Genomic DNA, 288,358 nt, shown 5'->3' with positions numbered 1-288,358 from the left:
GTGTGTTGTGGCCATGGGCCTTGTAATTAATGCAAAGAGGTTACCTTTTCTTGGCAAATTTTTTAGTTCAATTGCACTAATTAAATTAATTAACGAGGCACACTCATAGAAAACCACTGTTTGGGAGCAAAAACCTTCACAAGTGTCATGCAGAATGTTTTAAATTTTTATCTCGCGTAGTTTTTTGCAATAATTGATGGTCACTGTCTCGTGCAACGTCCTCTGTACACATACCGTACATTAACTATTCATATCGACACATAATTTATCACAGCCACTCTTGGTGCTTTTAGCAAAACAATAATTGCAGCTACTTTCTTATGAGTGAGGAGGGAGTTGTATTCCCAGACTCAAAGAAATAAGGTACAGGTATATAACATTTACACACTGCCTTGTTTCATGTGAAAGAATGTCCCCGGCACACCTTGCATAGCTGTCTTGGCCGTTGCATATCGAATGCTAGAAACAAAGTATGTACGTGCTAACCAACATCATTAAATTTTTCCGAAAACGGTATCAGGTCTCGACAGAAGTGTACGGAATAAGCGAGCTGCGCATTTTTTTCTCCGCCAAGACACCCGAGCAGCAGACGGAAGCAGGTGAGTTTGAGCGCTGTCATTGTTTGAGAGGGGTAGATGAGCGTGCTGCAAGCTACATACTGCGGTAGTTTCGCTATTGCTTCTCACGATAGTGCCTGCGAAGTGAGTTCGAAACCACTGCAGTGTTCTGCAACACCACGTCACTGAAAGATGGTGAAGACTGGGAGCTCCCACGTATTATTGGGTACATAAGAATAAGTCATTGTGGAAACACGATACTGTGTTTCCCAAATTAAAAAGCGAAGAAGCATTACATATATTCTAAACACATTAATCGTTACGGAACAAAGCTGTGATTATATTAAATATCAGACGTGACCAGATGACAGCTTACATACACAGTATTTCAGTCACGTGTTGATGGAGAACACTGCAGTGAAATCTAACGGGCGTCGTGGGCACGTTCAAGAGAAACAATACCGAAATTACTGTAGCGAGTTCCTAGCAGCACACTGATCCACGCTTCTCTCAATAAAGAACTCTACCGCTCCGGAAGACCGCTTGGGTGCCGCACCAGAGAAAAAGTATGCAGCTCACACACAGCTCACGTGTTCTGTTAATTTTTGTCGGGAACTGTAGAACACAGCAAACAGCAGGTATAAGTTAAGCTAAAAGAGCTACACCCTGTAAATGTGACAGAAGTTCACAAGTTCAGAAGATGTCGCATACGTAACAATACACCAAATCAAAAATTTCACAAAAACAGTAGAAAGGAGCACAGGGTTGACATTCTTATTCATTTTGTGTTTGGTACTTCTTGGTAGTCTTATTTCCTTCGAGGCACACTTGTGCAGCTTTTGACGAAGATTTTTTTTTCTTAAAAACGATCTTTACCTGATAGCCCGCTCCTAGCCAACCACAATCCCGAATGACAGAGTTCTCGCCCCTGATTTGTTGAAAACCGGAGGCGCTGCCTTTTTTGTACCCATTATGAAATTCATAAGTGGTACAAAAAAGGCGTACGCCTCCCTTGTTCAACATCGCATAGGCGTGAACGATGTCATTCGAGATGACGGCACTGGTAGCAGTATGCTTTACATCACTTACATCATTACTTACTTCATTACATCGCTTGTGAACGAACCATGTACAACCGCGCTCAGTTCTCTTCTGTCTTGGAAATCACGTTGAGTACTTTTTGTTTCAAACTGTTCAGCACTCTCTGACGTTGAACAATAAGTTTCCATAACCTCCCCTGCGACGGATGATTGGAGGACTACTCAGGACTCACAATTATCATCACTTCCACTCAACGTGTTTACTATAAAGACCTCATCTTGATTCCTGGATCAAAACGCACGACACTCGTGTTGATCGCGTTGCGTACTCAGAGCGTTAGCCGGAATCGTAAAGAGTTTTTTCTGCAGCCCGACGATCCTTCATGCACACATATTTTTACCCTTAACTTTCGGCGTCACTGCACATTTCATAGGCTCACCTTGAAACTTAAAACTAGTGATGGGCGATACTATCGAAACATTCGATACTATCGATAGTTTTGGACTATCGATTGTCCAACTAGCGAGTGAACTTCCGGACTATCGATAGTGTCGTGACTGGACTTCACCGAGCTTCACATCGCTTGTGCCAAGCCAATCCAGCGCGCCTTCTGAATTCGCGTTTCGCTCCTGCACACTCTCAATACTTTATTGAGTTTGAGTTCTATGTATCTGCGAATTCACTCAAATATTCACTCCGAATTTAACATTTTTGCTTGTTTCTTTTGAAAACAAACATTCTGCGAAATTTACGTTTCGCTGCTGCAAACTACCAATAGTTTGTTCACTAAAAATTTAAATTTTAGCATGTTTCTTTTGAAGACGATATCTTCTGAATTCGGATTTCGCTCCTGCAAACCATCAATTGTTTACCCAATCCGAAATTAAAGTGTTGCTCCTGCGAACAATCAACAGTTTCTTCACTCCAGATTAAAAATTTGAGCAGGTTTCTTTTGAAAACCAAACTTTCTGAATTCGTGTTTCGCACCTGCAAAGTATCTGTAGTTTATTCACTCCAGATTTATAATTTCAGGATGTTTCGTTTGAAAGTGAAACTTTCTGAATTCGCGTTTCGCCCCTGCGAACTATCAACAGTTCGCTCACTGAGAATTTAAAATGTTAGCATGTTTCCTTTCAAAACGAAACAGTCTAAATTTGCGTTTCCCTCATGCAAACTATCGACAGTTTAGTACTCGCAATTTCAAAGATGAACATATTTTCATCGGAAACAAAACCTTCTGAATTCTCGTTTTTCGCATGCAGTTCGACTATCGCGTTTCGCGTTTCGCGTTCGACTATCGCGGTTGATTGGTTGTTACCTCTCGGGGGGAGGAAGAAGAAAAAGAAATATGATCATGGGAAATAAATAATCAAGTTCATGAAGTATGAAATATCGGAATATTATATATGTACAATGCTATAATGTGGGCCCTTCTGGGGAGGAATTAGTGGCCGTTAATTGTCACAGACCCGTATTACCATGACAGTAACATAAGGTGATAGTCTGACAGCGTATGCTACTGCTCTGATTAATGCCAGCCATACGCATAGTGCACAACAATCCACGACATCTCCTTTTCTGCTTTGTTGGTTTAAGCAGAACAGAGGCTCCCGTCTGTTTTTCGGAACAGTTCCTCTGTTTTATGATCGGTTTTTTCATGCTAACGGTCCGAAACTATTTTAAAAAATATCAGTACTGTGCAACCATAAATAAAGGTATTTTGCAGCAAGCGGGTTTGGGCTGTGTCGAACTTACTATCGATAGTTCAAACTATCGATAGTTTTGAGCAAAACTATTGGTAGTTACATGAGTAGTCGTCCGTATAACGTCACGTGTTCACGTAATATGTGGGGTGCAGGGTGAAGGTGGCTCCACATATTGCGAAGCCGTGGTGTGTTGTATCAGTATTTGTTCTTCAGCAAAAGCGCAGTCGTCTCACGTTTCTTGTTCTGCTACTTGATGACAACACACACGTTCCTCGTTACGTGTCGGGTAATATATGCAAGGGCTTTTATCTTATGTTCGCACCTAGACTGTGTGAACATGGGGTTTTATTTATGTATGGGCGTGTCCAAGTATCTTCTTCGTCTGTTGCCTTCTCGAGGTGATTGTTGTTATTAAAGCATATATATATGGTTCTAGTTCCTTTCTTCTTTCTTCTCTAATTTCTTGCAAAATCTGCGCAAAGTCTTGCAAAATCTTGCACAATCAAAATATAGCTGCTAAGATCCCGCATCAAAATCTTGCGCTATGTAATTTTACGCATGTAATTATTAGTTGCGACCAGAGTGCACCACACCTCCGTTGTTATGCAAGCTGTTAGCCTAATTGCCTGTATCACAACACGTCCGATACTATACATACACAGGACATCCAGGGGACGTCCAGCTTGCAACGTCAGCACTGGATAAATCCAGGATATTTATGGATATTTTGGGACATCCAGAGGATGTCCAGTGGACATCCATCAAGGATCTGGACGTTATGACCATACTGGGATGTCCTGGGGACGTTTATGGTTGTCTGGGTAGTTTTGTAGTGTGTTGTTTATCTCGTAGAGCGCATCGCGGCATGTAGGTCGAGAGCCCTTATACGTATTTTTTGCATGTTTACTTGAGTGTGCGCATTGTTCTATACCACACAGGCCATATTTCATTCATAATAGTTTCGCAAATAAACACGTACGGGTCGATCTCATATTGCTTTTGAGTTAGGCATAGTGTCTTCAGATCAGGGTATGTGTATCCTGTTTGCTGGGCCCAACAGATGTTATTAAGGGTAGTGCAACATTTCCCACTTCTTGAACCATGCTAACATTGCCAGAATAAGGAACATTACACTGTGCTGTGTATTCCACACTCAGTTGTCTCGCGACGTATACCCCCAATTATTATATTGGGTACTCCACATGTTCAACCAGTCAGCACTTCCCATATCCTATTTTTTTTTAAACATGTGCTTAAAATTCCACAACTGCCACTCAAGTAACTTTGCCACCAAATTAGTCAGTGACAAAAGGTATATGTACTTTATCACAAATTTAATAACCTTGGTGTAAATGGTTGATGGTGTCCTCTGCCTTGTACGGTGCACTTCATAGCAAAATACACAATAGTCCAAATGTTTTCCTTGTCCACAAATGCCCTGTCAAAGCTGAAAGACTCTTATCAAAATGGGGAAGCGGGCTTGCTTGTCCAGAGAAACAAACATGAAACTGCAGTGCTCAACGTAAATAACTGCATGCTCAGCATCTAAGGCTGGTGATGCCGAAGACCTAATATTTCTAGGTTAAAAGGAACAAAGGAGAAAAGACCACTGCGGCGTATTAATGTTGTTTCAAAAGTATATCACCACAAAATTTGTGAGAGTCAGTTGGTGTATTTAGTTATGTTGGTCACCTCCTGCACCAATTTTTAATAAGATTCAAATGCGTTGCTACCAACCAGGACCTAAGCCTGACCTATGATCTAATAATAATAATAATAGTATCTATCTATGACCTATATGGACCCTCACCACTAGTTTGGTCCAGGTTTCACACGTGGCTTCTAGTGAAGTTCGAAGCTGCTTTGTAGAGCTGACAGGAGACTTGCAGAGTAGAGAATTTTTTATTTATATTTTCCATAGAACATGTAAAAAACAATGTGCTGTACCAACTGTATTCAAAGAAATACAAATATACTTTGTTTTAGCTATGTGCATATTAGCAGATTACAGGTGACCGATGACACACAATGGGCGTCAAGGGTGAGAACACAAGAATACTACCACTGCAGGCACTGTCCTGAAATTCTAAGTCACCATTTGTCAGAAAGCAATGACCACGTACAGCCTAAGGATCATATTTAGCTCCTTCCATTATTCTTTTTATTGACAGCATGTTGGCTGCCATCCAGTCCATGAAAGTGACCCTTATCGTTGAAAGAACGGTTCAACAGCAAGCGAGCTGGTGATAGTGTCCATGATGGCGAAACCTGAAGAGGAGATACAAGAAGGGACATAAACACGCTATGTTGAGACATTGTGTATGTCCCTTCCTATCCCTCGTCTCAGGGTTTTTCGCTATGGACCTTCATAATGTTTCCTTCCGGAAACTTGACATATTTTTATGTAGAATTGTGAAGGTACAGCTAGGTGCTGTTAGCAAATCACACAGTACTTTTCTTGAAACAAGAATCCATAGAAGGTACACAATCATCTTCAGCATTGCACACATCTATGGGACATGTTAATCACTTTGGAATGTCACAGACAGGTCATGGAGGCCGGCACATGATTAGTAGTGTTGAACAGACAACTATTTGTCATATTTTAGGCACAAAAAGCAGTTTTGGCACCTGCATGTTGAGACAGATGTATCTCTACATACTTTGCCATGACACAAATATATGAAGAAACAAATGTACTCTCTAGTTCATTATGGTTATTAGTCAACACTGCCAAGAATGTGGGAACACAGTCTTTTACCACCTACACTCTTCAAAATGACCTTCACACACGACACACTGTAGGTCAACGAGACTCCAGAATGATGTCCTCTCCCTCCCCATTAGCTGAAAACATTTTTCTACAACCTTGCATAAGGGGAAGTTAGTCTGAGAAACGCACACATTCCTTTTTTGAGCAAATTAGTATTCAGAGCGTTACCATACTGTGGTAGGCCTGCAGTGCATTACGTGGTACAGCACACACTGTAAAAAATTTCACCGTAGAACATGTCCCCCATTCTAATGACAGTCTTCTCCAGTTTTTCAAACTGCCATTTCCCATAGTGCTTTATGGTATGACACAGTATTTCTAAATCTTTACTGTAGTTTACTGGTTGTAGCAGAAAAAAGACATCACTGTTCTCGATCACAGGACGCAAGCCAACGGAAACAGTACATGCTGCTCTCTAGCAGTTGTTCGTGTTTGGACATGGTATGGTGCATGCAGGGTAAATTCCATGGTTAAAATATCCAAACGTGAACAACTGTTAGATTACATGATGTAGAATGCTCTATAGTACAGTAAAACCTCCAATGTCTGACACCTCCCTACCTCGGACAACTCCCCACGATTTCATTGCACGGGCAGGCTCCCTTTGAAACTACATGGGGACGAGATTCTCTATGTCGGACACCTCCCTATCTTGGAAGTAGGATAGGGTTTTCCCTGCAAAGTCGGACAAAACCCTGGACAAATTACCTCAATATCGGCCCATCTTTGCACCAAAAAGACCCAAAATGAGCCAATGGCCTTGACTTTTGCCCCTTTTTTCCCTATACTGGTCACAGCATTTTGTTGCTTTAGTTTTTAGAGTTCAAAAACAAGTGCTGTCAGTCTACATTGTAATTCTTTATGTGAGCACTTGTCTTCACTTTGTCTAGAGCCTCTGAACGAGCACTGCACCAAAGCTATCAGAAGTGGGCTGACACTTCAGAGACAAGTCCTTGCTGCTCGAAAAGCTCCAGAGGTAATGCCATTGAGTAGAATCTGAACGGAATTGAATATACTAAAATCAGTAATAATTATCAGTGAAGAGTGGGTAGAGGTACCACTACCAGGCACCACCACCAGGTACCACTAAGGACCTTAAATTGAAGAAGGGGGACATTTCTCACAGCTGTGATCTCTTCCATTTTTTGTTGCCGTCATATTCTGTAACTCGGACGCCTCTATAAGTAGGAGACGCTTCGGCTGCACCGCGGGTGTCCAACATAGGAAGGTTTCACTGTATTTGTGTTCCGTGTCATGTGACCACAAACAATATATGCTTTTGCTCATGCTGCACAGCACAGGCGAATTGAGCTGCATGTGAGGATAATAACATGAAACCCGAGGCGCGGAGGAAAAGGCATGACTTTACGGTCTCTGTGTCAGTTGTTTCATGTTGTAATTGCATACCAGCTCGTCTGTACCTGAGAATAGGTTTGATGCATTGTACACGCACCATACACATGCAGTATGTGGTGTGTTGTGATAGTAATGCCACTGCCAATTGAAGAATAATGCTCCAGGTGGATTGTTTCGGTACAATCTGAACTATGCATACCATGGGGTAGGGCATCTGCGTGACAGGTTTACCTGGAAGTAAGAATGTAAATGTTAGCTGAAGTCATTGAATAATTAACATTATCAATATACTGCTGCAGATGATACAAACAATAGCACACATGATGCTCCGATATGTTCTGCAGGAATGTCTCTGTACTCACAATATTAGTACAGCAGCTACAGAAAGGCATAAAACAAGTTTTTGTATACATGATACCACTTGAATGCAACACAAGCTTCTGCTGCACTGCCAGAACACCACGGCGGACAGATTTACCTTACTTCACCTCAGAAAAAGTATGCACTGTTGCACACATGATGCTGTTTGAGTGTCTCGAAAAACATAATTTATGACCAAAAGACATCAACTGGAAGATTTCGATTTACCTTAGTCAAAACTGAGAAAAAGTATGTGCTGTTGCACACATGAAACTGCTTGAACTGCCCTCGAGCGCTCTGGAAAAACACCTTATTTGTGACCAAAATACAACAGCTGAGCCAACATTGAATTTATACCTTACTCAAAATACACAAGATTTGCTGCCGTGCATATGATACGATGATACTGCTTAAATGTACTCTGAAAGCGCTGCCACCTCAGGCATGGTTGCTCTAAGCTAGCGAGCAACAGCAAGGGTATACGAACACAAGAAGTCGAGCACAAGTGATGGAATGCACTTGATTAATCAGAAAATGAAATGTCTCAGTACCAGGTGTCACTGTTCCGTCAACAAAAACAGATGAATTTTGAAGGGGCGTCTGGTTGGCACTGGTGACAGCGTTCAGCTTGAAACCCAGACGGTGATAGTTGAGACGTGGAGTGCAAGCTTTTCGGTGGTGCCAGCATGCCTGCGAAATCATTTAACAAATAAGGCAATTCCAAATCTGTACTGAGAATACACCCGCTGTGGCGTAATCTCTAAAGGATGAAGGAGTAACCGACAGATAGCGTATTTTTCTCTTCTACGTGATGCAATTTGCACCGCATGACTGACTTGTCTAGCATATATTACGCGTCTTACCTTTATCTGCTGCCTAGTCCTGCCCCTGCAATCTCCTGCTGCAGATAAGGTTGGCACACCATCCCGGACGAGACATCTTCGGCTTCTTGTGAAACAAGTTGCGCATTGCTTCCGTAACATTCGTATGAGCCAGATGAACAGATCAAATCGCTCCTTTCGAAGGTGGCACCCAGTCGGAGTTGTAACCGATTGTTGCAGTCAATAGATTTCTCTTTCGCCTTTCGGAAAATTGTGGTTTGAAACATTGGAACTGCATGCTGAAGTGTTCTTGCAGACGGGAGAAAAACGCTCACACATTCTCGGCACGCAGCACAGAACACGAATCACACCAGGAAGTCTGTACTGGCCTAGCAAATGCTTTGCAGTCGAAGGAAGCAAAACTCACGTTCCTCGTGGGTTTAGTGAAGTCCAGAAATATACTGGCTCCCTAATAGCGAACTGTTTATCACTTCCCCAATGTGAATCTGCGCAGCAGACGGCTCGGCAGAAGAAACTGTCCGGCTTGGCGGAAGAAACCAAGCCAAAAGTCATGCCAAGCCGGAGCGCGGGCAGACCACGAATGTGTCGTCGACACAGGGTTTGCGGGCCACAAGACGGGATGTCAGTGAAACTAAAAATTCGCTTTTTCGGAAGACCGCGAGGAGATTGGGATAACTATTTTGCATACATAATCAGTGTTCCCTTATGAACACATCATGTGAGTACCATTCCATTCTGTAACACTCGAAAATCGGCGTAGCTGAGCTTTAAACCAGCGCCTTAGACCGCTCGGCCACGCTACCTCCCGTTCACGTTTTAACCGCCTTACAAAGTACAAAGCGTCAAAGGCATAACAATCTACGGTGAAACTAGAAGCTTTCCAGCCGTGCACGCTGCTTGACACGAGCCATGTACTGCATATATAGCCCACTCCAAATCCTCGTGCCTGGGGTATGCTTACCCATTCAGACGGATTCATCTAAAGGAGGTAACGTGCATATAATACCGCGCAATCAATGCTGTCATTCTCTGTGCGTACACTACAAAAGCCAATGGCAGCGGTGGGATTCGAACCCACGCCCTTTCGGACTGGTGCCTTAAACCAGCGCCTTAGACCGCTCGGCCACGCTACCTCCCGTTCACGTTTTAACCGCCTTACAAAGTACAAAGCGTCAAAGGCATAACAATCTACGGTGAAACTAGAAGCTTTCCAGCCGTGCACGCTGCTTGACACGAGCCATGTACTGCATATATAGCCCACTTCAAATCCTTGTGCACGGGGTATGCTTATCCATTCAGACGGATTCATCTAAAGGAGATAACGTGCATATAATACCTCGCCTTCAATGCTGTCATTCTCTGTGCGTACACTACAAAAACCAATGGCAGCGGTGGGATTCGAACCCACGCCCTTTCGGACTGGTGCCTTAAACCAGCGCCTTGGACCGCTCGGCCACGCTACCTCTCTTTTTTTTTTTTTTGCCATTTTATTGTTCATAAAAACGTCTCATACACAACTTGTGCTTGTGTATTGGATATTTAAAACCCTACAGTGGCGTTCTGTCGCCCACTTCCTTTCCTACCACTTGCTGTTTCTGCTTATCCCGCGGTTTCTACGACACCTAAAGCGTTGTCCAAAGGATTCGGGTTGCAGCGCCATGATCACAGGGGCTAGGTCTTTCCACTTTTCTTCATCCCTAAGCCTTCCGGTGCCTATCAGGGACAGTGTCCACCCGAGCTTGTTCTTCATGTAAACTACTGGCGACTTGGCATTAACATCACACTCAACTCTTGCCGTACGTGCTCTCCAAAGGGCATGCAGTCCTACTGCGACGATGACGCTCCTCATTTCTTCGTGAACTTGTCCTCTGAAGTCTAACAACTTGAGAGTCTCAAACGAAAAATCGTCAGTTAGTTCCAGCGAGGCTCGAAGGTCACCCCAAAACAGTACAGCGTTTCTGCAATCCCAGAATACATGTCGAAGGGTCTCCGTTTCTCCACAAATATGGCATCTTGGTTCCTGTGGCATAAAGAATCCTTTTCCTTGGAGCCAGACCTTTACAGCGAGTACTTCAATATGGAACCGTACGAAGAAATCCCTTGTTCCCACGGGTACCGGTAGGCTTCTCACGCGCTTAAGCACGTCATTTGCAGCTGAAGCAGCAAAGTCCTGTCTGTACAGCGGTGGAGGGAACAGACTGGTCACTGTGTCCCAGTACAGCGTTTTTTTTCTTCACCTTTGCCAGATATTCCCACGAGAACTTCGTAAGGAAAAAGGTTATGCTCTGCTCGATTTCTTTGTAGAAACGTAGCGTTTTTGTCTCCGCCGCTGGTGTCGCAGTGGTCACAATCCACTGTATCAGGTGTTTGGCTCCTAGGCTTTGCATTGCCGCGCGTAACTCAGGCCGTGCCTCATCTCTAAAGAAGATGAAACGATGTACTTTGATCTTTATCTCCAGGTTGACGACGTTCAGTCCTCCTGCCTGCAGAGGCCAGTACGTGTTCGTCCTTCGCATTCTTTCGAACTTCGACTCCCACACGAAGGTAGCACATGTTCTCTGAAAAAGCTGCGCAACATCAGAGTTCAGTGGTATCACTTGCGCCCAGTAATATAGCGATGGGTATAGTACTGTATTGCATATATAGCTCCTGTTAAGCAGAGAGAGCTGACGTCCTCTATAGGGCTGCAACTTGTCGTGCATAGCATTCAGCTTAGGTTTCCATCTACCAGTGTCCCCTGGCTTCTCATCCATGTTGACGCGGAGATATTTCCCTATTGCTTCCGTACATCCAATGCCGAGAAAGCTGTTGCTCTTCACTTCCCAGTTACCGAGCCAGGTTCCTTTTGACTTGCTGAGGTTGATCTTGGCCCCCGACGCCTCGCAGAAGGTCTTGATTATTCCGAAGGCAGCTTCCACTTGTCCTGCACTTGCGCAAATGAGCGCCACGTCGTCCGCAAAAGCCAGTAACTTGACTTCTCGCTGCCCTACATTTAGGCCGCTGACTGATTGGCTCTTCACGACTGCACGGCATAGAGGCTCCAGGTATAGCGAGAAGAGTGTGGGGGACATTGGGCATCCCTGCCGTACAGAGTTAGTGATGGGAAATCTCTCTCCTGTATTTCCATTAACCACAAGCTGTGCCGAGATATCTCGATAGCAGATTTGGATCCATCGGCGGAGGTCTTGTCCTACTTCGACGTAACGTAGTAGATCAAATAAAAAAGCATGAGACACTCGATCGAATGCCTGACTGAGATCCGCCTGAAAAACCGCGAACTTGGAGCTGGTTGCCGCTGCAGTTTCTATTACCACTCGCATCATGTGCAGATTTGTTGCTATAGACCTTTTCCTTATGCCATACGACTGATGCTCCCCTATGATTTTGTCCAGGATACTTTCCAACCGTCGTGACAACACATTTGCGAGTATTTTATAGTCTGTGCACAACAAGCTTATTGGACGAAAATCGGACACTGTCTGTATTCTCTCCTGTAGGCACTTTCTTTTTGGCACTAAAACCGTAAGGCTCTTCCTCATCGATGGCGTCATTAGACCTCTTACCGCCGTATTCTTGAACAAGCCTCGACTCGACGCTCCGCCTCGACTCCAACGAGTGGAGGAAAGTGGCGCTGCTCCACTCGAAGAGCCCATGCGTTTCATGAACCCGCTTCGGGGATTCCTCCGCCAAGGCGCTCCTCGAGAAACCGTTCTCGAATAAAGCTGTAGTCTCGTCCCCAGCCGTCTTTCGGGACCACTCGAAAATGTTAATTATCGTGCTTAAAACACACTTATGGCATGAAAAATAAATGTAATTCTTTACTTTATTTCGACCAACGTGCATTACAAATACAAACACAAAGGTCTGCAAGTGTTTGAAGAAGGGTGCAGGTGTTTCGAACAGGGAAACAGACTGATAGGTTTCCTAGTTTTCTGGTCTGGCAATTACAACCACAACGGCAGCAGCTAGCTTAATGGCATGGTCACCTTGTATCAAATAATATGAAAGATGATGTCACTGCTTGTCACTCTTCTATTATGTTACCATATGTGGCGTGAATGACTGTTTGCTAGCGGATGGGTACGTTTACCCAACGCCTTGAGGGTAACTATAAACAATCAAACAAACAAAACAGATTTTACAACAACATCCCGAGCAAAGAATCGGGGAGACCATTCTTGGGGAGTCACCGCTAGCATGTCGTACGAACTTTTATGGCCCTCAATCGCGCTCTGCCTAAACGGTGGAGCCTGTTATCCCACCCAACAAACGGAATTCGTACTATTGAAACAACAACTGCAAAAAAAAGAAAACGAGAGAAAAAAAACATGAATGGAAGATTTGTTGAGCCGTTTCGGTGATAGCTGGAGCAGGGGTTGGGCCAGCTTGATACAGTATAAAGATTACGGAAAAACATTGAGGAGGCAGATCAGATGTTTATTTTTTTTAGATGTGCAGTCAATGCACTGTTTCTTTTTTTGTTTTGCACCACTTTTTGCGTGAAAACATCCTTGAAACACACCTTTTTGTGCTAAATAGCGCGACAGAAGGAAAATTTATTACACCTTGTCTTGAAAAGTGTGCTTGCGAGAAGGTGTGGGATTTTTTTCCTCAACGCGGCACACCGCGTCGTTTCTGACACATTCACAATGTCTCCCGTGGCAGTTCGAAAAGTCCTAACGCCATAAAATCACATGTCGACGGGCAGCTGTAGCACAGGAGGTAGAGGCAGCCCACGATTGCACACATATTCCTCCACTGGCACTGTATCCAAAAGGCTTCGTACGGTTTTCTTCATGAAGCGGTACCGTGTACTATATGAGGAACTCGTGATCATCAAAATGGTCAAAAGGAGTTTGATAGCCCCTTATTGAACGTTGTCGCTCATTGGTAATGTTGTCAGCACCCAGTTAAAGGCCTTCGTGGCACAAAACGCAGTCGATGGACGCAGCGAACGACCTGTCTTCCGCCATGACAACAGCCAAACTCGAGTTGAAGAGCGTTCTCGAGGTAGCACCGATGTTACCTCGAGATTTTCGAGGAATGCACGGAGGAATTCCTCCACTCGAGGAGCGTTTCGAGTCAAGGTCGATTTATGAAGCGCAAAACCGGCCTCGAGGAGCAGCTCGAGTCGAGTTTCGAGTCGAGGCTCGTTCAAGAATACGGCGGTTATTCTCATGTCCTCGAAGACGGTTTCTAAGATGGGACCTATTTCAGCAGCAAACTTCTTATAAAACGCCGAGCCAATACCATCCGGCCCCGGTGCTTTGTTTCTTGGGAGCTTTTTCACTACAGCTTGAATTTCTTTCTCTGTTATCTTCCCTTCTTCTTTTTCTTTTCCCTCTTCTGTCACTTTGGGCACGTGCCTGAAAAGATCCTCTTCCGCTGCATACGCCGCCACCTTCTTACTGAATATGTTCTTGTAGTGCTCCAGAAAAGTAGCTTGCACCATGTCTGCGCCTTCCTGAACTGTGCCGTCCACCATGAGTCTAGTGATTTCATTTCGTTTTACTTTCTCCCTTTCTCGGACAAGAAAGACCTTGCTCGGCGTTTCATCCCTTTCAATGATTTGCAGCCGACTTCTTATTTGTGCTCCTATGAACCTTTGTTTCATCTCTTCTAGGATTTGCCGCTTTATTTCTTTTACATCTTCCATGAAACTTCCGGGATTCATTTCTTCTTCCTTTAAAGCAGTGCGTAAGCTTTCTGTGAGCACACTCATTTTCATCTTCCTTTCTGCCGCTCTCATAACTGTGTATTCGATGGCCTTGACCCGAACCTGTTCCTTGAATCTCTCCCAGGAAGGTGCATCCACTCCCTTTTCCTTTAAGTTGGCGATCATTCTTTGAATTTCCTCTACAAACCTGATGTCTTCAAGAACTTCCTCGTTCATCTTCCATGTTGTATTCCGCGAATGGTTCGGTCCACTTTTATCGGCTTTCAGTTTAACGCTTACACAGGCATGATCTGTGAAAGCCATTGGTATGACATTGTATTCGCTCAACTGGAAACTGATTTCGCCCGACACATACACTCTGTCTAATCTAGCATGGGAGTCTCCTTGCCAGTGGGTAAATCTTATCCGTCCATTGCCTTTTACGATTCCGCTGTCCTGCAGGTCGTGTTCTTGCAGCAACCTTTTTATCACAGTCACACTGCTATCTCGCTTTTCTGTTTTGTAAGTGCAGTCTTCTTTCCTCAACACACAATTAAAGTCCCCTGCCAGAATCACCTTGCATGCTGTGTCCACAAAATGCCTCACACTGGTTTCAAAGAACAACTTTCGTTCCGCACATTCGTTGGGAGCGTAAACGCTAATAATTCGAATGATTTCACCCCTCCAGAGACAGTCTGCGCAGACAACCCGGCCATTCTGTTCTAGTTCATAGTCGATAACCGCGATTTTGTTGCACCTTTTGACGAAGATTGCAGTTCCCGAACTCCCTTTCGTTCCAGCGGCATGCAGCACAACGAACCCACGTTGGAAGGCTTTGACTAACTCAGTTTTTTGTTCTTTTGACGAAATCTTGGTTTCTTGCACGCAGAGAACATCTGTGTTGCTTTTCAGTACGGCGTCCATTAACCAGGCTTTCCTTTCTTTGCTTATCAGACTGTTGGCGTTAATAGTAGCTATTATCAGACAATCGCTTCTGCTCATATTTGTGGGCTTTACCTTGTCCGACTTACTTCTTCTGTTCTTTCAGTAGCCGTCGTCTCTCCTCTGGGGTAATAATCGGCGTAGGTGAGTACCTTGTTCGTTTTAGGCCTGTTCCGACTTCTTTCCACTTACGGTCACTCTTCCCTCCTTCTGATATTCCCTCGTTCAGAGCATTGCCTGACCCCTGCAATGATTCAACCTCATTACAGCTTGCAGCTTCGTCCTTGTTGCGACTTGATTCTAGTTCGTCCTTGTAGCCTGGTAGCTCCCGCTCTTGGTTGCTGCTCGGTATCCCTGCATCGCATGGGGGCGTCCCCTGTATTACACTCGATATATTGTCACGCTCTGTCGAACGGTCAGCCTTGGAGACCGATTCTTCTCCATCGATGGGGGCCGCAGTCTGGCTTTGACCGGGGTTGTGCGCATTAGTGCTGACTTGGATATCGGTGGGCGGCAGGCTCACACGTTGAGGATCCGTATTTGCCTCTTTTGCGCCAATGGGGCTTTCTGACTCCTTGTTTCCTGCTTTTGTTGACTCCTCAACATCCATCAATTCCACCGTCGCACCATCTTCGTCGACTACTGTTACTTTAGAGGCATAGGTGTCCACGCAGTCCTCCGTCTCATGGCCAAATCTTCGACATGACTTGCACCACGACACTTTGCAATGCTTTCTCAAATGGCCCACTCTCTTACATCTGAGACAGAGTGGCGGTCTGCCTGGAATGTCAAGGAGCACTTGTCCCCCCAAGATCTTCATAATATACGGGATGCTGTCAACTGAGACTCCTTCCCGCAGGACCATCTTGACCTTTCGCGTCGTGGTTTCTACACCCGCAAATGCAGTTGACCGCCATTTTTCACGCTGTATGTCCTCCACCTTGCCAAACACATTAAGGGCACTTATGACTGCACTATCTGGCACGTGCATCGGGAGCCAGTGGATTGACACTTGCGTATCCTTCTGATTTGGATCAATAATTAAGCACTTCTTGCCTTTCGCAGTGATTTCCTTCCTTGCTGCCAGCTTCTCCTTCGGTAGCCCAGAATGCAACGTCAGAGCCCAAACGTGGTTGAACAAGTATGCCCCGAACTGTGCAACATCGTCCCTGTTTATCACCGCAAACACACCATCCGCAAAATCGTCAGCCCTATATGGCCTCGCTGACGGGTCGGCGTGGAGGAAAATCGTATTCCTGGAAATGTTTCCTGTAGGCAGAGTAGGTAGCAGAAGCCGGTAATTATCGGTCGAGGTAGAAGACGATGAAACATTGGTGTTTTCCCGGCTAGGCTAATGCGTGGTTCACACTACAACTTCTCTCCGTTGCGGTTACGGTGCGGATCCAGTGCGGAGGTGGCTGTCGTACGACACGCTGTTCAGACATATGCGTTCTTCATACGTCAAACGCTTGTGGTTGACCAATCACGTCTCCACTCCACCACGTCTCCATTCCACAGGCAGCCATGAACGGGCAACGTGATGTGGTCGGTGAAACTTTGAATCTCTGAATGAATCTCTGAACTCGGCTCGGCGTGGGTCGTAGAGCCACGGGTATATCTCGACCTCTGAAATTAGAGCTTCTTGTTTTGCCAACGTGCTTTCACCGGAGGCAGCCATGCTGGAAAAGCACGCGACAGCACAGCAGTGATGCGCTTGCGCGGAGCGCGTTCGCTCATTGGTCAGCTGCATCTCCGCAGGTAGCCCGTACCGCATGGAGTTCGGTCGAGCTCAACTCTTGCGGTGCGTGTGCTTTTCGGAGTGTCGTGCTTCGTTGTCATGACAACCGTGTCGCGCCGCATCCGTAACGCATGAAAATGCAACAGTGTGAACCAGGCATTAGCCGTGTTCGCTGCTCCGTCGGAGCTCATTTTTCTCACGTCCTTACGCTTCCGCTGCCGGAAGTGGAATGCTCGGCCACGCTACCTCCCGTTCACGTTTTAACCGCCTTACAAAGTACAAAGCGTCAAAGGCATAACACTCTACGGCAAAAACAGTGGGGAAAGACAGCTGTGTGGTATTTGGTACGCAGCAAGATATTCAAAGAAAGGGAATGGAACAGTATTTGCTACATGAAATATTATTGGAGTCATCGAGCGAAACCACAGGACGCTCAGATGCTAAGCACATAAGATCTTAAAAGTGCACTTACTGCACCGTGCACCAAAAATCAAGTGAAACCACAGCCCACTCCAAATCCTTGTGCACGGGGTATGCTTACCCATTCAGACGGATTCATCTAAAGGAGATAACGTGCATATAATACCTCGCCTTCAATGCTGTCATTCTCTGTGCGTACGCTACAAAAACCAATGGCAGCGGTGGGATTAGAACCCACGCCCTTTCGGACTGGTGCCTTAAACCAGCGCCTTAGACCGCTCGGCCACGCTACCTCCCGTTCACGTTTTAACCGCCTTACAAAGTACAAAGCGTCAAAGGCATAACAATCTACGGTGAAACTAGAAGCTTTCCAGCCGTGCACGCTGCTTGACACGAGCCATGTACTGCATATATAGCCCACTCCAAATCCTTGTGCACGGGGTATGCTTACCCATTCAGACGGATTCATCTAAAGGATATAACGTGCATATAATACCTCGCCTTCAATGCTGTCATTCTCTGTGCGTACACTACAAAAACCAATGGCAGCGGTGGGATTCGAACCCACGCCCTTTCGGACTGGTGTCTTAAACCAGCGCCTTAGACCGCTCGGCTTTTTTTTTTTTCACTTTTTTTTTATTACATTAAAATTTTCAACACGACACCATCTCTTTGGCGTCGTACACTTAAAAACACCTCACAATGAGCAGTCCTTGTGGTCACTCCAGATGACTGTCACAGGAAAGTTATCAAGAAGTCCTCAACTTAATAAGGAGCCATGAGCTGTATGCCATAGCCAGGGGTCAGGTGTGCCAGTCCATGCGTAAGTTATGTGAGGAGCTCGGGCTCTCCATGTCCGACGTGTCATGGTTGGCGGCCAGGGCCCTGGTCGGTAGTTTGATCTGCCTGAGTCGTTTTGTACGGAGGGTGTGACTTGGTTGATCATCAGTTTCTCCAAGAGTCTCTGCTACTAAAATCGACGGGGCGGAGGAACACTCTCAGCTCTTCTGGGAATGAGTTGCACAATGTATCGCGCAAGTTGATTACACTGCGTAGGAGGTCGTCGTCGCCGACGCCGCGCTCCTGTAATACACTCACAGACCAGTTGATCTTAGTTACGAGCAGGACGAGCGGAATTCGCGGATGAGACCTGCCATTTGCAATGTCCATGCGATGAATCCACAGTACGTGCAGGCCAAGGAGGCACAGAAGGCTTAGGCCGACGCTGCACTCCGTTGCAACTTCAAGGAACTTCAGACGAATCCACGTGAGTTCCTCCTCGATACCAAAAGTTGTACGCAGAAAGCCCCAAAACTGTACAGCATTTCTGCATCCCAGGAAAGTGTGAGGCAGATCCTCCTCCGCCGCGAAACACATGTCGCATTTGTTGGACCACGGAACCGTGAAGCCCTTCTTTATCAGCCATGACTTGACCGGCAGGGTCTCAGTGTGAAATAATGTAAAAAACCTCTGGGTACCTGTGGATACTGGCAGTTTCTTCACATTCTTAAGGACCATATCTTGCTCTCTCCCAGGATAGTTGCTTCGATACAACGGTGCAGGAAACAAACTGTTGATCATATCCCAGTACAACTTCTGACGCTTAACCGAGATTAGATACTCCCAGGAGAACATATCCTTCAAGAAGTTAACAGACTGAGCTACTTCCCTGTAGAAAGCGAGACCCATCTTACGCTTCGGAGGGTTCGCCGTCGTCACTGTGAATGCGGGTGTGAAGACACAGCCAAGCGTCTGAAAAGCCCACTGCAGGACACCGTGCTTCTTTTTCCGAAAGTAGAGAAAACGATGGACCAAAAGCTTGACAGCTACGTTGACCAATCCAAATCCACCCCCTTGTATGGAGTGGAATATGTTAGTTCTTCTCATCCTCTCCATTGGCGAGTTCCAGATGAAGACAGCGAAGATCCTATGCACGCGGTGCGCACATGATGCTGGACACGGTGTGACCTGGGCATGGTAGGAGAACACTGGATAGACTGCAGTATTGCAGATGAACGATCTCGTTAAGAAAGACGTGTTCCTTCCAGCCCACTTCAGGAGCGGAGCTCGAAGATGGTTGATATGTGGACTCCACTGTTCAGTCAGAGGCGTCGTGGGATCGAAGGTGATGCCGAGATACCTCTTGATCGTCTTGTCCCATGTGATTCCAGAGAAGTGCTCAGGCGCTGTATCCCAGGGCCCTAGCCAGGCTCCAGAGGTTTTCTCTAGGTTAATGCTGGCGCCGGACGCTTCACAGAAGGTAGCGACGTGCTCGAGAATGAGTTCGACCTGATCCCTCGCAGAGAAGATGACCGCTATATCGTCCGCATAGGAGAGAACGCTCAAGTTACCCCCGTGCGTTCCAAGGCCTTTGATCCTCTTGTCGGCCATGAGGTTCCTGCATAGCGGCTCTAAGTACAGCGCAAACAGAATAGGAGACAGGGGACAACCTTGCCGTACTGACTGCTTCACGGGGATAGGCGCGCTCGGGTTGCCGTTGATGAGTAGTGTAGCCGTTAGCTCTCTGTAGCACGTTCTTATCCAGCCCTCCATATAGTCGCCCACATCACACCACTTGAGGAGTACAAAAAGAAAGCCATGTAGTACTCTGTCAAACGCGCGACTGAGATCGATCTGAAGTACCGCTAGCGCCTTTTGGAGTGCGTTTGCTACTTCACATACTGTGCGCATCAGGTGAAGATTCGTTACTAGTGAGCGGCCTTTAAAACCATAAGGTTGATGCGTCCCGACTACGGAAGACAGTCCTATCTCCAGGCGTCTTGCCAAGATCTTAGCAAGAACCTTGTATTCAGTGGACAGCAGACTGATCGGTCGGAAGTCGCTGACATCGGTAGCTTCACACGCCCTCTTTTTCTTCCTGATAAGGACTACATGGGCTTGCCTCATTGAAGGAGGGAGGAGCTTCCTTTTGTAGATGTCATCGAAAACGATTTTCAGGATGGGTGCTAGACGCTCGCTGAACAGCTTATAGAAGGCTGTCCCAATGCCATCAGGCCCCGGGGATTTCCTAGCTGGCAGCTTTTTGATGGCCCAGAGTACTTCTTCAACACTGATTTCTTCCTGCAATCTATCTTTAACTTCATCCGGAACCTTAGGAACTTGTGCGAATAGGCGTGTGTTCAGTTCATTCACTGGGTTTGACGAAGGCGCTAACAAATCTTTGTACACTTTAACAAAAGCTTCTTCAATTCCTTTGCTGTCACGTACTATGCCGTTACCAGTCTGTACTGCTGTGATGGCGTTCGTCGAAAAGTGTTTCCTCTCCAATGTCGCAAAAACTTTAGCTGGTCGTTCCTCTCTCTCAATTAGTTGAACTCTGCTGCGTATAACGGCTCCTGCGTACTCCCTGTTCAGCAAGGTCCGCAGTTCATCTTTACAATGCCGAATGTCTTCTATAAATAGGCCGGGTGCACGTTCTTCTTCCCGAATTAGAAGCTTCAATGTGTCCACCAGGCATTTCTTCTGGTACTTCGCTCTCTGACTCTGCAGTTGTCCAACGCTGATTGCGGCAGCCCTGAAACGGCACTTGAAGAGCTCCCATGAAACAGCGTCAATCTTTCCTGCAACAACATAGTCGTTCAACAGCTCTGACACCTGAGACCAAAAACCTTCGTCCTCCAGCAATGCTTCGTTGAACTTCCAAGGAGTGCTCCTTGGTGACTGCGTGGTTCTCTCAGGTGTCACAGCAAAAGTCAGAAGCACCATGCCGTGATCTGAATAGCTGGAGGGTTCGACGACATATCGGCTACCGGTGACATCGATCTCCGCAGACAGATATAGCCGGTCCAGTCGTGCATGCGAGCTTCCTTGCCAGTGCGTGAAACGGAAGGTGTTATTCCGTATACCATTTGCTGCATCAACTAGGTTGTTCTCGTACAATAACTTGCTCAGTTCCGTTGATCCGGCGTCCTTCCACGATGTGTGTGAAGTTTTATCAGCAGCCGACAAAACACAGTTAAAATCTCCCGCTAGCAGAACTTTGCCCGGGACATTCACAAATTCCCGCAAAAAGATAAAGAAGTCTTTCCTTTCACATGCTCCATTCGGTGCATATACTGAGATCACGCGTAATAGTTCCCCTTGGATTAGGCAATCAACGAAGCTGATGCGACCTTGGCAGTCATGGCCGATATCTAGAACGACCTTAATCTTCATGGATCGTTTCACAAACACCGCTGTGCCCGCGCTTCCCTGTATAGCTTGAGAATGAAAAACCTGATAAGACTGTTTGAAGAACTGAACGAGATCCTCCTCATTTCCGTCGGTATCAATCTTAGTCTCTTGCACAAACAAGATATCGATGTTTTTCGCTAATAACATGTCCAGAAGGTATTGCTTCCTTTTCCTGCTTATGAGACTTCTGACGGTGAAAGTAGCAACTGTAATCTTCATGGTGAGGCAGCTTTTGGGTCTCTAGTAAGGTGACTGCCCTTATCTCGAGTGTCGTACGGAATATTGGGCACTGCCCATTTCTTGCGTTTGGTTCTAAAACTAGGCCGCTGCCTATTATCCGATTCCAAAGGGGTGTTATTCGGATCGCCCTCCATCTCTGACAACTCGGACTCCGTTGTGTCAGGGCGCCGGCTTAAAGTGTCCAGGTTAGCACCATGATTAGTAGGGGGTTCCTTTCTGTTGCTGGGTTCAGCGTTGCAGTTGGGATCGGTAGGTTGTGACTGGTGTTCTAAAGGAGTCACGGGCGCATCGGGCGTTGCTACGCCAGCCGGGGCACTTAAAATAGCATCGTCGCTAGCGTTGGTGGGCCCTGAAGGGATGTTCATTGCGTTAGCCGTTTCCTCCTGGTCCATGACGACGTCGGCATTGTCCTCCTGGACCGGGCGCGTCATCTGTGCGTAGGATCGAATACAATTTTCTGCGAGGTGTCCAAAACGACGACAGGTAGTGCACCTCGGGGTTTTGCAGTACTGCCTAATGTGGCCGACTTCTCTACACCGGAGACATAATCTTGGCCTCCCGGGAACAGACACGAGAACTTGGCTTCCACCCACTTTCATGAGATGTGGAATCCTCTCGGCAGAGACGTCATCATGTAACCTAAGCTTGACAACTCTCGTTGTTGTTTCTACATGCCCGAAAGTGTCGTCGCGCCATCTCTCGCGCTGCACATCATATACCTTGCCGAAGCCCTGGAATGCCAGCTGAAGTTGGGAGTCGCTCACATGATAGGGTATCCAGAAGACTTTCACTGTCAGTTCCCTTTGGGACGGGTCAAGTAGTAGGCACCTCTTTCGTTTTACCACACACTCCTTATGTCGGAGTATCCTGTCCTTTGCATCCTGCGTGCTAGTCGTTAACAGCCAGACATGATTCATTAGGTACGCGCCGAACTGCGTGATATCTTGAGGATTGCCAAAGCTCTTTAAAGCAGGCTTAAAGTCTTCAATTCGATAGGGCCTACCGGTAATATCCGCATGCATAATGATGGCATTGCATCCAAGAGAATCCTTCGGTAGTACACGAAGCACAATTCTGTAATCCTGAGGCACACTTGAAGCAGAAGATCCTTCTGTATCCAGGCTAGGGTTAGCCTTGTTTACCGCTCCAACCGAGCTCATGATACCACGTCCGAACTCGTTCGCAGCCGGAAGTAGAATGCCTCAAAGGCATAACAATCTACGGTGAAACTAGAAGCTTTCCAGCCGTGCACGCTGCTTGACACGAGCCATGTACTGCATATATAGCCCACTCCAAATCCTCGTGCCTGGGGTATGCTTACCCATTCAGACGGATTCATCTAAAGGAGGTAACGTGCATATAATACCGCGCAATCAATGCTGTCATTCTCTGTGCGTACACTACAAAAACCAATGGCAGCGGTGGGATTCGAACCCACGCCCTTTCGGACTGGTGCCTTAAACCAGCGCCTTAGACCGCTCGGCCACGCTACCTCCCGTTCACGTTTTAACCGCCTTACAAAGTACAAAGCGTCAAAGGCATAACAATCTACGGTGAAACTAGAAGCTTTCCAGCCGTGCACGCTGCTTGACACGAGCCATGTACTGCATATATAGCCCACTCCAAATCCTCGTGCCTGGGGTATGCTTACCCATTCAGACGGATTCATCTAAAGGAGGTAACGTGCATATAATACCTCGCCTTCAATGCTGTCATTCTCTGTGCGTACACTACAAAAACCAATGGCAGCGGTGGGATTCGAACCCACGCCCTTTCGGACTGGTGCCTTAAACCAGCGCCTTAGACCGCTCGGCCACGCTACCTCCCGTTCACGTTTTAACCGCCTTACAAAGTACAAAGCGTCAAAGGCATAACAATCTACGGTGAAACTAGAAGCTTTCCAGCCGTGCACGCTGCTTGACACGAGCCATGTACTGCATATATAGCCCACTCCAAATCCTCGTGCCTGGGGTATGCTTACCCATTCAGACGGATTCATCTAAAGGAGGTAACGTGCATATAATACCGCGCAATCAATGCTGTCATTCTCTGTGCGTACACTACAAAAACCAATGGCAGCGGTGGGATTCGAACCCACGCCCTTTCGGACTGGTGCCTTAAACCAGCGCCTTAGACCGCTCGGCCACGCTACCTCCCGTTCACGTTTTAACCGCCTTACAAAGTACAAAGCGTCAAAGGCATAACAATCTACGGTGAAACTAGAAGCTTTCCAGCCGTGCACGCTGCTTGACACGAGCCATGTACTGCATATATAGCCCACTCCAAATCCTCGTGCCTGGGGTATGCTTACCCATTCAGACGGATTCATCTAAAGGAGGTAACGTGCATATAATACCTCGCCTTCAATGCTGTCATTCTCTGTGCGTACACTACAAAAACCAATGGCAGCGGTGGGATTCGAACCCACGCCCTTTCGGACTGGTGCCTTAAACCAGCGCCTTAGACCGCTCGGCCACGCTACCTCCCGTTCACGTTTTAACCGCCTTACAAAGTACAAAGCGTCAAAGGCATAACAATCTACGGTGAAACTAGAAGCTTTCCAGCCGTGCACGCTGCTTGACACGAGCCATGTACTGCATATATAGCCCACTCCAAATCCTCGTGCCTGGGGTATGCTTACCCATTCAGACGGATTCATCTAAAGGAGGTAACGTGCATATAATACCTCGCCTTCAATGCTGTCATTCTCTGTGCGTACACTACAAAAACCAATGGCAGCGGTGGGATTCGAACCCACGCCCTTTCGGACTGGTGCCTTAAACCAGCGCCTTAGACCGCTCGGCCACGCTACCTCCCGTTCACGTTTTAACCGCCTTACAAAGTACAAAGCGTCAAAGGCATAACAATCTACGGTGAAACTAGAAGCTTTCCAGCCGTGCACGCTGCTTGACACGAGCCATGTACTGCATATATAGCCCACTCCAAATCCTCGTGCCTGGGGTATGCTTACCCATTCAGACGGATTCATCTAAAGGAGGTAACGTGCATATAATACCTCGCCTTCAATGCTGTCATTCTCTGTGCGTACACTACAAAAACCAATGGCAGCGGTGGGATTCGAACCCACGCCCTTTCGGACTGGTGCCTTAAACCAGCGCCTTAGACCGCTCGGCCACGCTACCTCCCGTTCACGTTTTAACCGCCTTACAAAGTACAAAGCGTCAAAGGCATAACAATCTACGGTGAAACTAGAAGCTTTCCAGCCGTGCACGCTGCTTGACACGAGCCATGTACTGCATATATAGCCCACTCCAAATCCTCGTGCCTGGGGTATGCTTACCCATTCAGACGGATTCATCTAAAGGAGGTAACGTGCATATAATACCTCGCCTTCAATGCTGTCATTCTCTGTGCGTACACTACAAAAACCAATGGCAGCGGTGGGATTCGAACCCACGCCCTTTCGGACTGGTGCCTTAAACCAGCGCCTTAGACCGCTCGGCCACGCTACCTCCCGTTCACGTTTTAACCGCCTTACAAAGTACAAAGCGTCAAAGGCATAACAATCTACGGTGAAACTAGAAGCTTTCCAGCCGTGCACGCTGCTTGACACGAGCCATGTACTGCATATATAGCCCACTCCAAATCCTCGTGCACGGGGTATGCTTACCCATTCAGACGACAGTAAGACAGTCTCATTTTGTGTCGTTAGGTGGGACTGAGCACCCTCGTTTAATCGTTTAAAGCGTTTTCCAGTTGCTGATATGTTTCGTTTCCGTCACTTGCTGTGACAGCATTGCCTTGCTGTATGCTTGCTGGTGGCCTCTCATACGCTCCTGGTACTATCGGTGGTCTTGGTCTACCAGACGATCGGGGTTGTGGTACACCTTCAGCATTGCGTGGGGGGTAACTTCTAACGCTGATGTTTCTCATAGAGTTCAACAGTCCTTCACTCGTAGTGGGCTCGCTGATGAGTACCTGGGCCTGTGTTTCCTTGGGAAGTCCATGGACGATCAAGTTGATCATGGCTTTTTCTGGAAGATCTGGCTCCGCAATGTTCAGGAGGCGACTCTTTTCGAAGAAGTAATCCATAATCGAGCCTCCTCTGTATTTGAAGAATATTGCTCCCCAACTTTCGATGGGATTTTCCCGGAAAGCCTTGAGAAAACTGTCTTTCCATTATGACCAAGTGTCACCACTGCACCTAGCCAGGTGCAAGTCGTACCATTTCCTTGCTATTCCTGATAGGAACTGGCACATATTGTTAATTTTCTCTCTGTCACCTGACCAACTGTTGCGTTCGCAGGCATGTTCGTATGTTGACATCCATGCTTGCGGAGTCGTCGACCGGTTGTCGAAGATGTCTGGCTTCACAGTTTCAAAATGACGGCCTACAGAGGCTGTTCGAAGCACAGAGTTCAAGGCCTCTTGGCACCTAATGAGTTGTTGACCCTGCGCCTCGATCACACGCAGTAGCATCCTATCGGTCTCTCCTTGTGCGGTAGTTGTCAATTCCAAGCGACTTGTGACGTAGTGGGTGTAGTCCGCTACTTTGATGTTAACTTTTACCATGCCTTCGTTCAATATTTCATCGACGGCCTTTTTTGTCTTTGACAAGACAAACGTACGAAATTGGTAGTCGCTCACCTCTTTGGGGAGGTCGATGGGGTCTTCGTCCACCGTTGTACACTGGGTGAACAGCATATCGCCTTTCGGGTCCTTTTTCACCTGCAGTTCTACCCACATTCTGAGAGTCGGCTGCGCCAATTGTAACAGTTGCTCTTTATTCTTGGCTATCTCAATCTCAAAACCCTTCTATCCTCCTTCTCTTCCCTATTCTTCTATGGTCCTCTTCTTCTACCTTACACAAGGCGTGCACGCTGCTTCACACAAGTAGTGTACTGGATGTATAGCCCATTCCAAATCCTCGTGCACGGGGCACCCTTATCTAGTCCAGACAGATTAATCTAAAGGGAATATCGTGCATCTAATTACACGTACATGGCCTCAATGCTCTCATTTTGTGAGAATACTGCGTCCACTGTAGTCGTTCATGCTGCTTCACGCAAGCCGTGTACTGGATGTATCGCCCACACCAAATCCTCGTGCACGGGGCATCCTTCCAGTCCAGACGGATTAATCTAAAGGAAGTAACGTGCATGTGATTACATGGCTTCAACGCTCTCATTTTGTGAGAATATTGCGTTCACTCCAGTCGTGCACGCTGCTTCACGCAAGCCGTGTACTGGATGTATAGCCGACACCAAATCATCGTGCACGTGGCATCTTCCCAGTCCAGACGGATTAATCTAAAGGAAACAACGTGCATGTAATTACATAGCTTCAATGCTCTCATTTTGTGAGAATGTTGCGTTCAATCCAGTCGTGCACGCTGCTTCACACAAGCCGTGTACTGGATGTATAGTCCACACCAAATCCTCGTGCACGGGGCATCCTTCCAGTCCAGACGGATTAATCTAAAGGAAGTGACGTGCATGTAATTACATGGCTTCAACACTCTCATTTTGTGAGAATATTGCGTTCACTCCAGTCGTGCACGCTGCTTCACGCAAGCCGTGTACTGGATGTATAGCCCACACCAAATCCTCGTGCACGGCGCGTCCTTGCAGTCCAGACGGATTAATCTAAAGGAAATAACGTGCGTGTAATTACATGGCTTCAACGCTCTCATTCTGTGAGAATATTGCGTTCACTCCAGTCGTGCACGCTGCTTCACACAAGCAGTGTCCTGGATGTATAGCCCATTCCAAATCCTCGTGCACGGGGTACCCTTATCCAGTCCAGGCGGATTAATCAAAAGGAAATAACGTGTATTTAATTACATAGCTTCAACGCTCTCATTTTTGTGAGAATAGTTCGTTCAACCAAGGCGTGCACGCTGCTTCACACAAGCAGTGTACTGTATGTATAGCCCATTCCAAATCCTCGTGCACGGGGCACCCTTATCCAGTCCAGGCGGATTAATCAAAAGGAAATAACGTGTATTTAATTACATAGCTTCAACGCTCTCATTTTTGTGAGAATAGTTCGTTCAACCAAGGCGTGCATGCTGCTTCACACAAGCAGTGTACTGTATGTATAGCCCATTCCAAATCCTCATGCACGGGGCACCCTTATCCAGTCCAGACGGATTAATCTAAAGGAAATAACGTGCATGTAATTACATGGCTTCAACGCTCTCATTTTTGTAAGAATAGTTCGTTCAACCAAGGCATGCACGCTGCTTCACACAAGCAGTGTACTGCATGTATAGCCCATTCCAAATCCTCGTGCACGGGGCACCCTTATCCAGTCCAGACGGATTAATCTAAAGGAAGTAACGTGCGTGTAATTACATGGCTTCAACGCTCTCATTCTGTGAGAATATTGCGTTCACTCCAGTCGTGCACGCTGCTTCACACAAGCAGTGTACTGGATGTATAGCCCATTCCAAATCCTCATGCACGGGGCACCCTTATCCAGTCCAGACGGATTAATCTAAAGGAAATAACGTGCATGTAATTACATGGCTTCAACGCTCTCATTTTTGTAAGAATAGTTCGTTCAACCAAGGCATGCACGCTGCTTCACACAAGCAGTGTACTGTATGTATAGCCCATTCCAAATCCTCGTGCACGGGGCACCCTTATCCAGTCCAGACGGATTAATCTAAAGGAAATAACGCGCATTTAATTACATGGCTTCAACGTTCTCATTTTTGTGAGACTAGTTCGTTCAACCAAGGCGTGCACGCTGCTTCACACAAGCAGTGTACTGGATGTATAGCCCATTCCAAATCCTCGTGCACGGGGCGCCCTTATCCAGTCCGGACGGATTAACCTAAAGGAAATAACGTGCATGTAATTACATGGCTTCAACGCTCTCATTTTTGTAAGAATAGTTCGTTCAACCAAGGCATGCACGCTGCTTCACACAAGCAGTGTACTGTATGTATAGCCCATTCCAAATCCTCGTGCACGGGGCACCCTTATCCAGTCCAGACGGATTAATCTAAAGGAAATAACGCGCATTTAATTACATGGCTTCAACGTTCTCATTTTTGTGAGACTAGTTCGTTCAACCAAGGCGTGCACGCTGCTTCATACAAGCAGTGTACTGGATGTATAGCCCATTCCAAATCCTCGTGCACGGGGCGCCCTTATCCAGTCCGGACGGATTAATCAAAAGGAAATAACGTGTATTTAATTACATAGCTTCAACGCTCTCATTTTTGTGAGACTAGTTCGTTCAACCAAGGCGTGCACGCTGCTTCACACAAGCAGTGTACTGGATGTATAGCCCATTCCAAATCCTCGTGCACGGGGCACCCTCATCCAGTCCAGACGGATTAATCTAAAGGAAATAACGTGCATGTAATTACATTGCTTCAACGCTCTCATTTTTGTGAGAATAGTTCGTTCAACCAAGGCGTGCACGCTGCTTCACACAAGCAGTGTACTGTATGTATAGCCCATTCCAAATCCTCGTGCACGGGGCGCCCTTATCCAGTCCGGACGGATTAACCTAAAGGAAATAACGTGCATGTAATTACATGGCTTCAACGCTCTCATTTTTGTGAAAATAGTTCGTTCAACCAAGGCGTGCACGCTGCTTCACACAAGCAGTGTACTGTATGTATAGCCCATTCCAAATCCTCGTGCACGGGGCACCCTTATCCAGTCCAGACGGATTAATCTAAAGGAAATAACGTGCATGTAATTACATGGCTTCAACGCTCTCATTTTTGTGAAAATAGTTCGTTCAACCAAGGCGTGCACGCTGCTTCACACAAGCAGTGTACTGTATGTATAGCCCATTCCAAATCCTCGTGCACGGGGCACCCTTATCCAGTCCAGACGGATTAATCAAAAGGAAATAACGTGCATGTAATTACATGGCTTCAACGCTCTCATTTTTGTGAAAATAGTTCGTTCAACCAAGGCGTGCACGCTGCTTCACACAAGCAGTGTACTGTATGTATAGCCCATTCCAAATCCTCGTGCACGGGACGCCCTTATCCAGTCCGGACGGATTAACCTAAAGGAAATAACGTGCATGTAATTACATGGCTTCAACGCTCTCATTTTTGTGAAAATAGTTCGTTCAACCAAGGCGTGCACGCTGCTTCACACAAGCAGTGTACTGTATGTATAGCCCATTCCAAATCTTCATGCAAGGGGCACCCTTGTCCAGTCCAGAGGGATTAATCTACAGGAAATAACGTGCATGTAATTACATGGCTCCAACGCTCTCATTTTTGTGAGAATAGTTCGTTCAACCAAGGCGTGCACGCTGCTTCACAAAAGTAGTGTACTGGATGTATAGCCCATTCCAAATCCTCGTGCACGGGGCACCCTTATCCAGTCCAGACGGATTAAGCTAAAAGAAGTAACGTGCGTGTAATTACATGGCTTCAACGCTCTCATTTTGTGTGAAAATAGCGTTCACTCCAGTCGTGCACGCTGCTTCACGCAGGCCGTGTACTGGATGTATAGCCGACACCAAATCATCGTGCACGGGGCATCTTCCCAGTCCAGACGGATTAATCTAAAGGAAACAACGTGCATGTAATTACATAGCTTCAATGCTCTCATTTTGTGAGAATGTTGCGTTCACTGCAGTCGTGCACGCTGCTTCACGCAAGCCGTGTACTGGATGTATAGCCCACATCAAATCCTCGTGCACGGGGCATCCTTCCAGTCTAGACGGATTAATCTAAAGGTAGTAACGGTCATTTAATTACATGGCTTCAACGCTCTCATTTTTGTGAGAATAGTTCGTTCAACCAAGGCCTTCACGCTGCTTCACACAAGCAGTGTACTGTATGTATAGCCCATTCCAAATCGTCATGCACGGGGCACCCTTATCCAGTCCAGACGGATTAATCTAAAGGGAATATCGTGCATCTAATTACATGGCTTCAATGCTCTCATTTTGTGAGAATAGTGCGTTCACTCCAGTCGTTCATGCTGCTTCACGCAAGCCGTGTACTGGATGTATAGCCCACACAAAAATGCTCGTGCACGGGGCATCGTTATCCAGTTCAGACGGATTAATCTACGGACTGAGCCATCGAGGGTAGCAGCAGCTTGTCCTGCTGAGAATCATGCTATACAGGATTTCTCGCTCAACTTCATCCAGGCGCTAACCCAATTTAGTGCACTTGTCAACTAATTTAATCCCCCATCAAATTAAATCCAAATGCTTGTATCCAGAAGTACAGTATCTTTTAGAAAAAATCTTCCCGGGAACAGCACCGTAAATATCCTTTTGACGGATTACTGTACCGCATGACAAGTCCAAGAAATCGTTCACCCCGTGTCGATCTTTCCTCGATCCTCCCACTGGAATTTCCCTGCTGTGACCCCAGCCAATTAAGTACCTTCAAAAGTAAGAGTGTATAAAGGCTAAGGAAAATGTAGCGTGTCCAAGTTAAGCACTTTGCGTACCTATCTCATTGCATTATTGCACACCACCTCCAAAGGTGTGTGTAGGGGAAGGGGGGCAGGGGGGTGCTCGATACGAAAATCCGGACCCCACTAATCCTGGGTACGCCCTCACATACATAAGTTTGCATACAGCGAGCAACAGCAATTCATGATGGAAAAGTGACAATGACACGGGATGCTTCCCGCATACACTGTAATGAGAGATGCAGGACAGGAGCCGCCGATATTTCGAACACCACTGTTCGAAATATCGGCGGCTCCTGTCCTGAGGCAACTCCCTTCCTGAACGTTTCATAGTTCGTTAACATAGTAATCTCTTACTTTGCTCATCATACAGGTTGTCTTTATTTTATCAGCACTATATTTGAAGAAAACACTGCGAGAGCAACATGGATGCCGTTTTTGCATTTGAGTTATACGCCCAGATGTTATATACATCCTCTCGAAGAGAGTTTGGGACTACTACTAGATAACCAAGTACTCAAGATTTATATGCCAATTCACTAATTGTGGGCTGTCATGCAAAAGTCAAATAGCAGAATGGGAGGCAATATCCGTTGAAAGCAATTCTACTATTTAAAAAATCTTGAAACGAGCACATACGTTGAAATATCCATCGCCGACTTTTGCTATCCAAATGAGCCACGCCTGGGGAGCGCGTGACCTCCGCCTTTGGAGGCGTATCTGGATCGCGTTACGACTCAGCGCCACCGGCAGCCAGACATGTCGTCAACACAGGCACGGCAGCACGGGCACGGGTCCAGCACGGGCCGAACAGAAAAACCGGGTGCGAGCACTCTTGGCTTGCTCATTCTAGTCAACTACTGTAAATAAACCGTTCGAATGCAGCTGTCACGTGGTCCCTTCCACGTTTCCGCAACAACTGGTTTGGTGACAAGCGGTGGGATAGAACCACGCAGTACCGAATCTTCTACGAACCTAACTGCGGTTGCGCCTACGCATTCCCAGAGGGATACCCCAGAGTTTGTTAGGCTTCCGAAAACGTTTCGTTACGTCTTGGGTTCTGCTGACAGTGTAGATTTCATAGCATATTTTGAATTCACTCAGCGCCATGGATTTGAAATCTTTACTCAAAACGGGACCTCTTGTTACTGAATAAGGAATTGGGGGTAAAAGCTGACAGGTCCACGAGAAAGGCTGAGCTTAGCGCTGCTATTGAAACGGCAGGGGTTCAGGAAAATGAGCTAGCAGAATATTGGAAAGACGTTCAGGAACAAAATAAAAAATAAAAAAGCAGACGGAGCTTGACTTTTTCTATAGGAGCAAAAACAGAAGCAGGTTTAACTTTCGGAACGGCAGCACCTAATAGAAATGGAAGCTAGCGTGAAGCTAGAGAGGTCAGGAAAACGGAAATTGAACGCGAAAATAGGGAAGCTGATAGTGAGTTGAGCGAAGGAGGCTCGAGGTAGAAGTCAAGCGTTTGGAAACGCCTTCGAGTGAGCTTAGTTTTATTAACCCTCAGGAGGTTAAGACAAGAGGCCTAAACCATAAACGCCGACTGCGGGGGGGGGGGGGGCCTTGCCACCCCCGGAACATGAACTAGAGGGGGCGCCGCCTCCCCCGGGAGGTCCCGCTAAGAGACTGACACCAACCTTTGGGGCTCTGAGCGCCCGGGTCAAAAGCGCGAAGAGGCACCAACCCCAAAAATGCATCTTGCAATTTGTAAAATATGTATCCGCCCACCATACTCATTATCACAGTAGAAGGTGAGGCGAAGAAACACAGAGGATGACATAACACATTGACTGAATTTCGCCCAAAGCAGTCAGATCAATGAAACGAAAGCAGTCGAAAAGGTACCAGCAGCTGCCAGTGAGGTGCAACGGTAGAACCTTCGGAACGCATATCCGTTGGGAGCTGGTTCAACTCGCGCTGGTCCATTTCATTAACCATATTCATTATATTGCGCGCATTTCGGGTCAAACACCGAGGATTCAATGCATTTTGTTCCTTTCACTCAGTTTTCAAAGGCGTAATGCCTTCAGTTGTGCACATGTTCACTGTTTACGTTCTCTCTGTTTTTCTTTTTTTCTGTTCTTCCTTCCTCTTATTTCTATACCAGTTCTGCATACATCATAAGATCCCGCCAGAGTGTGTGATTAGTTTTGTGTTCTTCATTTTTCTTTCCTTTCCTTCTTTTTGTTTTCTTTTGCTTTTTTCTTTTCCTTTTTTGTCTTCCCCTTTCACATTTTTTGGAATAACACGCCGACATCCATCTGGCTTACCTTTCTTTTTTTTTTTCTTAATAAACATATCCCCCCACCCCACCCCCGCCAGGGTACTTGTTTCGCGGTGCGCCCTTGCCCCCCCCCCCCTGGAAAAATGAAAACTCTCCGCCTCTGGCCTAAACTTTTGCGACCGTACAAAGCTGGGGACGATATTGGCTTGTTTCTTTTCAATTTGGAAAGAACCTGTGAGGAAGTTAATATCCCTGAGATTTTGTGGTCCCATCGTCTCTTGACTGTCCTGCCTTGCGAAGCAGCCAGTTTGCTTGCACGCCTTAGTAGGGAAGGCGCGGAGAATTACGAGAAGGCTAAAGCAGCAAACCTGGTGAAAGTTGTAGTGGGCGCTAGTATTCATACGTGTAAGTGTTAAAGGGCGCTCACAGTCAACACCCACCTAGGAGGCGTCAGAGTTGTAGTACTTAAGAGGCAGAAGCCCCGAACAGGGATTTCCCTACACCCCCCTCAGGGGGGGTGTACACCCTCCCTGCATTTTTGCAACACCCCCCCTGAAATTTCTTAGGTGACCCCACCCAGCTCGGCCACCAACACGTTCTGGTAGTGAGTCCGGCGCAGCGAATTAATCCTGTGCTGTCAAACTTGGGCTGTAGGGCCACAGTCATGGAGATGATCGTACCATGCATTTGTCCAAAATCATTTGAAAGTGACTGTGCAATGCATATATTGCGCGTATGTACGAGCAAAAATGCGTGCGGGCACGCAAACTCAATGTGGATCATCAAGAGCCATTTGCGCCCAACTCAACCAAGCGAGGTATTCTAAGGTTTTCACCGTTGATTGCTAGGTGTTCGTTGACAAGATGGTAGTCTCTTATCTTTGTCGGTCGTGTGATTATGCATCTTAATGTTGAAATGCCATTCACAATGAATCTCTATTGTAATGTAGTGTGTTCTAAAGTAATAACATGTACAAATATAACGGGAAAGCTGTGCAGATATGTCATCGTTGTGCCACGATTCTTTCCGTGTCTAAGAAAAATTCTGTAAGTGGAACCTTCACCAAGCATGACCCCCCCCCCCCCTTGAAAGCTCGGCACCCACCCAGTAGTGAATTTCTGGGGAAATCACTGGCCCCGAATAAAGTCCTTTTCCGTTGTGGTTCCCTGAGTGTGCGGACCGTTTCCTAACATGGTGTCAGGATTGGTGGGCGTTTCACACCTGGAACTACGCAGTAACGGCTCGCCGGCTACCTATAGTCGTCTCCTGCTCGGTGTGTTTGTATTTATGGGGCTCAACTTCTTCTACGCACGCAACTACGGCTCAACTTCTAGAAGGTGTCACCCGTTTGCAGTTTACTTGGCCGTTCATGAACCGTCACGGTCGAAACTCTGTGCCCGGTCCGCACTACAGGACATGAGTAAGGATGACAAACTACAAGAGGAACCACTAAGTCAAGCTGCAGCGATGACGGCGGCAGGCAGCAGCCCGTCACACTGGGTAGGGCTTTCACTAAGACCGCCAGACCATTTCGACTTTGAAAACGCCGGTTGGTGGACTACGTGGCTAAGCCTATTTGAAGACTACGCATTTGCTTCGGGTCTACGCAATGCCCCAGGAGACATTCAGGTTCGGTCTCTTCTTTACTGCATGGGACCGGAAGCTCGTCCGCTTCTTTCTACATTTCGCATCGACGACGCCAACGGCACACTTCGTGCATCCCGTCAACGAGGTCTACGAATCTGCGCAGTTTCATAGAAGAGTGCAACAGCTTGGAGAGACTGTTGACATGTTACTACGCCGACCTCTGTAAGGTGTGCGAAAGATGTAATTATGCATCAGTCGAAGTCGAAGAATGGCTCATTTGTGATCGCTTCATCGTGGGTCTGCGAGACGCTCGACTCGCCGATCAGTTGTGCAGAAATGCGAAATTAAGCCTCAAGGAAGCGTGGATTCAGGCCAGGCAGACCGAAGATGCGGATAAATAGCGCAACACTTTATGTGGACGCGCGACAGAGCCAGTCCCAGTCGTCATCGATGCCGCTAGATCAGGACATCCCCGTCAGAATCCACGGGATCGAGGTCCAGGGAATCGTCCTGTTCGGTCACAGCGACCCAGAGGAAGTAACGGAAGTAACTGTGACTACTGTGGTCGTGCACCGCATGCTCGTTCCGAGTGCCCGGTTCGGAATTCGCTGTGCAATTGCTGTCGAAAAAATGACATTTTGCGGATGTGTCGCAGTCGGAGGAGGTGCGATAAGATGGATGCACTTCAACTTCATGCAATCAAAAATTCAGCGCAAGCAAAGTTCGCTGAGGTCACGGTAAATGATTACACAGAAGTGTTCAAGATAGACTCCGGGGCCGAGGTTACGGCAGTTTCCGAAACTTTTCCTCGTCTTCCAAGAGCGTTGGACAAGGTCGACACCGTCCTATCAGGGTCGGGACAGCAACCGCTACAAGTCTTGGGATCCTTCGCAGCTACGTTACTGTGGAGAGGAAGATCTATCCAACAACCACTTACGTCGTGAAGTCACTTTCTGTACCCTTGCTCGGACTGCCCGCAATACAGGCCTTGGGGGTCACCAAGTTTGTAGACAAAGCATCGTCTCAACCTCGAACAACGTTATTCGATGGCCTCGGAACCATTTCAACGGAATACAAGATTCATCTCAAGCCGGATGCCGTTCCGTTTTCACTAAGTGTCCCTCGGCGCATTCCCATTCCCCTGCGCGAGGTCGTCCGTTCAGAACTGGAAAACCTTCAGCAGGAGGGCGTGATTCGTAAAGTGGACAGTCCAACAGAGTGGTGTTCAGGTCTAGTGGTTGTCCCAAAAGCTACGGGAGGACACAGGTTGTGCGTGGACCTCGCCAAGCTGAACCAGGTCGCATGAGAGAACGGCACCATCTACCTACGGTTGACCAAGTTCTAGGACTACTGGGGGACTCCACGGTCTTCTAAAGGTTTGACACTGCTTCGGGCTTCTACCAAGTGAAATTGGCAGAAGAATCTCAAGAACTCAGTACCTTTATTACACCCTTCGGTAGATACTGCTTTCGTCGAATGCCGTTTGGCATTACTTCAGCGCCGGAGTTTTTTCAGAAACAAATGTCAAGAATCCTAGAAGGTCTCGAAGGAACTGTGTCATGTGTGTATGATTGACGATATACTGGTTTTCGGAAGAACGGCAGAAGAACACGACTTTCGCCTGCAAGAGGTTTTGAAACGCCTGTCGCGAGCAGGGATCACTCTGAACAAAAAAAAAAGCCACTTTCGACAGAAAAGGTGTCTTTCCTGGGCGTGCAAGTATCAGCACAAGGAATTTGTCCAGACCCGGAGAAGCTTAAAGCAGTTAAAGAGATGCTACCGCCAACGGACGTAGCTGGAGTGCGACGCGTGTTAGGCATGGTCAATCATCTCGGACGCTTCCTCCCGAATCTGGCAGAAGTAACAGCACCGATTCGAGCTCTCCTCGGGAAGAACACGACATGGATGTGGTCCAATGAACAAGATTCTGCGTTCGCAAAGCTCAAGGAAATGATGATGTCAGAGAGATGCATGGCAAAGTACCATCCTGCCTATCCAACAATCGCTTCTGCTGATGCAAGTTCCTTTGGCTTGGAGGCCGTCCTTCTTCAGGAGCAGCCATCGGGGGAGCGTCGACAGGTAGCATTTGCATCGCGGTCTATGACCATCACAGAACAACGTTACAGTCAAACAGAGAAAGAAGCTTTGGCTGTGGTCTGGGCAATCCAGCGATTCGACGAGTATTTGCGCGGATTGGTCTTCAACGTCGAGACTGATCATTTACCATTGGTGTCACTTTTCTCAAAAATGGACTTGGATTCGGTGCCGCCTCGCATCCAACGTCTCCGTCTAAACGTCATGAAATCAGCGGTATCAGTTTGGAATGCAGCACATCCCAGGAAAGCTTCTGGCAACGGCCGATACATTGTCACGTGTTCCTATCAGAAGTACGGAGTCATCTATTGATGTTATTGAAATTTTTACTGCAGAAGCCTTGCAGTATGCATCAGAACAAGCTTTGGTAAAGCTAGAAGATATCATTCGTGCCCAAACTATGGACCCGGAGTGCAGCGTGCTTCGATCTTTTTATCAGCGTGGCTTTCCGCCGAAGTCAAAGATGCCGCCCCATGTGGCAAAGTTTCCAAGCGAGGACCTTTCACTTATCAAAGGCGTCCTAGTGAAGGGATCCCGCATCGTAGTTTCTTCATGTAGCCATCCTGAAGCTTCTTCACGAGGGACATCAGGGAGTAAACAGAAGTAAGGCCAGAGCTAGAGAAGCAGTTTGGTGGCCCAAAATCAACCGGCACATAATGGAGTTTGTCGCTAGGTGTCAGCGATGTGCCTCTTACCGAGTTAAGCCGGTAGAACCGTTGTGTCCATCAACGCTACCAAATCACCCATGGGAAATGCTGGTAACGGACTTATTGTTCTTAAAGGGACAGACCTCTTTGCTCATGGTTGACTATTACTCAAGATATCCCGATGTTTCGTTTCGTTTCGATGTTTCGTTAGTTATGTTTCGATCATTTGACCATTTGTGATGAAGGAATTGTTGCAAGTTGAATTGCATGGGAGAACTACAGTGAACTTGTTCTCAGGGTGAAGCGACTTGCAACGAAAACATCATGTGCTATTCTGAAAGATGAGTGAAGCGAACCCTGGTTGTGGGACTTTTGAACTCTCTCTCTCTCTTGCAACCAGACATTCCCTGACAATAGAGGTGTGCGCCGAGGGCAAATTTGTCGGCCGCGGCGTACCTCCTGTTTTTGTGCCGGCGTCGGCGGCGTCACGCCGATCTGCTTCTATCGGCGTGATCCTTCTCCGCCCCCGTCCCGTTTATGTAAGTGTTATGTAAAAGTGCGGCGTGAACACGATGCCGTCGTTTTATAGTCTTTCAATCACTAAGTTTTGAAGCTTTTAAGTACAAATTGTTGACAGCGTGCTCTGAATGGACGACTGTTTGAAAAAGCAGAGTTATATTTCGGATTTAACCAATACCAAGAACGTGTACGGGCTCTTGTACGGCCTGTTGCCACGGCTAGCTCTTTCAGTATCGGCGGCGGCGCCGCGCAGATCCCTCTGCATCGGCGGCGGCACGGCGGCACACCTCTACCCATAGAGTTATAGCGTCCTCGATAAACTTGCTCCGGAATTGCCCCGAAACCACCGTGGTGCGTGGCGCTCTACACTGGCGGTGCCCTGGGCGGAGGCATTATCGAACATGAAACTGCACCGCACTGGTGGATTTGGTGGATACTAGCGTGCGCCACCTAGAGATATGTGCTCGCTGTGGCTCGTAGGCTGCGTGACCAGTAGCGAGCGGCACCGATCGAATGCCATGCTGACGATGGCTGTCTGCTGCTACTTGCCCGCCTACACCTGGCTACTTGCCGCTTCCGCCATTCTCCGTGCTTCCGGCAATCGCGATGCTTCTTGGGATTGCACTCTGGCGCTCGGCCGATTTTCTCGGTGTGGGTTCGGGGCAACTCAGTGCTGCACTGAACGGGTGCATTCCTTTAATCGAGGACGTTCAGTGCGCACCAGTGCAGTTTATCGAGGATGGCAAGCCGCACCGGGGAGCACCGGTGCAGTTTATCGAGGACGCTATTAGGCTGCGTTCGAATACCCCGGTTAGTCGACTGCCTAGCTGTCTAACCGGAAGTGCCGCCATGTTAAGTCTCGTTCCAAATCTCGCCAAGTCCGCTATTCAGTCGGCTACCGCCTAGTGCACATCGATGCAGTCTAGTTATACGCCTGACTATCTGACAGCCGGGATGGAGACGCGCGTTGACGGTACCAGCGTGCCCTTACCAGCTCCCGTGGCTCAGTGGTTAGCGTGCTAGCCATGTCACGTCGAGACTGTGAGGTACCCGGGTTCGAATCCCAGTGCCGGCTGTGCCGTCTGAGGTTTTTCCTGAGGGTACGCTGGTACCGTCAACGCGCGTCTCCATCCCGGCTGTCAGATGGCCAGGCGTATAACTAGACTGCATCGATGCGCACTATGCGGTAGCCGACTGAATAGCGGACTTGGCGAGATTTAACATTTGGAACGAGACTTAACATGGCGGCACTTCCGGTTAGACCGCTAGGCAGTCGACTAACGGGGATATTGGAACGCAGCTCAAATATAGGAAAACTCTAGCGAACGTACTTGGTGCGCCGGCAATGGGATTCTCCTATCCCCGAGCGTGACAGCCCGGGCGCAGCCATCCGTTGGTCATGGACAGTGTTAGGGGACGATTCAGTCCCCTAACTACAACGGGGCTGCTCCGTTTGTTGCCAACCCTGTGCAGTCACGTGGGATGATAAACGGGGGAACGAGCCGACAGAGGCAACGGCGTCCACCGTTGGAATCGAGGCCAGCCGTGTAATTGCGTTGAGTACGCACGAAGCTTCGGGATACATGCAGAATTGAGTAGTGCTATCGGAATCACAAGGTGAACGTTGCCATATCAAACATGAATCATATATTATTTATGAGATTACCTGCGACACCGCCAACCCTTTGCTTTCCGCCGACACGGATGAAGATGTGGGTATAGTTCCGTAGACGGGCTTATGGCTTTTTCTACTTAGCCGGAGTGTTCAGAAGAGAAATAATGCACTAAAGTGAGAGAAGACCATACAGCGAATATAAAAAAAAACAAGAATTACAAGAATTTGTGGTCTAGAAATTATTTTATATGCATCTGAACAACCCCATCTGATGCACTTGTAGCGCTGGAGAAACACGGAAGTGCTAAGCCTAACGGCTTCGAAACTTGTCATCTTGCGAAAGGTAGGGGGCTAAATCACCTCACTTTAGCGAGGTTAGGTTCTACAGATTGGGGGCTGGGGGGCGCCCCCCCCCCCCCAGGCACGCACTAGGCGGTGCGGGCGTCGAGACTGTGCCTCGGGTTAGGTCAGAAAGTCCTCATCCAAGATGGCGGATCGCGTCGAAGAAATGAGCGATAAAATTTAATTTTTGTATGTTTGGTACGTTATACGACGTTCATTTTTGTGTCATTTCATCCGTAATTTTCTCATCTTTCCAGTAAAATCATCCGTTATTTGATGTCTGCTTCCGTTTGTTTAAAAAAGCCATAAGCCCGGCTACGGAACTACATCCGAAGATGTTTACCGTTTATGACGTGTTGAAATGGCGTTTGTATGCTTTGCGAGCGAAATCAATAAATCGTTACCCATTGTAACCAATGTAGGCATGTATTTCCGAAGACGACAGAATTCCAAAGATGAATACGCCATTTTCATGCTGCTCTGCTCTCTGCGAACCAACGTGAACCGGAAATGGCAAAAACAAAACCACCCACCATTCCATGCTCTGGTCTGTCGAGTTTCATTATGGTGGCTAGATGAATATTGTCTGGTGTGAGGGGCGGCGCAGCCGAGGCGGCCCGTTCGCGGAAGACGCCGTCAGGTGGCGCGCCAACACGGATGTATGCAGTGCCGTGTATGCCAAAGGGAGTCTGGCCATTAATGGGACCTGCCTATACCTAAGGCTCCACCCACTTTTTGAGGTATCTATCCAATCACGGGTCGAAATGCAGTTGTCTATTGTTACATCCATCCAGTACTTATACCTCACCCTTATTTACTGGGCGCTACCATTTTGGAGAAAATTGATGGATTTGGATTGAAACGGACATCACTGGTGACAGACCAAAACAACGGATTTTGCGCCCACTTTTATCAACGCCATCTGCACGGAGAGAGGCATGTTGGGAAGGCCCAGAATTGCAGAAATGGTTGCTGGCAGAAGTGATTGGCCAGGATGGCGGTACAACCGCTTCTTCGTAGCAGACGACAGCCAGTATGAAGTTTTATATCACGTAATGTAAGTACATTGAATCAAAAAGGAGCAAAGGTGTATGTATAAATAAAATGCAATTATATAATGCAAAATCCTACGTATAAGGGTCGTCCTTCTTGCTATTTTCCTAGGGGGGGGGGGTAAATATCAATGGAAAACAAAACAGTAATGGTAATAGCTTAAAACACATTGAAGACCGCGTATTCAAGTACGCAAAGGAACAGGTATTATGCTCCAATGTCCCATGCGTAGCTTGGACGTCACAAAGCTGATGGCAACCCTCCTTTTCAACTTTTGTATCTCTTTCTTTTCTCGGGTTACTTTTCTTTGTTCATTCTTACTTTTTTTGTGTGTGTGTGTAACAGCAACGAGGCCGGTTAATCTTTCTTTTTGTTCCCCAATGTATAAAGTTTCCTATCAGTCAATGAAGGCACGATCATCTGAAAATTTCAACCTCGCAATGTCAAAACAAGATTTATTATACACAGCAATAGCAACAACATTTTTTGTCCCCTCATCATGATATATATGTACATACATATGCACACAATGAAAACAAATAACATCTGTACACGAGTCTGAATGCTCACATAAGTGTATCGTGGAGACGCGCCTCCTTTGAAAGTTTCGGTTTTTTGCTCCGCTCTGCGCGAGGACGGTTAATGCCCTTTACGGGGAAGTGCATTCTCATCACAGCATAGAATTTTACAATGGTCATTGTGAGATATTCGCTATGGGTTTGACAGCCAACATGCTCAAGGCTTCGCCTTGTCAGTGATGGGAAAAGTACCTCAAAATTATACTTAAAGTAAAGTACCAAGTACCTGACGTCATTAATACTTCAAGTACAGTACAAAGTACCCAATTCCAAACGTACTTCAAGTAAAGTACAAAGTACTAGGCAAAGTACTTCAAGTATTCATCAAGTACATTGCGAATTTAATTTGTATCACTTTGCATTTCACTGTTTAGTATATGTGTCTTGCTTGTTTGGCAAAACTTTAGCGAGCATTCTTGACAAATGCTCTAAAGCCATAAAGTCCTACGTTAAGTGCTAACCCGTGAATATGGACTAAATCAGATGACATAATTTGCAGTTATATGTAGAGAGGTAATGAGAGTACAGGATTTAATTCGCTGAGCCGGATTCACTACCAGAACGCGTTGGTGGCCGAGCTGGTTGGGGTCATCTGAGAAATTTCAGAAAAATCTGGGCTGTGATTATGTATTATACCCTGACTGATCGAAGATCACCTGCCTAGTGCGGTGTTCCGGTACTAACCTTCTGTTATAACAGGCTAGGAAATTTCAAGGGGGGAAGAAGTACAGGCCAACGGAGATTATATATTTCTGGACATTCCATGGTGCTTTTTGAAATACAACACGTTTAAAAAAGAATACGAAGAAAATAAAAAAGGATGAAGCGCAATGCAAGCCATGATTTTTATACGACTGTGATCTGCAGCAATCTATCCATGTAACCAATTAAAAAACGTAAAATGTAAAAAAGTAAAGCATGTGTGTCTTTCAGAGTGTTCATCATGTAATGCAATCACGCACTGTGATATAAAATGATTATTAATTGCCAATGAACGAAACAATATAAAAAAGCATAGAACCCTGCATTGGAAGAACTGAAATCACAATTGACCAAGTCATTGTGCTGCCGGTTGCAGTGTTATAATATGGGATGTCTGTGCATTCCATTCGGTTTACATAATAATAGAAGTGTTGATACTTTTTCAGCGTTCCAAGCCTCTCAACAATAAATTTGCTTCAACAACTATGCTCTTTAACAGCACAAAAATCCTTTTTGGTAAAACGTCAGACGGACTCTTGGTACAGCATCCCACTAAAAGCATTGATGAGCATTTTTGATACTCTTTTGTGACTTTTTGTCTGGAGCCCAAGTTTGTGTACTTGATTACTTGATGGGAAAGTATTTGGAAAAAAGTACTTTAAGTATGGTACAAAGTACGCGGTTTAAAATGTACTTAAAGTAAAGTACAAGTACACAGAAATGTACTTAAAGTTCTACTTGAGTACTTGATACATCAAGTACTGCCCATCACTGACCCTAGCACGTGCCAATACTTCTAGTAGCTAGGCTGTCTGCATGCCCCTTATGATATGAAAACAGCATTGTGAAGGTATCTTCAAGTTTGGAGACAAGCTTGAAGAGTGTTTATGAATAGTAGCGTGGGCCCCCCTGTTGAATTCGTTCATGTGCGACGACGGATGGTCGGCGCTCTGTTCGTTTTTGCACGCCGCTTTTTCTTCACAGGGGCGTCAGAAGTCTGCTAAAGGTTCACCATTCCACAGAAACAGTGCACAGCCGACGATAAAGTAAAATAAAAGCACTTCAAAGACGAGACAGCGTCGCTATCCCACCCTCTGATATGTCACGGCGAAAGAACTCCGCCCGGGGACCAGCCAGAGCGCCCAGAAACTAGCATACATCCGTGGAGCAGCGCGCCTGGTGGCCGTCTTCCGCAAAAGTCCCGCTCCGTCGGATAGAAGATTGTGGTTTAGGTTTAGGTTTAGGGTTGCCTATTCCCTTTTGAGTCAAGGCAGGTATCTTCCCAGTCAACCACATCTGTCCTACGGATGTCCAGTTATTATCCCAGAACAAACTGCCTGAATCGATGTCCTATAGATCTCCGTAGGATACCCTTAAAGGATATCTAATGTCCCAAAATTATACAATGAACTACGGACGTCGGATGGACAGAGGACGTCGTGTGGGCATCCGTGTCAGTAGACTTCGCAGTGAAATTCGATTAGAATTAGTGCTGCGACTTCAATAAACATTAATCTAGTGTACCTGGCTCGCAAGTTGGCTTCGTTGGTACTTGTGATCCCAAAATGCAGTTCATTACGCATTTTTGACTGGGGTAGGACATCATGCACGAAATCGAGAGCAGCTCACGGCTGGCAACGGTGGGCAGGCGGCCGTGGCGGTTGGTTCTGACCAGTTTGCCCGTCGATGAGTGTGTCAGCTACACAAGTTGGTACTTGTGCACGCTTCAGTTAAAGTATCGCTGAAGCAGCAACGTGTACAGGTAAGCTATGCAAAAACAGAACGGCGAGCAGACGCAGCTCATATTCGTCTTCCACAACAGGTCAGGCAGCAGGGAGCAGGCCGCAAAATTGCAGTCTCCAAGTTCTCACAACAGCTGAGAACATCAGCTACGAATATGTCAAGCAACAAACGGTGTTCGCTCAAGCGGTAACCGAGGTGATCGAGGTGGGTACTGGGCACACCTGTCCTGTCAGAGTGCCATATATTTCGGATAGGGAAAGTGTTTTCAGGTAGTATCTCTGATTTGAATGCAGGTCGTACGGCTGGTTCAGAGGTGCATTTTGCGTTGTGACAAACTGTGTATCTGTGTAGGTCTAGAACGACGCATGGAATTAACTGACGGTGACAAAATAAAGCTATGCTCAGTGTTGTGAAAGCTATAGCTAGTATGCTCCAGAAAAATCTGAAACCTGTTCTTTTGCAGTGAAGAAGTGGAAGCTGACTTACACGTGAACTACATTCCTCCAGACTATGGGACTGTAGCACCCGCAGATGTGCAGCTTTGAAGTTTCTTATTGTGTAATAAACGTTCTTTGTTCTGTATATGCTGTCTTTACTGTGTAACCACCACAAGTAAATAAAATAGAGAAATAAAATCAAATCATATACTACCTGTAGAACCCAATAAAAACCTGCCACAGCGTCCGCAGCATAACCACAGAACAGACTCCTGCATGCCTCAAATTATCCCAAATGTGTCCTCTGTTCGTCGGCCAGGATGTCCTGTAGACCGGTTCGGGCGGTAACATTGAACAAACTATGTTAGTACAATTTCCATCCGTGGGAAGTTTCCCGACGTCCTGCCGACGTCTGGTTATCCGAGGTCGTTACTCCATGGGACATCCTAAGGTTGTATATGGCTGACAGGGTTAGGATACATGGAGGAAGGAAACACAGGAGCGGCCGTTTCGAACAGATTTCCGTGGGACCCCTCTGGCGGTCGCTCCTGTCAAAAACGCCATTACTTCCTGTCCACCACGTGATCCTCTCTAAAGTTTCGGTTTAGCAACGATTTGTTGCTAGCGCTGCTTTTCGTGCTTTTCCATAGTCATTTACTCTTAAAATGTGAGTACCGTTGCGGAAACAACGTTTTGTTAACGTGTTCTTACCGCGGTTCCGGCTGTCGTTCAACAGAAAGCAGCTCTGTCACGGGAATCACGTTTTATTCGTAAGTACACACTTGATCGGTTGTTTCGTACCCCTGTCTGTGATAGAGTCATCTTGATTCGTTCGTTTGCTGTGCTACAGCTGCAGATTCATTTGATTTCCTCCACTGTTGTGAAAGTTTGATTACTGGCATGCTTTACCACTTCAGCAACGACACAAAACATATAGCGACGTCGTCACACAAACGTCGCTGCCACGGATGATGTTTCTAGTCCTGCGTGCTTGTCCTACAGACCGTGACCGGTCTTGTAGAAGGATAAATCAACCCAGTAAACCACCGATGTCCCAAGGACGTCTACATGATGTTACCCTCAGGACGATGAAGACATCCTGAGGACATCCTGAAACATAATTTTGACATACTTGGGATGTACTCAGAAGTGCCAAAATAACATCCGCGCACGTCCCAAGGAAGTCCATAGTACGTCAATGACGACCTTTGACGGACCTCTAGTGGACCTTTTCCCCGTGCCTTAGCCAGGCTTACTGGCGTTCTCTGAACCTCTGAACATCACATCAACACCGCACAACAGTGTGTATGAGTGGCACAAACAAGCAACATTAGATCAAACACTTTATTTCGTACGAAACTGAGCGTCATAGCATATCGTATTACCTCACCAGGTATTATAGCGCACCGTAACATGACAAGCATTTTTTTTGCATTATTATTGAGCACTTACATGTCTTTGAAAACATGATGTCCATGAACACACACAGCATCGGTCCACAAGGGGAAAAACTTAAAGGTATATGCCCGCAACGTCCGAAGTGCGACGCTGAAACATATGTTGAAGCACTGACATAACCGACGACCATGCTGCACTGTGTTTCGTACAACTGGAGATTTGCGATGTGTCCAGCTTGCCTTTCGTGCGCAAAAATTAACGCTATCCAACTTCGGCTATATTCACTTTTCGCCATGGACTCCCTTCCCTGCCGCGTCATGTGAGCTTAACCTGCAAGAAATGTAATTTCAAAAACACTGCTACAGCAAAATGTCACTGTGAAGTACGCATCGACGTATACGCATACCTTTAGACACAGCGCCTATGGTTGCAGTCTGGCAGTAGCCTAGCATTCTCCCTATCAACAGCCCTATTGCCTGCGAAGACGGGAAACACATGGATAACCACGTAGTAGGAACGTGAATGCCTTGCACATCCACTACGTACCTTCAAAACGGGTAAAATCTTGAAAATGACGCGGGTGACGCCACTTGTTGGAGATCCATAATTCACATTCATCCGCTACGACGTTTCCACACATCTGTAAAAGAGTCAACAAGGTGCGACACATTGTACTTTCCTGCAAATTCTTTATTAAAATCACTCAGCATTCTTTACATTTAGTGGCACAGCCGTACAGGCTTGTGCTCCACGGCAGCACAAGCCTTTACGGCTGTGCCACTGAATGTAAAAAATGACTAAGTAATGAATGTAAATGAATGTAAAAAATGACGAAGTTGCACGGGTGAAGCGTATGCCCCATCTGTTTCGCAGTAAACACAAGTCACTGAAGAGCTCTGAAACGCACTTTCGCGTAACTTACCTGATGTCTTTCAACATTTCTGTGACCTTCCCACGTCGTGAGTGTGCTGTCCCAACCGCGTTGTTCACCGCAATGAATACGTCGAAAGTATCTGAAATTCATAGATTAGACATTAGTAACGGGGCCACTGACGATGTTGCATCTTCACCTTGAAAAGTGCTGGTAGGGTCACGAGTACACTTAGCTGAAAGATAAAGCATAAAGTAATAGGAATCAAAAGGGTAATAATCACACTGCTAGCATAAAGTAATAGAACCCACACGCTAGGAATGATACCAAACAAAAAGTTGCACGAATCGTACAAACACATAACTAACCTTTAATTTAAGAAATCGCAAGGCTTCTGGACCTATCTTCCAGGGTGCACACATAAAAGCACCCCCAGGTAACACTAGTAGGGCATAAAAACACATTCACAGCAGTCCAGGGCTCCAGAGCAACGACGGAACGCGAGACAACGGTAGCCAGAAAAAGTCGAGCAAACGCAACGAAGTTTGCAAGCGAAATGGACGGGACGCCGCCCGCAGCGCAGAAACGGCAGGAAGGCCACCTGCCCGCCAGGCCATGGCCCAGGCGCTCCTCGGAATGTAGCAAGGGAACAGAAAGTCGCCAGTCCAGTCGAAAGACCAACGCTATCGGAAAGAGGACGTTTTCCTCTTCAAACACACATCTCAATCACCTTCCTACGCCAGCAAGAACCCAATATCGAAAAAAATGCCCCGGGCCCATGTATCAGAGAACCGCCATTGCCACGGTGTTCTAACTCGAGAACCGAGAGGGATAGAAAGATGCGGCAAGTTTCTACGCGTTGCCCATGTCGAGTGCGTGTGCCCATTAAAAGGAAGTCGGATCCGCCGTGGGCTCCAAACCTGAAGACAGGGACAAAAGTCGGTGAACGGGGGTCGGTGTCAGGAATTTCGAGAATGACGTCTTAACCACTGGAAATCGACGGCTAGTCACAATCGGAAAGTTGTAGAGCAGGGAACAGAGCACGCGCACACAAAATTTCGACTAAATCGGACATCGGGTAATCGACTTACGACACCGAAAAGTGGGAAGCGTTTCAGGGTGGCTCTAGCCAGCCTCGCAGCTCGTCATGCTCTTAAGTCAATATCGGGAGAACGGAACATCGCGCGCCTGCGAGACAAACGCTGTTGGAAAGGGCACATTGAGACCTTCATAACGAAGGCAAACATGACCATGTGGCAGAAACGGGAAGGCTTTTTTTTGGGGGGGGGGGCGGGGAAGCCGCTGGTCCCAAGTATTGGGAGGCGTGTGAACGCGGAATCCTCTAACTCGAGAACTGCTAAATTTAGAGAGACGCGGTGAATTTTATCACGTGCTCCGCGTCGAGAACAGTGGGTTCTCCAAGTATGAACCCTGTCCGAGGCGAACTTCTTTCCAACAAGGGCACTGAAGTTCGGAAAAACGAATTTTACTAACGCGTCTCCGCCTACGAGTTCGAAACCACTGCAGGTCAGTTCCTGTGTGATTTGCGCGATCACAGAGCTATTCCAGGCCCGTTCGGACATGAATTTTGGTCTCGATCCGACAATCCGGGCGGGATTTACAAGACTTTGAAGGTGTCGGAAGCACCGACGGTTGCCTAGAATTTTCAAATATCTGGACAACCGCCAGGATTTCTCACGAGCCGCAAGGTGCACGCATGGGGGGATGGAAGGGGAATTCGTCACAAGAAACAGCATCCCGATATCGCCGCTGCAGGCCAAGATATTAGACACGGGAACCCATCGCGAAACACCGCGATGTCGCTCTGATGGGGTTAAATCTTCACTGGATGGCTAAAAGACGCCGCGGTATCAACCGCCACCTCAAGTGGCATGTGCAGTGCTCAGTTGGAATCTCTATGCATATCTGATCTATTCTGACCGATGATGTCACTACGGTGCCGTAGGGGACCTGGGCACATTCTTCTTATTTGTCCATGTTACCAACCTTCCCGAACCGCGCACTCTGAGATCCTTAGTCAGTTGGAATTTCACCCTTTCTCTCTATGAAAATTGCTTGGCCCCTGGTGAAATCCAGCCCATCAACACTCTGCGATGAGAGCTTTTTTTGGTCTTGTTAGACACGTCAGGACTTCGATCCTTATGGTGAAGGGGCACATTTCATCGCCTTTTATGCGAGTGGGCTCGGGTATCCACTCTAGCGACGAAACTCCCCATTATTAACCTTAGAAATAAAGTTGTTGTTTTATTGATACTCTAGGCCAATTCCTTCAATTGGTTTCGCATTCTTTGAACTGCTGCAGTGTGTACAAAACATGTTGGATTACATTAAATCAAGTGGAAATCAGCGTTTAGCATTTATATCCATTAAGCCAATTCATTGAATTGCTTCTTTATTCAGTGGGTACGGTCTTCGCCACACAACATAGTGGAACATGATGTCGCGAAGGTATAGCTTCTCTTCAAAAACCCTGATTCTGTCAGTGAGGAACTTGTACCTGACGGGTACATAATGAACGAATTGACTGTCTGATTTGTCTTTGGATCTCGTTGGAATTGTGGCGACAATTCAATTATGTTATGTCTTCTCGCCGGAAGCACATCTGGAGATGTAGTTTTGTGTGTTCCGTTTTACAAGGAGATATTGCAAGAGATATCGAGGTCTTCTCGGCCTTCCCAACTACCTTTATTAGCACTACAGTAAAAGGAAAGAGAAGCTAGATACTGTGGTACATCTGCCAAGCTCAGACCATGTCGGGAGTTTCTTTGTAAATTCAGATGAATAATTTTTGTGTGTTGCCACTTCGGTAACACGGATAAAAATTAGTGTCACTGTTTCAGTTTCTTGCTGCACGCTGTTGAACGTTATCATAAGGATACAAAAATATAATGAGCATCGAGAGTATGTTTGTATTCTACTTCTAAATCAACATCCGATCGGGACGCCATTTCGAAGTCCCAGTGATATCATTAAAATACATCCTGGCTAGACAACGCTAGGACGTTTCGAATGACGCCTTATCTACATCATTGGGACATTTCTTTCGGATCAGGACTTCGGGATCTTTTCAGGACGTCCATGGGACATCGGTGGTTTACTGGGAAGAGTAAACCTCCAAACACACACAAACAAAACTGGACGCGCGGCGTTCATCACAACTGCAAGAGAATCACTCCCGTCGTCTGCTTAGACAGCTGGCCTGCGCATGCACCTGGGGTCACGTGAGCGGTCACATGGTAGACAGGAGCATCCCAGAATGCAATGCGAAGGTCGGCACGCTCGTCCCAATGGCAAAAAGTTGGAAGGGCCGCTCCTGTGTTTCCTTCCTCCATGTTAGGATACCACAGGCTGGGTCAGGGCCGTCAGGAACGGTCCAGACTGGAGCCAGGGCTGCCTCTGTGATGTTTCGGGGCTCTCCGGGTTTGGGAATCCGTCGGGTCCGCCTCCGCTCGTCCATCCGAAGGGGAGGCTTGCTGTGCTTGTTGCCTGGGGTCGATTCGATTGCGCAGGGCGCTCCTTGTTCGCCTTTCCCAGTTTGCCAGGTGGCGCTTGCATCTTTCAGCGATGTCGCTGGCTTCTTCTGTATTTGGTGGGGCTTTTAGTCCAAGTGCCGTTGGTGTCTCTTGGTTTAGACGGGTTGACAGTGTCGCTGGGCATCGTTGCATTACGTGTTCGAGGTCCTCGCGCTCTTCCCCACATAAGATACAAGTGTCGTCTTGGTGGTCGAATAATTTTGATAGCCTTGAGCGGGTTAGGAGAGCGCCTGTTCGTGCCTGAAACAGGAGGCCACTTTGATGATCGCCTCTATACTGGTTATATGGGGCTGGTTCTTCCTTGTACTTGTTGTATAGATCCATACTTTGCTTTTTCTGGGTTTGTCTTTTCCAATGTTCGTTTTTTGTTTTCCGCATTTCTTCATTTACTTGTCTATGCCACGATATGATGGTATTGGATTTATGCCGATTGGTGATCTGGCTATATTTTGAGTCGATACGGTTCATTTTTTTAATCCATTCTGTTTTGTTCCTTTGTATCGCACGTGGTGGAAGATACGTTTGGCGTAGTTGGTCTCTGGGTAGGTGAATGAGGCGTTCAAGATATCTGGTCTTTGAGCGCGCTCCTCACACAAGACAATATTCATCTAGCCACCATAGTTTCATGATAATAAAGTGACGAACGAACGGCAGCACACAAGCAAGTGTTGTAGTGGGAAAATATTCACTGCTTATTTGTTTAACGAATACATATGAGATACGCACACAGTACGCCGAATTTAAATAGCAAGTGATGAATTTAGGAAAACGAGCACGTCAAGTTTAGCGGAATGAAGCAGCCAACGGAAGGCAACGCCAGGCTCCAACAGCTCCCCATAGAGCCCATAGTTTGAGATAATTCACACAACACTGGGCACACGACCAATGAAATTGCGACGTGGTGGATATTATGCACAACCAGCCGGCCAATCAGGAGCCCCCATGTCTGGCTGGCTTTTCGGTCGGTCCTGGCTACCATCGACTTCGACTGGATTTCAGGCCTGCCGCCGTTACTCGGTATTCAAAATAACTAAAGCGATTTTGGGGTAAAATAAAGATTTATTTCATACAAAGCACTAATTCAAAGATCTGATACATGGGTGCACTGTGCGTACAAAGCCCACTGCGTTGCTGACACACTGGGACAAAGTTCGAACATGAAGCAGAACGAACACACCGTTCAACTCCTAATACCGAGAGCCAGTCTCATGAGTGCGTACCATTTCATGATGAGCATCTTCTTTCGCTGCCTGCGGTGCATCCATTATAGCGAAGCGAAAAGCGCTTGTGTGGCACGTAATCCTGTCTTTGTTGACAGTCCTCGAAATCCAACGGCGCCCGAACTTTTCCTTCACGCTCCAACTCATGAAGCATTCCGGTACCGCAGTTGAGAAATTGTTCGTGGGATAATAGTTGGGCCCAGGAACAGCACAGCACGCGTAGACTCACAATAACGCACGAATAAATCCACGAACATATTTCTGCAAACTGTTCTGTCGATTGACACCATCGAGCACAGGAGGACGTCATGCCGGCCATGCTATTTCGAAACTATGCTGAAACGGCGCCGAGACGCTGTACGCACATGCGCGCGTACAAAATGCGATTTCAAAACGTTCTCGACCAATCGGAGCGCGCGCACAGTCTAGGCCAATGGGCTTGCAACATGGTGCATGGGCGCAGTGGTACATACTCTACAGCCGCGTCCGCGGGTACCTGAGGAGGACTGGCAACGCCTTCCATGACCAACGGATGGCAGCTCCCGTGTGGTCACGCTTTTTTGAGCGAGTCCAATTCCCCCCCCCCCCCCCCGCCTCTACCTGACAAACAGGCAATCCCAAAGTCGGCGTCACGAAAAGAGCACAAAGTCGAATTAAATTTCCCGCGTCTTCTGACGCAAAACGCACATGGCCGCCGAGACGGTATCGGCGGCCGAAAACAGGTATAGTTTGATCTCCGTGAGTTGATGTAGGAAATTCCCACGTCTTTGGTTGTAATAACACGGACGTTACGTTCCCTTCGACGGCTCTGCATTGCTAATGTAACTGCTTCATAGTGAACGGCTAAAACTGTTCACCGAACAAAAGTATATCAATTAAAAAATGTCTAGGAAGCAAGCGAGCTGGTGAATATGATGCATAATGTAAAACCCCGAGACTAGGGAACACGAAAGGACGGACACAAACACGAAGTGTTCGAAGACTTCGTGTTTGTGTCTGTCCTTTCGTGTTCCCTAGTCTCGGGGTTTTACATTATGCAAACGTATATCATCCGATTGCCTCGCATTGCCTGATTTCGGCGGCAGCAAAGATAAGAACATCATGGCGGCGCGACCAGAAACTACAACGGGCATAGCTTTTGCATAACGATCTCTAGTGAACCATTCCATTTACGTGTGACAGGAATATTGTAGCATTTATAAATCTTTCCCAAACCTCCATCCATGCTCAATGCCTGCAGGCAGTCATTGAGAAGGTTGGTAGCTTCATCGGCCAGGATGGCAAGTGTGAATGTGCAACCGATACCGGGAAACACAAATATGCTCGTGTGGGTCGACCTAGAGGTATAGTGATGGCATGTGATCGATCAGGTGCAGTGGCACAGGATTTACGTTAAAAATAATTTATTTTCAGCTGACAGGCTTGAACATTGACAAGGACCGTGTAATGGAGATGGCGTGTGTTGTAACCGATGGAAAGCTAAATGTTGTTGCAGAGGTAAGGTTTAGAAATATCTATTCTCAGACAGACCCGTTTGAATGCTGAATTCGTTGACTATTAGGCCCCTACAGTTGTAGTGCATCAGCCGGACGACGTGTTGGAAAGCATGAATGAATGGTGCAAAGAAAATCATGGACAGGTACGTTTAGTTTTATAACATCCTGCTGCCGTAGCCATCCACAAGGTATTCATATCCAGTTCGGTGCCTTGTGATGTCTGCTTCAGAGCAGTGGCGACGGGGGCGCGAGACGGGCAGTCTCCCTGGGCTCCCTCACCAGAGAGGGCGCCGAACGGCAGGCCCTAGCAGGTTGGTTTGACAGTATAGAGCGGAAATGAAGAGAATTTGAATTCACGATCTCGACAGTGCAAATAGGGGGGGATGTTTATTAAGAAAAGAAAGAAAGGAAAGGTTAGCCAGGCAAAGAGCCGGCTCGCTATTCCAAAAAAGACTTGCAAATAAGGGTTTACAGGGTTTCTGATGGCAACAAGAGATTGGAGGGGTGGGGGCACCTCAAATTTGCCCTGCCCTGGGCGCAAACCTGCCTTGCGACGGCCCTGGTCTGCTTTGTCAGAGATTGGGGAGCGTAGCCCAGCACATTAGACTGCCGTTTCATACATACTGCATCTACCTGCAGACTAGATAAGGCATTGCCACACACCCCACGTTAAAGTGTACGGAATGGAAGTTTGTGTTACAAGAGCAGTCGCATTTGAATGGGTAGTGTGGTACAGTATGCCTGTGCAAGAATTTCATGTTTTTGAACTCGTGACTCTGCACCGTCCGTGCTTCATGTGGCACGAGGGAGGTCACACGGCCAGCTTGAACCCACCTTCCTGTTTCCACAAAAAAATATGAGGAAATGCAGACTAACATCCCTAGCTGCTGTCCCAAATCCATGGGTGATTGCGAGAGTTGCAACCCTCCCTTATTGTCTATCAATTCTCGTGTGAGTGGTCCACAACTGAACACCTGTATGCAATAATGGCATAAGTCAACTTACCATCACTAGCTGCCGTTGTATAGTGGTTAGGATGACCACTTTCCAGGCTAAGACTAGGAGGTGACGCGGGTTCAAGTCCCCGCCCCAGCTGTGCTTTCTGGGGTTTTCCGAGGACTTTCCGGACGAATGTCTGCACAGTTCCCCTTGATGTTGGCCAGGACGCATATTAACCCCCCTGTCTCCCCTTCCTTCCTGCTGTACTCTCTCCATCTGTCCACATCTGTATGCCACTCGTTGCAACACTTGCTTCGCGGCGCTAACTCGGAATGGGGGGGGGGGGGGGGAAGACTTTTCAGTATGTTTGCTACAGTGGCTACCAGTACGTACTTGCCAAAGTCTAGGACTGTGTTCTAATTTATCGACCACCTGCAGTTGGGTAAGAAATGGGAAACGCATGCGTGTCAGTGGGATGGACAGTGCCATCAGGCCCCTTCTATCAGGGTTCGCCGAATGGACCCAGTTTAAAAAAACCCACCCGGGTTTTTTTGGGTCCACCCGGGCTAAAAAACCCAATAAAGCCCACACGCGGGTGAAATACAGAAACGAAGGAAAAAAAAAGAAAAGAAGGAAAAGGGACGACTGCTTCGGAGATTCCTTTACCGTAAATTCTACAGCGGCAAACAATTATTTCTTCCAGAAACATGAAAAATAGGTGGAGAACGGCTGTTGCGTGTCATATGCAGCAGTTCGAAAAAAAAATCCCAACACCCGAAAAACCCACCCGAAGAACCCGAAAAAACCCACTGGGGCGGGCTTTTAAAAAAAAACCCGGGTTTTTCCGAACCCTGCCTTCTATACACACTCATGCAAATTGTGTAGCTTAAAGGTGGCTGCCAATGCAGACATGAATTACGACTTTCACTGAAAGGACATGTTCTTCCTATCCCACATGACTGCATTGGCAGGGATACTGGTCGTTGTAATCAGAAATATGTTTGTGATGCCGGTATATCATACTGTGGTGGTTATACAGGACATGATTCACAAGAGCATGCTCATTGTGCAGCACAGTAGGCCTGTTTGTAGCTGCTCCACTCCACACAGGTGGCTGCATCCAACCTGGGATCACTATCGTTGAACTCATCAGTGTTAGACTCGCGGAAATTGTTTTTGACCCTTTTTTTTTATGCTCCTGCTGTCCTGCTGTTATGTATTGAAAAAGGGGAGGTCATGCTCCTTGATTTTGTTCCTTTTCTTTTAAGTGACACTCCATAGAATGATGCTAACACAACATACATGTAGAGTAAACACGTACATGTATGCTACACATTTTTCTTTCGCATTATTCGAGGGGTACCAGCTGCAACAACATTACTAAAGGTTTTCTCGTTTTGAGGTATTTTTATGTATCCCCTTATTGGTAGAGGTTTAACTGGATGCAACTTGCAATGCTGGCTTGGTCATTTATGGTGCTGTATAAGTACGGGTCTTCTTGGATTTCTTGTGCCACGAAATAGGTTATTCAAATTAATTTCAGTTTGGTATGTTACATTTTTTGCGATTATGATTTTGTGTGATATTTAAGCCCAAAACGTACTCAAGGAGGAATTAGGAGTCCGCAAATCGCAATGGTGCTTTCAATGGCTGTAGCTATGGAGACATGCTGCTATCGACCACCGGTGGCCGCAGGGAGCCTGTGTTTCAAAACCATCTTCGGCGGTCGGCTGACTTTCTATGGCTATGCATGAATGAGTAAGAGTAGGCATTAAGCAGACTTTCTGTATCTAGGTGGCGTTTGCACAGTGCTGCAATCAGTCTCTTCTTGGATTGGATTAGCCACATTGTGTACATTGCCTCGTAGACACCCCAGGATTCGTCCAAATCACGAGCTGCTGTACATTGTGGTACTTGTTTGTTAGAGATGCGATACTTTTGGATCTTTCGATAGCCGGAAACATTGAAAAAGTGTTCAGCATTAAAGTAGCACAGAAGTCATTTTCAACACCCCGTTTTCTTCATATAAAACTGTTAAGCAGGCCACTAAGATGCAGAATGAGAAGTAATTCACACCACAGAGTCATAATTATCGCAGAAATTGAATTTTAAATTACGCCGCGAAAAGCGATCGAGCACAACGGTGGTGGAGAGCAGTACGAGCTTGTGATCTGCCTGGGATCTCGCGCTGACGCTACAGGGTCCACCTCGATGATTGGTCCAGAGGATTGTCGCCTGCTGCTCCGCTGTCGTCTGCTACTCGGCTGTTCGGAGCTCTGAGAAAGCATTACTCCTGGTTGGGTCATGATTTGGCCGCTCCTTCTATCCCCAATTCTCCGGAAGATATCAGAAAACTGGTTTACGGCGGCAAAGGGACAGGGCACTGACCCCACTGACCGGTGAACCAGAACGAGTTCCCCCTGCAACGTCATCGGTGACATGCCATCATACCTTCTCCTCCTCGTTATACCCGAAGTGGCGAGTTAAGGTGAACGTGCGGAGTCATGTTTATGTGAGTTTTTTTCTGGGAAACTAATTGCACACATGAAAACCTTTCGTGCTATTCGGTAGAATGACACATACACTTTCATCAGACGTCTTAATCTGAAAATTTTTTGGATGGCCCTCTGTGCTCCTTTAACGTCTTGATTTGCTGCGTGCATGCCTGTCCTCTTCCATCCCGTTTTGCCCCATGTGAATTGGCAGGTCAAGAAATATTGTGCCTAGGAGCAAATGTTTTTCCTTGGGTTTCCTGAGGGAACAATCTGTACCTGACTTCGTTCTGCCAATGAAAAAAATAAAATAAAAATTGCACCTTCTGGAAGCGAAGTTTTGACCCAGCTCTGCCACTAGAATTTGTGACTAATATCACTTCAGTACATAAATAGCACTGAGTTCTACAGCTATTGACAAAGTAAGCAATAGCACTCAATTTTTATACCTTGAACCTGTCAAAGGCACTTAATGGAAACGGCCCTAAATAAATTCTGCTTCGAAGGATATTGGCACCATGCTATGGGCACTTACGCCAAGGACACTAATGGCATAATTCATAATAGCAAGGATAATGACTAATGGCGGAGGGAATATTCTTATTGTCAGTAAATGCAAAGGAAGGTATCGAAACCTGCCAATAGCTTCCTTTTCTGCTTTCTGATGCCGCAATTTACATTGCTACAGTTCTTAGCACTGTACTGCATAGCTCGGGATTTGCACTGAAACGTTTGCCAAAGTTTTTGCTACATTGTGGATGTCCGGGAAATTTCTGTACGGTGTTGCAGATGATGGGAAACTCCCCCATATATTTAGAAGGCTCTCATGACATACTAATTTGTGTTGTCAAAATGGAGACAAACTGAAACTGTTGACTAATTTTGAGATTAGAGTTGCATTTGACTGCAAGTGATGTCTAGATGCCAAATGCACAGTTCCATCCATCAGCACGCCGTAGTTTTCGAGATGAACAAGAAGTATAAACAGAGTGTTCAGATCAGAAGAGAGGTTCCGGTTTCACTGCGATGTAAGCTTGAGTAATGTTTTGAGATTGGGTGAGAAGACATAGTCAGCAACCTTCGTGTCGAATCTGAGACTTTGATGCTTGGCAGAACAGCTAAAGGATGCGCCTGACCCCACTGCAGGGAAGCCACTGGTTATAAATAATTGACTGCAATATTTTGCAAAGTTTTTCATTTCATTAAAGATTGCAGAGGCATCAGCAGTGAGATATGAGTGGCATACCAGCGATATTGATGGGAGGATAACTCTGACAGAAAATCAGAGGGGTACCCCATTTCTGGTGCCTTTCATGGACTGTCATTCTTTCACTACAGTGTCACTTATTTGAGGGGCTAACTTTGTACCAATAATTTTCAGTCAGGCCTGACTCAAGCGTGCAAGGAGAGCAAGATGACCGTGGAAGAAGCGGAGAAGGTCATGTTGGACTTTGTGTGCCAGTATACTCCGCCAGGGAAATGTCCCCTGGCAGGCAACACAGTTTTCATGGACAGACTGTTCCTGGCAAGGCACATGCCTGCATTTGAGAAACATCTGCACTACAGGATTGTAGATGTTAGCTCAGTCAAAGAACTTTGCAAGTAAGGAGTCAAAAGTTTTGGTATTTAGTATTGAGGTTTTTATATTCAGTTAACATCATCTGGTCAGCACATCAGTTAACATGATCAGCATCTCATTGCTTTAACAAATGTGGGCAGCTCACTACTGCTCTATTAACAAATTTTTGGTATGGCTTGTAGTAGCTTTACGAGAAAAACGAATACCCAGCATTAAGGCAAGGAAACATAGCAGGGTGCTGGACAGCAGGAGAACTAGCTCTATAGCTCTGCTTAGCTATACAGTAGAACCTCTTTGTAATGAAACTGGTTGGACCCATGAGAAACTTCACTATATCTTTACTAGTTCATGGTTCAGGTTCCAGCACACTGGGATTGCAGGTCCACTTTGCTATATCTGGATCTTCACTATCTGCGGGTCACTATACAGGGTGTTTCACCTAATGTGAACAACAAAAAAAAAAAAATCATATGGAATAATGTACTTATCTGAATGCTATCGGGTCAACACTGTTTGTCTCGGGAGATTTTGCCATTACTTTTGAGCAGCTTCATCAAATGTAATTTTGCCGGTAAATTATTTTCCTGATAGCTCCAAAATTTGCCAAGCCAACCCCACGTTTTTTTTGCTGAGACAGAATGTGCGTGCCACATTTACCCCATTCTACTGCAAAATACATTCACTACTACAATAGCAGGGGAAAAATCAGAAAACCGTTGTTATGAGACGCACAAGTTGCTGGCCACGCCCAGCTCTCTGAAAGAAGCAATGTGAGGAGGCCATGTACCTGCCCTTTCATTTTCCCTGTTGGGCTGATAACGGCAGCGTAGCTTCAACACAAAGTTATACATATGAAAGAAGAGCGAGAGTTAGCAGGAGGGGCGGGTGACTGTTTTTTTTCCCTTCACCATTTTACACCAGCTCCCATGGAATTTTGGTTAGGATGAGTGCTTTCCACACCAACACTGGGAGGTGACGCAGGTTTGAATTCCTGCACCGTCTGGGGTTTCCGGCAGACTTTATAGACAAATGTCGGCACAGTTCCCCTTGAAGTCGGCCCAGGATGCATACTAACCCCCCTCCCCTGTCTCCCCCTCCTTCCTGCTGTCCTCTCTCCATCTGTCCATGTCTGTATGCTGCTCATAGCCACAGTTGCTTCGCGACACTAACGCAGAAATATAAATGACAAAATCTCACCGTTTTAATGTGGCACTTCTAAGGTGTTCACCAAATTTCTGTAATGCTTTTGCAACCTCAGTTCAGGCATGTCCTTATCTTTCTACTAAAAGCAGACTTCTAGTCATCGTACTACAAGCACCATTGTGTTTGTGTTTTCATTGAATTTATCGTGCACGTCCTTCTCTTATTATTGGTGTGTTGGTATCAAATGTACATGAGACGCAAGTACATTTATACTAATGTATTTATATTCCTGTATGCCATCAGCATGCCGTACACCCCAATCTCACAACATAGTAACTGAGATCTCGAACAACAACCAGTTGAACAATGAACAGAGTGAAATTAATATAAACTCGCTGAAAGTCTGGTACCTGACGCTTGATCCCAACTCCGCATATGCCGCGGACGCCGCATATGGAGTCAGTATCGCGATCACGAGGCTATAACGCCGCCGCCGAGAGCGTCTGTCCTGCTGCCTGCAGCGCCACCACAGCTGGCAGAAGAGCGCTCTACTTTGCATCGCTATCCCGCACTGCTCCGCTGTCTCCCACCATGCTCCCCAATGGAGCAATGACGTCATCCGCGGAATGCGACAGCAGCAGCTCCTTGCGGTGAGGCGATGCTCGTAGCGCCCCCAAGTGGTGTACCCGACACAATGGCTAATCCTCCCATTCATCGGAGATGATCCTTCTATTGAGAGCTGCATTGGAAACAACACCGAAATATTACAATATCTGTACTACAGTGATGGACGTGCTGCGCCGTAGAGGGTGTCTTTGCTGCATTTGCACCAATGCGCGGGGTAGGCAAATACTTCACGGTCCACACACAGAGGTCACGAGAAAACGAAGCCCAAAGATAACGAGACGCACTAGCATTGGACAACATTTAAACATGAGAGGGAGCTGTCATGGCGACTTACTAGCTGACTAATCGGTCGAAGCCGAAGCTAACTAGGCCGAGCCTAGCCCTAGCCAAGCAGTCTCGAGGATTGCGATTGCGCGACACACGTATAAGCACCGTCATTTTGGCGCTGCCATGGTTGTGGCGTGCATTCTGCTATCTTCTATGTTTTCCCCAAGCCTAGGGACATGTTGCATGCCAACTATACACCAACTCGCTTGCATTTTCCATCTGTGTTTATCACTTTCCAAGCTGAGAGGCATGATCTCCACACTCTCAGGCCGCTCCTCGATACCTAAGGGTAGCCTTGCATTAAAAATACAGTAAACCCCCGATAACTCGAAGTCGTAAAAACCGGAAAAAAAATTCGAGATAAGCAGGGTTTCGAGTTAAGCGAACAGCGAAAATTACGTTGCCACGATGTTACTACAATGCGCTATGTTATGAAACGCAAAAAAAAAAAAGCGTTCCTACAGTAATAGGGCTCGTAAACAATTCCGAAGCCATTTATTTTTAACATCATCTGACACTGAATAACTCCGTAACAGCAATCTGCTTGGCATTTGCGTCTGTGAACAAGAAAGCATCTTCAAGCACTTCAATGCAACGCATGAGACGCTCCTCACGGCACGCCACTACCGCGGGCACTCTCGACGATTTCTGTATCACTCAGTTCACCGCTACTGGAACATCGCCGTCGTAAAGCGCATAGTCCTCGATGTTCAAGTCCTAAGTCACTCTCCCCAAAACATGCGTGGCGCATCACGTCGTTGCACAATTCATCACAGCCACTGAACTAGTCTGCTGGCTCCGGTACGGCGATGGAAGACCAGAAACCCGCATGAATGAAACAGTTCATGCTATTGGCTTGATGAACTTTCTACCAGGCCTTTGGTAAGTGCCACCTTCCGCTCCAAAGTCAGGGACTTTCATGCGCGTTGTTCAGCCATCATGGCGGCGCGAAGAACAAAACTAAGAGAATCTCGGACGAATGCAGAGGAGGAGGAGGAGTGACGTTAGGTGGAAAGGGTAGTGCTGTCTGCCTGCCCAGCGCTGGCCTGCCACAGCTAGCGGCGCGTGAGGCGTGAGTCACTAGGACTGAAAGGCTTTGACCTTGACCTAGCCTCGGGGACCGAAGAATGCACGTTATCAGCCGTAGGTACGCTGACCTACCGGTGATGGGATTTCGAGATATCCGTACTCGGGCAAAAAAAGGCTTCGACTTAAAAGGGCCCAAATATATAGCAAGCATTGGGACATGGATCGGGACGCGAAAAATATTCGAGATAACCGATATTTCGAGATAAGCGAGTTCGAGTTAACGAGGGTTTACTGTATGGTCAAGGACTATTGTTGACGGTCACTGTAATATGGTACCTTTGAGGATCACCTAAGCTCTTAGACAACAAAACACACTGCGTATGTGGACAGTCCACGACCGCTCTGCACTGATTCCTCAGATGTGGCGAGGTTAGCCTCGCGGCTTCCCGATCTCACGCCTCGAAATTGACTAGAAAGTTGCCCTAGACATGTCGAAACTGAATCTGGACGGGGAAAGCATTCATTCCACATGATAAATGAGTAATTACACACACGCGAAGCCTTCCACAGCAGATTGCAAAACTGCCCCAAAACTCGATATTTCTTGTGCCAGAATCCTTCAAGGCGCTTTCATCACTGGTACTGTGTTCCACAGGGAAGCAGGATATAGTTGCACATTAAAATAACATATTGAAATTAAAGGGGCACTCAAATGCAAAAACAACTTGCTCTTAAATGAAAGTACATGTTTCCATTAGTACAGTTCAAACAAAATTAGTTCACACAGCGCTACCGTTTAGAAGAAAAACGCAATGAAAACAGGGTCGTCTTTGACGGCAACGAATGGGATCCCCAGGAGGCAAAGATTGGCGGCATCCAATGAGAGCAGCAGCAGAGGCGCGCATTATGGCTATCGTGGGCCTGTGGATTTAGAATGGGTCCGATCGTATATGCACGGCATGATGTGGCACTGCTGCATTTTTCAATAACGATTCACTAAATTGTAGCCCACAACAGTTCTCGTGAATGTTCCACTGACAACATTTGTCTTCATGTCCTTCGGACAGCGACGCAAGCCCGCTTCTCAACGCGCACTGTTTTTCACCGGGATTGCTCCATGGCGTGGCACACACGTACACGTGCAGCATGGACTAAAAACACCGATGCACGAGCTGAAGCGTCGTTCACTGCTTAGCGCCGAAGCAAGAAAGAGTCTGGTATAATTTTGATTCGTAACGGAATGAAACTTTTGAATTATGATAACAAGTACGAAATTAAGATAGTGTATAAAGTAATTTGAAGTGAACTTGTTTTTGCATTTTAGTGCCCCTTTAAAGTAACTTAGTGTAGCTCAAGTATGAGGGTCATCAATAAATAAGATTCCCTGCTTTGAAAAAATTAGTAAATCCTATAGCCTAATGATGAAAAAAATTGTTTACAGGTTAGAGCTTCAACGTTGCTTTTCGACATAGTCACCTTCATTCTCCGAACATTTCTGCTACTGTGGTACAAATTTTTCTATATCTTGCCTGTACCATGCCTTACGCAGCGAAGTATTCACTTTGCATCACTTTCACTCATAGATCGAGAAGTTACCCGTCAAAAAGAACTCGTTACGAGTTAAGTTACCGTGTGGAAAATGTAACAAAGTTAACGACGAGGTTCTTCAGCCTGAAATGTAACTCGCAGTTACGGAGTTACTTCAAAAAAAGAACAAGTTACTTCCAAGGTACTTCAGACGCAAAATAGCACTACACAGGTGCAGCGCGCATGAGCAGTTGAGTCCGACCTTGGGTTTCCTGCGGAGGAGTGCAACACACTTTGATCGTCTTTGTTTGTGTCCAACGATTTGAACGCTTTGCATCTTACTCCCCGTGGGGGTACAATGGTTCAGCTTCATTTCAATGCCAGCATTTCTTACTTCCGTAATAGAATACTGTCATTGATTGAATATCACCGGAGAGAAAGCAAGAAAATATGTGGACGTGAGTGAAAAGCAAATTAAAAGAAACTTGGAACTTAGCTTAAGTTACTTTGGCAAAGTTACCTGAAAAAGAAACGAGTTACTCTGAAAGTTACCACGGCGCAAAAGTAACGAGTTAAGTTACAATTTACAAAAAAAAGGAACTTAATTACAGTAACAAGTTTACCTCGAACTGTGCTTTCACTTTTCACTTTCATTATTTCACTATGCACTTTGCAGACATAGGAAAACTTGCCATTTGAATTTATGGGGCTTCCGAGATCTTTGTTAACAATTCTCTGAATTGCCGAGACAACATTGTTTCCCGTTGCTCTACTTCGTCCCCCGCTTCGCTGTTCATCATGCACGTTTTCACAACCATCTGTGAAAAGTGGACCATTTGAATGGTTATACAGTCTTCTTCATAAGCAAACGTTAACTGTCGATGAATACTCACAGCAGTGTAGTTTTCTTGCTGTAACAAAACGTGTGACAGCTCTTACTTCACAGCCGGACATGCTAGGAGCTGTGCTTGTACGTTACGTTCATGTTCGTACACCACGTCCTGACACAGAAGTGGGCGCTGCTGCATTAACCAGTGCCTGTGGTGCTGGAGTATCGCACCGAATTACATATACCATCGAGCTCCTTCTAGTGCTATTGCTTTTGTAGAACAAAAATACGGCAGCTTATTTACTGGATGACCCTCGTATTAGTATTGAGAGTAACCATAATTGTAATTCAGTTACAATTATGATTGTCAACCCTCATGTCAACCCTCATGACAGTCAACCCTCGATTTATGAACAGGATGCGTTCCTCGGAAAATCGTTAACAAGGCAAGGGCTTCACAGTGAGTGGGGGAACCTGAGAGTCTTAAAATGACAGAAACTGCATTGACATTTCGTAACATTTGTATACTTTATGGTTACTGGTACTCATTATTTATTTCTGAAAATAGGCAAATAACCATATCTCACCTGCAGTCAGTGCCGATCTCTTGCACGTCGACCTTCGCAACATGTGCGACATTCAACTTGAAATGACAGCCACTGGCATGCCACCGAGACAGAATTCATTTTCTTATCTATCGGCTTCCAGAGTAGGACACGGGGTAATACCGCTTTGCGCCCTCTGCAACAGTTCATGTGTTAATGACCTGGAGGTCTATGCTCCCACCGTTCATAAATCGAGGTAAAATATGATAGACTCTTCTAGGTTTGTGCCTAAAAAATGTGTTCACAGCTTGGAAATCAAGGTTCGTAAACCGAGGGAGAAATACATGAGAAATGTTTCATTCCGTGACAAACTGTTCGTAAAGCGAGGGAATTCGTATGTCGAGGTTTCATAAACCAGGGTTGACTGTACACTTATAATCCAATTACTTCTGAAGATCACTTTCTACAGGTCTGATTATCTCCAGGTACCCCTCTTTTGCTATTTGTTGTAATGTTTTTCATTTCTTCTTTACATTTCAGGAGGTGGTATCCTCAAGCCTACAGGGATGCACTTCAGGTGAAGTCAGGGTCTCACAGGTATGCACTTTGTACACATTCTTGGTACCGCACGCCTGTTGCTCTGCAGCAATACCACATACTCTATTGCACTGCTGCATGCTTAAAAATTCCACTACAGTTACCAGTGCTAGCTGATCCACACTATAAGTTCAAGATAATCTGCAACAGTAATTTCTTCAACATATGCTGTCAGTGCTTTAAATGCAACCCTGTCAGCCATACAACCTTCATGGCTAATTGTGCCTGGACCAGTGGCACGGCAGAGCAGGTTAAAGCGTCCGCTTGTTGGTGGTAGTTAAGGTCATGCTGAAGACTGACAGGTAGTGGGTTCAAATCCTAACACTGGCTGTGCTGTCTGAAGTTTTCCGAAGACTTTCCACACAAATGTCTGCACAATTCCCCCTGAAGTCAGCCCAGGACACATACTAAACCCCTGTGCCCCACTCCTTCCTGCTGTCCTCTCTCCATCTGTCCACATCTGTATGTTGCTTGTGGCCACAGTTGCTTTGCAATGCTAACACAGAAAATAGAAATTGTGCCTGGTGTCCCTAATTCAGTAACTGTTGTGATTTGCCATTGATATGCCTGTCACGCTATTTGTAACTAATGATGGTTAGAGCACATTAGACGCAGTAATCGATATTTTACGTTGCACATTATCCCAATATTTCATTCATGGTTCCCACTGCTGCTTGAAACCCTTAAATACCCTAGAATTTGAATGTGCCATTTGCAAGATCTGGAAAACCTGGAGCGCTCTTTTTGGTGTCCTCGAAGACACTTGAGTTTGCATGTTTTTCTTGTTCTCCTGAAGCTGCTCGTGCAAATTACGCTTTTCCAGTGTCAGAACTGTAGCTTCGAAACCACAGGAGTTAGCACTATTTGCAATAGGAATCAGCAGCAAGAAATGAACAGCATCCTCAATATATTAATAAATTGTTCTTTCTGTACCATGATCTTCAAAATTCAGTAGTTGTCAGTCACATCTGTGAACTGATAGCGTGCAACCCCATGTATTCTCTCATGTGATACCTGTGGATTATAAATATTTCTGCAAAATGTTGAAGCCCTGGTCAGAAACTGTGTCTGACATCCCAGACAAAATGCTGTCTGAACCTTAAAAGGTCCTTGGAAAAACCCTCGAATTTTTTTTCAAAAATTCACTGGGAACCATACCATCCGATCAGAGAAATCAAAGTTCTTGCACACATGTTTCTTCAAGATTTGAAGAAATTCTAGCACCTCAGGCACACACATCTACTGAGCAAGCTCATTTTACGTAGAATGGGAGCATGCATTAATGAGAAAATCATGAAATGCGTACCACAGGTTAAGTGCCTATATTTGACTACGCCAAAATGTGTCATACATGAGTTAAGGATCAGATGACATGATCCATCAATGGACTGTATAGGGGGAGTTGGTACATGTTTGTTCATAATGAAACTGCAGCAATAGACAATGACAAGGGGTTAAGTAAAAGTGGAATGGACACCTGCAGACTCTGAACTGGTGAAATTTAATCAACACACAATCTTTATAAACATTCCAGGCAGAGAGAACAGATGTTCTGAGGCTGGAACAACATAGAAAGGACAAATACATACAAAGCCTCAAATTGCCTAAGAAATGAACAATGAAAGATGGAAGTCACTGAAAAGGTTAGCCAGCTGTAGGAGACGAACCCACATCTTCTGGATTACTGGCAATCCACCTGTAATCCAGAAGATGTGGGTTCGAGTCCTACAGCTGGCTAACCTTTTCAGTGACTTCCATCTTTCATCGTTCATTCCAGGCAGGTTACCGCCGCCTGAATAAACATGAAACCAGGATGCTATCACCTGGGGAAAACGTGCGTGTCCCGAAATTTAGCGAGAGATAACAAACACAATGAGTAAATGGGAGCAGTTTTTCCATTATTGTGCCACAGCAAGATACCCCGCTTCGAACTTTGTCAGAGAAATTGAAGGTGAACTAATGCAAACGTCTCCCAGCACAAGAATTATGGGCTTATGTTCTATGCGCGCCCATGCACGATATAACGAATATCATTGCCCAACACAGGCAGCAATCTGTGCGGGAAATTATCAAAGCCCATAACATTCTTGTGCTGAGAGAGCTTTCCATTAGTTCATCTTCGATTGCTCTGACAAAGTTAGAAGTGAATTATCTTCACATGCCCCCATAATGTAAAAACTGCACCCGTTTAGTCGCTGCATTTGTTGCGCTTGTTATCCCTTGGTAACTCTCAGGATAATGATGTTTTCCTGAGGCGATAGTATTTTGGTTCTTGTTAGCGGGTGTTATTATTCTAGCGGGCGTAACCTGCCTGGGACTGTTTATAAAGATTGTGTGTTGATTTAAATTCACCAGTTGAGAGTCCGCAGGTGTCCTGTCTACTTCGTCTTAACCCTTTGTCATTGTCTGTTGCTGCAGTGTCATTATGGACATGATCCATATCCTTGCTAGAAGGAAAGGTTTCGTTTGTAGCCCTAAGCATTGAAACCATGGTTTGTGACAAGAATGTGGTATATTTGAAAATGAAATTGGTGCGAATTTATGCTTTGGACTTGCAACACAGACACTTTGCACCTAACACAAAGTTGGCAGCTAAAATCTTCATCCGTGTCTCATATCACTAGGGGCCGGATCTTTAAGCATTTGCCTATAAATGGCAAAAGGTGCTTGAATTGCATCTCGCATTTTCCAGCTTGCCTGCCTTTTTCCCTTTTTTCTCGATCTCATTCCATAATTGCCTTCTTTCAACCTTGCCCAAGCGTGGATCTAGGGGTGCGGGAGACAGGGATGTCCTGACCCCACCTCATTTTCTGCCATTACGTAGAGTTTCAGTTGACCTTAGGTAATGTAATGGTATGCTGTCCAAGGCAGGACCCCCATCTTGAAAATCCTGGATTTGTTGCTGATCCTCGCTAGGCCATCTTTGTCCACCTCCTTGCGCTTGCAATGTATATTTGCATACAAAAAACTTTGAACGACTGTGCTAGCTATGTTCCACTTTTTGAGTGACACTCTACGCTGCTCATGTACCAAGGCATGATTTTGGCCTCCGACTATCATGGTAGAGCACGGTAGAAGTGTTGTGCAAGTGCACCATAGTAGGTTCATGCACAATGATGTATTTTCTTCCTTTTTTTTTTATTCACGACTGTGGGTCGCTTTCCTTCCGTTAACTGCAGCTATGCACTCTCATTTTGTTCTGCATTTTGGTTAGTTAGAAGATTTTCACATAGAAGAAGTGATTGAGACATGCAGCCCTTCATGGCGCTTCCAAACCTTCAAGTCTGGCTGGGTATACTGAAGACATGATTCATTATAGTGTACTTTCGGGACAGTGAGCGGCAAAAATATCAGTGTAAAAGTAGTGGTGCGATCCTGGAATTGGCCCCATGCATAGAAGTGTTCTTATACGAGGAGACCAGGACCACATATCACGAAAAGCTTTACAAGAAAGTCACTATAAGTCCTCAGGAGAACGTGCCTGTTTTATCTTTCCATTCCTTAGTTTGGTGCTTTTTGGAGCTTGGATGCCTGCCTATTTCTGTCAGTCTTTTAGCGCCTAAAAATCTGGGCCCTACATATCACACATGTAAAAAGTGCAAGGATACAGCAACGTTTTTTACAATTTGCTTGGGCACGTCAGTACTCACCGACAAAATTTCACTACAAACCTATGTGTGGGAGCACATCTGGATGGTAACTGGATTTGTCCTGGAGAGGCCTTTATTTCCCAAAAGCCTTTTCCTATGATTCCTTTCATGGAAGAAGGAAAGCTGTTTCGTCCCCAAAAGTTTGACAGTAGTGTCGAGAACAGAATGCGTAAGTGTCAGCACGGTCCCTTGATAGCTTTCTCGTCATGCAGCTCCGTCAAAAAGTTGGCCTAGGGACAACGGAAGCTGCGTGGCGGAGCCGCGATTGGAACCCGGTAGAATCTCCAGCTCGGGCCAGTCATGGGAACAGCAGATGCAGTGTTGTTTTTACGCTTTTCCAAACATCCTACAAGAAAATTATTTGTTGCGATGGCTTCCTGCTACATTGCAGCTGCTATAATGCGAATAATCGTTTTCTGTTCAACTTTATTTTATGCGGAAAGCTGCTACCGATCACTTCGAGTGGCACGATGTATTGCCGCGAGTCTCCTATCTTCAGCCCCACAACCGGAGATTCTAGCGCCGTTTATGTGCATAGGGGACGGTGGTAAGGTGATCCGTACTTTATTTAGTGCGTAGAGGACCCTCTACAGTTAATTGCAGACAGTTACTGCACCCATGACTGCGTACTAATTGACACGCCGATCGAGTCACGCCAGTCTCTTTCACGTGGTACCAGATGACTTACTCTCAATTGTTGCCACGAAGCTGAGTAAGACAAAAGTATAGTTTCTAAAAGGATCTCGACTGACTCAGACATGTCACCAAATTAGCCACTGTGTCCTTGTCGTTCATCTCTTGTTTTATTCATCTTGTGTTGACCTAATTTCTTTTCCGAGACTGAAAGGAACCACCATATGTTCGACATGCTTCCGTGAATCAATCTCGAGCAGCATTTTTATCCTACCATGCTAAACAACTTTAATAATGCATACTTTATTTAGCGCGTAGAGGACTTTCTCCAGTTAATCGCAGACAGTTACATGACCGCTTAGTATTTGACGTGATTGGTCGACTGCGATTACACGATTATTGCACCAGTTAACATCCCTGGGAGCCAAACCAGTTCAAAAGCCCCAGCTGCTTGAGCAATTTTCTTTAAGATTCTATCCATAAAAGCACCGAGTTCGTTGTTGGTGTCGACGGTGCACGCTTTCCTTTTACGGGGCCGTTTTCCTGGGCTCGTTGTCTGACAGAACGGCTTCGCGGTTTCGGCATGCTCAGATACGACGGCAGGCGTCGAATATGCGCTGCACTGCATCTTCTCGAAGCTCTGGCTTTCCACGCTTGTGCAGCACTTTATCGCCGTTGATAACGAGTTCGTCGTGCCATATGACGACGCTGTGGTCAAAGTGCTTCTCGCAGACACGTGTGTGAAGAGAGTCAAAACTGAAGCGTCCACCTTCAATGCGAGGAACGGCACGTTTCCACTTCTCACGCTTGTCAGGATACGCAGGAAACGCGAACATGTATATCTTGCCACCTCACTCGTACCCAGAGCGACATTTCATAACACAGCATGTATCTGGCATGCTGTTAGCACACAGTCATCACGCGACAACAGCTGAAACGCGTGTGCTTCAATGGGAGACTCAGGCATTTCCCTCCCGGGTTCCGATGGCAGTGCCTCTACGCGGGCGCTCCGGTCCCTGGGCAAAACTTCTCCATAGAGTTACGGAGAAGCTGCGTGACCAGGGAGCTATCAAGGGACCGTGGTATCAGACTTGTACCCAAAACGCACCGACGCAGGATCCGCATCGCGCGCAATCATGATTAGGCAGCGATTGTGATCGCCCTCAGGTGCAGACAGAGCAAGTCTTGCTGACAGAGATCAACAATGCAGACACTTGTCCCCCGTTCGCAAATATGATTACACACTTCAAGGAAGGTTGGTGCAGGTGCAGTGGCCACAGTGGCTTCCTTTCACCCTCGCCTCCTCGCTACTCGCACTGCCGGTTCCGGGTTGGCAAGATGGCGGCGATGGCAGCGGCCCGCATGAAGAAAACAACATCGACAAATGCCGAAACAGATGAAATCGCATTTGTATTAATGTGAATTTCTTTAAAGTAGACACCCTGGACCAGTGTTTTCTTTTAATTTTTAACTTCTGGGGATATTGTGTAAAGCTCTCACCAGACGGCTCCAAATAAAAACCAAGATCACGAACGTGAAGTGCGGACGGTACGGCGTGCCCAGTGGGATTACGCCAACCAGGATTGTGGACCGATCCAGATTGTGTGCGACAGTGCGTTTTGGGTATTACAGATACGGTAATAATGCAACACAAAACACTCCACTGATTTTCTCACAGGCGTGCCCTTAACATTGTGTCTCTCAGTGCAGTGTAAACATGTAGCGAGTCAAAAATTTGAGCTTCAAACAAACCTACCAGTTTATGTATTTTGATGTATTTACATATCCTAGTGCAACATGCGACAGCATATCTCAAATTTGTTTACGCTCTTGACTTGCAAACCAACTTCACTTAGTATTCATGACAATGCACTCTATTCCAAAGGGAAATAAATATTCGTACATATCATTTTGCAGAGCAGCTATATGTTGTCAAATGTAACCAAGAAAGTACTAAGTAATTTGTGAGAGCAACATGTGAAATTGTGGGTGGCTGCTTGTTCACCCTGCTGCTCGATTGGTACGTGCATCTACAGCTTAACATCTACTTTAGATGCAGTTCAATGTTCAAAGGTTTCTACTACACAGTTACATTAGATCTCCCTGTGTTCATTCCAGCATATACACACGGTAGGTATGCAAATAGATTCAAATACAGCATTTCATGTACGGGGCAGTAAACTCTTTATCCTATTAAATGCCCCCACCTTAGATGCCCAAGGGAGAATAGCGTTAGGACACTTACTTTTGTCATTAGCTTACATTGCTTGTTGGCCATTAGGAATAAGGTACCTTGTGCATTTTAACTAAGGCCCTTCGTTTTCCGCGATTCTGTGATTCCGCGAAATTTCGCAGAATTCGGAATTAATCGCGGAATCCTTCGTTTGCCACAGAGTTTCACAGAATCCTTTATTTTTAAGGACGTGTGGATATTAGAGTTCTCAAATTCGAATCGAATATCAATCACTCGAAGTATCCGATTCGCGAATCGAAATAGCCAATATCCAGGCTTCCCGATAATTTGACTATTCGCCGAATACGAACGACACCTCCCGAAAGTGGGCTTCACCTGACGCTTCCCTGCATGAGGTGAAGCCGCCCCTACAAAATTGAAGCCTGCTTTACGAAATTGTTTATGATGCAGGACAAAACAGACAGATTGTAGTTTAGCTTAGGATAACATTAGCCCAAGTTTATTGTGTATACTTTGCCTGAGGAAGGGGCGGCGTCCCTCCCGTATGCAGTTTAGCGGTAGCAGTGGGGGATTTTGATTTGATATCTGGGAGGTTGCCTTCAAGAAGTTAAAGTCTTTTAAATAATGGCTACAGCCCAAGAACAAAAGGAGGTGTACTAAAAATGTAACTTCCCCAGGGCATGTATTGTAAACTCATTCCTATAAAGTCTGTAGATGCTGAAAGATCTTTCAGCAGGTATAAAATGATTTCAGGCGACAGACCGCATCAGATGAGAACACAAGATATGATGTATGTAATGCTGAGCCAGAACAGTGCTTTGTGCCAGAACAGTGCTTTCTAACATATTTTTTGGTTCCGACATTATCCAATAAATAAAGTGTCTCCCATTTCATGCAGCTGTAGACTGCTCGCCACGGAAAATCACAGAATTTACAAGCCAGTGCCGCAGAATTTTGAATTTGCCGCAGCAGAAAACAGAGGGCCTTAATTTTAACTTCTTAATTACTGTATATGCTTTCAGAGAAATGTGAGATAGCAGAATTGGAGGCAGTCATTATTTGAATCCGACCGGTCATTGTCGACCGGTGTTACACATGCTGCCCTAGTTAACACGTTCACGTGCAGCCCCCTAGCAGGCTGGGCAGTATGCTTAACATCCTCCGGCACGAGTTTCCTGTTCTTCCTTTTTTCTGATGAGGAGCGTCCACTCGAAACATTAAGTATAGTTTCCCCCACCAGTACACCAGTCCCGGTTGTTACTCCTATTATTTGAATCCACCATGCTTTTAAAAAATCCTGAAACGAGTACATACTTTGAGATATAGATAGTCAAATTTTGATATGCAAATGAGCTGAAACCAGAGCTGTGCACTTCTCAGTGTTATTGATACTTCTGTCAAGGTTATTTATGTAATAATTTATAATATATTTATATTTTTTACATAATTTATTATATATATTATTATGTTTTATATTTATTTATATAATTTATTGATATAATAATTTTTAAATATAATAATAAGGTAATTGATATAATAAGCATGAGACTCGTATTCGACGTTTCTGCAGGCGGGACTACATGTGTCCATAATTTGACTACTTTCAAGCAGCGCTCTGGCATCCAGAACGCCTTTGCTTATAGTTTGCTTGCATATTATACAACCTGTGTAGTGTAGATACCATGTGTGCCAATGTGGGGTCAGAGCTTATAGTTCAATGGGAAAAGAAGCCTCAAGCTTTGTAAGTGGTATCTTGTGGTTGTATGCCTTGTTGTAAATACTGCAGCTGTTATGTATGTAACTGTTATTGAACGTTATGCTCGTTAGGGGGCCCTACTTGTTATGTCCGCCGCTAGGGTGACTGTTATAAAAGGCCGGACCGCCACGTGATCCCGCCTTGGCTCCAAGCTAGCAAGCGGCTAGCTCTGTGTACCATGTAGTGCCTGTGGCACACCAAGAATAAAGACGCAACAACATGGCGACGAGGTGAACTACGAACTACGCAGTTACGCTACGAAGTATGGCGCAAGGCAACGGAACCAGCGGCGGGAAGCAAGCAACTGCACCAACATTCGGAGCCTTAGAAGAATTTATTCCCGGTCTGGGTTCTGCTTGGCCTTCATACTTGGAAAGGTTAGAATTTTACTTTACCGCCAACGACATCACTTCAAGCGACAAGAAGCGAGCTGTGCACGGTGTGTGGTGTGCGGTGCTGCGATGTATGCAGTTATCCGTTCCCTCTGTTCCCCGTCTCTGCCTTCGGAAACGGATTATCAAGACATTGTCTCTAAGTTAACAACACACTTCAACCCGAAACCTTCGGTTATCGTCCAGCGGTTCCAGTTCGGGAAGCGTGACCAGCGGCCTGGGGAAAGTGTTGCCGACTATGTCGCCGAACTTCGTCGGTTGTCCGAACACTGTGCCTTTGGGTCAACGCTTGACGACATGCTTAGAGACAGACTTGTCTGTGGACTTTGTGACGAGTCTCAGCGACGACTGTTAGCTGAGTCCGATTTGACCTTCACCTTGGCTCAGGACAAGGCGATAGTAGCAGAATATACTCTTCGTGAGACCGAGAAGATTCGGGGGGCGGTGCCCACCGATGTTTACAGTCTTCAGAAGGATGGCGTCGCAGGAGGTGCTAAGCCTAACAGAACGAAGCCGAAACATGACAGTGCAGGACAGCCAACCAGTGCATCAACGAAATGCTTCCGCTGCGGAGGAGTTCACGTACCGGACGACTGTCCGTTTCGACACGCAGTATGCCATTACTGCAAACAACGGGGCCACATTGTGAAAGTTTGCCAGAAGAAAGCTAGGGCGAGACGTTCACCGACGACGCAAAAATCTTCAAGCGGGAGACCAGACGGCCACCGTCGTGGTCGAGGAGCCGACGTTTCCGGCGTTTTCCAAATAACAGCTGAAGAACCAGCATTCCACGTGTCGGTAGAAGTCAATGGACAGCCTCTTGAAATGGAGGTGGACTCGGGAGCAGTGTGCTCTGTGGTCAATGAGAGGACCTTTCGGCGACTTCGTCTGTCCAAACACAAACTTCAGCCCTGTGAGCTCCGCCTTTGCATGTATAGCCAATAGGAGTTGAGGGTATTTGGTTCCACTACTGTTAATGTTTGCTACAAGGGTTGTCAAGAGCGACTGCGCTTGGTGGTCGTCAAGGGAGCCGGTGTGAGTCTACTTGGCAGGGATTGGTTCAAGGCCCTAGGAATTGAGGTGAAGATCCATCGACTGGATGCCGGTGTCAAGAACCTAGGCTCTTCAACAACGCCGGTGCTGCGTAAATACGCAAAGGTCTTCCAACCAGGATTGGGAAAGAGCAAGGGACCGCCAGTGAGGGTAGAAGTGGAACCTACCGCCCAGCCAAAGTTTTACAAGGCAAGACCAGTGCCCTTTGCATTGTTGCCAAAGGTGGATGAAGCTTTGGACAAACTTGTTGAACAAGGCATCCTTGAGCCGGTTAGACATTCATCGTGGGCCACACCTATCGTGCCAGTGGTCAAGAAGAACGGCGCAATAAGGATATGCGGGGACTACAAAAGTTCTGTTAATCCCGTTGTCCGATGGGAAACTTATCCACTGCCCACTCCAGAAGAACTGTTCTCTAAACTTTCTGGTTGTTCGATGTTTTCAAAGCTTGATCTGGGTCAAGCGTACCAGCAGCTGACAGTGAATAAGGAGACTGCCGATCTGTTAACCATTACTACGCATCGTGGACTGTTCCGTGTCACACGTCTACCCTTCGGAGTGGCAGTAGCTGTTGCTATATTCCAGCGTTATATGGAGGAACTGTTGCAAGGCCTCGATGGAGTGCAGGTTTACCTTGACGACATACTGGTAGGTGGCAAGAATGAGGAAGAACACAACACCCGGCTTGAAGCTGTACTGCGAAGGATCCTTGAGGATGGTGTCCGCTTAAACAAGGACAAGTGCCTGTTTGGTGTAAAGGAAGTCGTTTGTTTGGGACACAGGATCAGCGCCGGCGGAATCCAGCCAACTGATGACAAAGTTAAGGCTATCCATGATGCACCTGCACCAAAATGCAAGAAGGAACTACAGGCCTTCCTCGGAGCACTGAACTCTTACAACAGGTTTTTGCGAGGAGCAGCACATACCTTGGAGCCACTGTATCGATTGCTTGATGCGCAGAGCAAGTGGAAATGGACAGGGCGAGAGGCGAGAGCCTTCCAACAAGCCAAGCAGTTGTTACAGTCATCGGACATCCTTGTGCACTATGATGTCCAGAAGCCTTTAGTCATGGCCTGTGATGCGTCCCCATATGGCCTTGGAGTGGTATTAAGTCACGTCGAAGCTGATGGTAGGGAGCTACCAGTAGCGTATGGGTCTCGGACAATGACAGCCGCCGAACGAAATTATGTGCAGATCGACTGTGAAGCCTTGGCAATTGGATTCGGGATTAAGAAGTTTCATAAATACGTTTATGGACATCACTTTCGTATTGTAACAGACCACAAGCCCCTACTGGGACTTCTACACCACACAAAGCCTATTCCGCAAGTGCTATCGCCTAGGATGCTACGGTGGTCGTTGATGCTATGTGCGTATGACTATGAACTGGAGTACAGATCTGCCAGTCAACTAAAAAATGCTGATGCCCTCAGTCGGCTGCCTGTGGCACAGAAGGAAGTTCCAGACGAACCACTGTTCCGAGGTCCGGATGTTGGAAGCGGCACCTGAGATACCTTGGGATGCGAGGAAGATTGCGCAGTGTACATAGAACGACCCTGTTCTGTCCCGGGTGAAACACTGGACCGTGAATGGCTGGCCCCAAGGCAAGGTGACTGAACAGTTCAAGCCATACGCTCGACGCCAGCATGAGCTGTCTGAGTACAGAGGTTGCCTCCTGTGGGGGAGTCGTGTTGTTATCCCAAGACAAGCCAGGGACCATGTGCTAGGGTTACTGCACAGTGTGCACCCAGGTATTGTTCGCATGAAGGCACTGGCGAGAAACGTGGTATGGTGGCCTGGCATCGACGACAAAATTGAACGAAAGGTGCGAACCTGTTTGCAGTGCCAGGAAACAAGGCCAGATCCGTTAAGGGCAAGGCTGCACCCTTGGGGATTTACCAGGAACCCGTGGGCCCGGCTCCATATCGATTTTGCAGGTCCCTTCCAAGGGAGGTGTTTTCTTCTCGTCGTGGATGCCCACTCCAAATGGTTGGAGGTCTTTCAGTTAACGTCTTTGTCTTCAGCAACAGTGTGTGAAAAACTACGAACATTATTTGCATCGCATGATGTCCCTGATACCATCGTCTCGGACAATGGTGCAGCTTTTACGTCCCAAGAATTTCAAGAATTTATGAAGCGAAATCAAATTCGACATGTCAGGGTGGAGCCTTATCATCCGTCCTCTAATGGCCAGGTGGAACGAATGGTGCAAGAAACCAAGCAAGTTCTCAAGCGCTTGGGTAAAGGCGACTTGACTACAAAGCTGTCACGGTTTCTTCTGAGTCAACACACACTTCCCCACTCCACGACTGGAAAAAGCCCAGCCGAAATGCTAATGGGCAGAAGACTTCATACGGTGCTGGACAGGCTTCATCCCGACATGCTGACTGAGATGAAAGACAAACAGGAAAAGCTCATGCAGAGTGGAAACCAAAGACTTCGAAGTTTTCATCTGGGGGATGCTGTTTTTATTCGGAATTATCTTTCTGGTCCTAAATGGCTGCCAGGAATTATTGCGGACATCACAGGACCAGTGTCGTTCAAGGTACGCACAGTTGATGGACGCCTTTGGAGACGTCACTTGGATCAGATCCGTCATCGTGAGTGGACTGAATATTACGAGCCAATGATTGAGCTGCCGGTTCCAGACCCAGTGTTCCAGCCACAGTCTTCTCCACGGCTTCCGTTACCGCCAGATGTACCTTTGGCAGAACAAGCATCGTTGCCCATCAGCTCTGAAGAAACTACGACGTGACATGGCTCAACAGTAGTTCCTGTCCCATCTTCACCTCTGCCTACCGAACGATCGGAAGCAAGTCCTCCGGTTCCTGAGCGCTCGACTCGTCCCCAGAGACAACGACGCCGACCTGACTACCTAAAAGACTATGTGGTCTAGGAGGGGAGGAGTGTTATGTATGTAACTGTTATTGAACGTTATGCTCGTTAGGGGGCCCTACTTGTTATGTCCGCCGCTAGGGTGACTGTTATAAAAGGCCGGACCGCCACGTGATCCCGCCTTTCGGCTCCAAGCTAGCAAGCGGCCGGCTCTGTGTACCATGTAGTGCCTGTGGCACACCAGGAATAAAGACGCAACAGCAGCGGTCCCCACAAACATTTGCATGTACAGTGAACTCCCGTTAAGACGAACACGAGGGGACCGCGGAAATTTGTTCGTCTTATCAGAAGTTCATCTTAACAGAAGGACCCAAAAGTGTCATAGAAAATGTCAAAAACAGGGTAGCAATTGTGAAACGGCATATTGGCAACATGGCAGCATACAATAGCTTACTTCCTGCCAGTTTGGCCACCTACTGAAGCGTTATTAAGCCGCTGGTTGCCCACTGCTGCGCACGCGGATAGAATGGGCCCTAACAGCACGCGAACGGCAGTTCCCCCGAGACTGCACGCGAATTGCGCAATCGCACGTGCCGCACTGTAAGGAGCGAACGTATTCCGAATGCCTGCACATCAAAAGACACCACAAAGTTTGGGTTTCATGTTATGGTGCACTTGCAAAAGGGGGAAAGGCTGTGTGTGGTCGGCCCAAATAGGGAGGGCTAGATTTTGAACTTTTCGCCATCCCGTAACGTTTGCTAAACGCTCGTGCTCCCCGGTTGACGGCCAATGCGCGTGACGGAATGAGCGCGCAAATTTTGAAAAATAGCTATAACGATCGCTATGTGCAGATCAAGATTGAGCCCCAAACGACCACAGAGTCTTTCTGCGTGGCGGGGGTGGTGGAAGCTGAGCCCCAAAGGTGCCGTGTGCACAGCATCACGTGCCTTCCTCGCTTCCGTGCGTGCGGCGAAGCCCGTTTACAGGCGCCGCGGGCGCCGGAAAAGTTTGGGTTATCCGAAGTGCCCGCGGTGTCTGTTCGTGTTAAGCGGAATTTTTTTACATAGCGTCTATGGGAAAACAAACAAATGTCCGTAATTTGTTCGGCATAACCGGAAATTCGGCTTAAGCGAGTTCGGCTTAACGGGAGCCCACTGTATAATGTGCACCTCACAGTGTGAAAAACCTTGTGGTGTCAAAGATGTTGCAACTTCAGAAAGGGTAGCTCATAATGATAGGCAGCATGGCTTTCCCCACAGCTGCTTATTTACTATGAAAGGATATCTACTTGAGAAACAAACTAGCTTTTCTTGCATTTCATCCAGTCTAATCAAGTTTGCAATAGTAAGGCTTATATTTTAGGGAGACTTTGCAAGGATTCGACAAAAATTAGGTGAGCATCATACCGAGCACGAACCACCCTTTTGATACCAAATACAACATTCGCATTCATTTTGCACGAGTAATTAATTCGTAAATGATGACAATAGCAAACCGAAACCGAAATGTGAAGAGCAGAAAACAGAGCTCCGTACTACTGCAGTTTGTCCGGAGGAGGATTCTGTGACATCACCCAGCATTGTCGTCTGCTCCCAATCCTGCATTCTTTCTCCCTTGCCGGATGCCAGTTGATGCCAGCAGTGTGTTGCTTTTGCGCCCTCTCGCTTCACAGAGGCAAAGGGCTCACTTCGTAATAATTTGTTTGAGTAAAATCTGTGCAGTTTTTGACTGAGATATTTCGTACACATGTTCCTGACATCCCAAATATTACGGATGCACCACAACCTTTGTGGTGATTTTGGTGCGGAGTCCAAAGGAGCAATGAGGTGACATTTAACATGACTCGAGACCCTGTCTCATTCGTCAAGCCGTCCCTCAGGAGCTGTCATGCAAAATATTTTTGCGCTGCGGAGTGTTATAACTAGGGCCTGACTTTTTCGGGTTTTATTTTTGGCCAAATTCGGGGGGTAAATATCGGGTGATATTTTTCTTTTGAAAATTTGGGTGTATTCGGGTTAAATCCCGTTACGACATATTCTGTCGTCAGGAATTCGGATGCATTCGGGTGATTTTTTTGTTTAATAAAAATTTGTCTTAACATGGAACTAATGTTTAGCAATGTTATCAAACTTTATTTTAATGCACGCTTATGAGTGTGCCACGCGACCCGGATGTTTTCGGGTAGATTCGGGTTAAACCCGAATTTTACAGATTTCGTTCGGGGGGTAAATATCGGGCGGATACGGGTTTAACCCTAAAAAGTCAGGCCCTAGTTATAACTGCGCAATCAAATTCACAAAAATAGTCTGGGAAAGCAGTCGTGATTGCCAACATGATCCTCGCGTGATGTAGGGAAGTTTGTGTGCCTTTGTTTGTTTCTTCTCAACTCATGCAGCGCTTATACCTGCTTTAGCTATAGTACCACTCTGTGTCACGAGTCACCAGCCGCACTGAGACGAAGATCTGCTGCTCAACGCTCCGTTGAGTTAGATGGAAGCAGCTCCTCTTGAGAGTATTGTTAATGCACATGGTGGCAGAACCCCGCTTGACTAGCTTCGAATGCGAAGACTCGTACAACAGGAGCTGCTGCTTAGTTTGGGGTGAATAACACCACCAGACACGACCTGGAACCACAGAGTTCAATTGTAAATCCTAAAGCCTGATTGTATTCTGGGACGCGAGTTCCCTCGTGAAACTCGGTGACTTACAACAGGCCCTGAAAGTGGTCAAAACGTCTTTAGACACGAGTTCTAGTTGGTTGCCTAAGTTTAAGAGGATTAAAAGGTCACAAGTCTGTGCCACATGGGGAGCTGCTTTTAGTTGTGTGTAAGCTGATAGAGGAGAGTGGGCTGATTTCGTTTCATAATGCATGTGGCATCCCTGCAGACTCCTTTTTGCAGCTGTTGACCTTGTATCTGTCTACCGTAGTGGGCTTGAGTGGATCTCTCGTCATCCAGAGTCAAGGCATCTGAATGGGCTCTAGCGTTGCTCCAATTTTATGTCATATTTATCTGTCTAGCTTTGACTGTGCACTGTGTGGTGTTCTCTCCCATGATAAAGTGGTGAAGATTTTTTGATACGTCAAACACATGTTAGTCCACTTGAACTTAGGCACTAACGACCAACTAAGAACTTGTGTCTCAAGAAGATTTGACCACTTTTAAGACCTGTAGTAAGTCCCTGAGTTTCACGAGGGAACTTTCACCCCAGAATACGATCAGGTTTTTGCTTTTACAATTGAAGTTTGCTGGGGCATGTCTGTTGGCATTATTCACCATAAATTAAGAAGCAGCTCCTGCCGTATGAGTCTTCACATTTGAAGCTAGTCAAGTGGGGTATTGCCACCCTGTGCATTAACAATGCCCTTAAGAAGAGTTGCTTCCATCTAACTGTGGAGCATTCAGCAGCAGGGTGCTCGTCGGGAAGGTTTCGATAGGAAGAAAGTGGAAGTTATTCCGTAGTTTCATAAGCTATCGCATAACTTCAAAAAAGCCGCCTGCAGGCATGGAGTGCAGGTGACGTTCACCTGCTCACCGCCCTTTGATAAAGTTCATATTATCGGGAGGGGCGCTTCTTAGTGTGAAAGGAAATTAATTTGACTACTTTCAAGCAGCGCTCTGGCATCCAGAACACCTTTGCTTATAGTTTGCTTGCATATCCCCATGCCTGACCTGACCCCATGACCAACTTTTTCAAACCCTTGCGTTAAAGTTGCACTTGCATTTTTAATAAGCCTTGTCCATCTTGCTTTACAGGGCCCTTGCAGACATCAAAGAGAGTATAGCAGAACTCAAGTTCTACCAAGATCATATTTTTAGATAATAAATTATCTTCTTGTCTAGTTTTCGTAGAACGCAATAAAGTTTTTGATGTACACTCCTGCTACCCTCAAGCGTGCACAATATTTTGACATAGTATCGAATATTTGTTCTGTGAATGCATTATGCAGTAAGAATTGTGAAGATTGAGATTTGAAAATATTTCCAATACATTTGAAGTGTTGTGCAACGAGATGCAGTTTGCAAAGCAATCTATAAAAAGTATTCAGCTCTTAAGTTTGCCCTTTAAATTTAACGCTTACCTAGCACAGCCTGCCAAACCTGTGGCTTGAAAAAAAAAAATACCGTCTCCGCATTCATGCCACTGGCACAATCCTCCAAAAGGCCTGACTTCACTCAAGAGAGATAGCTCTTAACACCACGCGCAGTTGGGGGTTATGCTTGGAGCTACTCGCTCGTACTTGGCATGTGCCGTACGACTCGTAATAATAATAAGGATAATAGACGACTTCAGAAAATCCCAGAGTGCTTAGCGCCGCTTTGAACTGTGGGAACTTGTGTTATCGGAAAGTAAGAGAAGGTCTCCAAACTGTTCCGATTTCTCCTCTCTCGACCCATTGACCATGATGAGGTCAACGAAAACGAAATGTGAAGGACGATTCTCCCTTCCCCCATGACAGAAAGCGTCCACGATGCAATGCGTGGGCATTCCCGGGGGGGGCACCGCCTCCCCCGGGAAGTCCCGCTAAGAGACTGACACCAACCTTTGGGGCTCGGCGTGCCCGGGTCAAAAGAGCGAAGAGGCACCAACCCCAAAAATGCATCTTGCAATTTGTAAAATATGTATCCGCCCACCATACTCATTATCACAGTAGAAGGTGAGGCGAAGAAACACAGAGGATGACACAACACATAGCCTGAATTTCGGCCAAAGCAATCAGGTCAATGAAACGAAGCAGTCGAAAAGGTACCAGCAGCTGCCAGTGAGGTGTAACAGTAGGATCTTCAGAACACATATCCGTTGGGAGCGGGTTCAACTCCCTCTGCTCCATTTCATTGACCATATTCATTATATTGCGCGCATTTCGGGTCAAACACCCAGGATTCAATGCATTTTGTTTCTTTTGCACTCAGTTTTCAAAGGCGTAATGCCTTCAGTTGTGCACATGTTCACTGTATACGTTCTCTGTTTTTTTTTCTGTTCTTCCTTCCTCTTATTTCTATACCAGTTCTGCATACATCATAGGATCACGCCAGAGTGTGTGATTCTTCAGCTTTAGATTCTGTGTTCTTCATTATTCTTTTCCTTTTCTTTCCTTCTTTTTGTTTTCTTTTGCATTCTTCTTTTCTTTGCCTTTTTTGTCTTCCCCCTTTCACTTTTTCCTTGGAATAACAAGCCGACATCCATCTAGCTTACCCTTCTTTTTTTTTCTTAATAAACATATCCCCCCCTGCCAGAGTACTTACTTCGCGGTGCGCCCTTGCCCCCTCTGGGAAAATGAAAACTCTCCGCCTCTGCAGTAACGTGAGATTTCCTAGCACTACATCCTGCGTCCTGCCAGGGAACATTGAATATCTATGAACATAACAGGAGTAGGCAAGCTAGGTGTTGGCTTGATGATGTTCAGATTGCCTAGAGTTTGAGGTAAAACACAGGACGCGACAAACACACTCAAACACAAAATCAATGTATTAGTTAAATTTCTAATTATCGATTCTATGCTAATTAGCGTTATGCTATGAGCTATGCTATATTAATTAGGCTAACAAAACTAATTTCATTTGTTGGCTTTATTTCCATAATTCTAAAAATAATTAAATTTAATTGAAAGTCACCAAAGCTATGCCTGAAACAAATTTTCTGTGCACTTCACAGGCCACTTTGAAAGGCAACCTCCTTCCCTTGCCTTTTTTTATTTCTTGCTTTCTCACTGTTCACAGTAAGGGTTTTCGATAGGCCTGCGGATCTCTGTTTGGTGTTACAATTGAACGCTATGTTAGGCACCTTAGATAAAAATAAAGGTGTAGAAGAAGTTAAGGGTTCTGGCCCGCATCTCATGGGCTCGCGGTGTAGGAATTCTGCCGCCATTGGGCTTTCCTTGTCATTAAACGCTAGGCACTCCACCCTTATGGACGTCTTACGGACGTCTCCTCCTTATTTAATAAAAGGCTTCATCGACTGATTGATAGCCTCGGATATTTAATCACGTTTTTATTTTTCCTTCACCTCTGCTTCTAAGGATGTGCTGTCTTTGGGCTCTTCTTCATGCATGTTTGCATGCACTGTCATGTACTTGTTTGTACCATATGTGCTATGTATAATGCAGTTCTACAGTCATTCCTCTGTCCACGTCAGTATGCCACTCATAACACGGAATTTAAAAAATCAATCATTTGTGTGATTATTTCGCCTTCTAGCAAGATTTGCCTGCAACTTCAACGGCAACATAGACAGCTTACATGTCAATTTATTCCAGCTAGTGTTATCCCTTGTTGCACAATGTGTCTGCCTGTGTTATTTGCAGACACATAAAAAAATGACGAAAGCACATGCTTTACAGAGGGCAGCCAGTGATGCAACATGGAGAGATGTTCTTCCATTTTGGTGTTGCATTTGTAATACAAACGACTACGGTGTTGTAACTGAAGTTACAGCAGTTGCAAACGGCATGAACCTTCAGGCTAATCAGTGTAACTTGCAAAAATTTTGCAGTAGATACGAGATGCCACAATTAGTCAGGTAATTCACGACCAGTACAAGAACAAAGCACAGACGGGAGTCACATTTGTACACTTTTATTAGCTACTTGTCCTGGAAAGCCCTACTAGTCCGAACTCGTCTGACAGAGTACGACACATTCTACTTGGCTCCATATCCAAAGTTGACATCTGCCATTGGTAGAGACATCGTCTTCCATAATGGGTGGACCATTTTCACGATGCGCAGCTCGCACGGAAATTGACAGAATGGGGCGGGAGGGGTGTAAGCACAAGATAATATGTTGGGGGCCCTGGAGTGAAGGTGAGATCCCTGTGGATATCTACGTAGGCAGCTCCATCATATTATCGCTCACACCCCAATGTCGATGCATGTGAGCATTTATCATTTCACACAGTTAATGGTTTTTGTAAGCACGTGAGCAGCATGCTGCATTTTGTGAACATATTAACCAAGCTAACCAGGTTCATCATTCCCTCTTCACAGTCAAAACCAGAGTTCCCAGAATGTACAGCTCGCATCAGAGTTAACGTGAATGCCATTCTGGCCTGCAGTCCCTGCTGCTGCTTAGAAGAAATAACGGTGGAGGGTGTTTAGGTCACCTCATTCCAGATAGTGGGGTGACCATCGTTAAGAAGGTGCCGTCTTCTACTCGGCGCTGCCAGGGTGGCTCTCTTTCTGCTTTGCAGGCTGGAACGGCGTTCAGGTTAACTTTTACGCGAGCTGTACAAATAGAATTTTTCTTTGTGGTTTCACATTCTTTTTGCGGAACATGCCTTTGCACAATTTGCTTTGTGAGAATGGCACTTTTATGTTCTGATTTCAAGGAATAGCTATCCAGCAAGGAATATTTTATGGTTGATACACTCAATGCAGATCGCCCATATTCTGCACCTCCAAAATGAAGCTACTAAAAATTCTGAAATAATTTTTTACACAAATGAGGTAGGCATGAAATTTAGAGGGTCAGCAAACGCAAATTCCATCATCCAACCCCATGAGCATGAACTCCAGGAAGAGCAAGCTTGTCAACTAGAAAAGTTTACCTTAATTTTAGCGTAGCAGGTAATTTTGAGACCTTTGGTATGTTGACAATCAGAACGTCCACCCATTACGGTCTACAGCAATGGCAGAGAGTTCTAAAAATACGAGCTACTCTGGAGACTACAGAGTGAAGTGGTGTCATAGGGGGCTTCAGGGAATGGCACTGTCATGTACTTTGGCTTTCTCCTCACAACATTATCACCGCACACATCATCAGAAGCCAATTTAGAGCGCAACAGTTCTCTCAGACTTCACTGCACTGCCCATTTCTCCACCAGCACGACACAGTCATCTCTACAGCAATGCCGATAGACGTGAAGAAGGAGCCTGTGAATGGTCATTGTTTAGCATCGCAATGATGAAAGTTAGAGGGATTGCAACACTACTGTTATCCCTGATAAATGTAAAAAAATGCCTATCTGCATCGGTGCGGACCTGCCTTTCGAGTGTTACTGCAAAGGCAGTCTAGGACGCGTACAAAACTGGCCACGAAAGAGGCCAATGCTTATGAGAACAAATAAGAATAACGGAGGCTCTTTCAACCCTGACATTGGAGCTTGTATCTCACCAACTGCGAATCCTAGAAGGTGTTTTTTTTTTACCTCAATTCTCTGGTATGCAGTACCATATGTGCACGATTTAATGAACCGCACAAATCATGGTGTCGCAAGCCCTTAACCATAAAATTCTGTATTTATTCTATGTTCTAACATTTTTGTGTGAAACGAGACAGAACTTAAAAACAGAAAAATGAGTCTATGCCTGCACAGCTCGCTCATGGAAGCAGACACGGTGTCTTCCAGGTCGTCACAGGCGATGTTATTTGACAGAGATTCACAGCCAGTGTTGTTGTAGTATTGGAACGTTTTTTGTGAACACAGTATGTGCATCAACTGAAAGCTTAAAGCCTTCCAATTCTTCCAGCCACGAAACATGACACACAAAATTACGTTCTGTCTCTCTCGTCCGTGCCTTTTTCATTTGAAACTTGTAGTAACAGTCAAAGATCACAGGCGACGGACGAAGACACCAGCATCACGCCCCCTTCTGCGACACTGAGCGTGAGGCGAGTAGCAGATCAGCTGACGGCGGGATGCGCTTCTGCGCAGCTATTTTTTGCCTAGCTCCCTGCATTTTGCTGCGTCTACCTTTCTTCATGTCGTGCCAAAGAATTGCAATACTGGTGAAGCAAAACATCCCAATACCAAAAGCAAACACTCTTCCAGATCAGGGAAAGCCAGTTTTTAGCAGAAGGTACGCCTCCCCCTCTTTGCCCTGTACTTTGTAGCATTCAATCTGGCATTGCAGTAAAGCGCAAAGTAAGAGAACTGTGGAACTCTCGCCACTTCATTTAAAACCCTAGCAGTTCAGGCCAAGTGCATTTCAAAAGAGGTGAGTGTTCTTTTTTTTTCTTTTTTCTCACAGCAGGCGAATGACTTAGTTTATAAATATGGCATGTAAATCACACAGGCAAGTCTGCTTGAAGATTCATCAGTCACCAGCAAATATTGGAACAGAACAGACGGGCAAATGTGCCTTCGGCTTAAGTGTACAGCCTCTCTCAGTATAAATAGTCATGGTACATTTCACTCTGCCACATAATTTTGAAGGTCAACCACCAGCGTCGACATGCTATGGACATACAATGGGAAAATATAGTTTGTGTCACTATTGATGCAGACCTCCCGTACTCCCTCGCAGAATCTGTATCTCCAAACACTGAGAGCATCTAGAGCACTGTTTAATGTACAATGTTTCCTCAGTGTAAATCGAAGTTGCACGTAAATCTAGAGCATTCTGTAGCATGAAAACCTACTACGCTTCTCATGCTGGTACAAAAGCCTGCTGAGTGTGCCACATTTTTCAATTCACATTGCAATGCAATCGGAAAGTATCAGAAAATTTTTGTTTGACATTCGTTTGCAGTATTCTTGACACGAAAGAAGAAGTAGTATAATGACAACTAACAGTGCACAGTGGTTTGTCACCTATTCCTTCTTTATTCCGTGCCCGTCACACCCTGACAGGAGGCAGGTGATACCAGTGTCCATGTGCACAAACCCCACAGCGTACTAATGCAGATGTTAGTTTCCAGTCGTTACTACACCATTCATAAATGGTATTCGAAGTAGCCTTGATGGAAAGTATGTGTCACAGGAACAGGCAAAGTGTAATGTTTGAATTTCTACAAGCATTTTTTTTTCTTTTGACTTTCTTCTTTTCTCATACATTCGTATAATACTCATCATGAGACAGAAGCATGCTAACTGCACCTGCAATGTTGCTGTCACATAGCAGGTGTGTTACCACAGCCTATGAATTTTATCAGAAGAAGCCGATGATAGTAACGACGACACCATTTTCAAGGGGACACTGTGGAAGTGCACAATAAGAAAATGTTTTTTTAAATAAATAATAATAATAAAACACTTGTGTACCATTTGCAGTTGGCCCCAGAACAGTTCTGGCTTACAATAATTTGCTCATCTTTTAAATACACCACTTAAGACTTTCAACATATGATTTACACTGACAAAACATTCACATTATCATTTATATAAAAAAAGGACCGGACATACGAGCATGTCCAAAGGCCCATCTCGGAACGTCTCACTAATTGGGTGCCCACACAGCTGCTCTTAAATATCACATATGTGCATCAGCCTGGTAGGTTCCGTACACTATTCTAACACTGCCTAGTCCACACACACACAAACAGCACAGAATTGTAGTCGTCTTCTAAGCTGCTGACAACAAGGTTTGTGTTTCAAAACATATTTCATACTATTTCATACAGATGAAGCAAGGAACCAGTCATCTATGCCTCTATCTCTGGAGTGCATATCCACAATCTAACACCGAGGTACAGACACAACTAGCACTGCTACGGTTAGCCTAGTGGTTTCATGCTTCAGCTGGCAATACTCTATGTACAAAGGTGGACTCCTAAAGATTTTTCCTTTATAACATACAGTACCATTCACGAGCTCCAGACAGTTCGCTGAAATTGTCCGAGATTTCTTCGCAGTGCCTTGAATGCCAACTTTGCTGATGTGATAACACCTAGACAGAATGTGTTCTGCAACAAATCATTGCTGGGTATACACACCCAGTAAGTTTCTTCCAGTGACATTTTGTGAAATGTTTTGTGTTCTTTCCCCCCCCCCCCCGCACTCCTTTCTTTCCTTTTTATTTTTTTCTGTAATGAAACTCCAGTGCTACAAGAGATGTCCCAAATCCCACCTCAGTCCTAGTTGTGTGTGGATGTTAACCAAAAGTATCGTGTTACGCAGATATGAGACAAACGTGCAATTTTTTGCAATACTTGTCCTTAAGATTGAGGTGTCATTATAGTTAGCGAATCTCTGAGCACTCTCAAAGGCAGTGCTAAGCAAAAAAAGCATTTTTTGGCTGTCAAAGAACTTGTGGACGGTACTGTACTTCTGAGCACAGATAGAAGACATGGCCTATGACATGAACATCCAGAAATTGTCAGTGGATCACCTAGAAGTTGTGTCATCTAATGCCTGCTTTGCTGTATATGTTTGCATTGCTTCTTTTTATGTATATGCTCTCTGTAGTAGGTTTCAACATGGTATACTGTGGTACAGATCATGCCTAATTCATTTGTACCATGTAACTGAGCAGTAGGCAGTATGATCAGTGGCAAACAGTTAAACAGCAGTAAGACTTAGAGGCTCATATTCCCTCTTTTAACTTTCAAACCGGTAGTTTCTGAAAGCAACATTATGCGCACACTATGCATACTACACTGGGCACAATTCACAGTTATTGTTGTTACGGACTTTTTTTCATGGTAACACTGATATGAGGTAATGTACAGCCACCATCAGACCTAAGCGTCATGTGTGAGCACATGGCCTGTGGAGACGCCAGCCCCACAGAACGTTAACCTCTCGGTTTGAGATTGCATCCAAGACAAGTATGAGACTGGGTTGAGACATAGTACACCACCTCGCAACAGCAGCTCAGTTGAGCAGTGATCGCACCTACAATCAGTCTCTGCTTCACACTCATGGCTGTGCTACATGCACATTGTGAACTAGTCTCAAATCCAGTTGCCAATGCTCTGTGGCACTGGCGGCTGAGAACGCCATGTTGTGATTAAGTCTGACAGCGGCTGTAGTAGAGCACTGCACGGGTCGCATTCTTAGGCCCAGGCTTGGCCCGAGCCCAGCCTTCCTTTGATTTACTCGTCCAAGCCCGAAACATTTCTAGGTTTCACAGCCTGGTTCAGCCCAGCCCAGCCCAGTGTAGCGGGCAGTAAAAGTTCACGGTGGCTAACTAACGGCGGGGTAACACAGGCTCGAGCCCAACCTAGACCCTGCAATGTACGGGCCCGGGTTCAGCCAGGGCCCAGAATGGTCAAACTTGAGCTCAGCCCAGGCCCACAAAAAAGAAGGCTTTACCTGGCCAGGCTTGGGCTTTTGGGTAAGCCTGAGCCCGTGCAGTGCTCTAGGCTGTACTCCATTGCTGCCTCTTGCAGTGACCATCTACACTGTAAACATGTAGGTATCTGATGACCAGGAGCAGTGCTGAACCTGCATGATGGCATACTGGCCCACTGCTGCCACATGCAGGGACACATACACCTTGTGTTCACGTACTCTCGCATGCGCAGTGTTGTGCACGCGTGGTCTCATGAAACTACATAACTTTCCTACACTACTTGCATATTGCATATGCCGGTGCAAATTATGGTTGATTGTGAAGGACCTAATGTCCTTTAGTGAAAACTGCAGGATATATCCAAGGTAGCAGCCCCATATATAACCGATTAGTAAGGTTTGAAATGTTAGCGAATTCAGAGGCCTGTCGAAATCTGCACTGCTTGAGGTCATGAAGGTTAAACAAACATTACTTTGTTGCAACAGCCTTACTGTGGACTGCTATTTAACCTAATACAGGAGTGGGGCCTGTCTAGACTAGAACCTGTTTGCTCTACACACACTGTGCCCAGAAAACAAGGAAACAACCTTTAGGATACTCCCAGACTGCACCATGCTACTTGTGAATGGTGTGCAGTCATAAAGTGTCCATCTGCTCAGAGCCCTCATAGGCCCTGCTGCTGCCAGTGTGTTCCCAGCCAGCCTGAGTCCAAGACAGCCTCTCACTGTACAGGTGACTAGAAGGGTTGGCTGCTCGGCTCAAGTGCAAGCACGCTGACAGTCCTGGGGTACTCCCCACCTCTGAGTCTGAATAATTTGAGTAGCGTCCTGCACAACCGCTGTCGTCCTCACATGGAAGTTGCCCAAGCGAACCTGAAGACAGTGGCTCTGGCTTGGACAGTGAAGGGGGCTGCGGCGAGTAACGTGGAGGGGGGTCCGCAGCTGAGGGCCAGTCTGTTTGCTGCGGGACGGTAGACGACAAGTTGTCTTCTGTGATGGGCTGGAAGGAGAACTGCTGATCGGGCTGCGACGGACTCAACTCCCCAGAGATAGGAGGCAGGGACTGCTTGAACGAGAGCTGCCTTCGATGGAGTGCTTGCTGAAACACTGACCGTTTCTGCTGTAGCCTTTGGTACAGCACTTGCTGCTGGAGGGGCTTGCATTGACTGAGTAACATCCCTCTTCCCCCACTGTCACCACTCCACATTGTCAGCGGAACTACATCCTCGGGACCGGGCACGTGTTTCTGTTTGGCTGTGATGCAACTCTCGGGTGCTGGTGGACAGAACTTTGGTGCTGGCAGATAGGCTTCCTCTTTTACTGTCTGGCAGTCGTAGCAGGGGTGTTTTGCAGCTTCTTTGCTTTGCAGCTGGTGGAGTTGCAGAAATCCCTTGGCTCTCTCCATCTCACTGAGTGGCCTCTGAAAGCAGCTCCGGGGAATGCTCACAAGACCGTCTGAAGCACGACGTCCCTCCCTGTAGTCGACTAGTGGTTGACCCGACTCCTGATAAGTTGTGAAGAGCTTCGAGGTGGGACCCTCCCCACCTAGCCGTGTCTGAGGAAGGATGTCTGTAGGGGGCAGTATGCCGAGAAGGTCTGATGTGTCAGAAAAGCTCTGGTCTTGTGATGCAAACCCTGCGATATCTGTCTCGATTTGTGAGTCGAAGCTCTCGAAGCTGGAGGAGCTGGCCGGAGGGCCAGAGTCTGATAGGCTGAGGAGCTGTGTCAGATTGCACAGGGGAGGGCTATCACGATGGGCTTCAGGGATTTCTGGGTATGTGCAGACGGACTGCACGGGCGAGGAGGTGCGGGAGTCTGGGTTTTCCCCAATGTCTTCTTCGAGGCCCTCATCGATAGAGATGGTGGTGCGGTTGAGGGGTCCCTGGCTGCGTGGCATGCCATGCAGCTGAATGCTTGGCTGGCCTTTCACAGCCACTACGGGCACGCGGCACGTGGTGATGTTACCATCAGTAGTCTGGCTAAACTTGTGGTTTCGGACCGAGCTTATGCTTGGGTGGGCCTGCAAATGTAATGTGCAACATTAGATGTTATCCAAACACCCAGTGCAGAAAGTTTTATTGAGCCTCTTATAGATCTCACCAAGGAAGTAGAAAAAAAAAGAAACTTTGCTCAGAGACTCACACTAGTGTGATGGGCATGAAGGGTCAAGAAGACGTGAACATATATGTTATATGTAACTACCATAATTTCACGCGTATTAGCCGCGGCTTATGCGCGATTTTTTTTTTCTCGCGGGTGCTCTGCGGCGTATCCACCTATGCGGCTTATCTCATAGCTATTTTTCCCTGGTATTTTCTCCATACACCAATTTTAACGAAAGGGCCGACCACGACAGTGTCTCCATAACAGCACCACCCTGCCAGTGCATGAAGAATGCGAAACAGGGGCACGTCCACATTCGAATAGACAGACCTTCCTAGTGTCTTCCCCCAAGCAGCTTTAACGAAAGTGGTGACAGTGATTCATGTCTTCTGGAAGACCACTGACCCCTCGATCCATGAAAAACACGCAACAAGGGCACAATCCGATCTTGGTAGAACACTAGAACTGACCTCCTTTGTTATACACTATGCCGGCCTTGGCATATGTACCACAGGGTTTATAGCCTTCTTTCAGTCTCCGTTGGCGCACAAATCAGTGGCGTCATATTGCCCGCGGATTATCTGCCAGTGCGGCTTATCTGTCAGAAAATTTCCAAAACGTTCCTAAAAACGGGTCCTGCGGCTTATCTGCGGTGCGGCTTATACGCGTGAAATTACGGTACATAGCGGATCTAAAATAGCGCAACACTTCATTTTCGTGTTTTATTTAAGCTCTTTTTCACCATGAAGCATTCATATTAGTGCAGAGTACAGTTTGCAAGGCATAGAGCTAGGTATCTGAATACCAAGCTGCAGGAAAACATTAGGGCACCTTTAGGGCACTTGCTATTCATCTGCATGAATATGCCTGGTAAAAGTGAAGGCAGAAGTAGACTCTGCAGTTTGTTAACATTAAAAACAGAACATGAAGCTGTATGGTCACGCCATGCAAATGTGCAAAGCATGCATCCATTTGGTGTGATACAGTAGACATCTGTTAATTTGACTTTGGTTAATTCATCTTTTCACTCAATTCAGTTGTGTTCAATGGTACCGGTGACCACCCATACTCCATTGTCCAGAATTTTAGCCACGAACCAGCGCAAACGAGATTCCACCATTACTCTCTGCACAGTGTACCACCTGCAGGCACGGGTTGCATGGGGACTGCAGGAGAAGCTGGTGGAATGCAGGTTTCCCGTAGGCGCGGTATTGGTTTGTAGTATATTCGTGCAGTTATCGCTCTCAATGACACAACAGATATGTATTTATCTGTGCAGGACTGCACAGTAGTTGACTCTACGGACAACTAATGCTCTCATGTTAATGTAGACCGTTCACCCAAATTTTATTTTATTTTTTTCATCATTAAACATATCTCCCCTAATGAAGCTGTGGTGCAGTAGTTGATAATGCATTAATTTTGCCCGCATCCAGCACACATTGTTATATTAAGTCTCAAGATTCTTTCAACAGCCATTTTAAGAGAAAATGTGTACACAGCAGCCAATGGTTTGACCAGTTAAGCTCTTCATAATCATCTGTCATTATTCAAATTTCAAGCAAGTTTCAGCTCAGGATCCACAGCTAACTGCCCAAGTGTTCTTCGGAAACTACGAAATTCCTGTTGGGCACAGCGTGAACAAGTTTGAGTAAGCAACGCTGAAAATAAAATTATGAAAACCTTGTTTATGCAACGTAGCAGGGTTCTCAAGCATTTTAAAGTCCCCATCACAGATTCGTGATAACACAGTTCCAATTGGTTCCGCTGAGCACTTTGGTTCGTGTAACTTTGCCGTGCTATGCCAGTCAGTTGGTGAACTGTTGTTTTATCGAAGAGCATGATAAAAAATCGAAGTATAGGCCTTATGAGCTAACAACTCATTCTACCATGAACTAAACAATCAGAATTTATTACGCTGTTGAGATTACTGGTAGAGCGTGGGATCCTTGCCTAACACACATACTTATCATTTAATTCCGTAAAGCAATCATTGTTTTGTTCACTGCAACACTAAAGACAAACATATGTAGAAACATGTCCCTGAGTTTGGGGAAGAAAAGAAAACGAACCACACACAAGTAACTCAAGTTCTTGTAACTTGTAACTTGTAAGTAACTTACATAACTCAAGTTCTTGTGTTGAGTTCTGTGTGTGTGGTTCATTTTCTTTTCTTCCCCAAACTCAGGGACATGTTTGTACATTCAGCACACCAGCTGGCTTGCCTCAAATTCCTTTCTTCATTACAAATTTCAATGTTCACAGCTACGTAATATGTGACAGGCGTATTCTGGTATATATTCTTCAAGAACAGTGATACTCAACTGGAAATGAGAACAGTGAATACGAGGAACAGTGAGCTTGACAGGTGAAGAAACATGAGAGTTGTAAAACATATCATGGCAGAAACTTTTTTTTTTTTTTTACTTCCGTGTTAGTGCCGCGTAGCAATGGTGGCTCTGAGCGGTGTACAGATGTGGGCAGATGGAGAGAGGGCAGCAGGAAGGAGTGGGGGACAGGGGGGGTTAGTATGGGTCCCGGAACGACTTCAGGCGAAACTGTGCCGACATGGCAGAAACTATCCATTGAGCATGAGTTGCAATGTAAAACTCTCTCGTTCCACACTGCAAAAACTTTCTTTGCGTGGAGACTACACCACACTACAAGCAATACACTATGTTCGACAAACTGGGAACCACATATAGCACTTATAGCATCGTGGAAGTTTATTAGATAGCACATTCTTTGCTGACTTAGCTTTTTGTGCTGTTTTATTCCTACATCTTATGAAATGCAGTCACACAGAAAAACATACACTTATGCAGCGTTTTTAGTCCAACAGGGCGTTCGAAGGACAAGCTATATCCCGAGCTCACACCTTCGCCAATGGATTGAGCCGAAGCACCCATATTCTCCACAGCAAATGCCTGCATCATGGTGCCACAGTCGCTACAAAGTGGCCATGCACTAGATACCGCGAAGATTCTCGTCTATAGACAAAAAAGGGGGGCATGCTTATTCAAACAAGAAGGCTCGCCGCATGGTGTAATTCGACACATGCATTTTGCACTGCGCACCGTTGCAAAAGTTGAACCTGGAGCTCCATCATGAAAAAGAAGAAAAGTTGGAAACGCATCTGAAAAGTGCCAAAATAACTAGGGCCTGACTTTTTAAGGTTATACCTGATTACGCACGATATTTACCCCCAATTCAAATCGGCACAGGTGGGGTTTAACCCGATATTTCCCCGAAAACAGCTGGACTCGAAGTCATCACAGCTAACGTAGGACTTTGTAAACTGTGCTGTAAGTGCATAAATATGCCCATTCAAGCTGTCAAAACAGAGACCCTGCTGCCTCTTAGATGCATGGACTAAATATTGATACTCTATGGCTACTGGTGCACCATATATTATGCTGAGTAAACTGAAGGTTTATACCTGCTTCCACCCGATGCAACCAGAGTTCACTTTCGTCCGATTCAGTTCAACCCGATTACACCCAAATTACTGAAGCAAAATATAACCCGGTATTAACCCCCCCCCCCCCCTTTTATGCATTTTTCGTGTATTGGCAGGGAGATGCTGTTCCGGAGACACTGTGGGCCCTTTCGGTAAAACCGGGGTATAGGGAAAATACCCCAGAAAAGTAGTCGTCAGATAAGCCGCAGAGCGCAGGCGAAAGAATAAATTTGTGCATAAGCCCCCGGCTAATACAAGTGAAATTTCGGTACTCCTGACTCGATAATTCAGACCAATTCTATGGCCCCCAGAAATCTGGAAAATGGGTTGGTGACTGTACCTACAACTCTGACACTTTATTCCACCTGAATGGATTACAGCAAGCAAGAAGGACAGTACACTCACATGCACAGCATAGGCGGCCTGGGGATTTGCGGGTTCATTGCGGCGTAGGGCCTGCTCTGCCACCGAGCTGGGCCGGCGGGTGGGAGGCGGGTCCAGTGCTGCCCGCACTGCTACGGGCAGCGAGGGCCGATGGGCCCTCCACCGCTCCAACAGCAGGAAGTAGATTGCCGTGTGGTGGTCGTAACACTCCTTCATCAGAGACTGCAACACACGGAGAAGAATGACATCACAAATCACGTTACATACTGTCACTGCCTCTTACACTCACAACCTCTTCCACTATGCAGTGTCTCTTTTCTACAATATGTTCACACGACAGTTATTTTATCCTACGCTCAACGACAGGGCCCCTGCACGTATTCAGGCCTTCTACAATGACAGTTTGTTGGACATTAATAGATTTCATTCTTTTAGGGTTTTTTTAGACTTACGTTTCTAATGCGATTTTACACCGATATCTGTGTCCTGATTCTGTCAATTTTGATCAGTTGTCATCGCTTGACTATGTGTGTCATCGCTTAGGCTGTTGATGAGCAAGAAAATAAATGGGGAAAATAAATAAAAATAAATAACATAAATGACCATGTGTGTGGAAGGTGCATTATCGACAAACATGTTAATTAATTTCTTTCCTGACCATAACAACCCACATTGTGTCCTAACAACAAAGCATCTCGGAAGCTTCAAAATTCATGTGTATCCTACTGAACTGTTGCACAGCAATGTCAATCAAGAGGGGACGGACACGGGTACCTCTTTGGTTTTCTTGGGGTCAATGCCCAGACTCTGCATGAGGCGTACAATATGCTCATTGAAGTCCCCCATCCGGGCAGCTTCTCGGTCCGAAGCCCCACTGCTGATGGTTACTGAGGGCGCAGGAACCCCCTCAGGTTGCACCCACCGATGGCGCTTGATCTGCTCTATGCTCAGTCGCTTGCTGGGCTCAAGTACCAGCATCTTGCGAATCAGGTTCTCACAGTCTGCAGAGAGGAAAAAGTAATTGAGGAAAAGTATGTGAAAAGTTTGTTAGATACCCTGTTTTTGAGAAAAGATCGCAAGGTTATGCTCGCTGTCGGAACTTTGATACAGTTCAGAGAGAACACTTCACTAGAGCACTGCACGGGCCGACTTTTCCGGGCCCGACCCGGCCCGGGCGCATCAAAAAATGGCCCGGCCCGACCCAGGCCCGGACCTTCATATTTTTATGCGGCCCGGCCCGGCGTCTAAGCAAATAGAGCCCGGCCCGCCCCGGCCCGGTGACCTGGCGAGTAGATCCCGGCCTAGTATTTCCAGCCGCGACGTACGCGTTTCTGGCGATTATCAAACAAATTTATAAGTAAATTTATAAGGAGAGAAGACAAACATACAAGTGATGGCGGTTTAACACCGTAACCGCACGAGACCAAATTAAATCCAGAACGCACGGGGCGTTATCGTTACACTGTCAAGATTTTGCGGAGATAGAGCATGCTGTCGACAAACTGCTTCTCCCAGTCCCTATCCCTCTCACCAAGCTTTGCCAAAGTGATTGTGAAATATGTGAGGAGTGAGGAGCAATGTAAAGTGGCTTGGAGAATGTTCTAGAGGGTCGAATCATATGCATAATGCAGTACCCTTTGCTTGTCTTTGCAAAATATGCACAGGAATGACGCAAGCGCATGATGATATGAACTAATGCATCTCCAATGTGTGGAATTAGCTGCGTGGCCCGGCCGGGCCTGACTCCGGGAACACATTTGTCGGCCCGGGCCGGGCCCTGCCCGGCCCGCGGTGGTGGCGCATTTTAACGGCCCGGGCCCTGCCCGGCCCGCGGTGCTGGCGTATTTTGTCGGCCCGGGCTCGACCCGGCCCGGAGCACACAGCCAATAACAAGCCCAGCCCGGCCCGCGGGCCGGGTCGGGGACCCAGTGCTCTACACTTCACCAACAAACCTTGACCAGACTTTTGTCGGTGACATGTTTTCTCACTGAAAAAGGCTGAAGCTGAAGGTCAAGCAGACACAAGATTATGTGCATGCATTAAAAATGTTAACTAGTGCAAGCAGAATATGCAATAACGATGTGTAGTTTTCTTGCATTAGAAAATCACAAAAAACAAGTGTGGCATGGCAAGCGTTTGCTTTCGGTCACCTTTAAAGGAAGTTCTACTGAAACCAAACTTTGCAATGGCACGTATGTGTGTCAAAGAAAATGCTTCTTGACAGCTGTGTTCTGCAGGAGAAAAGTGCAGTGCAGTGCATTAAAATTGTAACTGCCCGTGACATGTACCTGCCAAGATCCGTGAGAAATATAGTGTATCATGCAGCATGCTACATCGTGCCCCCTTTGTAGTGGTTAACGTAAAACAATTTTATGGTGATTAGGATATAGGGAAAACACACTTTCCAACAAAGTTATTGGCTCCTTTTGATCACAATAATTAAATTACACTTGTAGCCAAAAAGAGAGAGAAGTGAAATGTGCGAGCAAAGCAAAGCAGTGCAGTACAAGAACTGGCTTCCCCGCAAACCATGGTGACACACAATAGAGTTTTTCCTATGCAGATGGCAAAGACAGGATGCCCTACCTGATGACATGAAATAGGGGATTCTAAACCTGCCAGACAAGACACGACTTCTAAGGACTTGGAGGTTGCTGCCATCAAACGGAAGGGCTCCACACACTAGGACATAGAGTACCACTCCGAGACTCTGAAAAGAAATGGCCACTGATTAGACAAATTTTCGCAGCAGAAATTATAGTCGTCGAACTGCTTGTGAAATGACATATGTGAGACCATCCTTGTTTTCGGCTTGGAAACAGAGTGTTCCTGTAGCAGTGAAGTACGTAGATAGGGATTCTGGGTCTGATGTTTGTGTCAAGGTATACTGAACTTTCGTAGCTTGTGTCTTATCATGTCATGTGTCAGTGACGTAGCCAGAGGGGGGCTCAACCTCCCCCCCAAATTGTGCCTGTGGTAGTGCATTTGGGAGAGAGAAACGAGGGTGAAATCCTCCTCTCCCATGTGAAGCCCCATAGAACCCCTCTCAACATGTTCTGGCTACGCCACTGTCATGTCTCGTCCGTAGCTTGTCAAGCTTGTTCTTGCAGTGTCAAAGGGTTCCCTGTGCATTTAAGAGAATAACAGAATAGACTGTCTTCCCACGCGTGTATGCCAGTTATTGTAGTGATCGTTATTATAGTGATTCAAATGCCCTTCACATCCTTCTTGAGAGTAAGGGTATATTAAGAAACACACTTTGACGTGCTTATCAACAGCAAGCTTCACGCACAAAAATTGTGTGCTTCAGCATTAAAGACCCGATAAAGACCCATCACTTTAAGAGAGCAGCAGGGTCCTAACTTGATCCCTTGCAGTGGTACATACAACAGGATTTTGGGCATTCAAGGCATTTCTGTGTGCCTAAGATGTAGATACTGCCTCAAATTACTGAGAATCACCACAAAGTGACAGACAAGCAATGCAAACACACAGTCGCGGGGGATTACCAATGTTCTTAACATATCCAGCCACAAATTTTAGGAAGATTCACAAATAACTTGAGTGACGGAGTATTTATTGCAAAAGATATAATGCAAATAAATGAGACCCAGAGGTACAAAAAATTATAAACTTGCATGCGTCCAATAACACAACAGCAAAAGTGTTCTATTTTTGGGAAGAGCGGACGTGTTTCCAGATAGCACAGGATGAGAGGCTTCCTTTCCTTTGTAAACATACAGCACCTGATATTGCAACATGCTCACTACATGAATGATGATGTTGCTTCATAATATTTCTTTGTACTCACTCTATGCACATCTAGCGCCTGCAAGCAACAGGAGGGCAGAGGTGGGCATCCTCACGAGGGCAAATGAGGGTGACCTCACCCTCACATCAACCTCACCTCACGCACATTGAGGTGAGGTGAGGAAAATGTTTCGAGAGGGAGGTTGAGGTGAGGTGAGGAAAATTTTCGAGAAGGAGGTTGAGGTGAGGTGAGTGAGGAAAATTTCCGAAATTGAGATTGAGGTGAGGTGAGGTGGAAAAATTTTTGAGAGGGAGGATGAGGAAATGTGGAGCGGCTATTTTCAATTGCGCGATCTCTTAAAAGGGCACGAGAGCCAGCTTTTTGTATTACCAATGTAGCAGAAATGTTACTGTGAGCATAGGCTCTCTACACTAAAATGTGTTCGCTGTAAGCACGTTAGTTCCAGACTTTCAGTTGAGTCAGATACATGATAGACGTGTCAGATCAGATACACGTACAAGTGAATATAGTCAATATACATAGTCAGTTGAGTCACATACATGATGTGAGACACATGAACAACTCAGTATAGTTCCGTGTGCTTTGAGTGTATAGATTTCAACAAAGCCAAACTAGTCAGTCTGTAAGCAGATGTCTTTAACGTATTATTTAGAATGATGGAATTTATAAGAAATGGAGGCAACAACACGCGCTTTAAGTGCAATAAGCGCAAATAATGGCATATATTTCGTATTGCCACAAGTTGAAATATTGAGCTTTTAGTACGGCAATCAAGTTAGGTGAAAATGCACAAGAGGTCTGTGTCTACATAAAGTAATTTAATTAGTAATTTAATTGTGAAGTGAAAACATTTTACAGAAACTGGTTAAGGTGAGCTCGACGAGGCACAAATCATAACAAATATGAATATATTTTAGAAAGAAGGTTGAGGTGAGGTGAGGAAAATTTTTCAGAAAAAAAATGAGGTGAGGTGAGGAAAAAGTGTTCTGGGAAATATTGAGGTGAGTTGAGAAAAATTTTTCAGAAACAACATGGGGTGAGGTGAGGAAAATAATTTTAAAAGGAGGTTGAGGTGAGGTGAGGAACAAAGTCCCCCCAAAAATGAGGTGAGGTGAGGAAAAACATCTGTGACAAAAATTGAGGTGAGGGCATTTGCCCACCTCTGCAGGAGGGAGGACACAAATGAGCAAAGCCCAACCTTAGGGCATTTCTTATCATGTAGTTAAAACTTCCAAAGGACAGAAGTTACCCAGGCCCATGGGACTGTTTCAAAGCACAAAATTTCTGCCACACAGTAAATGCTTAATGTGCCACTCTGGACTGAATCTTGTGCCATCAGAATCCTACCAAACTTATGTCACTGCAATGTAATAGTCTCGCATTGTATTTTCGCAATATAACGTTCCTCATCTTGGCGAGAAAGTAATTTTGAGAATGACGTAAAGATGCAGATAACCTGCCGCATGCTTAGCAACACTGTTCCTCCAAGGTCTCCCGGCCAGAAGTGCTGGCCACCATTCAAAAAAACATATTGAACCGACTTATCGCAACAGATCGTCTCCAACTGGGTCACATCAATCAATGCACTGGTCAGAATGTGTACGAGAAGGAGCGATAACTCAATACAATGCACTTCTGCCGCATTCATGTAACTGCAGCTAGAGGCATGGACTGGTGAGGTACTTGCACCCTTGCTAGGAGACAAGAACTTGCATGAATGATGGCAGAAACCAAATACCGTATTTGTTTGCATATAAGACGCACATTTTTTACCCAAAAACATCACATCATTGAGGGGGTGCCTTCAATACACGGGGGAAAATTGGAACCCTACACGTAACTCCCATTTTATTCGGAGATATCCGGGGCTATCTCTCCAGAATCGAACATCGCGTTTCTCCCAGATCAAATCGTCCTCTGTTCTATCACGTGCTTTTATCAAGCATAGACACAATACTCCACAATGTCCGTCGCATTCGTTGTTCATCACTCTGGTGCCAGGCGCTCCTTCTCGTTGACTGCACGATCTGGGCGCGATACGATCCGGCTGTGCTACTGAAGTCTGAGCGCTCCAGTTTGGGTGCGTTCAATACGTGAGTAAATACGGTATATGACGCCTTGCCAGTCCTTTCAAAGGTGGAAATGTGGAATGTTCACTAACGGCATTTATATTTTGAGTACACAGTTTTTCAGCGACGTCAATATTTAGTACAAAGTAAAATAAATACAGGGTTCGCCAAGATAAACTTCAGGGTTTGTAACTGAGATAAAACAAATAGAAACAGTGTCGGGAAGCTTAAGTAAATGTTAGAGGACGTATTATGCCCCAGAATTTTATGTATGTCAGTACTGCCACTTGGTCCATTTCTCTGCGGATAAATTGTGAAAATTTAAAAAAAATGCCACTGCCTAACATTTCCAATCGGCTGTACCTATGTTTCAGCTCCTTCCGCCAGACGGAGAAACTGTCGAACGCGGCATTGCAGACGACTTTGCACAGTAGTCATCTGCATTCAGTTCCATTTGTTCACTTGGTCTGATATCGTCTGCGAAACCGCGTTCGACCGTTTTGCCATCTCACAGAAGGAGCTGAAACACAGGTATAGCTGATTGGAAATGTTAGGCAGTGGCGTTTTTTTTTTTATTTTCACAATTTGTCTGTAGAGAAACGGACCAAGTGGCAGTATCGACATAAATTTTGGGGGCATAATATGTCCTCTAGCACCTACTTTAACTTCCCGACACTTATTCTATTTTCTCCGTTACAAACCCTGAAGTTTATCTTGGCGAACCTGTACAGTTTTTTGGTTCATGTTTCACTTTGAGCTGTGTTTCATGGGGTATTTCCTTGGAGTCTAGGAAATACTTTTTTAAAGGCTCTTTGCACATAAAAACAAACTTTATTAGCTACTGAGATAAATGCTGTGCTCTGAGAGGCTAATAAAAGCCTGATCGTGGGCACACAGAAAGCGTGACACAACACAAGCACGACCGACTGATTTAGCTGTGTCGTGCTTTCTATGTGTCCACGCTCAGGCTCTTATTAGCAGGGAGTTTCTCAACCAGCTTGCCTGTATATATGCCATTTTACCTTGGGCTAACTCTGATTGTTGGCAAAAAAAGGCTCCAATGTCGCTAGAGTTTTTTTCACTTTACTTGTTTTTCCTCTCTCTCTCATTGCTGGCAGGAATCCACAAAAGTTTTTCATTGCCATATTTTCTATGGCAACTGAAGTAAAATTTAAACTTAATGGATCTCACTTTAAAGCAACAGCAAGGGACTGTGGCGACAGCCTGGTCCCAAAACAAAGACAAATAATGCTGCCATGAGCTTTCTTATGATGATCACGGTTACCGTGCAAGTATTTCAAAATTCCAATTATTAATAATGGAATTTTTCTGGGCAGTACTTTTACTGGGTTGATGTCACTGTAGCTCCTGGTTTTTGTTCTGCAAAGCAATCGAGCCACCAAAGCCGGACACAACTTGCTGATTACGTTTAAAAACATCAGAAAACAGTCCTCAATCAACCTCAACACCCTTGTGATGTCTGCCAAGCTTCAGTAGCTCATGCCTATACTTGAAAATCCTAAAATTGAATATCGAATTGAAACTTGAATTGTATAACGGAAAAAAAAAAAAAAAAAAAGAACTGAAACCCTGTCCATTATTTTCTTTGTTATTTATTTGATTAAATATATAATTTCTATAGACTGCGACTGTAAACCAAATCTCAGACTCTAAACCAACATAATGGTGCCTCTTGTGTCCTTTCTCAAGTACTGCTCGAAGCACTACCAGAGAGCTAGGGTGTATTCAACAGTGACAAAAGTATATGTAGCGCGTGAAGAAATGAGACAGAAGTTGCACACATACCCATACATCTATCTCTGGGCCTATGTATCTTTTTCCTTCAAAGACTTCAGGGGCTGCATAGGGAGGGCTTCCACACCATGTGGTTAAGTGGTTGTTGGCAGAAAAGAAGTTGCTGAATCCAAAGTCTGCACAAAGACATTCAAATCAATGGAAGAAACAAGTGAACAGGTTGGTGCATAATTCCTCAACAATGACAAAAAGTAGGGAACAGGCTTGTATGTGTACTTTTGTAATTTTTGGCACTTTTGGAAGAAAGGTCTGTGGAGTATCGGATAAAAAAATGCTTCATAAAATACCCTGAACGGATCATCTATTGACTCCAATTACCTTAAGTTTTGTTCGCACAGGGCGGTCATTACAAGTGCTGTGGTGTCCTGGCAAGGACCCTTAAACCATGACCCATATGCAGCTCTCACACAAGTTATTCATTGCAGAATGTTTCCAAGAGGAGTTACAATTTTAATCTGATGTGGGACATACCTGCAAGTTTTACGTTCATGTTGGTGTCCAGCAACAAATTTTCTGCCTGAAATGTGGAAAAGTATATACCTGTTTACATGTACACAAAATATTAGTCCACATTATAAACTTCATATGGACTACAATGTAGTAACTAAAAGCAAATATCTGTCCAGCTTCCTTGTCCAAACAAAATTTTGTCTCGCACAGCGTATAAATGTATTATGAAGTCACAACAATAAGTGAGAAAACTAGCGTATTACGCACAAATTAGCGCACTATGCGAGGCTATATGGAGTCGAACCTCGGTATAACGAAATTCGCGGGGATTTCTTTCGTTCTTAGACAACGAGATTTGGCCGAGGGGATTTCTTTCGTTGTATCGAATATTTTGTTGTATCGAAATTGATGAAATTTGAATAGATTTATTCCGCGAATTAAAGGCACAAGCAACATAAACGTGCATATGGAGTAACATCGCGATTATATACGATCACGGAATTTTTTTTAAGTCCGCGCACGAACGCAGTATAAATAACGTGTTACATTTCAGGGTACATAGTATGAACACTTTTCCGTGCCGCTATGAACGATACGCGTGCGCATCACTCGTACCTGCGACGGAAACTACACTCCGTGAATCGGCCGCCGCCCACTCCTGCATCTACCTCTCCGGGTACACCGTCGCCGGCTAGCAGACGACCAGCGGCGCGCACAACGCAAGCCCAATTACTGCAGGCGACTATCTTTTGCCTTGCCTACATAAGGTGGTTGAGGAGAGAGACAGAACAGAAGCATCGCACAAAGTACCATGCGCGTGAAAAACTCTCGTTCTAGCGGGTGTTAAAATCATGACTTAAAATACCATGGCAGCCTTACGGGGAATGTCAATTACTTCGTTATATCGCGCTTCGCTGTAACGAGGTTTGACTCATTACATTCACATGCAAGCATCTGTTTATCTCAATCAGGTTCGTGAGGTCGTCGGCAGACATCAGATAACTCTAGGGCTGGACAACAGATAAAAATGATATGATATGTGGATGAAGTATAATAGGTAGGAAAATATCTAGGAAAATAAATAACTAGGAAAAAACAAAGCCATAATATGAAATGGAGCCAGAGCCAAAAACTGTTCAAGGACAATTTTCTATCGATGTGCAACTGCAAGTCAGCACTAACTATCAATTTACTCAAAAAAGAAAAATAGTAACACAAGCTGTGGCTAACGATTGCTTTTTCTTCCGGCCTCCTAGAGCCTCTGTGGTCCACAAAAGCAGCAAAAGTAAAAAAAATAAAAAAGAAACACTATGAAAGTTCTATATTTCTTGGCTCTCTGATTTTTTCATACGCAAACAATACAAAAAGTAAAATGGAATGTGTCAGTTTTCACTAAGAGGGAACTGAGTGGATAAATAAAAGAAAATACTATTATGGGACACGATACAAGGCAATAGTTTTGAGACCCCTTTAAGTTTGTTCCTCAACGCATCTTTCATTACAGGCGAGAAATTTGAGGGTGTACTTGCCTTCAGGTCCCTGTGAACTACTTTGTGGTTGTGACAGTATTCTATGGCTGACAACACCTGCCAGAACTTGCGCCTTGCCATGGGCTCTGGCATGCGGCCGTGCGTTGAGATGAAATCTGAATGTAAAAGGACATGACTTATGAGAAGCTCTTGATTTTGTATGGCTACATTTTTTTCGTTCTCCTACCGCTCTTGTAAAGTACTTATACAGGGTGTCCACGCTAAGTGTGAACATATTTTTTAAAAATATATATAACACTTTTTCCAAGATGAAATCAATTGCAATATAGCATATGCTGAAGGGCACTCCCTAGCAGGGCATTAGCAAAGTCCAAAGGCAATGTCTTAATTAACTTTCATTATTTAACTTTTTAATTATAAAAGCTACAAAGTTGTCCCAATGAGAACCTCTGTTCCTTTCGGTCACCTGATATCGTAGCCGTTTTCAGAACAAAAATCCGTCCCATAGATCGCCCGCAAAAAATTAGTGAAGGAACGCCATTTTTTTCTTTATTTTGTTCATTGCGCATCTTCGCAGACGCGTATTTCCTTCATCCCCAACGTGAGAGGGGAAAGGAGTACGGTGCTGCCCCATGCGTCGAATATGATCTTTAACTTGCGGAAACAAAACAAACACAAATGTATCGGGTGACTCTATCGAAACTGGCCTTATCTTGTGTTGCATTTTCTGTTTCCTTTTAATCTTTTTCCAGGACGCGAGAGACGATAGTGTGCTCTTTCTCCCTCTCACATTGGGGGTGAAAGAAAGACGCGTCTTCTAAGAAGCTTAATGAACAAAAAAAGGAAAAAAATGGCGTTCCTTCGCGAATTTTTTGCGGGCGATCTATCGAACGAATTTTTGTTCTGAAAACGGCTACGATATCAGGTTACCGAAAGGAACCGATGTTCTCATTGGAACAACTTTGTAGCTTTTATAATTAAAAAGTTAATTAATGAAAGTTAATTAAGACATTGCCTTTGGACTTTGCTAATGCCCTGCTAGGGAGTGCCCTTTAGCGGTATCATCTCACATGGCCTAAGTGTGCATAAGGCCCAAGTGATCAGAACGCCCAAACGTTCATAAGACCCGAAAAAAATTTGGGCCTTTTGAGCATTTGGGTCAAATGAGAAGGGCAGGGTAAGGTGTCCAGAAGGCCGAAATGCCCAGAAGGCCAAAATATTCATATGGCCCGAAACCCAGGAAGGAAGACTAGGAGTGACCTAGATACTGTATTTTCTTTGCACATATGCGCAATATCAATTAAATGCTGAATGCGACAGAGGAGAAAAAGGTAACTGAACTAAAAATATTAATAAAAGTACGGAAATGAAGAAACAAATTTTCAAGCAACTAAGATATAAATGTGACAAAAAGTAAAATACAAATAAATATTGAATCCTTAGAGCGTTCACTATTTCGCTCGGTACAGATTGGTAAGCTCTGTGCCTAATATATTTATTGAACAACTGATTCGTTTGCCGCATTAAAAGCTTTTCAACCTTCTCTGGAATACTGCTATGACGCCCAATATGTAGCGCTTTTTCTGCGAAGGTATCCAAGCCGGGCACGGCAGTAGCGTAGCCAGAAAAAAATATTTCTGGAGGGGTTCAGGGTTTACTCCTCGAGGGTTTACTCCTCGTTTCTCTCTTCCAGATGCGCTACCAAAGGTACGATTTCGAGAGGGGTCTGAACGTCGCAAACCACGCCTACGCATGGGACCGTTTTTTCCGCTCTAACCCACTGGTGCAATTTTTTCCAAGACCATTTGTTCCGTCACCAAATTTTCCGGGGCCATTTTTTCGGGGCCGTTCGACCAAATGGCGCTTTATCAAATATGCGAACACCTTCGAATTGATTCTGTAACTGAACCCTTTGGAGACTACATTTCACAAGGCGGAAGAAGCGCATTGTTTGTGTTCACGTGAGATGCGCGCTGCAGAAGGAGCATATTCCACTGAGTGGCCGAGTGCAATTGTCCAAAATGGGCACTGGTTGATGAACATAATAAATTTCAGTCGCGAGCAAAATACCAAGCCGTAGCGATTCTGTGGAATTTTTGAGAGAGAGAAGCTCTTTTATTGGCATTACATACGGAATTCCGACTTTTCATCAACGAATGAACATCATCAGTTACATAAGGAATGACCTTGAGGGATCAGACGCTATTCGCGTGTAATTGACCCGTACTCAAATTGATAGCTGAAATATGCGGCAAACAGTAACTGAGGACTACACATCAATGAACTCATAAACTATAAGTTGCAACCCAACAAATCGTGCGCAGAAATAAATACAACTATATATGCAAGACGCAAACGAGAAAACACATGAAATGTGTAAGTACAACGTGATCTATTCCGTGACATGAGAATATTCAGTTAATGTCAATCCGAGATAACAGCTAATTTGTAGCTTGAAGCATAAAGTAATTATGAAGTTGAGTCTTAAGGACATGCATTGATGTTCTGCTTTGTATATGCACTGGCAATGAATTCCATAACTTGACAGCGTAATACTGAAAAGAAAAGTAGCCGCAGTTGGTCCTTATCTTAGGTAAACCTAAAGAAAACGGTCGTAGTTTCTTAGAGGCATGGTACATTCACGACTCTTCAGAGTAATAAATGGTAAAGAACGTAAGTTGTTTCTCAGTTTGTAAACGATGGTACATAACCTGCGCTGAAGTAAAACTTTTACGTCAGGAATATTGAACAATTTAAATGCAAAAGTAATACTTTCATTATTTGGCGTAGCTAACATCGCTCGTAATGTCTTTTTCTGGGCAACATGCACAGGCTTTTAATTGTGGAATCGTATGTTAGGGCATAGCATGCGATGCCATAGGAAAGATGGCTTTGAACAAGAGACATGTAAACGCTTCTTAGAACTCGTAACGGCACGAGGAACCTCAACTTGTTTATTGCATAAGTACCCGAGTAAACTTTGTTGCACACGTGTGACACAATTCCTGCGCAGTCACACCTGAAAAGCGATTTTACAGAAAAATATTTCTCGCATATAACTCGCACTGATAAAAGTACCGCATTTTTCTGTGTACAAGCTCCGTTATATATAAAAAAGTTCTCTGAAGAAGTCCTGTGCAGGATGATGACGCGCATATGATGACATTAGATGGCGCGCAGGACTTCTTCAGAGACTTTTTTCAATGTATAACGGCGCTTATACACTGAAAAATACGGTCGAAAAAATACACCGTTAGTCTTCCTTTCTGGTTTTCGGGCCATATGATCATTTGGGCCTTCTGGGCGTTAGGGCCTTCTGGACGTTAGGGCCTTCTGGACACCTTATCCTGTCCTGCTCATATGACCCAAATGCGCAAAAGGCCCAATTTTTTTTCGGGTCTTATGAACATTTGGACGTTTTGGTCACTTGGGCCTTATGCACACTCGGGCCATATGAGATATAACCCCCTTTAGCATATGCTATATTGCAATTGATTTCATCTTGGAAAAGGTGTTATATATATTTTTAAAAAATCTGTTCACACTTAGCGTGGACACCCTGTATAATGTAATAACACACGGGACATGACAGAAAACTAACGAAAAAATTAACCAGATAAAACAATGGGTAACAAACTACAGAGTCGAGCTTGTTCATAACGAACTTTGTTTAGAGCAACAATCCTCATATTACGAATGGAATCTCTGGTTCCCGTGAGTACGTGGAACGAAATGTGTATCAACAAAAGTTCTGGCAAATTCCTTGGTCGAACAGGAGCACGCACCCAAGTCGGATACAGAGCAGCAAGATCCGATACGGAGAGACCAAATCCAGATCTATCACCGAAACACAATCGGACTTCAGCCAAGAGCCAGACGGAAGTTGTCGCAACATCCGGCAAACTAGGGAGTCTGCCCAACACTTGCCGCTGCTCGGTCTTGAAGATGCGGAAGTTACGAGAATGGTTCGTTGGTGTTCCGGCCGAGTCCGAGCTTTCTCGTCGGGGCAAGAAGGAGCACTCTGTCGCGGAGCGAGTTGATCGGAAACGGCCAGTGGAACACGCGAATCCAATCAGGACCGACCAGTAAAACACGCTTTCTCCGCCGCGGAGCAGAAAATGCCGTTCCAAACTGACCAGTCGAATTCGCGAATAGAGACGGCTTTGCAGGGTGCGGAAATGACGACGGTGCTCCGTAGGGGCTCCGCCCAAATCCGTCGATGTTTCTAGACGGAACAAGAAAGAGCACACTGTGATGGAGCGAGTTGACCTGAAACGACCGGCGAAACACACGAATTGGTCCAACTGCCAATTTTTCCAATCAAGTAAGGAAGGAGACGTCCCTACAACACACACTTTGTTAAACTACCGAGGTTGAGGTTCCACATAACCTGGGGGATCCCTCGATGTCCCGCACGCAATCACAAGCAGGGCCGACGAGAGAAATTACGGGCCCTGGGATGACAGTCCGGATGAGTCCTGCCCGGGCCCCCATCCTCACGTCTCTAGCAGACGTCGGGCCTTCGGTCAAGCGGGCCCATGAAGAGGCCCAGACAACGTGGCTCCATCCCCGACTGCTCCCCCCCCCCCTCACCGGCCCTGACCACAAGTGTAGTCTTGGAATTGGAAACCACTGCGAGCGTTGGTGGCTCAACACCAGACGAAGTTGTTGACGCCGCCGGTTGGAGGAACCCGATGCACTTATCAAAATGAAGTCGATGAGACGCACTCCAAGAAAGGCTTACTGCCGCTATTCGTTACCAGCACAACGTATACATCGACGCCCTGTCGAATCCAAAGGTCCCCGTGGAATTAACTTTTGTCTCCAGTTGTATGGTGGACTCTTAACAGGCAAAGAAAGAAATATAGAGCCGAGACAAGTTCCATTTAGGGACGACATAAACACATAGTCTTCTGACAGGAAAATAGAGAAGTCTAAGCTCGAATCCTGTGGCGCCGGCACTCATGGGCTTTGTCGTGATTACCTAAACATCAATAAGACTCCGACATTCCAATAGGAAGTGGGCAGCCACCACGAAGCATTCAAACGGTCGCACCTTGGAATCAAATGGAATGGATATGAAAAGAAAAAAAATGGAGATGGTGGTTCCGCAACTGTGGATCCGTCTATACTGACGGAACCACTGAGTTTCTCCAAATTTCCCAAGATTATCACAATCACACTAGCTCTCTTCTTACCCGCCAGACGGATTCCCGGAACAAAGAGGTAAACCATTCGGTAGACCTATTTCTCAGAAATAGCAGGTACCTCTTCGACCTTGACTTCATTCTAAACCGAGAAGAGCTGTCTGCCACTATGTCCACTTCAAAAGCGCAACCTCGCCGCACCTATGCTGATGTGGCAGAGCCTCTAGACGTAGCACGAAGGACTCCCGCCACCCCCTCCGCCACCGGAGACCCTTTCTCCCATTTCGGAATTTACATCCGATGGTAATTTCCGGGCCCAAGTTCCCCAAGTGCCTGTCGAACTGATCCACGAAGATGCACATGTTGCTTCGCGTCGCTAACACAGAAACAATCAATCAATCAAGGTGAACGGCACATTGGGCCGCCATAAGAGAAATGTCGCATCCGGTTACCTCTGCAAGTGTGATAATTTGCGGCGTCACGTCGCGAGACAACTATGATAAACACCGATCAATATACCGATCACCCATGACTGAGGAGGCGGTCGATGTTCCAGAAAACTATAGTAGTACTTGGTTAGGAACAGAACATTCAACATCCTTGAGAACGTCCGAACGCTTGGGCTTCTCACAACCGGAGCAATGCCGCGTGAAGCGCATGGCAATACTGGCCTTAATCTCGTAGTTGGTTCATACTATTGGTGTGCGCCTCCACCACACAAGACGCCTGCCTACAGTCCATATTTTTCAGCGAACACATCATGCGAGTCGCAGGGCGGCTAGATCAACTTACGGAAACAGACGGTGTCAAGGATCCTATCCTTAATTCTTCTATGCCATCGCCGTCTCACAGACCCCGTCATAATCGGCACAACAAAGCCTGACATAGGTCTATATCAGGCTTTGTTGCGTCGTTCAAACAACTCCGTTCGAAGTGCGTCAAAGAGCGAGCACGATGACAAGTCCATCACACGTCTGCATCACTCCGTAGGTGAATTATGAACGCTCGACACTTAATCGGACGTATTGTGCTGAAATATTTATAACTGTGGAGTCACGGATGTTTGTATACATGTTCGAGATCTGGTTGCAGTGGGGTAGAATATCGGCCCTGGCGATGAAACTCCCCATTCATCATCTCACAATAAAGTTGTTGTTATTTGCCGTTAAGCTTTTGGCACTGCTAAAAAGAAGATCATGCTAAAACTGGTACTCACCGAAAATTTCTCCTTGGCTAGCGTATTCCGAAACTAAGTAAAGCATGTTTTCCGTCTCCATTACCTGCAAGGAATACATGGACAGATGTTTTAGAAAAGTGCGAGACACACATGGAAAACAACTAACGCGGGCTTCGTGTCATCAGCTCAAAGGCTACTGAATACATATCTCCAGCTACGAAACGAAACGAAACTGCCACAGAAAACGACTCTTACGATGCTTTTGTACCCTACATGTTGTATCACGCGCTTTGGGATTTTAACAGCCGAGGGCACTATATAATGCTTCACCGGTAGGTCGAGTTCAAGCTATAGTATACTCCTTCAAGATATATAGTAGTACAAATGACTGTGATGTGCAAAAGCATACACCTGCGATAGTTCCGGTCGCGGTTCTTTGCGTCGTAGCAAACTTCGATATAGTAAACCTTCGTTATAACTAGGGTTGCCGGTCTTCGGTATTTACTGAAAAGCACCGATAAACGTACGCCGCTAAATTTTTTACAAGTTCGGTGGACACAAGCCACTTACAAATAAATCTGCATAATGAGAATAGAGAAGTGCCCCTCTCAGTTCCCTGTCAGGAAGTACCCCAGTTAGAGAACCTAGAGACCATGGGGTATACCAGTGCAAACTATTCGCCTCTTCCACAAACACTGAAAACTAGGACACGGACCGACTGAAAGATTTGCCTTCCACAAGAAAGTTTCGATGCTAATTGCTTGCAGTGAAAAGAGCGGCGTACGATGTCACCTGCATCGCTAACATGTCCCTCACAAACTTATCAATCCCTGATTTTAACAGTTTGCATTGTAATTAAAAAGAAAACACGAGGGCATCAAGTGTTGTTTCACTGTATGCATGGGAAGCTCCCGTCACGTTCCTCGCCGGTTTCCACCGGTTGTCTTCACGTTTCAAAATATTTCCACCGGAAAACACCGATTCCTGGTGAGCGAAATAGCCACCAATTTCTCCCACCGAATCCCTGAGAAATTAAGCACTGAAAGCAATAGTTATAACTAAACCCATTTTTTCGAATTGTGGCTTTATTCAAAGTCTCACGCTGTCCCGACCGAGAAGCGTGCGTCCCGAACTCGATTATCCATGTCTCCTGCCAGCTCAGAGCGAACGGTAAGCTGACGGAAACCTGCACGGCAAACCCAGCTTACGTGTTTTTCTTTCTTTCGGTGTTCATCTTTATTTAAAAAAAAAAAGTTGTTAAGATGCTCACCAGTTGTTCTGATCGCTCCAATACTTGTTTAAGGTTGCTGTCGTGCTTTCTAGCGCTCACGAGGCTACTGGCACTATCTCTGTGAACCTCCGCTTTCACCGAATTTTTTCCGGTAATGGTGACTTCGCTATAACGATGGGCTGCTGGAGTGCTTTATTTGTTATGTGTAAGAGCCTGAGTGATTCTGCCAAAGAAAAAAAAAAGTTGATGACAGCAATGTACATCACGCTTACAGTAGCCCGTGGCTCTTCCACACATCGCCGACGGTCCAGGTAGTGTCATAGAAAAGCTGCGACGAGGCACTAGCTGAACGGTCGACCACCGCTTCAATTCTGTGCCGGATTTTCAATAGCTCTCGTCACCTATCAATAATACGCGTCGAAAGCAGCCCGTTCCATAGCGGAGTAATGAGCCAGCGGCTGAGACCATCGAGCGGAACCACCACGCAGGAGGACGTCAGAGAGAACGTGGACCAATCGCTGGCCGTCCAAGGTCAATCGATAAAGGGAAATCGATCGACTCCAGGAGAAGGTTATCGATTGCAGAGACACCGGAGGCACATCCCTCCGTACCACGAGACTACAAGAGTGCCACGACACCGGCAAGACGACAAGTGACTCTTTTCCTTCGCACGCCGCTTCCTGAGTAAAAAAGGGCACCGACTGACGAGTGCGCGCAGTCACTGAAGAGCGATTCGAGGACTACGGGAAAAGAGAATCTTGAAACAAGCTCGGTAATTAGTCACGTATGCAAAGTAGCCAATCACGGCTGACTTGCTCTCTACTGAACCGTTCTTGAAATTCCCTTAAAAGTTTACCTGGCCTCGAGTTAATAGCGCTGTCCTGCTGTTGAGCTCCACCTTGCATATGTATTTGCAGTCTTCCATGTACTCCATGTGTCGAGAGAGGTGCGGTCAAGGAGGTCTGGTGTCCAGTCAGGAATATTATTATAGCACACCGTGCATAGAAATTGGTTCAAGAGACTGTAGCTTGATACGATACCTTATATACAGGTAATAGTTCAACATGATGGTATAGGGAATGAGATGTGACCAGCCCATACATGCCGCACACTGGCCAACGCGACCTCGATTCGGCCCTGCACTTCTGATTTTTACAGAGGAGAACGAATATCGCCGATTGGGAACCCTGATTACTTTCCGTCTACGAGTGATCTATCCCAGTAGAAGTTGAGCAAGGGGATACGGTACGCGGTAGCGTTGCATCCCTCGGGTCTGCGGTGTTTTTATCCGCGTTGATGCCTGTATAAACGTACGTGTCATGATTATGGTTGCTGTGAAGATAGTCCACAGCGAGGCGTTGAACGACCGCGTCAGGAAGCTCGCTTTTCTTCCGAACGCCAGCTATGCGTAGTTCGTTGCGTGTTACAGGAAAGGTTCGAGGAGTTTCCTTGCACATCATTTCGGTGCAGGAGCGTTACCACATCTGTGAAGGTGCGGACAGTGGCCGCAAAACGAAAGTGTGTACGACTCTGTAGTCTGACGATGAGGCCTACAGCAGTGACGGTATTGTGGAGGCTAACGAGTCCAGGATCATACAGCTTGCGGAAAGGGCTGTCAACAAACATTCAGGAGCACATGCGAGTACCACGGACAATGAAATCAATCGTACCCTCGTCAAAGTTGTCTGACAGCTACGCTAAAAGAACTGTAAAGTATATTCGAACACATAGATTCTATCTATAGAATATATAGTAGAAGTATAGAATATAGAATCTATAGATTCACGTGGCTTTAGGTAGGAATTGAATTTCACTATAAAACGTTTGCGCAAACACTGAATAATACAGAAAAACAACATATCCCACAAAAGAAAAATTACCCGTACCCCAAATACACAGTTCTTTTTCTTCTTCTTTTATTTAAAGCAACTCCCATAGAGAAACTGGACACGTGAGTAGCGTTATGCTCCAAGACCAAATGCGTCTAGGGCCAGAAATTACAGGCAGGCCTTCCAAATTCCCTGCCCTGAGAAAGCACCAAGTGAGCTGTGCCGCCCCCGGAAAGTCTAATGCTCCGCTTCACACTTTTGAGACAACTGTAATTCGTTACATGATACGTCCATTTACCGACTCAAGAAGGTTTCAGAACTCCACTACCACTAGCGTGAAGAAAGATCGTTCTCCAACAGCGTCGTCTAATTTAAAATTCTCTGCCGCTCGCCCGCAGAAAAGTACAGCTACGTCACTGCGGGAATTGGTCTGTCACATCATCCCACATATCGGGCGTTTGGGCGTAACGAACGGCCCTTACGTCACTGCGACCTGACCTTTCCAAATGAAAGATGACTGCGCGAAGCCATTGTGCGCGCGTGTGCTATAACGCATTCACGCGCCAACGTCTACGGAGGACGTCCGTCTTGACGTCAGACGCGCGTTGCTTTGCGTGAGCCTTCCACCAGGAATAGCCGGCTGTCTATTCGGCTGAGAACTTGGCTTGCGCGACGCTCACCCTTTCCGACGGCTCTGACGTCATTCACCCGGGCAATGTTGATGGATTGTCATCAGTCCCAAGCAAAATCTCAATGCGAGGGTAAGAGCTTATGGAACCGATTGCAGAACCAGTTATTCGTTTCGTTGTCGTTTCTTGACGTGCTCGACACGTTTGGTCACAGTGCGCCTTCTTATGCATTCAGCGGTTTCTTTCCCGTTTTCTTTCCGCAAAAAAATCTTATTTCCTCTTACAGCCTGCATCACACAAGATATTGTAAACAGAATGACACACTTTTCAAGATACGTCCCGTTACGCGATGTCCCCCAAAAGGATGTAGCCCAGAACAGACTGTGTTTTGGCTAGATAGGGCAGAGGTTCCCCACTTTTCTGACCTCCCGGACAACACTTGATCACGGAACGGTTGGCCAGACGGCGTCAATAGACCTCTACCCGAGAAGCGTCATCATGACGTTGGTACACAGACTGAAACCGAAACAAATCGGAAGGGGAAGGCTGGGTTCCACGCATGGGCACTTGTTCGCTGACTCCTAGAGAAAGAAAAGTAGGACCGAAAGTCGCGTCCCTTTCATGGACCATCGATAGCCCCTCGAAGACCGTGGATTCGGGCGCGACCTTGTTCGCCCCCTAGCTTCGGGCGTAGTTCAACTCTACTAAACTGGTGGCGCTTTCCAACACTATGACTTCATTTGTTTACAAACAGGGAGAGGTCTATTGCGTTGTGGGTCATCGAGACGTATCGCAAAATATGCAGGGTGCTTCACCTAACGTGATGAAAAATTCTAACTGGCGACGTACTCGACCGAGGATTGTGGGACTTTCGGCAATTACCTTCTGGAAACTTTTGCCACCACTCAGAAAGGCTTTGGGCAATCAATTGGGGAATTTATTTTTCAATTAAACTTTGAAAACTGCCAAGCGAACCCCCTTTTTTTTACAGAAATATGAAGGCCTCCATGGATAACCACAGACCCAACAAAAACTATGCACAGTATCGCAACAGAAATTGTCGGGAAAAAAATAGTAAAAATTACGCTTTAGCCCAGCCTGCTAGATTGTCGCAAAGAAGGGCGCACTGGAGATGCGGGGAGAGGAGGAAGTGTTCCCGCCACTTGTTTTACCTTTGTTTCCCCCGCTTTGAGATTGATGCTGGGGACAACCGTCCTATCACGAAGAAAACGAAGCAACCGTCGTATCACAAAGAAGGCAACACAAATGAAGGCGGGGATACTTCCTCTACTAGACGCACAATTCGAGTGCGCTTCTTCGCGAAAATCGAGCAGGCGGGGCTGAAGCGTAGTTTTTACTAATTTTTTTCGACTATTTCTGTTGCATATTTCTGTAAAAAAAGTGAGGTTAGCTTGGCAATTTTCAAAGTTCAATTGACAAAAATAAATTTCCCGCAATTAAAAAGTGTCCAAAACCTTCCTCAATGGTGGCAAAAGTTTCCAGAAGGTTATTGCCGAAAGTTCCACAATCCTCCGGTGAGCACGTCGCAACTTATAATTTTTCGTACTTTAGGTGAAACACCCTGTATATTTTGTTATTAACGTCCGCTGAAATGCTCTTTGGTCAATTCGATTTAAAAAGAAAGAGAAAAGAAACGAGTTATTCTATGCGTTGTAAAGGTTCTTCGTGAAAATGGATGCGGAAGTGAAGTGCGGACGACAGGGGTGTCGAAAGGTGGGGTCAAGGAGGTATAGTCGCCCTCCTGATTTTCATGCAGCGCAGTGTAGGGAGCCGCGGTGGGTTGAGTGTATAAACGAACGAAAAGCGAAGGGAACGACCAATGAACGCGATGCACGTTGGATTGAAGCGACCACTGTAGCATACGTACTTGTAGTACCCCGCCACCAGGTTGCTGACGCCCATATATGGCCGAGATGTAACCCTCAACCTTGGGATCAAGAGCCCTGGTTGAGAACTAAACACAAAGTGGTTCTTACGCTGTCTCCTGCGTTATTTTCTCCGGTTTGGTGAACCTACCTGTACAGAACAATTTTTGTTCTTCTCTTTCTCTCGTGACATAAATCTCGGTCATACAAAACTGGCTAACGACACCTACGTAAAAGCATGTGGGAGCTGCGAATAAAGATGACCGACCACTGTTTCAATCCCACGTCACGCCTATGTGTTGCAGGATGCAGTATGGCGAAAATAAAAATGCGGACTCCCTCTGTGCCACAGGAGTTACACACATTGAACACGGCGGACAATACAATGGACCTCTCGCTTTCAGCGCGGTTCAACCTAATACAGCCTCCTATGCTAGCGCAAAGCTCGCGCGTGGTGGAATTTCGCGAGGGTGTTCCGTGTCTACGCTGTCTTAGCTTCTGCAAGGACGTGCCCAGAATGAAGATTACGACACGCTGCCCTTTCAGTTACTCTCTCGGGAGATCAGCAAGCCAGCCTGTCAGGTCGACGAAAGCTACTCCAGCTGCTGTCATGCTGAACCGTAACGCACGCGCGTACGGTCTGCGCAGGCGCCTAGCCTGGAGCGTTCGGCGCTGGGCTCGCAACGCGCATGCAGCGCAGCCGGTGGCGACTGATTGTTGGTGCGATAACTGTCCAACTATGCCAAGCAACTGCAGTGGTGTGAGTGTGAGGTGGATTATGAGCCAACCTCAGAAACAAATGGCGAATTCCGCTCGCCGTTTTCGTGCAACGAACCAGGAGCGAACAAAACGACAAATGGAACGCAAGGGACGTTGCACTGCAACGGCCAGTGTATTCTTTTCTGCAATTCAACGACACAGTCTGAACGCTCCGCGGCGCTGTCGTGTACGGAGGCTACGTGCTGGCGTGTTACGTTGAGCAGCCTAACTACGGTTGTACCCTAAATCGAGGATCACACGATAGACAACACCTCCTGGACTAAAGACGACCTGGACTCTTTCAGTTGCTATGTGGACCGATACAGGCGCGGTGTCACTCCCTTCAGTCTTTTTTGTGACAATTATGAACAGCATAAGTGTCACAAAAAAGGCGTACGCCTCCCGTTTTCAACAAATCGGGGCAGATAACGATATCGTTCGTGATGAACTGATGATGGTTGGCTAGGAGCGTGCTATGCGGTGAAGTTCATTTTTAAAAGTGCACATCTATGAAAGTGTCCCAACCCGTATGCAAAATATTTTTGCTGTGCAGCGTGCTGTCACTGCAGTTCACGATCTATTCACTGTTCATTCACAAAAACGCTAGAAGAAAGCAGCCATGGACGGCCGTCACGATCGGCTCGCGTGACGTCACCAGTCACGCGATGGGTTCCTTGCCAGGAGAATGGGTGACGTCACGACGTACCCTCCCCTCCGTCCTTCGTTTTGCAAGGAGCTCTTCCCAAGAGTGTAGGATTTTTTCGAGGTATGTAGAACAGATGCCTCCCGCGCTCCTCTTCTTTCGCAGGAGCTCGCATTTTATTTGTTGCAGAACATGCCACAGCTAGAAACTACTAGAAACGGAAAAGAACATGAGGGAACCCCTCAGTGCTCTTTTAAGTGTAACGAGCAAGTGATGTAATTGCGGTTGAACAGTACATGCGCTAAAACAAGGTTTCGAGAGTTACATTTACTCGCCTTTCGTTCCTTAAAAGGTAAGTTACAGTAGCTGTAACTAGTCGCGTTTCCACAAGAGGTTACTGCAGCTCTAGCTCAGTCACTATTTTCACGTGATAGCTGTAACTGTAATTTCGTTTCGTTTCTTAAGTAACTTGAGCCAGATCCACAGTTGGCCACAATCTTAGCGCACTCTTCATTTAACCTTTTTGTCATTGTCGTTTGATTTCTCGCTGCGCAGCTTAACAGGTGGCCATAAAAGCGTATTGCTTGGTCACTGCATGTTTTCCTTTCGTAAACACACAAATCCTTTTCAAGCACGCCGGAGGGTGGCTTATTTGTGTAGCATTACGAAGGCACTCGGGCAAAACTCCGGAAGCGGGGACAATTCCCATGGCAACCGTCATCCGCGATTTAACGGGCTCGTTGTCTCACAACAGCAGGAAAAAGGGAGAAAAGCTCGCAGTAGAAACCAAGATAAGTAGCTTCAACTATTACCGCGAGCTCTCACAGAGAAACAATGACGCGATAATAAAGCTACACTGGAGCAGCCTGAAGGTTTTTACTTTTTCTCTCTCTCTCTTTTTTAAAGTTTTGTATCACAAAGAGCAGATACATTGGAAACCTTCGAAACAAACTCTGCGGGGTACGTGTCATTCTGTGAGATAACTTACGACATATAGTTTTCGAGAACACGGCGATTCATCGTGGACTTCTGACCCGAGTCAACATAGACAGCAGCGGTTGCAGGTTTCACTAGGAGCGTGGAAACAGGAAAAAGAAGTAAAATGAGAAATGAGAGTAAAAAGAAAACATTCGCCACTGTGTGCCAGACCCTTCTCTTTCTCTCTCATACTGCGATTCATGTGGGTATTATCCTGTACGTAAATCACCTTTTTCAACCAAATACCAAACGCGGTTGACCCACGTCTTTCACAATTCAGGTGTTGTTTTTCGTACAGCGACTTGACAAACACCTACGACGGGGGACATCAATGCTCCGCAGCAACGACACATTCAAACGTTTGCGAACCCATTGGAAAGCGCGCCATGCAGCACGCTGTCGGCGCTGGCCTGAGAACGAAAGTTTACGCCTACACTTCGCAACCTTCCGCAAATACACGTCTCTCACTCGAAGGATCGCTTTACAACCTTTACTCCCGCATTTACGTTTCAACCGATCGACTCCCGTGGGACACTATCTAAACAACCTCGGCTTCCATTCGGAAGGCGCATACTAATTCGGGTGAATGGATGCTTCTGAATGAGTCCTCTCCAGGGGCCGGGATAAAAAAGAAAGCAAACAAAAAAAGAGAGGGCCATTATGTATACTGGGGCTATTTCCGGAGCAGATTGTCTGACAACGCACGTTTCACGGCCAACCGAAATTAGAGCAGCAGCGACGACGTCATGGATGATGTCAGAGATGAGATTGGCATGAGTGGAGTAGTGCTCAACGGGTAGACGTGCATCGCCTATTTCTTGTTTTGGCAGCGTTTTAGGACGAAAGTGACCATTTTTATTTTCCCCTTTTCTGCCGCGTTGGGTGGGTTTTTCGTCCTGCCAGGTCGAACAGGTCGTCACTTTCACATCACGACGTTCTACGCGAAAGAGTTCTGAATTGGTAAAAGTTTGGTGTTGTCTTTTAATCTACAGGGTGTGTGCAGGTAAACCTAACCGGCATTTGCGCACTTAACTTGTTGGCTACTTAACTGACGAACGTCCGGTGGTGCACGATGGCGCATTTATGAGTGCGTAATCTTCGAAAAAAATCGTGGAAGCCATAATCAGCGTAAAAAAATAAACAGAGCAACGAAAACGTCGGCCTCCGTGCATCAGAATAGGGCAACATGGCGAATGCAGGAGATTTGTGTTCAGGTACCGCTAGGGGCGCTATCAGAGCAGAAACCAAAACGATGTCCCACATGGATCCTCATCGGTAGTGCCCCTAGCGGCGCCTGGACACAACTCTCCCGAGACCGCCATATTGCCCTCTGCAAATGCTTAGAAGTCGACATTTTCGTCGCTCTGCAATTTTTTACTCTGAGTATGGCTTCCACAATTTGTCTGTAGATTTCGCACGCATAAACGCGCCCCGGTCGTCCGTTATGTAGACAACAAGCTAAGTGCGCAAATGCCGGTTAGGTTTATCTGCACACACCCTGTATAATTGGGTGCAAAACCGGATGTTATATGTGTGTATTCGGACATCACCGTATTCCTGTCTAGGAAGAAGCTTCCGTTGAACGTAACCACATTGGAAGCACACAGTAATCATATAGTGTGCAAAAGATCATGATGTCTTTTTTTTTTTTGTGTGTGTGGTGTTTGTGTGTGTGTGTGTGTGTGCAGGCACAATTTTGCGGGTTATAGCGTTGAACAATGAAAGTATAGGATTTGGACAGTATAGGAGGTGCACGCATGTTGCAGAATGTTTTGCTGGTTATAACACACCATTCGTGGTTACCAAAATAAAGTTGTCGGCCCGCCAGCTTCCCTTAATCTCGCTCTTTATTACTATTTTCGAGGATCCAATCGCCAATAACGCTGCAATTATTCTTACATGGTAACATGTATGATACTCCTCATTTAAATTATGCATAGTGCTCTCATCTCTCGACGAAATAGCGATACATAGCGATTTTGCAGCAATTATCTAATTCCTATCACCGGTAACGTGTAACGAAGTAAAGAAAAACTAATCGAATCTCTTTATAGTGAGTAGTTCAAACACGGCATAGAACTGTGTTAGAAACTTCTCGGAAAATGTAATGCCAAAAGTGATGTCATTGCTTCAAAGCAATGGCATTTATTTAGTTTATTACTAAGCACGAAGTAGTAATGGTAATGCATAACCAAATAAAAGTAGTTTCTGGAACTCTGCTGCAAAGTTCCGCATCAGACTCACCTTATTGATTATAGTGTATTGCATTAGTCCGCGGCCGTCTGAACTTACTTTACATATAAATAAGCGAGCGTATTGCTCATAAATATCCCTGGTCATCTTCCCTCGTGCAGTATACTAAGGTCAGGTTTTCCTTCTTGTTATCCTCCTGTGAAGCGGATCGTGGGAGCGCAGGCAAATGGGTTTCTTTTTCCAGCCCGATGAGCAGAAAACGGCAGGAGCCGCCCGCGGTGCCCTGTGCCAAATCCTTGGGCAGGTATTTGCGCGCTTCATTCGTCTCTACCGCCACAAACGCCACAATGTCGCGGGTCGACGTCACGTCGTCCTTTCGTTCGGCGCAGTCGTTCTTTTTCAGACGGGAGAAGAACCCATGGCATTCAGTATGCCGACACAGATGAAAGCGGAAGCCCTTGGACAAGTCGATCTTGCTCGTCGAGCCAAGTCACGTACCCGGACATACACTGCCTGTAAGGGCTTGGCGACGTCCCGCTGTTTCGGGATGGATCAAGTGTATTGAGGTCTGACAAATTGGCTTAGACGATAATAATGCGTATAAGCTGCAATACGGGTCAGACCCTAATTTGAAAACCGTTAGAAATGGAAACTTTTGGAAACCCCACAAAGGCGAACACAGCAATAAATACGATCTAGAATGTGGCAAAAAAGGATAGCATAGCAGGCGATTGATTTTCGGTTGTAAAATTTTTGTAGACATACTCTAAAAAAGAACACATGATTTTGAATGAATAGTCATAGGCTTCCGAATTCAGGAAAAATGCTGCCTTTGCGTGACAATTTTTCGAGTTTAATTATGCAAATTAACTTAATTAATTCGTCACGCGAATGCAAACGGCCTCAATCCGTGGCAAAAGTCTGTATGAGTGTATTCCAAGTAGTTGTATCATTTTCTGGAGTAAAACCTATCTTTAGGAATTTGGTAACATCCTCCACCCTGTATGAAACGAGGGTCGACGTTTTCCGGTGCATTTTTTTTATTGCCTATACTACGGGATATACGGTTACTTATGTGTCCAGGCGTTACCGGACCAAGCGGACAGAATAACAACAAATACGCGCTATGACTATGGCAACAACTCCTGGCTATGAAACGCCCCAATTACGATTATCATTTAATTTGTTCATATTTATTCCAGATAAATAACAGGAAAAGGTGTGGAGAACACCTGCAGACGTAACTTTCACGTTCCGTAGCCGATAGGTATCTCCAAAATGACCTTTTTTAACTACATATATAGGAAATCACTCAAGAAACTTAAAATGCGTTCTCTACGGTATAAACGAGAAGAGCAGCGCACTGACTGTATAAAGCGATGGAATCAATGTCCCCCCTTGCAACAGCTCCAATCCTTGAACCGAGGGAAGCACGTCGCCGTTACACATAGTAACACCATCGGTGAGTGTACGTGACGCACGGAAGGGGGCAATAATTAATGTCATTCCTTTTCCTACCCCTGCTTTTTCTGTCTTTCCGCCGTTGCTGCATTCGCTGTAGCGTGCACTGACGTCTACAGCTAACGTCACTGATGACCCTCAGAGCAGATACCTTTCCCTAACAACCGCGTGTGGGGGTGGATGCTACGTTTATAGTGCTTTGCTCTTTCGAACGCTCGAAATCGATCCGTAACTCGTTAGGCCCATGTCGCAAGGACACCAAGAGCAACCTTACGATGCTATTCCATCTCGTGTCTTAAATCTCGGAAACACTCGGAAATCAGAACAACGGAGCCGGGGCCGTTTATTTCGCAATTATCTCCCACGCTTTAAGAACACGGGTGGTGGTGGCGTAAACCAGCTTGCCGTTAAGAACACAGCTTCACCGTATAGCACGCTCCAACCATCATCCCGAATGACAACGTTCTCTCCCTTGATTTCATGAAAACGGGGGGCGTACGCCATTTATGCGGCAATTATGAACTGCATAATGCCACAAAAATAGCGTACAGCGTTTCAGCAAATCAGGGAAGGAAACGATGTCACTCTGGACGATGTTTGGTTAGGAGAGCACTAAGTTCATTTCCAAGAGTGCACATGTCGCAGTATGTTGCTAACAATCAAAGTTTAAAGTTGGGGTAGTTGGTGTAACATAACTAATTTAGGCTGCCAATGGGAAAGAGTTCTTGAGAGTTGAACAGATAGTTGATATTGTCGTTTGAGTGTGCTAAACCTGCCGTCATTGCTGTTGACGTCATCATATCTTATAGGTCAGGTTGTTTTTGTTTCCTTCGATTAAATTTCGTCAGTTAAGAGTAAGCTATTTCTGTTGTGTGTCGCCTTGTTTGTCCGTCGTCCCTTTGGCAGCCTAAATTAGTTATGTTGCCAACAAGACTAGGGTGGATGGGATTTGGTTGAAAAGAAAAATAATATTGAATTCCACGAATTTGTGTTCTTCAGAACGCTTAGAGATGACTGCGTGACGACTACTAGGGGTTAGTAGGGTAACTGATGAAAAACTAATGTCCCTCTAGATAAAACGGCAGGAATAAGATGCCAGCAAGTTCCCACGTGCTTCTCGCAACTTTTGGACATTTTTTGCTGTTTATCGAGGATTGCGAAAAAGCTACGATGCGCGAACTAGGTACGTTCTAAGATAATTTTGTGTGGATTCACTTAATGTGCGAATGTCATGAACTGATGTTGCTGATTTCACTTTGAGCGTGCGAGGACATTGGTATACTGACTATGCAACTGGCATGATTGCTAGCCTAGCGATCATGCCAGTTACACAGCCAGTCCGTCGGTTACACAGCTAGTCAGTTTTTGAACAAAAATGAATAATTTCCCGCCCAATACCAATTTATCTTTCAATATCAATATCGCTCCCAATATCAATGGTGGCTTCTTTCTTGCCGAGCTATCTGTCTGTCGATATAGTTGGCATGTTGCGAGGGTTACCTGTGTCCGCGGGTCGACTTCGTGGGGAACTGGTCCGACACTTGCCTTAAAGGGGCACAAAACAGGTCGACGAACATTCTCCAATTATTACGCCTAATGAAAGAATGTAGCTCATGATATCCAAATATGAAATTCTTTTGCTTCCAGCGAGCGTTTTTAACGCGAAACAATGCCACTCAAAGAGCATAATCCGCGCGAGCCTCTCCTTATCCTTGGAACCAGGTCACGTCACTATATTCCAGCGTATAGACCGTTTACAGCAGAGTTATCTGGGCGCCGCCATCTTAGCGCACGTGACCTTGCCCGCCACTGCTTGCCTTCTCTTTCGGCTGCCGATTGGCACGGCGCACGTAGTACGGCGGTGCAACCCAGAGACGCTTTCTCCGATTTTAATTTTTTTGCAATGAATTCCGGATGGACGGATGACACGAGGCTTTGGCCGAAGCTTCAACGGTCAGGCGAGTGCATTTGCTTGGTTTAGAGTGATATTTCTGTCCTCGTGCGTCCCAGATGATCGGCACCACTATGCTCAAGTTACTACATATTTCGGCGGGGTTTTTTTTTTTTCCCTCTTCTTTTGTTGCGCATACATTAAGTTGTGGGTACGTTCATAATGTAATATAGTAAGATCGTGATTTCTTGCTTTTTATCGCAAGAGTTGCGGTACAACTGCCTGAGAAAGATATGCATGTAAGGGCTGTTATGTTGTCGTTATGAAGTAGCATATACTTTTATTTTTGATTTCAGATGTATACAACCACATGATCAACGAGCTAGAGGGAGACGGAAAGCCTGCGCTGAGCTACAGAGAATTTGCAAAGGGAACGAAGCTGTTTGACAGCGGCCATGTCGGTAGTACTGTGCCAGTGCAACGATGGTGTATGAATTTTGAAGGCCGACATCAGGTCGACACAAACAGTGAGAAGAACGTGTAGTACAGAGACTAGCTTCGGGCCCACTTTGCCGGCAACATGCACATGTAAAGCGGGTTTGAGCAGCAGGTGCAGTCATATTTGTACACCGCTCATCCAGGTTGTAGAAGCGACAAACAAGGGGCTCACGATCGAGTGCTCCGTGCACTGACAAGGCATGTACACGGAACGGTTCAACTGCAAGAAACGTGACCCCTGCAACTATGAGGAAAGTTTATTCTCACAAGCAGCAGCCAACGCCTAGAGCGGAGTTTGGGGCTCACACAGAAATGCTGCGTCACTTTGAGGGCTGCGTTACTTACCCTCGCTGATTCTCCCGGTTTGAAATCCTTCCTCTGAAGATTCGACACCTACCGTTGTCGAATCAGCTTGTTTTTCTCTCTTTGTGGAAACCCGTGCATTGCAAAAGACCTCGAACGGGGGCAGTCTTTGTATAGCGACGGCTCGTGAATTTAACAAACAGCTTCGTCCCACACGATCAGATCTCTGTCACAGTTTCTACACTCAATCACGGAACAAGTCTTCCCTCTGCTTTTCCAGATTTTGCACAGAACTGTAGTACAGCGGCAAAAAAGGTCATAAACACTCACATAGGCAAAGGTACACAGGCTCTCGCAGAAGGCAAGCAATGGCGTGGCTACTGTGGCGCCATCTACTAGCGCCCGAAGCAACTGGCTACTGTAACCTAGGCGCTGGAAGTGGGGGAGATTTCGCTCTCGTAGCCAATGACGGACCCCACCGAGACAAGCTGCAACTCGCGAGGGAACCGGTTACGGGAACATCGCGGTGACCTCGCGGAGCAATACAGCACAGAAAACATAGTGCGCACGTGAAATAGAATATTGAGGGTTTTTGGTACAGTTTGAACTGGCTACCTTAGATTGGACAAGTGGGAATATGTTTAGAGTTGACCTCACTTCTCGATATTACAAAAAAATAATGTATAAGCGTTCCGCATTTTAAATGGTTGAAGATGCGCGACGTCAAAATGACGTGCCGCTATTGTGCGCAAGGACATCGCAGGGCGGGGCATGAGGGCGAAAGAGTGCAGTGAATATTCAGTCGGTTTGGAGCCATTATTTACTTTTTTGCGACAACATTTTGTTGAAAACGTTCACCGTCGGCAACGTATCACAATGTATTTAAAAAAAGTGCGCCTCGTATACCTGTTTATTGCCCCTTTAAACCCTCTGCGGAAAACCCAGGAAAAAGACCCAGACAGCATCCAGACGCTATTTACTGCACGACACTCGCGTATAATGCAGTGATATCAACATATGCATCACAAAAGGGTTCATTCATTATCCAGACTGGTAGAACTTCTACGCTGGAAAAGCGCAAACAAAATATGACATGGACGCTCTAACATCATTATCATGCTCCAAAATCAAGCCCATTATTGCGACGAAAGAGCTTCCATAAACGCCCATGCACACTAACTACCTGTTCATACACACGGTATACAGTATAATGCGAGATATCAGGTTCCTCTAGCTCTATGAAGCGAGGGATGTTTGCAACGAGTCTCTATATTTATGTGCGGCATACGCGCAGATATTAAATATAGCGAACAATCAGATGTCACCCGCCTTCCCATATTGCAAACCAGTTACTCTGTCCTATGTCGTTTAACGCACGCATAATTTATTTCGTATTAGCAGCCACGAGGCAGGAAACATAATTTATGTGTGCACGACGGCGTAATTTGTTCTGTAGCTCTTCATTATAATTTATGAGTCTCGGGAGGACACAGTACAACCGCCGTCTTTACGCGGAGTTAACATATGCGCGTTTGTACAATGCGCTCGAAGTGGGAAACAAGCGTACGAAACATTTTTTGTAGAGAGGGCTAACAGGTTTCTTTATTTTTTTTTAGTATTTTTATGTATTTTTTTTTTCTTATAAGGTGATATCCACTTCCTGAAATAGGTTACACCGACACAATCTTTTTTGCAAGATATTTCGGGGAAAGTATCTTAGTAGAGGGAATTACAAACCGTACAGAATGATATCTTGAAAAACACCCTCCAGATTGCGTTTTTTTTCAAAGTACGTATTCTACAGGAAACACCATTTGGGTATGTTACTTAAAACATTGTTTGAGATGAATGTTACAGACACCTTTTGTCAATTGACAAATTTCATCGGCGAAAATCACGCAAAAAAAATTGAATGAAAATGTACAAGCGGTCCACCGCGCCTTCGTATCATATCGTAAGCCCGCTGCGTTGGTACTCGTCGTTACGCGGGTTAGTGCCTATCGGAAAACACGTTTTCTCGGTGCGCGACCGAGATCCAGCCACCAACGGCGAATATACGAGAGCCCGGGCTTCGCGGGTGATTCGGCCCGTGTGAGGAGAGCACGGGGATAGCCCCCCGTCACATTTCGGTGCAACGCTAGAGGGTCCTATCGATTGGCCAGGCAATGACGTCACTCTTTGGTCATTTTTCCTGCATTCCCCTCTTCCTCTCATTGATTGCAGCAGCACGTGCGTCACAGTCATCACGTGATTCGAAGGCAGGCGATGCACGCTCGGAAACAGAGCCACGCTAAGTTCGCTTCGGAACTGCTGCTTCTCGTGCAGAGAGCATTGTCCATCTCCCATCGTGTGGCCATCGATCGCAGCGACGCGCGCCGGTGCAGCGGAGAACGGAAGCGACTGCTCTGGTACGCCATCTTGTGGGGAACTTCGGACGAAGTTGCAAGCTCTCCCCACGATAGGGGTTTCTCTACTTGTGCTTTCCTTGGCGAGTATAAAAATTTTTGGCCACTGTTGTACGATATAGTTTTTGGATTCCACGCGACAGCTTGTGCAGGAAGTAACCGGAACGGAAGAATACTGGAGATGGTACGAATCCAGAGTTTTCCGAATCCAAAGAAGGGTCTTCGAATCCACGAACCATACGAATCTCGAATGATTTCTTTAAAAAAATGAAAGAGAGTTTAAAAAGCCAGCGGGGGAGAAATCACTTGTACTGAAAAGTGTTTTCAAGCAGAATTTGATATCTTTGTTTAATGAAATAAACAGTTCAATTTTTGGAGAAACCATACCCATATACTTCATAAAAGTAATTTATTTAAAGTGTTGTTCATTGACTACAGGAAATACATAAACTGTCGAGTCTGAATTCTTTCCATAAAACTAAACAATCAAAGCCAAAACCATGTTACTTTTAAACTTGTAATGTAAGAGTTCCTGCCTGAACCAGAGCTGTACGCAAACGTTACTCAAACTCAAACGCAAACTCAAAAAAGGAATAAATACGTTACTCGTTCCTTCGAAAAAAACAAAACAAACTAAATCGTTTCCCGTTACTAACAAATAAAAGGAACGCGTTCTCGTTACTTTGATGTAAAGAGCTACTTCTACACGAGTTACATTTCCATACAAGACAGCAGAAATACGAAAGCATCGCCTACTTAATTTTTTCCCGCTCATCCATGATGAATTGCACTTCAGTAGCAACTGGTATTGAATGCTGGCTGACATGGTTTCCCAGTAGGGGGCAGAGAGAAGGATGATGAGGAACGATGAAAGGATTATGCGAGCGAGCTGGTGTAAGTATATCGTAGGCAGCTTATCCCCTTAGAAGAGGGGAGGGTGCGCAAAAGGATCCTCCCCCGTCGCATGATGCACATCTCACCCCACTCTATACTCATCCCCTGACCAGACGAGACAAAAAATATGCGCGATAATCAGACACGTCAGTTCGTGTACAGCTTCAAGATCCGCAAATTTACTGCTTCCCGTTTTTTGCCACGGATGCACGGAAAGAACTGGTTCAGTTCTTTACACTCCAACAACGACTTTCTCGTTTTCCGACGAAAGACGACACTTTTCGTCTTCTAGGTCGTTCTCAACCACCCGCGGGGGGAACAGAGGTGCCATTTCCCGGCTATTCCCACCGTTCACGGTAATCCGATACAGGTAGACCGTTCATAAATCGAGGGATTCATAAGACGAGGTTTCCAATTAGTAGAAACACTATAGAGCGAACCACTATTTCAGAAAATGTTTTTATACTGGTCTACACCATCGCCTCTCCTGCGTCAATCCCTCTTAAGAGAGACGTTAGTAATGCAACGCCTGGGTCGTCCTTCCTGTCCTGGAGGTCCTGGAAGTGCTGTATTGCACCCTCGATATGCATCCATTTAAAAGCATCTGCCCTCAAAGCTCTTCTGACCTTTTTGGGGCACAATAGTACTTTGATCCTTATCGTGAAGGGGCTCGTTATTTCATACCCCACATCATCACCAGCGAAGTATCGCCCCTGGCGATGAAACTCCCCATTCCTCATCTTACAAAATAAAGTTGTTGTTTTCAAAGTCCGGCTAAAGTTCGGCGCTTGCCCGTGACCATACTTCGTGACAAATAAGTGAATCACTTTTTTGTTATTTTGCCCTTTCACACTGGGACAGGGACACTCTACGTTTACGAACTGTTGAACTCTTTTGACCTGTCACTGATCTGGTCGACTACGCCATTCATACATCGAAGTAAAATACGTAATCAGAGATCATTGAAGATTGCAGGTGTGGCAGCAGGGGACGCCCGACTACGTTGCCTCTCAGTAACAACTTCGTTTTGTCAGGGAAACGACCGAAAGCAGAAAAAAAAAACAATAACAGAATCAGTGTGAACACCCTCGTGTTCAGCGACACGATACTTTCAACGCGGTGCATTCAAAACTATATTTGCAGCCGTACCCGGCACAATTTACGATTAGCACCCGCTAAGACCTGGTTTGCATGGTCATGTTTGTCTGCCTTATAGCAAAAACAAACCAAAAACAAACCTTCGAACCAACGTGAATATTCCATATACAACCAACATTCCTGACACGATGAAGCGCTTCACCAAAGAGGCTTCAGGGCTGCACTTCTAGGACGTTTCGAGCAGCATGGAATTCCGTGCCCACTACATGTGTCAGACACCTGAATACCACTTCGGCCACGAGCAGCTGCAGATTTCTCTTGGTACAAGTTTCGCATCGAACACTTTGTATCCGTTATCGATGCACATCAGGACTTCCCGTTGCGGAGCTAAGGCCGATCGGGAGAGCCTCTTGCGTTTCTCATGCCCTCCAGACAACAGAGGAAAAATGACGGAAGCATCAAGGTCACATCCACCGAGCGAAAGAGCAGGCATGAACCGTGGATAAAGGCTGCGTCCAATGCGCGAACCGGTGCACATAGCGTCACTTACCCATAATTCTTCTATGTGCAGCAGTCATTATGGGGCACATTTAAATTCGAATGGCGTCTTCTCCTTTATCGCGGTTCCACAGTTAGACACGTGTGATGCCGTCGTTCGCTCATTTCTTCGCAGCGGCCGCAATGTGTCGAGAGAGCGCGAAATGTTTAAAACATCAACCGCCACCGGCGTCCGCACACGTACGCGAGGACAATTACCTGCCCGCTTATTAGCTGTTCCCATTTATATTTACGAGGCGAAACGTATAGGGACCGAATTCTTCTTAGTTTGCCGTTACTTTAAGAAGAAAGGTACGGTAACTGTTGCTGACGAAACCTTCGACGTTGGGGAACTGACAAAGGTCAGCATCACGTTACACAAAATCAAATATGTACAGCAGAGCCTCGTTACAACGAAGTCAATGGGACCGGAAAAATATTCGATAGACGAATTCAATATCTTCCGTTTTTTTTTTCTATAATCAAACTCAAACTCAACTCGATAGACGAGAAGTCCTAGAAATACAGCGACAGTATATTCCGGAAGGGTGCGGAATCACCACAAGAGATAGAAACCTTTGCGGGGTGACCACCTTTGCAGCATTGCAGCATTTAATGTTATACTGAAAGAGGGGCTCCCGCCAGCTTACGTTCGCACTAAGCGGACTCGGCCGGGAGGATAGTTCGAGTAATCGGGTTCGAAACGTATGCATTTCGGCCGAGCGTGAGACTTCGAGTAAGCCGATCATTCGAAAACTGCGATTCTTCTAGAACGCAGGGTTACTGTATATCTGTACATCATCACATGTCTCAACTAGCATGAACCAAGATAAAAATACAAAAGAAGCGGATCGCTCTATGCGAACGACACCGCTGACTGTTGTTAGCTGTCGGGTTTCTTGGCCTAAAAATAGTAAGCCCTCGAGCAAAAAAAGGAAAAGGAAAAGAATGTGAAAAGCACCTGACAAATAAGTGCTCACGTGCGTTGTCACGTGATTATTTGTGGAACTACACGTTAAAGGAAGAACAATGTACACAAACCATGCCCACCTCCCCCCACCACCCGTCAAAAACAAGGGGGGTGTAGTAGACGGATTGCATGCGTGGCGCCACTTCCGAAGTCCCCGTAGCCCTGTTTGCTACGTCCTGGTTAAGTCCGCATAGTAAGTGAGGTCTGTTTCGATGTTAACTAGAACTTTTCTTTTTTTCACTTAAACGCAATAGCACTGGAAAGCAGAAGCAGCGTTTCGAATTATTTAATAAAAGCACGGTGCTAAAAGTTAAAGCTCAATTTAGGAGCCATTTAAACCGAAAAGACAGAGCCTACTCTCCCCGCATGAATAGTTCTGGAAATTCATTTTATGAAAAGAGGGAGCAGTATTTGTAGGCTTCGTTTCGAACACCATCACTGAGTCCTTTTCGTGCACAAACAGGTTTTCTCACCCATTCTGCTTTCACTGCGTGTTGCGAGTGAAAATAGACGGCACGCAGGGCAAGAAACGGTTTGTCAACGTTGAGGTCTACCGACAGTGCGAGGACACTGAAAGTTTTGCGGAGCTGCAGACCTTGCATCTGGGAGGAGGAATGCCCCAGAAATAGATGTGTCAAGATCGCTACTGCTGCTCCGCATCTTTATGGGGAACTGCTCTTGACCCGAAAACGGCCTTTTTTGCGATAGCACGGCACAGTAACAGCGAAGACAGATCGGCGCGATCGACAAGATAGATGCCAAGCGCCCCCTCCCCCCCCCCCAGCACAATAACGTTAGTTCACTCACCACTAAATATGTATGGTTACGGGTTACTACGTGTAGGTGTAAAGCGACGCATATTTATTGAACATTCGGAAGCAACATAGAAGTAACCACTGGTGTTGTCTCTCAGGCGGTTGCTGATGTGCGCAGGCTGACGCTTGTCCCATCCTACAGTTAGCGATACAAGGCCTCAGTCAGGGTTAACAAGCGGGCTTAGCCCGCTTGATTAGGGCAAGATGAGTACACAATCTCCTATGGCTGATCTCACAGAGTCAGCAATACATCGTCTTCGTCAATGATCATCGGATGCAGATAATATCGCATGCAATCGCATAAGAATAATGCGATGTAATATAATATTGCCATAATAATATAATAATAACGATAATATAATAATGCGATAATATCGCAAGCAATAATCATCGCCTACAAGAGTTGCGCTTGTCCCATCCTACAGTTGGCAATACAACTGCGCGTACGCGGTGGAGGGAGGCAAAAGGGAGCCGGTCCTTCATATATTGGAGAAGGGCCCTTTGATAACGCGGCCCGCCCCCGGGCGAGCTTGTCTTTGAATACGCGGCCCATAAAACGGTCGTCGGAGCAGTATCGCTTGCGGTGTTCCCGGGAAGATTTTTCTAAAATCGCCACGTGGAGAGCTCTGGTCTCTCTTCAACTGCGCGTACGCGGTGGAGGGAGGCAAAGGGGAGCCGGTCCTTCATATATTAGAGAAGGGCCCTTTGATAACGCGGCCCGGCCCCGGGTGAGCGTGTCTTTGAATGCGCGGCCCATAAAACGATCGTCGGAGCAGTATCGCTTGCGGTGCTGTTCCCGGGAGGATTTTTCCTAAAATCTCTCTTGTCTTCAACTGCGCCTACGCGGTGGAGGGAGGCAAAGGGGAGCCGATCCTTCATATATTGGAGAAGGGCCCTTTGATAACGCGGCCCGCCCCCGGGTGAGCGTGTCTTTGAATGCGCGGCCCATAAAACGGTCGTCGGAGCAGTATCGCTTACGGTGTTCCCGGGAAGAATTTTTCTAAAATCTCCACGTGGAGAGCTCTGGTCTCTCTTCAACTGCGCGTACGCGGTGGAGGGAGGCAAAGGGGAGCCGATCCTTCATATATTGGAGAAGGGCCCTTTGATAACGCGGCCCGCCCCCGGGTGAGCGTGTCTTTGAATGCGCGGCCCATAAAACGGTCGTCGGAGCAGTATCGCTTACGGTGTTCCCGGGAAGAATTTTTCTAAAATCTCCACGTGGAGAGCTCTGGTCTCTCTTCAACTGCGCGTACGCGGTGGAGGGAGGCAAAGGGGAGCCGATCCTTCATATATTGGAGAAGGGCCCTTTGATAACGCGGCCCGCCCCCGGGTGAGCGTGTCTTTGAATGCGCGGCCCATAAAACGGTCGTCGGAGCAGTATCGCTTACGGTGTTCCCGGGAAGAATTTTTCTAAAATCTCCACGTGGAGAGCTCTGGTCTCTCTTCAACTGCGCGTACGCGGTGGAGGGAGGCAAAGGGGAGCCGATCCTTCATATATTGGAGAAGGGCCCTTTGATAACGCGGCCCGCCCCCGGGTGAGCGTGTCTTTGAATGCGCGGCCCATAAAACGGTCGTCGGAGCAGTATCGCTTACGGTGTTCCCGGGAAGAATTTTTCTAAAATCTCCACGTGGAGAGCTCTGGTCTCTCTTCAACTGCGCGTACGCGGTGGAGGGAGGCAAAGGGGAGCCGATCCTTCATATATTGGAGAAGGGCCCTTTGATAACGCGGCCCGCCCCCGGGTGAGCGTGTCTTTGAATGCGCGGCCCATAAAACGGTCGTCGGAGCAGTATCGCTTACGGTGTTCCCGGGAAGAATTTTTCTAAAATCTCCACGTGGAGAGCTCTGGTCTCTCTTCAACTGCGCGTACGCGGTGGAGGGAGGCAAAGGGGAGCCGATCCTTCATATATTGGAGAAGGGCCCTTTGATAACGCGGCCCGCCCCCGGGTGAGCGTGTCTTTGAATGCGCGGCCCATAAAACGGTCGTCGGAGCAGTATCGCTTACGGTGTTCCCGGGAAGAATTTTTCTAAAATCTCCACGTGGAGAGCTCTGGTCTCTCTTCAACTGCGCGTACGCGGTGGAGGGAGGCAAAGGGGAGCCGATCCTTCATATATTGGAGAAGGGCCCTTTGATAACGCGGCCCGCCCCCGGGTGAGCGTGTCTTTCAATGCGCGGCCCATAAAACGGTCGTCGGAGCAGTATCGCTTACGGTGTTCCCGGGAAGAATTTTTCTAAAATCTCCACGTGGAGAGCTCTGGTCTCTCTTCAACTGCGCGTACGCGGTGGAGGGAGGCAAAGGGGAGCCGATCCTTCATATATTGGAGAAGGGCCCTTTGATAACGCGGCCCGCACCCGGGTGAGCGTGTCTTTGAATGCGCGGCCCATAAAACGGTCGTCGGAGCAGTATCGCTTACGGTGTTCCCGGGAAGAATTTTTCTAAAATCTCCACGTGGAGAGCTCTGGTCTCTCTTCAACTGCGCGTACGCGGTGGAGGGAGGCAAATGGGAGCCGGTCCTTCATATATTAGAGAAGGGCCCTTTGATAACGCGGCCCGCACCCGGGTGAGCGTGTCTTTGAATACGCGGCCCATAAAACGGTCGTCGGAGCAGTATCGCTTACGGTGTTCCCGGGAAGAATTTTTCTAAAATCTCCACGTGGAGAGCTCTGGTCTCTCTTCAACTGCGCGTACGCGGTGGAGGGAGGCAAATGGGAGCCGGTCCTTCATATATTAGAGAAGGGCCCTTTGATAACGCGGCCCGGCCCCGGGTGAGCGTGTCTTTGAATGCGCGGCCCATAAAACGATCGTCGGAGCAGTATCGCTTACGGTGCTGTTCCCGGGAGGATTTTTCCTAAAATCTCTCTTGTCTTCAACTGCGCGTACGCGGTGGAGGGAGGCAAAGGGGAGCCGATCCTTCATATATTGGAGAAGGGCCCTTTGATAACGCGGCCCGCCCCCCCCGGGTGAGCGTGTCTTTGAATGCGCGGCCCATAAAACGGTCGTCGGAGCAGTATCGCTTACGGTGTTCCCGGGAAGAATTTTTCTAAAATCTCCACGTGGAGAGCTCTGGTCTCTCTTCAACTGCGCGTACGCGGTGGAGGGAGGCAAAGGGGAGCCGGTCCTTCATATATTAGAGAAGGGCCCTTTGATAACGCGGCCCGCCCCCGGGTGAGCGTGTCTTTGAATGCGCGGCCCATAAAACGATCGTCGGAGCAGTATCGCTTGCGGTGCTGTTCCCGGGAGGATTTTTCCTAAAATCTCTCTTGTCTTCAACTGCGCGTACGCGGTGGAGGGAGGCAAAGGGGAGCCGATCCTTCATATATTGGAGAAGGGCCCTTTGATAACGCGGCCCGCCCCCGGGTGAGCGTGTCTTTGAATGCGCGGCCCATAAAACGGTCGTCGGAGCAGTATCGCTTACGGTGTTCCCGGGAAGAATTTTTCTAAAATCTCCACGTGGAGAGCTCTGGTCTCTCTTCAACTGCGCGTACGCGGTGGAGGGAGGCAAAGGGGAGCCGGTCCTTCATATATTAGAGAAGGGCCCTTTGATAACGCGGCCCGCCCCCGGGTGAGCGTGTCTTTGAATGCGCGGCCCATAAAACGGTCGTCGGAGCAGTATCGCTTACGGTGTTCCCGGGAAGAATTTTTCTAAAATCTCCACGTGGAGAGCTCTGGTCTCTCTTCAACTGCGCGTACGCGGTGGAGGGAGGCAAAGGGGAGCCGGTCCTTCATATATTAGAGAAGGGCCCTTTGATAACGCGGCCCGCCCCCGGGTGAGCGTGTCTTTGAATGCGCGGCCCATAAAACGGTCGTCGGAGCAGTATCGCTTACGGTGTTCCCGGGAAGAATTTTTCTAAAATCTCCACGTGGAGAGCTCTGGTCTCTCTTCAACTGCGCGTACGCGGTGGAGGGAGGCAAAGGGGAGCCGGTCCTTCATATATTAGAGAAGGGCCCTTTGATAACGCGGCCCGCCCCCGGGTGAGCGTGTCTTTGAATGCGCGGCCCATAAAACGGTCGTCGGAGCAGTATCGCTTACGGTGTTCCCGGGAAGAATTTTTCTAAAATCTCCACGTGGAGAGCTCTGGTCTCTCTTCAACTGCGCGTACGCGGTGGAGGGAGGCAAAGGGGAGCCGGTCCTTCATATATTAGAGAAGGGCCCTTTGATAACGCGGCCCGCCCCCGGGTGAGCGTGTCTTTGAATGCGCGGCCCATAAAACGATCGTCGGAGCAGTATCGCTTGCGGTGCTGTTCCCGGGAGGATTTTTCCTAAAATCTCTCTTGTCTTCAACTGCGCGTACGCGGTGGAGGGAGGCAAAGGGGAGCCGATCCTTCATATATTGGAGAAGGGCCCTTTGATAACGCGGCCCGCCCCCGGGTGAGCGTGTCTTTGAATGCGCGGCCCATAAAACGGTCGTCGGAGCAGTATCGCTTACGGTGTTCCCGGGAAGAATTTTTCTAAAATCTCCACGTGGAGAGCTCTGGTCTCTCTTCAACTGCGCGTACGCGGTGGAGGGAGGCAAAGGGGAGCCGGTCCTTCATATATTAGAGAAGGGCCCTTTGATAACGCGGCCCGCCCCCGGGTGAGCGTGTCTTTGAATGCGCGGCCCATAAAACGATCGTCGGAGCAGTATCGCTTGCGGTGCTGTTCCCGGGAGGATTTTTCCTAAAATCTCTCTTGTCTTCAACTGCGCGTACGCGGTGGAGGGAGGCAAAGGGGAGCCGATCCTTCATATATTGGAGAAGGGCCCTTTGATAACGCGGCCCGCCCCCGGGTGAGCGTGTCTTTGAATGCGCGGCCCATAAAACGGTCGTCGGAGCAGTATCGCTTACGGTGTTCCCGGGAAGAATTTTTCTAAAATCTCCACGTGGAGAGCTCTGGTCTCTCTTCAACTGCGCGTACGCGGTGGAGGGAGGCAAAGGGGAGCCGGTCCTTCATATATTAGAGAAGGGCCCTTTGATAACGCGACCCGCCCCCGGGTGAGCGTGCCTTTGAATGCGCGGCCCATAAAACGATCGTCGGAGCAGTATCGCTTGCGGTGCTGTTCCCGGGAGGATTTTTCCTAAAATCTCTCTTGTCTTCAACTGCGCCTACGCGGTGGAGGGAGGCAAAGGGGAGCCGATCCTTCATATATTGGAGAAGGGCCCTTTGATAACGCGGCCCGCCCCCGGGTGAGCGTGTCTTTGAATGCGCGGCCCATAAAACGATCGTCGGAGCAGTATCGCTTGCGGTGCTGTTCCCGGGAGGATTTTTCCTAAAATCTCTCTTGTCTTCAACTGCGCGTACGCGGTGGAGGGAGGCAAAGGGGAGCCGATCCTTCATATATTGGAGAAGGGCCCTTTGATAACGCGACCCGCCCCCGGGTGAGCGTGCCTTTGAATGCGCGGCCCATAAAACGATCGTCGGAGCAGTATCGCTTGCGGTGCTGTTCCCGGGAGGATTTTTCCTAAAATCTCTCTTGTCTTCAACTGCGCGTACGCGGTGGAGGGAGGCAAAGGGGAGCCGATCCTTCATATATTGGAGAAGGGCCCTTTGATAACGCGGCCCGCCCCCGGGTGAGCGTGTCTTTGAATGCGCGGCCCATAAAACGGTCGTCGGAGCAGTATCGCTTACGGTGTTCCCGGGAAGAATTTTTCTAAAATCTCTCCACGTGGAGAGCTCTGGTCTCTCTTCAACTGCGCGTACGCGGTGGAGGGAGGCAAAGGGGAGCCGGTCCTTCATATATTAGAGAAGGGCCCTTTGATAACGCGACCCGCCCCCGGGTGAGCGTGCCTTTGAATGCGCGGCCCATAAAACGATCGTCGGAGCAGTATCGCTTGCGGTGCTGTTCCCGGGAGGATTTTTCCTAAAATCTCTCTTGTCTTCAACTGCGCCTACGCGGTGGAGGGAGGCAAAGGGGAGCCGATCCTTCATATATTGGAGAAGGGCCCTTTGATAACGCGGCCCGCCCCCGGGTGAGCGTGTCTTTGAATGCGCGGCCCATAAAACGATCGTCGGAGCAGTATCGCTTGCGGTGCTGTTCCCGGGAGGATTTTTCCTAAAATCTCTCTTGTCTTCAACTGCGCGTACGCGGTGGAGGGAGGCAAAGGGGAGCCGATCCTTCATATATTGCAGAAGGGCCCTTTGATAACGCGGCCCGCCCCCGGGTGAGCGTGCCTTTGAATGCGCGGCCCATAAAACGATCGTCGGAGCAGTATCGCTTGCGGTGCTGTTCCCGGGAGGATTTTTCCTAAAATCTCTCTTGTCTTCAACTGCGCGTACGCGGTGGAGGGAGGCAAAGGGGAGCCGATCCTTCATATATTGGAGAAGGGCCCTTTGATAACGCGGCCCGCCCCCGGGTGAGCGTGCCTTTGAATGCGCGGCCCATAAAACGGTCGTCGGAGCAGTATCGCTTGCGGTGCTGTTCCCGGGAGGATTTTTCCTAAAATCTCTCTTGTCTTCAACTGCGCGTACGCGGTGGAGGGAGGCAAAGGGGAGCCGATCCTTCATATATTGGAGAAGGGCCCTTTGATAACGCGGCCCGCCCCCGGGTGAGCGTGCCTTTGAATGCGCGGCCCATAAAACGATCGTCGGAGCAGTATCGCTTGCGGTGCTGTTCCCGGGAGGATTTTTCCTAAAATCTCTCTTGTCTTCAACTGCGCGTACGCGGTGGAGGGAGGCAAAGGGGAGCCGATCCTTCATATATTGCAGAAGGGCCCTTTGATAACGCGGCCCGCCCCCGGGTGAGCGTGCCTTTGAATGCGCGGCCCATAAAACGATCGTCGGAGCAGTATCGCTTGCGGTGCTGTTCCCGGGAGGATTTTTCCTAAAATCTCTCTTGTCTTCAACTGCGCGTACGCGGTGGAGGGAGGCAAAGGGGAGCCGATCCTTCATATATTGGAGAAGGGCCCTTTGATAACGCGGCCCGCCCCCGGGTGAGCGTGCCTTTGAATGCGCGGCCCATAAAACGGTCGTCGGAGCAGTATCGCTTGCGGTGCTGTTCCCGGGAGGATTTTTCCTAAAATCTCTCTTGTCTTCAACTGCGCGTACGCGGTGGAGGGAGGCAAAGGGGAGCCGATCCTTCATATATTGGAGAAGGGCCCTTTGATAACGCGGCCCGCCCCCGGGTGAGCGTGCCTTTGAATGCGCGGCCCATAAAACGATCGTCGGAGCAGTATCGCTTGCGGTGCTGTTCCCGGGAGGATTTTTCCTAAAATCTCTCTTGTCTTCAACTGCGCGTACGCGGTGGAGGGAGGCAAAGGGGAGCCGATCCTTCATATATTGGAGAAGGGCCCTTTGATAACGCGGCCCGCCCCCGGGTGAGCGTGCCTTTGAATGCGCGGCCCATAAAACGATCGTCGGAGCAGTATCGCTTGCGGTGCTGTTCCCGGGAGGATTTTTCCTAAAATCTCTCTTGTCTTCAACTGCGCGTACGCGGTGGAGGGAGGCAAAGGGGAGCCGATCCTTCATATATTGGAGAAGGGCCCTTTGATAACGCGGCCCGCCCCCGGGTGAGCGTGCCTTTGAATGCGCGGCCCATAAAACGATCGTCGGAGCAGTATCGCTTGCGGTGCTGTTCCCGGGAGGATTTTTCCTAAAATCTCTCTTGTCTTCAACTGCGCGTACGCGGTGGAGGGAGGCAAAGGGGAGCCGATCCTTCATATATTAGAGAAGGGCCCTTTGATAACGCGGCCCGGCCCCGGGTGAGCGTGTCTTTGAATGCGCGGCCCATAAAACGATCGTCGGAGCAGTATCGCTTGCGGTGCTGTTCCCGGGAGGATTTTTCCTAAAATCTCTCTTGTCTTCAACTGCGCGTACGCGGTGGAGGGAGGCAAAGGGGAGCCGATCCTTCATATATTGGAGAAGGGCCCTTTGATAACGCGGCCCGCCCCCGGGTGAGCGTGCCTTTGAATGCGCGGCCCATAAAACGATCGTCGGAGCAGTATCGCTTGCGGTGCTGTTCCCGGGAGGATTTTTCCTAAAATCTCTCTTGTCTTCAACTGCGCGTACGCGGTGGAGGGAGGCAAAGGGGAGCCGATCCTTCATATATTGGAGAAGGGCCCTTTGATAACGCGGCCCGCCCCCGGGTGAGCGTGCCTTTGAATGCGCGGCCCATAAAACGATCGTCGGAGCAGTATCGCTTGCGGTGCTGTTCCCGGGAGGATTTTTCCTAAAATCTCTCTTGTCTTCAACTGCGCGTACGCGGTGGAGGGAGGCAAAGGGGAGCCGATCCTTCATATATTGGAGAAGGGCCCTTTGATAACGCGGCCCGCCCCCGGGTGAGCGTGCCTTTGAATGCGCGGCCCATAAAACGATCGTCGGAGCAGTATCGCTTGCGGTGCTGTTCCCGGGAGGATTTTTCCTAAAATCTCTCTTGTCTTCAACTGCGCGTACGCGGTGGAGGGAGGCAAAGGGGAGCCGATCCTTCATATATTGGAGAAGGGCCCTTTGATAACGCGGCCCGCCCCCGGGTGAGCGTGCCTTTGAATGCGCGGCCCATAAAACGATCGTCGGAGCAGTATCGCTTGCGGTGCTGTTCCCGGGAGGATTTTTCCTAAAATCTCGCTTGGTCTCTCTTCAACTCCGCGTACGCGGTGAAGGGAAGTAAACAGGAGCCGCTCCTCCATATATTGGAGAAGGGCCCCTTGATAACGCGGCCCGCCTCTGTGTGCGCCGTGTCCTTGAACGCGCGGCCAATAACACGGTTCGTGGTAAGATTTTTTCCCTAAACTCTTCTGTGGCTGATGCCTCCTTTCAGCTCCACAACACAACAACAATACATTTGCGCTTGTCCCATCTTACAGTTGGCAATGTAACCGGTTCTAATAATCGCCGCGGAGGAAGACAAAGTAGTGCATGCTCGCTCTTCGTTTTTAGGGCGACGGCACTACTATTTTCGAAGTGTGATGTGGGCACGAATTGTGCTGGTCCCATCGTACAGTTGGCAATACAACCCGTCAGCAAGCATTGCGTCAGTGGAAGCTTGACAATGGCGTGCGTCCAGTCCGTGAACTTTTGCACTGTTTTCGGATATATCGTACGGACGGTTGCCCGTCTTGCGGCATGTCTGAGACTGCAAAACATTGTTTTTTGCGGTGCCATATTCCGTGTTTACGGTGGAGTATAGAGTGGCTCAAATATTCGGCAGTCCACTGGGACACCGTAAGGTACCTGGAGCCGCTGCCGGTCGTGCGCGCGGAGCAGATGTCATTGTTGGTCTTTGAAATAAACTTCCAAATTTGGATTCGCCAGGGTCGGCTGGCCTTCGGTGGCTCGGACGTGGAGCGTGTCTATTTTCCAGGCAGTGAGCTGGGCTGCGTGCACATATCATCAGTGAGCAGTCATTGTTCGGGCCTGTGGAGTGCCCTCACCAGTGGCTTACTCGACTCTTTGATCATGATCAAGAGGAGCGGCACATCAAGTTCTAGTAAGCACACTAGGACTGTATTGCCTCTCGTAGCGACTCTTCCGGAGTTTGTCCGGACTCTTCCGGAGTGTTTCGTCCTTCCATTTTTTAGCGTTTTTAACGAGTTTCGAGAGTGTAGGGTAACGTTGTCTCTGTACAGAGGGGGCTACATCCATAGGTACGTAGTTCTCCTGCTTGATGACAATACACACATCAGTGTAAAGGAGGCAACCTCCATATAGGTAGTTCCCCTACTTGACTTCCAATTTGATCCCAATAAGGACCTACATGGGTAGGTTCCCCACTTGATGACAAATACGCGTATTCAATATTTGTACATTCCATTGTGCATTGTAGATACCGTCATCCTTTCGTTCACATATGTAGAACACATAAATAAATTTGCGGTATATAGTCGACGCAGTATTCAGTACTTGAGGACAATACACAAGGCATTCGTATTATTTCTGTAGTTTTTTATGAGGTTTGGTACGAAAGCCGTCGTCCTTGCCTGATCACATTACCGATCTCCTTTTGTGCAGATGGTTGTGGGATTTCATTTTCAAGGAAGAGCTTGTTTTGACGGCCGCCGCGGTGGAGAGTCAATCGTTATGGAACCGAGAGCTGTTATTAGTTGTTTCTTATTTCTGTTGCAATGAGGTCTCGTATATGTAAGCCAATCTGAGTTTGTTTTCAAGATTAGGGCAATCACGTTAGACCCATCATCAATATGTTGTACAGGAGATGGTGTCCTCTTACATGAGTCCTCATCAGCGAAGATAGAATGTCCCGGATGTGCTGGAGAGTGGCATCACTCCAGGACGTTGCCGATAGAACTAACTTCCAAATGGTAATGGTACTATGATGTTACACGTAAGGTTTCTCTGCGCAGTGTGACAACATGTTGCACGTGCCGCAGGGTAGGACTGCGGATAGCTAACTAACTAACTAACTTGCTTGTGCCATGATGAGCGGAAGTAGTGGCGCGTCGTCGTCGACCACTGGCCGCCACATCACCCCCCCCCCCCCCCATCAGAGCGGTACCTGCGGTTAAGGTCCGCGTCGATAGTGTGAACGATGAGAATGAGGACGACACGTGGGTGATGGACGACTAGACACACGGCTTGTGATTGTGGCAGCGGCCGCAGCAGCAGTGGGGTGCCGTCGACAATGCGCAGGGCGGGCCCCGGTGGAGTTTGGTGTTCTGGTGCTTTATGGGTACAAGGGGTCCCAGCGAAGCGAAGGCGTCTAGTGGAGAGCGAGTGGGCAACAATACCGCGACCGGTACGTGAGCGTAAACGCTGAATGAGGGTTTTCACCACAGAAGTGATGGGGAGTACCATAACGAAGCAGATGGAGGTCGGCGACGGCGCTCACTGTGGTCTCCCTGTGGGTTCCCGGCGAAACAGTGGTCCCGGTGCCTTAGTGTGTGGAGGTTGCCGGTTGGCTGCGGAAGATATAATCGCGGATGGTTGCGTATTCAAATCACCTTCGGGTCAGAAATATGAAGGGTGTCCAAGAACACACAACCTTCATCTTGAACGGGTCAACGTGAACCGTTGTCTCCGCCGTCCGTAGCTCGGCGCGCAGTGTATTACGATGGCACTAGGGTCTGCCACAATGTCAAATACGACAACATGCATGTTACGTGTAAAACGACCCCTTAACAGGCTGGACGGAAACGCAGCAAGGACGATATCTGCCAGATTGAATGTAACGGCGAGGACTCGACATGTATACTACGTACAGCCCAGAATATCCCAATGAATGCCCACATATAACACGGACAGTATCAGACACACACTACCCACGTAATTTCGATCCGGAAAGTTCGATACCAAAGGAACACGTTACCTGGTAGAGCTTAATGATATGTGGATGACTGAGCAATTTCATGACTTGAACTTCTCTGTACACTTTGTCTAAGTTGGCCGGATCCAGCTGTGTTTTGTCGATGATCTTGATCGCCACCTGAAGAACACAACATAACGCTGTTTTATACAATGCATAGCAGCATTCGGGCTACTCCGAGACCACAATGAACAACTCAGTAGCCAACATTGTCACTTGGAAGTTCTTACTGCGCAACACAAGTCACAGCAAAACGCGATCGACAGTCTCCTTTCAGGCAATAATAAAACATTTTCTTCATTCCGTCGACGCCACATGTTATCACTGCCACTGCTTCCCCAAAAGCGAAATAACGCCTTCTCGAAATCGAATACTACCTAGTTTGCGCGGGCTTCGAGCAACTAAAGAAGCTTGCTGGAGATAGATATTTTTTTTTTCTTTAGGTAGAGAAGTTTGCCTCATTTCCTTGTGGTTACAGTATTTTACATTAGGTGTCGGTTCTGTCGGGTCTGCAACGAAAGACGAACCCGAACTATTGGTCGTGGAGGAGAGGAATTTTTTTATCCCAGGATTAAAATTCTGCGGGCCTTTCCGACGTCAATGCAGGCGGATTGCTAATCTGTTACGAGACAAGGTTCGAATCTCGACGAACGTCTTTTACATCCGTCACAATCATACCACGGTCGAGCTGACCACAGGAAGACGCTTTAGGATCACAGTTTCCTGGATGATCGTTGACCTTGCCTTATACAAACGTCGTCCAAGACAAGCTCTGGTTATGGTGCGCCTGCCGCTAGTCCGTTTATTCAGGCTACAAATCATTACAGATATAATCACTGCAGACCACTCTAGCTTTTTTCGCGTCACTTTTTGTTCCAGTCGTAAGTGCGAGATATAGCGAGTTACTTTATTTATGCGTGACGCCACACGAAAGACAAGTCCCCGGCAGTCTCAAGAATAAACGCTTTAAAGCGGTAACCGCATACGACGATTTCTCGACGGAAAAACGGCCAACTTCCCCACCGGCATGACAACTCGACGGAAAAACGGCGGGATGAACCGCATGCACAGATTTCCACTGCGGCGGACGGTGGCTTTCCTAGCGGTCCGTTTCGTTAGTCCGTGTTAAATTTTGACTTCAAATTAACTGACAAATATTTTGCTACACATGAGAAAAGTTATAGTGACACACAGAATAGTTCTTGCGGTCAATGCATACTCTCGAAGCAAGCGCTACAAAAGCGCCCTCAGACAGCAGCGAGCGGACGACAGCATCCTTCCCACTTCCCAGGTTAGCCATACGGGCATCCGAATTGCGCGCCACTCCGGCACATCCGCTCGTGGAACGACAGCGCGTGGAGCGGTCCTATTGGCTGCCGTCGAGCGGCCGCTTCCGCTCTTCGCCGATTTTTTCTGTCCACCGCAGTCGTCGAGAAATCGGTGAAGTTCCCATTGCTCGCGTCGGCTCACCGGAAAAACGGTGACGGTGGCCGTTTTTCCGTCGACAATTCGTCGTATGCGGTTAGCGCTTAACACAAGGGAGCAGTAACGGTAATGACTTGTACGTCAAACAGTTTCGAGCAACACCGTTGATGACGTAAAGCGCTGCAGACAAAACAAATGATTAGATATATAAAAAAAAAAACATGATACAGAAAGGAAGGAAACGCGCGTGTGCTGAGGATGAGGATGAGGGCACAATCACACGGGCCTGTTATCTTTCTTTCCCTTTTTACTCTAGTGGTTGTTTTACGACCTGAATCCATCGCTTCTGTACGGATAGTACAGACTCTTCCTGCAGGATGCAGTCTGAACTGACGCCTTCTTGCGATCCGTATTCGTGTATTGATGTATATCGACGAGGGGGCGCACGCCATTTGTGTAGCACTTCATGTAACACCCCTGTCACGTGGCCAGTCTTCCATTAGCACTGGAGACTGCTCGTGTGGCATGTAAAGTGTTACAGGAAAGGCGCGTTTGCGACAGTCAGAAGGTAGAACGACATCATTGTGCGTTGGCCATATGGGTCTGCTATGCGGGGAAGTTCTGTTTTCTCCACTGTACTGTAATCGAGGATCCCAAATTTACCGGGTATAGCACGAGCGCCGCACAGTTATCTACTTCAGTTCAGCCACAGCGCTCATCATTGGCAGCACTGACTGGCAGTCAAATCTCACTGTAAACGTGCGAACTCGAGCACTTCGACCCGAAGATAAAACAAAAGCACGGCGCCAATCCGCCACTTGATTCAGACGAGGCCAGAGGTCCCCCAACACCTGACTGATGTTTATGTGAACGGATACCATGTACATCATAGAAAGAGGAGAACCAGTCGGACAATAAAGATGCTCCCGACCAGACGTGCGGTTTCGATCTAGACAATCGTGAGTTTTACTGTCTACACTCAGAAGTGGGGTACGGCGGATTCTTGCGCTTTGAGTTTTACTGTGAGTTGGTGGTGAGACTTGACAACGGTGTACAGTATAATGCTTCGAAAGCGGGTCGCACCGGAGACGTCAGTACCGTCAAGCACATCCGTCGAGGACAAGAAGAGTGCCGTGCCAGCGCTCAGCACCGATTCTGACATCACCCCGTCCACCACCGCGGATGACTGGGTCGACGAGAGTCAGGACATGGGTGGTCACGAGGACCAGTCATTCGAGCACTTGAGGGAAAGGTTGCACCAACGGCAACGAGGGATTGACCAAATGAGTGGACAATCAGGCATCACTGAGGGTGCTGCTGCGGTGCCTCCTGCATCGCATTCAACTGAGACTCAAGAAGGATTTGCCAACACAGGTGGGACCACTTCTTCTTCAAATGTCACTGAAGTTACTCTGCTGCGTATGATGGACACCTTCGCGCAATTGCTACAACGTTTTCCTGCACAGACACCGTCGGACAGGGTATCTCGAGCGATGTATGTTCACCTCGATCCATCTAGTGCCATTCAAGATTTTTGCGGTACGGACGATGTCATTGGAGCAAAGAAATGGTTAACCAAATTCCAACAAACGGCGGGACATGCGGGGTGGAGCGAAGAGCAGAAGCTGAATGTGACTCGACTGAAAATGAAAGGCACTGCGAGAACCTGGTTAGGCTCAATTGCCAATAGATGCACAACGGGGGATGCGTTTGAGACTGCGTTTGAATCTGCGTTTGTGCACACCGAGAGTCAATCGGGTCTTTGGCGCCGAATGTCGAAACGAGTGCAACATGACGGCGAGGACATACTAACATATGTCCGCGAGAAAGAGAGACTTTGCGTCAAGTTGAAGCTGAGCGTGAGTGACACAATTAATGAGATATGTAATTCGAACTCTCCACTCAACAAAAATGAGCTACTCCTTGAAAGACAAGGAATATGGAACCGTCGATGATCTGCTTCGCGCCATCAGAGGGTATGAGGCTTTCCGAAAGGCACGAGAAAGTCAGTTTCCAGCGAGCACAACTCGCCGTATAAGTACGCCAGCAAAAACGACTGGAACTGCTGGGACTATGGTGAAAACGTCGTCGAACGACTCTGCACCCAGTACACGCAAAAAGGGCAACGATCAGTCCAAGACGAAGTGCTACAACTGTCAAGGATATGGGCATTATGCGAGCGCTTGTCCAGAACCTAAGAGACCACAACGCTGTTCGAAATGTAACCAAGAGGGTCACGGATCGAGGAACAGCAGTTCCCAGACAGCCCCCAAGACAGTTAGACAGGCAACAGAGAACGAGAGGTGCAAAATATTATACAAGAACGCCATAGTGTGCGGCCGAGAAGTCATCGCACTCTTGGATACCGGGGCTGACATCAGTCTCATGAAGCTTAGTTTTGGTGCCAAGTTGAGCAAACAGCTCATTGCTCAACCAGGCGCCCCCATACGTGGTGTGGGTGGAAGCCAGACTTCCCTCGGTGAGATCATTGCGGATCTTTGCGTAGACAACATAGACATTCCTGAAGTTCGCTTCTTCATCGTGGAAGACAGCTGCTTGCCTGGCCCTGACGTGATCGTGGGCACAGACGTTATCGACTCCCAAAATCTAGTGCTAATCCGAGACGGAGGAGACTCGCTCCTAATCAACAAGACACACTCCCCAGAATTCGAGAAAGTTTTGGAAGACTTGACCATACGTCGAGGCATCATGTGTGCTCAAGAATCAGTTGAGATACCGCCCCTGACGGTGCAGTTCGTGTCAGCTGTATCTACTGGGCATACGGAAGAACAGCTTATACCAGTGACAAACCACGGGCACTCAACGCTAGCCGTAAAGGCGGGACAGGTATTTTTGCGTAAACCGGAAGTGGAAGAAGTGTCTCCCCATGCTGATGTGTGCATCGTCAACGAAGGTGCTCACAAAGAACCCATTTACGCAAAAGACGTTAACGTGGGACCAAACATTAATCCCGGCGAGAAGGAAGAACTCTGCAGCGTTCTCAATCACTATCGAGACTGCTTTGCTTTGAGCATGCAAGAGCTCGGGTGTACCACTGTCGCGGAGATGACCATAACGGAGATACCTGGAAGTAAGCCTGTTTCCCGTCCTCCCTACCGCGCCTCCCATCATGAGCGAGCAATTATACGCGACATCGTTGACTAATTGAAGGCATGTGGCCTTGTGCGTGATAGTAAGTCCGAGTACAGTAGCCCTGTACTGCTTGTGAAGAAGAAGAATGGAGACTACCGAATGGTCATTGACTATCGCCGTTTGAATAAGCAGGCAGTGAAAGATCGATCCCCTCCCAGTTATAGATGACATATTGGACCGCCTTTCCGGACACACCATGTTCACTGTGCTCGACATGGCAAACGGGTATTTCCAGATTCCTTTGGCAGAGGAATCGCGGGGAAAGGCAGCATTCACCACACCAGATGGCCATTTCGAACCAACGCGCATGGTTTTCGGTCTGGCCAACGGACCACCAGTGTATCAGAGAATGATCACGCAAGCACTTGGACCACTGATCTGGACCACTGCGTCTTGCTACTTGGATGACATTATTGTGGCCGCGCGCGACTGGACTGAGATGCTTCAAAAGCTAGAGAAGGTTCTTGAAGCCATAAGAAAAGCAAACCTGACGTTGCGCCTGCAAAAGTACGTTTTTGCGGCTGACCGCGTGGAGTACCTGGGATTTGTGCTGACACCAGAAGGGATACGTCCTGGTACAAACAAGTTATCTGCGATTTCAAAGTTCAAGACCAGAGACAACCTTGGAGGTGAGGCGATTCCTTGGACTGACGGGATTCTTCAGAAAGTTCATACCGCGTTATGCAAGCATTGCAGCTCCGCTACACAGACTTCAGAACTCTGGTAGCGACTTTGAGTGCACAGCGACAGCCAACGAGGCCTTCGAGAGGCTCCGAGAACTCCTGGTGCAAAAGCCGGTCTTACGGCTGTATGACCCAACAGCAGAGACAGAATTGCACACAGACGCCAGCCAACAAGGCCTCGCGGGCCTCCTTCTACAAAGAGATACGGAAGGCAAGTGGCATCTCGTGTACTGCGTCAGCCGGCGCACCAACGTGCCAGAGGAGAAATACCACTCTACTCATCTGGAACTCTTGGCCGTTGTGTGGTCCGTAGGGAGACTGCGCCCGTTCCTCCTTGGTATTGATTTCACAATCATGACAGACTGTACCGCTGTGGCCCACATGAGGGAAACAACATCCATCAGACCTCAAGTAGCACGATGGTTAGACCAGCTGAGCGAGTACACCTACACATTTCAGCATATAGACCTGAAGAACGGATGGCACACGTAGACGCCTTGAGTCGTGCACCTCTGGATGAACGTGATGACGTGCCAAACCGCGAATGTGACTCTGAGAGATTGCCAGAGCTACGCACAGGGAACGTGTACTGCACGGTCCCCGTCGAAGACAAGATATCCATGATACAGGCGCAAGATGAGGAACTTGGAATGATAATGGGCCCATTATCATTCCAAGTTCCAAGAGCCGGAGCTTTGAGCTGTTCGAGGACCTGTTCGTCGTCCCTAGGTCGATGAGAAAGTTAGTTTTGATTCAGCACCATGACCTCGCGGGTCACTTCGCCGTAGACAAAACTGTGGACCACCTTCGCCGTACTTACTGGTTCCCTCAGATGCAAAGTTACACAAAGCGTTACATCAAGGACTGCACTGGATGTCTTTTCCACAAGCAGCCAGGAGGGAAACAGCAGGGGAAGTTGCACTCTATACCTCCGGGAACGCGCCCATTCGAGGTTGTGCACATGGGCCACCTGGGACCATTTGTAAGGAGTAGCGCCGAAACACAGTGCTCCTTGTGTTGGGTGACAACCACACCAAGTTCGTCTAGATACGTGCGTACCCGAGCACCAAAGTCAGGTTTGTTTTGCGGTTCATGGACGAGTTCATCAACCGCCACGGGCAACCAAAGACGGTGATAACGGACAGAGGCACATGCTTCACGTCCAGAAGCTTTGAGAACTATTGCGAATCTCGCGGCATCAAGCATTGTCTTACGTCCGCAACACCCACAAGCGAACGGACAGGTTGAGAGAATTCACCGCGTTCTAATTCCAGCTATCGCGACATTAATGGAGAATGTCACTCATCGAGACTGGGATGCGCCCCTTGACAAAGTCGAACGAAACATCAATGCTGCGCAAAGTCGATCAACGGGAAAATCACCATTTGAACTGTTGTACGGATACTCCCCTGTGTTTCATGGCGGAAACCTGAACAACGTTCTGCCCGACCCGCAGTACGTGCCGCCAGCTGAACTAAAAGCAGAGGCCATCGAAGCCATGAAGGCGCAGAAGGAAAAGAGTAAGGAGGGGTACGACAAACATCGCTCGCTGCACCGAGCTATAAGGTCGGTGACGTCGTAGTAATCAAGCGACTCCCAACACACAGGGACAACCGACGAAGACACAACCAAAATACCGCGGACCATTCATTGTTGTAGAAGCCCTCACAGCGGACACCTATCGTGTAACTAATCTTCGTGTGCCGGCAAAGTCGACACGTCCGACTTATACAACGACTGCTCATGCAAGTCAGATGAAATTGTTTAAGCTCACTAAGGAGGACCGCGATGACGTCCTCAGCGACAGCGAAGTTTAGTTTCATATCTCGTGTTTTGCGATTGATTGACTTGATTGTTTCGTATTTTACGATGTTTTTGTTAGTGAATTGATTTTGCGTTCATTCACATACTCATGAAACTGTAATGGAGTTGAGTTTTGTATTGTGCTCTCGGGACGAGAGCATGGCAGGATGACCGAATGTAAACGTGCGAACTCGAGCACTTCGACCCGAAGACAAAACAAAAGCACGGCGCCAATCCGCCACTTGATTCAGACGATGCCAGAGCCCCCCCAACACCTGAATGATGTTTATGTAAACGGATACCATGTACATCCTCGAAAGAGGAGAACCAGTCGGACAATAAAGATGCTCCCGACCAGACGTGCGGTTTCGATCTAGACAATCGTGAGTTTTACTGTCTACATCACGTCACCTGTGAGCTCCGCGGCTGATCATCTTCTTTGTCAAATCAGATTTGCTGATCAGATTCCTTTGCCGGATTCTGAGCACTTATGTTCGTTCGGTCCAAAAACGTAGCAATCTCCCGTGTTCGCGTGACGTTTTTCTAGCGGCAAGAATCTGCCAGCCGGCATCTTTTTTTTTTTTTCGCCCCGTCCCTATCTGGCCGGGCAGCGGGTTGCCCAACTATATCCGGTGTCGTCACATCGGCACCGCTGAAGTTAACATGTGATTTTAGGGGGAACGTTTTTCCAGGAACAACACCGCAAAAAGTACTGCCCCGACGACCGTTTTATAGGCCACGCAATGAAATTAAGACACGGCCCACCTGGGGGCGGACCCCGTTATCAAGAGGCCCTTCTCCAATATATGAAGGCCCGCCTCGCCTTTGCCTCCCTCTACCGCGTACGCGGATTTGAGGGAAGACCAGAGCATATCGCATAACATATAACATGCATTCAGCTGCATAACATATATGCTAACAGCAGGGCATATAACATCCCCCTTTGTCCCCCACTCCTTCCTGCTGTCCCCTCTCCATTTGTCCACATATGAATGCCGCTCAGAGCCACAGTTGCTTCGCGGCGCTAACACTGAATTTAAATACAGGGTGCGGCAAGATCTTCGGACACGTTTCGAAAAAGCGTTAAAAATCGTATGCATGTCTAATAACAACGAAATTTGGTACGCTACCGTAGTTTTGTGAGAAGTTTTCAAAAAACTAAAGCTCATATTTATACAGCCAACATGTTCTGGGATACGAGTCGAAGAATGCCGGAGCCCATGCATTTTGAATGCTGTATATAGCAATCGCTAGGCTTAGCGCGGGAGCAGTTCTCTCCATGCCGTACCGGGTCTTTTGGCGCTCTGCCCGAAAAACGAAACTAAGTTGCACATGTTGTCAAGTGACATGAAACTGTTAACAATAGCACATGAAAGTCATCGTCACGGCCGCAACGCAAGGAAGCAGAATGTCGTAAATTTCGGATATCGTTCGCTCCTCGTTGCTCCTCCTTAGGTCGGAAGCCCGAACTATCAGAGCAGATGAAGCGATCCCGATGACACTGTCGTCTGCTTTGCAGGCTCGCTTCACCTGCTCTGATAGTTCGGGCTTCCGACCTGCTGCTCTTATTGTTTCTCATATTATTGCTCTTGTATTGTGCAATACCCAACTGGAGGCAAGCATCATGACATCAGCGTCGAAGTCGGCTCATCACCTTGAGCATAACCACTACGCTCGTACAGCGTTGAAATGCAGCGATCTAACCCACGTGCATGCGGTGGACTGCGTGAGATTTTGTACTGTGCTCTGTTAACTTTCCCGTCCCCCCCCCCCCAATATCAGGGTATCACTAGTGGATTATGCTCACCACCAGCTCGCCTGTTCGTCGCTGTGTCTGTGACGCAAGATAAGTTTCGTTTTTGCGCACAGTGCATAGCACCCGATACGGCGTGGAACGGAGAGCTGCTTCCGCACTAAGCCTAGCGACAGCGGTATACTGCATTCAGAATGCACGGACTCCGATATTCTTCGACTCGTTTCTCGGAACGTGGTGGTCGTGTGCATTAAAGTTTGTACTTTCTGATAATTTCTCACAAAACTAAGGTAGTGTACCAAATTTCGTTGTTATTAGGCGTGCATACAACTTTTAACGAGTTTTCGAAATGTGTCCGAAGATCTTGCCGCACCCTGTATATATATATATCTATATATAACATGTGCTAGCAGACGAAGGAACCGGAACGCGAGCAACCGCGATATGCCTCCTAGCGTGATCCAAGCGACTAAAATCGCCAGCTCCTGAGCACTCGTGTTCGGGTAGAGTGTACTAGAAAGCGTGTACTGGAAAGAGTGTACTCCCTTTCTAGTACACTCTAGTTCGGGTGACAGCTGTCACGTGATCTCACGCGGGCCCCAGGCTAGCAATTTCCGAGCGCTAGGTCGTGTTGCAAAATTCTGAGCACTCGAATTCGCCATTAGTTGATAAAATAGCAGAAACGCAGGCGAGCTGGTGGAGGAACTCCATGCTGCAAAAAAGCCTGAGTTTGAGTACAGAAAAACAACACAAAAAATAGAAAAGAAGAAAGAAAGAAACGGACGACACAGTAGGACTCAAAACTATAGCAACTTAGTTTTGAGTCCTCCTGTGTCGTCCGTCTCTCTTTTTTGTGCCCAAACTCAGGCCGTTTTGCAGTGCAGCGACGGTGATCTCGCCTGCGACACTCCTCGCGTGTGGTGACGTCGGCTCAGAGGAGCACCTTTTATTGGCTGCCAAGAATCGTCTGCTTGCGAGGTCTGCTTGCCAGGATTGCATGCAGCACTCGAACACGTGTGAATATGTACCACAGGGCTTGTAATTCTCATGCCCACTCCTCCTGAATGAAAAAGAGTTCCGAACTACGATTGTCCTCACTTTATAACGCGTCATTAGGCAAACAACCTATTGCCCTCCAACCTATTGCCTATTCCAAGGTCGAAAATAAAGTTGTTAATTAGGCAAACAATGAATCTAAAGCATTCATCGTGTCCAGTCCATTCTCAATGCCACTCAAGAAAAACGGCAAAGAAGGAGAATGAGGCAAAGTTTTGTTGTTTTGTAGAGGAGACCTCTCAACACAGTTGCACTAATGCAACCCTTTCGTGATTCATTCCGTCCATGACCCCTTTCGCGCTTACTCTGGTAATGACGCTTTTTCTTCTTGATTCAACTTCCATAAGCAAAGAAATGGAACAGAAAGAATTAAAGAGAATGGAAGAAAAAACGATGGACCGGCATCAATGCTCGAGACGTGGTCAATACGCCATGTTTTTATGTACATGTCACAGAAGCGCCACCAAATCCATTTGTTGAATGGAATCCTCTCGTGTAAACTGGTCCATTCGCCAGGAAAGCGCATCGTGTCCAATCCCTTAAACAGGCGTACTTTGATACGGCGAACTTTATTTTGTGATTATGATTGAAGAGTTTCATCGTCAGGGGGCGATATCCCCCACTGCTAGCGGACATCCTCTACCCCGGTGGTTCTTCTGCGGAACGTTCCGCTAAAGCAAGAAACCTTATTCTCGCAGGTCTTGCTCAACGACGCATCTAACACTTTGCTCTCCCCGACGAACTCATGCACCCTCTACGCATCTCCACCCTTCATCCTCTATCCTCCATCCGTCTTTCTTTCTTTGGCTATAGCCGTGACGACGCCCACTTCTGTGTGGCCAACAATACCCCCCCCCCCCCCCTCTCTCTTGCTGATGGTAATTCCGTTGACATCACCTCTGTTCATCTGCTGCCAGCAGAGCTTGGAAAATGGTATGGGAAGTTCACAGTCACGTGCTGTTGTCAGGAAATATCGGTGAGTTCCTCATCTTCAGGTGTCAGAAAAATTGAGCGAACTTTCAAAAATTTCGGTATTTCATTGTCACTGGATACGGCACCAGCTGGGTACAACATAGGGAGAACATTTTTAGTCCATGTATAGCAAAGTACGGCTTGGGACAAAAGTTCAGGGAACATCGGGATGTCACATTTCTCCAATGGAGCGACACCCTAGCAGCAAACAGGAGCGGACACACATACTGAGAAATGGATAGAGTAGCCGGCCACCCGTTTCTTATTTGATCTCTTCCTGGTGGCTATAGCAGAGGGCCGCTCCGATGAAGGAACACGCCGCAGACGTGTTCCGTAAACTTTTGTCCCAAAGCTTGGGACGAAAGCTTAAGGAACACAAGGGTGTCGCATTTCTCCATTACAGCGACACACCCTAGCAGCAAACAGGAGCGGACACACATGCTGAGTGACGAATAGAATAGCCGGTCACCCGTTTCTTATTCGATATCTTCCTGATAGCTAGCAGAGGGACGCTCCGATCAAGAAATACGTCAGCGCCGTGTTTCGTGAACTTTTGTCCCAAGCTGTACCACATTATTTCTAGTATTACCTTCCCTTTCGACTTTTTGTCATCAAGAAAGCACTGGACGGGACCAGGCTGCTTTCACGTTCCGCACGAAGGCGGCTGAACACCGTAAACAGCGGTGGACGCCTAATTTTGAAATATGACTCCGCGTGGCACCGCCTTCGCGCCGGACTCGATGCGCAATCATGTAAACAAAGACGCATCGACTTCATTTGAAATGCGAGTTGGATACGATACGTTTCTGTGGCATCCCTGTAAACGCGGCTACCAGTTCGCGCTGAAAGACTGTACGGTGCAGGTGTAGTGTAGGAAAGATGGGCACCTTCTATTTGTGTCCCCTCCTAACAGTTTGCAATACAAGACCCTTCGGTGGTCCTACGCTTTCCTTCCCTTCCAGGTGTGATTTCGCTAAGGTGTCAAAGTGTCAGGTGTTTATTTTGTTATTCTATTTTCTCTTGATCTGTAGTAGCTGTTACTTTTTTTTACGCCCGCCAGTATTTTTTTACCCCTTTCGCCCATGACCTAAAAGAAACCGTTTTACGCTATCACACTGCAAGCTCGACCGGTCTGGTTGAAACATGCACCTGCCAGAAATGTCAGTACATTCCTGCGTCTGTAGCGACGAAGCGCGCATGCAAAGCTGTTCCAACGTGTAATCTCTGTGCGCGCAGCTGTCTGTAGGCACACGCGTAAGGTCACTGCTAAACTTGCGTCAAATGGGAAGCCGAGGAGCGCGAAATGTGGGTTGCCAGTTGCGCCACAGATGTAAATGCACGCAGTCGTCATGCATCTTGTGGAACTGATAAGAACGAAACACGTTTCGAGTAGCGTGCGACACATAAGCGGGTGTTGCAGCGAAAATGCAAGGGGAAAGGGTCGCCAAGAGTTGAAACGCGAGCACGCGTCGTTTATTTAAAAAGATGAATTTCTATGTCTACGTCTTTTTCTGGCACTATGTCTTTCTGTTCGCTTTTCCTTCAAGTACTCGGGAAAGTACCTGATATGAGACGGGAACAGTCAAAGACAAACAAAGTTTCCGATATAGTTGGAATAGAAATATGGCAGCCGTCGAAGGAGCCACATAGCGACGGATATCTTGAAAAGCGGTCAAGTGCGCTACCAATTACACCACGCGTGTACGACGCTCCGGGCGACTTTCCTTGAGCGTCTCTCATTCAGACGGACCGAACAACGTGCTACACTCTCTCTTACATATTATCTCAAACACTGCCACTACCTCGTCCTGTGTCGTCCCTTTCACTGTTTCAAACAGAAGGTACAACCGGAAGTTGTCTAGGGTTCCCAGCGTACGTCAACGGCTACATGTGGCGCCACGCCGTGGCACTCATTTCAGTTAGACCCTTTCACTGCTTACAAATAGCGAAAGGGTTTAGCTCAAATGAGTAACAGGGCGTGCCGCCACATGCAGTCGCTGACGCTGGGAACCCTAGACAACTTCCGGTTGTGCCTTCTGTTTGTAAACAGCGAAAGGGTGAACACATTACGACACATGACGAGGCAGTGGCATGATGAAAGCATAAACAGACACTGAGCACAACACATGCATAAAATCGTGGAAATATTGAAATATGGCAATCAAGAATCGTGAGGTCGAATGCTTCCTGCGTCTGTGCTTTACGAGGACGGTCATATTTGGATACACGGTGTTGTTCGTGTAGGAATGTGGGTGCGCCATCTTGTGGAAGCCGACATTGAGCACTGCCTCCTATCCTGCAACCGGTACCTCTCACAAAGACTCATCCTCCAACGCCACTTGCGACAACTTGGCTATACCCTAACGTCACTTTGGCCATACTGCTCGGCCCGGCACTGCACGACCAGGGGGCAGTTACGACTACCGTCTTGAGCTTTCTCCGTGCCACCGCCTGACTAACCTTTCCTCGCTTTTTTTTTTTTTTTCAATAAACATACCCCCCCCCCTCCCCCATCTTGCCCATTGACAGTTCGAGAGAGGTTCCGCTGTCCGAAGGACAACGATGTGCTGCAGAGCATCAGCTCACAGAATAACAGCGTTTCGATAGAAGGTTCGTTACATACAAGCGCAGCGGCTTTTTTCTGCCATAGAGTGTAGAAACATTGTTGTTAACACAAGCCCGAAAGCGAAAGCGCGAGTGCAATTCACATTTATGCATTTGTGCCTTCAGTACACAGTGCTGCTAGAGAGCGACGCTTCGTTCCGGGAAGCGCTTGGTGGATGCGACACTCAATGCGCTTTCTACGAGACGCGGACGCAACCCGGAACACACGCAGTAGAATACAGGTACAACCGCGGTCTTTCCAGTGAACGTCGCCGCCGTAACAATAGACACAGCGTTATTTACTCGGAGATACCCAACGATTATCGCGAATAACGGTTCTTGACCCTGACAATGTCTTCCATTGCGTGCGTCACAGCTTTGAGTACAGGTGTCACGTGCATTCTCGCACATCGGGTAGCGAGGCTGCCCTACTCCAGTAGGGCGGGGGAGGGTTCGCAGAAAAAACAGAGCACCATTGCGACATCAATTTATTGGCACGTGTTTGAGTGCACTGCAGACTGCACAACTGCAAACTGAGTGCATTACTGACAGCGTCCAGTGCATTAATTACAGCCTCGGAGTGCACTCAATAAGTGACTACGTCACGGAGTTTGCTGGTAATCACGGTCCCGTCTCGCCCGGGGTTCGCTTATCACGAGCTTCCGAATTTTGCGCTCTCTTCCTTCACGGACAAGTTACGCAAGCGATTGCGCCGTACTTCATTTCCGCCCTAGGAGCCCGGGTCGGTTTAAAGCCGGCGCATACCAGAGGATACCATGGCCAGGGCATCCCTGGCGCGACAAACAGATCTACAGGCAAGAGTAGTTGTCTGCCGCTCGTGGTGTGCATAACACAGTGTCCAAGCAGCACGATGTACCGAAAGAGCGAGTGCATAGGGATATATGGCTAGATCAAGGTTGTTTTCTTCGCATGGCCGGTATTAATTAGAGGCTGCCTTAGCATTAGCATGGTAGCTTTTGCAATTACGGAGCTGACCAACATTAATTTCGGAAATGTTACACGATCGCAGTCGCACAAATATAGCCGCTACAGGTGCGAGAAGGCATTTCCATCAATCCGGGGACTTCTTTATCGCGCGGAAAGACAGTACTAATTCTTGTACCTCAGTACCGCGACGTTGCTGGACAAGGCGACTCAACTGTGTTGCAGGCATAGGGAACCAGGTGGAGCCGCTATCATGCCGAGCGAAACGGCTTTTCGGGCGTACATATTGAATGCATATACAATCCCTCGCAAGGGTAAGGAAATAGATTATTGCGTTATATCAGACAGAGACCACATAGTGCTCATAATCGTCCTTATCCAGGAATCGACGTACGAAAAGAATGTCTAAATGAATTTGGGGACACGGACTCATAAGAGACGGTTATTTGTTGCTCGTGCTGGCTGAATGGCAGAAACTTTCATGTTATCTTATAACTTTATTTACTATTTATTTTATAACTATTTTACTACACGGAATGCATTCCGCAGAAGGATTTTCGGGAAATTCTGTGAGACCATCCATGAAATTTGGAACGGGCCCAACTCCGTTGTTCTAGTGGTAGTACCTAGTACATTGTACATCTCATTGTTTCCAAGTCTTGTTTTCTATCTATATTGTAATACCTAGAGTACAAGCAGAACAAACGTACGATTTTTGTTTTCCGCGCTGTTGAATGAACACTTTCTCTCCTGACGCTCTTCTAGTTTAACCCCCCTATTCTCTCTCTCTCTCTCCTATGTATTACTCAATTTCCGTATCCCATTCCTCTAATCTTCCTCCTGTAATCACTCAATCATTCGGCCGGTATTTCTGGTGGCCGATGGCAACCCTAGACACCATAAATCTCCGAGGCACCTAAACACCTCACGTAAGCTCGCTGCGCACATTTCAACCACAGGCACCTCCGTCCTCCTGCTCCTTCACGTCGTCACCAGTGTTCCCGGTGCCTAAACACCACCTATCCACACCCGGCTCATATCTCCTGTCTGCTCCACTCTTCCTCAGGGCCGGGTATAACCTTGGGCCAGCACGACTGCCGTCTGGTTTAATTCAGCGCTGTCAATCACCGCGATCGGAGTGGACAAGGTCTCGTCCTTGTCCCTACTTTATGATCACGTGTAGGTTTTCTGCCGCACGCGATCCAACGCACCTTCGAGGTCGGTGGCTATGCAAACCGGAATGTTAAACGAGGACTAACACCCTGGGGGGTGACGCACCTTGGAAAGACCGTCTCTTCGAGCGTATTCTGACCACAAAACTAAGCGGGAAGGACATCATCACATTACTAACAGGGTTGCCAGATGGCAAAAGCTGCACAGGGCCAACCTCGTAACCCACGTGGCCAAGATTTAGCTAACTAAGCCACATTCACTGTAGCCAAGAAGATATTCAGTCCTATGTCGTGCTCCTGTTTCGCGTTCTTTTTTTTTTTTTTTTTGAATGTGTGTGTGCGTGCTGTGTTCAGACCCAGGGAAATGTCCATCTCGTACTGTTTTTTCCTTATCATCTCTTCTACTTTACACAAGGCCAAAAGTGATTAGAACGAAGTACCGAATACTAACCGGTTTTGTCAGTACTGTTTTTAGGCACCTGTTTGCATAACTCCTGGCAATGAATGACCCACCACATCATCATCCCATTTATGTGTGTCCTGGCAAGAACCACTCACCATCCCTAAAGTAAATAGCTGTTCCTGACAGGAAATACGTTTGTGAGGTGTCAACACTTGCATCTCAGTAACGCTATCGATGTGCAATGAACGAAGAAACTTTGTCTCGCCGTAACACAAAAACCGTGACACCACGCGGGAAAATATCACGCACGCTAGCTACAACGCTGGAAACACACCGGACAGGAAACGAACATAGTTGGCAAAAGGACGAAGGCAAAAGGCAAAAGTACCATTTCCATATTCGCGTCGCCCCTGGCGACGGAATGTCGAACGTCGTGTCTTTCCCCACAATAATGGTGACGCGCTTTTCCGACTGGCACCTTGCGTGGCATTGTAGCAAGAGACGATTGGAAGAAGAATGCGAAAAGAGTGAAAGCGCATTGTACTCGTTACCAGACCTCAAACGTCCGCGTAACCTTGAAACCGATTAGGTATTTCCCACAATGAACATGACAGTCTCCCGCAGGTGGGTCCACAGCGATGTTTTCCACTCAAAGATGGCGGACTCAAGGGCTGGGCATGCGCATACGCGTTGTCGGAAATGGTCCATTGTGCATGTCTTTCTTTTTTTTTTTTAATCGCCTCGGAGAGGTAGCCAGAAATAGCTGAACAATCAACCCAATAGGGTGCCAGTCGAAACCGAAAGTAGTAGAAGGTGGCTACTTTAGCCAATTCTGGTAACCCTGTCATATGTCCGCTTGTCATATGCTGAACCCTCGTTGCAAAGAGGCCCGCCAGGGACGATTCATCACTCTAAAAGGCACTCGAAAGACCGAGAACGGGAACGTTTAATTCACGAAGCACAATTAACGAGTGATTAATTAACGAAGTATCGATTAACAATTGAATTTGAAAAAGAGTGTTGTGGCAAAAATTGTTCGGGAATAGGTGACTACACTCCTCCTCCGAACGAAGTCATATATCATAAAAATACGGATCATGCCAATGCAAATATTGTAATGGAAACAGAAAATCGATGGTGATGATGATACTTTCGCTACACTCGTCTGGAACAACTACTTTACTTAAAATGGTGATGAGTGGTCCCTGCCAGGTGCCTAAAAACAGTACCGACAGTACCAGTCGGTATTGCATTCCCATCCCATTTGACCTTGCGTATCCTTCGGGTATTATTCGGTATTTTTCGCACTGTCTTATCCCCGTATGATAACAATAATTGGGAGTATAGATTTACACGTAAGGTGAGTTCAGTGAGGTGAGTGAGATGCACATATGATGGAGTATACTATTATACGTAATTCCTCCTCAGGCGCAGTTTTATCTGTGACTGAATTCAACTGACGGCGTTCGGCTGACTCACCGCCAGGTGGTTTGTCCCATTTATCTTCTAACTTGCCTTTGTCCGCGTCTATAGCTGCAGTCAGGCTGACATGAACTGAATTCAGCTCAGACAATGCGGTGTCGAAGTGGCGAACACATGAGGAGCGAAATAAACGGCAAACTTAACAGAAAAATCGAGTTTCGACAGCCTTAGTATGAACTTCCACAAGGTCGAGAAGAAAAGAAACGTGAAGCCCAAGGCATCGTTAAAAGTAAACAAAGGTTCACTTCAATGTGCCACGAATGAAAGGAACCTCGAGGAAGAGAAAGGATTAACAAAAAACAAAAAAAAGTCTTGCACAACATGCGCGTCGATGCATTAATACGGCGGACTATCAATGGATATATCCATTACACGCATACCTTGGCTGCAATGTGCCGTATACCTCGCATAGAGCACTGACGCACATCGAATGACGCAAAAACGAGCCTCATACAGTGAACCTTAGATAATGCACGAGCTAAAAAAAAGCTCCATGGATGTGGTTACGTCACGGAGGAGAAGCGCTCTGCACGAACTTACTTTCCACGTTTCATCCGATGCACGCCACGGATAGCGGGTTCCTTTCAACGTTGCGGAAACAATGGATCGGATCGTGTATGCCGAGATGATCGGGGGAACAACGCACAGCACATGGCGGAGCAGTGGTTTATCCAAAATCGGAAGCACGGACACCCCCGCAAAAAAGAAAAAAAAAGGGAAGGGGGAGGTTCATTATAACAGGTACGGCGTAACAGCTTCATCTGTCACTGCCGACATGGGTCGAAAGCTGCGCATTAACAAGTGCCCCCTCTAGGAAGTGCGTATAGTTACGCGTATAGTTTCGACGGCCGTATAGTTACACAGCGAAACAACTGTGACAATGAGCAGTGTACAGACATTGCACAGACACATATCCCGCTCCTGTAGGGGTTTCTTTTGTTTTCCTTCCCTCTTCATCCTTTCATGGAACCTTTTTAGAGAGGGGTAGGATCCTGCACTCAACGCAGGGAAACAACCCACATCATCATCATCATCATCCATTCATCTATGTTGTTGTTGTTGTTGTCTATCTCTTTAGCTCGTTCCTTTTAATTCCTGTACTTCATCACGAACCCCACTCACCCCTTAGTGCTTGTTGCGCAGTCAACTGAGGCGTGTTCTGGAGTATAGGTGGATCGCATTCGCGGATACACGATCGCCACATCATTTATCTGCTCCATCCAACCCAATTTAGATAGATGGAGAGAGGAAGGAACGGGGAGAAACGAGGGACTGGTATGCTTAGTGGGCCGACTTTACGGGGAAGCGTGACGACATCTGCGCGGAAAAGCTGTGGGAGAACGAAGGGGGAACCACAACTGGCGTGGGACTTGGCCCTGGTCACCTCTATGTCGGATTCCATCATTACGGCGAATACAGTTGAATCCCTTCCCCCAGATTGGCACTTTCATAAGTGAAAAACCCAGGCTCCAAAAACGTGGACAAGCTGTCCAATGCCGCGTCTCTTTTCTTTTTTAAGGAAGAAACAAAGATGCTGGTGACTTTATCAACTTCTTCGGATGATCCCTTCGTCGTTGATACGAGGGTTGTCTTCAAAGTAATGCCTGTTTGCCATTTTCTCAGAAACCGCTCATCAATTAACAGCTGATTTGAAAGCAAGGAGACTGGAGGTGTCTTCATACCTCCTGGAAGCCCACAAGGACGCCTTTTTGAAGAATATCTACACTGGTAGTGAGACCTGGGCTTATGAACTTTAGACGAAGAATCGGTCAATGGATTGTCGACATCGCATCTCCCCTAGATACAAAAAAAAAAAAAAAGAAAACTTGCTTTCTTTCGAGAAAAAGAAAGTTACGTATAGAAGGTTATGCTGAATGCCTACTGAGATGACAAGGGTGTGATTTTGTTTGATTTGCTTGGTTATCGGATATACAGAGGAGGTGAAAGCGGCAATCCGAACCTGGGTGAAGGAGTGTCCCAAATACTTTTTTCCAACGTGGCTTTGAGCAGTGGATTGAGAGGTGACGCAAATGCATCGCCGCTAATGGACACTTTAGTGAGTATAGGAGCAGCTTGTAGAGGAAGAGTTACACTATGAAAGGAATGATGTTCCACGTGCGTTGTGTTTTTAATACAGGAGTTACACTCAACAGGCATTACTTTCAGAACAACATTCGTATTCGCACCTTTACGATTTTCTACGTCCATGCTTCAAAGTTTCCGTTATGAGCAAGATGATCCTTTGTACTGGATCCTTTGCGTTGTTTTGTTTTCAAGAAGGTGTTTTATATGACGGTTAACCTTTTCCAGCGTGAATAGAAGATAGATCCTCGCAACCGAGATTTTAGTAGATCGGAAGATGTTCATAACAACAGTTCCCAAAACACGATAAGCCGATCTCCTTATTCCTCTGAACTGGTTCACTCTGCTGATCTTTGATTCTTTTATCTTAACGTCATCGTAGAGCGTCGAGCGAGCGTCTCCGGTCTATTATAACTCCACAATATCGCAATCATTGTGAGCAGATTGCTCCCACATTACGCATTTGAAGTAACGTCATTTATTACTGGTCGTTTGTTGCTGCAATGTGAAGCTTGTTTTCTTGTGTTCTCTCTCTGTTCCTCAATATCAATTCGACTGCATTCTAACCATAAGCCCCCATCTACGAAGCACCATCAAAATAAACCGTCAAAAGTCCTCCACCTGTAGAAGAACCATGCGCGTGCGTCACACACACGCAAAAAAACGCGGTTTCCCTTTTTATTTGTTTATTTATTTCTATTTTATTTTATTTTCTGTCGTGGCTTCGAAGTCATCTAGCCTCATTAATAAAGATACCGTGAGTGGAATCCTCCGCGAGTCACGAAACGCCAATCACGAAAGTTTGGAGGCAGAACTGATAGCTCTTTATAAATCAACACTGACGATCAATTACCGACGGCCTTTGAGCGGCTAGCGGAACAGCGGCCAAACATCCATTCGAGGTAATTTCCGACGGCCCGTCGGCATTATGTCTTCAATCATCGCAGCAGACGACGGGACTCAGCGATTTTTTGTTCCCCTTTGTTTCCACGTAACAAGACAGTTGTTGCCTCGCCTGTAAAGCAATGACGCGATGAACGTTCTCTAACTGCGAAATATCGAGGTCACGTGCACGTGTGCCGTGAAATACCGATACTATTGAAACACTACTCGATGAAAAACTCAGGTTTCGCCCCTAACCGAGTATACGTCAACGATCGTGTAGTACAGTACAACTTGCTGGAGTATTTTGCGTTCCTCTACTGATCCCAAGGTTGCAGGTTCGATCCCTGCCGAGGACACCGGAGTACGAGTTCCTACAGGCCGACCACCGTGGCGTTGCTCCCGACTTCTTTCGGGTGAAACCAGATTCCAAGGCGAAGTCTCACTCCGGAATGGATTTGGCTATGAATCGGATTAAACGTGACTTTTGTGCTTATCATTATTAGTGTTGTTCCTTTCATTTATTTTTTAACAGCTGTAGCGCTGCAAAGAAGCATGGAAAGACCGTACGCACAGCGCAGCACTATGCGCAACATATACGTTGACGTTATTGGTTTGTAACAAGATTACTACCACCGCACGAAGGAGACGCAATGGCGAGACACCCTAAAAAATACGCTGAAAACAGGATAAATTGACCTGAAGCTCAATATAGCAGATGGACAGTCTCGGTTTCCGCCGACCGTGCCTTTGCACGTTGCTGGTTATAGGGGGCCGCAAATAATTTCCTTTTTTTTTCTTTTTTTAGCAGCGACAAACGACGATTGGAGTGCGAGACTGTTCATCACGCGGCTAAAAGCATTCGAAAAGCTCGACACATTTCATGTTTCAGAAAGTTTTCTTTGTTCGACCACAAAGTATGGGAACCGACCTGTCCTTGCTGCACCAGTGATGGTTCTTTCAGGAAAATGTATCTATATAAGCATGAAACGGCCTCTCATGAAACGGCCTACGTGGACGATAAGGTCAGAATACCCACTGAGTGAAGTGCTCTTGGCGATACCGAACAATCCAGTGACGTCAATGGACACTGTCAACACGGTGATGGGAGTCGACGGGCATAACTGGCACTGCGTCTTTAGTTCGCTACAAATTTGGATTCCTACTGCGAATATTTCTCAACAGTTTCGACGATCGTAGAACAGCGCGCAGGCACCACAGTTTCTCGAGAATAAGATAGAGCTACAATAAAGTTCCTTGTGCTTTCCTGTCAACGATGGGGTTATGGCTCTTTGATAACCGTGGTCCACTACGCCACGCGTTCTACTGGCCGACAGAGTGCTGAGAGAAACAAGAAGTATTTTCCTACCCATCGTAATTGGTGAGATATAATCCCTCGGGTAGCATTTCAGGTCGGACAAGGTCTCATTGCGGACGAGGTCTCATTACGCCCAACAATCGCTTAATCCCCAAGTGTCTCATTATGTTCGAAAGCCTCATTCCGGTAAAGAAAGAAAAATAAAAGGCAGTTCACCGTGAGCTATGTCATCGATGATCGTACCTTTTTTTAACCGAAATGAGAAGGCTTTTTGAGTATATAATGAGACACTTTTAATCGAACTGTGGTTTTGAACGTAATGAGACACCCGGGGATTAAGGGATTATTGGGCGCAATGAGACTTTTGGTCGTAATGATATACATTCAACCCCTTGACCACACGACTGCGTCGAGCTTTAACGTCAGGGAAACGATAGCTACGACCGTCCCCACTGGTACACGTCAGCACGTCACTCCGTGTGTCTCGTTTGCGGAGACGCATGCTGTGGTATCATGGCCGAATGATTGGCGACGTTCTAGGCGTCCACTACATCGTCTGCTGTAAAACTTTGAATGCAGGTTCATACTGATGCAAATAATTGTATTTCACATTTATCGGGGATAACTATGGGACAATCCGTCCCACTCGATTCCTAAACTATATAGCTCCGTTTTACTCTTCGCTCATCACCGACAAAAACGCCGAAAATCCGACGCACATTAATGAAGGAGTTTCTGTGCAATCTGATGTAATGCTTGGCAAGAGCAGATGCCGGGTGTTGATAGTATGCCGGAATATCCGCTTGGGAAATCGGATGAAGCGTCACACGGACAAGTCCAATCAGGGAGCGCCCTTTGGCGACCGCAGCTGGCGGGCGGGCAGGCGTCTGCAAGTCGCGAGAAGTATGTGATCGGACGTGTTCGCACAGCCAGGAACGGAACACCGTGTTCCACGAGACATGGTTGCGTCAGAGCTCACACTGATAACCGAAAGCCGACCGCATCCATCGACGACTTTTCACTTATGGCGAATTCAGGTGGTCATTTCGTGGCAACACGGCCTAGCGCCCAGAAATCGGAAGGTCGGTGCCCGCGCTGGATCGCCTTCGGGCCACCATATGCTAACACACGCGATACTTCGACGTGCGGGCCAATGAGGGCCCTCGCCACCTTCGCGGTGCGGTTGTGACGACACCGGATAAAGCTACGCAATCCGCTGCCCGGTTGCTGCCAGGCCGAGCGGGAAAAGTGCTAGCTGGCAAATTCCTGGTGCTCGAAAAGCGCCTCGAGAACACACGAGATTGCTACGTGATGACCAAGCGAACGCAGTTGCTCGGAACATGGCAAAAAAAAAAAAAAATCATCTCGTGTGACCCCACAAATTCGCCATTAATGCTACGCGGTGCGAACGCGAAGCAGACGAACTCTGAGACAATCGCCTGCGCTGCGATCGTATTGGTGCACTTGATGTATGTCACCGTGATGTTATCATCGCTGGGGCTTCCTTAGAGGCAAGTGCAGTTTATGCAATGTGTAAGCTATTTTCGTAAGAGAAATCTGGCCAAGTAGATTGTGAAGCGGTGCCAAACATCACTGTATCGATCTCCTATACACGCTTCCAGATAAAGGGATAGTTAGCTCCCTGAGCTCACTGAAAGAAACGTATACGTGGCAGGATAATGTGGCCAACAAACAACTCTCCTTTTGTAAGACCTTTCGTTTGAAATCGTTTTCCAGTCATCTGGTGGTGGTTGTGAAAGGACCCGCCTTTGTCGGTCTCACAGAGGTGGGCAACGTCACGACTAACGCTCTGGGGGAATGTGCGTCTTGGGCCGACTTCTAAGGGAACTGTGCCGACATGTGTTTGACAGCGTCTGAGGAATACCCAGGAAAAAACCCAGACAGCACAGCCGGCACCGGGATTCGAACCAGGGTACCTCCCATGTCTTGACGTGACATGGCCAGCACGCTAACTACAGATGACAACATGCTCTGCTCGAGTGACGCTCGCAATAGACCGTTCAAGTGCTCACGTTTCTACTGTTCCTTCTTTTGACTTTCGCAATGAATGTAGCACTGATGAGGCTGGGAATGAGTTGGCGAACCCAGAGTCAATGACGCTCGAAATAATGATCCGCAACTATAGAACGGGTGAACACACGCGACTCTTGTAGCTGCTACATCGACGTACGTGTTTTGACACTTTGCGCTCGTAATCTGTCTTCGTGCTGTTGCGCAGTTTCAAGGTCCTGATCGTTTTTAACAGGAAAACAGGCACGCACTGCGCGGACAGACACATTTTCACGATAGGCCCGGTGCAGTACAGAAAGGCTGAAAAAAGAAAAAAAAAAGAAAAGGAAATGCGTGAACGACGTAGACTGAACATTCGTGTGACGACCCTTTTGTTTCTCACTGATCCCCAAAGAAGCATGCTCATAAATCGCAACACTCGTCACTGCAGGTTTTTCGAATGGTCGTCTATCTCTGTGGGCACACGGATCCGCCTGGAGCGGCAAGTGGGTCGTTCGTTTCGTCTGGTCGGTCGCCAACCCTTTAAGCTGGTACCAATTAATACAGAAGGAAGGAGCTCCTGACTGTGGAGCTCACAACAGGACGTTACGAGGGGACTGGAAAACACTGGCCACGGCCACTTGCGCGCGTCGCTCCACTCGAGGAGCGAAGCGACGCGCGCAAGTGGCCGTGTACTGGCAATATTTGGCACCACTCTTTCTTTTGCAATTCGTCATAGTACGTACCTTGCCAGGGAAATATGTAGAAAGAAACAGAAAAAGGAGTGTAGTACAGAGAACTGTACCATACTGTTATGCGCTCACTGTGACGGAGCAACGATTTTCCCAGCGTTAGTCCCACTCCCTGTCACAATCACAAACTTGCAACAACACGTCAATTATACAGGCTGGACGAACAATTAAGACGCACCAACGCCCAAGTATAATGGTATGAAGATGGCAATTGACGAACCCCTAAACAACAACCCCTTGAAATAATACAAAAAAACGAAAAGCTGACACGGAATATACAGGGTTTTCTTTTTTCTTTGAGCCTTTACATAATCTTTATAAAAAGCTACGAGTGTAGCATCGATATCGTTTTTGTATTTAAGTTACACGGCCCGGCGGACATCCTCTTGAAGAAAGTGTGCAACTACTAATTACCTAAAGTTCGTTAAACTTTCTAATTATGGGATTTTGGGCAAAAGCGAGATAATAGACTGAGAGACTATCCTACTTGCAAGTAATTTCACGTTTAGCAAATCCTGAAACACGCACCTGCGTTAAAATATCCATCTCCGAATTTGCCGACACCGCAGAACCCGGGGAGCACACTTCACGTCAGAGGGCCACGTGGTTTAGGGCGATGGAGATGATTGGAGTAGGTGCCGCTCGTATACCCAGACCAACCACTTTCCGGCCCAGCTAAAGCATGAAACGCATGGGACTTTTCCCAGCGTCAAAACGTCGCGCGGACGCCATGGCCTTGCACACGCGACGTCGAAACGCCCTCCAGACGACCACCGGAAACGCATGGGACGCGTACAGAGCGAGTGACGCGAAGCCAATGTTGCTATATTCATTGACCACAAATGTCTGTTAGAATATGCCGGTGCTCTACTTTCCTACGGTTACTGCGTTCATTCACTCCAGATATCGTCGAAATATAGAATTAAATTTACTGTGGTGAATTATGTCCCAAAAATGTATGCGAGCTACTCATGAGTCTATAACGCAACCTTGTCTACCGCATGGCAGCCATTGTTCTGTTCACTCCTCGGAAAACGCGCCCAGACGCGCGCGAAGATTCTGGCGTACACCTTCCCCGCGCGTTGAAAAAAACTAGTTTTTCCGAGGTCACACACACGCCGAGCGCGAGAGCGCCCTGTTAACGTCGGGAAAACGCTCCACTAAATCTCGTGTCTTCAGAATACTACCAAAGTTATGTTACTGAAATCTTCTTGTCTCACTTTACATTCCTGCAAAATACTTTGGATCTACGTCACGCGAAAGATAGAGCAAATTAATTTTTATTTTTGAGAACTGTGACGTCATGTTAGGCTCCGACGGTGCGCCCGGCTCTCATCTGGCAACGTTGTTGCCCTTCGCGTCTGCCGGGGGGCTGATTTTTTGCACTCCGTTAGCGGCGCCCCACGTGACATATCATCCGACCGCTCGGACCTTCGAGAAAACACAAAAGAGGGAGAAGACATCTCTCCAATTTTCCCCTCTTTCGGTCAGTCTCACCTGACTTCACCACCACGTGACCCTCCCCAGACGCCAGCATCGCTTCTAGGAGACGAGTGCCCTCTCCTGAACATGACATCATTGCAATTTGTGGGCTTATGATTACGTCATCCGCTCCTCGCGTCATCGAAACTTGTGGAGGCTCAGCAGATTTTTAAAAAATTGACAGAAATGCACAGCGTTCGTAAACAGGATTGAAATTTCGCGTATAGAATCCTTGAGGCACCTTCTTTTCATGAACTAAATAAAATAAACGCTGTTTTCTGAGTCCGGAGTGGCACTGCCTTCATTCGGACCTGCATGGAGCGATTTTGCTAGCGATTCGCGCGCGTCGGCGTAAACGCCGTCAAATTCTGACGTGCGCGCACACATTTTCGCCGACGAACAGGTATCGGCCGGGTAGAAAAAAACGCTTGGCGTCGGGACGCCGCCGGAAGTGGGAAGGAGCTTCGGCCAATGAAAGCGGGACGCGATTTGACGCGACAGAGAAGGCTTCCGTTTTCTTCTGCGGTCATGAAGCGAGCGAGCAGACCAATAGACGAGTTCAGAAAATCCCAGTGCTCTTTGCGCACGCATTGCATCCTGGGCGCTAACTGAATGTGGGAACGCAGAATAATCTTTTACATTTCGGTTCCGCTGACCTTGACGCGTCGTGGACAATGGACCGGTAGTGATGAAATCGGAACAGTTTGGAGGCCCACCCGTTTCTTTCGTATTAGTAAACTCCCACAGTTCAAAGCGGCGCTAAGCTCTCTGGGATTTTCTGAACTCGTATATTGGGCATGCAGTTTCGTATTTCGTATACAAGAACGACGTGCACCTGCGTGGGGAAATCTTGGCTTGCGTCGGCATCGGCGCTCGCGTTTTCACGTGCAAAAATTGCTCCATGCGGGTCAGCCTTCCGTCAGCGAGGGTGACGCGCTCCTCGGGCGCGCTTTTTCGGTTTCGACTCATTTGCATATCAAAATTCTGGGATGGATATTTTAACGCACGTGCGGGTTTCAGGATTTGTTTAAAGCTTGGAATGGTGTTCGACGAGGATAGTATCTCAATCTGCTATTTATGGCTTTTGCCCAAAATCCCCTGATTAAAGAGTTAATTAATGAATTTCAGGTAATTAGTCATCTTGTAGGTAAAGTCGACAGTCTTCCAGAAGACGTCCGCCTGGCCGTAGAACCTAACAAAAAACAACATCTATGCTGCTCTCATAGCTTTCTTATAAAAATTCTGTAAAGGCTAAAAGAACAACCTGCATGGCAAACACACACTATAGTACACGGTTAAAAGAGAACTTCATTACGATGCACCACCTGCAGCCAACCCTAATTCAGAATTGCATCGTCCTATCGCACGAGGTGTACGCCTTTTCTGGTCAATTAAATGCAAAATACATATTGTCCAAAAAAGACTGCGGAGAAGAAGGTGAGATAGGCATCGTACTCCCCGCAAGATTCTAACTAACACTGCACTCCCGCATTAATTGAAAATCATCAGCAGACCCCTGTGAACGGATGATTATTTCGTGCGTATATATAACTAACACATCTTATGTATTACGTCGAAGCAAGTGCTATCTCATTTGTCGGGAAATTGATGCATGTCCCGTCCGGAAGGCAACCATTCAGATTGGCTTTCTTCCCAGTATTCTCTCCCGATATGTTTCACGTATCTGTAGAGCATGTCCTGCCCCTCATTTATAATGAGCAGTAGGCGCCGCTTGTCCGTACTGTTGAAATGTATAGACCCGTCTGGTGTTATTGAATGACGAGACGGTCGAAGGCACGATCCATGCTACTCCTGGCAGTCTTACAGATTAAAGACGTTCTACCGTGGCCTCAGATTATGGATTAAAGATGGGCTATACGTCATCACTGAATTCTCATGCAAATGCTTTTTTTTTTCTCTCTCTCGATATGGTTTCGTATCTGGACGATGAAAAAACACTTTTGGTCTTGGTTTGGGACCCATCAGAAGGGTTCTAGTGCATATAAATGCATATTTCGCACGTTGCGGCATACTTTGCATGAAGTTGCATCAAAAGTGCACATTTCGCCATATTTTCCGGTGCGAGAGCGTACGTCATTTTTCATGGATGGTTTTGCTGGTTTCGGGGGAGCGTTTAGTCGTATTTCGCGAAAATTATGGATGGAATCGAGTATTTTCTATGCTTCGGTAGGGTGAGGATGATGTGCAGTGTTCAGCCCGTGCCCTCGCTATACTATATCCTCCACCGCGTGCATGGCCGATGGGCCGGACTTCACCTTCACCATATTACCGTTACGAAGACGGGCGGCGTTCGCATTTTAATGGCTGTGATCCAGTGCCGAGCGGAAAGCCATGACGAAACAAGCCTGAGCATGGGCAACACGAAAAACATGGACATACGTGTATGTTGGTGTCTTTCAAGTTGCCCATGCTCAGGCTTGTTTCGTCATTGCTTTCGTCCACAAGCTAGCCTGCGTTTACGCTATTTCATTACTCACGAACGCAAAGCCTTCAGCACAACGATTTCTATCTGCGGCGCAAGCAGATTTTGTTGTGTACTGCAAAACGAATGTGCCCTTATTTTACCGTGTTATCTCTAATATAATACTCTTTTTTTAATGTTCATTTGGTACACTGGTTTTGTATCAAGAACAATGAAAAACACTGTATGTAATCGAGCAATTTTACTGCAGATTTTCAGTGCATAGTTGCACGCATATTTCGTGAGTGTTTAGTGCATATTTATCCGCGCTCCAGATCACATTACATTGTGAAATAGGAACGCGCAAATGAAGCTGAAACATGCAGTGTGGACTGGAACAACTTTACACCGGCCAATTGCGGAGGTGTTCAGTGAAAAGTTAGCGAACGAAACAATGGCAGCTCCGTGCAGGCGTTGTCAAAACAAAGAGGAGTACCGGAAGAAGGCAAACAACGGAGCTTTTACTCTATGCGAATAATGCGTCTTCAAACAACGTACCTCAGTGGCTCAAGATCTTCTCATCATCAACCGAGCGAGCATTAAAGGTACCGTAAAGCAGGAGGCGTACAATTTTATACTGCTGGATCACTTGACAGCCTGGGTGCTCAGTATACAAAATTTCGTTCAAATCCACCTCGTCGTTGTTTTTTTTTTTTTTTTTTTTTTGAAAATTCAGATTTAATGTTACGGGCAACCATGTGTATAAGACGCGACACGAACTTCGCAGTGCTCGCCATGTCGGGCGGCGAACATAAGCCTGCCAATAACAATGGGAGCATACAGCGACATCTGTGGACCGCTACCATGACCACGCTGGCTCGCCGGACGTGGTGCATTTTTGCGTAGGTGATACTCATGGTGATTCTTCTGACAGTTCTGTGACTCACTTCCACGATGTACGACAGGCATATCCGCCAGTGTGAGGCGACCGCGGGAGAAGTTACGTGCTTATCGCAGCAAACAGGAATGACCGTGATTCTATAGTTCCGTTGAGGTCGAAGCTCGAAGCCAAAGTTTATTCGAGGGTTTGCATCCCGCTAACTACGACGTGTTGAAGAATAACTTTTTTCTTTTTTTTGCCTCATTCCTCTGGCATGCATGATGGAATGAACCAGATGTACATCAAAGGCGTCGCGGGCCCTTCCCGTGAAAATACAATCGGTGAAAGAACAGCAGCAGTCGTGAAATAGATGAACGTTTTATGTGTAGCGAGTAAAACGATACACGTTTATTGAACTCATTCTGATTCAAAGGATGGTCAGATTACTTACGTCATCGATGTGTCAAGCTCCTTGGCTGGGTAAGCCTTCCGGAGACATGCGGATTATCTGCAGCAATCTACCTATTTCCAGGTGGTCATAAACTGAGCTGCGAAGTAATTAATTACGCGCAATTAATTACCGGACCGAAATACTTTGTAAAACGGGTAACTGTAATGCCATTTCATCTGTACCGTATAGACTCAAAGGACGATTACTCTCTCCTATGGTTCAAACGATCCCGTTGTCAAATCATGTGCACAGTACTGTCGCTTTCCCAATTATTGCGAGGTTCCTCCACTGCTATTAGGTTTTCCTTTTTTTATAGCTACCGGTCTTGCTAAGGTTTTAGCATTCATGTAAAACGCGTGCTCAGACGAAGCTTTAGCTCAAGTAACGTAGTAACAGATGAGGCAATTAAAGAAGGACGAACACGACACAAGCTTTCTCCCTGGTTTTCTTTTAAATAATCAATCAATCAATCAACAACACAAGCCTCGCAACGCCCACAGACTACAAACTGCCATTATTCACGGTGGTGGTGACGGTGGGACTGCTTGCTGTAGTCGGCCACGCTCAGGATGGCAACGTCACGACTATCGTGGGGCGAACCGTACGTCCTGGGCCGACTTCACAGGGAGTCGACATTTGTCCTAAAACGTCCGAGGAAAACCCAGAGAAAACACCAGACAGCACAGCCGGCGCAGGGAATCGAAATCGGGTCAACCCCCCTCTCGGTGTGGAATGCCATCATCGTATCCACCAGGGGACACATTATTCAACTGAATGCTTTAACTGTTCGTGTGGACACTCCTCACGCTCATCCAATGACGCCGATTCTTTTGATTTCATAAATTTGGTTTATGGTGCGATGTATGCACCGCTTTAGTGATGAGTGCCACTTCAAAATCGCCATAAAGCGACTGATCTACGTCGGTAGCACACACGTTTCTCGTTTTTGTTCGGGTGTTCTGCTGCGTTGCTCAAATAAATATTTGCGCCGTACAGCTGGTTGTGGAAATTGTGCACTTCTCCCATCAAAAATCATTTTTAAATACGTCGCGGAGGGTGCTGTAATACCTGGCCATTTTTAACGGACACCACCGAAAGATACCACTCAACTACGTTCGACGGGAAACTGGACTACCTTTTGGTTTCGGTAACTTTTCAAGCAACTAAATTACTTTCCGGTAGCTCAGCGCAATTAGCTTTTCTAAGTCCGACCACAAACAGTATAAGCCCCGAAGGTGCCAGCACCACACGGGATGACCGAGATATGATGCCGTGACCCAATTTGGGTTTCCAGGCGACTAGGCTGGCGACGCCTAGCTAGGAGACGTTAAAAAACAAGAAAAAGAAAAAACACTCTTCCGGAGTTTTCCGGAAAAAAAACGAAGCTCCCAATGTTCCCGGATAAAAATTGGGAAAAATCGCGCTATTTTTAGGCGATACTGCGTGGAACAAAGCAATGACAACAACGAGGGCATGCTGTCAGTATTAATGAGCGAATGAATAATGAAGGATCGCCCTACACGACTTCGGTGGTACAGAAATGCGTCCGTAGACTACATAGTTAATTCATGAGACGGTCCCTCGACGGATCGCGTAGCTATCGTTAACGCGTACAGATAACTTTTTAAACAGGCACGGAATCAGTCATCCCCGGAAATTTCCGTGCCTGGAAGGCAACTCCACCACGCGGCGAGTGGCCACGTTTAGGCCTACCGGAGGACCACGTTCCTCTCTATCGGCCAGAAAAGAACATAATTTACGCCGTCCTCCGAATAGCGGATTTAGAGCATAATGAAAGTAGAAAGGGGTTGTGCGAAGGAAGTGGCGACATCAGCGAACAGCGTTCAGGTCCCATTCCCATATCTCAAAACAGCTCTACGTGAACATGAAAGAACTGCTGTTCTGAAGCTGGAACAACATAGAAGGGACAAATACATACAATACATTCATCTTTCACCACTACGTGCTTCGTTCACGATGTAAAAGCGCTGTGCCAAGATTTTGCCTCTATCGCTGTTCGCAGCGGTGTATCCAGAATCCCAAGCACGGGATTTTCCGAGGTTGCAGTATTCTGTGGGCTCCGGCGGCGCGGCCGTGCGCCGAGGGAGGAGCATACACTCTTAATTTTTTTACACCCTTTAGGGTGTAATAAGGGTGTAATCCCAAAGTGCGATAACTCACTCCCTTTAGGGTGTAATATTACACCCTTTTCCACCGGCTACAACCTCAAAAAAGGGTGTAATTTGCTACTTCAAAAACACCCTTTAGGGTGTAATCCAAAAGTGCTATAACTCACTCCCTTTAGGGTGTAATTTAACACCCCTGGTAATATTACACCCTTCAAAAAGGTGTTGTTTATCTGTCAAGTAATACGTGTGCTACTTGAGAGATAGATGCTATAGTTCTCACAAATGCCAGCAGCCCGAAACTGTGAATCTATGCACATGTACGCAGTCCAATAAATGAGGAGTTGAATTACCGATACATAATTCAGGGGAGTGCCTCTCTGCTAATTACTGTGGACACAAGAAATTTCCACGAGCACCAAATGCACAGCCACTGCAGCATTTGGGAAATGCACCTGAAAAGAAAAGTCCAGACGTAGGTCAAGTATACAGGTTCTTTATTTCATAGTGCTTGAGGTCCAATTGCTACCGCAGTTACAATCCTTTGTATTGCTAATGAGGCCAAACCAGACAAACACCACATATCAATACTAGAACCGTAATTACCACCGAAGCTATATATGGCATGAAACTCTTGCTTGCCAGGATACAAAGCACCTGCTTTGTGCATTGCATAACAAAGCTCGGTCTCCCTTAGTTCTGGGGTCTTAAAAGAAACATTCAACAAGAATGATGTAAAGTCCTGCTGGGCAACACTGCTTTAAAACTCCTGACGTCAGTATATCAAAGTGTGCCAAACCTTAATGTGCCCTCAAGGAGCAGCGGCTTTTTCGCTTCACAGGTTTTCTTGAATGCTCTGAAAAAAAGTCATATTGAGCTGGACATGTACTGCTGACGACATACTGTCTGTCATTTGGGTTTCATGGTTTCGCTGCTTTCTGCAGCATGCTGCAGGTAGTGAGTAAAAAACAGGCACAGCAGATTTTTCCCGACCTGCCTGCTGCTTACTACTTGCAACAACTCTTCACAGAGGCTGCAGAATGCTGTGAAAGCCCGAAACTCAAACTTCAGACAAGTACGTCTCAAATAGGTACAATGTACATTCTAAACCCATTGACGGATAGGTGCCGCCTGATCAACTGGCACATTTCTCAAGAAGTGCACCAGATGACTTCAAGAGGCAGCCTGCGAAAGCTGTAGGTGCCCTGTGTCCCCTGAAACAACTGGTACGGCATCGCTGCAGACGCCAGGAGCCACAGTGTACCGGACGTAATGAAGGAATATTTGTACCAACTAATACGCGAGACACATTATGCCTCTCGAGTTCTCTAAAGAAAATGATCTCCAGGATTCGCAAAAAAAGAAAAAGAAGAAGAAGAAAATAGGGGAAAAAATGCACCAAGGACATTGAACTTGAAACACCAAATTTTATTGGCGTGCACATACCTTTAAATTTCATCCAGTACATCATCGTTGGCCGAATGGAACGCATACACAGTTCACTAATCCCAACACACACATATGGAGCACACGTTGCATGGGCACAACCCCTCCGATGCACCAGGCTGGCACTGCAAAGCTCAACCAAGGTCATCCTTAGTGACGAACACGACAGTTCCTCAAACGAAATGGCCAACGAATAATTGTCCGAGCATGTGGCACCAGACCCCTCTTCGATGTGAGAAGCAGTTGCAGTTTTGCACGCATATGCGTGACCGTTGAGACAGGACACTACCTGTAAAGAAACCGAAGTGAACATCACGCTGGTATTGTTCAAACGTTAATGCTAGAATATTACAGCTTTTTGTAACTCACGTCCTTGCAGTCTATAGAGTCCCACGTTCACCTATAACGAAAGAATACAATTAGCCTCGCTTGTAATATAAATCGTCGCTTCACCGATGTAGCCGATCCACTCCTGCGTCCTGCCGCCATTTGCAATGTGTCCATCGTCTGCAACAGAACAATTGTTAAACACAAGTAAAACGCAGGCGTCGTACGTTGCATCACAGCCAGGTTGACTTACCTTAAGCAAACATTAAACTTGTAATTAAAAAGCAAGGTTGTCGTCCTTTCAAAGGCGAGGTTGCAGCGCACATAACAGGCACGAACGCAGCGACGAATGCACTGCGGTGGAATACGCGGTGCCATGTCACTCCTCACGGGCGGAGCGCGGAACAACGTAGTACGCTCCAGCGAAGGGCGAAGGGGCGAAGGCACACATATTCAGCGGGCACACGGATTATTGGACAAGCACACGAGTATACGGCTCAGGAGGCACACATATTATTCAGCGGGGCACACATATTTGGCGATAAGGATCGTTGAGCTTACTATTTGATAGCTCATACGGCTGCTTCCAGACGTTTACGGCTGTGTACCGGCTGTACTTTCTGAGGGAACTTTTTTAACCGGCACATGTTCGTCGCAGGATTTAGAGTGTAGACTCAAAATTTCTACAGAGGTGCCCTATTGTATGCATCTGTAGGTAACATGAAGCATATCATTGTGGTTTCAAAAGAAATACAGTTCATGTAAAAGCTCTATGCCCGCTACACCCATTTTACGCCTCTTTTACACCCGAGCTCAGTGGACGTTGTAAATAAGGTGTTACGTTATTATTACACCCATTTAACACCCCTCATCCCAGGATGTTTCTTCGAGCTGGTGTAATTTGGGAGTAAAAATTAGTTTACACCTCAGTTACACCCGGATTACACCCTAAAGGGTGTTTTAAATTTAAGAGTGTATCACGGTATAGCCTGCGATCGGCTCGTGTGACGTGATGTTTCTCTAGGACTGGCGCACGGGCTGGCGATAGGAAGCCGCATCTCTGCCAGGGAAACGGGAACGCCCTCTTGTCGTCACATTGTTGTCAGAGTGACGTCGCGCGTACGTCATTCTCCGCGGGAAAGCCTACTTGCGTGGATCTCGTTGCCTTTCAGATGCCTATACAATAAATCATACCGCTCGAGCAGTCAGGAACCAATGCACTTACCTGATAAAGTTGGAAACACTATACCGTCCGCAACAGAGATAAACGAATCGACGCTTGGAGAGCCAATTATCCCTTTAACATACCAATAACGACATGTGACTAATGCAGAAATAGCAAGGGCACCCCCTGTGGTAGGCGGGTAAAAAAGTGAGAGGTATTGCTGAATATTTGGGGGTTGTTAACGGTGTGTAGGGGGTATCTGAATAAATCACTAGCTATTCGGGTTCACCGCATGGGCTTTCCGAAAGGGAGGGGTGCCCACCCCCCGCCCTGGCGCTCCAAGATCACTTGTTGGAATTCCGCTCTCGCTCATGGCTTGTGCTTAGGTGGTGGTGCTGGCGAAAGGGCTCATGTCGTGATCAGACCACTGAACCTTATCCGCTTGATCCTCTGCGTATCAGAGGTTCTACTGCATATAGTGTCGGTTGGTTGCATGCTTTGCCTTCCCTTGGAAGCTCTATGCCCTCGCCCGGAAAAGATCTTGGTAATGCCCCCATGCCAACGGAACTGACGCCATCTTGACAAATCCTCTTTTTTTTCATTGGGTATTAGCGCCGCGAAGCAAATGTGTCCATGAGCGGTGTGCAGACGTGGACGGGTAGTGAAGACAACAGGAAGGGATAGTGGGAGACAGCGCGGTTTAGTATGCGTCCTGGGCCGACTTCACGGGGAACTGTGCCGACATCCACCTGGAAGGTCTGCTAATCCACAAGGAAAACATCAGAGAGCACAGTCTATGGTAGGATTCGAACCCACCCACCTCCCAGTCTACTGCACGACCATGCAGTAACCACCAGGATGCGGCCAGTTCTGTGACTATGTACGACATCGGGTCCCCCTAGCGGATTCTGGAGTGAATTTATTTACACATCTACACGCAACTGTTTGTTTGAAATAGTCCGACGCATGCAAAATATAGCCTCAATTCTTGTGCTTCATAGTGTACGTACAGCCAAAATTATCGCAGTTGTTTGTTGTATTACTATACCCATGTATCACCATGCGCGCACGAGCGAGGATATCAAGGTATCGCAGACATCAGCGAGACGGTGATTTCTCGCATGTGGGGTGCACTGTCGACTTTTCTCGCTCTCGGTGAGCGGCTCGCTAGCGCATCGGAATACTCGAGGAGAAGCGAGATGTGCGATATTTTCACGCTCTCGTGTATCAAAATCGCTCGTTTTCAGAGCGTTGCATTACACCGGCTCGGTCGCCTCATCCTACTACTTTGACCAAGAATGTGGCGGACGCAACTACCCCGTCTAAGAAAGAAGGTGGCGGAGGGAACATCGACAAACAAGCCACGTTATTAGGTACATTAAGTAGAGAGAAGCATACTTTTATTGGGAGCCTCCTCGCAGCACGATGGAAAAGGAATGCAGACGACAGATATCAAGCGCCACCTTCACAGCGAAACCACCAATCCGCACAACTGAACGTGTGTCCATCTTGACTGAACGATTGTCCCGACTGAGGAATGTTATACTAAAAATAATAAAAAGAAAGGAAAAGCGGAAGGAAGTAGCCGTATCAGTACAAAATTTTAGGTTCGGAAGTAGCCCGAGGGGGAAAGAACACCGTGCCCTACGCCATTAGGGTTTGTAAATGGCGCCTCGCGTTGAGAAATGGAGTTTCATGAGGCCCGTAGAAGACTTCTCGGGACGCACTTTTATATCTCTTGGCGCGGTTGTTAGTTTAATGTGATGTCATCATCTCAGTATCGGAGCACAGACTGATGACTACCAACCCGGTTGCCCTTCATGGCCGCCTGAATACTTGGCGGGGTCGTCTCTCTCCTTACCAAAGTATTCGGCGTCCAGTTGAACTCGTGGCAGCCCGGCGACTGGGTTTGGTGCTACGGTCGTTATTTTTAAGGTGACAGCTTTGCGGCGCCGGCCGTGACTTCACAGGGCCAACCAGAGTGGTCTATCCAGAATCGCAAGAACGGTGGGTGTTGCAAAAAAATTGGGATAATATTTTTTTCTGTATTTTTTTAGCATCTCATTTGGAAAGGGCACCTGCTTATTTCCCTTTCAGGATCAAGCGGAGTTTTGCATGAATTGTATGCACACCATCCGTGCACGCAATAGATATACCACTCCCGTTCTTGGTAGATATTTTCGTTTTATGGTATATTTTTTGGGAGCTTTACGGCTATTTACGGTGATTCTTTCTAGGTGTGGTCCTCCATGATGTTGCCTATAAGGTCAATGCGCCCGGAACACAATTTGAGCTTTATGCCCCCAGCACATTCACGTGAGTTACTGATGTGATGTCCTATATTATCCCGTAAACTTTCGTCCGCAAGACAAACTTATCCCTTGTCTTTGCGGCCGTGTGGACACCCCTCTTCCCACACGTACGAGGGAAACACAAGTCCGGGAAACCCCGTCATATATACCACCTTTCGTTTTAACGCTAATTATTTCTACCATTCATTGAGAACCTTTCCCCGTTATTCTCTGACACACCAGTTAGTTACACGGTTAAAAGAATATAGCGGGACAAATTTCTGCTCGCGGAATAAAAGATGCCGTTGCCTCGACAGTTGACGCCGACACAAAAGGAGGAGGAGGAGGAGGAGGAGGAAAGGAGGTTTGTGATTTATGAGCGAAAGAAACTGCATTCTCTCCTACTCAAGATGCCCGACAATGCGGAGAGGCTTCGGATTGGTCTCTTTAAACGATCTCCCGCGGTAATTGGACAAAATCGTTAGCGGATACCAATGAGAGCCCGCTCCGCATTGTCGGCCCGCTTCAGGAGGAAAGGGAAAGCGTGAATAGACCTCTACCCGAGAAACGTCATCATGACGTTGGTAGACAGACTGAAACCGAAACAAATCTGAAGGGGAGGGCTGGGTTCCACGAATGGACACTTGTCCGAAGGTCGCGTCCCTTTCAGAGACCATCGTAATATGAGAGAACTGATGTTCTGAGGCTGGAACAACATAGAAGGGACAAATACATACAAAGCCTCAATTTGCCTAAGAAATTAACGATGAAAGATGAAAGTCACTGAAAAGGTTAGCCAGCTGTAGGAGTCGAACCCACATCTTCTGGATTGCCGGTCCAGGGCTCTACCAATTGAGCTAAGCTAACACGCCTTCTCAGCGACTTCCAGGGTGCGCCCATCTGAAGGGACAAACCAGCCACTCTCTCTCACTCATCCTCCTTTCACTCTTACATTTTTGCTCACTCATACACACATTCATACGACGGGATGGACGCAGGCGCCAACTGTTGAACATGAGAGAACTGATGTTCTGAGGCTGGAACAACATAGAAGGGACAAATACATACAAAGCCTCAATTTGCCTAAGAAATTAACGACGAAAGATGAAAGTCACTGAAAAGATTAGCCAGCTGTGACTTTCATCTTTCACCATCGTAATCCCCCCAAGACCGTGGCTTTCGGGCGCGACCTTGTTCGACTTCAGCTTCGAGCGTAGTTCAACTCTACCAAATTCGTGGCGCTGTCGAATAATATGACGTCGTTTGTTTACAAACAGGGAGAGGTCAATTGCAGGTTCTTTCGCTCATAAATCACAAACGACGCAACGGACGACTCCCGCTCAATTTGTGTTGGTATCAGGATAACGACACCTGTCATTGCGCGAGGAGGTAATTTTTATATTTTAACGTCCTTTTAAGGGCAGCTATTACGTCACCAGACGCCGTTATCTTCTTTTTTTCTTTTTTTGTATGAATCTCCAGTTTCACCGCACTAAAATCAATTTCGTCACGAATAGCAAAAGGACAACTATCAGCAATAGGCAACAAAACTGACAATAGTTCACGGGCCTCCGCAGAAAGACTCAACCGCGCAAACGAAAAGGAACCACAGAAAAGTCGTCACAAACACGAATGGCGGGAGCTCCGTTCGAATTACGGATGCGAACTCCTCACACGGTGCTTCCCCGCATGAGCTGGTTAGTATGCACGGTGTCAACAAGAGCGCTTTCAAAGTACTTTTATACCCCTGTTGCAGTATGCACAGATTCGAGTTTTGAGTGGTTTAACGCGACGTGCGAAAGGAAGGGCATTGCGCCACGGGGTCTCTCCTCGTGTGGCGCGGATGTGACTCCGTTAATACCCTGGTCAACGGGAAATTCCGCGCACACCCGGTCAGCTGCCACTGTCAAGATCTCTCGGTGTTGTCACGTTCCGTCTGGCGGCTACCGGACGGTTACGAAATTAACATAATACGTCGGATTATGAAACCATGGAGTTAGCTACGTCGAAGGACGCCAAGCAGCATCCTGGGACGTCTGTTGCCACGTGTCTGCTACAGTCACTGTAGAGTCTACCTTCGGACGTGTCTACTTTTCTAATATAATGGAAATGCAGAAAGCTGCCGCCTAGAGCGTGAGCACCTGGCCTTTGAGCTCGAAATGACTGAAACGGTGCCAGATATAAAGCTTTAAAAGGAATAGTCGCGCACTTCGAGGGGTGCGGTTTACGTATTGCATCATGCGGCCATTGTATCACATGTCAGAGTATGAAAATCGCAAGTGGATGTAGTATAGCACGGAGGGAAACAATTCAGGTCCACCGCGCGAAAGCTAGTACCTTTAATAGATGTAAAAAGCTGTCTACTTTTTTGGGTGCTGTCACAGTATGAAGGAAGAAAAATGTTCTTCGATAGGGCACGGTTTCACCAAGGCGGGTTCACACTTGAACCGAGATCAGACTTCCATAAAGTTGTTGTTAATCGTCGATCCCTGTTTGACCAACTCGGAACAGCGGGAGTTCCCACCAAACAGGGTCATATACCGCCGTTGGCAACACGGGGTTACTGACTAACACAAAGTTTAGGGAAGCGTTAACTGGCGCTGGTGAAACCGGACCTATGTGTCTGGCTCACCCTCCGCTTCCTGAGACAGTTTCATAATTTAGCCACGTGTTCAATGTATTCTAATTTTACGCGAATTGTTTTCCCTGTGGGCGGACACATTTTTTTCTTCATGACTTAGATGGTGCTTGGGGAGCAGGCCTCGTCTCTAATCTCCGTATTTAAAAATTATGTAATCAATTTCAACTCACTAATCTTTTAGGGGCAATAAAAAAATATACCCACCCGCGCGAGGCGACCACCAACCAAATTTTGTTGGTTTCACTGGTATGCACCTTATTTTTTTTATTTTTTTTTTCAAAGCTCGGCTAAGTTACGTGGAACACCCCGTCTTTCTTTATGCAATGCGAGGGCCTTACGAAGGCTCATATGTGTAATACGCTATTCTCTGCATACTGTCCTTTTCTTTTAAATATATCTGACACAAAAGCGCACGTCCCATTTCATGCTGTTCCCGTGGACGCTATACATGTCGCGGCTTACGTGCGTCAATGTCGCACAATCTTGAGTTTTAAGCGATTTAACCATTTTTTTAAACCGGATTTTGCAAACGTGCCAGATTTCATCATCGAGGCACGGGGAAAGTGAAAAAGGTTTAACGTCAACGTGCGTGCAACGAGGTTCCAACGAAGCTATACGGCACTATTTCGACGGGCACGATTCCGAAACCGCGCTCAAAATGACTCCCTCCTGGAAAGTTGACCCACTGCCAGCACCGTCTTAAACTGTTTCGTTTTCTTTCTTTTTTTCGAGAAATGCAGTATTTACCGCAGAAAATTTGCAGGTAACGCTTCCGTGGTGGTTTAACTATGCTATACGACTCCAGCATCCATAACCACACCCACATTTATAAGCAACGTCCGCCACATAACTAGGGTACAACGAATTGCTGAACACAAAGAGTGCAGCGTACAGCGAGGCCGCGAAGCACAGAACAAGCAACTCACGTGGAACCCGGCAGCAACGTGGGAGAGCTAAGCGTCGCTCTCTGCACCGCGTGTCGGAGATTTCCGATGCACGTTAAAGAACTCCAGGTGGTCGAAATTATCCTAAGCCATACCCTGTGGAACGTGCCGCATTGTCGTCACACAGATATAGTCTGACTTAGAGCACTGCACGGGCCGCATTTTTAGGCCCAGACCCGGCCCGGTCTTCCCTTGATTTACCCGCCCGGTCCTGGTCCGACGGCTGTATAACTAGCCCGGGCCCAGCCCGAAGGATCCCAAGTTTTCCGGCCCAAGTCCGACCTGAGCCCAAGAAATTTATAGGATACCCGGCTCGGCACAGTGTATCAGGCTATAAAATTTGACCCAGGTTATCTATCACAGGAGTAACGTAGGCTCGAGACCGACCTAGGCCCTGCAATGTACGGGCCCGGGCTCGACCCAGGCCCATAATGGTCAAACCCAAGCCCATCCCAGGCTCGCAACCGTTGCCCGGCCCACGGGCGGGGCCGGGCTCGGGTTTTCGGGTAGGCCCGAGCCCGTGCAGTGCTCTAGTCTGACTTCCCTTACGTGTAAAACAACTCCAAATTATAAGCACCTCACGCGCAACAGCCCCCGTGACGAAGTGGCATGACGTCAAGCATTGTAACGCCTTTTCGGAAATTTCCTTTTTCTTTCTTTTCTTTTTTTAGTGAACAACGTAGATTTTGTATTTGAAACTGAGTGTAGAGCCTCCAGTCTGTGCTAATATTTCATCAGTCTTTAGGAAGCACAACGGCGTGCAAGATGAGTGAACCTTCCTATATATCTCACGTTTAGGAAATCTAGGCAGCTCTTTCACGTCAAGGTCGTGTACCACTTACGAGACAAACTATTTTTTTTTTTTTTAATGAGGGCGACGCTAAAACTGATGATGATGATTGTATAGCGTTTATGTCGTAAAGCTTATAGGGCGACGCGAAAGCGAGACGACACTTCATTCTCTTAGTTTATTTTGTTTGATATAGAGCGAGACGGCATGTCGCGCTCCTTTTACGTGTAGTGTTGCGAGTACGATACGTGTTTCGAAGCAGGAATATAGTGTCCAGTTTCTGCCGCTTTTAGCCTTCATATCCCCCTCGTAATGTATCGTTTGCGCAGCGTTCAAAAAGAGAGGGAGAAAATGTCATCAACCTACCGCTCTGGAAACAGGGAACGTAGCAAATTGAGTGAATTTCCTCAGTCGTCGGCACTCCATTTATTCGTTGTTATTGGAGCAATGAAGCATTGAAGAATGCCATGACCCCAGTGAAGGACCCTAATGTTGAAGCAAGGCCGGGGCCTCACAAGGACCACTCGCATATTTCGATTAAAGTATTTAATGGAAAACGAGGCTGTCATACGCGAAATGTTTTCGTGAAAATGGCTCAATAGTGTACGCCTTATGCGCCGGTAAAACCTAACAATTTCATTGATTGTCAATTGCAGCACAGAAAAGAAAAGAACCAGGGGAAGTTGGCCGAAAAGCGGCTATAAAGCCCCTTTTAACCATAATCATCATCATCATCAATTTGCGCCGTAATGTAGTGAATGTGCGAGGGAAGTCCCATGCCATGCGTGCAGCTGTGCAGAAATCGACCTCTTGAGGGAGGGGGGTATGTTTTTCATTATTATTATTCCGCCTTAGCGCCGCGAACAACTGTGGCTTGAGCGGAGTACAGACGTGGACAGATGGAGAGAAGACAGCAGGAAGGAGTGGGGGACAAGGGGGTTAGTATGCGCCCTTTGCAGACTTCAAGAGGAACTGTGCCGACATTCGTCTGGGAAGTCTGACGGAAAACCCAGGAAAAACCCCAGAGAGCACAGGATTCGAACCCGCGTCACCTCCCAGTCTGAGCATGTTGTTTCTGAGCAGCATCGTGTTTCCCGGCACCATGAATGAGTGACACGCGATGATACCATTCACACGCTATCGGGGAGTGACATCTTTATAAAAAAAAAAATCATTATGCCCGAATTACATTCCCGCAGATAACCTGCACACTGTCAATGTCAAGTCGGCCTTCTGACACAGACCTGTTTCTGCGGGCCAGGTGGCTCGAGTGAGCAGCAACGTCAACGCCCCAAAATATGCTACGCGCGGTAGTTCAGCAGACGACGCGGCACTTTCAAATACATGGTTTCGAGTTGTTCGCACATGGCAAGATGCACCGCTTTTTCTGTGGGTCTCCTACAGGTTTTGTAGCCTTCCTCGGCGCCTTGCCGCTTGAAATACCATGCAGAACCCGTTGACGAAACCAACTACCATTGGATCCGTGGCCAGTTGGGCACGAAACGGCGCCCTGCAAACTTCGCTGCAACGGCCCTATATATTATTTATTTCAACTTATCAGGTACGCTTATTCGAGATAACAGTCTCGTAACGGCGCAATGTCCAAGATATCATACGTGCGAACTACGAAAACAATTTTGCACCATGTCGGGGGGCTTCTCGGCCCATGTCAATGAAGCGTCTTGTGACTAACGTTCGACATCAGTATATGTATTCCAAAAAAGGCTGTTCAACTACGTTTAAGTTACTAAAATTATGCGTGGGACCGCGCGAATACTGTAAAAACACTTTAGCTTCCTTCGTAGATCCGGCATAGGGCACATTTTTCGCCACGGCACGCTCAGTAAACTTCGCAAATTATTGATGATAAATAATCGCGGTTTCATCGGTTTTGCTACGCTATATAAGTTGGAGATAACAAGCACCGCATTTTGCAAAAGCGACATTAGGTATATGCTTGTGCTGCGTAGTAGTTTTAAGCGACGACCTTGGAAACAAGCTGCGAAAATAAAGTTAGCGACGGACAGCGTGTGCCTTTAAAATTCGCGAAAATTACAGGGGCGCGCGCACATTAAACGTTTTACAGTGCATTCGTGGTTCTCGCAGATAATAATAGTGAGTTTTAGTATATCGTACGCAAAGGCAATAGCATACGATGCACTAAGACTCTCTATTAATAATGTTAAAATTTCGCGTTTTTTGTACGAACTGCGATCACGGGACCGCGGTGGTTCACCCGTGTTTTACAATAGTGCCCACTAGCTGAGCTCACCCGCGCGAAATCCCAGCGCACGATGCACCCTGTATTGAACGAATGCCTTTTTCGACGTTGCAACATACATCGTAAGAAAACAGCGCAATAGAAGCCAAACAATGTTGCCGGGTTTTAAAGGTCAATGAAGCCGTTCCTTTCTGCTTTCTTTATCGCATTATTTATCGTTCAAGCCATATATAGAGGGCAAGTCGTGTAAGGTTTCCCTTGTTGTTCGAGTGCAGACCCTAAGCACCCACGCTACGTCGCTCATAACGTTATACGTCACCATCGTCAGGCCGGTGCCATGGACGGCGTCAGGGATTATACTTGTTACATCGGAGCAGTGATGGGCAGTATTTGAAGTATCAAGTACTCAGTGGGCGTAGCCACGGACCGACCCACGCAAATTGTGCAAATCCGAGGAGAAAATAATATATGAGGAGGGGGAACCAGTGTGACGATCGCGAAAGTTCTTACAGTTCATGGCGTCTATCTAAGCAGCACTCTTGAATGGTTTTCAAAGTATGAGCTTCTCAAACTCCTTCCAATCTCGTGACACCACCTAACTGGACATGACAGCCTATACATGTAACCGTATTGTGAACGTCGAAATCGATTATTTTCGTTTTTTTTTTTACCTGCATTTTGCGGTGTGCACAAGTATTGTGTGTTGTTACACCCAGGATCAGCGGGGGAGGGGGGTTTCGTACCGAGTACCCCCCTGCCTTGGAGGTTTTGCGCCTAGAAGCAGTCTGTTTTTTAAACAAGAAAGTGGATTGGGGGCTGCCGTTTTCATAGTGTAACAAGGAATACACGAATTACACCCCCACACACCCTTAAATCCGGAAATAACTATTTTCCACTACCACAGTCGGTTGCCTGTGCAGACGTAAATGGAAAAAAATTTTGCACCTTTTACAGTTGATATTCATAGGTAAGCACTAACTGTTAGTGCTTCAGAATTAACATATGCAAAAAATTGCCTTCTAGTCAATAAAAACGTAACCACTTTATTAAATTTTGCCGCCGTCAAACGGTGGCATATGGTGCTATGCAAACGTTGGAAATGTGCTTGACGGTGCTTTACAGAACTTTTCCCAGTACTTAGTACGTTGTAAGTACATTTACGATATGGTACTCTGAACTTTACTTGAAATTTAATTTTGGGTTACTCTGCCCATGACTGCATCAGAGAATGGCCCTATTTTCTGTCACGGGTGGGTTCATGAATCTAAGCTTACCTCGAGTACGAGAACGGAAACAAAGCACGAAATCACCAAAGTGTCTGGTAAAAGAATGCGGAACCGACCACTAGCCCAATGAGACGAGTGGATGAAAATAAATCCAGTTCACTCTTTTATGAACCCAGATGAGCCTCCTCAACTCTTAAATTGTTTTTATTCGTGTAACGAAGCCTGGGTCAAACGTTAAAGTGCCTTTTCTTTTAGACTGTTTCGTCGAAGAAAATTACCTTCAATTTCCTTCAATTGAGCGTTTCGAGATGATCCGTCTCGACTGGTAGCTCGAAAGACCTATTGCGGAGTCACGGCTGTTTGAGAGAATCGTGGTGTTCAGGCACGTAATAAATACAAAAAAGTTGACGAACTTGTGCCCACAACTGTGCCCATAGGCATTTCCCCCGACTAGTCTACACTGCTTAAAAAAAAAAAAAGAAAGAAAGGTGTACTTCAACTCATTTCTTTGCCACATACTTATATCACTGCCCCTTTGGAGAGTACAATTACTCTCAAAAAGAAGTCTCCTCGCTCCCTTCAGAAATATGAAATAGCTTTTTTTTTTCTTCAGAGTCAGTGTTTAGGTATCAGTCACTGAGATACTAATTTTATTATCTTCAGGGTGGTCTTCGTAGTTGTGAAACAATAGAGACTGGAGCGGATCGCTCCGGAGGGGGGGTTCGGTTTTGGACAGCATACTAGTACATGCACTGGCATCAATCGAAGCACTCGGTAACGAAAGAAATTGAGGGGTGGCGGGACACAACGAAGTCCCTCTCCCGAAGTCAAGCGATGCTCTTTCCCTAATATCGGTTGTATACCGACAAGCAGTAGTGTACAACAACAACAAAAAAAAAAAAAACAGTTTGGGAGCGGTTCCACGGGAACTATACATGGGGAGCGGATTTCACTTCCCCTTTTCCCAAATGCGCTACCAAAGGTACGAGTTTGGGGATTCAACCCCCTTCCACCCCAGGACTACGTCAATGGCCGCGAGGCACGATGAAACGAAATAAAAATAATAAGACAAGCTCGCCAATCTGGCAACACAAATCTGTGACGTTACCGCGCGGCGTGGCCAAAAAAAAAAAAAAAAAAAAAATCGGGAAGGGGAACATTCATTGGGGGGAGATGACTTCACCCTCGTGTTCCCACTCCCGAATGCACTACCAAAGCTAGTTTCGAGGGGGGGGGGGGGGGTTGAATCCCCACAAGGCTCCCTCTGGCTACGCCAACGAGTCCAGTATATGCTCACAGTGAGGTCCGAAGGTGCAGATTCTCAACCAGAGTTATCAGATCTGATGTACAGATGATATTGTGACGAACAAAATAGTACCTCGTATGTGGAGCGCTGACACCTGTCGTACTTAATACTATTGTTACCTCGTTACACGTTGCGTCAGCGGCACGGTGTAACTGGGACTTTTCGAGGTGGTGTACACTCCCCCCTGAAAGTTCCGAAATTGCCCAACACAGCTCGGCTATCAGTAAATATACCCATAGACATATGTATCCATAAACATAAATATACCCCCCCCCCCCCCCCCCCCCCCCCAGGAAGCTCGGTTACCCCCAGAGGTAATTACTGTTTGTTCGAAGCCCATACACATGCGCCGTGTCACATCATAATTTCCAAATGTATGAAGATGAACGTACTGCCAACATACCCCACGCAAGATTAAATATTTTTTTGGTATTACAGTGCATTCGCTCGCAGCTCACACACTGGATGCGACAAGCGCTGCATAACATCCCACGGTTGTAAAGTGTGCTTGCTTGCGACCAGCATCTCCACAGAGAATGAAGTGACCATGTATCGTCTAAATTCAACGCACGAAGTGGTACGAGAGAGAAATAAACACAAACACGACCGAATGCCGGCGAGGGTCGTTCAAAGCACCCGGCTGACGTGAACCGAGGATTCCCTCCACTCATGACGCAGGTTATGTTGACAGATGAGGATAAACACAAGACACTGACAGTTTTCTTAAACATGAAGCCACGCAGTATTGAAACCCTATTCCCAAACGTTACGCTTTCGTGTAAGCAGGAGGAGACCACCATCACTTAAATCTCGCCGGACGCACACTTGTGTTTACGAGTGTGTGCTGCCCCGAGTTTATATGCCCGCGGCCTTTCATCTGAACGTCACTATTACGCACAATGCACGAATCGATGCACGAAAATATATTAATACTTTCGTCGTTCATAATACAGCACAAACCAAAATAGATCGGAGTGTTTCAAGCAAGCAAGCACCGGATTGATTGGTATACCTGACTGACGGCCGCGTTGGCGTGCAATTTCGATGTTGTGTAGAGCCGCGAAATCGCATAGCATTCTTCGCAACGGCGCATGCAATTTTTTGAGCGAGGACGTGTATCTACTTCCCACAACAAACCGGCAGACGGGCACCCTTACCTCTGTTTTTGTAATTCGATGTCTGGCCAACTTGACGACGGCAAAGTTTCCCTTGCCGATTGTCCTTTCGATGTCATACAATCCAACCCGAATCGGGCCTTTCACTTTCACAGCCATGCCCATGGTCAAATTGTGATCCGCAAAGGCAAAGAAATGGCCCAGTGGGGCCAAGTCTGCCTCCACACACACACTCGCTCGTCGGTGGCCACCGACATGCCCAACAGCTTCATCCACGGCACGACGGGAAAACAGAAAACATACAAACAAACATCACGGGAATGACGTCAGCATCGCTCTCATCACTTGGGTGACGCACTTCCTCTACGCAAAGCTGGCAAGCGCCAAAACATCCCTAGCTAGGGAATGAGTTGCTCGTTTTTTCGCACAGATCGAGGATTGAGCTCATTCGAGATACACTCACCGGAGATTTGTGGCTCCTTGTTAATCTGTATAAAACAAAGATTCATTCAACATGCGAGCGAGGATGGATCCGATGGTAACCTGTGGTGCCACAAAAAAGAAACTCGAGTAGGATGTATGCGCCTTCAAGTACGGCCCGTAAGTTATAGCTATCCGCGGAAGAATTATTCTGCCATAAACTGTGCACCAAAATGAGTTTGATTTGATATTCATTCGTTCCTTTGCCGCACACGTCCCTATAATTCGTACTCCCCGAGCACGTGAAAAGGTCATCGTGACAAAGTGACGTTGAGATGCGCGGGTGGAATCAGCTGTGGTGCGAAGATGACTGCCAAGAAACCTCGTAGATCTCCCCGAGACCGTTTCTCGTCGAACTAGGGACTTTTTACGCATTGTCTAGGGAACTTGGAACACGCGTGTTCATCGATCGTCTGTTTCATTCATGGACAGCGTGAAGGATAACTTGCATTTTTAAAAAAAGGCTCCTAGCAGCACAGACGGCCTTTAGAGAACATGAGTGCCAGTGGCGTACCTCACTACATGAAACTTTCGAGAATAATTTAGGAGCCGTGAAAAGTTATAATTCGACACAAAATTGAATCCGATAATCCATTGCGGATGTACTTTATCTTTGCTAACACTTTCATTTAACGTGCGTGCATCTTCTTTCCGTGCGGTACGTGTAAAAGAAAAAAAAAAGAAAGAAGAAATCCCGAGAAACACATACCAAAGGCAGACATGACAAGATCATAGTGACGTACTGAGTATCTTTTAAAAACCTTTATGCATAGTGAAACAAAGTATGTGCAAACATTCATCAATGGTGGACATTTCCCCAGCAGACAGCAAAACAAGGCACACACATCACCGAAAGGGGTAACACTTTATAGGTAGGGTATGACTTTTTCAGGTAAACACCTTTACTGGTTCGAAAAAGAAAGCGTTTTTTTTTTTTTTTTAATATGCAATTTGTGGTGAAATCAGGTGCTACTGATACATTTTGGGTTCTATAGTCTCTTTTTTTTTTTTGCTTTCTGTCCAGCAAGCCGCCTGCGGTTAATGTGCATATCCCATCCTATGCCTCGTCAAACATACATACCTTGTGATTCATAGGAGCCAGCACCACGTGCATGTTGTAACACAAAATGTGTGTGGTGTGTTTTTACGCCGCTGTCGGTTGAATGTGGCTTATGGCCGTCATTTTCTTCATAAAGTTAGAAAACCCAACTCATCGAATTGTTCGGTTTGTGCAACGGTGGAGAATAGTGAGCATATTATAATGCACTGCACTAGGTATGCATCTCAAAGAGCTACCCTGAAAGCTACACTTGCTCGACTAGACAGCAGTGCCTTTAGTATAGCGAAGGTGCTGGGACTTTGGGCACCGAACACGAGGGATGCTGCCTTGGCGGCACTTGTGAAATTTGTTCAGAGTAGTAGGATGGACACCACCTTTTAGGATCGTCTGTGCATGATCTTGTGATAATTATGAATAGTGGACTTCTAGTGAACATGTGAATAGTGAATAATTGTGAATAGCAGACTGCTAGTGAACATGTGAATAGTGGAGTTCTGAATAGCGAACATGTGCCTAGTGAATAGCGAACTTGCGAGTAGAACACATGGAAGCATTTTTGGGGAGTGGGGGGGTGGGGTCGGGGTGAGAATTTATGTTAGGAGTAGCAGAACAAGTCAGAAGACCAGTTCAATTTCTCCGTTTTTTTTTCCGTTACAAACAAACAAACAAACACAAAAGGTGTTCCGCATACTTGTTGCAATCACGTACACACATTCGTATTAATTGCTCTAGTAAATAGTGCGCATGATAGGTGGTAAAACCTGATACATGACTGGAATTTGGGGTGAAATCGGGTTTAACCTCGGCCGATCCTAAACCAATTCAGGAGTGAATAAATCTGGGGAAATCTGGGTTTTACCCACAAAAAGCAAGACCCCATGACTTGTTTGGGTTCAATGTCTTTCTCGGATTCGGGGGGAATCAGGTGCTATTTTGAAACCTGAAATTCGGGGTAAAATCGGGTGCTATTAATACAATCTTGTGTTGTTGGGTACTTTTTTTCTGTCCAGCATGCGACATCTAGTTAGAGGTGCACATGTTGGTCGAATGTGCGTTCATAGTGACTCGTAGTCATAAACACCACATGACGTAACATTAAATGTGCTTCGCATAGTTTATTGTTGCACTCAGATGGTATTTTCATCAGATGTGTTCGCAGATTGCTACCAATCATGTACGTGATACACGACACAACACAATACGTGATCGGAATTCGGGAAGGAATAGGGTTTAACCCAAATTTGTCTGAAACGAATTCAGGAGGGAAGTATCGGGTTTCACCCAAAAAAAGTCAGACCCTATTTTCGAGTTGCGAATGTAAAATGCTATAAAATATAGAATGTACATCCCTTGTGTGCCATTACAGTTCCATGGACACACTGCAAAATTACGTGATATTACACAACAATAAACGTTCGCGAATCGAGCAGCAGCAGGCAAGTATACAAGAACTTTGTGTGGTACAAAATTAGAATAGAATGAGAGTGAAATGTCTCCCTGAAATGCAATTGAGCCGACATTGTTCTCCCTGAGATGGCCACATTTTCGATAAAATCTGCACGTTTCTCTGTACGGATCCTTCTTTTGTTGAGATGACATGAGCTAAAATGACAACAAACAAAACAAATTTCTTTCGAGGGTACATATTTGTACTAGCTACAGCTGGAGAATATACATTTTATAGATGTTTTTGTAATGTGCTGTGTTTTGTCGAATCAATATACAAAATAAGCGATATGAACTGTACCCCAAGCAACAACGTGCATATTTCAGGCAAAAGCCAATAGCTGTAGGGTGGAAAGAGTGAATCTAATGTTTCATGGAAAGGACAACCGCAACATCCCAGGTAGGCCCCCGAACTCCACCCACCCTCCTGCCTGATTTTCTTGCAAAAATTCTACAATGTGGATCTCAACTACGTTCTGCTTTATACACCTTCCCACTGTGGTGTGGGATGAACCCTCAGAGAGTAATTGACAGTACAAAAAAAAATATTCAGCTTTAATTTTTTTATAGCATTCAGAGTTTTGACGATGTTTGGAACATAATTTTGTGGCACATGGTTGTTTGCACACTACTATGGTTATAAATACAAATGCTACCCTTCCCCTGAAAAAAAAAAGTGGTAGTTTTGAAATGAAGATTTCATGAAAAAAAAGTGAATAATGAAATTATGATTCACACTAAGTGCTCTGCTGGTTTTCATTTTTACACAATCAGGTATGCAATACTCAGACATACCAGATATCTGTCTTCTTTCCCTGTCAATAGACATCTGTATTCTTCAAAATTTACTTGCTATTCGTATTTGCACATGGCTGGCAAGAGCACCATGCTTTTGCATGAAGCACACATTTTATAAAGCCGCAAAGAAGAGCAGTTTCTGTTAAAATATTGGCGGCTTGTGTCCTGCGGTTCTTCCCTTAACACTTCCTTGTGTGTTTAAAGCCTTGTCTACAACATATTTAAGTGTGTTCACACTAGGATTCCTCAGGTATACCACAAAAGAAAATACCAATTCAAGAGTACTGGTTACTAGCACACAACCAGCGCTATAGAACCTAGCGACACAAGAACAGTCGCTAGGTTCCGACCCCTATGGCAGCACGTGTGGATGCAGTAATCTTCATATGTGCTGTGTAACTTAATGTTCATGTCACAACAATGCTGATGCAAGATCAGGCAAAATGCCTAAAAGCTATGACATGCAGAGTGAATGGGAACAGTGGTTCCCTTTTTAAGTAACAATTATATCACCCGATAGCAGCTAACTATTTAAGAAATATATGTAATATATAGTATATGCCATGTATTACTTTTTCTTAGTCAAAATAAGGTACCTCAGCACACACAGAAACAAATGTGGTGCATAAGATGGCGCAAATTCACTGCAGACATAGAAGCGTGTACTGTCATCTTACGTTACTGTATGCTGACACATACCTACTGCATCACAATGATAAAAATCTCACAAACATAACAATACTAGATGGCTAGTCCTGTAAAACTTTAAAAATCTCCGCCTCGCAAAAGAAAATCTGAGGCCATCACAACAAATGCAAACATATTACTCCATATTAACAAAACAGCTCATAAACCTGCTACATAAACCAGACTATAGGTCGACATTCTTTTTCCCAAAAAATTTAGGCATGGAAAATTGTCCTGTTTTGTTGTTTAAAAAAACTGTCCATGAGTCGGTCAATAGGCAATGCTTTTTCTTTTTTCGTTTGCTCTTCTTTTCTACTTCACAGAATTGACCTATAATCCTGTTTATGTGGTAACGCAAAGTGTCTTTTCTATGCACTAACACATATTGCAAAGACAAAAATAACAGACATATGACACTTCAACACATGTAGTCACAAAATGCACCCTAAATACAGCTAGTAAAGCAATGTCACGAAACAAAGATAAAAGTGTGCGTGATACATTACTAATGGACACGTGACAATCTCGCGCAAGTTTTATCAACTCAAGTTACAGGTGGAGGGTTGGTAGGAATGTCATCTGTACAGACAACAGTGGCAAGAGCATAACTAGAGCCTGAAGTTTTCGGGAAATATTTTTTTCGAAATTCGGGGGGTTAAAATCGGGTAAACAAACGTGTGCACTAAATTCATGCGAATTCGGGTGGAAAAACTTCCAGTATGCTAAATTCGGGGAGAAATCGGGCTCAGCTACTCAAACTAACTGTAGCGGTTTGGTACAAACGGTGATGTAACTGCATTTGCTGCCAAACAATTAAGTTAGTGCCTTCCTATAGATGTCCCAGTGAGGGCAGTTTGCCAGGTAAAAATTGGGTTTCACCCTAAATAGGCAACCTTCAATTCGGGGTGCAAATTCGGGGAAGAATCGGGAAAAACCCTAAAACTCCAGGCTCTAAGCATAACGTGCAAAGTTTGCAAATCCAACGAAAGTCGCATCCTAATGTAGAGTGACAATCTCAGAAACACGAAACCCCACCCTCGTCCGTCGCCCATCGGTAATCCCTCCTTGGTCCTGACCTTCAGGGTGAGCCGCACCCACACATACATGTGACGGATGTGCACACATTGACTCGAAAGAATGAAAAAAATTATTTCCACTAAAACTTTATCTTTTGACATGTACTTTACGTCTTTCTGTAACTGTAAGGAAGGTGTGCTTGAGACTTTTCTGAATGGTATCAGATTGCGCGATGTTTGGCAACCTCAACGCTCACGTCATTTTTTTTTTTTTAAATCAGGTCCCACGTGAGCAAATGCCAGGTACACTAATACTGACGGTGTGTAGATAAGGCACCAGATCAGACTTTGAGCATATGTAGAAATGAATATGATATCCTGAAGTGGATTCGTAGTCGATATCCTGAAGTTCAGTTTGGAACGAACCATGAAGTTCGCTGAATTTTTTGGGGGCACTTGAGTCCATGTCCTTGCCTGTGCACCAAGGCACAACACTAAACACCCATCTTTCTCACTTCTGTTGCTCACAAAATCAAGAGTAAAGCAGTCCAAAAATTTAACTACAGCAAACTATACTGAAATAGGAACCCAGAGTCACGGAACAATAAGGCCAGCACAGAACAAATTGTCTCTTGTATTGTCCTTATTGCTCTACGTCTCTGAATCCTGATTTCAGTATGCCCCAGCATGTCTGCATCCCTTCCCTTCCCTTTTCTAACAGTCTACGGATGTCTGACAACGACAACGACAACGGCCAGTAAGTGCTTGTCGTTGTCTGTGTCTTGTTCTTCTTCGCCGTTCGTATGACAAGCTTACCAAAAATTAAGCATTTCTTCAAAGATTCTTTGCACAGCCAGTTAAAACACTGATGCCTATCCCTCCTGCAGGCAGAAAATAAAAAAAAGTGTGCTTCCTGTGTTTCAGATGAACACAAGATGCTAAGTGGATGTGTTGAATGCGCAGTGCTTGTATTAGAGGCTGAATTTGCACTTTGGCACGCATACACACCACGGTGAAGCAGCAACGGTGACATAAGCATATGTATCATACTGTTCTGCTTGTGGACTATGCTTGAGCACCTCCATAAATGTATTCTAACAGGAAAACATGTCCCGATGTGGACCGAACTTTTTCCAAAAATTAACTTCAATGCCACTTTTCACTTTCAGAGTATTTTTTTTTTTCAAAGATTCAAAAGCATCAAACCACACAGTGCTGCCACTGTACTGCCTCCAGGACTTGTTCAAGTTGGGTACATATTCCAAAGCCTATTATAAAATACCACATGATGAATACACTAAGGCTTATGTTTCACTGTTGGTTTCTCCGACCGGTAGGACATTTGCTTTTTCTTTTGGGGAGAGAAAGCTTTTGGTCTTTGTAGAATATACACAAGATGTGTCCTGTCACAGATTCTTTTTGCCACCTAGTAGTACAGTATAATGATTGTTCAGGAATGTAAGATGCGTATTTTTTCGAGGTCTGCGCAACCTTCACAGCCTTCTACATGCTCTTCAGTCATGTTATGCAAACATGAACTTTGCTTCAGTAAAGACAATGCAGCGTAACGCATTGAACAGTTGCGCTTTCCTGCGTTCAGGGTATAGAGGTTTCACAGCTTTTAGGGATTTAATGAAAGCCTAACAACTTCTAGGAGAAACGAATAATGAGATTTACACTTATTGGACAGCGTATGCTGTTTCTACTATGTCACGCCCACTAGGCAATGCTAGACACCACAATTACTGAGTGAGCCCGTTTCTGAAGCCTCGGGAGCAGCTGGATACCCGGTGTGTTCTGTGTGGATCTTATTTTTTTCAGGGCAATACAGTGTGATAAACTTCCTAAGAATTTCTCTGCATTCTCACAAGCCTCATACAATACACAATCATGGTTTGATGCTTTGCGCTTTCTTCTTGGAGCATTGACTACGAGCATAGCAATGGTTCAAACCTGGGCATTAAACGTGACAATTTAAGCCCCAAGCATTTCAGCGGTGGACAATTAACATTTACGCAAAGTGATATTTACAAATCTGCGGGATTCTTACAAATCCGCGGGATTCCGTGGGCAAGAGAAAACAAGCAAAAGAATGGTACAGCATTCTCCCAACACTGCTTACCGGCTTGTCCTGCACGCTTTTCTAGCCTTCTGCAACTTTTCAGCACGCAAAGACAAGTTCAGTGACAATTTCCCTCTGGGTGTTCCTGTCATTAAACTTTCTTCTGTCACAGCACGTTCAGCCATGCAAGTGCCAGCAGTATTACAGCCGCATCTGATAGGGTTTACCCCGCAAAGATGTTGGAGATTGATTGTGATCCTTACATAATTCTGTAATATACTGAATATTCACCAAAAAAAAAAATTAAAACAAATAAAAACGCAGTTCGCAGGGAAACAGCAGCTTATGGGAGACACGGTACATTCCGCGGAATCATGAAAAGCTAGGGGGATTCAATTATTTATTTATGTATTTCATGGTACCCCAAGTGTCCTAATGGACATTACATACATGTTATGTCCATGTTACAATGGACATCACATGATAATGTTATGCTAAAGATAAGCAGAACATTCTTTAACATAATTTCAGACTGTGGACGCTAAATCTCATATCCTGGATTTCTACTTTACAAGTCGCATCTCCCAGCACGTTCAGGATGATGATGTCACTCCGGCGCCATAGAAACAGTCTTGAAATGACACACCACGTTCAGGGTAAACTAGCTTCACACAGTGTGACACAACTTCAAACATTCTTTCTCAAATCCAAAAGGAATGGAAGGGAATCAACATATATTCTCTCTTGTGAAGAAGTGTGGTCCTAGCTGTGGATACCGAAGAGATGTTGACATTGTATGCCATTTCTTTCTGACTTGCTCTTCGGTGGCCGAAGAAATCCCTTCATGGTCATGGTCATGAGGCAGAAATTGAGCTTACAGAGCAGGCAGCCACCGAAGCACCTACAATGAATGAAGCCACGATCACAAAACTGGTTGCTGCAAGCAAAGACAGCACATTTGACGTAGTACTATATGGGTTATTCAAGCTAAAGTCGAATAAAACATGCGCTTTTGTAGCTTCACTTGTAGTACACTGCAATCCCATTAATTCTTTCAGATAATTTGAACTGGTGTTTATTCGAACAAGATTGCCCGACTCGGTTCAGAGTTGCCCGGCCGTGCGCAGCCCTGTGTGCAGCTGCAGTGTCGAGTAGGTATTTACTCGTTAAGTGTCAGTGGAATCTCTCTAAACGGAACCTCGAGGGATCTGGAAAATATGTCCCGTTTATGGGGAGTTCCATTTACTGAGTTATGCGTGAGATCTTAAATGGTGTAATTTCCAGGAGTGCAGAAGCTGTAAGCAGTCTTTATGCACATTACTGCATCAAAGACAAGGAATACACACACAACTTTCAACTTTATTTATTTATTTTTATTTATTCTAGTCCTCATTGAGATGTTCCACCTTCACACAAAGAACTGGCCCATTCATTGGGGTATTCTGACTTTGGGAATGCTTTATCCACAGTAGCAAGCATTTTTCAAGCTCTTCGTAGTCACTGAGTCCAAGTCTTTTTCTTTGCTGTCCAAATCATGAAGCACTAAAGGCATCATGTAGCTTGTCCTTTTTGCTAAGAGTTCTTGTTAGCGTAGTTTTTCGCGTGCCTTACTTCAGCGCAAGCGCCGTTTTTCTGTAGCAACCACTCTCAAAATTGTCGATAACTTCGATCCTACTTTGAAGATCAAGAGCACAATGTGCGCACTTCTGTGATGCCGTTGGAAAAATTACACTTACTACTGTAAATGTACTAATCCTAATCATGGCCGTACCGGAGGAAGAGAGCTCAAGCTGCGATGCGCGTTGCGATGATGCCTTTGAAATGTTCAGTCAGTTCTGTTATCGGTTCAGTTTACCTAGTGGTGTAAAAATTTTTGTTCCGTTTCATGAGAAAACTTTTGCATCGCATAAATACGAATCCAAACAACCTCGCGGCTGTTGTTCCGTTAAATCAGTAATCATAAGGTCCTTACTTACGGAAGAGACTTTTGTACCAGAGGAAAGAAAAACAAAGAGCGAATCACCATAATGGTATGTGCAAATGCACGGAACGATGCCACTTACTCGTGGTGGGCAAAGCAAGTAAGCCTCACTGTTTTAAGGCGATCAAGAACCTTCCTGTTGAGAATACAGCTAACAGAAAGGTGTGGATGACAGCCAGGATTTTCTCGAATTGGGTTGGTGACATTCGCGTTTGTGGGGTTCATGACCCTTGAGTTCCGGCTGAACAAAATTAATGCAAGCTCGCGTAAGATTATTTTCTGCTGTGAGTTATTGGTACTTGCCTGAAAAAAGATTTTGGAATGAATAAGTCTCTCATAATTCCTGCATCGCATTGCCGCGTGAACATGCAGCAAGGCCTAGCAAGTCATGACACATCTCTGATGATGCTAGTATGCGATGTCAATGCATCAAGTCCCTCATTAAGACAGCTCCAGGTTGTATACCAAGTTGCAACCTTGAACTTCCCTGACTTTTCCAGGTTTTCACTGACTATTTAAAGTGAATCCCCTGACCAAGACAAAAGGGAACTGTGGGCCTGTTGCTACATTTTGATACCCCCTGGATCTCTCATAAAACAGATCATATGTTGAGTATTAATGAGGCTGCCCTACTTTTCTGAGCTTGTCGCATTGGCGAATTGAAATGACGACGACAATGTTGCTCCTGTGTGGCCACTCAACCACTGATCGGCACTCGCAGTTCGCTGTGCATCGCCACAGCAGTTGTCTGCAATTTTCCCTGATTTCTGCTGCTTTTTTTTGCAAATTGCCGGACAGACCCAAGACTTTTCCAATCACATGAAAATTCCTCGACAATTCACAGTTTTCCAGGCTGGTAGACACCCTGAGCTCCCAATAGTTCCAACTCCACCTTTATTCTAATGAATCTTTGGTCCCCTTCGCGTATGAATTCACAGGACTGCACTGTGTAAAGAGGTCATTTCAAAGTGACTCTCATTTGCAGGCAGCTACAAAAAATGGTGGAGTAGGCTACTGACAACTGTGCAGAAGGGAGAAGGAAGCAATCTAGAACGTCACAATCTAGGACGTCAGTAATCCAGAAAATGTGGGTTCGAGTCCTACAGCTGGCTAACCTTTTCAATGACTTTCATCTTTCACAGAACGTCAAATTTTGGATGTGATTTTTGTGCGCACTATGCATTATTGACATCTGGCCGGTTTCACATCAGTTCAGGCATGGAGGTCCCATCGCCCTCCTGGATTTTCATTATTTTTTTATATTTAGAAGCTCATCAAACATGATGATTAACAGCGGTAAAACAAATAATTTCTACCAAATAGTTTTCGTGCAAAAAAATTGAGAAAATCTGGCCCTGAACTCGAGTGTGTCAGCTTTGACGTGTATGCATGTGTATATCTCCTGAGTTTTAAAAGATATTGTAGTGAATTTTTTTATGCTTTAGTATGCGTACAGGTGAGCAGTCAGAGCGCAAATTTTGGCGCGCAGTGAAAAATGGCGAACATGCTCTCTCTCGCAGTTTTGTTCCAACTTCGATGCGTGATTTCTCTGGCTGTAGATGTCCCTCATTACCATACTTGGTATCAGTTCATTCAGCTTTTAATGCTCTTTCATCTACATATCTATTGTGTGTATCCCTCCTACAGGCATCAGCTGAAACAGGCATATGTTTAGGCACATTTAGAAAAAACAAGGATTTTGTGGATCCATTTCTCGAGAAGGCCCCTTTTGATTTCATTTATATTTTGGCAGGACATGGCCCTTTCATCTGATGAAAAAAATTCTGCTTTAAAAGGCGGACACTGGCGATTAGCGCGTTAAGACTCGGCCCTACTCTGCATGCATACGTGCCGGAGCCCGGCTGGCGGTACCGTGGGATGGCGAATCTCTGTCGATGTCATACAAGCAAAGGGACAACCTTGTGTAATCAAACGTGGTAGTTTATGTCGACGTATTTCGAGGACTGTGGAAGCAGTATTTTGCAATGACAGCGACAAATTCAGTTTGTGAATGTTCCTCGGCCTCCACTTTCCTATGTCTTGCTTTGCCACGCATGCGAACTCTTCAATAGCGATGGAAGCTAACAGCAAGTGTGCTGAATCGTGACACATGTCTTCGTTCACCACACCAAAACTGTACGTTTCCGTGCCAGCTGTTACCACACATGTGAATACGGAAATCTGTTTTTCCCCAGTGGCACGCTCGTATTTCGCTAGGCATAGCTACTGTCCAATTTTCAGCAGTGCATTATGTGCATCTTGGAAGGTGGATTAGTATTTATCTCCCATATGGCTTTGCTCTGAACGTCTCTAATGTAATTATGACAAATGTGAGAACCCGGCCACTTCCTTGGTTCTGTGAGGAAATGTACTGCTACAACTTCAGCACAGAACACGTGTTTTGTGATGAAAGCCCTCTGCATAACTTAAAAATATCGTAAAATGAAGTAAAGAAAGCTTCGTAGGAACTTGCGGGGACAATGGAAAAAGCAACTCTTAACTCGATATTTATTTGTACGATATGCGTGTCACCGTGTAGGCAGTTTGCAAGAGAGAGGTTTTACCTTTGCTGACCATTTAGCCGTTGAAATACGGCTTTACGGCAACGTAGGATTTCATTCAGATGCTTTGTGGGAAGGAACAAACTTCGAGGCGTGGATTCTTTCTTCAGCAGTATGTCAAAAGTTTGCCGACGAATAGCTCAGGTAAGGCTAAGGCCAGACATACTTGCCCAAACAAAGGACACATTGACAGGAGGCCCGCCATCCCTCCAGTCAGGCTCCGACACGTACCCACGCAGAGGAGGGCCGCATTTTAACGCGCTAATCGCTAGTGTACGCCTTTCGAAGCTGAATTTTTTTACGTCAGATAAAAGGTCTAACATCGAGCTATGTCCTGATAAAATATAAATGACCTCAAAAGGAGCCTTCTTGAGAAACGGATGCACAAAATCCTTGTTTCTTCAAGATATGCCTAAACATTTGCCTGTCTCAGCAGATACCAGTACTATGTATACGCACGATAATTATATCAAATGAAAGAGCATTACAAGCTGAGTGAACTGACACCAAGTATGGTAATGAAGGACATCTACAGCCAGAGGAATTACACGTCCCGTTGGAACAAACCTGCGAGAGAGAGTAAGTTCGCCATTTTTTGTAGCACATAGCGTTGCGCCTGCACGCCAAAATTTGCACTCGGACTGCTGAATTTTGACGAAAACTAAATTTAAGAACGTCAGGCTCTAATTGTACAGTGCTGGACAAACGTTTAACGAAGACACTCCTGCACATTCCTTCCTCAGAGTGACACGCTAGCGGCGAATGGGCCCATGCAGGCTTAAAGACATGTGCCCAGTAAACCCAGTCACCCATTTGCAAGTCCGTACGGAACCATTCGCTGCTACCGCGTCATTCTGAGGAAGAAATATGCCGGAACGTGTTCCATAAACTTTTGTCCAGCACTGTGCATTTCTGGCTTCTTTGACGCAAGCCAGACATCCGTTACATCCGTTTATTACAATCTTCAATATAACAATAACTCTGATAGTACAATCAAATTGTCAGCTCCCGTCAACTCTCCCATTGAAACACGTGTAAAGAAAGCTCCGTTTGTACAATCGTCAGTGGAATGCATTGCTCGCGTACAACAATGGGGTTTTGTCCCTGGCGCGGACAAAAGATGTAAAACGTTTTGGAACTAGGCTCCTATTTTCACCCAATAACGCATGTACGCTTCCTTGGAATTCTTCAAAGGTCGTTGGACCAAGGTCACACAGAGCGGAAGGATTAGCGAGTCACGAGATGCGGCTGCACAGCTAACAAGCGCGGGACAGAGCCGTATGCTCTGGCGCAGAAGAGGCTGTTTTCTCCTCCCCTTTTCCCTCTCCACTTCGACAGTTCGGGACAGTTGGTCAACGTCGCCCATCGTGCGCACACTTTCGCAGCAGCCATGGCGTCTGCCTCTTCCGGAAATGCACTGAAGAGGAAAGCAATCAGCCTCGAGACAAAGTTCAGCATCCTCGATGACTATCGTTCCGGGGTTCCTGTCAAGACGTTGGTTGCAAAATATGGTCTGTCACAGCGAACCATCTCTACCATCATCAGAAACCGGGAGAAGATTCGTTCTTCCGCGACAATGGATTGTGCGTCCGGAAAACGAAAGCGAATGCGGGGAGTGGCACTGCCGGACGTCGAGGACGCTCTGTACAAGTGGTTTGCGGAGGTCCGTGGCCGAAACCTTCCCGTAAGTGGCGCCGTTCTTACCGCAAAGGCGAAGCAGCTAGCGTTTTTGTTGGGACATGAGGAGTTCAGTCCTGGCAATGGCTGGCTGCATCGCTTCAAGGAGAGACACGGCATCAAGTTCAAGAAAGTCGTGGGAGAGGAGGCATCCGCTGACATCTCGGAGATCGAGGAGTGGTTGGACTTGCATGGCGCAAAAATTGCGTCGTATGACGAACGTGATGTCTTCAATGCAGATGAAACTGCTCTGTTTTTCCAGCTTCTGCCGTCACACACTCATGCGCTGAACAACGAAGCGTGTGCCGGCGGCAAGACGAGCAAAGCACGGGTGACCGTCTTGCTGTGCTGCAACATGGATGGTAGTGATCGCCAAAAGCTGTTTGTGTTTGGCAAGGCAACGAATCCACGAGATTTCCGAAAGAAGATCCTCCTACTGCTGGACAACTGCAGCGCGCACCGCATCAATCCGCGGCTGACGAACGTGGAGCTGTTTTTTTTGCCCCCGAACAGCACCTGTAAGACTCAGCCCCTGGACATGGGAATAATCGCCAACAACTTCAAGGTGTGCTACAAACGCCGAGTGATTGAAAGGGTTCTTCGCGACCTCGGTCCCCACCCGTCAGCATCGAGCGCGCCACTGACGAAGATCGGCCTGGGCATGGCCGTGCAGATGATGTACGCGGTGTGGTACGAAGTGACCTGTCAGACGATACGGAACTGCTTTGTAAAAGCCGGAATATTCATCCCTGATGAGAACGCAAGACTGTTGGCAGACGATACAGCAATTGCTTCTTCCCGAGCAGAAGTCAAAGCAGCGTGGGAGCGGCTTGCGCCAACGGACAACGCGGGTCTTCAGGACTTCCTGGACGCGGACAGCTCCGAACCGACACGCGAAGAAGTGACAGACGCCTCCCTTATCCAGGAAGTGTGTTCGACCCATGGTCCAACCGAAACTGAGTGACCCAAGTGAGAGTGACGACGAATGTGAGGACAGTCACCCCGTCACAGAGCAGCGCATGATGGAAGCGATCTGTGACCTGCGAAAGTTCGTGGCTTTCCGTGGTCTCGACGAAGACTTCTTTTTGTCTCTAGACAAATTTGAGAAAGCTGTCACGAACAGCGGTCCCAAGCTGAAGCGAGCGTCATTACTTTCGTTTTTTAAATAAAACCAGTATGTTCATCTGAACTATTGTTTTTCTCGTTCATATTCAGTTTTTACCGGATATCACATTACTATTTCGCGGAGCTTGCATTTGACAATACTCCGATATAACAATTGAATTTCCGCGTCATCGACACCATTGTTATGAACGGGCTCATCTGTATTTCAATCACACTTTTGAATAGTCCGACAGGTCCCCGCACATACTTCTGGACTGTTAACGTAAGCCAACATTGCCCTTTGATATTTGTGTGTAGATACGATGAAAGAAAATACATAAAATTCTTTGAGGGGAAAAAAATCAATACATGATTTTTCACTAAATCACCCCTCTAAACAAAGATGCAGGCTCTATTTGTGCACTCATGATGGAACAATGTGAAAAACTTCTTGTACTGTAAAATACTGACCCAAGTCATTCTATACTATTTTGTACTACTTCACTCTCGCAAAATATGAGCCAAACTTACTGAGGTCCTATTGGGTGGTACTAAGTCCCTGGGCAGCTTTCCAGAGCCATTGACGATGTTCATAGGTGCAGAACTGCTCACTAGGTGTTTCACAAACACTTCTTGCACTTCTTCACTGCACCCAGTCTCTGACATCATACAGGCCATGTGAAGGGCTGTGTTGCCAGCCTTGTTCTTCTTCACCAGAGCATTCATGTTTCCATAGCTGGTGAACACCTGCAAGGAAACCACAAGGTTATCTGAAAGCGTGATTGCACAAAGTTCATAACAAGGCTCCAACATTGGATGCTGAGTATTTAATTTAATAAGATTTTTAGGAAAGCAACGTTGTGCCTTCCAACACCAAAAGTGCTGTAACAGAATTACACTGCTGCTGCTACTTTGCAAAGAAAAAGAAAAAAAAAAGATTAAAAAGGGGAGATGTCGTCTTTTGTCAGTGTTTCCCGATGGGGTGAGCCCTAGTTTTGTGGTGAATGTGAAGATACAAGCAAAGTGGTTGATGTGCCACTTAATATTTGAGTGAACTGAGCATATGCAGATGAGCGTAGTGCATGCTTTTGTACGAACATATGCCAGATGACATTTAGGAGAAATGCTATTAGGCAACTTCGAGGAGGAAGAGGAGGAGGAGGTGTGATGGTGATGATTCATGTTTTATTGGTGCAGCCGCAACTAGAACATATTAATAATCTGAATGCAATGATAAACTATGCTAAGCACATTTCATGTTACGTCATGCAGCGTTTGTGATTATAAATCTCCAGGAATGCATGTTTGTGTAATACGTGCACCTTTAACTACAGGCCGCTTGCTGAACAGAAAGAATAAAGTAATCTGATAAAACCTGATTGTATCAATAGCACCTGATTTCACCCACTCCCTCCCCATGAAACTAGGAAGGACATTTAACCTGAAAAAGTAAGACGTTATTGAACAAGTAGTGATTTCACGGGGATTTAATTTTTGCGACTTTCGTGAAAGCTATCTTTTCGTTAAATCAAAGTCCCGCAAAGTAGGTGACTTCCCGAAGAACTAAGTGGTGCAGTATCAAGGTACAGCGAAATTAAGGTCCCACAAAACATTCACCAAATGTGCCTTCGTCCAAATTTGTGAATTACTAGGACAGCAAAATTAACCACTTATACAGTATGTTCCTATAGGGACCATGCGACACCTAAAAGGGGTGCACTGCTCCATCACGCCAGCAGCGGTCTTGGGAGTATCCGACGCGTTACCACACCACCCATCGTATGCATTCTCAAGTGGAACCGTACATTTGTGTGGTGATTCCCGTAATTAGGAGGGCTGATTTTCGAAGTGCGAAGAATGTGGAACCTTTCAGGGGCGCTAACAAAGAGAAGGGAGACAAACTGCACAGAAGCAACCCCCATATTTACAATGTATCTAATACCCCTGTCACAGGGCAAACCAAATGGCATTCCCAGTAAGTGACAGTCGCACCGTATGTCATTCGTTTGTCTTGTATCGAGCTACACGAAGAAAGAGAATGTCATTCGCAAATTATGTCAATGTCGACAATTAAGACACCAGGGGTGACCGTATGAAGCATTATACAGCCCTATTAGTTATGTTTTTATTTCTTTTGCTCGAAAGTAAGGAAACAATAGATTATTTCATAAAATCGTTGCTGTTTCAAAGACACCTAGCTGGCTAAGTACCACAAGCAAAGACAACCAAGAAGCCTATCTGCACCGCACTTGGCAACGTGGTGACTGGGAACGAGGGTGGCCCCCGAAAAACAGTCTTTGGCCTTCCTTCCTTGGTGTCAAAAGTTCTCAAATTTGTAATAAAATATTGGAGTACAACTTTTCATTCGTCTTTCATTTCTTCAAACGGTTTATCGTTGTTGTTTTTGATACCTATCTACCACGAGGGTGTGCTGTCGGTGTGAGAGAGAAAAGCGAATGAGTTCCCCGAACTCATTCGCTGGGCGAATATCATTCACATGTATTGCCATCTGATTTCACCGTGTCACACGAAACTAATGTCATTCACTGCGAATGTCATTTGCTGGGAATGATATTCAATTTACCGTGTGACACGGGTATAACAGTGCAGGAGGAGATACAGCCACTCGCGTCTGTCTGTGTCAAAACACCTATGAGTGATACGTCGAGAGGGTGGTTATTTGACGTCTCACAGAATCCTAGCTTGCTAGCAAAGACTAGGTTTCTGAGTCCAGCCGCTTGTGACAACATGTTTTTGACTGAGTCTCGTATTCCTTTTCATGCTTTTGGCACATCACTGAGCACATAGCTTCATCACTGAAATCTGTATTGTGCGTCCGTTTTATCCATACAGATAAAGATGCGTGGTCACAACATAATGTCTGAGCTTGTGCTGCAGTTTTTCCAATATCTTCAGAAACAATAGCACTAAAGAGATCCTCAAAGAAGAAATTATATAGAATAGGAGTTTTTAGCTCGACTACCACCGTGGGGGCTTGCGGCACGGTGGTTGTGAAATGGTCTGTGCGTAAATACAAGGTTGAACCTCCATATAGCGAATTTGTAAATGCGGCTCTTTTTCTCATTAAATAGAGGAATTCATTAAATGGAACACACCAAGCGAAAAAAAGATGGCACCCATCACCACCTGCGCCGCGCATACGGCACAACGGCATTTGTCATAAAACAGATACCAAGCTATGAAGGGCACAAAATATAAACTGTTATTCATCACATAACACTAGGTAATACGTAATTTATGCACAATATCGCTTGAAACGTTCGTAACTCTGGATGGCCTCTACTGCTTTCTCCTGGTTCTCTTGTGCGTTCACATATCGATGTTTATGGTTGGTTTACTTGCACTCATGACGGCTGACAAACGTGCAAGGAGAAAATTTCGAAAAGAAAGAGAGTACACCGCCACTGAATACTGAAAAGAACGAGAAATGGGTATCATGTAGACATTTGCGCCGATGGAACTTTGACCGCCGGCGGCTTCATGCCCATTTTACCACCACCGTCAGCAGCGTCGGCGTCAGCGGCGCAAACAAAAACAAGTAAAAAACAGCGCAAAACTGCAACCTACTGTCATCTGCATCAACAAAAGTAAATTTGACATCGCAAGGGGCATGCAATGTGAGTTTTCGCATCCGAAAACAGGTGCGAAGAGACCCTCAGTGCGCCGGTTTTGCAATGGCATCACCGTACCAAAAATTACCGACGGTGCACATGTCTACACGCTCCTTTACGGCCTGCTTACAGCACATGACAACCGCAGTAACCAATGAAAACGTACGAAGAGGGGAAGGTTTCTCCTCCTCTTCTTCGTGGTGAAAGGAAAGGACACGTGCAGAAGGCCTTCATTGCCCAGAGACTTCGTTAAATAGAGCCAACCAAACGAATATATTTCGTTAAATCGAGCTAAAAAATACAGTGGCGTCTACGGGGATGCGTAAGAGCGACAGAAATTCTTCGTTAAACAGAAGATTTCGTTAAATCGACGTTCGTTATTGAGAGGTTCGACTGTACTAAACTTTTTGGACAACATAGAAGTTCTGTTCTCACTGAGAAGACTCATCAACGAAATTACCAGGAGCAATATCACCTCTGGCGATGAAACACCCCAATCATTATCTCTTCAAATAAAGTTGTCGTTTGGTCGGTGCATCGACGGTGATGCAGTATTCAGTGGTGTTTCCCCGTCAGGAAAGCGGCAACTGTAAGTCATCTATCATTTTGCAGGTTCTCATTCAGTTTCATTGAAACTAGAACAAGAGAAATAGAATATATTTGTTCATGTTGTGCATACATACAATGGCCGAACATGTGTCACAAGTGCTGTGCACTGCGAGTCTAGTGCTGTCGTGGTATTGGAAGCATAAAAATCATGAGAAATGAAACATGTGGTCCCTAGTGAAGAGTTCTTTTAGATGTCTGCATGGTTAGCAGTGCCATAGTTCCAGTGCACACCCTGCACAGTACTGTGTGTTCCAATGCCAGAAATCTTCTTTTTCTTACGATGTTTTATTCTGACTGATAAGCTGTTGGCTCCACCAGTAGGAGCAGCTGTTCCGCAATGGGCCCAAAGTTACAAAATTTTCCAAGGTGAGATATTCAGAATATTCTAATTGGGCTTTTTGGAAACATGTTAAGGTTTGATTCAAAGATGAAATAAACAATTCAAATTCTATTTGCAGAGCCTGTAAGATATTCGTATTCAATTTGACTTCTGAATTTTGCTATTCACACAGCTCTAGAACACACATAATTATTCACACAGTGTTCCGAATTAGCGAAACGAAGTAACAGGGACCACGACTGCTCGCCTTCTTGCCCAACGAAAAACAAGTGATTTTATTCCCGTGATCACGCGCCCTACTCAGTTCCTCCTTCTCCTTTCGCAACATCCTCCCGCGCCGCCGATGGCTCTATATCCGCTTCCAGGCGATGCAGTAACTGGACGGGGCGCCGAATTTGCGATCCGTTCGCCATTGTCAGCTCGCAGGCACGGACTCTCAGAAAGTCAATTCCTCTGCAGAAAGTGGACCTGTCGTCCTTGACTGCGGGTAGCGCAGATTGTGGATGCACCTGAGCACGTGAGCCGTAAGCCTTAGAATATGCTTCAGTGAACTGTAATCGGCCAACCGCAGCGGGAGGTCCAATCTTGTCGCGACTGCCACACAGCAAACTTCTTCCGTCGGAAAGACCTCTGCATCAACCACGGGAGCAGCCGCTGAGTCGAACTCTTGCGATAGCCACCGCGGACCTGACCACCACAGCTGGCTGTCGAGCAGAGCCTTCGCGGATATGCCTCTGGTTAGCAGATCCGCGGGATTGTGTTTGCCTTCGCAATGGAACCATTGTTGCGGGTTTGTTAGCCGTCGTATCTCGGTTGTGCGGGCTGCGACGAACGGCGGCCACTTGTCAGTGTCATTCTTGACCCAGTGCAAAGCTATTGTAGAGTCCGTCCAGAAGGTGGCCTGGAGTGCTGCGATGGGCAGGGAATTGATGATGCGACAGAAAATGCGCGCAGCGAGTAGGCACCCGAGAAGCTCTAGTCGCGGTAATGTTAGAGGCTTTAGTGGAGCAACGCGACCCTTGGCGATGAGCAAGGAAACCTTGATGCGGCCGTCACTTGTTCGACTGCGAACGTACACTACGACACCGTACGCCCGTGGGCTTGCGTCTGCAAATACTTGAAGATCGAGCAAGCTGTGCTGGGATCCGAGTACCCATCTTGACTGCCGTACCTCCGATATAGTTGCCAGATCGTTCACCCATGCGTGCCATGCGTCCAGCAGTGGTGGCTGTAGAGGGGAGTCCCAAGGCCATTTTTCCTTCCATAAAGTCTGGAACAGTAGGCGCGCTGTGATGGCGAATGGAAAGAGGAAACCCCAAGGATCATACATTCGAGAAAAAAACCTGCAGTACCCCCCGTTTCGTGGAAGGGGCGTCTTTAGCGAAGGCCTGGACGGACCGCGTGGGGACCCAGATCTCGTCGAATTGTCTGTCCCACGGCACACCGAGTACACGAAGAACAGAGCCCAGTTCAGAGACGTTGTCGTATGCGATTCCATCATTCAGATATTTCTCTTGAAGGACTGGGGAGTTTGACGCCCATTTCCGAATGTCCATCCCCGCCTCTTGCAAGATGGCTCTGGTCTCCTTGTAGAAAGTCTGGGCTTCTGCGACATCCCTGCACCCGACTACCAAGTCATCCACGTAAAAGCTGGTGGAAAGTCGTGCAGCAGTGGCTGGGTAACGATGGCTGACAGATCTGAAATGGTGCTGCAAGGTTGCCGCGAGGAGGAACGGGCTGGAGGCAGCCCCAAAGGGCACTCGTGTCATTCTCCACTCCTGCAACGGCGGGTACGGGTTGGAGGCAGATGGAAGGTCGGAAACCCAAAGGAAACGAAGGGCGTCGCGATCTTCCGGCCGAATTAATATTTGGAGATATGCCTTCCGGATATCGGCAGTGAGGGCTACCGGGTGGTACCGAAAGGTGAGTAGGAGATGCAAGAGGTCACTGTTCATGTTCGGCCCCTTCGACAACACGTTGTTCAACGACGGTTGGCCAGTGATGTGGGATGACGCATCAAAAACAATTCGGATCTTGGTTGTGGCGGCCTCGCTACGTACTACAGCATGGTGAGGCAGATAGTAGAGATTACGGTCGGGATCAGGGCCAGTAACTTGTTCCGCATGGCCTTCTACGAAATATTCTCTTATTGTTTTGTCGTATTGCCGCAGAACCTCTGATGCGCTGCTAAATCGTCTGAGCTGGGCTCGGAGCCTATGCACTGCCGTTGCTTTGTTGTTGGCATCCAGTGGAAGCCCAGGCTCCTGAATCATCAAGGGAACCTCATACCGCTCTTTCGACTTTGCTATGCCCGCCTCGAAGACCTGGAGGTCCGTGCTGCACACGTGGCTGGCTGTGGGCTCGGGACTTGTGATTCCGAGCGTGTCAAGTTTCCACAAGTCTTCGGCACTACAGTCAGACTCTGGATCTCCGCAAGTGAGAAGTAGGGCACATGTCGATTGGGGGAGCCGGGTATGCACGGTCGTTGAGCCCTGTATAACCCAACCAAACACCGTTTCAACGGCAGTGAGATCCTCCGTCATCCTCAGAATTCGTCCCGTTACAAGACGCCAGTAGTTGTCTGCTCCGACCAGGATGTCAACACTTCGGGAAACGCCTGATGTTGACGCAGGTTGCAAGTCACGCTCAAGTAGCATGCATGTTAAATGCGGATCCAGCGAAGGGCTCAGGGACTTGCATATCTCGGGAATCGTTAGAGCTTCTAACTCGAAGGTGGCGTCACGGCCTGTAATGTTTACAGTGACCTTACTGCATCTGTGGCGGGCAGATTGCGTTGATCCAAACGCGTAGATGGCCAAGTCCTCAACGTCGATTGTCGCACATTGTAGGCTCATAGCGAGGTCCTCTCTGATAAAGGTCCGTTGGCTTCCGTTATCAAGCAGGATCTGGACTCTTGCCTTGCCTCCTGGGCCAGAGGCATCCACCGCAGCACTTTGAAGCAGTATGACTGTACTGTCCATAGAAGCTGGTGTTGCTTGCACTGGAGACGGCGCTGCGGCCGTTGCCGGATGGGGTTCGGCGGCTAGAGACGCTGCCACGGGCTGTATATCACAGAGTATTGTGAGATGGTGACCACTGCACTTCCTGCAAACTAAACTGGCTGAGGTTCGACAGTGGCGTGCATGATGGTAGCGTTTTGCACATCGATAACAGCGCCGCGTGGAGCTCAGCAGCCGCTTTTTCTCTTCTGGTGTTGTGGGAACAGGACAATCTTCGGTGAAGTGGTCGCTTGCACGACAAAACGCGCAATTCCTCTGGGAAACTGGAGCCGCTGGACGTTGCCCCTGGACGTTGACAGCAGCAGGGAGGGCTGCCGCGGACGGTAAGCGTGCTTGCAGGGTGCCTTCCGAATTGTCCTTCTGAACGTGGCGGGGACGGTGAAAGGCCGCTTCTTCCCTACTTTCGACTTGCACCCGCAGAAACGTAAGAAGAGCGGTCACCTGTTCCGCTGTCGAGAAAGTCCTTGTGCCGTCAGCGGAGGGAGCCCCGCCGCCACTGTTCCCGCCAGATGCAGCGTCCGCTTTCCTGCTGTGCTGAAACTGGACGAAGAGGTCGGTAGGAATGCAGCGCGTAAGCACCCTGTATAGAACGACATCGTAACTCGATCGGGGTATGCCAAGCGATTCCAAAGCCTTTGTATGCCGTGACGCCTCGTCATACAGATGACGCAGCTGGGCTACGTCACTACAGCTGTTCACCGAATGGAGGGCCAGTAGCTTATCTAGATGTTCTGCTGAGAGTAGATCTGTGCGCCCGAATCGTTGGTTGAGAGTCAGTATTGCGGTAGCGTAATTGTCCCCGCTGAGACCGATGCCGTCAATTGCTCGTTTGGCGTCGTCCGTAAGAAAAGATAGTAGATATTTAAACTTCTCTACTGGAGCTAGGGAAGCATTTCCATGAATCGTAGCGTCGTAGTGTTCCCAAAATCTTTGCCAGTCTTGCAGTTTCCCTCCGAATTTCGGGATCTGCAGCTTCGGCAGCGATACGGTGCGGCCTGCTTGAGACGGCGGATCCCCAGTCGTGTGCAACTGTTCGCGGAGGGCCCGCTTCGCTTGACTGATGGCTGCTTCGATCCGCTTTTCCTGCTCCAACACAGCGTTGTTCTCCTCATCGAACCCAGCATCGTCGTCGATGAGTTCGAGAATCTGCTGATCGAGGTTGCACAACGCGGCCTTCCGTGCAACCAGGTAGTCCATGTCTACCTCAACGCTGGCCTTTGGAATATCGGGGCGTGCGAGGCATTCTTCTAGATGCGCGATGGTGCGGGTAACCATCCCACGGATCCCAGCTCGAGTCCTCTTGAGGCGATCTAGTTGACCCTCGCGGGGCATTGTCGAGTGCAGTCGTCCCGGGTTTCGGCACCAAAATGTTCCGAATTAGCGAAACGAAGTAACAGGGACCACGACTGCTCGCCTTCTTGCCCAACGAAAAACAAGTGATTTTATTCCCGTGATCACGCGCCCTACTCAGTTCCTCCTTCTCCTTTCGCAACACACAGCTCTAATAAGAACGCTAAATAAATTATGAGTTGTACATGGAAACTGTTTAGCGACACTGCTTCTCGCCAAGCTGTGTCAAAGTAACATGGTAAGAAGTGTCAACAACACATTGGATTGAATGAGGCTTGTGCACGTGACGTCACACGCAGCCTTTGCGCGCCTTGTAGCCACATGACATGGGAAAACACGGGGATGCGTCACAGGCGTCTTTCTGCGGCTGCGGCTGGTCTTTTTACAATTTTCTCTCGTAACTGCACGCATACCGCAACAACTCACGGGATGCCCTCCTACTGTGACTTCAGTACGGCAATAAGTTTTCCAATGTCACGTGAACAAACATGACGTCACTGCACAAGCCTCATTAGAGTGAACACATGTATTGTTGTTCATCTGTTTGATATGGGTAGAGCAAAAACTAGCTTAATAGGATATCTGTGCGGTAACCAACTACCATATTTACCAGATTCTTAGGCGTACATTGTTTTGAGAAAAATTGTGCCTAAACATCGAGTACAAGCGATCCATGCGGCCCACTCCTCACTCTTCCAAAACATGACACATGCAGACGGCTGGAGGGGCAGCCGCAAGCGTCTTGAAGTCAGTGCAGTGTATGCCAAAGGGGGTCTGGCCATTAGGAGGAGCCTAAAGAAGAGGATCGACCTGTCAATCAAACTTAGGCGCATTTCATTGGTTACCGTTTTCCATGGGAGCTGCCATGACACCAAATTTTCTCCAAGATGGAGGATGGTGCTTGGAATGGCGAAGCAGAGATTTCGTGACAACAAATTTTCACAGACTACTTTAGTTTCGTACTGTGAGTATATATCCTCATGTACGCATCTGCAAAATCAGCTTCCAACTTTTGCTCCGCCATCATTATTTACGAGAAAATGGTATGTTTCATCACCAACGTTAGCACCTAGTTAAGACCGTGGTACCAAGAAAATAGCAAGGACGACGACCCTTATACGTAGGATTTTGTATTATATAATTGCATTTTGTTTATACATACATCTTTGCTCATTTTTGATTCGATCTACTTACATTACGTGATTTAAAACTTCATACTGGCAGTCGTCTGCTACGAAGACGCGGTTGTACAGCACTCCTGGCCAATCACTTCTGCCAGCAACCATTTCTGCAATTCTGAGCCTTCCCAACATGCCTCTCTCCATGCAGATGGCATTGATAAAAGTGGGCACAAAATTCATCGTTTTGGTCTGTCACCAGTGATATCCGTTTCAATCCGAATCAATTGAGTTTCTCCAAAATGGTGGCACGGTGGCACAGCAAATAACGTTGAGGTATGTAATGGATGGTAACTGGATGGATGTAATAATAGACAACTGTATTTCGACCTGTGATTGGCTAGATCCCTCAAAAAGTGGGTGGAGCCTCAGGTATAGGCAGGTCCCATTAATGGCCAAACTCCATTTGGCATACACGGCACTGCTTGAAGTCTATCCTAAACCACATGGTTGTTGGTTGCGGTACAAAACTTGTTAACTACGACAGTGCCACGTGCAAGTACAGTAGAACGCTTTATAGTAAACTGGTCAGGACCATGCCATAGATTTACTATATCAGGAGTTTTATTACATCAGGAGCATCTTAAAAATCCTTTAAAATCTCCATAACAGGGTACAAAATGGCAGTGAAAATGAAATGTTTATTGGGCTCAGACCAAAGAATATGGGCTTATAAAAGCTGGTTTTAGAAGTCTGCTTCATAGCACAACGGTATCTTGGAAAAAAAAGTTCTTGATGTTGGTCATCTGGGCATATTGCCATTGATTCTGTTTCTGGTTAGAACTGACACTGTTGCTGGCTAAAATGCGTACAAACCACACAAGACAAGTCACAAAGAACACAAACATACAGAGGCATCACTGAAGCGAATGAAGGCTACGGCAATGGTGGCACATGCAGCGCCACCACTGAACAGAGTTCTCCCCACACCTGTTCAGTCTATTTCTCTGTCCCCCACGCTTCTTACGCCAGCAACCATGCCAAATAAGTTTTACTAAAACTAGAACAGTGAGTAGTTGGTGTTTACTATATCAGAACATTAAGCCATAGAAGGCGTAATAATTCAGTTAGGACCGGCACTAGTGTTTACAATAGCTGGGTTCTTACTAAATGCGGAGTTACGATCTAACAGGGTTCTACTGAATATGCTTTGGTGATCGTTGCAAGTTTTGGAGCACAATGAAGGAAAAGTTTTTCCCATGAGGGTTTTTCCCTTCCCATGATTTTTCCCTTAATAGGATAAATTATTGTCTACGCTGAGAGAGAGGAAAACCATGCAGCACCTAGAAGGTTTTCCGTGCCAGAGACAAACATGCGGGAATGGTAGGAACAGAAAGTGTGAATCCTGGCTTTGAAGTCGACGTGCAAAGGATTTAATTGACCTAAGTGGGGCAGGTTTCACCAGTGGGGCAGGTTGTAGTTTTCATAAAGGACTTGCGAGCATGACACTTGTCCTTGACATTGGAGATCATAAGGGTGAAAGCCAAGGGCCACAACGCATTCAAAAAGTGTGGGATATAAATATGAGCACGATGGGACCTAAGACGGTTGCATGTGGGCAGTCGATAATGACAAAGAAACATGAGACAATGACACTGATGAGGAATAAACATTTGTTCATTGTCCGTTTACCACGTGGTGGTCTTTTTGATACTTTTCCGTCCGGGCATCGCTAAACTTTGGTTTCACGTTAGATTTGGGGGCATGTTAGAATTGGGTAAATATGCGATGACATGTTGCTATTTGTACCTTAAAGTGTTATACTAGCAAGGGCATGTACAGATACTGACTGACTGATACAGACTGAACAGTTTGCAGTCTTCCGAACCACATCTCGGGTTCTACCATGAAACGTTAAAACAACCACTAGTAACAGGCTAGTCTACAGTCTCAACACAAACCATCATAATTTTGATCCCTTTGGCTGTTCAAAACTGTGCTCGTGCTCATTTGCTAATACATTCACAGCATGGTAACCTATTCTGCAAAGGAACTAAAGGCATCTGGTTTTCCATACTTCTTAAAATACACTTTTCAGGGCAGACTTCTGGTAAATTATCTATTTACCTTCAGCAAGTCAAACTTCTGTGTGTGGACTGCATAGTGGATGACCGTCTCACCGACAATGTCCTGGAAAGAAGACATAAGAGAGAGATGAGCAAACATATAAGGACAGTGTAAAGGAGTATGCATGGTCAACATGGGCTTCATAGGCAATACACTATTACCCCAGCCATTGGCCAAGATGCCTAAACTGCCCCTTTGTAAAACAGGCAATACCATACAAAATACTACCATCTGATAGCACACTGACAGGCAATATACATTTTACTTTCTGCGCTCACATCCAATAGACACAGACCCAAGAACTCAGTCAGAAACTTCTTTTTGGTATCTGTGGCTCTGACGCTTCGTAAAAAAAGAGAGAGGAAGGTACAGTGTTATTCAAGAGAGGGTGCTGGCAGCAAAATTACACAAAGTAACGGAAGAACAGAAAATAAGACAGCAAGCGAGCTGGTGTGTAGTCAAGGCGAACAACGCAGTGCCTTCTCCCATCCTCAAACTTAAAGGGGCACTAAAATGAAAAAAAAAAAAACAACTTGCACTCAAATGAAAGTCAGTGTTTCAATTAGTACAAGTCAAACAAAATTAGTTCACATAATGGTACCGTTTAGAAGAAAAATGCCATGAAAACGCCATGAAAAGATTGGCGGCATCCAATGAGACAGCAGAAGAAGCGCACGCATACCTATCGAGTGCGTGTAGATTTGGAACGGGTACAGCCATAGTGTTCCGTATATGCACGCCATGATGCACACTGCTGAATTTTTCAATACTGATTCACTGAATCGTAGCCCACAACAGTTCTCGCAAATGTTCCACTGACAACATTTATCTTAACGTCCTTCGGACAGCCACACCAGTCCGCTTTGCAACGCGCACTATGTTTTTAACTGGGACTGCTCCATGGCGTGGCACGCGCATGTTCGACTAAAAACACCGATGCACGAGCTGAAGCGTTGTTCACTGCTTAGCGCCGAAGCAAGAAAGAGTCCGGTATAATTATTATTGTGGCTTGGAAACGGGATCAAGGTTTTGAATTATGATAACAAGTATGAAATTAACGTAGCGTGTAACGTAATTTGAAATGAACTTGTTTTTGCATTTTAGTGCCCCCTTAAGAATATGTGGTTCGCCTCAGTGAGGCAATTGGCTGCATACTGTAACACACTATATCTAGGGTCTAACATGCTCAGGTTATGTCCGTCTCTTCAAATTATTCCTCCCCAAATCTGTTCAGGAGTAATTCAAGTTAAACCCAAGGTTTCCCTGCATTTTAATCATGTGTCGCATCCATTATTTGATAGCAATTTGTATGCATATCTGATGTAAATAGTATTTGAGTGCAACAAGAACAACCATGGCCTGCTGGACAGAAAGGAAAACATAATAACCCATAAGGAGACTTCGTGTTTGTGTCTGTCCCTTCGTGTTCCCTAGTCTCGAGGTTTTACATCATGAATAACCCAGTAACTCCCAAATGTACCAGTAGCACCCGATTTCACCTCGAGTTATTGATTTAAAAATAACACCCGGTATTTCCCTCCTGAATTTGGAAAAGGCATTAAACCCGAAAAAATCAGACCTTAACTATATTGTGTAATGAGTAATAGGTGCTATTAAGTTTTAGCATTTCAAGGAGTTCCAGGTCCGCTCACACAGACATTGACGAGGTTCCTCAGTAGCTTCAATCGTGCTTCGGACAAGCACTACAGTCCTCAATGCTGCTTGTGTGTAAAGCACTGCAAAAGCTATCGTTGATGGTACCAAGGGAATTCAGGGCACTGCCAAACCTACTGTTGGTGGCACACAGGGACAGCTTGACAGATGAGACAGGGGTTCTGAGCCATGTTAATGTCACATCCCTGCTCCTTTAAGTTATTTCAGATGATGAAACTGTCAACCACCCGAAAAATGTGGCCCCGACCCGCAAAAACCAAGCTAAGACAAGCTGCCACGCCATGCACGTGCAAGCTGGAGGGTTCAACGAGAAGGAGGATCCAACAGGGTCACGTGACAGCATGAAAAAGTATTCAACGTGAAGAAGGGTCCAATGCGAGACGGAGGATCCAACATGGTTTTAAGAATGACATAATATATTTTGTCTAGGAGGGCGATGTCCTCCTTCTCCAGCGGGGGCGACGTCCCCCTTTTTATTCCCGTGTCCATTGTAAAGAATGGAAGGGAATACAAAAGAAGAAAACCGCATTTCTTCCAAAAGATGATTCATTAACTAAGTTCCTCACTTCGACTGTACTTTTGTACAGTTTGGCTGTGATGACAGAGCACAGCGGACGTGTCCGGCCGATGATGGAGTCTAACTACGGTACTCCAATCTACGCACCCTCCCACAACAGGACTCACGACATCATCCAATACCGTAGCAGGAGGTGGGCAAATGCAGTGTTCGAATTTTCCCTCAAGTCCAAGCACCCAAGGGACCCTTCGGGGAGTTATTATCGGTGTACTGCGTGCTACAAGGCCAGCAAGTCTGCCATGTATGAATGTGAGTGCTGCCCAGTTGCACGTTACTGTTAAGAACGGCGTGTTGGTTACAGACCCCGACCATTCCAGAACTCTGCAGAGCTGTACGCCACAAGAGGACGCTACAACTTCGCAGGTTCTGAGCAAAAGATACATGTATGAAGTGTGCACAGAGATTCGACGAAGCCGCAAGCGACCCTGCCAGGCATTCGACGAAGCACTATCAACCACTGACGGCAGATTTTCGAATTAGGATGCGAATGCCCGGCAGGACATCAAGGACACCATGACAACGGGTTACGGTTTTGGTTCAAAACGGATAGCACTGTCATCCAACCATCACTTCACCGACTTCCGAGGAAACTCTGTGGAAGCTCTATTGCCCCAGCTGTGGCTAACTGCAGACGGTGAAGTATTCTTGCAGCCGAGGATCAGGTGGACGGAAGAAAGATGCTAGTTTTCTTCGCCGAGAAGGACTCGGAAGCTGTGTTTCGCGTGGAGTTAGTACTCGGCGACAGAAATTTTAAATACAGCACACCCGAGTTCCACAACCCTGGCCAGCTTCACACGATTCCTGTCCTCGTAAAGGGTGAGGCCCATCCTGTCCTCTACGCTCTAATGCAAACATGCAACACTGTGGCGTACAAAAAGATGTTTACGACATTGAAGCGTGCTCTTGAGCAAAGGTATGGAAGTACGGGCGGACTCCAGACGGCAACTTGGCTGTTCGATTTCGAATGCGCTGCATTTCAAGCCGCCAACATTGTGTTTTGAAGCGAGCACAGTTCCCTGAAGGTGGGCACCATTGCCAAGTTCGGTCCAACGAATAGTACAAGTGTGCTATGCCCCCACATCATAACGTTTTCTCATATTTCGCGATTCGAGGATGTGCCTTCCACTTTGCAAAGGCCGTCAACCAAAAGCGAGACCAATTGGGACTGAAGGTCATTTAAAAAAACAATGCTGTGAACGAATGGTTCCGCTGAATTCGACATCTACCCTTTGCCCTTTATTCCCTTCGTTTGACCTTTGCCAGAGACCTCCTCGAAGCAAGACCATTTTCGACGCCCTTCGAAGAAGCCAAGTTGAGCAGCTTCGCGAGGCACTTCCAGTCATACTGGCTGGAAAATGCCAGCATTGGTGATACTTGGGGCCAGTATGGAAATACAGGGCCCAGAACGACCAACTACGTAGAAGGGCGGCACAACAGCCTACACAGTCACCTGCCAAATCGCCACCCAACCCTTGCAGAACTGAACCAATGGTTACAGGTGTCGCAGCATGCCACGCAGAACTGTATCCAGGGTCTTCTTCATGACCCCATGGCCGTGGCAAGGCAACAGTCTCAGAAAGTACTGCGGAGGAACACGCAGCTGGCCCCGGAAATGGCGATGTTTGAATCATGGCTGGAGAGCAACCAAGCGACATTCAGCAACATTGTAATAAATCTGGATAGTGTGGCCGACATCGGAATTTTGGCGTCCCATATTTAATGCAATCTGTATTCATGTTATTCTTTTTGTATAAAAAAATCCACGAACATGGCTCCACTCACTTTTGTCTCCGAACTACGCTGGCGCTACAGATGCACATAAGAAAAAAGGGCAAGTTTTAAAAAACCGAGTTAAAAAAACTGAGCGGTCACTAAAAACTGAGCTTAGTGACCGGGTGAACATTGAGAGGATGAGCGGAAATAACGCGTGGCGCGACACACACATCCTCACTTAAGAAGTTCGCCACAATAAGACTTCGTTCGGTAATTCCCCTAATAATAACACATAGGGGCTCTCGTGATGGCAAACAGCCACCAAAATGCCAAGAAAAACTTCTGGACAGTATGCGCAGGGGGCATTTAATCCACTTACTCATTTCGGATGCGGTGTTAATGGTTAATGCATGACCATCCAGTGAATAATGTCCGGCCGTGCATCCTTCGACTCGTTGGATGCTTCAGCACGTTACGCACTCACTTCGACATATAATCGACCGTGAGGAAGGTTCCAACGAACTGCAGCATCCAACGAGCAGAAGGATCCACGGTTGGATCCTTCTGCTCGTGGGATACTTCAGCACGTTGGACCCTTTGATATATAATTGACATAGATAGTGTCAGATATAGATAATCAGTGATATAAAGCCCCAAATTTTGCTATGCAAATGAGCCGAAACCAGAACAACGCACCTCTCTAGGGCAGAAACGACACGGCCTTGGTCTTATCTTAGCGAGACAGCGGTCTATATGGCCAACAGAATAGAGTCTTCTCCAATCAGCTCCATTGCCCTCTGTGGCCCTCTCATGTGGAATGTCTCTCACTATTTCTGTGCTCCAGTAATGCATAGTAGTGGTTTCGGCTCATTTGCGTAGCAAAATTCAGGAATTTATATCTCAAGGTACGTTTGCTGCACAGGGCTTTTAATAAGGATGATGGATTTAAATGATGACTTGCTCTAATTCTGTTATCTCACATCTCCCAAAAAACATCTCATTAATAAGTTAATTCATGAAGTTTAGCTAATTAGACGTCCAGTAGTCGCATACGCTGTACCACATGATGTCCACATGGCTGTGTAACCCACCCACAAATTTATGCAGCTCTAATAATGTTCCGCAACAAAATTGGTGTTGAATAAAAAAAGCACCGTATATTTAGGGCCTGACTTTTTAGGGTTATACCCGGTTATGCCCAACCATTACCCCCCTCCCACACCCCACCCACCTCCCCTCGATTCAAATCAGCAAATGCAAGGTTCAATCTGATATTTAACCAAAAACTGCTGGATCCAGAGCTCCAGGGGATCCAGAACCATCACAGCTAGCATATAACTTTGGAAACAGCGTTGTAAATGCACAAATAAACGATGCTTATTGGTAGTGCAATTGTGTCACGACACATTGCCTTAGTGTTGTGGATTAAGTACACTGCTGTGAGCTCGGACAGTGTAAGGCTGGCAGGCTTATTTTCGACATGCTTCTGTACGGTTTCAAATCGATTCAAGCTGCAAATGCAGTGTGCTGGCAAGTACTGTCGTCTATGTAACACTGTCCATCTTATTAGGCTTCCTTTAAGTGTATCTTGCTGGCACCGTGCGTGTGAAAATAAGAGATTTTGGGAACAGAAAGTAGCAGGACTACACCGCTTCATCAGCATGGAATCTATTTGCAATAAGTGTTCAGCCATTTCGACTTTCTCTCGCTAAAAGGAGTATCTGACCGCTAAAAATGACAATGCAGACAACAGCAAGCTATTAGCCACGCATTTCCTGATAAAAGCAGTGTTATGAAACATATAAAATGGAAGTGTTGAACTGGTTTAGGAAACCGGTGTGATTTTTGGCGATGCTGAACCGGAACTAAACTGGAACGAAATCAAAGCAGCGCGAACCCGAACCTGAACCAAACCTGTATTTTTTGCGGTTCGACACCCTGATATATTGGGTATTTGATATGTGTATGAAATACTTTGAGTGATTGACATTTTACTCGAATATCCGCGCACCCCTAAGAATAAGAGATTCCATGAAATTCTGTGCCAAATGAAGGATTCTGCAATATTTTCGCGGAATAACGGAAAACCTGGGGCCTTAGGAATGTCTGAACGTTTCCTACCTGCTCACAAATGCTGGCTTCATGATGTAGCAGCTTTATGATGACATCTCTGCAGTCAAGCTGAGTCTTCTTAGAGCGATCACTTTGGTTAACCATAATCCTATTGTGGCTCATGACAGCAGCATGTAACGGAGTGCGTCCTGAGGAGTGGTTGAATCATCAAAACTATCAGAGTAGGACATTAATATGAACACTGAAAATAGTGCAAGAATTATCGTGCACACAAAAAGCTTTCGCATTATTAGAGCCTGAAGTTTCAGGGTTTAACCCGATTCTTTCCCGAACGTGCAGCCCGAATTGAAGGTTGCCTCGTTAGGGTGAAACCCGATTTTTACCCGCCAAATCGCCCTCACTGAGATGTCTATACAAATGCGCATTAACTTGTTTGGCAGCAAATGCAATTACATCACAGTTTGTGCCAAACTGGTACAGTTAGTTTGAGTAACTGAGTCAGATTTCTCCCATAATTTAGCGTGCTGGAAGTTTTTTTTACCCGAATCCGCATGAATTTCGAGCGCATGTTTATGTACCAGATTTTGCCAATTACCAATTTTTTACCAATTATTTTCAACTACTTTCAGCTCCAACATGCCGCCGAGGGAGAAGGCGTTAAAGTAGCACAGAAGTCATTTTTAACACCCAGTTTTCTTCCTATAAAACTGTTAAGTTTGCCAGTAAGATGCACAATGCGAAGTAATTTACACCACAGAGTCATAATTATCGCGGAAATTGAATTTAAAATACGCCGCAAAAAGCGACCGTGCGCAACAGTGGTAAAGAGCAGTACCAGCCTGTGATCTGCCTGGAACCTCGCGCTGACGCTATAAGGAGAACGCTCGCTGATTGGCCTAGAGAAATGTTGTCTGCTACTCAGCTGTCGTCTGCTACTCAGCTGTTCGGGGTTCTGATAAAGCATTTCTCCTTGCTCGGTAATGCTTCGGCCGCTCCTTCTATCCCCAATTCTCCGGGAAAAACGGGAAAAACAGGTTTACGGCGGCAAAGGGACAAGGCGCTGACCCCCACTGACCGGCGAACCAGAACGAGTCTCCTTATGCCGTCATCGGTGACATGCCATCATACCTCCTCATCCTCGTTATAGCTGGAGTGGCGAGTTAAGGGTGAAGGCGCGGAGTTATGTTTATGTCAGTTTTTTTCTGGGAAACAAATTGCACACATCAAGACCTTTTGCGCTATTTGGTATAATGACACATACACTTTCATCAGATGTCTTAATCTGAAATTTTCTTGGATGGCCCTCTGTACTCCTTTAAAGGGGCCATAAACAGGTACAAAAGGTGCACGTTTCCTTGTGTTATATTATTGAAACTTATGCAGTGAAAACTCCTTGCAATTACTAACGCTCAAAAACAAAAGGCGCTTGCATATGGATGAAATATCCACTGCACTCTTTCGCATTTTAGCTCCGCCCTGCGCTCTAACTTTACGTCATTTTGACGTAGCGCTTTCCTCACCAATTACGATCGAGTGTTCCACGTATGATTTTATTTCAAATGCGGAATTGGACTAGATGAACGTGAATCCTCTTCTATTCAAAATCTAAACAGTTACAGCCTCAAACTGAAAAAGAAATGCGTTTAACTTAGGTATCATATGCGCACTACGTTTTCTGGGCAGTAGCACGCAGCACACCACGAGTGTGAATGAATATCCAGGACTACAGTTCCAGAATCTTAGGTAGGTGCGCGATGGAACATCTTCGTCATCTTCGAATGGTTCCCACAACTGGGCTGCCGTACTTTGGTTTGAGCATCGCGTCACCAGCTCGCATGGTACAGTGGATAGCGTGCTAGCCATGTCACGTCGTGACTGGAAGGAACTCGGGTTCGAATCGCGTTATGTGATAGCAGCCCAACTGTTGACGTTTGCGCCAGCCGGAGATGTTGAAGATGTCATGACGTTGAATTTCGGAACCACGAAGCACAAAACCTCGTTTCACACAAACAAACTCAGCGCTCCGACTCACAGCTGATAACGAAGTATGTTTATTGGTTGGTAATTTGAAATGTCATGTGCGCAGCTTGGCCCCCCCCCCCCCCCCACCCGACTGGACGGCAAAACGCTACGTAGCCATGTGACGTATGCATGGTGGAGAGAGGCTCGCTGGTTACTCATCTTTGAAAGCAGTTACATGGGGTCAATGAGCTGGCACGAGCCGAACGAAATGTATATTTGGGCATTATGATCTTCGTTCTTTCATGGGGTATCATTATTTCAGAAATGTTTGGTGGCCTGTTTACGACCCCTTTAATATATGTTTGAAAGAGAAAAATTGAAGAGGTCGACCGGACCACCCTGCCTGATCTGGCGTGAAATCACCCAGCATTCATTCACTGTCATGGCGTTGGTCTGCTGCGTTTGGATGAAAAGTGAACACTTTCGTGATTACAGCAACAATTTAGCGGTGGCAAGGCGGTTTCAAGTATCGGAAGCAAATCTTACAAGATGGCTAAATAAACAGAGAGATGAAGAATTGTGCCAGCGCACTGGATTTGAGACGCTTGGTGCAATGTGCCTGATGACAGTGTCGTGCATGCTGTTACAAAATATGGTTTGTCTAATGTTTTGGACCACGTCTATTTTTCTTTTTCTGAATATTATGCCTGTGAAAGACACTGAACTTATATAGCTTAGTGAAACCTTCAAATTCACTTAACTTGATGAAAACGGCAGCCTGTTGGGATGATTCCAAGCATGCCTCAAAATTAGGGACTCCATTTCGGCTCAAATAACGAGATAACCATAGCCCCTAGGCACGGTTTCACCGACACTGGTTAACTTTGAACCGAGATCAAGCGCTGTTTAAACTTGAAGTTAACGCTCAATTTCTTTTTGTAAATGTTAGTTGGTGACGTGCTGAATGTTTCAGTAACAATAACCCCCTTTTGTGAAGCACAGTTAAGCGTTAAACTCAAGTTAAGGGACCGCTGATCTCGGTTCAAGTGTTAATTGGCGTTGGTGAAACCGGGCCATAGAATGCAACACCACCTGTCCGATGACAACATGCAAGGCCATACACAGAATACGACGTACGCTTTCTGTCGCCCAAGTTAATGTCGATGCCGGGCACCTTGAGCAACTTCTCAACGACTTCCGTGAAGCCCCTCTCGGCAGCCAAGTGCAGAGGAGTGTTACCCTCTTCAGTGGCCATGTTGACAGCAGCTCCAGCCTCACAGAAGTAGCCCACCACCAAGGAGTTCCCCCCCATGCACGCATAGTGAAGTGGTGTCTAGGAAGTCCAAACAGAACAGCAGAATGTGATGCCAAGAATCAAATTGCCAAAACAGAAAAGCTACCAAGAATGAGCCAGCTAGAAGCCCTAGTTTATCAACCGACGTTATGGAACACAAGCACGTCTCAGCCTTACATTGCGAGGCTTTTGTGCCGATGTAGGGTGTGTGCAGAAGCCTATATTTGCACAAAGATGGAACTTAGTATGTGTGCATGCTCAATTACTTCATTTCAAACACATACTTTCATTAAATCTGCAAGCGCCGAGTGGACAAGATTTGATTGCAGATGATTGCTAACAGCAATCCGCTTTTCACAACGTTGATACGCACCTCTGCAGCCGTTTTGTTTTGTTATTTCGTTTCACCATGTGTATCAACGTGCCCAACATTCAGCAACTAAAAATTGCTACAGGATCACAATATCAAGCTATGCTTCACATGTAGTTCACAACTTACTTACTCTTCGCAACTGTAGTTACATCAAGTTAGAATTCCCAGTTTGCAGGTGCAACAAGCATTCCCGTAAACTACCCCATCTAAGCAAAATTGGTACACAGATGCAGCCTTTGTTTTATCTTTTGCAGCACGTTTACGTCTGTTATTACTGTGTGTGTCTTCCTTCATTTTTCAAATGTGTGACATCTTCGTTCAATAATGTTCCTTCGAGAAAATAAGCAGATACAGACTACCTTTCTGTGGCTCCTGTAGGAGCAACCGTAACACTGTCCACTGAGCATTATTTGTCCCCAAAGTGTAATGAAACAGTAACTACATGTGTATACACGTGTTGCTCTAGTTTCTGCAGTCTGAAAGTCGGCTAGTGACAATGCCCGAAACATTGAAATGAAAATAAACAAAACAGAAAGCAATACCTTTCAAAGCGCAAAGAGAAAGGGTATTCCTTTCACCAACTTTCAAGATATGTGACCACCATAAACCAGGGGCCGTAACTGCTACAATTCAATGGAAGAGCAGTGCTTACAGATTTCAGGTTGTCCTGCACATTGATGGAGATCCATTTTTCGGGGTTCTTCAGGTATTTTTTCACCAACCAGTACACTACTGCCCGTTCACCCGTTGCAACTGCATGGTGAAGATATCTGCAGGTATAAACAGGACAGTAATCAGCACTTGACACACACATACTCGCCATAGGGCTGATGTGGCACTCTAACTTTGCCTCTCCCACTTCAACGAGGACCGAACTACCCATAACTGAACTACAACGATGGATGCATGCATTGATGGATGCACTTTGGATGCTGAAAGGTGTCTTGCTGAAAGGGGATATCTCACCCTATCCCCAGTCAGTGTTCCAGCCACCCGTGTCCAGGTGAGAGAAGACGGCACGCTCCGTTTGGAGCACTTTGGCTTAAAGTTCGATATTTTTATCAGGATGGCGCAAAAAAATACAGCTTGGAATATTTGGTGCAGGAGTGGAATCACTGCTCGTAGGAGCCCTCTACTAAAACAAACCACCCTGTGCTTTCTTTCCAGGGTCTTCATTCACCAAACTCCGGTACACTTACAAGCCAGAATACCCAGGCGCCAAAATTCAGTTTTTTGCTCAAATTTAAAATTTTGGTCTGCTCCTAAAGTCAGTGCCTCAAGGAGGAAAATCTTGCCAAATTGCTAAAGCACTATCTTTAGAGTGCTGCATTACAGAAAAAAACACACACAAAAAAACAGAAGATAAAAAAAAAATTAATAAAGTTTCACACCCAACATTTTTATGCTGTGTAGGGACGTGCATCACTTTGGGGCACTGGTGCAACTGTAACAGGATATGGGAAGCCTGAAAACATGTGATCTAGCCAGGCTGGAACCAGATTTTCTTGCAACGGACATGCAATGAACATTTCAGAGTCCACATTCTGCGGAAGAGCGATGGGGGGGGCGATGTCGGCGTAGCGATGGGGAAGGGGGGGGGGGGGTAGCGACAGGGGGAACCACCCCGGGTGCCTTCGCCTGAGAGGGTGCCGAACGGCAGGCCTGGCAGGTTGTTTGTGCAGTATTAAGTGGGAATGAAGAGAATTTCAATTTACGACCTCAGCAGTGAGAACGAGCATTTTCTTTTGTTTGCTTACAGTGCTTCTGACAGCAGCGAGAGAGAGTGAGAGGGGGGGGGGGGGGCTTCACGTTTACCCTGTGCGGCCATTATTATGTGTTGTTTCTCCTGCAGTTTTTTTTTTTTGCCGCAGAATCCAGATATTTTTTACCGCAGGGAGCTAGGAGCCCTAGTGATGACAGAGCAGCAATTTCGAGACACTTGGAGAATGAAAGATCACAAAGCATAATAGCCCTGATGTCTGTTCCCACTTTACCTGCACCTACTTATGTTCAAGTGTGTCCAACTGTGTCCATCAAGCATTGCTACACGCATCATGTACTAACGTTTTGCCAAAGTCGTCTCTTGTGTGAAGCTTCTTCTTGGACACGAGATAAGCCACGGTAGCCTGGGCCCTATTAAGCTCATCGAGGAGGCAGGAATCATGTAGGGCACGTTCCTCAGGAGGCAGCACCCTAGCACCCCCACTCAGGTGGGTACTTCTTCTGACTGGGATAAGGGGTGGCAAAGGCCCAGGAGAAGTACTTGGGCTGGAAAATAGAAAAATGTGTGGGAATCAGTAACTTACTCCTTTCAAACATGTGCCAGCCAAGAGGATTGCATGAAAAATTTGTACACAACAAAACCACTTTGGAAGTACAGAGAGGCAGATGCTTCTTCGGAGGAACACTTTCAAAAATCCTCCTGGAAGTGGTAATAAAGCTGTTTTAGCCCACTTCACCGGTACTACACAACCAATGATGAAACAAGTCTCAGGAGAAGTTCTGTGATTGGGCTTCTTCAACACTGTATTGAAAGCCAGGAAGAGATCTGGACGTGCATCCCTTCCTCAATTTCTCTCGTCATTGAGTGCTTCAATTCACCTTTCGTAATGTATGTACCATGCTGTCATACAGCGGGCAACGCCCCAGGAGTATCACGGATCTGCTCTCACCAATATTCGAGACAACATCCATATTCTCTGTATCACAAACAGCCACAAGAGATGCGCACATTTATGTGTACGATAAAGCACAGAAGGTCAGAGGGTATGGTGTTGACTGCCAATAAACAGCAGGGTTGCCAAGAGGGTGGGTCAATCTCAGCACGAAGAGACAAAGACGAAGCTCAAGATAAAGAGCTGACATTTAGGGGGAGCTCTCTTTGTTGGAGAGGTTCACGGGGTTTGGGCTATAGAACTTTTATGACTTTTCATTCTATTTATTTGTAGCATTTTATTAATAAATAAAACAAAATTAGTCAATTTTATTGAAATAATGTAATGAACTTAACGTGGTGGGCTTATCGCCATGTAATGAACATGTGTTTCATAATCAATTATTAGTGGTCAATTTATCATTGAAACATTTTAAATGCATTGTTTTAATAAAATTCTGTATTCATTAAATTGAGTTAATTGATTTGATTTAATTAATTGAGCCCTATACCAAACCATAATGCCAAAACATTACACGAAATAGTTGTGTTGTTGAATTGTTGTGTGTGAAAGTGAAATTGAATGACAACACAAAATGCAGTCACAAGGATGTCATGCATGCTTTACTTGTGGGACTATAGTACCTCCAATAGCTATCTGTATGTTAGTATAATGTGAAGGTTTCGCATGTAATGTTGTATTTTACCAGCATTTTTTGAGCATCACGTACATATTATTGAGCTTGAAAATATTACAACGAGACGACCCTGCTCTTTCCTTATAAAGACTGCTGATCACAGTCATTAGCAAGTTGTAATGATTCCTGATGGGAGTCTACAACCTCCAAGTCCCAACACATGCACGCACACACACAAAAAAAAACTCCACTAAACTCAGCAGCACACTCCATTTTCTATACTAAACAAGTTCGTAGTACAGATGCAATCTTCATGACAACATGAAGTAAGGGTGCAGTATTTTTATAGAGTATAGTGTTTTGTAGTGGCAATGCGACACCTGTTGTGCCTTCAGTCAAGTAGTAAGGGCGGAGGCGCCCTCTGTACGAAAAAAGGATAAGAAAATCTTGTTTGAAGCAAAGGTACTTTCGGAGTTGGACCACCAGGAACGTTATCACCAAATAGAGTTCGATGAAGCCTCGCAAGATATCGCATCATTTTCAACGAATGTTGGAGACTTTCGGTTTAAAAGATTGATATACGGCATTTCATGTGCCTCTGAACTTTTTCAAAAGCTGATGCAAGACGTGAACTGCTGTGAGAGTGTTAGAAATATTTCGGACAACACAATTGTGTTTGGCAGATCCCAAGAGGAGCATGACGAAAGACTTGCCAGAGTACTCCGACGGTTCAAGGAGTATAACTTGACACTAGATAGAAACAAATGCAATTTTGAACTCGACAAATTGAATTGCATGGGCCATACGATTTCAGGAGATGGCATCCAACCAAGTGCAGAGGAAATCGAAGCAATTGAAGTCACAACTCCAAAAACTGCAACGGAACTACGAAGTTTTCTGGGATTGCTTAATTTCTGTGCTAGGTACATACCTCAACTAGCGACACGGACTGCAAGATTGAGAGAGCTCACAAAGAAAGGAGCAACGTAGGAATGGACATCACAACACGAAAGAGATTTTCATGATCTAAAGAACTGTTTGACCAGTGACACAGTTCTGACATTCTATGACAAGAATGCTCAAACAAGGTTGGTCACAGATGCAAGTGGAGTATGATTGGGAGCAGTGTTACTTCAAGCAAAGCAAGGAGGAGAGTTCAAGCCTGTTTTATACCTAAGCAGAGCATTGACAGAAGTTGAGAAAAGGTATTCTCAGACAGAGAAGGAAACATTAGTCGTAGTATGGGCTGTGGAAAGGTGCCGGCTATACTTGCATGGTACTACTTTTGAACTGGTATGTCACATTGTGATTATTTTAATTTTGTCACTTCCCCAAACATGTAAACGATTCCACGTGTTGCTGTATGCCACCACTTAGCCAAGGCCAGGTTCCGCGAATACCCAATGTAAGAAAGCCAGAGTTAACACACAATGCCCATTGAGTTGCGGACGTCAATAGGGAGTCACTTTTGCCATACAGTTACGAAGCTGGTGGATTAGGGACTGGACTCACGAAGCAGGAAACAAGCGGCCTACTTCCCAGCTAAAGAAAAGCGTGGCCAACCTTTGTGTCTGTTAATCCTCCCGGCTTTCCTGGGAACCATAACACTTTCACTACCATCACTGGAATTTTGTACTTGCTTGTGATTTGCGGGGGTTGTACAACCCATGATTGAATGGGATCTTCACACGTCAGTTTCTGGCGATGTGATTGATATTTAATTTGGGAAAGTGGGTTGTCCCCAATATGATGTGTTTATTGGTCATTAGTGTGATGTCACTATGTGGGCGGGACATGACGCCATGGTCCCCTTAAAAGAAGAAACTTGGCTTTGTGAAAGGATTCTGGATCTCAACTTGAACTCTGGTCTCTATGAGACATCATGTAATTACTGTAAATAAATTGCTGTCTTCATCCCATTTTCTGTTTTTGTCTTCTAGCAAGTGAAGGGATGTGCAGCATCCAATTTTTGCAATGTTTCATGTAATATGCTGAACGATCCTTTTGAAAAGCTATCATGAAAAAACAAGAAAAGAAACTTAGGGCTGATCGTACACATATTTCAAGAACTTTTTCAACTTACTACAAGTAATTGTTTCTCTATTAGGCCACACTGACTCTGTAAAACAAATTTATTTGAAATTCTTGAAAATATTGCAAATTGTAAAATCCATACTTTTTTTTATTCTGTTTGCAATACACTGTTAGCAATAATTCACAGGAAATGACAACATAGAAAATTGCCTAAATTAGATCCTCAGAGAAATTCCCTGAATGCAGAGTGTTCCTTTCCTCAATTAACAAGTTTTACAAAAAATGTTAACTGTATGATTCATAGCAACATATCATCATACCTCGAGCATCATTTGTAAGCAGCGCACATATACAAGGCAACCAGAATAAACGTAACAGTCAGAAAGGAGAAAATCGTACAAACTGTGTGCGTGCTGAGACTAGAGGAGAACTTCATAAATTCTGGTCATTGCAGTTGAAGTTTGAAGTTTATGTTGAGATGAAGATAACGAACATCAATATACATATGAGACGGAGGACCCAGAGGAATATAAACCCTGTCTACCGCCCAACTAATCCCTTTCTAACCTCCAGTATCTAGGGAGTGCTCAAGTAAATTTATTTATTTCCTTATTTCAATATACCTCCAAGGGTACAAGGCTATTTACATGAGGGGAGGGTACAACTAGCAAGAAGTATCAAAACATGTTATATATCACAGCAACATAACAAAATGTGTCATGACAAAAGGTCTTGACATGAATGACGAGGTGTATCTAAGTACACGTTAGAAGAATATAAACAGAGATATGAAACAATTACAAAATAGAGATGCTACAATGAAAATCATGAGGGTTTGTTATTCTGGTGAAGTTAATCGCAAAGACAGATCAGTCCAGCGCAGTGCAGCAGAAGAATGATTTGGAAAAGAACGTGAGCGTGACAATGGAAGCAAGTAATTTTATTTTAATAGGGCCCCGCACGGAATGTTGCAAAAAAATGTTTGAAGAAAAGTGTAATGTGAGATAAGAGAGCATTTTTCTGCAGAAACAAGGATAAGTTCCTCATATTCATTAAGCAATCTAAATTTTACACCTAGGACAGCAACGCAGAGTCCTCCATCATTTTGTATAATTACATAAATTTTGCTCAAGTGATCCTGTACATGACAATTTCTTTGTCTTGTGATCTTACCCCCCCTTCTTTATCCTTCAAGCATGAAGTTATTTAGTGCCCTGCACAGCCTCAACTTTGTCCTTTTTGTCGTGTTATTTTATTTTGTTTCTTTCATTTTATTTCCCCTACTTTTATTTTCTTTATTATACCCTTCTTGAAAGTGCAAGCAGAAGCAAGGAAGACAGTGAGTTATTGAGCAACTGCTTACATGCTTTATGGCTTACTAATGATATACCGAAAGTAAAGGCTTCCCCCATCTGAGAGCAATTACCGACCTAGTACCCCAAGAGATGCTACTGGGGACTCTTCTGTTAGAATGGCTTTATGTGCAGTGGACAGAGATTGTAAAAGCAAAATATTTCATAAATAATGTAGCTGAAATAAAATGTGGCATTTCTAAGCAAGGCAGGAACTGTTGCCAGTGATCTTGTGTGAAACCCAGAAACACATACAGCTCCATATATACACGCAGTAAAACTTCACCAGGAAACATTATACGTGTAGAGCATGTTTCTATCTAGTTGGAACATTACAACATTGTCATTCAATGATGTCAGCCCCCGTAAGATGCATTGAATATATCAAAGAGAAGACACCTACACAATGCTTCAACTCACCTCCGTTTCACGTCAACACTCTCATTCGCTTTACTCGGCTGAGGACCACGACACACATACTGTGCCCCACATTCCGTTTGCATATCACCATAGCCACCATCGATTTCCTGCTTGATACGGCGTTCAAACAGCAGTCTGTTCTTCATGTACCGTTTAGACATGCTGTCAAAATCCTACTGGCTTCCTCTTGCAACACAGATGGCACCACGACAGCTTCAGCAACAATGCAGGCCTTCAGTGACGACACCGTAAAGAGGAGCCCAGCCCGGACACAAAGTTGAACTCATTTCCTTCATCGAAGAAGCAATTCTTTTGTGGCAACTACCCGACCCAGCAGACAGCATTGAGAAGACTTCCCCCCTCTTTACACATCTGGCCTTTCCTAAGCGAAATCGCACTAGATAAGGCACTCAAATGTTCTGGCCGCAGATAAGGGGGACGTGGTGTGTTGCGAAGGTACACGGATATACGATACGGCATCTGCTGTGAGCTTCACGTTTTGTTCCTTTCCACAGATATCTCGTTCACCCTTGCTGCTTTGTGGTGTAATATGAATTTCAAGTCACAAAACGCTTTCCTATAATGCTGACATAGACAGGGAAGGCAAAAAAAAAAAAAACACGGAGTTTTTTTTTGTTTTTCTTTCTTAAACATTCCCCCAGTCATCCACGTTGAAGTGACTGGAAAGTGAATAGCAAATGTGTTGAAACCGTGCGCTTTTCTGAAAGCTCATAACTTGGGCATCGAGCATTCTTTGAGCAATCAAATTTCAAAGATTGCTGAGCCAGGCAAAACTTGCAGGCCAACAAATGGGAGAGGGCACAGACTAACTGGTGCATAGTGATGTCAGGACGGATAACCGAGAGACACTGGACACGCAGACAAACATGAAAAGTTCTCAAACACAGTAAATGGTTTAATAACAAGAAGCCTCCTAAATATCCAACAACTCCCAGAGGGGAAGGAGAGGGAGAAAGGATGGCCTATTTATCCAGCTCCCGCGTTGCGTTATCTCCACCGTCTCTTTCAAAAGTCTTTTCCGTTTATCCTTTTCCTTTGACAAAGCCACTGGTACGTTGAAAATAGGCTCACAGTGGTTGCATTGGCGAAGATGCTCAATGAGCTCACTAGAGACTATATGGCTTTTTTGTAAGTTCAGCCGGTCAAGCAATGTCCAGTCTGCCTCGCATAACAAAAACCACAACTTAAAGGAATAGAATAAGCCACAGCACACATGCATGATACTATTACAGAAGTACACTCTACAGTGCACCAATGCATTGGTATGACAGTGAATGGAGTCAATCTACTCAACTTGAAGACATTAGAAAAAAAAACACTTTAGAGCCGAAATCCCTCGCAACAGATAAAATGTTGTGGGAGATGGAATGATAATACCGTATGACAACTATGTTGTCTCGATGTTCTCATGGCTGCTGTCCAGCCGTACATCAAGCTTGCGTAAGAGAGTAAGAGCCCTGGAGGCAATGAACTGCACGTCATACATTGCTTGAACAAGTCTGTTGACATGCTGCGAGATACTTGACGTAACCGTAACACTTAGCTGTGGTTTTGTCCAAGGAAAGGGATAAGTGGAAAAGACTTTTGAAAGAGACAGTGGAGATAACACAGCGCGGGAACTGTGTAAATAGGCCGTCCTTTCTCCCTCTCCTTCCCCTCCGTGAGTTGTTGGGTATTTCAGAGGCTTCTTGTTATTAAACCATTTACTGTGTTTGAGAACTTTTCGTGTTTGTCTGCGTGTCCCGTGTCCCTTGGTTATCCGTTCTTTCATCAAAACTCGCAGCGCTTCAAGACGCGCCATCTATTGAAAACACGAGCAACTGGGTTAGTCGTCTCGTAGGTTGTGGCGGTCGGCAGGCTGCAGTGTGCCTTCCGCCGTCAAAGGTGCACGGTTGGTACATCCCAGAACATTAGAACATTAATCAGATACCCATAGAAATTGCATGGACATGAGGTTTTGTACACAGCTTTCAAGTATTAAGGGCGCTTTCATAGCTTTCATCTTCTGGTCACTCTACTGCCGCGGGGTCCCACGGGGACCGTGGGTAATGGCGGAGTCGCAGACGCCACAAAGACGTGGAGAGAGAGAAAGGCCAACAGACATTCGTCTGGAAAGTTTTCGGAAAACCCAGAGAAAACCTCAGACAGCACAGCCAGTGACAGGATTCGAACCCGTGTCACCTCCCATTCTCGGCGTGGGAAGTGACCATCTTAACCACTATGCCACAGGAGCTGGCCTTTCGTTCGATGTAAAACTTATTAACGTCAGATGTGTATTTTCTTGCAACAAGGCAGGGACGACGAAAGATGAAAGTCACTGAAAAGGTTAGCCAGGTGGAGGACTCGAACCCACATCTTCTGGATTGCTGGTCCAGGGCTCTACCAATTGAGCTAAGCTAACACACCTCCCCAGCGACTTCCAAGCCTTGTTCCAGCCTCAGAACATCAATTCTCTCAAGGCAGGGACGTTTGAGCAAAATTGCGCTATGCCATATTTTTTTTTTTACAAGTATTGTGGCACAGAGCACACAATCATTTCAGCAATAATATTTCAGTCCTGTACGAGTACAGTGCATGAAAAGAGCCTCACATCTCTCACTTCTACGTAGAGCGAATGAAGCGCCCTGAACGTGCTAGGACTGTGAAGCGGCAGCGCAGCTCGGCTAATCGCTGGCGCTCACGCAGTGCACGTTGAATTTCTTTCCTCAACAACCGCTGCTTTCGGAAGTCCGAGGCCCGTGCTATTGCTCATCACAGGGGTGGTCACTGGTGCTTTCACGTAACAAATAATCACAAGAACCTTAACAACAGAAGGGGACCACCTTGCCTGAACCGAAATGAAATCACCCGGCTGTATTTCGCTTTACAGTCCCCTTAATATTCCAGGCCTATACAGGTATTTTGCACTTTGCCAAATTTTAGTCGAGGGACATGTGGACATAGTTCGGTCTGCATTCAAACCTGCAGTTAAACTTGTATTCTACCAGCATTTTGCTTTTGTACACTCGCATTTTACGCTCAGTATTGTCGGCTCCACAGATCAAACAGAGACATTCGTTATCTTCCTACTGATTATCCCACCGCGCCATTCTAGAAAGCCATTGACAGCACTAGACATGAGTGTATCGGTGGTTGCACTATCTATATGCAATACTATGCATCACAGGAGCAATATTTGCTCTACAAGGTATGTGATGAGTTACTTTGGATGTCCAACCGGACACTTAGTTTGTTTTTTGTTACGAACATCCTACAGGGTGTTTCACCGTACGTGGAACAAAAACATATTTAAAAATCCACTCGTCCGAAATGAAAGTATGAGGTGGATGGTGTTTGTCTTCCACAAACTTTTGTCATGACGCAACTGCACTTTGATCGGTCTTCAGTCTCGTGGAAACTGAATTTTCTGAATTCAACCCCGAAATTTTCCAAGCCAATGCCAAGTTTTTGTGCCAGAAATAGAAAGTGTGTGTCGGATTTACCCCATTCCATCACAAACTAAGTTCCCTTTTACAATGATGGTAAATGAGGAGAAGAAAAAAAAAAGCAAAGGAAATCCGAAAGCCATCGTTTCGAGAGACGCCATTTTTTCGGCCACACTCAGTTCCGTTACCGCAACACTTCAGTTTCCTCTTCCATGCATTTGCTAATAACGGCAACAACGTCGAAACACAATGGTTATCTGAAAAAACAGTGAGAAGGAAACAGGAAGGGGAGGGTCACATTCTTTCTTTTTTTCTTCCGCCGTCTCTTTGTTGCATTAACTTGACGGAGAATCGAGAATGGCCTGACAATCTGCACCTCTCTAAACGATGGCTTTTGCAGGTGTTTTCTCAGGTATTACCACTTTAGTACATAGTCTATTTTATGATAGAAGGGGGCAAATCGGATATGCACTTTCTGTTTCCAGCAAAAAAAAACATGGCATTAGCTTGGCAGATTTCGGAGTTGAATCCAGAAAATTCAATTTCTCGCGGCTGAAAAGTGCATGTGCTTTTCTGTCATGGCAAAAGTTTGCGGAAGATAAACACCGCTGGCCTCACAATTTTTCAGGCAAGCAGATTTTTAAACGTATTTTTGTGACATGTTAGGTGGAACACCCTGGATGTGCTAAGTATGTGCTGTTCTTCTGAAGCGATTAAATTTGCGGAAGAGTATTCCAGTACTTTGGACTTTTGATGTGTACTTTTATATATCCCCGTGTATGACCATCTTTTATGTTGTAGTGACATTGTTCTAACATGAGAGTTATCTTTAGAAATGAAACACACAGCAGTGAATGGCGAAGCTCTATTCATGGTTCCCACTGAATTTTAAAACAAAAATTCCGGTGTCTTTCAAGGAACTTTGAAGGATGAGCCAGCATTTTCTTTGGGATGTAGAACACACTTTATATACATAGGCTTCATTAATTCACAAAAAATACTAATAAGCTATAAGTATCACACGGGGGAATACATGGGGGACTGTACTGTAGTTGTCTGTTCATAAACATGACCACGACTCCTGAATCAAAGATCGTAGGACAGATTAATATTACAGATAAAGCAGATTAAACTGATTAATATAACAAAAGGCACCGTTAACTGGTTGCTGCTGACTCCAGCTGCAAACAGCGCTAACTCGTGTGGGGGTTTGAGACTACAGTTCTGACTGCGGACAAGCGGAACAGCACCACCAGAACAAGAAGAGGATGCAAAATCATGGATTTTCAAGGACTGTGAAAAATTCCAGGGTTTTCAAGACACTGCAAAATGGCATTTTCAAATACCAGGGCATTCAAAGGTTTCAAGGAGCTAGAACCATATCTACTGGCTAACGTAATGCAGTGTCCCCACTGCGCATATCTCATAGCAGTACATTACAGTACATTGCAATACATTGCTGTACTGCTGGAGGCGAGAAAGGCAGTCGCGCTGGCCGCTGGGCAACAGGTCCGAGAAGCTTACAGGAAAAGGCAATAGTAAGAGTCGAGAAAATTTTTCTCTCGAGACTTTAAAACCAAAATTTTCTGTTGCACATTTCACCCATGTCTCTGGTTTTCTGGGTGCAATAAAAGAAATTACCTAGTATACTGAACGAGCGTAGAAATGCGGGGTAGTTGGTAACTGTACATAATGATATACGGATCTATTGTGGTATTATTCAATAGCGGGGAGCACCCACAGGTCCTGCAGTGAAGAGCCAGGTGTCCTGATGGAGTGGTGCTCCGGACCAATGCCCTATGTTCGTTCAGTCTAGTGTTAATGCAGCGCCCAGTCTGGCCTATGTAAACCCTCCCGCATGTTAACGGAATGCGATATACCACATTCTGCCTGCATTCAACCGAGGCATTCTTGTGCAAAATCTGGCAGCCCCTTTTTGTAGGAGAACCATTCACCTTACCACAAAGAGTTATTAACTTAACTGGCGCTGAGAGGACCACAGGTACGCTATGTCTCTCTCCCACTTTTTTCAAGTTGTGTGACATACTGTGTACGTACGGTATGGACACCGGTCGACCAGGTAACCTATTGTGCTCCTTCTTGGCCACACCTTTTACCTTAGCCAAGAATGTTTCAGAAATCTCATACAGCATTCCTACTGGGTAACCCCCTTCGCATAGCTCCATCACTTGTGCTGCAAAACTGCCATCTACATGGTGTTCGCATGACCTGTCCAAAGCAGCCCCAAGGGACGCTGAGGCGATGGCCCTTTTTACAACTTTTGAGTGGCAGGAGTCGAAGGGCAGAACTGCCTTTTTAGACCTGGGACAGTATGTCCAGCATGCATGATAGGGAGATAGCGTAGGTCAAGGAACTGTAGGCAGGCTTAACGATCAAGACGGTCTTGTGGTCCTGACGAAATTCCTGTTCGCACTTTTTAGGTGAGCCCAAACAATAAGCCTACGTCTTGTTCATGCCGTTATTTCACCCACAAGACCGTTCTTGAAGTGCTTAGACATGAATACTCATGATCAAGTTACTTGTTTATCGTGTATGCAAGCCGTTGTTCCGGACACTAATAGTATCCAGTGTTCAAGTTGCTTGAACTATTACCATGTGGGGAAATGTTCGAACTTGACCAAGACCTCCTAGAAATCTCTCTCGGCAAAAGAGCGCGAGCTATGGATATGCCCGACGTGCACTATTCATACGAAGACGCTATCCAAGCAGTCCGGCGAGCCGTCTTTGTCCGACATTCTGATCGAAATCAAACGTAACGGGAATAAGACATCAGAAGTACTAGAGAACATGGTGACGCTCGAGTCTAAATTTGAGGCTCTCTCTGCTAGTCATCATGAGCTAGAAAGCCGCGTAAACTGCAATAGTACTGCGCTTACCACCCCGGAGGAAAACATAGGAACACTACGACAAGAGCTTGATAAGGCCAACGGTGAAATATCTACGCTAAGAAGAACTGTGGCAGATCTCGAACAGTATGAGCGCCGTTTAAATCTAGAAATTCGTGACCTCCCAGAGAAACAAAATGAAGACATTCTTCTCATCATAGACAGTGTCGCTTCCATACTACAGGTACCCCCGCTACCAAAACAGGATATAGAGGCTGCGCACCCACTACCAGCAAAGGAGGGTCGTTCAGCACCTATTCTTATAGGATTTAAAGATAGGCAGATCAGAGATACGTGGCTGGAAAATCGATCAAAACTAAAACAGAGACAGCCCGATAGTGAGAACGCCGATTGCAACCGTCCCTTTATTCGCGAAAACCTAACTGCCTCCAACAAAGCACTGCTCTGGGAAACCAGACAGTTTGCAAAGGAAAACAAATTACTCTTACGTTTGGGTCAGAAATGGCCACACATATGTAAGGGAAAAAGAGGGCTCTAAAGCAAAGCGGATCTCGAATAAATCTGACCTCAACGGGCTGTGATGCAGTCCCCATAGCGGTCGTGTCACTTTCTACTATATTGTCCTTTCTTCCTTTTTTTGTTCTTAAGGTTTAGGATGGTATACATAGCATTAGATGAGTTTCAACATGTTCTAACAAAATCATCCCACTCTATCATGCATTTAAATATTCGCAGCCTTCCGAAGCACTACGTCGAGCTACAGTCTGTTATTAACGCGCTAAATCCTGGAATGTCATTTTTTGCTCTTTCTGAAACGTGGTTACATGATGCAAACCACTCCTATTAGTATTCTATGCCCGGCTTTAACTTCGAAAGTTCTCACAGGAAAATAGGACAACATGGAGGTGTCGCACTTTATATTCGAGAAGGTATCCAATATACTGTGAGGCAGGACATTATGTTTTCCATTCCGCTTTGTGACACGCTTTTTGTTGAGACTTCCCATGCATTTATGCCTGCTTGTTTACACCGTAACACGCCACTTCTTATCGGCGTATTTTATCGTTCCTCGTCAGGTTCCTTGGCACAATTCCTAGACGAGCTTGATAGATTCCTGTATCAGTGTTGGCAAACCAAAAGGAATGTACTTGTTTTTGGCGACCTGAATATTACCATCTTGAAAAGTGATACGATTACACAAAGATACAGTGAGAGTTAGAGTGCATATGGGTACAAACAGCTCATAACGTCATACACGCGATTTGGAAACTTCGTGAACGTCACGGCGTTGGACCATATTTTAACTAACTTGGCAGAAAATCCAATATTTAGCGGCATTGTAGCGTGTGATATATCTGATCATGAGATTATTTTTTTAACAAGCAATAACAACTGTCCATGCCTGACTTATGCCCCAACCGTCACCAAGCCTCATATCAACTATAAACTAGTTGAGGAGAAATTATCTCGTTTCCATTGGTCATTCTCGGAGTGGGAGAGGGGCTCTCAGACATTCACATATTTTTACAATACATTACAGGGCATTATAACTAGCTCCTTGAGAAATGCCGTCAGCTCGAAAAGCAACTCTACTCGACATCCATGGATCTCGTGTGTACATAAAAGTAACCTTTACAAAAAATGGCGTTGCTGCCCACTGAACTCATCCTTGCGACATAGACACACAGTGTGTAGCAACATTTTAAAGAAACTTTTAAAGGAAGCTAAGGAAAGGTACTTTGAAAGAACTTTGCAAGATGCAGGAAATGATGGCAAAAAAATTTGGAGTGCAATCCACCTTGCCTTACACAGAGGGCATACAGGAACTCAGATCAACTCCCTAATTGACGAGAAAGGCGACTTGGCTACGGAGCCCGGCCAGATGCTTCTAATCAACATTTTACACACATCACTGATAAGATATCATTTCTGCCACGTGATCATAACAGCCCCCAGTTTCCTTGTCGCAATCCCGTGACCTTCTTTCTGATTCCGACAGATCCCACAGAAGTGGACACTGTTATTAGAAGCCTGAAACAAACTGAATCAATCGGACACGATAATATTCCAATCTCACTACTAAAGCGCATTTCTTATTGGACATCAACGCCATTGGCGGAAGTAATGAACGGCCTGTTTCAAGAAGGAATATTCCCGCACGAGCTGAAAATCGCGAAAGTTGTACCTGTCTACAAGAAAGGTAATCGACAAATGGCTAATAATTACAGACCGATCGCGGTCCTCCCTGCTTTAAGCAAGGTTATGGAAAGGATCATACTAAATAGACTAGAAAGCTTCTTCATCGCCAACAGACTTCTCCCTGCATCCCAATATGGATTTCGAAGAGGGAGATCCACTACCACTGCACTCACTGCTATTACAGAAAAAACTAGGATGAATATTGACTCGAAGATATACACGATGGGAATATTTGTAGATCTCAGTAAGGCGTTTGATTTAATTAACCATCAGCTCTTACTCAGAAAACTTGACTGGTATGGCGTACGTGGTACCCCCTGGCAGCTTATAGACAGTTATTTCAAGTAACCGACTCCAATACGTTAGCCTGGACAGCAACCACTCATACATGTCCTCGATTTCACTTGGTGTCCCCCAGGGTTCAGTTCTGGGCTCTTTCCTTTTTCTTTTATTTATAAATGATCTCCCCGATTATTTAGCCGGTACGTCGACATCAATACTCTACGCAGACGACACCAATATATCTGTTGAAGGTAAGTCAATAAATGCCCTCTTTATCAAAGCTAATACAACACTTGAAAGATGTGTACAGTGGTTATCTTCAAATAAACTTGTTCCCAATATATAAAACAAATTACATTCTCTTTTCTGCAACGTCAAAACCCATTGACACACAGTACCACTGTCTCAAGCTATCAAACCACATCGTACCCTGCATTACTTCGATAAAGTTCCTTGGAGTTGTACTCCACCAGTACCTATCTTGGCGGGATCATGTCTCCCACGTGAGACAAAAATTTGCATCAGGGATCTATGCCTTATCGATGCTAAGGTCCCTTTTTTCATGTTCAACTTTTGCTGTTAACATATAAATCATTAATTGAATCTCATATCAGATATGCAATAGAAGTTTATGGACTTGCGTATAATACTATATTGCGGCCAATCTACATTTTGCAAAAACCTGCGTTACGTGTAATTCTTTCCTTACATTTTAATGACAGCGTCACATTCGCGTTCAATGCATTGTCTTTGTTTGATGCATATAAGTTGGCAGAGCAAAGATTGTGCATTTTGATATTTAAGATATTTCATGGCATGAACATTCAGCACGTGCAGGTTTCTTCATATACCTCACCCTATTTATTGCGAAAAGATCCATATACCCTTATTATTCCCACTCCAAGAACAAACTATTTGTTGTACTCTATTGCTTGCCAGGGGCCAAAAGTATGGAATTCCTTACGACATACGAGCTTCCACAAATTTAAGTTAATTTAGTAAACGTTTGAAAGCACACTTGTGCGCCTTATCATAGGCACCGATTACATTATTTTGTTACTTTGCATATCGCGATACAGTCGGCATGTTGCTTTTACACCTCATTCGTATAGCCGCTTCCTTATCAATTCTGTTGTAACTTAAAGTTAATTGTTCTTTGTTGTTTAAGAAATATTATCCATGCGTCCTTGACTGTGCACGACCAATGTTACTGTGCTGGGACAAGTGTTTGTAAAAGGTGTGCGTGTAAATGGCGTGTAGCTGTTACCTTATCTCTTCCGTTGTGACGCAAAAGTTAATTGTTCTTTGTTGTTTAAGAAATATTATCCATGTGTCCTTGACTGTGCATGCTCCACATGACTATTGTTACTGTGCTAGAACAAGTGTTTGTAAACGGGACAGCATTAGAGGGTCAACCTCAAATGTGTATTGTGCATTGCTAAATAAATAAACTGAAACAGAAACTATACATGCTATATATATATAATACTTTGCTTTGCTATACTGAGTATAATGAGGCTGCCCTATTTTTCTGCCTCCGAGCTTGTCCATTGGTGAATTGCTACAATCGTGGCAACGTTGCTGTGGGGGCGGCCTCTGAACCACAGGTCATGATTCGCGATTCACCGTGCATTGCCACTGCACTTGCTCGCGATATGCCCTGACATTAGCTGCTTTCTTGCAAATTCCCTGACAATTTTCTGGCTTTTCCAGTCGCAACAAAATTCCCCAACAATTCCTGGTTTTCCAGACTGATAGGCACCCTGACCATATATATGTAGCTGAACAGGAAGAGTAAATATGTAAATTCTACTCCTAAAGCCTTGTTCTGGCTATTGTTGTACAATCTTTCTTAGGTAATGCTTCTGCAGGGGAGGTTTCATGAAGAAGGCAACATCCGCTAGAGAGGATAGAGAGGTAGCAAGTGAGCTGGTGGTACAGGTTGAGACCTTGCCGGTGCAGTCGTTTTTTGCCCCCAAAAGGTTTTTTTTTTTAAGTGATGGATCTCCTTGAGTTTGAGGATCATAGAGGGACGAGAACATGAACAGAGGTTTCATATTTACCCTGTGCTAGGGAGGGCTTGGGCACGAGGGGAATCCTTTAGAGTTGAAAGGATGTTGCGCCCCCTTAATATTCACATTGGTTAGGCTCGGAATGCATGCTAACAAGCTATAAAACAAACAGTCCTTGAATGAATCCATTCTGGGCACTGAGGCTTACGTGTTTGTGTCGTCCATGTTTGTAGCCTGCCTCGGCAAATTTGTCATTGTTTACGTAGTCCTTAAGTGTCCATTTCCCACTGCCGTATTGAATAAAGGTCGCACATTTGCACGGTAGTAGTCTGTGCTGCCATGTACAGCAGTACACTTTATATGTAAGGATGTTATCTCACAAATGAAGCGTATCATGCAAACAAAGTATCATTTCCATCATTTCCATGTGCCATAAAGTTAAGGAACCCTTAAGGGAGCAACGAGGTGACACTTAACGTCGCTCTCAAGATACTGCCTCATCTGTCAAGCTGTCCACCAGGAGTCACCATGCAAAATATTTTCACTCTGCGAAAGCAGCCGTGGACGGCCGACATGATTCTCGCGTGACGTATTGGAGACACCGTGCCTTGTTTCTTTGCTTTTTCTTAGCTGCTCACGCTCTGCTTATACACAGGGACACTTTTGTGTGTTTTGAGTGACACGGAGATACACTTTTCGGGTTAAACCCGATTCCGCCCGGTTATTCCCCCCCGAACTAACGTCCGACCAATTCGGGTTAAACCCGATTTCTCCCTGAATTCCAGTCACTATGAAATCCTCAAGTGACGTTTCCACTGAAGACGAACAAAGGTCGTCACGTGTAACACATGTAAGAATCGGTCACTTACTTTCCAAGCAATACACCCAGGTGAGTCAACACAGTCTATGCCTTCGGCGATTACCGCTGAAAGGTCACGATCTCGCAAAAACAACAACAAAAGAACAAAAAAGAGAGATTAGGAAAGGACTTAATCGACAAGAGGAGAAACAAAAACACCCGATAATACCCGAAGGCACAATTATCGCCCGATTTCTCCCCGAATTACAGCTTTAAAAATAGCGGCAGATTTTTACCCCCTGAATCTGAGAAAGGCATTTAACCCGAAAAAGTCACTCCCTACTTATACATGCTTGAGCTGTGCCACTGTACGTCACTCGTCACGTGAGGAAAGTAGCATACGTCAAGACGTCCTCTCGTTCTGCGATGTCGTCTTTTCACGAGAAGAATTTTTCAAATGTGTGCGAAACAGAGCCCTCACGCTCGCTCTGTAGGTCACCTGCGCTCGTCGTTCTTTTGCAGGAACTCATTTTATTCGTTGGAGAACACTCTCCACCGAAAAAAAGAAAAAGAAAAATGGGGGGGGGGGGATCACCTGAGTGCTCCTTTAACTTTTGTCCAGAATGAAGGAGCTTTGAAGAGCGAACTTTGAACTTTTGCGAGTCTTGATTTTGTAAACTTTCACCACATGCATCAATCACTGACACACATGTGAGGCCACCAGCGATCCTTACTTGTAGGTCGTCTCCAAAGAGAAAAATAGTAGAAAAGGAACCAAGCAGATTTCTCATGTAATGAGAACTGCATGCAGCATATTTTTTGTGTACATCCAGCATATTGACCAGGCTAATATGAGCAGGCACACATTGCACAATGCACTACATAGCTGCTGGTGTGGCATCATGAATGCTGTTTTTGGTAACACTGCACAAGAGGGATGCATATCATTGCTTGATAATGAAAGGGGACAGCATATAATTAAGGCAGGTGGTTATTTACCTCCTGCAAAATGTATTGTTGATGGTCATGTGAAGCATTACATGTCAGCGTACTCAAAAGAAAAATTGCAGCAATCATAGAGACAGGTTCGACTCTAATGCCACAAAGACTAATCACAAATGCCTTCGGGTAGGTCTCGAGGCACCCTTTAATATAATTGTGCAAATATTTGCAGTTATGTTCGCAAATAAATGAGTAAATGCTTGCTTTAATAAGCAAAGTATGTAAAACTTCCGACGGACATTTGTCTTAAATTAAAACTGTATCATTGTCAAGCTTATCCAAGTGGAGACTCATTGCCTGGAAATTTGGAGAAGTGAAAGAAGAAAGACCAAAATCAATGAAATGAAATAACTCAGGAAAAGGGTGCTGATGCCGGGAAACTAACCTGGACCTTCCTGATTTCCCATCAGAGATGCTACAGTCAGGGAAGGGTAACGGTAATGGTAACATAAACAGAAACGGTATATTACCGAAATTGGAGGTGGTAACGATAATGGAAACGCATACCACTGTCCTCCATTACCGGAAACAGAAACGGAAACGAAAATTATCATCCGGTATTGAATTCGGGTAATGGCTATTACTGTTGTGCGATGACATTTCAGTGACTTTTCATTTCATTTTTGTATTTTGATGACTCCATTCTCTGTAACGCTCTAAATACTACACGAGAACATGGAAACAAAGCGGAGTATTGGATGTCGAGGGTGCATCACTCGCTTGCCTACTTTTGACATTACCTACCTACACAATATCAAGACATGAGACTTACACAACATAGACTCCATGCACTCTACTCCAAAATAGCACGAAAATGACAGCATATGATTATTATTTTTTTTTACTTTCTTCATTTCACCGTGGGCTAGTTCCATCTCAAATCGAACAATCCGGTACACTTGATGTCTCGAATGAACGGGGAAAAAATATATGTTGAAGCCATCGGTGAGTTAGGAGAAATAAACGCTTTCCGAATTCTCTGCGCTGCGCGGTTCGGGAAATAGGAGAGGAGGAAAAAGCTGCCTCTCATAAGACGATGTCGTCGCGCGCGGGTTTGACCGTTCGTTACAAGGCTATTTCTTGTCGCATTATAGAAATTTTTTGATCACGCTTTAGACCAATTAGGGCACAATAGGATCCTGCGTTGGCAGTGCTCTACCGGTTTTTGTTTGTCTGCAAAAAAATATCAAAGTTGACTGAAAGTGCCGAAAAATACCATATTCACTGCAGCTTTGCAGACGATGTACAAAACGGATAAGATTGAGCTTTATGCTGTTTAATTTGTCATTCATGTGGCTATCGAATGATGTATAATTTGTTGTTCTTCTCTGTCAGGAACGTAAGCGATACCTCTTTCAGTAACACCATACCACCGAAAAATGACGAATTTCGGAAGCCTTTATCTAAAAAACCCCACCAAAAACTTGCCTCGAAAATTTTATATGTTGTAGGTAGTTCCTTAGACTATGCACAGAAGAAAAATCAAAAGTCGGACTTTATCGGTAGGCGCACTGTGAATTTTTTGCCAGCCCTATACGCGGAGCGCATTCAAGCCGTGGCACCGTGTCCCGCGTGTTGCAAAATGGAATTTTCCAAAGGGACTTTCAACTTCTGTCTTCACATAAAAAGTAATTGCTGTCACTTGAAACCATTCTGAGCGCTTGCGTTCATAATAGTGTTGTAATCGCTGAATGTAGATTGTGGAGCAACCATATGTGCTCACATTTTTTGCGGGATGACACACATGCATTGCAAGTGCTGGGAGCCCGTGAAGAACAGAATGCTTTAGAATACTCTTGCGTCTTTATAAGAGGTATATTTGTCCACTGTGATCATATCGAAGCATATTTACAGTACACAGAATAACAAGAACTTGACAGCGAAGAAGACAAGGTGACGAAGGTAAGAAGGTAACGAAAGTTATGCAGAGCATTCCGGGTGGATGAGAGTGCTCGTGTCATGAACTGCTTTAGGCCGTTGTGGAAGCCACTTTCCTTAATGTTACTTTTGATGGCAGGTTCTTGGCAGATTTTCTTTCAAATGTGGGCAACATTGCTGCGTGTTGTGATTCAGCCACCTTTGCTGTGAAGTACTTGAAGCAGCTTCTGCATAGCTGGCCCATTTCTGTTACGCCTTCGGCTTGATCGGCTGGAACCACAGTCTTTATAGCAGCTACGCCGATCTCCGAAGCAAAGCGAAAATCCTTTGTCTATAGCACTTTTCTCTTGTGTATGAGGCGGTATATATATCTAGTCAGCGAAATCCACATGATCAGCACTGTACAACAAAGAGGCCATTGAGGTAGGTGTGATACCAGGACGACACATTACAGTAATGCAGATGTCGTCGCACACTCTGTATAAGGGCACTCCATGCACTTCTGTAGTCGAGAAGTGAGTGAAGCGTCTTCTGTGTGTAGGCGAAACTTTGCGCAAGGTGTCTTCAGGGAGTAAATGCGATCAGGACCTTCCCATGGTCGCAGCATGTCGAACCGAAACATATTGGACAGCGGCGCCAGTCGGGCTGTTTCGGCAAGGTTCACAAAACGCACCATGAATTAGCCTTGAGTGTGTGCGTATGACACTACAACATTTTCCTCAGTGCGATTTCCCCCGTCTGAGGTCATGGGGCCGTAGGAAAGGAAATGTTTCAAATAATACTGGGAGTCACTGCGTCCCTCCTGCCATAATGCGTACAGTAAATATGGTTGTTTAGAATAACCCTGAACAGATATGCCTCTTACAAAGATGTAAAATCATTCTGTTCTTCCCGGGCTCCCAGCACTTGCAATGCATGTGTAACATCCCTCAAAAAATGCGAGCACATCTGGTTGCTCCACAATCTAGGTTCAGTGATTACACCATTGTTATGAACGCAAACGCTCAGAACAATGAAAAGGAAACCTTGAAACCTCAGAATGGTTTCAAATGACAGCAATTACTTTTTATATGAAGACAGAAGTTGAAAGTCCCTTTGGAAAATTTGATTTTGCAGCACGCGGGACACATGACTCCGCTTGAATGCGCTCCGCGTATAGGGCTGGCAAAAAATTCACAGTGCGCCTACCGATCAAGTCCGAATTTTGATTTTGCTTCTGTGCATGGTCTAAGGAACTACCTCCAACATATAAAATTTTCGAGGCAAGTTTTCGGTGGGGTTTTATAGATAAAGGCTTCCGAAATTCGTCATTTTTCGGTGGTATGGTGCTACTAAAAGAGGTATCGCTTACGTTCCTTACAGAGTAGAGCAACAAATTATACACCATTCGATAGCCCTATGAATGACAAATTAAAGGGCATAAAGTTCAGTCTTATCCGTTTTGTACATCGTCCGCAAAGCTGCAGTGAATATGATGTTTTTCGGCACTTTGAGTCAACTTTGATATTTTTTTGCAGACAAACAAAAACCGGTAGAGCACTGCCAACGAAGGATCCTATTGTGCCCTAAGTGGTCTAAAGCCAGATCAAGAAATTACTATAATGCGAGAAGAAATGGCCTTGTAGCGAACGCTCAAACTCGCTCGCGACGACGTCGCCTTATGAGAGACAGTTTTTTCCTCCTCTCCTATTTCCCGAACCGCGCAGCGCAGAGAATTCGGAAAGCGTTTATTTCTCCTAACTCACTGATGGCTTCAACATATATATTTTTTCCCGTTCATTCGAGACATCAAGTGTACCGGATTGTTCGATTTGAGATGGAACTAGCCCGTGGCTATGGCAGTATCGTGTACTACTGAGAGCGTCCGCCTATGAACGTGACATTGGATGAAGGTTACACCCATCTTGGGTTGCTGGACTCAGAGCGACAGAAGACATGTTCCTACACTTCTTTAAAAATCTTGCAAGATGTGCGCATCCCAACGACGTAAAATTACTTGTGTAGTGTGTACGTGTGCCGAAGCAGCACTTGGGCAAAACAGGGTGCTGACAGAGCCGAACGGGCTGTCCTACCGCAGCTCTGTAAAAGCCGTTCCATTACCGGAAACAGTAACGGAAACGAAATTAAAAGCGGGTATCAGAAACGAATAACGGAAATGAAAATATAGCAGTAACGAAAATGGAAACGGTAACGGAAATACGTCCGTTATCCTTCCCTGGCTACAGTTACACCACCACAGAAGGACTCCCCCCCCCCACACACACACACACACACAGTCACACACACACACACACTCCCCGAGTTATTTTGAGTGCCTCAAGTACAATGGGGGATCAGCTACTCTCTTTGTTTGACAAAAGGAAAAGGGCGCAGACAAACTGGTGCATGATGATGAAATCATGAATAACAGAGAGACACAGGACATGCAGAAAAACACGAAAAAGTGTTTGTCTGCATGTCCCGTGTCTCTCGATTATTCGTCCTTTCATCACTCTCTTTGTTGTTTACGAAGAAACACTGTTTGCAGCATCGTCGCCTGAGAAATCTGGGCCAGGAGATAGCGATGCAAAAATATCGAAATTTTCAATATCGATAAATATCAAAGTTGTGAAAAAAATAATCTATAAAATCGATTAGAATATATATGCACATATTTTAATATTCATATATCTATCGCTATATCGGTATTTTAGAAAGAAACATGGACATCTCGATATTCGAAAAGCCAGCATGCCATTAGTTTTAATAAATGTATATTCCCCACCCCCCTCCTTACTTAAACAACTGAGAAAAAGTTGCCCTTGTTTTATTATCTTGTATGCGTATTACTGTTGAGGCACGTGATCAAGACACCGACGAATAGAGTGCACTACGAGGACCAATAAGTCCTCGATTATTGCATCAGAAAGATTCGGGAATAATTAGTGCAAGAATTTAGGTGTGTGCAGAGGATGCCACCCTCTTCTGATCTGCACCATCTTGCCTGCCTCCTCCTCTTTGTTCCTCGAGGAGCATACGTTTGCGAATACGGGGACACGCCAGCAATACAAAATCCTCAGTTTCGTCTGCCGTGTGCGTTGCGAGCTTGGTGAACTCGTTCTGCAGATTCCAATGCCTCGTTCGGCATGAAATGTAGCCCTGGACGATCCACTAACTTTAGGAACTAACATAATTTCCCCCCAATGCGCATCACATCTTTACAGGAAATATCGGCATCGTGTCGCAAAACCAAATCAAGAGGGAGATAGGGAAACAAGCCATCAAGTTTGGCTAATAAACTCGTTGATCCACTCCGTTTTTCATATGCTTGTCTGTGCGCAGTAGCTGCCGAATTACTGTTATTTCTGTCAGCGTGCATATCGATATCTGTATCGATGAAATATTACTACTGATGTGAACACTGATATTTTTATAGTAAATATCGCTATTTTAAAAGTATTGATAACATCGCAGGCATAAAATATTGGTAATATCGATAAGAATATCAATATGGTCTACCGGGAGACACTGCAAAACTTGCATGTCAGAGCCTCTGATGGTGGTCTTTTTATGTCTTGACTGCATCGGGGCAGACAGGAATTATCCTGCCAGTTTCTGTCACCTGGTGATGAAAGGGTGCTTGCATGAGGACTTGTCAGCCTAACTGTCAGTTATATGTTGTAAAAAAGAAGAAATGCATGCGCAAAGTCCAAAGAAAAAAGAATCTTGTGCAGCAAAGATACATTTGTAAGTCCAGCAAGGACCTGTTATCTTCTCAAAATTCAACACGTAGCTATTCTTTGGCATAAAGCACAGGGAACATACGCGTCTTCTCCACTTGGGAACTTCTCCATTTTTGTTTTAAAGCACAGTTCATCACTGACATTGGCCACACTTGGGAGACCTGCTCGTAGTTGCCTTTATGTGATACACATTATGGAAAACTGCCGACACATACGATTGCTTTAACGACGGCTCTGATCGATGTAAATGTTTGCACAGCCGACAAAATGAAGGTTAGAAATACATGCATCTGGGTATCTGAGCCCGTTGGAATGCGAAGGTTGTTAATGTGGTGGCTGACTCGGTATTAAGCAAGGTAAGTTGAAGGGGAGAAGGTGCAAAGCGTGTTGGTTTGTACATTGAAACATGATCAGACAATGCAACGCAGACAAGGACATACACAGACAGCGTTACACTAGGGACTGTAGCTAGTGTAACACTGTCCGTATATGTCCTCTGTCCTTGTCTCTCTGAGGGGTTGCCTGATCATGTTTCAAAACAGACATTTCCCTTTTGTGTTAGAAAGCAGGAGGAAAACAGATCATCACAGCAAATGATTTGATCGATTGAAATTGAAATATTTCGATTCAGAGAGTGATATCGGGACTCAACTTGAACAAATTGTTGAAATTTTTATAAATGCGAAGTCTTTCAGACTGCAGGTTGAGCAAGGCAGGCTACTTCAGCTACGGCTAGCCAATGTGCTTACACGTGACTACCATATTTTGCATAGTCTGTAAATGTTTCTGGTTAGCCGAGCGCTAGATCTGGTCTGTCAAGGTATCCAGGGAGTTCATGGTGCTTGTCGGGTAACACTCAACCTTACAATTTAACGAACGGCATGCTGCTCTAGGTTGAAGGAGCATGGAAGGACTGAAAAAAAAAAAATCATCAGGCAATCAGGATACAAGCCCCGGGCTACATATTCTACGAGGGGCGTTCGAGTCAAACCAGGACTCTTCATTTTTCGCAAAAGTAAAATGAACTTACAGGCGAGAAATTAGTTTTATTTTTCAACGTAATCTCCAGCTGCACTAATGCACATGTCCCAGCATTTAACGAGGGCTTGGATGACAGCAGCGTAGAAATCCTTACCGGCGCGTAGCAGCCATGATCGGACCGCATTCTTGACTTCGTCGTCGCAGCTGAAGTGGCGGCCCCCAAGGAACGCCTTCAGTGGCCCGAAGAAGCAAAAATCGCTGGGGGCGAGGTCTGGACTGTAAGGAGGATGTGACAGCAATTCCCGGCCATGTTCCTGTAAGGTGCATGTCGTGAGATGCGCGGTATGCGGGCGTGCATTGTCCTGTAGGAGGAGGACTCCGTTGGTAAGGAAGCCTGCCTTTCCGAAACTGGAGGCGTTCATGAATGATAGTGTTCAACGTTCCCACAGAAAGGTCCGTCTTTCGAGCCAGTTCGAGACATGTTACCCGTCGGTCCTTGAGGATCAGGCGCTCCACAAGTTGGATGTTCTCAGGAACTCTGAGACTGGGCCCTGAGACGCCCCGGCCGGGACCGTCCTGCACTGATGTACGGCTGTCTCGGAACCGTTTGCACCACTCAAACGTCTTTGCTGCGGCTAAGTGTATCGTGGCCATACTGAGCCTGAAGTCTTCTGCGAATTTCAGATGACTTTACGCCTTCATTCACAAGAAACTGCATGACAATTCGCTGTTCGATGTGCGCGCTCACCTCGATGTCGGCCATCTTGTCCAGCACGTGTCTTCTGTTTTGCACAAACTTTGGACCACCACGTGGTGAACGCGGAGGCTTGTCGCGTGTGAAAACGACGCAAAAGAAGTAGCGCAAGCCATTTGTTCACTCAGGAGACAGAAAGTCCCGGTTTCACCAGAACACCCCTCGTAACAACAAAAAAGCAAGAGTGCAGCTTACAATCCTGGTGCACAAGACAGCTGTCACCCTTGTGGGTGAGAAAAGCTCCTTCCCTTGCGCAATCTGCCCAACAGTGTGGAGCACACCTTGTTTTGGGACGGTCAGGGCAAGTTGTTGTGCTGCCCGTACCTCTTCCTAAGCAGAAGTCGGCTCGTCGCCCTCAGGCCAACCTCCATGAAGCCATGTACAGCGAAAAAGCTGCAAACTTTGCTCAGCGTCAAATATGTGAACACCCACCGGTGATCTGCCTATGCAAGATATTTTCACCCAACGTATGTGATTCCTGAAGACTCAACTGCGGATGAACATAAGGTTGGACAATCAAAGCGCTCTTCCACTACAAGTCTGCGCCAGCTACGCTGGTACAGAGGAGGTGTTGTTCCTCTACATGAGCTCCGACCGGCGATTATGGTGGCCTATCTCCATTGCTGCTACGGTGGAACTGAGGCCGGTGATCCAGGCGCGTGGCCATCTTCTTCGTTGTCCACGGCTCGCTACAGTGCTCCCCCTCATACGCGGAGCAACAACAGCAAGAGCGACCGAATGATGCGCACTACTGGACATGTCCATGGTCACAGATATCACACATTGCGTGAAACGGTTGATGAGCGGGGAGGAAGCTGGATGAAGATGAGGCTTGCTGGAGATGATGGGTGAAGTTGTCAGACGTTGGAGCCGTGGCCTGGGGTGGCGCAACCAGCACAGGAGTGAGAGCTCGTAGGGTCAATCCCAGAAATAGCGAGGCTGCATCAGCCGTGTTGGCTGCCGAGAAGCTGGCTGAAAACGTGCCGTGGCGTCGGCTGCCGCAACTGCTGAAACTGGCAGGCAACCACGTTACTCTGGAGTCACGGCCGGCAGCGGATGAGCGTTGAGATGTGCGTCAAGAGCAGCGATGATGGTATGCCACGGAGAGGCGATGACGGTGGCCTATCTCCATGGTTACGCCTGTGGAACTGAGGTTGGTGCTCCAGGTGCGTGGTTACCTTCGTCGGTGTCCAGGACCAGTTACACTGCTTTGTCATCTGCATGTGGTCGTCTGCCCTCGTGAGTGGTTGTCCTCGTCGTCTTCTTACTGCGGGGTGCTGTTGTCTGCTCGCTGTCTCGCCTACTGCACCGTTAGAACACCAAGCATTCTCTGCCAAGAAACATGTTTTCCTTTCTCAGAACTGAATATACCTTTCGAGACATTACAGGGCACACTTTTTTACACAGTTGTTCGATTTAGTTGCAAAATTTGTGACAATAAGTAAATTTTTCGAGCAACTGATTTCACTAAGCTTTCACTTTGTACTCTGGCAACAGTGACATCAGAGCAAGACTTTCCGACGCTGTCTGCTACTTTTACGTCCCATGGAACTGGTGCCGGTGATCAACTGGTGGCGGAACATGCGTGGCAGTCTGCTGCGCGAACTTGGTTGCAAAAAATCTGCATCATGGAGGTTGGCCTTTACTCTCGCGACATAGCAACAGATTCATGTGTAGCCACTAAAGGTGTCCAACTGATCTGACATCACGACACACCTGAAAGAGCTAGGAGAGTTCGTCGTCACTGCACACACTCTTATAGACTGTTTTTCTCAGGAAATGCGTGATTCCCAAAGGAAAGAAACAAGTACATGACACTAGACGTGTTTCAAACATGTCTAGTGTCATGTACTTGTTTCTTTAATGGCTTTTTTTCCTGCATTATAATTCACTGGCTTGCACTGTGGCATTGAGGAGTGCTCAGTCACCCTCCCAGGTGTATATCGCTCGCTGAGCGACTCCTGGTTTGCCAATTCCTTACGATGCGCAGCTACCCAGAGCTGACGAGCCGCAAACACGGCGAAAAACGTGTCCTCTGGTGCTGTCGCATCGTTCCATGAGTATCTATATATATATATATATATATATGTTTGTAAGTCAAACGTCGCCATGCCAGTACTGGACAGCTGTTTCGGCCTTGTTGGGCCATCATCAGCAGTACGCAGGCAGGCAACGTTTGAGCGGATGGCGTCAGACGCCATCCGCTCAAACGTTGCCTGCCTGCGTACTGCTGATGATGGCCCAACAAGGCCGAAACAGCTGTCCAGTACTGGCATGGCGACGTTTGACTTACAAACATATGCTACACGTGCAGCCAAAGAGCTCTTGTTAATTTTCTTTTCCCTTATATATATATATATATATATATATATATAATGCAGGAAAAAAAGCCATTAAAGAAACAAATAAATGATACTAGACGTGTTTGAAATTCAAACTTACAGATTAACATGGCTTCTATGGCTGCACGCAGAGAAACAGATACTCATGGAACGATGTGGCAGCACCAGAGGACACGTGTTTCGCTGTGTTTGCGGCTCGTCGGCCCTGGGTAGCTGCGCATCGTTCCGAATTGGCAAACCAGGGGTCACTCAGCGAGCGATATACACCTGGGAGGGTGACTGAGCACTCCTCAATGCCACAGTGCAAGCCAGTGAATTGTAATGCAGGAAAAAAAGCCATTAAAGAAACAAATAAATGATACTAGACATGTTTGAAATTCAAACTTACAGATCAACATGGCTTCTATGGCAGCACGCAGAGAAACAGATACTCATGGAAGGAAAAAGACACGGACAACAGATTTTAGGGAAGTTATATATATATATATATATATATATATATATATATATATATATAACACCTGAGGCTCCCGTCCAGATGTGTTGGCTGACTGGATGGCCCCTCCTGATCCCCGTCTAACCCCGAAGGGGGACAGTGTCATAAACTGAAGCTCGGGGATCCCAAGAACGGATGGGTAGAGCAGTTGCTTCCTGAGTGCGAGAGAATAAACACGTATTCTCCCAGTGACCCCTCGTCTGTCGTCTCCTTCGTAACATATATATGTTTGATGCGCCCCCCCCCCCCCATGCTCCTTCAAACAATGCCGTGTCTACACACAGCCTGCGAGCTGCATGAACTATTCTGTGGCCCAAGGGCCCTTGACCAGCAAACAGAAGAATGCTGCCCTCATAAAAAAAAGAAAAAAACAATCAATGAAGAATTAGGAATGAAACTAGATTCTCACTGCACTGCTTTTATCCTAGCCTGACATTGACCTGCCCCTGTCCAGGCAGCACACATGTTATGCATTTCTTGTGGATCATGAATAGAGTGTGGATTTTCATGCAATTGCATGTTCTTTTTCCCGATGTGGCTTCCTACCTGGACGATTTCTAATGCATACATGCGCAAGTTTGTAAACTACCACTGTAACTATTGTGAGGCTTAAAATCAGCTCATGTTAATCCTGTCACTAAGTCTAGCAGCAGCCTCTCCAGGTGTCACCCACAGAAAATTAGAAAGGAACAGAAAGAGGTAGAAAAAAAAAGTATATGCCAGTGTAGTCTAATTTTTAGAAGGTAAATTACAGTAGTAAAGCTGAAATCACCCAGTGCCAACAAAGTCAGCTTGCTGTTTTTCCAATTTTTCTAGTTCATTTTCCTAGTTCAATCTTTAAGCAAAAGGCAACAATACAGTAAATGGGATATAACTTCAGTGCCCAGGAACACTGTCATACATAATCGTTTGTGAATAGCTATGTCTTTTTCTCAAATCGTTTTTCATATTTCAAAATATCCCATCTGGAAAGTCAGCTTATTTATTCCTCTGTTTGTGTCAAGTGTCAGCAATGAATTGCACTTATAAGTATATTTTTATTCTGCAGTTTTTCACAATATTTTTTGCAATTACGGACATTTTGCTTCTGTGTGGCCTTCAAAGACGTGGTCTAAGGTCAATGCAACCCACAACTTGATTTGAGTTTGAGGCAGCACAGACAGTATACCACTGGTGGACTAGAGTAGACAGTAGATACTGATAATACAACACTTATGCAGATACACACAAATTATTTAACTGCGTCACTGAAAATGGCTGAACAAGCTGTGATTATAGCTCACTGTAAAACAAGAGACGTAACCTACACAACCGCCACAACACCAACAAGTATGTTCTGCCACAACTCAGCAGGATGAAATGTTCGTACGAGTTATAGTTAATAGGGAACTATTACACATGATGAACAAACACATTTGCAATATTTTGATATCCCATTTTGTGACTACCAAAGGGAGAGGTCCGAGCAAATATTTGGACAGCGCATATTGAAGTGTTATAGAGATATTTATCAAATGCACGGACTGACTTCCCACCCTCCAAGCGATCTTCTTACGTTGCTCATATCTTAATGAGAGAAAAGTATGCCCCTACGTACCTATCCACATACTGCACATCTGCTGACGGCAACTGTGTGTTCTTGGCTGTTGAGAAACATACACCGTGGTGAACTCCCAAAAAATTTAGAAAACCTCTTTACTATTCTCACATCACATTTACACACGCTTGAATTTTGCCACAAACCAATGCCATCTCAGGAGCTTTCACAAGTCGCATGATGCCACTAACAAAGATCAACCAAAATTGATAGTAATCAGCCTTGGAGCAAATACATCATCGAAGAGCCAACGTCCTCAGTTCATGATGCCATGAAGTTCCATGATGCATTATTCCATTAAATTTCCATAACTAAATTAAGCATAACCTGATAATTTAACGCCAAATGACACATTATTCCTCCTACCAACGAAGAAAACAACAGCCTCTACTACGCTTACGTGAAGCGAAGTGCCTCTGGGCTAGAGCCACCAATGTTTTGTTCAGAAGGAGGACGTGTCCCAGTTCGAAATATCAGCAGCTCTCATCCTGAGGCACTTCCCTTCACGTTTCCTGAATTCGATAGATTTTCTATGTTTCTACCTAATATGCTTAGGACTTTTTAGAAAACAGGAACTTCCGTCTCAAGCTCTTCCAAGAGAGATTAGTTGTCTAACAGTCTGTTCAAAATATCGGCGTCCCTTGCTCTGAGGCCCTTCCCTTAACATTTCCTCACTATGGAAGTTGATGTTCTGATGTTGGAACACAGAAGAAAAGACAAACACACCAAGCCCCAAGTGCCTTAGAACAATGAATGACGAAATTAAGAAGTCATTGAAAAGGCCCAGCTGCAGGACTCGATGCCACATATTCTGGATTGCCGGACTGACACGACCTTGGAAGTCCTTGGAAAGGCATGTTAGCTTAGCTCAACTGGTAGAGCTCTGGACCGGCAATCCAGAAGATGTGGGTTAGGATCCTACAGCTGGCTAACCTCTTCAGCGACTCCCTTCTATATTAATTCATTTCCTCATCAGTTTGCTGCATTCTCTACTTTTTTATGCCTCCTTCGTAGCATCTTCTGGACAACCGAGATGCCACACTGTTGCATAATAAGTTGTCAAAAATCGTATCTCTCTCAATGGTTATCTTAAAGGAGCACTGAGGTAACCCCCCCCAAACTTTGTTTTTTTGCCGCAGCATATTCTGCAACAAATAACACTATTTCCTGCGAAAGAACGACGAGTACAAGTGACCTATAGAGCGTGCACGAGGCCTCTGTTCCGCACACCTTCAAAAAATCCTCTCCTCGTGAAATGAGCACATTGGAGCCATAGGGAAAGTCGCGCTGCAACGTGGTCCCTGGGCATGCGACTCGTGACGGAGAGGGGCACAGCTCGAGCAGGTTTAAGCGCCGCGTGAGCTGAGAAGAAACAAACAATAAAAATGGCACTGGAAGATCCCTAACGTCACACGAGGGCAGCTGTTTTCCCAGGCGGTTCGTGTAAATATGATTGCGCGGCTGTAATACACTGCAGAACCTGTGAACCCCACACGCGACCTGTGAACCCAACAATCACAGCCATAATCATAACGGGTTCCAATGCGGCAATCTCTTAGGGAATTACGAGGGGGGGGTTGACATCACACAATAAAAAGGACACTGGATAGATAGTGACCTTTATCTGCAGCGCCATTGTTCTTGACTGAGGGTGACATGGCACGCACGAGCCAGTCTAGGGTTAGGGACGGGCTCCATTGTGCCTAAGCAGGGGTGGGCAGTAGTAGTAATACCTCGTATTATGATACTATTACTGTAATACTTTTGAATATTTGTATTATGTATTATAATACTCATTTTTGAAATGTATTTGTATCTGCATTATAATACACAAAATCGAGGCATTACATTTATTGTAATACTTTTAAAGGTGTAATACTTTCCCAGGGGTCATAAGTCCGACATGCTGAGTGTCACTGGTGCATTTTATCGGTAGTTTTTGGGGTTGCATAAGCATTCGGACACGAACAAGGACACAACCCTTGACAAGATGCTAAAAATGAAAGCACCTGAAATAAAACAAGAGTGGAGAATGACTGCATGTCTTGATACATTACTTATCAAGACATGCAGTCATTCTCCACTCTTGTTTGGGCATTACTCCCAAATTGTATATATTTCTGCTTTTCTTTTCCTCACCAAGTTTTGCATCAACGTATTACTAGTATTACTTGTGTAATACACACAAGTATTTGTATTAGGTATTATAATACCTCAGAATCAAAGTATTATGTATTACTGTTATAATACAAAATATGAGTATTACTGCACCCCCTGTGCTTAAGACACAATAAATGACTTGTACTGAACATACAGGTTTTTGATACTCTGTTCATTAAGAGCGATGTAGAACTGAGTTTCTGTTCTGTATTTGCCTCAAGAACGAACACAAGCAACATTTCGGTCAGCCGTATCACGTGATGGTTTTAAGTCACGCATTGAATGGATTCTGGCGTAGGTGGTGGAATATATTCAGTTTAGTATAAGTGGTTAAATTCGCGGGCTCAATAATTCGCGGATTTCTGAGGGGTCAGGATCGGGCAATAATTCGCTGAACCTTAAATTCACGGCACCACGACTTTCGACCCTGCACCAGGAGTCTCAAGAGCCTTCCACCAGGAACTTCTGGGAAGAAACAAAGTTAAAAAAAAAACATACCACAACTGGGCACTTTAGAGCCCTTCTGACTCTGACAGCTGCGATCTCCTTACTCGTCTGGTATCTGGTGCGCGGAGCAGGTACGATTGGCATTACGATAGTGAATCTAACTTCTGCAAAGGCTGATTTGCGTGCCAGCGTGCTCAAACTCGTATATGATGGCTGGATGGTCCAGGCTTACAAAGAACCGGAATCACAGAATGCGGAAATCTGCACTGGATTTTTGTGGGCTGAGCGCTGTCTCCATTTGCAACGGAGGACTGAACACTTTATGAGGCAACGCACTCCAATAGTGCAATAAACCCCATATGTAAGCTAACTAAGTGTCTTGGGTCTTATTCCTCTGATATTTCTTTCTCGTACTTTTCAGCCACTGGTTTTAATATTTCGTGGAGCTTGAAATTCGCAAAGAAAACTGCGCTCACAAATTTCGCGAATGTTAGTTCCACACGAAAATGACTATTTATACAGTATTCGATTCAAATATAGGATTCCCCGTCAGATTCGAAAATTGAATCGAACGTGGGGTTACCTTGCTTTTGGATTCCAAAACTTTGAATATTTGTGCATTCCTAATCATTACTGGTACAACTTTTACTGCTTATAGTAATTTCCGAAATGCTTTGCCTCAAAGCAAGAGCATTACCTATGGTCACAGAAACGTCGGAAAGCTCCGTCTTACTTACACATTCAGAGAGTGACTCTGTTAAATATTACCTGTCATTTTCTTTTAGTGCAGTATTTGTGAATGACCAATGATGATGTTTCCTTTTTTTTGTGTGTGTGTGTTTTTTTTTCTGTGGCAACATGCATGACTGCAGTGAAGAGCATGGAGCAGTCGGTGATGTCGATTGTCCTGCAACAGCTATGCGAACAAATTGTGCATTTCAAATGTTATAGCAGACGAGGCAATTCAACATTGAAGGACAAACACAACATAAGCCTCACAACAACCAGTTATATATTTTCTCAACTTCCAGCTGCCTCACTTTCTTCAACTGGTTTGCTTGTATATCATGCCTTAGTCCAATCTCATATAAGCTACGCCTTTTCAGGTCTATGGCCTCACAGGTAGAACATGTCTAAATACATTACGCACAGAAGATAGCACTTAGATACAATAGTACTTAGATAAGTATTATCTTTTGTGCACAGACTGCTGCAACCTTTACCTTGCTATCGGTTCTCAATGCTTTCGACGTCCTCAAGGTAAAACTTGCATTACTCGTTTATAAATTCATCCACAGGACCCATGGGTGTTCCTTGCTGTTCCAGCTGTGATGTGCATTGTTCAAACTCTATTTTCAATAACATCAAATTAAATAAAACTGCCATCATTCAATTGTGTTTGTGGCATGCAGCATGTTCCCTATTGATAAGGATTATGAGCTTCCTATTTTGAAATCAACACAAAGAATGCTGTTCGTTAGAGAAGTCTGCACAAAATGGGTTCTGTGTGTCGCATGCTATGTGGGGACTTTGTTCAATCATGGTTCAGGCTTGTTCAGTCCTAGAGACGACACACATTCCCCTTTCTCGCATATTTGTGTGCTCATCATTTTGACTAAAACAGTGGGCAGGTAACTTACCTAGATGCCACAGTGACAGCAGCCGGCTTAGGCAAAATGGGCACGGGCCTACTTGCATTATTCAGCTCTTGAATAGGCTCAGGAAGGAACACTGTGGGTGAATCCAAGGGAAGGTTAACTTCTGAAAGAAGGGATGTGTTGATTGCGGCCCCTAGCGACAGGTCGGGAGCGTCCTGCACAGTCGGGACTGAACCTGGGCTAGAACTGCTACGTTGGCCGTCACTCGCATTTGTGAGAGGGTCGGTGCTGCCCTGGACGGCATCACTTTTCATTATGTTATCAATGAGAGTAAAAAATTCTGGGTTCATCAAATCTTCGGGCAGGAGAGCATCTTGCAAGTCTTGCCCATACGAAGCAAGTAAATTGCTGCCATCGCTGTAACACAGTTGACTTAGATCAACGTCTGCATCCAGACAAGGTATATCAGAAGTCAGTTGGGTTGTGTTCTGTAAGGCATGAGCGAGCTCAGAATCAGCCTTTCCCAGCTGCCCGTCACACGTGTTGGACTGCTCCGGAGACAGCAGCACGCTGGATGCTGTGTCCAGCCTCGCTTCCAACTCATTCCTTTGAGTTTCGGCGTAATGCGGGTAACTTAAGTTATTGGTATTGAGAGGAGATCCCGAGGAGCTGTTCGAAAACGGCGAGTCGACGGACGTACCGTAGGGACTCGTGCTGTCGAAGCTTGGACTCGGTGTTTGATAATTGGTTGTGTTCGGTCTGGAGGTTGCATTAGGCGACGGTCCCGGGGTCTCATGGGGCACCCGAGTGTAAGAGGTGTTATCGAAGGCGAAAATTTGCACAGCATCCTGGTCAAATTCATAGCCCAGGTGAAAAGCGTCACCGTATGGAGATGCGCGAATTTTCTCGTCTCTCACACGCACTGGGCCACGGCAAACAACTTGTTCAATATTTGGCTCATTCTTCTCGTCTGGCGAAAGTCCCGCATTCCTGTCGTTGCTATCAAACTCCTGCGACGACGATGATGCGTAACCATCGTCTATCGATAAACGGGCTCCCTCTCGTGGTTTATGAACCGACTCGTCCGACGGTCCGAGTGCAACATTCTCGAAGAGGCACCGCAGGCATTCAATCACACTGTCTTCGGACATGACTTTCACAGTTCCCGTCGCAAACAGATCGGGGGTAAACAACACTACAGTTGGAACACGAGAACGCCAGACAAATTGTTTATGTTGACGGCCTTGTAAACAAACATGCGCATAGTGACTCACCAGCTACCGACGCCGTGGAACGATGTAAATTGACAGATACTTCACGGATGTAAGCAGCTCTCAGAAAAACGCTGCAGGGTCACTTGCGTAATATTGCCGTAAGTTAATACTGAGAAATACGAACTACAGCTACAGCGAGAACAGCAACCACCACCGCTCCCATCTACATACTCCAACTGCCAGCGATTATGATGTCACAGGTCACATGTCAGATTTGCCGTATGCTGCTGCGCGTCGCGATGAAAGGGCAGAAATGGCACGTAACGAGGAGGCCGGATGAACGTACGTATGGTTGCATGTACGTTGCGCGTCGTAATCGTCAAGTGGAGGGCGTGGACGGCGGACGTGATTCGTGCCGTGTGAAAAACCGAGACGCAAAGAACAAAAGCATTACACCAGATATTTTTGGTGTTTTTTTAGGAAAATGTTAGATACATACATTTTTGTATGTGTATTATGTAACCGTAACCAGAAACTTTTCCCTGCACTTTGTATCCTTTGTGCTTTGGAGCTGTTAAGATACATGTGACACGCAGGGTTAACACCAACCTGAACGAATGCCATGGAGGCCGGGCACACCGCGTTCTGAGGAGGGCGGGGGGGTGGCAAAAAATTTTGGGGAAGGGTGAGGGGAGGTTGGATAGATCGGTTTCCCTGTACTTTAGCGAGCCTGGCTTTGAGAAGAAGTTACACTTGAGGGAATTACGTTTCAACGAAAGGAAAGCTGGCTTTATCGAATTACGCTTTGGAGAACACTGTTCTCCGAATGAAGTTTTGATTTCGGTTTCAACATTCAATGATCGAACCACCAAGTAGTCTGTTTGAGCGACTGTCTTTTATTTATTTATTTACCCTCAGGGCTACAGCATTAAAGAGGGGAGGGGCTTGAAACAAAGCAGGAACAATGTGGAATACAAAAAAAAATAAAATAATAATAATAATAAAAACACAACGAACCAAAAACACGAGCATAGATAGTATCACTGGTGGACAATCAGATTAGTATATGTAAAGCTCAAATAACCTTACGCTGCATTCAAGTGGTCGTGAAGCAGTTTTCTGAACCGTCTACCGTCAGTGATGGAGGTAAGGTGACCCGCGAGATGATTCCATTCCAGTGAGGTTTTAGGTAAAAATGAGTCAAAACACGTTTTAGTAGTGCAGGATGGGACACCAAGTTTCTGGCGATGATCAAGCCTTGATGAGACGTATGATGGATGTGCAATTAAATGGAGTTTTAGCGTTTTTGATTTCATTATCCCTGGAAGAAGAGTACAGATATTTCGTACAGAATGCGTGCTTTATGTTAGAATCCAAAGATTTTGCGACAAGTTGCTTTCGAAAGCATTTATTTCAAATCGTGTGCAACGGCGCGCGGATACTCGCTCGTACTAATTTTGCTTCAATTACTAAATAAACGATGTAGCGCTTCTTCTATTTTCCTTAATTAAAGGGGCCGTAAACAGGCCGCCAAACGTTTCACAAATAATGGTACCCAAATATACATTTCGCTCGTGTCGCGCACATAAAAATGCTTTCAAAGATGAATAACCAGCGCGCCTCTCTCGGTGGTGGTGGTTGGCAGTGGCGTATCTAGAGCTGCCTGCGCCCATGGCAACATGGTTAACAGGTTGTACTTGGGGATGCGTTTTCGTGTGGTCCGCACTAGGTTTCACGCTACAACCTCTCTACTGGCGGGTGCTTTAGATCATTTATGAATGTGCCAGGTTGAGTGCCCGATCAGGCACATTCACACCCGACCACATAATAGCGCCCCTGTTCACCTGGCGCCCATGGCACCTGTCCACACCTGCCACACCCTAGATACGCCACTGGTGGTTGGTGGTGCTGGTGAAAGGACACGCCGTTGTCGGCCTCACGTAAGTGGGCGACGCCACAACTGACGCCCTGAGGGAATGTGCGTCCTGGGCCGATTTCTAAGGGAACTGTGGCAACATATGTCTGAAAGCGTCTGAGGAAAACCACGGTCCCCAGCTTCTACCCTCATCTCTCCACCACGCATACGTCACATGGCTATGTAGTTTTTTTGCCGTCCAATCGGGGGGCCGAGCTCCGAACATGACGTTTCAAATTACTAGTCAATAAACAGGCTTCATTATCAGCTGTGAGGCGGAGTGCTCCGTTTGTTGGCGTGGAACTAGATTTTGCGCCATTCCGAAATTTGTTGTTCCGAAATTCAGCGTCATGACATCTCCAACATCTTCGGCTGGCGCAAGCGTCAGCAATTGGGCTGCTATCATATGACGCGATTCGAATCCAGGTACCTTCCAGTCACGACGTGACATGACCAGCACTCTAACCTCTGTGCTACGCGAGCTGGTGACGCGATGCCGCGTGGCTTAAACCAAAGTACGGCAGCCCACTCGTCGTAGATGAAGATGACCCATCGCGCACCTATACCTAAAAGATACCGGAACTGTAACGCCGGATATTCATTCGCGCTCGCGGTGTACTGCGTGCTACTGCCCGGAAAAAGTAGTGCGCGTGTGATATCTAAATTGAACGCATTTATTTTCCAGTTTCAGGTTGTAACTGTTTCGATTTTGAATAGAATGAGACTCACATTCATCTAGTCTATTTCCACAAGCGACATAGAATCATAAGTGGAACCCTTCATCGTAATTGGCGAGGAAAGCGCCACGTCAAAATGACGTAAAGTTAGGGCGCAGGGCCAACGCCATCTAGATACAGCAGGCCTGCTTTTTGCCTCCTCTTCCTCCTTCGCTACGTGGACATAGTCAGAATTCGTCTGCTATTGTGATTCGCCGTTCTGCGAATACAAGAACTCAGAAAAGAGCTTGGAACCTGTAACTATGAATGTGTAGACAAAAAGTGCAACACGCTTTCCAGAAAATCAGTCATGAGAAAGATATGGGACCGTTTTGAGCTTTATTTTAAAGTTTTCCCGTTTAGTATACGCGGGGACGTTCCATCGCTGCTCGCGGACGACACTGATTCGTCTCCATGGCTACGACCGCTGAAAGCTCGTTCGTGATAGGCTACCGTTGTTGAAAACACGATTCTGGTTAACGATGAAAGATGAAAGTCACTGAAAAGGTTAGCCAGCTGTAGGACTCGAACCCACATCTCCTGGATTGTCGACCGGCAATCCAGAAGATGTGGGTTCGAGTCCTACAGCTGGCTAACCTTTTCAGTGACTTTCATCTTTCATCGTTAATTTCTTAGGCAATTTGAGGCCTTGTATGTATCTGTCCCTTCTATGTTGTTCCAGCCTCAGAACATCAGTTCTTTGACGACGATTCTGATTGGCTGACTATTAGTTGTTACGTCACGTAGACGAGTAAGCAGGCTTTCGCTATCTAGGTGGTGTTGTCAGGGCTGAGCTATAAAGGGAAAGAGTGCAGTGAATATTTCATGGGTATGAAAGCGCCTTATGGCTTTGAGAGCTAGTAATTGCAAAGAGCTTTCACTGCCTAAGTTGCAATAATATAACGCAGGGAAATGCGCACCTGTATACCTGTTCACGGCCCCTTTAATGAAAACAGACATGTATTGTGACATCATACTTGGTTGATGATGTCAAACCTCTCAGAAAGTGCGCGAAAAATTTCCCAACTTTTCCCAATTTCCCAACTCCCTCAGCTCGGAATAGAGCGCTACAGGGGCTCGGGCTTACCCGAAAGCCTGAGCCCGGGCCCGTACATTGCGGGGCCTACGCCGGGCTCAAGCCTGTGTTGGGCCACTGTCATTTAGCCACGGTCAACTTTTACAGCCCGCTACATTGGGCCGGGCTTGGTATCATATAAATTTGTCGGGATCGGACGCTGCCTGGGCCGGGAAAGCTATAAATTCTTTTGGCTTGTGCTGGGCTCGGGAGAGTAAACCAAAGAAAGGCCGGGGCTGGGCCTAACAATGCGGCCCGTGCAGTGCTCTAGCTCGGAATACAGATACACTAGTGGCGCGAGGAAAAATGTATCGCGTCTACGTATATCGAGGAGGAATCACCCTGGGCGTGAGAACGAAAGAGAACGTTCTCTTTTCTTATTCATTTCGCAGTTCTCCTATTTGCCAGTAAAAATTCAGTTACGCTGCAGGCTGTGGGTGAAATGTCAGTTTACCCGCACGCCATCCACGGGTAGCGCGAGTATACCGGCATCACAGGCCGCTGGTTGCGGTTGCGCGTACGAGTTGACTTACCCGCGCTCACCTCTATGCATGATCCCCTCTGCTTTGGAATTCCAAATCCCATGTGTAAGCCATTAACATATTTAACACACCTTTAACACAGCTTTGACACACCTTTGTTAAGGAGACGCTACTAGAGTCACTAAATAAGCTTCGCTTCAGAGTATGGACACTGAGTTCCAAGAGCGAGCATGCGCCATCTTGTTTCCGCGCCACGGTAGCCACGTGCACGCACACTTCGGCGGACAATGCCATCTATCGTGCGTAGGTTAAATGTTCCTTCCTCTTGCAAGCAGCTCACCAAGGTTGACGGCCTTGAGCTCACCTTGACCAGAGACCTTGACATCCTCGGGACACTTTGGTGGCCAATACATGGATTATCGCGCAACCAACGCCTCCTCTTTATAGAGGAGGCGTTGGCACAACAATCATGCACGCTTCTCTATCCCATTGCGAGCATCGTGTCAGCAGTCTTTGATCCTCAACTGGGGATGGCATACCGGTGTGGTGCGGAAACAAGATGGGGCTCCTGCTCTTCCTTGGACCTCAGAGTCGATACTCTGAAGCGAAACTTATTTAATGACTCTAGACGCTACCAGCTTCTACGACCTCGCTTCCTCATAGGCTCTGCATACGACTTTTAAGAATCGCGTCAACGAGGATACGTTCTCGCGTATCTCAATAGAGGGGAGAAGCAAAAACGAAGTCGATGCCATCGCGAAGTTTAGAACACTTCGCTAAAAACGCAAAAAAATCACCTAAACCGATCTTCGCTAAAGTGTAGCATGTCTTCATTTTCTAGAAAGCCTCTCCCTCTCTCTAGAAAGCTAGAAAGTCGCGTCTCTGAAAGACTCGATAAACGGACGGTCTTCGGGACAAATCACCGCTGTGAGGTAAACTGGGTTCAAATCTCAGCAACGCCTCTCAATGTCTTGGTGTTTTTTCTGGATTCTCCTCGGACTCTTTGAACAGTTGAAATATGGCAGTTATCGAAAAAGTCACATAGCAGCGGGATTTGAACCGCGCATCTATGCGTGCTACACATCCCACCGCGGTCTGGTTTTTTCGATGATGACTGCCGTATTTAAACAGTTCATGTTCCCGGGCAACTTGGGGCTTGTGTCGTGTTTGTCACTTTTTATGTTCCAGTCTCAGAATTACTTTCCATCGTATCCTTTGAGCCAAATGTCGGGATAGCGCCCTATGAAGCCGGCCCAGGACGCACAATCCCTCGCGAGTCGAATGCCGCCATGTCGTCACCAACCCGCGATGCCGGTATCCTCGGATGACAGATCGGATGAACTGAATTACCAACCTGGCAGGTGAGTGCGAGGGTCATACGTAGGCTGTGCACACTGATGGTAGGCAAAACTAACATGGTTTGGAAGCCGACCAACTATTATACTAACCAATGGACCATTTTCATATTCGCGTCGCCCCTGGCGGCGGAATGTCGAACGTCGTGTGTGTCCCTCCAATAAACATGGTGATGCCTTTTGGACTGGCGCGTTGCAAGGGAAAGTAGAAAGAGTAGATTTGGAAGATGAATAAGGAAAGAGTGAAAGCGCATTGTACTCATTACCAGTACAAAGGGTTGTCAAATGTAGACCTCAAACGTCCGCGTAACCTTGAAACCGATTATCTTCCCCCAATGGACATGACACTCGCCCGCAGGTGTGTCCATAGTGATGTTTCCACTCAAAGATGGTGGACGCAAGGGCTGGGTATGCGCATACGCATTGTCAGAAATGGTCCATTGAGGTTGTGTGTGGTGTCAGCTGAGGTTCGTGGGTGCCTAAAATGTCATGTGAAGGAATGCTAGTGTTTTTTCTGTCGTTGTTTATTTAAGTCTTAATTTATTTACCTAGTAATCCTTTGGTCGATAAAAGGATTGCCATAATTCGTCACTGAGATGCGTGAAGAATATTTAGAATTTTTTCAGTTATTCCTGTAACTGTAACTCAAATGCTTTTTAAGAGTAATTTTCACAACACCAGCCAGTGCGCAGTTAGTACGTGACTCTACGCGCAGCCACCTGCGGGCGACTGTCATGTTCATTGGGGAGATAATCGGTTTCCAGGTTACGCGGACGTTCGAGGTCTACATTTGACAACCCTTTGTACTGGTAACGAGTACAATGCGCTTTCAGTCTTTCCGCATTCTTCTTCCAACCTACTTTCCCACGCAATGTGCCAGTCCGAAAAGCGTCACCATGTTTATACGCTTTGCAAGTAACCGAGCGTTCTGCGCATATCTCCTCTCCCGGTTACTCCACTCGGGAAGCCCCATTGGCTACGGCGGCGCCCTCCTCTTCCCTCTCACTGCCTCCTCTCATGAGCAGAGACGCACTTGCACAGCGTATTGGGGGGAAAGACAGAAAGACATGATGTTCGAGATTCCGCTGCCAGGGGCGACGTGAATATGGAAATGGCAGTGATAGCCAGTAGTTAACTACATGTAGTTAAACTACCTGATTGGAGGTAAAAAGTAGTTATCAACTACTTGCAGAAATGTAATGGCAACTACTAGTTAAACTACTATTTTGAGTAGTTAACTACAGTAGTTAGGTTACCGCAGGCGCCAACTACTTCTGATTTTGCCGCCAATGGGGTAGAGTGAGCCAATGGGGTAGAGTATCGCCTGTGGCGATGAACCTCCCCACTTTCCAAAGCAAAAAATAAAGTTGTTGTTGACTTTGCCGCAAGCTTTACGGCACGATTGTGCTTCCGAATTTCGCCTTGAGCTACTTGTTTGATGAGAACGGAGGTGCAGAGCAATTGTGTCGTGCATGTGTACTAAATCTTCACTTTTAATGCTTGTCTAGTGAAGCTTCATTTGGTGTGAAGTAACTCTGCAACTTAGTTTATCGCGTAGGTACAGAAAGAATCCCGCCGCAAGCTTTGTATTTGACGATCGTAGCAATGACTTGAGCCAAAGTTTATCGTTGCGTGTGATTCATATTTAGGTGTCCGAGTACACTACAAGGAATTGGTTTTGATGGACAAAGTTAAGTCGTTATAGATGTAGTTAAAATTCATTGCAGTAGTTAAAGATGTAGTTTTAATTACTCCCCCGAAAAGTAGTCTAACTACAAGTTAAAATACTCCATTGCGAAGTAGTTAGTAGTAATAGTTAAACTACTATAGAAGTAGTTAGTGGCCATCACTGGGAAATGGTCCATTCCCCGTTCCGCGCCGCCTCGTCGGCGAGCAGGAAAAAGCCCCATTTCTCATAACAGCGTGGCGACGGAAAGGGTGTAGGGTATCGAGTTTTCGTTTTGGAAAATTCGGAGGGTTTATCGGAGTTTTCAACTTTTCGGAAATTCGGAGTTTCTCGGAGGATTAAAAAGTCTGAAAAATGAACGGCGCCGATTTCGGAGCATTGCCGAGCAGTCATCGCAGAGACAATGCGAGGAAAGATGCGCAAAAGTGACCGGGACCACACGATGTAACGCACGGATGTTTTAATACCCAGAGCTATGGAAGTACAAACGAGCGTATTTGCACAAATTCTGAATGGTGCCCCGACTCAAAATAAGTAGCAGCTGTGACGAACACAGAACTGTTCGGTGCCAAACTAGCCCAGTACCCGGGGTCAAGTAGAGTGACTAGGGTCGAGCATACATAGAACAGGTGGGACAAGTGTGTGTAGTATCCTTCTTTTATGCCATTCATGCGTCCAGCGACCCTGAAGGAGCCTACCACTTCTGACCTTTTCTTTTTTTTCTTTTTTTTGTGGTGAATCAGTTTGAAGTCGAAAATTAGGTGGAAGAAGGGGGACAAATGAAGAAGGAAACGGGAAAGGCCTCCACGTGGGCGTTGAAAAAATCGGAGTTTATCGGATAAATCCGATGTCTTGCAAGAAAACATCGGAGGGAGTATATCGGATAAATCCGAAAAGTCGGAAGCCTAGGTATAGGGTTTATTCACATGACGTCATCCGCAGGAGACCGCCACTGTCGCAAGCAAGCAGATGTGCTGCCATCGGCCGCCATATTGTAGGTCCCATCGTGATTACCCATATCGCAGTCACCGTATATTTGGCGTTTCAAAATTATTGTGCTGTGTCATTTGTAGCATATCCAAGTAATTTGTATGTTTTCGACGTTAATAGTCATACAAAAAGGACAGCGCACGAATGCGGGAACATAACTTCGAGGGACCTACAGTATGGCGGCGAGGTGACGTCAGTGAATAAACCCTATACTACACTGCCTACACTGCCCTACATTGCCTTGAAATCAAAGCACGTCGTAACCGCGATAACTTGTAGACACGCTCGATAAGACAAGCGAGAGCTCCTGTCTGCAATACGCTCGCCGATAGGAAAACTCCCGTTTCTATACCAAGGACGAGTGTCATAGGCCCGCACAGAAAACAGCGATAAGCGGCTTCGTCACCTGAAACTAGCTCGGAAGAATACCGCATATCACGACCTCAACTGGGGATGGCATACCGGTGTGGTGCGGAAACAAGATGGGGCTCCTGCTCTCCCTTGGACCTCAGAGTCGATACTCTGAAGCGAAACTTATTTAATGACTCTAGACGCTACCAGCTTCTACGACCTCGCTTCCTCAGAGGCTCTGCATACGACTTTTAAGAATCGCGTCAACGAGAATACGTTCTTGCTTATCTCAACAGAGGAGAGAAGCAAAAACGAAATCGATGCCATCGCGAAGTTTAGGCCACTTCGCTAAAAACGCAAAAAATTCTCTAAACCGACCTTCTCTAAAGTGCAGCGCGTCTTCATTTTCTAGAAAGTCTCTAAAACTATAGGCTCGATAAACGGACGGTATTCGGGACAAATCGCCGCTGTGAAGTAAACTGGGTTCAAATCCCAGCAACGCCTCTCTATGTCTTGGTGTTTTTTCTGGATTCTCCTCGAACTCTTTGAACAGTTGAAATATGGCCGTCATCGAAAAAGTCACACAGCAGCGGGATTTGAACCGCGCATCTATGCGTGCTACACATCCCACCGCTGTCTGGCTTTTCCGATGATGACTGCCGCATTTAAACAGTTCATGTTTCCGGGCAACTTGGGGCTTGTGTTGTGTTTGTCCCTTTGTATGTTCCAGTCTCAGAATTCCACTTTCCATCATATTCTTTGAGCCAAACGTCGGCATAGTGCCCTATGGAGCCGGCCCAGGACGCACAACCCCTCGCGAGCCAAATGCCACCATGTCGTCACCAACCCGCGTTGCCGGTATCCTCCGACCGATGACAGATCGGATGAACTGAATTACCAACCTGGCAGGTGAGCGCGAAGGTCATACGCATAGGCTGTGCACACTGATGGTAAGCAAAACTAAGAAGCCGACCTATTATACTAACCAATTGAGGTTGGGTGTGGTGTCAGGTGAAGTTCATGGGTGCCTAAATGTCGTGAAGGTAAGCTAGTGCGTTTTTCCTGGCGTTGTCTATTTTAGCCGTTAATTGTTTACGTAATAATCCTTTGGTCGATAAAAGGATTGCCATGATTCGTCACTGAGATGCGTGAAGAATATTTAGAAAATTTTCAATTATTCCTGTAACTGTAAGTGAGATACTTTTTAAGAGTAACTTTCACAACACTGAGCGCGCCGTGCTTCTAAAGAGGGCTATAAAAGGCCTATTACGGCTATAACGTTTACAAACAGCTCTGTTCCAGAGTGGATACAGCCGAGCGAAAAGACGGTTTAATGATTCCTCCGCCCGACAACTCCAGGCCTGATGTCACCTGCATCATTTGCTCCGTCCACCAGTGAGGACGGTTACCTGTTTTCGACGTTACATCTGTTACTGTACAGTCGACTCATAAATGTGAGCCGATAGAATTTGCACTTACACGCGCTTAGGGAATCAGTTCTATACCCGCTCCCGTGGCATAGGGGTGTGGGAATCCTAGTGCCCTCCAAGGGAAGGCGAGAACCACTCATCAGGACCATCGCCGGTTTCGAGGCTAAAGAGGGGCAACGCAAGAAATAAAATGCAAACAAGAGTTTATTACATACGAAAAGAATTCCCCGTTCCGGAAGGCTCCTCGTTCGGCTAGGCGGTGTGCCTAGCCGACAAGCCGGAAAAAGTCCCCTTTCTCATAACAGCGTGGCGATGGAAAGGGTATACTGCCTTGAAGTTAAAACACGTGGTTACCGCGACAACCTGTAGACACGCTCGATAAGACAAGCGAGAGCTCCTGTCTGCAATACGCTCGCCGATAAGAGAGGAAAACTCCCCCCAAGCAGCACAATGTACCGAAAGTCGAGTGCGATAGGGGTGCCCGGTATGTGTCTTATCAATGTTCTTTAGTTTCACAAGTCTGTTCAAGGACTTCCACCTACCCGTCCACCCCTATTGCACTCGACTTTCAGTACATTGTGCTGCTTGGGCCGTTTCGATCAAGGACGAGTGTCATACGCCCGCACAGTAAACGGTGGTAAGCCGCTTCGTCCCCTGAAGCTGGCTCGGAACAATGCTGCATATCACGACCTCAGGTGGCGGATGGGTCAGCGCTGACCAGGGGCGGCGGAACGGGGGGGGGGGGGGGGGCAAGGGTACATTGCCCCCCTGATATTTCTGGGGGGAGGGGCGCAAAATCGTCATTATCACCAGGCGGATAAGGGCTCAAGTGGGCTAATTCAAAATATCCCAGGGGCAAACAATCCTGTGATCATGCACCTTGTGAAATCTGTAGTCAAACTGAAAAAGTATTCGTGTGCAATAGCCGCACCTTTCTTTGCGTTTCAGATTCCTGAATCAAGTGACGCTAGCTCCTAGCTGCACAGGGAGCTGCGCGTCCATATTCGCGCGTCGCATGAAGTGCGTGGCACCGGGTAGTTGGGCGCGTATAGACACAGCGTCTTGCATCAGAGAAACGGCGGTTCGTGCTGCTGTGGGAGAAATAGCATGCTGTAGCGTATGCCCCAGAGCGAGCAATCCGCAGTGTTATTACAGCTGAGTGACAACAGCAAGATGAGTTAAAAAAAAAAAGCGCAAGCTTTCTGGCTCAGATAGCAGACGGCTGAGGAAAGGCAGAAGAAGAGCGAGCGCTGCAGTCAAAAGCATTTACCCAGTTCTTCGAAAAAGCGAACCAAAGAGAGCACCTTCGCCGGCGTGTCTACATCACGTATGTCAGCTGTAGTGTCTCTAACAAATCTACCGCAGTACATCTGGGTTGGGACATTGGGGCGGGGGAGAGGGGGATGCCAACTGGGGGCTTGTTCCACCGCCCTTCGTGGTGACTATCAGAGTACACGCCTGCGTTCAGGGGCGGATCTAGGATTTTCTCGAGGGGGGGGGGGGGCGCTGTGGACAAGTGCCACGTGTATGCTGGGATTGGTCCCAGCATGGAATTGAGCCCCCCCCCCCCCCTAGATCCGCGCCTGTCTGCGTTAGAAACTGTCGTGCGAACACAAAAGATTGCCTTGCAAAAGGCACATAGATCACCACTTGGTTAATTGCAAGTGCGCATGCAGCCGCGTCTATTCGCTGTCATCGGTCGCAACTCCCGCTATATGATGACGGCGCCGGCGGGCACTCAAGTACTGCGAGCAAGTCGCCAAGAAAAAAAGCGAAGGCTCCGAGCCCTCACAGGAAGGGAAGGCCTCGAGCGAAGTAAGCGAGCAACTGGCACGTGGGACGCGAGTTCAGAATTTGCGTCCTTACAGCTAGTTCTGCCTCACTGCTGTGCGCCAGAGGGGAACCCGTACTGGAAGGGGTTACATCTCATTTTGCCTATTCCCATTTCGGCTGATCCGGATTATCGGATTGAAGAGGCGGGTGGGGTGACTTGCGTCAGGCGAAATCGGACTACAGTGCAATCTCATTAGGCGAACCGGGACTTTCATCACGTGACACGGATCAATAGGCGAAGTGGGAGTGTCTGCAGCATATATTAGGCCAAATGGGACCCCCTTGAGTTGGAAGTTAGTAAACTTCCTAAGGGATTGCGAGATAATCTGCTAAAAAGCATTAGGCGAAACGGGAATAGGCGAAGTGGGAAGACACGACTGGAAAGAAGGGGAGGTGTCGAAAAGGCACCGTCAATGCGTCCTGCCACGTCTGCAGTGGCAGTACCCGGCTTTTCCTGGGAGAGGTTCTGATAAGCCCTCAGTCATAGTTGCACTGCCAACCCCCAAGGAGGCGAATATGGCGTCCTGGGCAGGCTGGAAACTAGGGAAGTAGAACACCCAAAAAGTACCCCAAAAGACTACAACAGACACTACTACCAAAACCAGATCGCTTAAAGGGATACTTCGGAATGACCGGTGAAAAAATTGCTGCACATTCATAGTATACCTGCCATCAACTTTGTTTCTTTCTCGTGTGACTAATTATACCTCAAATAATCGAACAACCAAACCGAAACAGGAATGTGGAGAGGAGTCTCAAAATCTTTCCCTTCCAAAGGCGAACGCGTTACGTCACCCTGCATGGAGCGGACAAGTAGTATGCTACGCCGGTCGTAGCCGCTGCGTTACATCCCCGGAACAAAATAATGGACGAAGATTGGGGATCAGATCACTCAGACACAGATGGAAAGAAACAATGGTCATCGGCTTCCCTGAGAGTCAGAAAACAGCGTAGGAATGGCATGACTTTACGTTGACGATGACGGTGACGTTTGCCGAACAGAGAAAGGAAGAAGTACTTGCATCGATGTTCGGTGGGAGCCAGACTTTTTCAAATTTCGAAAGTCGCTTTTATGATTCCACCTTCGTTTTCAAGCGAGATATTTCACAACTGTGTTCAGTTCGTGTAAATAATTGTGGGAATACCGCAATCTTGAAATCAATTTGGTTCCGAAGTCTCCCTCATGACAGTCGCATCCGTTTCGGGCGATTTCGAAACTAGAGAGTCATTTTATTCCTTATGGACTGTTGAACACGCCATCGAAGACCCGACACGAAATAGTGGCGTTGTTCGGCTGTTATTCGATGGGGTACATGACAAGACCAGACGCCGGATGTTGAGAGTATTCGGGAAACTCCTCTCTGAAAAGCGTGAAAACGTATTTATCTAAGAGCCAATCTGGGCGCGGCCTCAAGAATCCGGACCGGGATGCTTTGATCCGCCGTCTCCTGCAAGCTCCGCAAGGCATTGGGATGTCAACATGTCCGACGAAAGCGGAAGTTTACTGTCGTTGCTATCCAGAGGACAGCAGTGATGCAGTAATAGAGGACAATGATCCCTATTCTTCAGATCCGTTGCAACGACACTAAAGGCTGATTGACATTATTGCGTTTACGACTGTGTACAGCGTCTTACGTGTACCTTCGTTCCATCCGGAAGGATGTTCCGTTGCAATGGTTGGCTGTCAGCGGACGTAACACGTAAGCTCAATCGTAAACGCAGCAGCGTGAATCAGCCTTTAGAGATACAGAGACGTAACTGGTCGCGACGATCACGCCGTTCGTCAGTTACGAGCAGGGTTGCGGAATGGTGTTTCCCATTCCGTTCCAATTCCATTCAGAGGAATGGAGATTTGCGATAATTCCATTCCTTTAGATTCCTCAGGATGAAAAGGTATGGTCAGTTCCCACTCCTGGAATGGCTTGGAAACCCAATTCCATTCCGTTAATTCCCTCAATAAAAGAAAAGGACCGATAACCATACTGGCAAGTTCAGCAGTGCTAGAGGAGATTGACATTACCAAGCACAGAAAGAAGCACAAAGACAAGGTTATTTCACTCTTGATCGTGTGCAGGTGCGGTGCAAAGAGTGCGAGAGCAGAAATCAGCACGTTGAAACCAAAACTGCCACCGGGGCACCAAGACCATTCCATTCCCATTCCTAGGACAGTTTCCGCCATTCCATTCCAATTCCATCCCGGGCTCTGCTAAATCTGGAATGATTCCGGAATCATTCCAACTCCAGAGGAGCAACTACGCAACCCTGGTTACGAGCAGCTTCTCAATTCAGTGATTGACACACGCACACTTCAAAACCGACAGACCAACAGCTGTCTCCGCGGGTTTTGCAGTCAGAGGTGCCGGACGTGTATTGTATTGCCGTGCAGTGGGCCCGGTAGCGACACTGTGCACTAGCACATTGTTACAGTGCATTAGGAGCATCCTCTTTTGTTCCCCGACCTGTGCTAACGGCCCCTCATTCTTATTTTTTTTAATTTCTTTAGATAAACGATACTCCCCTGTGCTAACGGCTGCAACTTCTGGCTCCCACAGCAATAGGTACGGTAATGTGTTTTTTCAATAGAGAGTTTTAGTCCATCGTACGCTATCGCCTTTGCGTACGTAAGGGATAGCGTTGAGAGTTCTGCGCACGCCCATAACAGAAAGAGAGCTTCGCGCGGTGCGCAGAACCAAAATCGCTATCCCTTACGTACGCGACAACGACGACGATGTGAAAATGGCCACGAGTTTCATCTGCCCGTGCATCTTCCAATTCATGGCTGTTTGGTTACTACCACTGATCTCTATGTATAAAGGCTGGATCGCGTTGCCCACATACGTGAGGCCGACAACGGCAAGCCCTATCACCACCACCACCACCACCACCACCTGGATCGCGCATGGGAGAGGGCCTCTGGGGGAGAGGCGTGCATTCGGGCCGCCATGTTGGGAGGCCCTAAAACGCAGTGTGTGCCCATAGAAAACAATGGGAGGTAACGGAGATTGTGAGTATTTATTGCGCTGCAGGCATTGATCGTTGTTCGTCATCACACAATTTTGTAAGGTGCCAGTATACTGATGTATCCTAACAGTATTTCACAGGTATCCTGTCGTTCGATTCTTAATTACGTTATGTTTTGCATTCCGAAACTAGACCGTCACGGCAGTGCAGCGCTGGGGATTGTACTACAGTACGTTTCCCAGCCAATATTTCAACCAGAAACGATGTGAGGTTAACAACAACCATGTATGTAATATCCCGTGCTGCGTTCTGGACAAAAATTGTTCCATAAAGAACGGTCCGGGATGATATATACTCGCATGGCAGAAAGAGATCGTACTGTAGAATCACAGCCGTTGTCTTAGTCGTGTATGGGTTTAGTATGATTTATATCAAGCATCGCCGCAGAAACAGTCTTTTAGTGAACGACAGCGGTGTTTTGCCTCGCACATATGGACACACCGAAGCAGCCCTAAATACTTCACGCAATTAGATCACGCTCTTTAGGACAGTTAATCAGGTAGTGATGTAAGCTTAATCAATTAAGTTACTTAAAAGTGGTAACACCTCCTTGAGACACAGGACTTATCTCTTTTTGAAGTTCAGCCTTTCTATGTTTGTTTGTTTCTTCCTTCATCTGTTCTGATTATTTGCAGGCGCGGTTGTGCCAAACTGAATGTCCTTCTCGAGTACTCACATGCTTTTTCTGAATATAACTGCAGCGTGAGCAAAGCTGCTTAGGGACGGGGGACGGCTATCCAGTGCTGACTTTGTCATGCTTGTTATGTGGAGCACTTTCCAAAAAAATGCAGCTGCACATCTGAAACTCCAATCAGTATCATCGTCATCTAAAAGGGAGCGTCGTAGCACCGTTGTGAGACAAGACACACTTTCTGAAGATCTTCTATGGCACCTTCCGCAGTGTGCACAATTTTGTTCAGCATCGAAGTCTCTCAGAGGGACCACTTTGCATTAACTGTGACTCCCATCTTACATTTTGATGTGCAAGGACCCTCTTGCACTACACACGGACGAGAACCGGGTCCACCCCTGCATCTCAAGGACCATTGGCGCTTCTTTCATGTGCTTCTTCCTTTTGTGCGACGTATAGCGTTGCGCAACTAGACGACGGGAGTTCGAGTTGGACTTGCACATAACTTCATTTTCATATTTCACATCTCATGCTTCTCGTGTAATGGGGTAGGGTACTGCTCTCAAGCGGTGAATCACCCCAGGCCATAGTCATGATTTAGTTGTTGTTGTTGTTGTTGTTGTTGCACTACACACGTATGGTCTGCAAATTGCAACAGGACGATTTGGAGCTTGAAACAGTTGTGATTTTGTCATTTTGGCCCTCATGTACCCCGTCTGGGAAACGTAAACAAAAAAGTCTAACACGATATGCTTTTGTAAAGAAGATCACTGACGATGAGTAAAGAGAATATACAAGTTCAAGTTTATTCAACATTTTATATCATTCATTATATTATTCAACATTTTATATCAAGTTTATACAACACAAAGTTTATTCAAGTTCAACATTTATTTCTTGCACTTATGCGTTTCAGGATACAATGAACGTACAGGGAGGTCGCAAAAGATTGCATTTATTGTTTTGTGACCTTGCTACAATGACAATATATATTTTAGGAATGACAATGGACAGGTACACTCTCTAAATTTGTAGCACTCAATTTTAGGTTGGAATGAGCAATGAATAGCAACTTCCCTCCAGATATTTTCTCATGTATGCTGAATTTTATATTTAATGTGATCAAATATGTGATAATATAATAGTATATATAAGAATAAGAATAATAATATATAAGAATACAATATGTGATAAATGAATGTGATCAACAGTAGACGTAAACAACACCAGTAGCCAGAGAAGTGCATTCTCAAGAAATAATTTTCTTCTTATAGCGTATATGTGCATGCCTATTAACTGAAACAATTATCAGAGTTCCCTGACAAGTTTTAATTTCTGAGAGTGTACTGTAGAGGCGATTTAGATCTAAAACAGTTAATACAAGGTATTATATACTGTGAATACATTTAAAAATCCCATGTGACACACATGCTTTTACTTTCTGGAGGTGCTGTGGTAATCAAAGTTTGTGTGCAATACGCAGGTTCTACACCCATTTCTTCAGTATGTCGAGGCAGCTGTGCAGTAACCCGTATTGGTGATGACTATTCCAATTTTTATAGTGCATCGACAACAAAAGAAATAATACATCAGAACATCAGTTTTGATGCAACTAGTTAAAAATGAATATGTTGTTTAACAAATGCATTGAACAAATGTTAAATGACAAATGTTAATTTTTATGATGCATCGACAACAAAGACAATAATACATCAGAACGTTGGTTTGGATGCAACTAGTTAAAAAATGAATATGTTGTTTAAAAAATGCATTGGACAAACCAGTTTAAAGCAGGGTCTACAATCCCTGTATCTTCTAAAAATTGAAAAGATTAAAAACTATTCTAAAAAGAATATGGGTAACTCTTCTAAAAAGGGTTATAATTATTATATTGCTGTGTGAAGGAGCCTAAGGTGTATAAGGTGTGTTTCTGACGTGAACATGTAAGAAAATGTGCGAAATTGAGAGAGCCTAACCACAGTGCGTGCACTGAGGTGGTTCCTTCCTGTAAAGTAGGAACCCGTGGATGAGGAACACGATACTTACTTGTACACTCAGTCGCATCACACTTTATAGACGATCCCCAGGGTAGCCCAGCCCAAGCTGTATTGAGAGACCACTTTTGGCTTAAAAACTGCTACAAACAGCACGACATGCTACAAATTATTATTATCGCAACAAGCTGATGATATAGCTCAGACACAAAGGCGGTATTCAAGTCGCGCCACACCACCGTTACGTAGGATTCTTTGTCACAAATCAAACCAAGGCACAAAACAATACCAATACATGAAAAAGGGTGACAATCTTGGTCTCATTATGACGTAATACCGGACTTGTGCGCGAAGGTAATTCAAAGAAATGAATGTGCACTTGCTTCCGTAGAGAGCACCGTGTACCATGCTATAGCAATGCATGCAGAAAAGCGCTCGAGTGCTCGCACATATATTGATGACAACACTACCAGTGTAGTGTAGCACGTTCTCCCAAACATATTATGCACTCAAAATGTATTTGCCGCCGGGTAAAATGCAAGTGAGTTCGACTGAACCTCGGAAGACCGATCAAACAACCTGCATCCTGTGCTCGTTTTGGGCAAAAAAAAAAAACACTTCATAATTGTCAACTAAATATACAGAATGGATGCCTATTTATTCCTTGATAAAGAATGACTCACCTGTATAAATTTAGGCCCTGTATCCTTGCCAGTACGGTTGGTACGACCGTAATTGCAAGAAGTTGCCATGATCGCTGCAGCGACTGTTGTGGGCACAGTAAGATGGCGGCCGGTTTCTTCACGCTCGCGCTCCCTATCCGCGATCCAGCCTTTTACAATCGAGATCAGTGGTTACTACAGTTCGGTATCGCGATGGCGTCATCCGCGTTCATCCTATACGGACATCCGGCGCGTACAGTAAAGAATCACGGTGGTACCGGTGCATGACGTCGCAACGAGATATCCCGTGACTGCAGCAGGATAGCGCTCTGTGCTCGGTAGTATATGAGAACAGCAACCGGAAAAACAGCGCCAGATTTTGAGCGCTGTAAAGCGAAGCGCTGTATGTGGGAACTGTCCTTTACGGTACGCTAGACAAGCGCGGACTTCCTCGGAATGCATCAGCACTGACCAGATGTTTTCAGTTATAAAGAGAACTGAGATGCAGCTGCCAAAGGAGGGGAAATTTGTTCGAGATCGTTGATTCAATCATAATCAGTCAGAGTAATCCGTAACTATTGTCGGGTACATTAAATGCGGATAAACTTGTGGCCACTCAAACCACGGCACTTTTCACAGATCTGTATTTCTACGGGAACACAGCGAGTGTTCGTGGGCAGTCTGAAAAAATTGGATAGTTTCGGCAGTAATATTTAGAAAAGCAAAGATGTACCAGAATTCAGATCGTACCGTTACACGCACTTCATACACACAATAATAATACTAGATACGTCTAAAAAGTTCACCTTTTTGGGTTTACGAAGGGAAACGTTACGCAACTTATTTACAGTGTGGAGTCCGGAAACTCAAGAGTTTTGTGCTGTTAGAACTTGTTGTAGTACACAGGCGTATACATCCTCACGTTGTCATCCGAACACGGCAGCACGGGGGAGGGGGGATATATTTATTAGACCAAACGAAAAAAAAAGGTGGGGAAGGTCAGCCAAACTGGACGTCGGCTTGCTATTCCGCAAAGAAAAAAGAAAAATAAATGAAAGAAGAATAAAAGAAATCAGAAAGAAAAGAAAAGCACGAGCTTTCACAGCACGCAGTCTCGATAATGCGTGCTGTACATTTACACGTGACACTGGTATAGCAAACAGACTCACTGTTGGGGTTCAGGGTTTGTCAAGGTTGCTTTTTTAAGGGTATTTCTTGTCTATTATTATATAATATTAGGAGCTTTTCGTCGTTTATTTTTTACAGCAGAGTTAATATCCAAAATTCTGTGACTGCTGCAAAACGACATACTAACAAAAGGAATAAGAAGCTGATGTTCTGCAGAAAGGCAACACAGCAAAACAGCACACGTTCGTGGAAATGCCTTCATCTTTTCTGATCTGTTTTCCTGTTTAATTATTTGCGAGTAGAAATTCAGTGCCGCTGCAGGATACAGGGAATTGCGGATGCACCAGCGGGGTCATCCGCTGGCGTATAGTGCCGGAATACCTGCCTCAGCAGACGTCGTGGGTTGCGGGTGCGGGTGGGACATCTCCGCACCTGGCGTATTGGGGTGCGGTGCAGGTTGCGGGTGCGAATTTACTCACCCCCGCTTTCGTGCTTGTGACCTTGCGTACATTTCTTCACACTCTCCAGAAGAAAGTAGTAGACACCCCGTGCTACAGGGCACCGCGTTTACATATTGTAATGGTTATGCACGATAAACAGGTAAATTATTTCAGTTATCAGTTTAGTTGCACTCGTGCGTAACATACATATATTCCACATGCGTTTAGCTGTAAGAATTGCACACGTTTTGTCAACATTTGTCGCACTTATTTCTTGTGAAGGCTTTGTGACAGCGCTCTGCAGTGATGGAGACGGGCTTTGACACACTTGACACGCAACGGCTCAGATAAGGCGTATCAAGCGATCTCTAGCGGAGTCTGGTGTGTGGCCAACAAGTATGTAAACAAGCGGCTGTGAGATAGTCTTCTCAGAATTTACTGTTGGGATGTGATACCAGCTTCCTTGCTGGGCGCATGGTTCTCGCAGCATTCAACCGAACAGTTTACCGTATTCCTTGACTGTATGAACTATACTACTTCCTATGACTTGTATGAACGGAATGGGATAGAAAGCCCAGCACAGAAATCCCCTATAATTTGAAATAGATTTCTATTCACGTATTCACAATTCACATCTCCTCGTCCCCACAGCTGCTGGCACAGATTCCACCGCTTCCGTGTTCCCGGCACTGTGGACGCGGCAGTATGGACGCGGAAGCACTTCCCGACACTTTCAACTCATATAGCACTATCGGTGGAAAATGTTGGGATACGACGATACTGATATATTCGCCGCGACACTTCGCGACGCAATTCTGGATTTTTCCGTAAAATGCGGATTTTGTAAAAACATTCGGCAGGTGTTTTTTCGATTGTTTCGGCAAATGCAGTATACAGGAAACCCTCATGCCTACATAGCACTTTCAGGATTTTTAGAGATGTTTGGCGTCACCTGGGCTTTTTCCTCTTTGGTCCTGTTTTCCTGGAACATGTGACGACGCCTGCTAGTATGGCCATGACAATGATAATCAAATATCGGATGTACGTGCTCACACACACACACACACAAGGGAAAAAACGTGTTAGCTTTATACGCCTACGAAAGACGAAAAAATCTCGGTTGAGACACAACAAAATAACGCACTTTTTTTACAGCTTCCTTAGCTCTACGGACGCGGAATGCAGGGCTCCAATGAATGGAGAAAATCATCACTTTAAATGCGGTAACATACGCAGAAAAAAAGAAAAGAAAACCATTGTGCTGGATGGTTTAGGGTCATCTAGACAAGCGTCACACAACAAGTAATTTATTCTAGCATAAATTACCTGTTGCGTCATCCACCACAATGTTTTCATTTCTGTCTTTCTTTCTTTTCTTTTTGACTTTTACTACGCGACCGGTTTGGCTCCCCGGGAAAATAGGGACCGCACGCTAAAGTTTTCGGCCGACAACCGCGCCCCCACTAGGCGAAATGTAGGTAACCCCCTGGTACCTGCCGCGCAGTCCCGTACAACCGCATCCATTTCGATCGCCGTTCGGAAGGGTTGAAGTTAGCTAAAGCTGGTTACGACACCGAGACCGTGATACAACAACAGTCAGACGGCTCGAGAGACATTTACCTTCACGTTTTGTGAATGGGTTCTGGGCGAAAACGGAAGAACGGCGGCTATTGCTGCGTAGTGCGTAGTAAGCTGCCACAACATCAGGGCATTCAACCTGTCAAGGGAAAGCAACCTGCAATAAAGTTTTATGCTTTCCCTTTTCCTTTAATGTAATTTAAATTTAATGCAGTTTAAATTTAATGTAATTTAGAAACTGGTAAATCAACTATTAGGTGGTCTTATGCTTGTTCCTAAGAGATTTCTTCTTCTTTTTTTTTTGTATATTGCCTAGGATTTGGCAGCAAATTTTCCTGTTTCCTAGGATATTTCGAGCAAAGCAGAAACGCACGCAAACGAACGACCAGTCACATGTCAGACTGGCGGTGCCCTATTTGCAAAGAACGGCGGAGCATAATAGTACCGGGTTTTGTGTGGTTTTATTGCACGTTATGTGAGCGATGGGCTCAAGGGGGTTGCGTAGGAGCCTACGGGCTTTACATTGTCTTATTGGATTGCAAAAACTAATTTGTATAGTTAATTACCACGGCGTGTCTCATATTTCCCCACTCGATGTGTCGTCTTGCCGCGAGGGTTGGGCAAGGTGAGACAACCTGCATTGTTTAATTTATTGTTCTGTTATTCTAGACCGCCTAAATCCGTTCTGCGTTTATAGGTTAGAAGCTCTAGATCCCTGTGAATTCCTATGGCTAGTTGTGCTTTTTTTTTGAAAACACGAAAAATTAAAAATTTCATATTCAAGTGCAAATTTCTGTCTCATTTTGCCCCACCTTACCCTACGTGTGTTCGTCTGCGCCAGACACTGTGCCGTCAGTTTCGATTTTCCGTCACTGAAGACCAAGCCAAGCGGGCGTAGGAGAAAAGGTCCCCTCACCATCCCACAAACACACACACATAAATGGGATGATGATGTGGTGGGTCATTCTCCGCCGTTATGGCGGTACACTGCGCACATTGCGCAATACACATTGCGCATGTGGAAGGGATGAGAAAGCGATGATGATGGAAAGGCGTCCGGTTAGAGTTCGTCCATTAGTTCTGTGCTGGAGAGGAACTCAGCAACAGCTCGTACGCCTTGCATCAGATGTGAGGGGTCCGACCATGGCCCGAGAATCTTGGCTAAGTCGAGCTGGCGTTGATCGACGCGTTGGAGAGCAGTTTCCATGAGGGCGCGCTCGCGATCGTACTCTCCGCAGGCCAGGAGGACATGATGGAGGTCACCACGCACACCACACGTGGAACAGAGGCTGGACGCGCCGACACCGAGGAGCTGTTTGAAGACCGGTGTAAACGCCACATTAAGTCTCATGCGGTGGAAGAGTGTGGTAAAGGAACGTGGCATTCGGCGGGGAAGAGTAAGGGACAAGCTGGGGTCAACGGAGTGCAGAGAGTGGGTGGTGATGTCATGTTGCCATTGAGACTGCATCATGGGGTCAGTGAGGCTTGAGACGAGGTAACGGCGATCCCCCCCGAGACAAGATGATGGGGACACGCCGGGTGTACTGGTGCGCACCTGCGGCTGTTCGATCTGCGTCCTCGTTTCCGCTGATGCCCACATGACCCGGGATCCACTGGAGGACGATAGAGTGGCCCTGTGCGCTTGCTTTCTTCTATACTTTTCAATGACCACAGGACTGAGGAAGCCGCGAAGCCCCATAGTTGCCACACAATGCAGTGCAGATCTGGAATCTGTAAAAACGACCCAGGAGCGAACGGGGCTGTCAGTAATTTTCCGCAAGGTGAAAAGAATAGCATAAAGCTCAGCGCATGTTGACTTTTGTTTTATATGAGAGATGATGGCCAACTGAAATTGACTCGGAGGGAATGACAAAGGCAGACGACGAACTTCCCCTCGTGGTTGAGCCGTCCGTGAAAACTGCGGTGGAAGTTTCATAAGACGAGCTCATCATATCGAGAGTGAGCTGCTTCGTCACGAATGCAGCGACGCTGCCTTTCTTCCCTGTTAGCCCAGGCACCGACATAGAAATGCAAGGCATCGGAAAAGTCCAAGGAGGAGTGCTGGGAGCTATGGGTGCGACCACAAAGTCTGGTATATGCTAGCCTTCAGTTGAGAGACACATGGGTGTACGCTGCTGTGCTTGCGTCTCCGAAGCTTCGTAACTAGCGGATGCCGCCGATGGTGAGCTAGAAGGCGGAGGTACTGCCGACACGTCTCCCCGTAGCGAAGCACTTCAAGCGGGGCTTCCTTAGCCTCAGCAATAACCATATGGGTCTCTGCCGCCCGAGGGACTCCCAAGCACACTCGGAGACTGCACGCCAGGAGGCACTGAAGCTTATGAACTGAGGAAAGTGGAAGACCATTCAACACAGGCAAGCTGTATGCAAGTGACCCGCGAACCAAAGCTCGGTGGACGGCCAAACGCGACGCCATGGCGCTGCCTCACTTCATGCCTGCCAGATGCCGGATCACCGCAATCCAATGGTAGACCTTGGCTTGCAAGCTCGCTATGTGGTTCACCCACGACAGCCTGGCGTCTACTGTAACACCTAGGAAGCGATGAAAAGATGCACTCCTCAGCTGTGCACCAGCAACTGAGAGAGGGAAGGG

General features: G+C 46.3%; 3 protein-coding genes and 10 non-coding genes across 15 annotated transcripts; 1 reads left to right on the top strand and 12 right to left on the bottom strand.

Annotated features, from left to right (window-relative positions):
• Positions 1-9,688: 9,688 nt before the first annotated feature.
• Trnal-aag (transfer RNA leucine (anticodon AAG)) lies at positions 9,689-9,768 on the bottom strand. Its single transcript has one exon. It is a non-coding gene; the product is annotated as a tRNA-Leu (tRNA).
• Positions 9,769-10,018: 250 nt separating this feature from the next.
• Trnal-aag (transfer RNA leucine (anticodon AAG)) lies at positions 10,019-10,098 on the bottom strand. The gene has a single exon. It is a non-coding gene; the product is annotated as a tRNA-Leu (tRNA).
• Positions 10,099-17,604: 7,506 nt separating this feature from the next.
• On the bottom strand, positions 17,605-17,684 carry Trnal-aag (transfer RNA leucine (anticodon AAG)). The gene has a single exon. It is a non-coding gene; the product is annotated as a tRNA-Leu (tRNA).
• A 5,554-nt stretch (positions 17,685-23,238) lies between these two features.
• Trnal-aag (transfer RNA leucine (anticodon AAG)) lies at positions 23,239-23,318 on the bottom strand. Its single transcript has one exon. It is a non-coding gene; the product is annotated as a tRNA-Leu (tRNA).
• Positions 23,319-23,568: 250 nt separating this feature from the next.
• Positions 23,569-23,648, bottom strand: Trnal-aag (transfer RNA leucine (anticodon AAG)). Its single transcript has one exon. It is a non-coding gene; the product is annotated as a tRNA-Leu (tRNA).
• A 250-nt stretch (positions 23,649-23,898) lies between these two features.
• Positions 23,899-23,978, bottom strand: Trnal-aag (transfer RNA leucine (anticodon AAG)). The gene has a single exon. It is a non-coding gene; the product is annotated as a tRNA-Leu (tRNA).
• Positions 23,979-24,228: 250 nt separating this feature from the next.
• Trnal-aag (transfer RNA leucine (anticodon AAG)) lies at positions 24,229-24,308 on the bottom strand. The gene has a single exon. It is a non-coding gene; the product is annotated as a tRNA-Leu (tRNA).
• A 250-nt stretch (positions 24,309-24,558) lies between these two features.
• Positions 24,559-24,638, bottom strand: Trnal-aag (transfer RNA leucine (anticodon AAG)). The gene has a single exon. It is a non-coding gene; the product is annotated as a tRNA-Leu (tRNA).
• Positions 24,639-24,888: 250 nt separating this feature from the next.
• Positions 24,889-24,968, bottom strand: Trnal-aag (transfer RNA leucine (anticodon AAG)). The gene has a single exon. It is a non-coding gene; the product is annotated as a tRNA-Leu (tRNA).
• A 250-nt stretch (positions 24,969-25,218) lies between these two features.
• Positions 25,219-25,298, bottom strand: Trnal-aag (transfer RNA leucine (anticodon AAG)). Its single transcript has one exon. It is a non-coding gene; the product is annotated as a tRNA-Leu (tRNA).
• A 27,119-nt stretch (positions 25,299-52,417) lies between these two features.
• Positions 52,418-81,314, top strand: LOC135372487 (oligoribonuclease, mitochondrial-like). Of its 2 annotated transcripts, XM_064606094.1 has the most exons (7): positions 52,418-52,517; positions 53,036-53,138; positions 53,209-53,292; positions 53,357-53,434; positions 58,104-58,324; positions 64,869-64,925; positions 81,194-81,314. In XM_064606094.1, the coding sequence occupies exons 1-7, from the start codon at positions 52,483-52,485 to the stop codon at positions 81,258-81,260; spliced, it is 645 nt and encodes a 214-aa protein (XP_064462164.1). In that variant the 5' UTR covers positions 52,418-52,482; the 3' UTR covers positions 81,261-81,314. The 2 variants fall into 2 exon arrangements, with proteins under 2 accessions (XP_064462164.1, XP_064462165.1); XM_064606095.1 differs by lacking the exon at positions 53,036-53,138 and having other exon boundaries at positions 52,437-52,517.
• A 2,685-nt stretch (positions 81,315-83,999) lies between these two features.
• On the bottom strand, positions 84,000-191,135 carry LOC135372419 (serine/threonine-protein kinase SIK2-like). The gene is made up of 10 exons (XM_064606034.1): positions 190,875-191,135; positions 143,508-143,624; positions 111,296-111,359; positions 104,968-105,087; positions 103,464-103,505; positions 102,984-103,108; positions 97,923-98,046; positions 96,111-96,337; positions 95,358-95,558; positions 84,000-91,409 (listed from the first exon to the last, which is right to left on the bottom strand). Exons 1-10 carry the CDS (start codon positions 190,995-190,997, stop codon positions 90,027-90,029), a joined length of 2,526 nt encoding a protein of 841 aa, XP_064462104.1. The 5' UTR covers positions 190,998-191,135; the 3' UTR covers positions 84,000-90,026.
• A 924-nt stretch (positions 191,136-192,059) lies between these two features.
• LOC135372520 (ankyrin repeat, PH and SEC7 domain containing protein secG-like) lies at positions 192,060-264,845 on the bottom strand. Of its 2 annotated transcripts, none has more exons than XM_064606121.1 (8): positions 263,288-264,845; positions 229,631-229,834; positions 228,219-228,336; positions 227,037-227,232; positions 223,986-224,125; positions 217,901-217,963; positions 206,236-206,451; positions 192,060-199,282 (listed from the first exon to the last, which is right to left on the bottom strand). In XM_064606121.1, the coding sequence occupies exons 1-8, from the start codon at positions 264,394-264,396 to the stop codon at positions 199,256-199,258; spliced, it is 2,073 nt and encodes a 690-aa protein (XP_064462191.1). In that variant the 5' UTR covers positions 264,397-264,845; the 3' UTR covers positions 192,060-199,255. The 2 variants fall into 2 exon arrangements, with proteins under 2 accessions (XP_064462191.1, XP_064462192.1); XM_064606122.1 differs by lacking the exon at positions 263,288-264,845 and adding an exon at positions 234,664-235,040.
• Positions 264,846-288,358: the final 23,513 nt, after the last annotated feature.

This window comes from Ornithodoros turicata, unplaced genomic scaffold, assembly GCF_037126465.1.
Source record: "Ornithodoros turicata isolate Travis unplaced genomic scaffold, ASM3712646v1 Chromosome15, whole genome shotgun sequence".
In the NCBI taxonomy this organism is placed as follows: domain Eukaryota; kingdom Metazoa; phylum Arthropoda; class Arachnida; order Ixodida; family Argasidae; genus Ornithodoros; species Ornithodoros turicata.
Note: the sequence above shows the minus strand (reverse complement) of the source record. Positions and strands in the feature narration are given on the sequence as shown.

Excerpts from the sequence above, each read along its gene's own strand:
- LOC135372487 (XM_064606094.1), top strand. The coding sequence starts at position 52,483 with ATGGCCGCCGAGACGGTATCGGCGGCCGAAAACAG. Across the intron at positions 53,293-53,356 it reads AGCTAAATGTTGTTGCAGAG|GCCCCTACAGTTGTAGTGCA; the intron begins GTAAGGTTTAGA and ends GTTGACTATTAG. Across the intron at positions 64,926-81,193 it reads GTGAAGTCAGGGTCTCACAG|GGCCCTTGCAGACATCAAAG; the intron begins GTATGCACTTTG and ends CTTGCTTTACAG.
- LOC135372419 (XM_064606034.1), bottom strand. The coding sequence starts at position 190,997 with ATGGGCATGGCTGTGAAAGTGAAAGGCCCGATTCGGGTTGGATTGTAT. Across the intron at positions 98,047-102,983 it reads GCCCAGAGATAGATGTATGG|AGTCTCGGAGTGGTACTCTA; the intron begins GTATGTGTGCAA and ends ATTTCTTTTCAG. Across the intron at positions 91,410-95,357 it reads AGGCCGCCTATGCTGTGCAT|GCCCACCCAAGCATAAGCTC; the intron begins GTGAGTGTACTG and ends TTACATTTGCAG.
- LOC135372520 (XM_064606121.1), bottom strand. The coding sequence starts at position 264,396 with ATGTCCGAAGACAGTGTGATTGAATGCCTGCGGTGCCTCTTCGAGAAT. Across the intron at positions 227,233-228,218 it reads TGCAGGACAACCTGAAATCT|ACACCACTTCACTATGCGTG; the intron begins GTAAGCACTGCT and ends TGGACTTCCTAG. Across the intron at positions 224,126-227,036 it reads TAACTTGGGCGACAGAAAGC|GACGCACTCCGTTACATGCT; the intron begins GTACGTCGTATT and ends ACCACTCCTCAG.